This window comes from Fistularia commersonii, chromosome 27 (assembly GCF_037954325.1).
Source record: "Fistularia commersonii isolate RoL2024-O1a breed Wild chromosome 27, RoL_Fcom_v1.0, whole genome shotgun sequence".
Taxonomy (NCBI): Eukaryota; Metazoa; Chordata; class Actinopteri; order Syngnathiformes; family Fistulariidae; genus Fistularia; species Fistularia commersonii.
The window spans coordinates 4033590-4244975 of NC_141310.1; the positions used below are offsets into that span (position 1 = coordinate 4033590).

At 41.5% G+C, this 211386-nt stretch overlaps 21 protein-coding genes and 3 long non-coding RNA genes across 38 annotated transcripts in view; 16 read left to right on the forward strand and 8 right to left on the reverse strand.

The window, feature by feature from the left end:
• prtga (protogenin homolog a (Gallus gallus)) overlaps positions 1-21354 on the forward strand; it is a 25733-nt gene extending 4379 nt beyond the window's left edge. Inside the window, exons 3-19 of the mRNA XM_086174552.1 lie at positions 6388-6532; positions 6698-6831; positions 7118-7414; positions 7538-7697; positions 8058-8305; positions 9805-9969; positions 10419-10724; positions 11873-12061; positions 17639-17734; positions 17848-18034; positions 18708-18835; positions 18927-19097; positions 19396-19575; positions 19837-19960; positions 20076-20217; positions 20502-20615; positions 20959-21354. Of these exons, the coding sequence (XP_086030678.1) occupies positions 6388-6532; positions 6698-6831; positions 7118-7414; positions 7538-7697; positions 8058-8305; positions 9805-9969; positions 10419-10724; positions 11873-12061; positions 17639-17734; positions 17848-18034; positions 18708-18835; positions 18927-19097; positions 19396-19575; positions 19837-19960; positions 20076-20217; positions 20502-20615; positions 20959-21354 (3182 nt within the window). The remainder of the gene's footprint in view (positions 1-6387; positions 6533-6697; positions 6832-7117; positions 7415-7537; positions 7698-8057; positions 8306-9804; positions 9970-10418; positions 10725-11872; positions 12062-17638; positions 17735-17847; positions 18035-18707; positions 18836-18926; positions 19098-19395; positions 19576-19836; positions 19961-20075; positions 20218-20501; positions 20616-20958) is intronic.
• Positions 21355-27145: 5791 nt separating this feature from the next.
• ccpg1 (cell cycle progression 1) lies at positions 27146-36442 on the forward strand. 4 transcript variants are annotated; one of them, XR_015108883.1, is made up of 11 exons: positions 27146-27211; positions 29993-30082; positions 30419-30521; positions 31333-31418; positions 31517-31712; positions 32438-32536; positions 33050-33370; positions 33557-33645; positions 33894-34019; positions 34146-35500; positions 35729-35868. XR_015108883.1 is itself a non-coding variant. In XM_086175013.1 (11 exons), exons 2-11 carry the CDS (start codon positions 30023-30025, stop codon positions 35919-35921), a joined length of 2571 nt encoding a protein of 856 aa, XP_086031139.1. In that variant the 5' UTR covers positions 27146-27211; positions 29993-30022; the 3' UTR covers positions 35922-36442. The 4 variants fall into 4 exon arrangements, 3 of the variants coding, with proteins under 3 accessions (XP_086031139.1, XP_086031141.1, XP_086031142.1); XM_086175013.1 differs by having other exon boundaries at positions 34146-35443; positions 35729-36442; XM_086175015.1 differs by having other exon boundaries at positions 32441-32536; positions 34146-35443; positions 35729-36442.
• A 49-nt stretch (positions 36443-36491) lies between these two features.
• Positions 36492-42861, reverse strand: pigb (phosphatidylinositol glycan anchor biosynthesis, class B). Of its 2 annotated transcripts, XM_086175018.1 has the most exons (14): positions 42739-42861; positions 42509-42574; positions 42277-42400; positions 42061-42190; positions 41445-41562; positions 41236-41340; positions 41021-41151; positions 40603-40743; positions 40468-40519; positions 40186-40397; positions 39666-39730; positions 39363-39582; positions 37380-37557; positions 36492-37296 (listed from the first exon to the last, which is right to left on the reverse strand). In XM_086175018.1, exons 2-14 carry the CDS (start codon positions 42539-42541, stop codon positions 37183-37185), a joined length of 1623 nt encoding a protein of 540 aa, XP_086031144.1. In that variant the 5' UTR covers positions 42542-42574; positions 42739-42861; the 3' UTR covers positions 36492-37182. The 2 variants fall into 2 exon arrangements, with proteins under 2 accessions (XP_086031144.1, XP_086031143.1); XM_086175017.1 differs by having other exon boundaries at positions 42509-42783.
• Positions 42862-42894: 33 nt separating this feature from the next.
• pigbos1 (PIGB opposite strand 1) lies at positions 42895-44332 on the forward strand. The gene is made up of 2 exons (XM_086175019.1): positions 42895-43072; positions 43834-44332. The coding sequence occupies exon 2, from the start codon at positions 43879-43881 to the stop codon at positions 44044-44046; it is 168 nt and encodes a 55-aa protein (XP_086031145.1). The 5' UTR covers positions 42895-43072; positions 43834-43878; the 3' UTR covers positions 44047-44332.
• A 1638-nt stretch (positions 44333-45970) lies between these two features.
• On the forward strand, positions 45971-54312 carry rab27a (RAB27A, member RAS oncogene family). 2 transcript variants are annotated; one of them, XM_086175146.1, is made up of 6 exons: positions 45971-46188; positions 50366-50555; positions 51692-51777; positions 51891-51994; positions 52416-52539; positions 52975-54312. In XM_086175146.1, the coding sequence occupies exons 2-6, from the start codon at positions 50403-50405 to the stop codon at positions 53168-53170; spliced, it is 663 nt and encodes a 220-aa protein (XP_086031272.1). In that variant the 5' UTR covers positions 45971-46188; positions 50366-50402; the 3' UTR covers positions 53171-54312. The 2 variants fall into 2 exon arrangements, with proteins under 2 accessions (XP_086031272.1, XP_086031271.1); XM_086175145.1 differs by having other exon boundaries at positions 50387-50555.
• Positions 54313-55044: 732 nt separating this feature from the next.
• vrk3 (VRK serine/threonine kinase 3) lies at positions 55045-63556 on the forward strand. Of its 3 annotated transcripts, none has more exons than XM_086174520.1 (15): positions 55045-55093; positions 55741-55928; positions 56033-56146; positions 56410-56511; positions 56647-56796; positions 57851-57991; positions 58461-58516; positions 59873-59939; positions 60221-60305; positions 60410-60509; positions 60693-60785; positions 61721-61853; positions 62196-62313; positions 62402-62460; positions 62542-63556. In XM_086174520.1, exons 2-15 carry the CDS (start codon positions 55742-55744, stop codon positions 62640-62642), a joined length of 1506 nt encoding a protein of 501 aa, XP_086030646.1. In that variant the 5' UTR covers positions 55045-55093; position 55741; the 3' UTR covers positions 62643-63556. The 3 variants fall into 3 exon arrangements, with proteins under 3 accessions (XP_086030646.1, XP_086030645.1, XP_086030647.1); XM_086174519.1 differs by having other exon boundaries at positions 55054-55204; XM_086174521.1 differs by lacking the exon at positions 55045-55093 and adding an exon at positions 55317-55339.
• Positions 63557-63826: 270 nt separating this feature from the next.
• LOC147217814 (uncharacterized) lies at positions 63827-77444 on the reverse strand. Of its 3 annotated transcripts, XM_086174515.1 has the most exons (17): positions 77287-77440; positions 76430-76495; positions 74257-74390; positions 74072-74150; positions 73946-73969; positions 73776-73829; positions 73043-73192; positions 72897-72960; positions 72747-72790; positions 72406-72531; positions 69951-70099; positions 69731-69839; positions 66596-67201; positions 66108-66523; positions 65408-65495; positions 65235-65331; positions 63827-65146 (listed from the first exon to the last, which is right to left on the reverse strand). In XM_086174515.1, the coding sequence occupies exons 3-17, from the start codon at positions 74346-74348 to the stop codon at positions 65076-65078; spliced, it is 2169 nt and encodes a 722-aa protein (XP_086030641.1). In that variant the 5' UTR covers positions 74349-74390; positions 76430-76495; positions 77287-77440; the 3' UTR covers positions 63827-65075. The 3 variants fall into 3 exon arrangements, with proteins under 3 accessions (XP_086030641.1, XP_086030643.1, XP_086030644.1); XM_086174517.1 differs by lacking the exon at positions 76430-76495 and having other exon boundaries at positions 77287-77444; XM_086174518.1 differs by lacking the exon at positions 77287-77440 and having other exon boundaries at positions 76430-77099.
• Positions 77445-78527: 1083 nt separating this feature from the next.
• Positions 78528-81693, forward strand: LOC147217815 (uncharacterized). Its single transcript, XR_015108852.1, has 2 exons — positions 78528-78702; positions 79314-81693. It is a non-coding gene; the product is annotated as an uncharacterized LOC147217815 (long non-coding RNA).
• LOC147217816 (transcriptional repressor CTCF-like) lies at positions 80356-87550 on the reverse strand. 3 transcript variants are annotated; one of them, XM_086174524.1, is made up of 13 exons: positions 87396-87550; positions 85692-85973; positions 85423-85605; positions 84931-85309; positions 84645-84815; positions 84346-84479; positions 84018-84138; positions 83785-83934; positions 83509-83669; positions 83225-83407; positions 83000-83138; positions 82544-82690; positions 80356-81850 (listed from the first exon to the last, which is right to left on the reverse strand). In XM_086174524.1, the coding sequence occupies exons 2-13, from the start codon at positions 85950-85952 to the stop codon at positions 81606-81608; spliced, it is 2274 nt and encodes a 757-aa protein (XP_086030650.1). In that variant the 5' UTR covers positions 85953-85973; positions 87396-87550; the 3' UTR covers positions 80356-81605. The 3 variants fall into 3 exon arrangements, with proteins under 3 accessions (XP_086030650.1, XP_086030648.1, XP_086030649.1); XM_086174522.1 differs by lacking the exon at positions 87396-87550 and adding an exon at positions 86866-87109; XM_086174523.1 differs by lacking the exon at positions 87396-87550 and adding an exon at positions 86866-87098 and having other exon boundaries at positions 80356-81847.
• A 4757-nt stretch (positions 87551-92307) lies between these two features.
• Positions 92308-96979, forward strand: LOC147217817 (uncharacterized). Of its 2 annotated transcripts, none has more exons than XM_086174526.1 (8): positions 92308-92493; positions 93463-93584; positions 93699-94149; positions 94231-94323; positions 94421-94457; positions 94680-94751; positions 94853-96235; positions 96347-96979. In XM_086174526.1, exons 1-8 carry the CDS (start codon positions 92395-92397, stop codon positions 96625-96627), a joined length of 2538 nt encoding a protein of 845 aa, XP_086030652.1. In that variant the 5' UTR covers positions 92308-92394; the 3' UTR covers positions 96628-96979. The 2 variants fall into 2 exon arrangements, with proteins under 2 accessions (XP_086030652.1, XP_086030651.1); XM_086174525.1 differs by having other exon boundaries at positions 92309-92493; positions 96344-96979.
• Positions 96980-98731: 1752 nt separating this feature from the next.
• nudt21 (nudix hydrolase 21) lies at positions 98732-101974 on the forward strand. 2 transcript variants are annotated; one of them, XM_086174842.1, is made up of 8 exons: positions 98732-99023; positions 99486-99686; positions 100142-100205; positions 100293-100382; positions 100805-100880; positions 100981-101095; positions 101219-101267; positions 101839-101974. In XM_086174842.1, exons 1-7 carry the CDS (start codon positions 98902-98904, stop codon positions 101244-101246), a joined length of 696 nt encoding a protein of 231 aa, XP_086030968.1. In that variant the 5' UTR covers positions 98732-98901; the 3' UTR covers positions 101247-101267; positions 101839-101974. The 2 variants fall into 2 exon arrangements, with proteins under 2 accessions (XP_086030968.1, XP_086030969.1); XM_086174843.1 differs by lacking the exon at positions 101219-101267 and having other exon boundaries at positions 98733-99023.
• Positions 101975-104576: 2602 nt separating this feature from the next.
• Positions 104577-113090, forward strand: ogfod1 (2-oxoglutarate and iron-dependent oxygenase domain containing 1). Its single transcript, XM_086175081.1, has 13 exons — positions 104577-104831; positions 106081-106226; positions 106324-106370; positions 109080-109180; positions 109285-109401; positions 110706-110797; positions 110872-111000; positions 111087-111200; positions 111268-111347; positions 111560-111807; positions 111887-112015; positions 112783-112841; positions 112926-113090. The coding sequence occupies exons 1-13, from the start codon at positions 104666-104668 to the stop codon at positions 113073-113075; spliced, it is 1578 nt and encodes a 525-aa protein (XP_086031207.1). The 5' UTR covers positions 104577-104665; the 3' UTR covers positions 113076-113090.
• LOC147217820 (uncharacterized) lies at positions 109330-111135 on the reverse strand. The gene is made up of 3 exons (XR_015108887.1): positions 111061-111135; positions 110933-110988; positions 109330-110813 (listed from the first exon to the last, which is right to left on the reverse strand). It is a non-coding gene; the product is annotated as an uncharacterized LOC147217820 (long non-coding RNA).
• A 591-nt stretch (positions 113091-113681) lies between the features above and the next one.
• Positions 113682-121965, forward strand: tradd (tnfrsf1a-associated via death domain). The gene is made up of 5 exons (XM_086175249.1): positions 113682-113721; positions 115919-116072; positions 116163-116443; positions 117606-117753; positions 121120-121965. The coding sequence occupies exons 2-5, from the start codon at positions 115922-115924 to the stop codon at positions 121416-121418; spliced, it is 879 nt and encodes a 292-aa protein (XP_086031375.1). The 5' UTR covers positions 113682-113721; positions 115919-115921; the 3' UTR covers positions 121419-121965.
• Positions 121966-124038: 2073 nt separating this feature from the next.
• On the forward strand, positions 124039-130501 carry gnao1b (guanine nucleotide binding protein (G protein), alpha activating activity polypeptide O, b). Its single transcript, XM_086175323.1, has 8 exons — positions 124039-124586; positions 124750-124792; positions 127011-127152; positions 127320-127480; positions 127564-127692; positions 127805-127934; positions 128529-128682; positions 128777-130501. Exons 1-8 carry the CDS (start codon positions 124469-124471, stop codon positions 128962-128964), a joined length of 1065 nt encoding a protein of 354 aa, XP_086031449.1. The 5' UTR covers positions 124039-124468; the 3' UTR covers positions 128965-130501.
• LOC147217823 (uncharacterized) lies at positions 124824-127390 on the reverse strand. The gene is made up of 3 exons (XR_015108898.1): positions 127284-127390; positions 126983-127119; positions 124824-126737 (listed from the first exon to the last, which is right to left on the reverse strand). It is a non-coding gene; the product is annotated as an uncharacterized LOC147217823 (long non-coding RNA).
• Positions 130502-130667: 166 nt separating the features above from the next.
• Positions 130668-137938, reverse strand: cog4 (component of oligomeric golgi complex 4). The gene is made up of 19 exons (XM_086175320.1): positions 137770-137938; positions 137319-137401; positions 137116-137230; positions 136708-136882; positions 136279-136472; positions 135897-136002; positions 135625-135782; positions 135469-135527; positions 135260-135384; positions 135065-135183; positions 134053-134219; positions 133783-133948; positions 133068-133130; positions 132878-132991; positions 132696-132788; positions 132532-132615; positions 132331-132432; positions 131912-132040; positions 130668-131546 (listed from the first exon to the last, which is right to left on the reverse strand). The coding sequence occupies exons 1-19, from the start codon at positions 137902-137904 to the stop codon at positions 131412-131414; spliced, it is 2322 nt and encodes a 773-aa protein (XP_086031446.1). The 5' UTR covers positions 137905-137938; the 3' UTR covers positions 130668-131411.
• An 858-nt stretch (positions 137939-138796) lies between these two features.
• On the reverse strand, positions 138797-142790 carry LOC147217825 (uncharacterized). The gene is made up of 5 exons (XM_086175322.1): positions 142748-142790; positions 142337-142481; positions 140539-140961; positions 139831-140235; positions 138797-139267 (listed from the first exon to the last, which is right to left on the reverse strand). Exons 2-5 carry the CDS (start codon positions 142464-142466, stop codon positions 138891-138893), a joined length of 1335 nt encoding a protein of 444 aa, XP_086031448.1. The 5' UTR covers positions 142467-142481; positions 142748-142790; the 3' UTR covers positions 138797-138890.
• Positions 142791-144753: 1963 nt separating this feature from the next.
• gfod2 (glucose-fructose oxidoreductase domain containing 2) lies at positions 144754-151622 on the reverse strand. Its single transcript, XM_086174876.1, has 3 exons — positions 151576-151622; positions 149298-149651; positions 144754-147772 (listed from the first exon to the last, which is right to left on the reverse strand). Exons 2-3 carry the CDS (start codon positions 149548-149550, stop codon positions 146871-146873), a joined length of 1155 nt encoding a protein of 384 aa, XP_086031002.1. The 5' UTR covers positions 149551-149651; positions 151576-151622; the 3' UTR covers positions 144754-146870.
• A 3085-nt stretch (positions 151623-154707) lies between these two features.
• Positions 154708-157085, forward strand: thap11 (THAP domain containing 11). The gene has a single exon (XM_086175211.1). It carries the CDS (start codon positions 155041-155043, stop codon positions 155866-155868), a length of 828 nt encoding a protein of 275 aa, XP_086031337.1. The 5' UTR covers positions 154708-155040; the 3' UTR covers positions 155869-157085.
• Positions 157086-159857: 2772 nt separating this feature from the next.
• On the forward strand, positions 159858-164144 carry nrn1lb (neuritin 1-like b). 2 transcript variants are annotated; one of them, XM_086175087.1, is made up of 3 exons: positions 159858-160115; positions 162072-162222; positions 163558-164144. In XM_086175087.1, exons 1-3 carry the CDS (start codon positions 160058-160060, stop codon positions 163859-163861), a joined length of 513 nt encoding a protein of 170 aa, XP_086031213.1. In that variant the 5' UTR covers positions 159858-160057; the 3' UTR covers positions 163862-164144. The 2 variants fall into 2 exon arrangements, with proteins under 2 accessions (XP_086031213.1, XP_086031214.1); XM_086175088.1 differs by having other exon boundaries at positions 162075-162222.
• A 4163-nt stretch (positions 164145-168307) lies between these two features.
• On the forward strand, positions 168308-173255 carry slc38a8b (solute carrier family 38 member 8b). The gene is made up of 10 exons (XM_086175077.1): positions 168308-168496; positions 169473-169671; positions 170889-171045; positions 171117-171218; positions 171304-171361; positions 171475-171589; positions 171665-171812; positions 171926-172128; positions 172656-172707; positions 172789-173255. Exons 1-10 carry the CDS (start codon positions 168308-168310, stop codon positions 172889-172891), a joined length of 1326 nt encoding a protein of 441 aa, XP_086031203.1. The 3' UTR covers positions 172892-173255.
• Positions 173256-180064: 6809 nt separating this feature from the next.
• On the forward strand, positions 180065-186119 carry cmtr2 (cap methyltransferase 2). Its single transcript, XM_086174887.1, has 3 exons — positions 180065-180115; positions 181447-182709; positions 183726-186119. Exons 2-3 carry the CDS (start codon positions 181459-181461, stop codon positions 184782-184784), a joined length of 2310 nt encoding a protein of 769 aa, XP_086031013.1. The 5' UTR covers positions 180065-180115; positions 181447-181458; the 3' UTR covers positions 184785-186119.
• Positions 186120-197227: 11108 nt separating this feature from the next.
• Positions 197228-208218, forward strand: LOC147217831 (calretinin-like). Its single transcript, XM_086174877.1, has 11 exons — positions 197228-197491; positions 201881-201957; positions 202403-202492; positions 203029-203109; positions 204383-204439; positions 204801-204878; positions 205462-205517; positions 205601-205640; positions 206640-206693; positions 207537-207608; positions 207706-208218. The coding sequence occupies exons 1-11, from the start codon at positions 197401-197403 to the stop codon at positions 207820-207822; spliced, it is 813 nt and encodes a 270-aa protein (XP_086031003.1). The 5' UTR covers positions 197228-197400; the 3' UTR covers positions 207823-208218.
• Positions 208219-211386: the final 3168 nt, after the last annotated feature.

The window sequence follows — 211386 nt, forward strand, 5'->3', positions numbered from 1 at the left end:
TGTTACTTTGAACTGATACCTGAACAAATCAAATTTCATTTGTTATCTTGATGACCATTTTGATCCTTGTGATAATTTGTAACAATGGGTTATCAGAGCATCTGAAAACTTTAAGTAAAAATGTATATAAAAGTAGCTGTTTACAAACTGTGTAAGCAGCATTTTGGACTTTACTGTGATGTAAGTAGTCTGGCGGAGCCATTTAGTGTTGCGGACCAGATCATCTGTGTTATGTGTCAGTAACTCATGTCTCTACAAATTCTCCGGCAATGATGATTTAGTTTATCACCAACCTATGCTGAGAGAATCAGAACTTTAAAAGCTGTCCCTGAGGGAGCTGCTGCCCTTTTAAAGTTAATTTACCTCCTGTCTGTGCCGATATGGAGCTGGGGCTGGACCACAGCGATATTTTAAGTTGCTAAGGAATGCATTTGACTTTCACTGGCCAAGCACAATTAGAAACTCTAATAAGACGAAGGCAAACTTCGCACAGTATGAGTGGGGGTGTGGATGAATGAAATGCCCTTAAGTGAGACAACTCAAAGGCCAGAATCTTGTTTTTCTCCTCTGCTGGACACGAAAAGGTTACCATGGTTCCCCTGAACGGCAGGCCTAGAGGTCAAAGGTTTCTCTAAATTGTTCAATAGTAGGAGGGTAGTGAGACAGACCAGAGAACTTAAATCTTTCTAACAATAATGCTACATGGTCTTTTTATTTTTTTATCACTTGCTACATAATCATTGTTTTTTTTTTGTTTTTTTGTTTTTTTTTTGTGTGTGTGTTTGTGTGTATGTTTTGTTTTTCCCTCTTTCAACAAATATCTAGTTAAATGCCCACCATCAACTTGCATTGTGTTCTCTGTTGACAGCCCATATTTCCAGGATAAAACTGGTCTGAAAAAATAAATACTACGGCCACTAATAATAACAATAATTAAGTGAACCTAGGTATTGATTACCTTCTCAAAATCCATCGTCTGACACAGAGATTACAGACAATGAAGTCACTGTCTGTGGTGAGTGGAAGGTTCTGTCAAATGATTGGAAAACTTTGTAACAGAGATAAGGAGCTGGAGGAGGGGTTGAATGCTCCTTCCATCACCACTTCCCACATTGTGCGGTGCTTTCAGGGGTCAAGCCGCTCATGGGAATAGCTCTTTATTAAGCCAGGCCAATGGTCACTTGACTGTCCTGCAGTCCGTGCTGCACAGCAGCACATCTGCCAAACAGCTAGTGATTGATTTGTGGGGCCTTTTCTGCTTTGCATTGTCTCTCTTTGCTTATCAGCTATCACTTTTTGTTTTGTTTTTTTCCTAAGCCTTTAACTAATTTTCAGTGGGGTCACTGCAAATGTTAAGGAGTCAGTCTCTATAGTAAGTTAGTGGCCAGGTTCAGAAAAATTGTGGGATGACAAATGTAAAGATCAGATAATTGCAAGCGCTTTTCAGTTTTGAGTGTAGTTTATTCAGGAACTTGTTTGACTTAGTATGACTTTTTTATGTGCCTCTCCATGCTGATGCCATCAATTTAGTGTGCCGCCTGAAGCATTAGGGGAAGATGATCAATTTTAATGCCCCTAAAAGATTGGACCTTGGGGGTGAGTGTCAAGAATGGGAGGGGGGGGGGGGTTGTAGTTCTTCTCACAAAGCTAAGCGAGAGGAAGAAAAGGGATTCTGACATCTTGGGTTTAGAAAATTGGGATAGGAGATTGTGCCAGCGGTTTTGACATTGCTTCTCTGTAGTACAACAATAGCTTCATATCCATCCTGTTGTTGTTGTTCATTGAAAGTTTTGACTTCTTCTCGAGAACAAACCTTAATCTTTCTTTCCCTTTCATTCACAAATATTGCCCAAATTACAAGGGAATTTATGAGGGGCTACCTAAAGTATAGTAAAGAAATGCAACATTGGTCATATGCAAGACTGTTCAAAAAATATCCTAGGTTAGATAAATTGATATTTTATAAACTCAAACTAATAACAAATTTCTTCTTTTTATCTTGGCACCTAATACTGTTTGAAGCCTTCTTTAAGAGTATTTGTTACATTGTAGCCCAGAATCACAAAAAAGTTAACATAGAGGTTCTCAAGATTGTAGAGTGTTGTTGCTTGTAATGAGGTTGAGAAACTGACCACAGTAACCAGAGTAGCAAAGGCTGAACTAATTTCTGGTATTTGTAAGGGAACCTTTGTTTGGACCTGACCTATCCACTGACCCCCAGTTTGTTGAGCCGCTGGCATCGGCAAGCCCATCTGTTAGCAGCTGAAGATAAGCCCAGTTTTCCACTTCTGGTTCAGGTAGAACTGATATTGAGACTACATTTCACATTTGAACTCATACATTTGAAAGTAGTGAAGCTATAATGATGGATTCCTTTTTGTTATTCATACCTTTGTTCTTTAGGGTTAAAGAGTGGATGTTCTACTCACCTTTAAAAAAACAGCCAGTGCAAAAGGCCACAAGTAAACATTGTAAATCGTGTCACAGATTTTATCCATTAACTTAAATGGAATGCCTCTGTCACCATTGCTACTTTTTCACTTCGGTGAAAGCAACACTCCTGACAATGCATCTAATGTTGATACTGTCTCCTGCAGCTGCTGTTTGTTGTAAAAGCATCAGCTGTCAGGTGTTAGTGATACAACCGAAAAGAATAAAACAAAACATACCTTCAAAGCCTCACAGACTGAATAAGGATCCGCAGGATTTCCCTGCAGTTTCCAGAGAGCTGTTGTGGGGTGTTCATGCATAGCTGTGCCTGAGTTGGGTGCTCGGCAAGATTTGTGGGGGTCAGAGGTGAGAGGTGAGATTGCCGAGAAGGGCAGATGGTCAGCACTTCTTTGCTTTGCTTTTGGGGAACACTCAGTAATTTGTCCTGTTTTGTACTTTGCTAAATGAAACATTTTAGATGGACATCAGGATAGGGTTAACACTTGCTTGTATGTTTTAGCTATTAAGATACAGAAGATGGGATTAAATGCCCATGTGTATTACTGTTTATCCAAATGTAAATAATTAAAGAACATCTTAAAAATCTTGATGCACGTTGTGTCCTTTGGCAAACTGGCAGAAGGTCAGCATCCTATTTGCACCCCTGAGTTCTTTAGCCACTGCTTTACAAAGCCTAGCTATTATAGATTTTACACCTTGACTTAGTAGTTTATCAATAATCAATGATTATTCCACTGTTTGCCAATCCTGCATCATTTGCCTGAATGGAATTGTAAAGTAGGAAGGCAGAGGATCAGAGCGGCTCATCTCTCATGCCCTCCAGGCATATCACTGCAGCGCATTAATGGCATTTTTGTAACAGGCAGCATTAATGCGGGGGGTGGGTCAGGGTGGTTTTGTGGCGAAGAGGGATGGAGGCCTCTGCCCCATCCTGTTGTCACTTCAAACAGACCGTGTGGATCTAACAACGTCCACTGATTTGATTAAATGTGTCCTCAGTGAAAGGACCTGACTACTTGTTTTCAGTTTAACATGTGTTAACACTGGTGACTCTATGATTGGAAGTTAGAAACAGTTGCGATATTGAGCATTTTTGTGCTCAATATACTTCTAATGTTTCACAGTTTCCACTCGCTCATTGAACAGTGACGGTGCGGTTGCAGCGACAGGACCCACAATTAAAAAAAAAATCCTAAAATCCAAACATAGTGATTGCTTTTATTGTTTGAAATTAAGCAGTGTTTCTGGCACTAATACCTGCTTTTATAAGTATGTGCAAATACTTCAAATATCAATTAAACAACTGAAACTGAGGAAACATAGAAAGAAAGTATGTTGTTTGGGACAGATTAGAGTACAATCTTTGTTTTTCTCATTTATTTCTTTATCTTTGTAGGTGGTCAACCACATACCGGTAATACGTGGAAGTGGAGTCATTTCGTAGTAAGATAGCAAGCCAACATTATTTAAATTATCATTTCCCATTAATTTGAATTTAAACCAGGGAGGCTAAGCCTAATTTAATTTGGGTCAATATGTTCAAGGTAAATGTACAGGCCTTTCTAAAAATAAAAAAGCAGGCGATAACATAGATGATGATGCTTCAATGCAGTCATTTGGATGATTTGTTCTTTTTCTCTTGAATCGTAAATTCATTTTTCTTTAAAATGAAGAATTCATTTACGAAGAAATCAAATCGAAAAAATATGGAAAAATATTCATTATTAAAAAAATTATTTATGAACTCTGATCACAGACTAAAGACTTCCCGCAGTTTTTTATGAATATCTATTAGAAAAATCACATTTAATGAACTGGATGAAGCCCAATAGACTACTTACCGGAAAAGGAATATATACATATATATATATATATATATATATATATATATATATAAAACTTATTTTTCCAATGAAAAACCCTCATAAAGACACTAGCCTCAACTTTTATTGATATAAAGGAAGTGGCCAAAACATATCATAATAGCAAGGTAAGATTGTCTCTCCTGTTCCTCAAAACCATATTAATAGAGACTGGAATGGTTGTTTTATACGAATGCATGGCTACAATGCTGTAGAATTTTGGGTTGGAGGGCGAATAAATTGGTCTCAATGTCAAGATTCCTGGTCGAGTAACCCCGGTGACTTTCAGTCAGATATCAATATTGAATCTGTGCATCCCACCAAGTAGATTCAGCTTGTAAGCAGTTGTGTAAGCTTGATGATTTACATGACAGCTGGCAGTTGCGGCCCCTGTTGGGAGTAGTCACACTGGCTTATTTTGACTACATTTCCCTGAACACTCTTTACATCTGTCTGTGATTTGTTGTCACTTTGGGAATTGGATCACATTGCCTTCATTTTTTTTTTATTTTAAGGCCTCTGTCTCTTTGTATTATATCAACCCTGTTCAGAAATTATTTTGCTGAGCAGCCTAGAAGTTATGCAAAATCTGACCTATTTGCTCAACATTTTCTACTATGAATGTATTTGCATTAATTGTACCCAGGTTTCTCTGTCTTCAAATTATGATCATAGAAGACGGTTCATTTTCTCATTTTTGTCACTTGTTACCTGTCAGATCCTTCCATTTCTGAACTGCTGTTCTCTGTATCACATCTGTCATGATGGGTCATTGCAGCAGATGAACCTCTTGAGCATTCACAGATAAAGAACACAGCAAAGTGCTCGTTTACTTACATTATTGGAGAGACAGAAATTCAGTTGAGCTGTATTGACTTCTTATTTCTATTCAGGTGGAAAAATATTTTTAGCTCACGGATTGGTTGATCTCTTGGTCGCAGGAGACGTTCCATTATTAATAATTTATACCTATCCTTTGCAAATCTTCAATAATTGCTCTATATCACAAAGAGCGCAATTGATTTCTCTCGATAAATGGCTCTCCTCAGGCTTCAGCTGTTGTTTATTTTCAGCAGATAGAAAAACAGCACAGCATTAAGGAGTTTATGGCACAGAAGTAAACCAATGTTACCGATGTTAAATAGAGTCCATTGAAACAAAATGCTTGAAACTGTGTCATTATGCACATAATTTTGGTGCTGTTTGGCTCTCTATAAAGCCATTTGTAACACACATGGTCTTTAGTGCACTCATTGCACAGCCTGTAGCTGACAACAGCTCAGTTTCAGGGAAATCCTATCCACACAGGATGTAGATGTTCCACTCCAGTCATCACCTTCCTGCAGCACACTGCAGGTCATTAGCTTTAGGTACGAGGGATCTTTGTTTTCTGACATCCAGGGGACCTGGCTGAGTTGAATGAATACCTGAAATCAGTCAACATACAAATGGATCATGAAACATGTCTGCATTCACTATTAAATGTTTATATTGTACAAGTATCATATTTCTCTGTGGCTGATACAATTTGCTCTATTATCTTCCTTGATTGGCAATTTTATGAGGTTTTTGTTTAATTCACCTTGATGCTCAAACTTCAGAGATTGTCCAGATTGAATAGGGATACAATAGCGGTTTTGACAAACACCACCTTAGGGAGAGGAGTTTCCCCTTCTCATCTTGAAAACGTTTCATGTAAAGGATAGTTGCCAGCCATACAGTAGTTGTAAGGAAGAACATCAGTAAGTAAAACATCTGTGTTCATTTTTGACAAAACCTTTCACTTACAGAATACAGAATAGGAACAAAACAGAGCTGAGCTCTTTGTTTTTGTAAGAGATCACATATACAGATTTTCATCCTTCAAGCTATCTCTGTAAAAATAGCCGTATTTTATTAATCACATTCATTAAGTGACAGTGTACATGATTATTAAATCAAGAAAAATATGCGAACAATCATGAAAACACTTTAAGTTTGCCAGTACAAATAGCTACAGAGCAGATGATAAAACCCTCTTCATTTTGTCACAATCTTAACGTTATCTCTCGTTTGTATCTCTGTTTCACTACAGGTATCTCGTCTTTTACAATCCAGCCAGTGTCCATTGTGGTAACTGAAGGATCAGTTGCCAGATTTTCCTGCAAAGTCAATGCACACCCTCCTCCCATCATCACTTGGGAGTTCAATCGGATCACTCTTCCCCTTGCCACTGAAAGGTATACACACTCCGTTTACAGTATGAGTTTATGAGCTTATGATTTTATGGCATCTCCTTTAAAACTGATTTGGTGGCTGTTGCAGTTTTTTTTTTTTTTTTAATCAATGGAAATGACCCTGTTACAACTTCCGTACTATACACTCACATCTAATCCATCCTGCAGAATCACAGTCCTGCCCAGTGGTGTTCTTCAAATTTATGGAGTGCAGCAAGCTGATGCAGGGAATTACCGCTGCATTGCCACAAACATTGCAAGCCGCCGTCGGAGCACAGAGTCTTCTCTTACTGTCACACCAGGTATATAACCCAGCTCTCTATTCGTAGGCGTTTAATCTGAAAGACACCAACACAATGGACTGATCAATCAAAAATATGAGAAACTGTTTTTCTTACCAGCTTCTTGCAAGAGGCTGGCAAAGACAGTTATTTCTTTAAGTTGCCAAACAGTTTCTGTTGTAAAGTTTTGGACTTTTTAGAAGGATAGCAGGACTAAAGACCAGCTTGAAGTGTTTTCACGTGAGTTATAATGTTGGTGACATAAGACCTCACCCATTAAAACGTTTTGTTCTGTCTGTTGCTGCAGCTCCCAGGCCCCAGCTTCCCCAAAGACCACGCATCATTGCAGGGCCACAGAATACTTCTGTGTCTCTCCATCAGAGTGCCATCTTGGAGTGCATGGCCACAGGCAATCCCCGACCCATCATCTCTTGGAGTCGAGCTGACAGCAAGTCTATTGACGTTTACAACACTAAAGTGCTTGGAAATGGCAACCTCATAATCACAGATGTGAAGCCCCAGCATGGAGGGGTTTATATGTGCAGGGCTACCACTCCAGGCACACGCAACTACACTGTTGCCTCAGCCAATGTGACGATACTTGGTAAAAATTTTCAGTTCTTTTGGGATATTGTAATTTTTTTTTTGACCATGTCATCTGTCACTCTGTCAAGCTGATTCAAACAATTCTGATAGGTATTTTCTCATTAATTCTTTTCTTCCAAAGCACCGCCCTCCTTGGTAGAGTGGCCAGAAAGCCTAACCCGTCCACGTGCCGGCACTGCTCGTTTTGTGTGCCAAGCTGAAGGGTTTCCAACGCCTCAAATTACTTGGCTCAAGAATGGAGAGAAAGTGAACTCAAATGGCCGTATCAAGATGTACAGCAGGTATCTTTCCCCTCACATGAACAATAGTTCTGTTGTGCACAATTACTATGTGTGGTATTCTGGTCTGGAAGGCACAGAGGTGGTAAAATCAGGAGCTCTAATGTTGTCATCTTTTTGGTTAATTAAAAACAATTAACATGAATAATTAATCAGTGTCTTAGCAGAGAGGAAACTAAATAATTTACAGCTGTGCAAATGGGGGCTTTAGTTGGTTTCCCTATATTATGCTCCTTTTTCAACTGTCTGTGCTTCTCAGGGGTAATTATGCTGTGGCTTCCTCTTGGCAAAGGAAGACCATGAATTGTCCGAGGATAAATCTTCTGCATGCATAATCTCCATCTTAATGTTTGTGTCCGACAGTAAACTGGTCATCAATCAGATCATCCCTGAGGATGATGCCATCTATCAGTGCCAGGCAGAGAATGATCAAGGATCTGTCCTCTCCATGGCAAGGCTCATTGTGGTGATGTCGGAGGACCGGCCAAGTGCCCCTCGGAACATCCGAGCTGACACGGTGTCCAGCTCGGCCATCCTCCTAGCGTGGGAGAGGCCCGTCTATAACTCAGATAAAGTTATTGCTTACTCTGTCCACTACATGAAGGCTGAAGGTGAGTGATTTGTGTGGATATGCTTATTGTTTCTGCTCGGGCCACACACCTTTTAGTGACCAAAAGCCTTTAGATTTTATGGTGGAAGTAGCAACAGAGCTTCTTCTTTCTGTGCGTCTTCTGTTGTATCTAACAAAGCAAGCAAACAAACTGGCTGTGTGGTGTTCATACTATGTTGGTGGGCAGTTTTCAGGAAAGGGGAAAAAAAAAACATTTTCCAAAATAAAGAGGGACAATGGCTTTTTTTTTTTTTTTTTTTAACAAACAAGTCTGGTCCCCTCTAGCTAGCCTACAGCACTCCAGTTTCAAGAATTGGGGGCCCTTTTGGCTGATAAAATGCAGGATGCAGACAACACTATACAAAAACTCACAAGGGTTGTAGTGTGGAAACAGAAAAGCCTTTCAGATTTCCTGGGAACTCTTGCTACTGACAGCAAGAGTCAGATTCAAACAATGCAACATTCCAGAAAAAAAAAAAAGGAATCAGGTGGTTCATTCAAGGCCGCACTTAATTATAATTCTCCTGACTTCTATTGGCGAGGTGAAATGTAAATAATTCAACTCAGAAAAAGGAACACCTGCTTGATTTTGTTAGAGAGGAGGAGGTCAAAATAAGGTGAACTAGTTGAACAAATTCTTTGTTTTATTCTTGAATAACTCAAGTCTGTCAAGGATTTTCAGTACTTGATGTGGATTTAGTGACTGTGCCCCCACAGTCAAAGGGAACAACAGTTGGTTGACGTTGATAGAGTATAAGACCGTAGGCCCTGCACCTGAGGTGGCAGGCAAAGAAGATTTTGTCTAAATGGAGGCCCTAATGAAAGGAGGAACTAATTAGTCTGTGTGATGAGTATCGAAAGCGTATATCCTTTGAGGGCTGTAGGAGGCAATGAGATAGTCAGGAAGGCTTACTGAGGTATTCAGAGTGTCGAAAGTGCTTTTTATTTAAACTCAAGTACCTTGTTTACTGTAGAAGAAATTCAACTACATTTTTTGTTGGATCAAATAACCTATTTTGCAACTTTCTTTTTTGCACTGATCATAACGAACTGCTAAGTTGTAGTTGGCACTGTGTTTTCCGAAATATTAGAATGCTGATGAGAAGGTTACAAAAAAATAAGAATATGGTTGACATAGTTTATTCAGATTTGTGGAGGTTTTGTGTTTGTTTTTGTGCTTTACACAGCTATACGTGTAAAATAACTTTAAAAGGACCGGGATGACAAAAGCCTTCTCAATTTTTCTCATTCTTGTAATTTATTTGAATCCAGGCAATGTTTTGGTGTGACATAAAATGTTCCAAATCTTTAAATATCTTGCTGATAACTTTGAAGATTTAGGGGTGAACGTATACACATAAATCTTCAAGGACAATACCCTCTACCTTGGCCTTACATGTTTTTTTCAATGATCTTCTCATTATCTGTATCATAGTCGCTTCACACTTGAAATGTACCTATTCTTGAGTCATTTATTGTATCATATTGTCATTTGTACAGGATTAAATAATGAGGAATATCAAATTGTCATTGGAAATGATACAACTCGCTACATTATTGATGACCTGGAACCTGCACGCAACTACACCTTCTATGTTGTGGCCTACATGCCCATGGGAGCCAGTCGCATGTCAGACCACATGTTCCAGCACACGCTGGAGGATGGTAGGCCATACACTTCGTGTCAGTTTTGAAGTATTAAATCTGTCACTTCGAGAATACTAAATGAGAATAGGTTATCCTCTGTGGTTAGGAGCAAATTTTCGAGGTTTGATTTGACAGGAATATTGTCAGTGCTTTGTTTGGTCACTAGTTAATGTGATTTAATTCATTAGATTGCGGTCAACATAACAGCCCAATCAAATTTTACATTTTTAAGCTTTTTCTCCAACCTTTGGGCTTGTTACTCAGTTCTTTGGAAAGCTCATCTGCTCACGGCATTGTAATGTCTTTTTCTTATTCTACAGTAAACTAATCAAAATTTCATGTACAAACAAAAATTCAAGTAATTTTAGAGCTAAACTGATTTCTTCAAGGATGCATTTTTTTCTCGTAAAATGCTTACTTTGGTGGATCTTGGCTTATCATCAAACATTTGTATTGTCCATTTACAGTTCCACTCCGTGCTCCTGAGCTCAGCCTCACCAGTCACAGCCCCAGAGACATCCAGGTATCATGGCAGCCCCTCCCTGAGAAGCTGAGTCGTGGCCGAGTCTCTGCCTACCGCCTATCATACCGCACCAGTGCTGAGAGCACAGTTTCACAAATAGAGCTTCCTGGAGACAAGACCCAATATTTACTGGAAAATGTGCATCCTGACACCATCTACCTTTTGCGTATTACGGCTGCAACCAGCATAGGGTGGGGAGAGCAGTCGGCCTGGACCTCTCACCGCACCCCAAAGGCTTCCAGTGCTCGAGGTAAACCCAAGGGAGTTCTGTAGCTACAGCCTACAACCGCAAACAAAAATAACCTACATGTTTTATTAACTCAGATTAATCCGTTTTATTTGGTCATTACATGACATTTACTATACAGCTGATTGTTCCCAACTTCAATATTAGAACATTAATTGTAGATTTCCTGTCTCTGTCTAAAAACTTACACCATCTTTAAACAGGCCAAGGTCTTCATCAAGGTCCAATCTTTTAATGAAATAATTAAACAAATAAAGATCTTTACATCTCGCCTCTCCAATGGACCTCTAAAGGCAGCTTTCTTTAATGAAATTTAACCAAACTGAATTCCCTGCAAGCAAAATAAAAATCGTACGGTAAAAATGACAGCCATTTCAGCCGGGATTTGAATCTCAATATTAATCCTAATAGTTTGTGATGTACTGGTGCTCATTGACCTCAAGTAACTTCGGTAACGTGAAACCCTTGGGTGGTTGTATTTAATGTGTGCTGTTGGTACAGCCACCCTCCCCCTTTTGTAAGTGTCCTATATCCCCTCCTTGTTGGATTTGTTGGAAGACAAACATTTTTAGCCAAAAAATTTAATCGGCACTGAACTCATATGTTTTGTTTCAACCACGAGACAGAGCAAAGGGAAGAACTTCACTATTAATCTTGTTAAGGCATCATGTTTGTCACTGTGTGACCTTTGCCCTGCACTGTCAGTAACATTGGAAGGGCTTCAGTCATGGGTCATAAAGGGAGCGACTCAGGCCTCCGGGTGGGAAAGAGAATATGGCTGTTTAGAGCTACATCACAAGTTGAGGTGGGGGAGGGGAGGATTTGTTTTTCCTGCCCATCTCCATTGGTTTCTGTCCTCTGTTAGATGTGTAAAATTCATTCCTTAAATTGGATTGTGTAAAAATGCTTTTGTGGCTGACAGTGAAGTTATGCCTGGTCAGTGTTGATGTTGAGTGTGAAACCGCTGGTGGAACTGTAGATGATAGTTTGACTTTTCGAAGAGACCTCACAGTCAGGATCCTCCTCCGATTATATCACTCTGAAAAGAGCTTGATAAGAGTTCTGCTTTTTGATTAAAAGTGTTTTTGTACTCATTAGTGTTCAATATGATTGTCATCATCCAAAGAGCCTCTTTGACCTTTTCTCTGCAGTACCTTTGGCTCCTGAGCTGCATTTGGAGCCCCTAAATTGCACCACGATTCTAGTGCGCTGGCAGTTGGCACCCAGGAACTCGGTCACTGTCCAAGGCTACAGACTCTTCTACCATGAGGAGAGCCAGCCTGAGAGCGCCCCAGTTCAACTGCGTGTTTCTGATTATACACACACCATTGGAGGCCTTGGTGAGTAAAATTACAGGATGTGGTTTGGGATGTCTGCAATCACCAGTCATATTATCAGTGGTCTTAAGTGTATTTTTTGATAAAGAACAAGTGGACCAGAGGTCCCCAACCTTTTAATCGCTCCGGACCGCTCAACACTCGACAATTTTACAGCAGACGGGGGGGGGTACACATAGATTGTTGTTATTGCGAATATAATAATAATAAACGCGAATCCACTGCGTACTTGTATGCAACTTTATTAGCAGCTTCCTCGTAACATTGCGGCAACAACATAACAAGAGTATATTGAAGGCTTCATTGCCTTATTAGAGAGCCGGTCGCCGCATATTATGCAAAGCGGGCTTGGTCTTGGGGAATCACCAGTTGTGATAAATCAATATTTCAAGTAGAGCTCCTGGTATGTTCCGTTAAAAGCTTTCTTTTTCTTGGAGGTTGTAGGCTCTAGTTCTGTCTCTTCACTGGGCCTTTTAAGTTTCAAAAAGAAACTTTCTAACGTCTGTTTTTACAAATTTTGCTAGCTTGTGGGTTAAATTTTTGCTGCTAGATGTAACTGAGAGAATCCGGTCAGTTTTTTAAATAAAGGTTGTTCAGACTCAGATAATAAATATGAATCCAGTGGAAATAATTAATTATTTCTTGGGCAGCCCGGTATCACAACAGTGATATTCTATGAGTATATACTGAAATTAAGGATGTTTTAATATGATGCTGTTCACAATTGGACATTAAAATGTTGAGTCAATGGTGGTGTCAAAGAGACCAATAAGTATACATTTCTCTAAAAAGAAATGACTCAAATGATATTTGGAAAGTGAATTTTAAAGTGTATTTTTGGTCAAAACCACCCGCCTATATTAACAGAGAACCTTTTGGGTATCAATTGTTTTAAGTCATGTCCTGCGTTAAGCAGAGGTTCATTAGACGCGGTGCAGAACAGCGCCACATGCCAGATCCATGACCTCTCAACCTCTGTAGAGGATTTCTGTGTGTCCTCCAAGCAGCTGCTGAATGGTGTGTGTGGGGCAAATCCCAGGCCTTTGGGTCAGATTCATTTTGAATTTTTTTTGGATGGGTGAGAGGAAAAGGTCTCAGGCAACACTGGACAACTGACCATCTGTGTCCGGAGGGGGTCAACCAGGTGGCCAGCAGCTGACTTGTAAATCAGGAAGCTCAGTGCTTAGAAGACATCAGAAAGAGGGATGAGGAGGCACTATAAATTACTTTAGGTGTAAATTGTAACCGCTGTCAACATTGAATTTACTTTGGTTTGACATACTACGACTGTAAATAATGATGCCTAATATACTGTTCAAAGAATGTTCTGTTTTACAAGGACTGGAAAATCTTAATTACTTAACTTAAATGGCAAGCATATAGTTCATGTGTTTTAAGTTTAAAAGTCAATTACGTTTTATTACCTTGATTATCTCGTATTATTTTCTTGTATTTTTCATACAGAGACTTCCTCAGACTGTTTCGAGCAGTGATGGAGTTCATTTTTAAAGAGCAGGAGGACATACTCCAACGTCCTGTCAAAAATCCTGCTGAGTTATTATAGCGAACATCAAAAGTTGAATGATTTCTACATTTTAAAAGAGCTTAATTGAAAAAAAGGAATTACCTTATCCTCCTGTTTGCTAAAGGATCTTTGCGGGCTGTGTTTTGAAGGAGGGAAGCTGTTTTGTGGAGGCAGATTTATTATGTGTTTTATGACCGCTTTGAGCAGTGTTGCTGAAGGAGCATTGACATCAAAGACTCTCATTGTGTTTGGATTTGAGAGCCACAAAGATGGTTTATTAGCCAAGACTTAAAGGAAATGCAGCCTCTCACCAACTGAGCTGTAGGCCAAACAATGAGTATGTCTTGTGAGCTCACTATCTTGCAGTTGTGGGATTTCTTTCTCATGAATTAGCTGCAACACAGTGTGAGGAGTGAGGTGTAAAATAGAGCATCTGGCCTCCTGTGTGGCCATACAACCTGCATCAGAGGAGAGCCTGCTGTGCTATGTGGAATCTAAATAAATAGCTTTAAACTTTACTGTAATTGCTTCCTTTTCACGGCATTAGTGTTTATTCTTAATGCTGTGAAGCAGCACTTGTACTCTCATGCCCGCACGCCTCTTTTTTGGCATCGTTTAACATATACATTGTAATTTCAGCATAATTTAGGAAAATACTTTAATTCACTCGACTTAACATGACTAATGGAAAGTGAGTATACGTTCCCAATTTAGACATAACAATTGCTTTTGTTACTGGACAGGTGCCCGGTACATTTTATATACTCCGTTCCACAATGGTACATGTTATAAGTAATACCAATTTTGGTGTTTTATAAACTGACGTTTTGGGTTATTATGAATAAAATCAGTTACTGTCTCTGCTATAGGTTATTTACTTGAAAAAGTTCACCAATAGAAGCTTCTAATGCTGGTACTTATTAATGGACAGTAAGTGATGCCAAAGGTTTTTACAGTTTTCCATCATTTTTTTTACTGCCACATCATTAAATTTCGACTTAACTTTCAAGAGATGTATTTTTCTTTAGTCTCAGAAATCCCTTCATTTGTAATGTAATTGGCTATATTGTTTTACAGTGAATACAAAATACCTAATGTTTGAAATTTTTACCAGTTAGTCACTGCAAATTAAATCTGGCCACGCCTTAAATGGCATTTCCTATAATCTGAGTATACACCAGCCATCCCTTTGTTACCAGTAACATTGATTTTCTGAACTATCAGCTCTAACTGAACTGGATGCTGAATCAGCTCTGGGTGTCCTGCTGCACAAGGACATGCTCTGAGCTGACTGGTAAATGATCACTTATGACAATCACAATGATTTAAAATACTCTCCGGGGAGATAGGAATGTGTTCAAGAGGCTCCAGTTGGTTATAAATGATGTGACCCTTCCTCACGTACGAATCCTCTGTGCGGGCCGCAAGAGGAACATACATTCATGTCAGGGTCTTGGTTGGGGTTTACATACCTCTCATACCTGTTGGCACCAGGCAGCACTGTTTGCACAACTGTAAATGTATAGCACAGCTGCAGGGCATCCTACATTTAGTCATGTCCTTTGACTCCTAAAGAGGTGTGAAGATTTTTTTTTTCCAATTCTGACAATCATTTTAATGGCAAATGTTTTGCTCACTTGCATGTGTCTTGCGTGAGTAAGAGTAAGAGAGAGGGGAGGAGACAGAACAGATGATAGATGCTGGGGGTGGGTTCATGCGGGAGTTGACATTTATGGCCCCTGTTCAGGCCTGGCTTGCTTGGGCCTAGGGGGGCTTTCACAGGGCAGAACAAAACGTCAGGGGCCAGCAGGATCGGCATTTTGGTCAGAAAAAAAAGAAAAGGGGGTAACCACAAATGGCCCAAATATGCCCTTTAATACAAACATTTTATAGAGGTCAGGCCATATGAAAAGCAAATTGGTGGGAACAATGTGAAAAAGGCTTCAATTGTTTCATGACTACAGTGTATTGATTGTATTCACAAACTCCTATTGGTCAAGCTATTGGTAGCAATGTTAAATAAAAGGGTAAACTTATAAGCATATCATTCTGATAAAATCAATTGTTTCAGCTCTTTCAACTGAATCAAATAGAAAAGAGCATTACAATGACATTTAGCAGATTGAACACAATGATCAGGTATAAAATTCTATATAATTTCACAACCATTGGATTTAAATTATGGTTTAAGTTCAGCCAATTGAATGCATTAATAATATCGTGATGTGTCTCATATGCATGTTGTTTGTTTGTTTGTTTGTATTAAAATGTAATGGCTGACTTGTCTTTTTTAATGAGGATATTAGGTATTACAGGTATTGGGGTCTAAACTCAAAAGCATACAGATGCTTTGTTTATCAGAATCGTTTTTCAACACCTATTAGGTGGCATTTTATTTTGGCTGTTTATGTTTCCCCGTTTCTCCTCTCACTTCCTCAGCTTGACCATCCCCCTTTAGAGAGCACCCTATATCCCCTCCTTTTGCAGGATTTAGCTTGCCCAGATTCCATGTCAAAGGTCGTGGCCCAGATGTCAAAGCTTCCCCCCCTGTCAGAGATCCTCTCTCGCATAATTATGGCAGGCCCATTGTATTGCGGGGCTGGGTAGAGGTGATATTGCATGCTTCTTTTTAAAAATTGGTACCAAGGCATGTCAAGCCAAAGAAAATCTTCATACACAATTGAGAATATGTAAACAAACCTCAAGATATTTTTTTAATTGTATCTCTAGATCACAAGTTCTACATATATCTAGAAGTTGTGTTCTTTTAACGTTCTTTTCACCAAATCATCTATGTGCAATGAGCTTTCTCTCTGGAAAATGATCCAGTTTACAGGATAATGTACTGTGATAAGTCGCCGTAAGACTTAACTTTTTTAATTGTCAATCTGACTGACCACTTAGCCAATGCGAAACCCAGGGCAGAGAACGAAAGGCCCATCTCATATTCCACACTCGTGACCTTAGATTCTTTCAGTTTTATCTCAGTCTGACCTGGTGGCCCTGGTTTGGCTCCACTGAAACTCCTTAAAGCTGTGTGGGGGTGCAACTGCATGACTCCTCCCCTCCTAAACATCTTTACTTCCATGGACACAAGTTCCTCCCCTGTGTTCTCCCACATCCCTTAAGCCCCTGAAGGTTTCGCAGAACAGGACAGCTGTCTTGAGTTATTCTTCGAAGAGCACTGTTATTATGTGTAAAGGAGGATAAATAGGGGTAAATAGAATAATAATAATTATTATTTATTATTATAAGTAATGGCAGGAATGGTCAGAAAATAGTCAGAAGTCCTGTTAGTTAATTCATTAATTTTCCCTCTGTTTTAACAATGTTACTGAATTTGTTCCAGTAAGCTTGAGCTTTTTTTAATTTTTCCCCATTTTGTTTTTTTCATCAATCTTTGACAATGTCTTTTGTTTGCATTTAATTTCTGGTCATTATTTGATGTGACACTCATTCTATATAGACCTAGGTCATTATTATTCTATGTGCTAAAAGCGACATTTGGTCAGATGGCTTTTTTGGGGGCAGGGTCTTAAGGGTCACTGCGGCCCGCAACTGCTGTTGACCATCACCGACATCCTTCCCAATGGATTTTTCAGTCAATTTAACCCCAGACCCTGGACCTGAATAGGAGTGACCACTGACCAGCAGACCTCAGAAAGGAGCCTCTTATTTGCAATCAAAAGATGTGGTGTCAGAGTGATGGATAGTGGAGTTCTTCTGTTCTGCTGCCCAGAGCGGTACGGAGACTGACCAAAGGACTCACAACATGGAGCATCTGTCATTCTGCCTCACCTCTCGTTCCCACCGCATTGTACCTCGAAACTTCACTGACCGCACACCCACATAGTCCAAGTCTCTTTCATATATCAGCCATGGTTTCCCATAGTTGAAGGAAGCTGTCATGCTTTTAGTTCGACTAATGAATTGTTGCATCGAAGATGATGATGGAAGAGTCTCGGTTGATGACCGCATTTAGGCTGATGTATGAGAAATATATGGCAAATCCTTTTCTATCATACATTTTTTTTCTCTTTCCTGTTGAAATGTAGACCCAAGGAAGAAATACCACGTGAAACTTCTGGCTTATAATTTTGTCGGAGATGGCTACCAGGCAGACCAGACCATCAGCACACCTGGATGTGTCTGTAAGTCTCCTCAAGAGGCTTTTTCCTTCCAGCGCTTTCCACACTTGACAGTGTTTCTTGCATTTGCTGCAATCCAAAGTGAGAAAACTGACATTTATCCCTACATTTACCAGCTGTTCGAGATCGCCTGGTACCTCCTCCACCACCTCCAAACAATGTGAACGCAAAAACCAACAGTTCAACCACTGTCTTCCTACACTGGGGCCGACCAGCTTTCACCTCCAGCCATGCAGTCAACTTCACCGTCCGCTGCAACCCTGTGGGCCTCCAGAATGCCTCACTGGTGCTGTACCTGCAGACGTAAGAATTTTCTTTTTTTAATACACGTCACATATACCACATAAAAAACTTCTCCGAAGCATTAATTTGGGATTTTTCTTCTCCCTTTGGTGAAAAAAAACTCACTTAAGACCTCCCTGACTTTTTATGGCTATCCTCATCCTCTTTTCCAGCCAAGCAGACCTGTAGTTGTGTTTCTGTCCCCTAATGGACTATAATTATCTGTACAGCTGTGGATGCTATTAAATGTAGCCTCCTGTTTCCTGAGAAGAAAAATTAGATCTTAGACACAATTGTTTCATCTCTCGAAACTTCCCGTTTGATGACGTTATGTTGTATTTGCTTTGTAAAATCATTTCATGGTTGAGAAGTGCAACCTACCGTCAGCTTGACCCTTAACTCTCCTCCAGTTTTGCAACCCCCCCCCCCCACACACACACACACTAAAGACAGCTCGATGTCTCCATCTTCTGGACAAAACTGGAATTTAAGGGAACTCTTAAACTGGCTTATTGCGAATGATCAGCTTTTAAAAGGAAAATGGCTTGTCGAGTCACTGAATACATTGTATCAGAGGTATCCTATGTAACATTATTGCTGATGAGTCGGAGCCAGAATACAGAAAAATGTGTTAGGACCACATTTACAGGCCAGTTCACGCTAATCTATTTTTATTGGCATGTTTCATCCTCAGGAGTGAAAAGAGCTTACTCGTACAAGGACTGGAGCCCAACACCAAGTATGAATTTGCCATTCGGTTGCATATTGACCAGTTGTCTAGCCCCTGGAGTCCAGTGGTATATGAGACCACTTTCCCTGAGGGTGAGCACAATATCACTGCAAATACTACATGGAGCAAACCTGAACTGATTCATTTTGTCTTGTAACTGTATCATCACTCCTTTCCCCTTAGCTCCCACTCTACCTCCTTCCAACGTGAAAGTGACTCTGATCGAGAAGGACACAGCCCTGGTCTCATGGAAGCCCCCAGATGAACCAAACCTAACCGTTACACATTACACCATCATGTACGCCTCCAGAAATGCCTGGCTTGCTGGGGAGTGGCAACTCCTGCAAAGAGAAGGTAAGGACCTGTGTGGAAAGCCCAGGGTGCCGCCAGGGTTTCTACACGCGTGAGCCCTTCACTAAACCTTTTCATGTCCAAGCAAACAGTGCAGAAAATCAGTAGTTAATGTTGCACTGTTCATTGGAACAGACTGAACTCACTGAAGGTATAAAATAAAATGAGTAAAATCGTACCATCTACACTGTATATTTAAAAAAAAAAAAAATCTTTAAAACCGATACAGTACTTTTAGAGAGTGTTTGTGTGTGTGTGTGTGTGTATATAGTGGTCGGTAAACTTTGTATTTACGTGACAGGGACCATCACCATGGCACTGCTGGAAGACCTAAAGCCAAGCCAGTTCTATGCAGTGAAAGTCTCTGCATCCAACAACATGGGTGACGGGCCATTTTCTCACATGGTAGAGCTGATGGTACGAGCCGATCACTCGTCCGGTGATGACCCTTCACACACCCGCGGCTCCACCCACTCCTCAGGTCAGTGGCCTTCCATACCACATACTGTAAAGAAGACGCAATAAACATTATTCTTATCTAAGTTTTAAAAAAATGTGTTTTTTGGTTTCATTGAGTAGTTAGAAATAGATTTTGAACATTACAGCTTTTTGCATAGGTCATTAAATTACATTGTAAAAACTAGAGAATTTTTATTTTTTTCAATGAAGATTACACTTTCAGAAACCACAGTATGGTAATCTTCGAAGATTGACAGCGGTACCTGGTACCTTTGTTTTTCAGTCTTTTCCGATGGTTTCTACCACCTGGACCAAATGTCAATGACAGGAATCACTGTGGGCGTCTGTATCGCACTCATCTGCATCATCATCTGCGCTTTCATCATCGTCTGCAGAGGCAAAAATGGGTAAAGCTCAAATCACTCTCAAGACAGAAATACATACGACACATGTGAGTGTTGGAATTTCCCATCGCAATTGGGTATTTAGTGATGTCATATTTATGTTTTTGTTTCCCTGTAGAAAGTCTTCTGCTGTCAAAATTTACAGAGAGGGAATGGGTGCTCAGGCCTCAGCTGCAGGAAACTTGGATTCTGAAGGACAAGCTGAAAATGCTGACTTGACCATTCCTATGATGAGTCAAGACCACTTCATTGATACCAAGGTTCTTAACAGCAACAACAGCTAGTACAGCATGCTATATTCACATGACAATTCTGGAAATATTTCAATTGGTTTATGAGAAAAATAATCTAGGGTGATATTTGATACATATTATTTTCAGTTAGCTTTGTCTAGAGATTCTGATAAAAGCCAGGTCACACATAGTTTCCACTTCATCAAATGCAGATTACAGAACAATTATGTGTTAACATCCCTCCCTGCATACCGCAAGGTGTAATGTGTACATTTTCCTGCTTTTTAATGAGACATTTTTTCCTCTTGCAGGGGGGAACCAATCTCATTATCAATTCTCTTGGCCCTGTTCTGCCTGGCACTGAGAAGAAAAAGAAATGGTTTCCCTTCACCAGTTCCAGGAACAAGGACAGTAAAGCTACTCAGGTGAGACTGAGAGAGATGAATTTTTATCAGCAGCTCATAAGTTGTCTGGGCCCCTCAAAATTGCCCAGCCGATTAGTCCCTTACCGCATTATTTCTTTTCTTGTGATATTTGCACTGTCAGAAGCAAATAAAGGAAAAACAGAACACTAAAAGCAATAACAGTTCGACAGATGTTGCATCAAGCTGCCACCCTCGTTGCTTGTAACAGTTTTCCAAAATAATTTTACAACTCCCAAATTAAAATGTATAACTTTTTGATATGTTGTATCGGGGTAACATCTTATTGCGAGATCTCCAACTTGGCTTTTTAAGCCTTGACACTGACATCTGCTCTTTGCTGCAGAATAAGATACCTGCGCCAGCCTCTTACCAGCCAGGCTCCACCGTGTTGACCTTTGAAGAGGAGCTTGCCATCTCTCCAGACCAGCCCACCACTCTGCAGGCTCTGCTCGGACATCCCGGCGACTCAGAGGGCTCCTCCAACAGTGAGGGTAGTCACATGACTGGTGACTCGGGTCGCTATTCTCACGATGAAACGGAGATGACAAACCTGTCATCAGGTCAAAGCAGCCGTCAGCCCTCTCTGACTGCAGAGGACAGCGGAGGCTCTGACTGTAGCGGCTCTGCTGAGGAACCCTGTGAGGAACCTAAATCTGACCTGGAGTCTGTGGTGTCTACAGAGAACAACAGTTGTCATCACGAAGAGCAGCTCCAGAGCAGCTCCGCCTTCTCTCTTTAATAGTGTGTGTGTGTGTGTGTGTGTGTGTGTGTGTGTGTGTGTGTGTGTGTGTGTGTGAGAGAGAGAGGAGACTGGGGGAAAGTTGGTGTGCGTGCGTGCGCGTGCATGTGTGTGTGTGTGCGTGCATGTGTGTGAGTGCGTGCTGCTGTGTGTGAAGATGATAAAAAGTAAAACAAAATGTCATAATTAAAGTCAGACAAAGTTTAGAAACTAGACAAAATTCAGTTTCATCAGATCAACATTCCTAAAATGACTTTCGGTGCCAAGTAAACCTCAGCCCTGAATGTCAGTGTGATAGTAAAGAGTGTATGAGATGGTGTTGGGAAGAATCAGACACCTCTAACCCTTACCTCCCACACACACACACACACACACACACACACACAACATACATATGAACAGTAAGCCAACGCACCTTTATTATTTCCCTTCTTGGCAGGAGGCTCACACGATTTCAATTAGTTCTTTCTTTCCCTTTTCATGAATGTCTGTATTTTAACTCCTCTTTTATATTTGTATTTTGTTTTTTTTTTGTTTTTGTTTTTTTTTTTTTTTTTTGGAGAAAAAAAAAAAAAAAGATCTCACCCACCATGAATGTTTAAAAGCCCGTCAAAATGTGACGAGAGTGACATTTCTGACATTATTTAAGAGAGTTTTATCACTGGAGCGAAAGAAAAGTGTCAGTCCCTTTTCGCTGATTATCTACCTCGGTTTACCTACCGGTAAATCTCCACTGTATATTTAATAACTACTTTTACCTTGGTTGTGTGATGTTGTGCTTCAGTTACATAAGACTTGATACTTCCTGATGACTTTATGATTGTCATCCCAATTTTTCTTTTTCTCTTACTTTGTTCTGATTTATCGGATGGTAAGGGCGCTGCAACTTCCATTTCGCTCACTCCTCCTTCTCCCTGCTGTGTGGACTGAAGGATGTCAAACACACCTCAGGACATATTTCCTCTGATGTCGCAGAGGTCATTCGTACACAACTTTCTGTTTTATCCATTATTGAGTAATGGTCCGGAAGAAAATATCACTTATTTCAGCATGCAGCTGCCCTCACCATTCCCGTTTTATACTACCTCAAATTAATTTTATTGTGTTGTTGTTTGCTCAAACTCAGGGAACAAAGTTTAGTATGTTTGAAATGTCATGTAGTGTTACATGGTGAACTGACAGGGTAGATTCTCAGTACTAAACTGTGTGTAAATTGCCTAAAAGATATGCTATGAATGTATCTCTGATATTGTGTGCCAGTATCTCAGACATGTGTGCGCTGCCATCTCCACAGAAGGAAACCTCTTTTGCCTCGCTTCAGGTCCCGCTGTTGTAGTTAATCCTCAACTAAAGATACACACCGGAAGGTTTTGCAGTGGCATGCCAGCACAGAAAAGCTTTATATTCAACCTTCAAATGGACAGCGTCCTTCACAGGCTGATGGAGAAGCCTAATCTTTTTGAGGGAGCAGCTCCACATGAGGATGCAACACATGAAGAGGGATTGTAGTTGAAGCAATTGAAGTGTTTAATCAGAGATGAAAGTGAAGAATCGAATGAACAACATAGAACCTTTGACTTCAAAGAAAATCTATATTTTTGTTAGAAGATTTGTACTACTGAGTACACATTGTAGTTACTTTAGATTTGTTTTGCTGTAGAGTAGATTAAGATTAGCACTTGTCCGCCAAGTAGATTTGTATTTACCGGCCAATGTGCAGCGGTGACTGATGCTGTTAACCAAAGAGTTGTTTGCTACCTGAGTTTATTTTAGTCTCAACTAATCTTTGGCAAGAGGTTACTGAGTAAATAGAAGTAATGGAACACATTAGACCAAAGATGAGATCCAGACTTGGTGATCAGTTGAGGTACTGTTTTTCAAAAGAAGCCTTGAACATTAGTGGCCTTGAACCCACAGCAGTACGAGTGTAAAGTCGTGGGTGCGAATGAATGAGGGAGTGCCGGGAGGTTTCACTGGCACCTGAAGGAAGAGTGACAATTAATAATCAGTTTTATGCACACGAAAACCAAAAAATCCTGTGGCAGAGCTCCTCAAACTGTTGCACACAGTTATCTGTACATTGTAGTTGAAAAATTATGAGAGTTATATACAGTATATTACATTGATTAGTGATCTGTGTTGCAACAGTGCAGTCAAGTGCATTATAAACTGCTCACCCACTGACTTTCTTCCTGGTAGTGTGTAAAGAATTCATAGTTGAGTAATCTAAACATTTATATTTTGGATGATTTTCTCACTTAGGATTTATTAACAAAGAATAGAATTTATCTTATGTCAGCAGATATAATGATTATTGCAAGTTAGAATAGAGATTCTATGAAAAGTGGAAGATCAGTGGGGGATTGTTTTATCATTGCTGTTTTTAATCACAGGACTCTGCAGAGGATTCAATCAGGGGGACATTTTTGGGATGGAAGAAGTGACACAATCATTTAAACTTTTATTTTGAAAAGGCAAGCATTTTAAACCAAAGATTTTTTCAAGATGTCACCGTTGCATATTGGCTACAGATCAGCTCAAAAGCATCCTATCTAAGTGTAATTTGTGATCATTTTTAATGTTCTCACTCTGAACGTGATCATTTTTTGCTTTGCTCTGGTTTGTTATGGAAATGGTACCAAGCTTTTTATTTTTATTGGTAAAAATCAACAGCAGGGCACACATTTAAATTTCAGTTTTGACTTTGAAATGTCTTCATACTTCACTTGTAAACACCACATGCTGTTGATGCGCAGCTGATATATTTTGTAATTCTGTAATTTTTAAATTCCCTCAAGGCCCAGAAAAGATAAACAGTGCTTATTTTAGAATTCAAGTGTGAATGAATGGAAATCACCCACGCTTGAGTTTCCAATATAAAAGTGCAGTCACGCTCAGCTGACAAAAATTTTCTATATGTGTTTTGATACCAACCTGGCCTTTCCACAAATGCTGCTGTAACGTCATGAGTAGTAACACTACTACAGGTCTCTCACGGGTTCTGACCTGGGCCTTGACGACATCATTTAGGTAAATACCGGTGTGTTCCACCCTGTGCTTCACCCTACACTGGGTGAAGGTGCAGTATAGCTAGGACAATAATGTGTGTAAGATCACCATTAGAATATAACATGTTCACATAAGGGAACCACCTGGGATACTCTCCTCTCGTCTGTCTTCTCATTAATTGTTTTATTTTGAAAATTTGTTCCTGTCCATACATGTGAATTTGAAGGGATAAAATAGAGTCTGGTCTCTATACAAACTTCCTTTTCTCCCTTTTGTAATATAGCTGTGTTTGATAGATCTGGCGTCAGCTGCGGGTTCGGAGCGCCATGGGTCATAAGTTACAGTCAAACTCAGGGGGACCCAGAGCTACTCCACGTCAACTCTTAAAAATTGAATGTACCTTTTGTAATTATTATGGTTCTTGATATTTTTGTTCATGCTTGCTTGTTTGTTTTGTCATTTTGTCTTTGTTATAAAAATACTTGCGATGTTATTGTTTTGTTGGTTTTTTTTTTTGTTTGTTTTTTTTTTGCCAAAAGTTTAGCTAGGAGATTTTAGACCATGGTTAATTATGAAAAAGACTGATTCTCGTTTCAAATAAAACACAAGGAAAACATTCTGTCTACAGTTTTTTTGTTGGTTTGTTTTTGTTTTTTATGCAATTGCATTTTCTTTGGCTCCCCTTGGCTTAAATGCAAAGCAAGTTGATATGTCTCCCCTTCATTTGAAAAGGACTTTTACATTTACTGCCTGCTACAACATTCATTCACAATCCAGTGCTAAGAAAAGTAGCGTGGAGCAACATTTGTCATCCGGTCAAAACAGCCGTAAGTGAGAGGCGGGGAAAAACGTCCCCGTAATTAAAATGTCTTGCCTCATACAGAGGCAAACAGCAAAACAGCTTAAGCTGAAATAATTTCAAAAGTAATCCACACAACAGTTAGTTGGCCCTTTTCATCCATTCCCTGTTAACTTTAGTTTATCCATATCTTAGCACCTCTCAGTCAATTCACTTGATAAATACTAGGCACTTCTTAAATTATTTTTGGTAAATAAAATGTTCTTTTTCCTAGATGAACAGAGTTCCGATTCTGCTAATACTGTGTAATGAAGACATTTCACCACGCATCTGATCGCGTCTTCAGTTCAAATGGACAGTGGGGAGCTTTCTCGATAGAACTGCCCGGGTCGGGGGCTGGTCTAAGATGTGATGGCTTTTTATGTTAATGAGAGAGTCTTTAACGTAAACTATGTTGAATGTGGCTCTTGTGTTAATGGGGGTGGGGGAACAAAGGTACAACTTCCTGGATGTTACCTGAAATAAAACATTTGAATAGGTACAGCTCAATCAGATCACGTAAAATTATGATAGAAACCTGTAAGATCAGAGACTGTCGCCAAATTTCACAACATTCAGCACACCCAAGTGTCTCCAGTGTCTTCATGGCCCAATCCAATACTCTGATCGGATGCTTTGCAACATCCTCATTGACCCTCAAGGTTAACATTTCCACTGATGGTGGTCAGAACTGCACTTCAGTGCTGCCACAATGTTCTTCCAAGACTTTGTTACCAAGGCAGCACACATAAGTGTTTTTATTAGTTTACTTCTGAGAGACAAGGCTGCCCACTGCTCTTGATTGAGTAACAGCACATTAGAATTTGACCCACTTTGATATTTCTTATAATAGACCAGGGGCCGAAACAGAACAGTATTGTTTCACCTGGAACAACTGAGAATGATTACGGAAGCAGGATAATAAGAAACCTGTATGAAATGTAAAATTCAAAAATCAGTTATATAAACTGCAATAAAAATAGACAAAATTTACAAGTATACAATACTGAGTGTGACATTAAAACTGAATATTGTATTAATTGGTAATAGAGTAATTGAATCAATTGTGATCAACAAAAATACACTGAAAAAATAAATCAAGCGTTCATATCCCTAGTGTGTGTGTGTGTGTGTGTGTGTGTGTTTGTGTGTGTGTGTGTGTGTGTGTGTGGTCCACAGGTCCAAGAGGACGGCCCAAGGACTGAGCGATACCGGCAACACCAAAAAAACAGAAACTGACAATCAGGAGTATATATTGAGGCGAGGATGGGAATGGGCAATGAAGCCTTGATGAACGTGTTTTATAGTTTAACTATAAACATATTCAGCATTAAGATTATCTGCAGAATCAATAAAGATAATGAAGTAATGTAGCAGTTGAGCTTCCTGTCAGAAAAGAAAGATACAAAAGCATCAAGTTCCCTGCTTGATGGATATGATGAAATGTTGCATTGTACTTGAGAACATACTTGACTTAAGTCTTTTTTTTCTGCAACTGTGTTTTATCATGCACTTTCTGTTTTTATTGGACAAACTACGTGTTTTGTCAATGTATTTTTGTATTTTGTGTTAGCCGTGCAGTGATTTTATTAAGCCTGATTTTCCAATCCTAACAGAGAGCGTTTTTTTTTTAATTATTTTTTCCTTTGTCAGGACGAAAAAGCAACGCACGGACAAAAAAAAAAAAAAAGTTCTTCTTTTGATTTGTTTCCCATTCGAAACGTTGCATTTGTCGTGACACACTTCCTTGTTTATGTTTTTCAAAACCCATGAGATTTTACACGACGCAGTTGCCTGCACCTCCTAACCCGAAACACTCGTGGCTGTTGGGAAATGTAGTTTAGAAAACTTGCCCAGTCATCCATGTCCAGCATCATCGTTACTCATTAAAACTACAATTCCCACATCTTGTTGGCAGAGCTGATGGATGACCACAGAAAAAGAAACGCCTACTGCAATAGCTGAGGCTCTGCCTGCTAACAGCTGCCGCACTGTTGGACACAAACACCGGTGAGTAAAATCCTATTTAAGTCTTCTTTTCGTGATTAAAAAAAACGACTATGAGCGGTATAGCACGGCTGGTTAAGTGAGTAAATATTGGTAGATGGGTTAGACTTTAAGATACTTTGAAAATGATTTTATCCGTAAGTAGCCTGGAAAGTTAGTGAACCAGCTGCTAGCAAGTCGTAATATGTCGTCATATCAACTCGGGAGACAAAGTTAGAATAATTTGAATCCCAAAGCTGAGTTGAATTGTGTTGTCCTTGTGTATAAAAGAAGAGGGTCGAATGTTTTCTGCGCTACATCTTTTGTAACACGCTTCGCCGCTGGAGGCTGCTGTTGCTTCACTTGGTTTGTTTTGGTCGTCGAAAGAAAACGGTTGACAGCAGAAGCCAAGAAACCGCCTTAGAATGGACGAGGAGGCGAGTGACTGAGCTGCGGCCTGGCTCTCTGTCACGTCACCACAGAGGGATTTCCAGAGAATGACCGGAGAACAGATGTAGGAAGGAGTGGGAAGCTGGGATCCGAGGTCAGCACAGCCTCAGATGACAGCCTTTAACCTTCTCCAGGCAGATGTTGCAGATTTGCGACAGCCAAATATCAGATTTTTCCTGCAACTACAACTTAATTTGAGCCTGAGAGGGTTAAGCATCTCAGTGAAATCTGGGTCGATCGCTGGCTTTCTTAGGGTCACACATCCCTCAGCCCCCCCTCACCCCCCCGAAAAAAAAAATCTAAATTTTCTCTGTATTAAAGGAGCGTTCAGTGTGTCCTGAACTAAATTCATTTTTATCCACCATAGAACAATATGGAATTCAGTATAAAAGTCAGCAGGCAATTTACCAGTGTTTATATGAGAAGAAATGGATCCATATATTGTGTGTACTTCCATTTTGAACAACAGAACAAACTATTTTTAACTGCAATCTTTTTGATTGTCCACGTGGCAAACACTAAGGAGTGTAAAATTTCATTTGTTTTAAATTGATCAGTGATAAATGTCATTCAAACTGTAGCGTTTTAGTCAGGGGAACAACCAAGTGACAGTAAAATGTCTTTTTAATGAGCAATAGCTGATGTTGGCCACACAAGCCTGCAATACATCTAACTATTCCCGCTCAATTCCTGGTAAAAAAATAAATAAAAACAAACAGAATTTATTGCACCACAAACCACACCTACAAAATTCCCAGCGACCCCCCAAATCACACAGAAAACAAGCATCAACGTAAACCCCAACATTTGGACTTGCTACAATACTTATGTTTACTTAACCAGTTGACTCAAATGTTACTGATGGTGTCGAAAGGGGATTTATATTTTCATATCATCTCCTTGATCAAATAGAATTTAAATCAAAAGACCAGTAAGATCATCTTACGATGATGGAACCTCATTTAACCCTTTGTACTGTGACTGTTTTTTTCTAAGTGCTGCTCTGGCGCTATCAGATTTTATGCTCAGTGTTAGTATTACCACTTAATGCCTTATATAGGTATATAGTTGCCTGTTTTATTGTTTACTTTCTTGTATATTCTTTTTCTGTACTTTTAAAGCAAAATACAGCAATTCCTAATCTACTTAAGCATAGGTCTACGATGGAAACCAATTGTTTTTTTCCAGTATCTATTTCTCAGTTCATTTTGTAATAAAATGCTGTTTTTAGCCAAAAACAATGCTGATTTAAGCTGGGATAAAATGTTTTTATGTGGCTCCTCTATCTGGGCACTATGGCAAATATTACGATATGTTATGTTACTTGGACAAATGGCAACATGGGCACAAAATCAGTAGTTTATTTTCTACACCCTCCTAGATAACCTTAAACATTCAGATAATACTGGAATATCAGCATACAATTGTTCCAGCTTCCTTGATAGCATAACTAACACAGTTCACACCTTTCCTTTTCATTGCAAAATAAGATGTGCTAAATAAAACAGAGTGTCTATGTTATATAGATGATACTAACAGTACCTTAGCCAAGTTTTGGAATATTCCTATCGAATAACACAGCAAGAAGGTCTCTGGTTTAATTTCACCAGATTGAGGGGGTAGGGCTTTCTGAGCGGCGTTTGCCTGTTCTCCCCGTCTGCTTGGGTTTCCTTTGGGCTCACCAGTTTCGTCCCACAATCTAAAAAGATTAGGCAATCTAAGCTGCCCAGGCGTATGAATGAGAGAGTGAATATTTTTTTGTCGCTATTTGCTGCCCTGGGGTCAACTGATGACTGGTCCAAGGTGACTGCCGGGATACGCTTCAACACCCCTGTGACCCTGAATACAGGATAAGAGGTATAGGTAATGGATGGATGGAGGACATGAAGATAATTTAAATAACCTAAATGTACATGTTGTGTTTGTGCTGATTTTGCCTGTTTATATGAGCCACTTTGGAAGCGTTCACCTTACTATCCAGTGTATCAGTGCCTCTGCATGTATCTTAGTATAATAGAGGAAAGGTGAAGCTGTGATGTCACAAGGAGTGGCACTGAGGAAAGGGGGGCCTTTACAAGGAACTGTGGTTTGCAGTGTGGTTTGCTGCGCAAAAAGAGAAACTGATGCCGTAGAGAGGATCAAAGAGGTGAATACTGAGGTCACTGACAATGGGTCAATCTCAGTGCCTACATCCTCAGATAATAGTTTTCTCTTGATACTGTATTAATGTGTGAAGGCTTTGCACTGATCGCCTCACTTCTCATTTTCTATGTTCCAAAGTCCGTGTTACCAAGAATCACCTAGTCTTTGTCTTATACCATGTGGGCTTTGATCAAGCGTCCCTCTCTCCTCCAGATCCTCCAGTGTTGCTGACAGCACACAGAAATGGCCGAGTCGTCCAGCGATACAGAATCATCCTGTGGCTGGACCATCATTAGTAATGAGGTAGAAGTCTTTTCAGACCATAGATTTAAATTTAAATGCTATCCCTTTTGTATACGATGTAATAGTTTGTAAAAAAAATTAAGAATTTTTGTTTTTTTGTTTTGCTAAAATGGATTAGGATTGATTAGTTTTATGTTATGTTTTCATTATCTTCCCATGTAGAACCCATTTCAAGTTGGTCTTAGCTAGAGATGCAGAATCATACACATACACACACACACCCACAAATACACAGTCTGGATCATTCTGAATTAAAGAATCGTCAAGAACTTTTAACCGGTGAGGACAGATCAAGCATTTACAGCCATTTTTAATGTACTCATGTTTTGTTCTCAGGGGTCAGATATTGAGACCTTGGGCCCGGAGGCTGCAGTGGAATATGGAACCGACCTGTTAGAGCGCCCTCCATTGGTGGAAGCAGATGAATCTGAATCTATTTGTAGGTATTCCCACATTGCCTTTTACCCCCATAGATGAAGTTGTCCATGCACGTCTACTACTGTCACAACAGATAATTTTTATTTTTTGAAAAGTGGAATGAAAACCCAATTGCATCAGACAGTGTAAGAACCAGCACTGTTGTTGATTTTTCATCTGAATGAATTGAATCAGTCTGTTTCCATAATCCTGTAGCTAAATCAATCAACATACACCTCATAATGGTTGTGAAAAATATTCCATTTTCCTGCTTTGACGTTCCTTGACGTTCAATCAAAAGTCAAAATTTGTTTATTCCATTATTAAGTATTTGTATTCTTAAAATGCCTTGATAAATGTTAATATTTACACATTGCAAGAATTTGGTGGCTAAAGGTCAAGGTGAATATTTTTTTTGGGTAATAACCAAATATGTCACTCACTAATTAAAAATACAATCGCAATCGCCTGCCTGTATTTTTATTTACATAGCAGACTATTGGCTGAATTTGTTATATCTGAGGTCCATTTAGTTGCTATCGTTTTTATTAAGCAGACTTCAATCACTCAACCAACTTTACTTTTAAGTAACTCCCTGGAAAATGTAATTTTCCAATGTTGTAACATTAAGCATGCTAGCAAATTTGAAATGTGTCAGAACAGAATAGATTAGCCCACAATGGGGACATTGTGGGGACACAGCAGAACGTGGACAGTGCGATAGAGGTAGTTAGGTTTATGGATATTAAAAGTTAAACCTCAGTAAAAAAGTTACCTCAGTAAAAAAAAAAAGTCACAAGCGGTGCATTTATTATAAAATGTCACATTTTCAGCTGGGTGTGATGTCGTGAAGCCCGATGGTTCGCTCAGCCCCGTCGGGGCTGAACAAGCTGTAGACGAGACACTTAATGCTTCAGAGGTGAGAGAATGACAAAAGTTACCTCCTGGGTTTTTCTCTAAAACCTAAAAACAGCTGTGATGCTTCCTGTCTGACCACCTTGATCGTGTTTCTTGCAGGACAAACACAGCTCCATGGTGAAAGAACATCCGGGCCCGCTGTCGTCCAGCGATCACTCTGACATTGTCACCCTAGGAGACATGAAGGAGAGTGAGCATGGGGAGGCTGAGGCGGAAGAAGGACCTGCGGCAAACGAGGAATTCTACCTCGGAAGGTCCTGCAGCAGCCAGTATGCCTTCACTGCCGCAGAGACTGGTAGGAATGGGATGTCACTTGGTCATGACATTTTGGCCAAGCCCTTGTCCCCTGTTCCGGTTACTGTTCCTTCTGACTTTCACTCCTAACATGTAGAGCATATCGAAGTAAATCAATGAGATGTGACATGTTTTCCACTGGAAAGGCACTCTAATAATTTATCAGGAATAATAGAGGACAAACTGTGACCTTTCATCCGCAGTCACAGGTTTACTTGTTCGTGGGGTTTCCTGAAAGGAGAGAATGAAGCTCAGTGTCAACTTATCTGACCATGTCTCTTCATGGGAAGGGAAGGGACAAAGTTTCAGGAGTAACAAGTGAACTTAGAATTCCAAGCATCTTAGCAGTGAGCTAACGGTCAACCTCTCTTGTTAGCCTGTAGCCATCCCTATGCAAATGTCCCACTGTATCGTTTGTTAAATTTTGTTATCACCATAGTTTCCACCGTTTCCCTTGTTCTGAAAGCATGACGGGCCCTTATCAAGGCTGCTAATGGAGAAATGGGATGGTGGTTGCTCAGCCAATGGTGAACAAGATGGGTTAATTCCATTCCCATTCAGAGAGTCCATGAGATCTCAAATGACATTAATTGTGTGTATACAAGGACACAAATATTGAGTGCAGACATCACTTAATTCAAGCACAAGTAACATTTCTGTAACAGAGTGACAGAATGTCAGACAATCAACCCAAAGTCTGTATGCCTTTTGTCTGCGTTGCCAAAGCAGGTCTGCAGTCCAATCACTGGAAACTTCCGCAGGGTCTGGTGAACTTAGGGTACCACCTGAGACATCAACTCATTGGAGGCCACAGCTTTGCAGGAGGTCCGATCAAAGGAAGAGGCATTTGCTTGGCAATTCACAACTAATCTTGAGGGGGTGGTGATTGAACATGTAGCTCAAAACCAGGAACTGCTAGGCATCTAATAACGCATGTTAAAGCCACTGTGTGACCATGATGCTACAAAAATAAAGCCGTGTTTGGTGTTTTTGTCCAAGTGTGGATTGCAAGCGATAATTTAATCCAACCTGCTAAATCAGTGGAGTCCACTTTTTCTTATATATGTATGTATGTATGTATATATATATATATATATATATATATATATATATATATATATATAGATAAAGATAGATTAATCTTTAAGTTTCCATTTTAGTCCCAGCTTCCTAAAATTCAAATACGTTTGATGAACCGAAAAAATAATGTCAAATTTGGGCACGATTAACCCAACAGATGCATGGTCTCTGAAACAGTTTGCGTATTCTTCAGCTTTTATTTGACAAATTTTCTTCATATCATCCATTCCATACTAAAGCTGTTGTCTGTTCCTGTAGTTTTCCAAGGTCACATGACTGCAGCCACAACCTCGAGCAGCAGTGAGGATGAAGTAGGTGGAAACACCAGTACTGTGGTCCGCAGACGGAGGATCAAGAAGAATTCAACAAGCGTTGTTACAGAGCCTGAAGATGAGGAGGCACTGGAGTCTGGCCCCAGTGAGGAAGAGGAGGATATTGAAGAAGAAGAGAAGCAGCTGTTGCTGCAAACTGAAGTAACACCCGCTGTTCCGGAGGTTCAAACCCAAGGCAGCATACTGAACAAATGTATCCTGCTCGCCTTGGTCGTGGCCATCAGTATGGGCTTTGGACACTTCTATGGTATGACGTTGTATGAAGAGAGAACTTGATTATATCCTGGTTATTTCTTTGAAGAAGAAATCTATTGGCTGACACTTTATCCCAAAAGCTTTTGCCCAGCCGGATTTTACATGGATTTTCAGTGTAGTAGAACTTGTGCTTGCTGTTGTAATGTGACCAGATGATACCATATCCTCTCATTTTCAGGTACAGTCCAAATTCAAGACAGGCAGAAAATGGTGGAGAAAGTCAGACTGAACGAGCTGGACGATGTAAGGGATGTACTTAACCCACAGGTAAACGATTTAGTGTTTGTTCACACAAATTACATGTGACATTCTCATTACCATTAATTAAGGATGTGGTAAGTCATGAGCTGTAGCATTTTAATATTGCAGCAAACACAAGCAAATCAACTGGATTTGTCCAATGTGTTTGACTGTTAAGAAAATTACAGTTTTATTTTGTTTTAACATCTGCATGATTAGATGCAGTTTTTCTTTATTTTTTCTTTAAATGGATCACAACTTGTTTTGCCATTCAGATCCAGCGCTGGGAGAGTAGCCTTGACGATCTGGATGAGCAAAAAGTAATTTCACTACTCACAGATGCAATCGGGAAAATAAAGAAAGAGAACGAAGAGCTCTATGTCAAGCAGCAGCACATTGAGGTAACAAAAATTTTTGAACTACGGTGAGGGGAAAAACATGCAAATGATTTGATACACAAATGTCAGTTGACAAAAATGTACCACACAAAGACAAACGTCCATCTTTGGCTGCCTTCTCTCCATTAGACCCAGAGAGACGACCTGATGATGTTACTGAAACAGAAAGCCGAAGAGCGGATCACGATTCTGTCTCGGCAGCAGAGGCTGATGGCAGAGAACCAGCAGCTGAAGACCTCGCTGGAGCACGAAGAAAGTTCCCTGTCCACCTTGCAGGAAAATCTGAGGCAGCTGCACTCCAAGATTGAAGAATTGGAGGCCATGGGAGCTGGAGCTGACTCACTGCTTTCAGAAAACCAGAGGCTGAAAGATGAGCTGGAGGAGGAGAAGGACCTGATCCGTAGCTTTAAGACCCAGAGGGAGGACATGAAGGCTAGGACGCAGAGCCTGCGGAAGAAGCTTGACAAGGAAAAGAAGGTAACAGATGAGATGAGGAGAGAAATCAGCCGCCTAAGAAGTCTTATCGCCAGAAACGATGCCACTTCGGAGGCGGAGGAGCTGCAGTCACGTGTGTCGGAGCTGGAGAAGAGACTGAACTTTGAGCAGCAGCGCTCTGACCTCTGGCAGAGGCTCTATGTTGAAAGCAAAGAGGAGAGAGCTAAAGGGGACACGGAATCCAAGCTGAAAAAGCCAAGGGAGGGCATGTCAGGAAAAGTGAAAGAGACATTTGATGCCGTCAAGAACTCTACCAAGGAGTTTGTCCATCATCACAAAGAGCAGATTAAGAAAGCCAAGGAGGCCGTGAAGGAGAACCTAAGGAAGTTCTCAGATTCTGTCAAGTCAACCTTCCGCCATTTCAAGGACTCGGCCTCCACCCTGATTAACAAAGCCAGAGGGTTCTACGTCAAAGAATGTGATGAGAGGGATCTAAAATGTCAGAGAAAGTTCCACAAGCCCCATCAGAAACAATGGCCTGGAATTCACGACTCCTTCCAGAGCAACCACAACACCCGAAAACCAGGGGAGAAAGTTCACAAAGAGCAATGCCGAGGCACCCACAGAGGAGGCTTGAAAGGATGCTCCGGCGTGTTAGACTGCGCCTATCAGGAGTCCATGAGTCTCTTCAACCAAGCCATGGAGCCAATCAGAGCGGACGAATTCCACCAGCTGCTCCAGAGTTACTTGCAGCAGGAAGTCGACCACTTTCACCACTGGAAAGAACTGGAGGCCTTCATCAACAACTTCTTCCACAACGGCGTGTTCATCCACGACCGCATGCTGTTCACCGACTTTGTCAGCAGCGTGGAGGACTACCTGGCGGACATGCAGGAGTATCTCGGCCTAGACGACGGCATGTTTAGAGATCTCGATGACTTCATCTACCGGCACTTCTTCGGAGAGGCTTACACAAAGAGCTCTTGCCCGAAGTGAGTCGCACTTGGCGGCGGCTCCGCCAGCAGGCAGGACAACACTCAAGTCCCACGGTAGATTCTAGGAATCAGCATAGTCCTACATTTCATTGAGACGGACGAGTTCTGTCTGTAGATATTTTTTCTGTTAAGACAGTTTGGTTTCACATGTGATTAGAAGACTTGCGCTGATATTTCAAGTGCACCATTAGGGAGCTTACGCAGGCTTTTAAAATTACCAAAACCGATTGGAAACCCTGCCCTTGTACAAACGTTCCATCTCCGTTATTTTGATTCAAACAGCGGCCCTTTTGAAAGACCAGACGGCGACGCTAAGGAGGAGCCGAGGGCGAAGCACCACCAGCGGAAGCAACAGAAAGCCAGACCTCGACCGTACAGCGAGCGCAAGTGGAACAAGCAGGGAAGAACCACAGACAGACACATGGCAGATGTCAAGATAGAACTCGGCCCCATGCCCTTCGACCCCAAGTACTGACAACAGTCAACCGGTTTGTCATAGCTGCAAAATTCTATTTTTGATTGTATTTAATGTCTCCTCTTTTGTAAGTTTGCACATCGTCTGATTATTTTTAATGCTACTGAACATCTCTGAGCTGGTTTGTTTTAAATGAAGTAATCGTTTTTCTTTTGGAAAGAAGGGCCGTGGCCTCTCTGACATCTCAGCCGCACATCCGCAACAATTTCTCGCACTTAAGTATGTAATCTTTTTCTGAGGCTCTAATAGACATTTCCTGCTGATTGATCTTTTTAATAGCTTTAAAAAAAACTCCGTTCCAATTTTTTTTTCTTCAAAGAGGCTGTTGTGAAATCTGTCGCACAGTGGTTGGCCATGTAGTTTTTAATTTTCGATGTAATTGTTAAAATGGTGTTTGAAACATTCCACCTGCAGCTTTTTCTAACTGGAAAGTTTCACAAGTTCAACCTGAGGGGAAGCATTGAAGAACCAAGTTCTCATCCAGATAGTTTTGTGTTAATAAACCTTTCTGGTGTTTTTCATCGTAAGCGTCTGTCACAATTGAAAGCCACAACAATTTGGGTCAAAAAATCTTTATTTGAGTACTAAAACCACATGACGGGGACATTTTCCCGAAATAAACAGGCCTCTAGATGAGATCCCGCCCACCAAGAAAACACAGGCGGAAATAGCAGCGGTTAGTCAAAAACTCAATTTTAGCAGCAGCCATTGTTGTCTGAAAAGGTATCTGAAAAACAAACTGCATTCCAAAGAAGATCTTCCTCCAATGTTTCTGACAACATAAACCCGCCTAGAACCCTCAGACTTTCCTATACCTGTTTACACATTCCTCAAACTCCTTAAAAAGTGCAAACGATGCTTCAAGTACAAAATGTGAGAGTCGAGATTATTTTCTCACTTTGCCTGCAATCAGACAGAAGAGCTTCAGCAGTGTCTTCAATCACATGGTCTAATCAATTGCAATGAACTGCATGTCGCCCATCAGCCCAAAGACAAGTCCCTTTCCTGAGTTTGAGAAAAACATAATTGAGCAGAGAATCTTGAATGGAAATGATCAGTGTCCCATGCAGGCTTCTCTCTTAACCCTCTCAGGCTCAAATTAAGTTGTAGTTGCAGGAAAAATCTGATATTTGGCTGTCGCAAATCTGCAACATCTGCCTGGAGAAGGTTAACAAGTTCAAGCATTCCCTTTAGAAATGCAAATTGCAAATTGTAGTTTAGGAAAACAATGAGAGTTTTAGAGCCCTGCTTCCAGGCCCTGTCAGTTTCTTTCATAAATAAAGATGCGTCCTCCAACTCGTCCCTCCGGAAAGTGAGTGTGAAACATCTCGGCAGTTTTAACGAAGTTGTTTCTGAGCAAAAACCCAGAGATTTCCTGCAACACAACCAATGTGAAGTCAGAGGGATGTTCTGCACTTTAAATGTGTCCAGAAAACACACGTGTTTGAACATCTTTACCTTCTCCAGCACATCAAACAGCACGAGGTGTGTTGGCAGCGAGGACTGGTATGGAAATGAAGTCCGGAGCCAGTGTAGCGGGTCGTCATAGAAACTCTCAGCTTCATCAATGTAACCCTTCTCGCCAAGGTCTGGAGGACACTCCAGAAACCTCATTGTCAGCGGGCAGTGGACATGGCTGCAATACAAGAGCACAGTCAGCTGCTGCCTGCCTGCCTCACTTCTCTCTCTCACAGACACACACACATTTGGTTAGGATGTATCTCTGGTATACAAAAAATAAACAAAGCTTACGCACAATCCTAGAAATGTTTATCACCCAGTTGCACCTTCATATTTCTGACTGAAGAGGTCAGGTGGTCCAGTCAAAATGGCCAAGATGACGTGGGGAGATTTAATGACACAAACAACTACCCTATAAATATTAATAAAATAATAGATTTATCCATTCTACAGCTCAGATGTGAACTACACAGGACAATCTATCCAACCATCTTCCCCCGCTTATCAAGAGTCAGGTCAAGGCCTTCCTCTCCCCTGCCACATGGTCCTTCTTGTGGGACCCCAAGGCATTCCCAGGCCAGCCTGGAGACATTGTCTCTCCAGCATGTCCTGGGTCTTCCCCGTGGTCTCCTCCAAGATGGACATGCCCGGAAAACCTCCCCTAGGATGCGTTCAGAAGGCATCCTGACCAGATGCCCAAGCCACCTCATCCAACTCCTCTCTAGGCAGCGGCACTACTCTGAGCTCCTGGATGACTGAACTTCTCGCGCTATCTCGAAGGGAGAGTCCGGCCACCCTGCGGAGAAGCTCGTGACCATAGGTGAGAGGGGAACGTAGGTCAACTGGTAAATTGAGAGCTTCACCTTCTGGCTAAGCGCCCTCTTCATGATGACAGCCCGGTACAGAGTCCACATCACTGCAGACGCCGTACCAATCCTTCCCTCACATTAAACAAGACCCCAAGATACCTGAACTTCTCCACTTGGGACAGGATGTCTTCCCTGAAACTGAGTGAGCATTCCGCCCATTCTAGTCAAGCACCATGGTCTCGGAGTTGGAGGTTCTGATCCTCCGTCAGAACTCGTCACCCAACATGAAGGCAGAGGGAGGCTACCCTCTTGTACACCAGGTTGAACCCCGACGTACAGGCGCTGAGTTGGGGCGATCAATATGCCTACACCTGCCCGGCGTCTTTCACCGGGTGCAACTCCAGAGTAACAAAATAGTCCAGCCCCTCGCGAGAGGCCTTGTTCCAGACCCCCCGCTGTGCGTCGAGGTGAGTCTGACAACATCTAGTCGGAATCGCTCAGCCTCGGGCACAAGCTCAGACTCCTTCCCTGCCAGACAGGTGACATTCCATGTCGCAGGCGCCAGCTTCTGCAGCTGAGGATCGGACTGCCACAGTCCCCCGCTCCGGCCACTGCCCGGCTCGCACTGCGCCCGAATCCCCTGGCCCTTTCTGTGGATGGTGAGCCCAGGGGAAGAGGGACCCGTGTGAATCCTACGGGCTGTGCTCAGCCACCAGGCGCTCGCCATCGAGGCCCGCCCTGTGGCCTGGCTTAAGAAGAGGGCCCAGGTGACCTGCGTCGGGCAAGGGAATACTAGGTCCAAAGTTTGTTCTTCTGAGCCGCGCTTTGTCTGGTTCCTCACCTGGGACCTGTTTGCCTTGGGTGACCCTTCAAGGGGCATAAAGCCCCCGACAACATAGCTCCCAGGATCACTGAGATGCGCAAACAACCTTCCACTATGGTAAGGTGGCAGCTCACAGAGGGATAAACAGGACAAACAATTACAAATACTAGAGCAATAAGAATTTTGATATTAGTAATTTAAACTGAAGAAATTACATTGGGAATGTATTTTCAATCTGCCCTACAGCAAGTAGATGAAAGCCCTTGTCTAAGATGTTGACATGAGTGTGTAGCCTCTAGTTAAAAATGCAGCTGCGCATCTTTCAGATATTCAGGTTGGGTTTCATACCTGTAGAAAGGTGTTGAGTGACAGGGCATAAGGAAGAAGACATCCGGCTGTGGACGGCCTGTGTCGTTGCCAATGCTGCATAGTGTCTGGATGTGGCTCATGACGTCCAAGGTGCCTCGCTGGTGCACCAGGCCGGTGTACAACCCCGCAAACAGGTTGGTTGCAACCAAAGCAAGTGCTGCCGCTTGTCGCCACGTTGTTAGATGGGCCATAGAGATCCCTGCAGCAGCCGTTCCACACCGAAAGTCAAATTTACACCTGTCGTGTGTACAAATAGTTACTGATAATAAAGCGAGAACTTACCGCAGAAGACCATACAGAAGGGCAGCACAGGATAGATGAACCTGAACTCCTTGTGAGGGAGAAAACTAGACACAAAGGAATTCAACATGTTAGTGAAGTCATCACCAAAAATGGGACACAGCATAGTATTAGTTTCTCCTTGTTTTCTAGTGAAAAATAATGCATTTGGAGGCAAAAGCACTTGACCCCTATTATTTGAATGTATATGCATGCAGTACACTGCCTCTGTGCTTAATGTATTTGTACACTGTCCTAATAAACTTCTAAACAAGCAAACAAACACAGATAGGTCAAATTTAATTGGAAATTTATCAAAATTGCAATTTGGTATCAAAATTTTACCATTATTATGTTCAATAAAAATTAATAGTTACAATGTAAAAGATATCATTCCCTGAATGTTTGCAAATTAAATGATGTGAAATTACACGTCATTGAGAACCTTTTGAATAACTTTTGTTCTCTTTCTCCGACCAGGAAAGACAATTATTCTGGGTTTTCAACAAACACACGCTTGTACCTGTAAACTGTGACTGTCCAAACCACAGTCAGCAGCAGGATTTTGTGTCTTTTGAAAGCGAGGGAGCAACCGTGAAGGAATATTGGCAGATGGGGCCCGAGGACGACCACAAAGCCCTGGGTGAAGTACCAGTGCCAGGGGTGGGAGCCGTAGAAATCTGCCACGCCGTAGAAGACGTTAAATTTCAGGAAGTTGAACTGCACCAGGGTTACCTGAGGGACGGAGAGCAACTGTTACTCCTCGTCTGCTGAGCAGCGACAGCTTTGACACAAAGCAATTCACCTTTTCATAGAAGATGCAGTCGATAACTGTTGAAACTGTGATGACTACAATCCTGGACGGGAAGATAGGAGGGTGGTTTTGAAATCATCAAGGCGAGGATGAGCTTTAGGGGAGGCTGGCAGCGAAGGTACAAACCCTATGGGAATGTAGTTGTGAGCAATGAGTCTCAGCTTGTTTTCTTCCTGCCAGAAGTGGTGCATCAACAGAGGAAGCCAGACAATCAGGGCTGTCGGACGAATGATGATCGCCAAGGCAACCAGGCTCAAATATTTTTTGCTGTAAAAAAATGACAACCATCAATGAGGCAACAATAATAATCCATTTCATAAAATCTGGTCTGTAGACTGCAGTTGGATTTTACACATCAGCTTGTCTTCACGCCCTCACTGCAAAGTCACTGTTGCAACTGCTGCTTTGAAATAAGCTCAAGTTGAGACACAGCTCTGAGCCATTAGCAGGGATCACTGCTTATCATGATATCTACATATATCTCTCTCAGTTTGACTGATACATGTGCCAATATGAATATCTGCAGGTGTGGATGAGCAGAGACCAGTTGGTTGTCCTGGATGCTGGCAAAGGAAAGTAAACCAGGGCCAGGCAGGTGATGGTGGTTTCCATGCTGTTGCTCAGAGTCCTGGTGCAGCAGAACCACGTGAACCAGGAACACAGCTGGCAGAAGAACTGCAGACACAACACTGCAGTTGAAATTGAAGCCTATCTTTTTTTTTTTTCAAAATTTAGATTGAAGTCTTGCCAGCTACTTACCGTCCACTTGGCAACATCGTGACCCTCCAGCCTCCGGGTGAGAAAGAAAAGCTGAACGTCTGCAAATGCAGCCAGAAGTGCTTGAATGATTCGCGGAAGCCATATCTGCAGACACAGACAGAAAAGGATTATCCCGCCCGAGGGAAATTTTTTTGATGAGAGACGCAGACTGATTAAGAGTTTCTGAGCTTCAAAAGATGAAAACCTACCAGCAGATAGACTGAGTCGCAGTTTATAAGGTGCAGTATCTTGTAAATGATTGCAAAGATAAGAGGGAAAGAAAACCCTCTAATTCCTGCTTTCCATTCCCAGGTCACATACCCATAGGTGACACAGTGAAGGAAAAAAACATGAAAACAATACACTACTGATGTAACTGCAGTGGCTACATTATGAAATCCATATGAAAAAGTGTCTCAAAGTGTTATTCAAATGTTCCAACATTGGGTTTCGAATGATGTTTTACTCATTGAAAACATGATTCTTTCTCACAAAAATTGACAGAAATCAAAGTTAAATCAAACTACTTCAGCTGGGACTGAAAGCCTTTGTATATGGCTTAAAAAATAATAGTAATTCTTCCCTTTTTTAATCTGCGGGTACGTATTGCTTCAAGTCTTAAATATTTTGCAGGGAACATGAGCCCACGTCTAAGAAATAGGCAAGAGAATGACAAGAGAGGAGATTTGTGGGTGAAGGGGAGAAGGACATGAGAGGGTTAGATGGAAGAAGGGTGAGAAGGAGAAGAAGGGGAGGACGTGGATACTTCACTTTATTTTCTGGGGGGTTCGATTTCTATTGATACTTGATGGGTTGAAAGGATATTTGAAGACCATACGATGGGCGATCTCCAGAGACTGCCAGTACTCGTCCGGGACGAAACTGGTCTGAACCAGGAAACAGTTGACAAGCCTGAACGCAACACAAAACAGCGCGACTTTGGCTCTCAGCAGGCCTGAGGGCGGCGGGTGAAAACAAACACACAGCGGTGTTAAAATAGGACCGAATTCTCGCGAGATCGGAATGTTTGTTTTTCCGCACCGCGAGTTTGACTGTCTTCTTCCTTAATGTAGAGCTGAGATCTTCGTTTTCTCAGTTTCACCTCATCAACTCTACGCCCGAAGATGAGTCTTTGCCTTATTTCCTCCATGTGGACATCGCTGTGCTGTCGGCGTTGATGGAACAACCCCCGTAGTCAGTTTATTATGTTTTATTTTACCCGCCCACAATCGACCGCATCAAACTGTCAGCACAGCTAACTTTCATTCCTTACAGTGAGCCCAGTGTTGGTGACGCACTTCCGCATACACCGGCGTCGCTTCCGGTGTCTTATTCCTAGCTATCGTAAACAAACGGAAATTAAATTAAGAATTTCATGTCCTCGGTACATGGAAAATAAAAAGATGAATTAAAAGGGGATTAGCATTATCGTTCATCCAACCATATTACTCATATTAAGTCGGAATGTAAAATAGTAGGACAACTGTTTTATTTTTCGCTCACCGCTGTTGCAAAACTTCCTCTTAAATCCAGATTAAAAACGCTGAACCGTAGTCTAGAAACCCTGAATTGCTCTATGTCCGTCAGATGTTGCTTGTTTATTTAAATCCGACGAGCGCTCCAACATGTTTCACTGCACACATCCGACTAGCAGGGGGCGACATTTATGTTGCGTTTGTTGTTGCCTTGCCAGGGGTCTGTAGAAGTAGAAGAAGAAGCAGGATACCAGCTGTCTCCTTGGAGTGTAGCTGCATGTAGCCAGTGGTTTTAAGGATTCGTTGTCCTCTTTTCCATCAGTTACTATAGTTCAGACACTGCCTTTTTTGGCATATAATCGGTGAGTTGCCGGCGTGAGTACTTGAAATAAGTCTATAATCTCAGACGTTCAAGTTAGTTAACAGTCGCTGCTGTCAAGCTGACGGTAAATCACAATATCCGCTTTGGATTTTCAAAATAAGATACAGCCTTTGTAAATCCGGGCTGCTTCAATCAGATTATTTTTGTGGGAATATTGTTACTCACCAAAAACAATTCAAATGCCTCTATCGTAGACAGATCACCACATATTATCGGTTTAGTATTGCAGTAGTGATTGTCAAACTAAATACAGCATTGTTAGATTAAAAACGTTTATGAGAAAATCATGAACTAAACTGGAGATTTGCCTTGTCTTTCAATGTATCATGCTTTTTTCCACAAATACCTTTCTCAAAAAAATCTGAAATTCTCATGCGAATTTAGGCGAGATGATCATATCCATGGGAATTTTAAAAATATGTATAAAAAATTCATACACCATCAGATTTAGCTTTGCAACTTAGTTAACATCAGAATTTTCAGAAGGTTGTTTTCTGCATTATTTTAAGTTTTGTGAACATAACCATCATGAATGTGTTTCTAAAACAGCAGCATTTGTTCAGTTCAACACGCAGTTGTTCATATGCACTGGGTGTGAGGTGCCTAACATATTACCAGCAAGGAATGCTCAACATTTTACATGAGCATGTAACATTCAACAAAGCATGGGGGATCCATTTTGATGATGATTAACGTTTTGGCCGAATTGTCTTGGATAACAGCGCTTACCCGTTGTTTCAGGAGTACCCTGTGACCAAACCTTGGGATGCGACGTTGAAAAAGGCCATGTTTCGACAGAGAATACCTTTCACACAGATGGCCTTTGCTGCAGTGCTTGGAGTTGCTGGTGGTATTTATATCTACAGACCATATTATGAGGCAGCGCCTAGGACCAGAGGACAGCAGGACCAGGACCAGGACCCACCAAAACAGAAAGACACTTCAGCTAATTGATCTAATCTGTCACTTGAGTCCTTCACTTCAAAAAAATAATTTGCTGGAAGACATTTAGACTGGTGGACAGCAAAAATGCAAACCATGACCAGGAAAAATTGTTTGTTTAGGACACTTGAAGTGATTGTGAATGTACAGAATGAAATATGTCACTGTCATCTATCTCAAAATGGACTGTCAATCATTTGTTTTGATTCATTACTTGCACCAAAATAAATAAAATGTATGTCATATCCCACACTAGTGGAGAAATGCCATCATATATAACCTAAACTACATATGTCCAGTCTACTGTTTGTTTTGTGTGAAGGCCCGTACACAAAATCTCATCCAAATCTCAACTTTTTGACTTACATTTTTTAAAAAAAGGCATTATTGAATTTAAAAAGTCAGGGGCCTCCGTATCACTGGAAGAATTTTACCCAAAATTTTATTCAGATAATTATTCCAGCATGTTTACTATAAATATCTCCCATCATGTAGTTCCGCAGTAGGTGTTGAGGTCCACTACTTCAACCTCGATTCTCAGAGGTGGCTCATAACACTTTAAATTACATTAGAGGCAGAACTCAGATCATGGGAACTCGACGTGACCGTGTTCTCCCAGGGGCAGACACACGCACCGTGTCAGGACCCTGGGAACATAAATACACTGCCAGTTTGTTGGTTCAGTCATGGTGGAGATGGCCTCTGTTACTGGTTGTGTATCAGCTGGTCTAAGAACCATTGTAGGTTTACCAGAACCCCCCCCTCAACACAACCAAGGTAAATAAATAGTAGTTTAGGAAGTATGTAATACTTTGTCATTTGAAAATCATGCGAGAGGCTTCTTCAGTTCTGAAGAATGATGTGAGATAAAACATATCCAGGCGAAGAATTAAGTCAGCTCAATAACATTTGACAAGGATTAATCGTGACCCGGCTGACTGAGAACCTCCATGTTTTTTCTTTGACCAATGTGTCCTAATCGTAGTTCCCCTCGTTTTGTCTACTTTCCTCATTATATAATTATGCATATAAATTTATTTATACATTTTTTCTTTCTATATGTAAGACAGTTGCATCATTTTCTTTTTAAACTGCTCAGTGTAAGATCATGTTTGGCTGTTTTTTTTTATATATTTCTGGCTAAAACACTCTATTAATCAAATTACACTTTTATATTGGTACTTTTAACTTACTGCACATTTTAACTCGATTTTTTTAGAGATTTCTTCTCGTCATGTAACTTGAATGGAAATATTTGATATTTTCTCTTTAATTAAACTGTTATACTTTTTCTTTCATTGTACTTTTCAGGTATGTTCCTGATTACTTCTGTTTCCCTTAATTTCTAAACACAAAACTATGTCTGGCTGGTTTTTATATAATGTCTGGATCATTTTGGGTAGCTTTTAAAATACAATTCCTGACAGAATTCATCATTTTTGAGACAAAATGGACCAATCTGACCCTTTTAGCCACTTCTATTTTTTTATTTCTAATTTCTAATCTGTTTATATTGGATCATTTCTTTACAGTTTTTCAGGCAGTTACCCGTGCATCTTCATGATTGATAAATTGATTTGTAATGGCTAGGCACATCACCCCATTATTAATAATATTAGATTAATTGAGAAATTATTGAATTTATAATTAATGAATTCATACTTGAGAATTTATTGAAAAAGTAATTAATACATTCATAATTGAGAATTTATTGAATTGATAATTAATGAAGTCATAATTGAGAAAATATTGAATTTATGATTGATAATTGAGAAAATATTGAATTAATGATTGATAATTGAGAAAATATTGAATTAATAATTAATGAATTATATATAAAAAAATAATATTAAAGGAGTGAGTTTCCTGATGCTTTCCGGGGAGAGGTGAGTGATGAAACCCCGCGGAGGTGGTGAAAGGGCCGGCTGCCCCGCGGGGAGGGGCTGTTTCCTCAGCGCAGTACAAGTGGAGAGCGGAGGTGTCGTCCGGTCGCTTCTAAAGAACCCCATGCCGTCAAACGGCCCTTAGACGACGGGGGGAAATAACACTTAAAACTTGTTCTTCTGTCGGAAATTATTTTTTTTTACCTCCGGTGAACTACTTTTTTTCTTCCCCCAGCGGCGGCGGCGGCGGCGACAGCGGCGCCAGGGGCCGGTGAGTAACTGTTTTCAGGAAACGTCAGCCGGAGAAATCGTAGCATCTGTCAGCAAGTGGAGACAACTTCTAACGCCTGTACAGGCTTGAATTCACCCCGAAATTCGCTTTATTAACAGTTAAAAAGTTGTCAAAAACCGGTCCTTATGAGTAACCCTGACCTGCCTGGCAATATTAGTCGTCCCCCTCGCCTCCGGCACCGTTAGCTTCCCCCGGCGTGACCCCCGATCAGCGCCACTAACTTCACGGTCTTAGCAAATAACACCCGGTGTTTCTCCACTCCACAACCAAAGGTTCCCGGCAAGTTTGGACACATCTTTATTGTACAATTCGTGCTGCGGGGGAAGTTGGCATCCATGCAGCATCGTTGGCATTGAAGGAAATCGTGGGGGTTGTGTTCTCCACCCGGGCTACGGGAAACAAGAGAGACAGGACGGCCGCTGCTCCTGCGAGGTCCGCCGGCGGAGGGGAGTTCAAACTGCGGTCCCTCCCAAACTACGTCTAAGAGTAGAGGCTTCAAAAATACAACTATTTTGGCATCATGTTCGTGTCACAAGCAATGTTTCTTTTTCTTTTTTTTTTTTAAAGTTTTCTTGTGTTGTGGACTTGCAGTGCAGTGTGGATGGAGCACACTCATCATCATGGACCTCATGAGATAGATTGTAGACCTGCCACCAGTTCAGATTAAACTGAAATCCACTTTATTGTCAATATTCCAATACAATTTGAATGCTTGTGAGTCAGTTTTCATTCATCTTCAATAGTCTTAGGATTTCTCTGCTTTCTCATTTTCAAATAAGTATTAAGAGTTTTTTTTAGGGTCATTTGCTCTCCTTTTTGCCATTTGTTGGACGATTTTAGAGTAATTTGTCTTTTAAGCGTCTTTCTAGAAATGTTTCGCTATGTTACTTTTTTGCCAATTTTTTTTAGATATCTTATAGCTTCTAGAAATTCCCAGTAGGGCTGTGAATCTCTTTCAGTAACAGATAAAATATATTCATGTCATAAGTGTTATATTAGGATTGTGATTAGAATGCAATCGGCGCCTACCACTATTATTTGTTAGTATGTTTTAATCTGGCTCAATAGTACACTTACAGCTGCAGCACTTTGATGCAGAGCAACACAGAAAGTGAGAATTGATCAAATACTTTCCAAACAATCTCCTGTACTGGCACAAATGCCAATACTGGTAAAATGGTAAATGTTGCCAATTCAGGTTTTTTGCATCACATCGATGGACTTCTCATGATCTTCAGATCACAGTTAATTTAAATGTTGTTTTTGTAAGTGATTTTGATTGTGCTAAGAAGACCATCAATATGTGATCTCGATGTTATTGTGAACAAGTATAGTATACGAAGAGTGAGAGGTTATTCTCTCGCAGTCAGAAGCTTAACAACACATTGATGTGTTTCCACAGTCCATTCCTTAAACACACTGCAATCACCATGTCGGTTCTAAAGGGCTGCTTGTGCTTTTGATTGAATCATTTATGTTGTGGGCATTAAGACCCATAGTGTAGCTAATTTTTAAAACTCCTTTTTAACAGCTGCTTAAGAATTTGTGTGTTGTTCCAGAGAAGGTACACTGTCTGACAGGTGGCTATCGCTACATTAGGGTGTAGTTTTTTTTGGTCTCTTGGTACACTGTGGGAAACCAAGCTATATGGAGTTAGTTCCAGTGAAATTTAGTCAGCTCACATGATTTCCAAGGCATAGAGGCTAACTGGGAAAGTGATATGAACAGACCGTGAATACTGTCTGCAGTGAGTCTGTAGACGGAAATGGGGAGAAGACAAAAGGTGTCTCTGGGAGGAGCTTGGTTATAAAAGCTTCCAGCATCTCTCTGTGTGTCCTTGTAAAAGGTTGAAAGTAAAGGCGGATGGAAAACAATTCCAGTCAGGATGTCATTGGCATTACAAAGCCGAATGTATTGACTTTGGAAAAGTAATGATTCTGCTTTTCAGAATAAGCAAAGCGATTACAACAGGATTAGAGAAAATTTGTCGCATTTTTTTTTTCCAATTAATGACGGAATTGCTTTGATAAATTAATATGATTTAATAGGAACGTATCTCGAGCAGTAATAAGAACTCTGGTTCGCTCGGGGTGTTTGCTATTCTCAGAAGGCTCTTGCTCGATATAATCATTATGAACTTTCACAGCTTGCTTCCTTCTCACGGGGGGGTAGGACTCTTACATGGCTACGAAATAAGTAGTAATGGGTTGTAAGTTGGTCTTTTTTGACATAATTTACATGACGGTATGCTCTCTGTATCACAATTAGACTTGGTCGTTTGTTTTTCTAAGGCTCTACATTATTGAGTCATCTAATAAGCTTGATACAGTTGTAGTTTGCAGAAACGTCCTGATACAATCTCCAGCTCCTGTGGTTTGCTTTTGCTTGATTGTGTCAATCTAACTACCTTGGTTTCTCAGAGTGAGCTAAAAATGTGTGGAATGGTAACTTTGGTAGTTTTACTGAAAAAAGGATCAATTTGTAGGAATAACCAGCACGTGTTGACAAAATTCTTATTTAGGTGTTACTTGGTTATGTACAAAATATTCCTGTGGCTAGTTAATTGTCTTTATTAGGGAACTAAAGAACTTTACTGCAGCCAGTTTTGTACCCTCTCTATTTCAACTGAACGTGGAAGCCCAGCGTGACTAAAACTCCTGGATATAATACAATAATATCCTACGCTGTTGGGAATAAATTATATTACCTTATTGTTTAATGCCACTACTACTACCACTACTACTACTACTAATAATAATAATGGTAATAATATTAATAACATAAAAAGTGGACTTTGTAATACCTATTAAGTCACAGACTGTATTGTATACCAAAGCGGAAATTGAGTAAATAAGTTTTAATGGGGCTTTTGAATAGATTGTAAGAGGCAAGTCATACCAGGATTTTGAAGTGAACATCAATCCAGAGCCTATTTTGAACCAAGTAAACCTGTGGGTCTTTGTCTGACAGAGTGGAATGTCTAGAACCATATAAGTGTACATTTAATCAATAATGAGATCAAGAATAAGGTCTATGCATCAGGCATTAAAGGATCTGAAAGCAAAGCATGAACCCAATAACAGTCAAAAGTAAACCCAATTTTCACTCGGTTCTACAAATAAGGTACAAGCATTATTTTAATTACTGTGATCTTACTGTGTCCTGCTGCCCTGATGGAGAGGAGTTGGATGATACCTTACACCTGACCCCCAACATCTTACTGAAAACAAAATGCTGGAAGACAGACTGCATAGGACAATTTGTTGGTCTGTGGTAACAGTTTGCAGTCACATCAGTGTTTGCAGAAGCATTTTCATCTCAGTACATTTATCTTGGATTCTGGTTGTGCAGAAAAAGACCTTAAGCTGCTTAGTGCTGTACATGAAAGGTTGAGTGGGGTTACACAAAAGGAATGTTAGTCTTATTTGAGCAGGGTCCTGCACACTGGTCATATGATGCATCTGTAACTGACTGTTTTGACCTGAATTAGCCAACCATGAACAGTGAAAGTCTGCCTTCCCCGGTAGAGCATCTCATTCTTATGATTAGAAGAGGGCAGTTTAATGTATGGTGCTCAGTACTCCCATCATCTCAGCTCACCACTCTGAACATGAAGTGAAGTGACTTTCGAAGTACTTCCAGCCACAGCAAGTGAGGACATGTTGCCTGTTGTTGAGTAACAAATATATTTTCCCATGATTGTTTTAGACCACACCTTCAAACTTCGACCACTCCTTCATTGCGCAAAGAACTTGCAATGTGTAGTTATACCCAGAGCACAGAGGCTTTCAAAGATCGATATATTCAAATTTGATCAATAACTAAAAACAAAACATGCTTAAGCTGTGAATGAACTTAAAAAAGTGGAATACAATCTGAATTTGATAAGACCTTAGAGACAAGTCAGAAGTCTTATGCTGAACAGATGAAGAAACCCTTCAGTGTTTGTTCTTCTTTGTGTGGATTAAATGGGCAAACAGAAAGGATAAGGTTGGCAGATTCTATAAATATTCTTTAAACAAATCACTAGTCTGTCTTAACCCTATTCTGCCCAGTCCAAGCACATTCCTAACAAATGTTTACTGGGAGTACATTTTTAAAAGTTTGTTTCCTCTGACAGGAGGTCTCTGTGTTCTATTAACCAAATCCATTTCAGTGTGGTCTGTGTGTGTTTCAGAATTTAAGCACTCACGATGTCTGATGGGGAATATGATTACCTCATCAAATTTCTGGCCCTTGGAGACTCTGGCGTGGGAAAGACCAGCTTCCTCTACCAGTACACAGATGGCAAGTTCAACTCCAAGTTCATCACTACAGTTGGCATAGACTTCAGAGAAAAGAGGGTGGTAAGTTGACTTCTATTTCAATCCATTTTGAAAAAATAAAAACAGACACCCCATAAGCGGTTAATAGTTAATCACATGAATTTTTTTTACAATTTCTTGAAAACATGTTTGATTTTCAGTACTTGCATATTGAACTTCCAGTTCTATAACATTTCTAAGTGTCCGTGCTTGCTATAAGCACTTACAGCTTCCTGATTATGTTCTTACACACATTCCCACAACATTAAGGCTGCTGACTGTTGCAAGAGAAATCTGTCAAATGACTAATGCTCAACAACTGACAGCGCCCTCCTTAAGAATAAACACCGCCTACCATTTGCAAATAACTGAGCAGAACTAATGTATTTACTCAGACTGCTGACTTCTGTCTTGAATTATTGAGCCTGATTCCATTATATTAGCTTCCACACTGTCACTCTGAACATAAAGGCACTTCAAACACAGATTATCCATGATTCGTCATCATTATCTTTTCCACAAAGTTAGTCCTTCACACTTTTACTCGTTGATTTATTTCTTTTAAGTTTCTTATGAAAGTTGATCATCGTGGTGTGATTCAAGTTGACACTGATTTTGTATATTTAGTTCCATCACCAAAATCACATCTGGAGGGGCAAAAGGTACAATTGGGACCGAAATAGAATTTCAACCCAGTTGAATTCATAATTTTGTTTTCATACACAAAGCTGCATTATTACTTGAGTTAATGGAAAAAGGTCTAACGTGTAAAGCTGTCCGTTTAGGCTAAAAATATGGTTGTCTTTCCAAATTCAAATGATGCGATAATGCATTTTGCTAGTTTCAGAAATCATGTGTGTTATGTGTGAATATAAATGGGCTGTGAAATATAATTGGTTAACTTTTGTGGCTTTTAGATTTGGGACCATATTTAAATTACTTAATGTAATGTGGTATGAAATCCAATAACACAGTTGGAGCTCACTGTTGGGAAACTGCCGCACCTCAGCTGACCTCGACTCAAACCAAAAGTCTTTTATAATGAATTAGGGTCAATGAAAATACGTCATGCCACAAAAAACAGCCAGATCATTAAATTTGCACCTCAGTTGTAACTCAGCCGAGAAATAGCAAATGCGGCATTGAGTTGTTGCTACTAACACATTGCTGCTCACTAGACGTACCAATCCACCAATCCCGATGGATCATCAGGCAAGGGACAGAAAATCCACATGCAGCTCTGGGACACTGCAGGCCAGGAAAGGTACATTCTCACACTCCTCAACCTGTCATTATTTTGAGCTATTCTCAACCGTGATATATCTTTAGACTGGCACATCTCTGAAGTTCTGCTTTTCTCCTCCAAACTGTTAACAGGTTTCGCAGCTTGACAACTGCATTCTTCCGGGACGCCATGGGTTTCCTTCTCCTGTTTGACCTCACAAATGAACAAAGTTTTCTCAACGTCAGGAACTGGATGAGTTAGTCCTTTGTATCACCATAATTGCATCATATTTATTTGTTAAATTTTTGAAACCTTGAAATTAAGTATTTTTTTAAGAAATGTAGTATTTCATGGAAATGTATTGGAAATTCTTAATCATTAGAATAGATCATTTTAAGTTTTCTTTACAAGAGCCTGTGTTTGACATTGACGTTGACATGTTATGAAAACACTTCTCCACCAAAATTAACAGCTACTCAAACTTATAGAGTTGAGGGGTTTTTGACAACTCATTGTATGATAGATCAGTGTACTGCCACTGTATTTTCAAACACTCTTTTTTTTTTTTTTTTTTTTACATGATTTACACAAGCTGTATCTTACGTAAATATTTCCAGTTTACTGCACACCACAACAAAGGAGACTAGAATGAAAACTTGGCCATTTCTCTCTTTCAGGCCAGCTGCAGGTTCACGCGTACTGTGAAAATCCGGACATAGTTCTGTGCGGCAACAAGTGTGACCTGGCAGAGCAGAGGGCTGTCAGTGAGGAAGAGGCCAGCGAGCTGGCAGAGAAGTACGGGTATGTCTCCGCTTTAAAGCCTTTGCACATTAACCTCTCCCTGAAACATTTGTCAAGAAGGCAGTGGCTGCAGTGTTTGCCAAAGTCTGTGAGGAGAGAATGCTAAAACTAAATTGGCCCTCCTAGAAAAGTAAATATTTGTACATATGTGCAAATTATGCAGGTCACACCTTCACAGAAAACACCATGTTAATGGTCATGAAGTGGACACTGTTTGACAGTTCTTTAAGAGGATTTATAAAACATGACAGCACATATTTATCTAAACTGGACCGTGTAAATGGTCCTACCCAGATGAGCTTTTCTTTTTATTTCAGTCCTTTGGTACCCTAAAACTTGGACCTGAATAGATTTCTCATTTCAGTGATATACTTATACTCCCCTTAGTCTTGATGTTTTCATTTAAATCGTGAATTATTAACCGCTCTCCCGCAGAATCCCCTACTTTGAGACGAGTGCTGCAAACGGGCAGAACGTTAACGAGGCTGTTGACGTTTTGCTTGACCTCATCATGAAGAGGATGGAACGGTGTGTTGACAAGTCCTGGATTCCCGACGGGACATTCCGAGCAAACGGACCCATCAGCCCAGACAATGTCGATGGCACAGAGAAGAGCAAATGTGCATGTTAGAATAATGAGGAGTCATTAAACTGCCCATGCTACTTTTGTAAAAAAAATAGGAGGACATTAATGTTTAACAAAGGTATCTATATATTGCAGTGTTGTGTAGGTAAAACAAAATTATTTTTTGTTTGTGGCCACAACCAGTAAACCTGTAGAGATACTTTTGCTGATATACTATGTAGTTTGTCAGCACAGTTAAGTGCCTTTTAAATAATGGCATTCTCATAAAGATTCATATAGAGTTTCTGCTGTTGCAAATGTATTTATTCATCAGCATTCTATTTTGAAATGTTGGACTCATCACTGGCTGAAGATTCCTATCATATTATCAGGTGTAAAGATGTGCCTCATGTTTACTGTGATCCCTGCAGGAAACCCAGGGTTTTCAAGCCTAAAGTTTCACATGAAAACAGAAAGTGCTCCAGTGTTGAATTCCACAAATCAAAACCGGTCGTTGGTCTGGAAAAGCTCTATAGTACAAGTATTTTCCTTATTCATGTCCAGTTTTACATAGCTGAGGCCAGTTGACCTTTTGTGGGCTACGCAAGCTGGAGTCAGTGAACTGATCAGGAAAAGCATGATGCTGAATAGCAGAAAAGTGTTTTGATTATGATTTCATTGACTGCACTTTTAATGAAACAAAAAACAGGGTGGCTGATTTTTATTTTATTTTTTGTTTTTTTTAACTGATAGTCACAGATGTGCTACTGATATATTTTGACTATGCTGGTGGCAAGTAGATCTGCAGTCAATCCACATGGTGAACATTTTAAGTCAAATCACCCACACTTGAGATCTGTTCATAGCAGCAGTGTCATTTTATATTTTACATACACACTTTAGATATATTATTTTGAATACAAACACTGAAATGGCATTCTGGGTTTTGGGGGCCAGAAGTTAAATCAACTTTATTTGTGTAACACTGTCATGATGGTCGAATTTAAGGGGGAATTTCATGGTTTAGTTAGTTTTTTCCTTACATTATTTCAATCAACTGAAATTTGAACATTTGCCATCAAAATGAAATATGATTTTTATAGCAAACAATGAAATGATATATTTCACATGGTCAGTTCTTCGATAAGCATTTTTATTTATGTATTTGACACATGATGGTATTCTATAAAATGTATTTTGAAAATGTTGACTGTTCTTTCATTTGTTTTTATTACTATAGTTGTAAAATTCACAAAAGTCTTCTATGTCCACATCAAGAAATGTGTGAAAAAAAGGCAGGTCTATCAATATTAGACTCTGGTTCATTTGAACAGGAAGCCTTTCCGTGGGGATTTTGCATGTTCTCCTCATGCAGTATCTGTGTGGGTCTCTTTTGGTTTCTCAAGCTTCCACCAGCAATCCAAAGACATCCAGAAAAATATTGCCAGATGCGTGAATGAGAGCGTAAATGGTTGCTTGCCTCTCTGTATAGCCCTCTGATTGACTGGTGACCAGTCCAGGTCATACCCTACCTCCTGCCCCATGACAGCTAGGATAGACTCCAGCACCCCCATGATCTTGAATGCAGGATAAGCGATAGATAGTGAATGAGTAATATATTAATTTTATATTATCTATAAATGTCTGCTGCTTTGGGGTTACAAAAGGGAAAAGCCTGATAGTCAGCAAATCGATGTGTGAATAAAAATACATTTTAAAATGACGGAGGGCACATGATTGTCGTAATTTTTGACGGTGGTTTTATTGTTTGTTCACCTCAATACATAGAATAGAGCACAATAAAATAATTGTGCCTTTAGTTGTCCTACGGTGGGGAAATGTCAATACTTTGGGAAGATGAAAGTAAAGATGCAATTCCCGGATTGTCCACTAGGGGCAGCATTCCGTTTGCTCAGTGCGGTACATCCGGTTCACCTGACGTAGAAGAAGAGACTCGTCATCTGTCCGCTTAGAGGAGCTCGGGTGAAGGTACAGGAGTAGAATTTGGCTTTTTGGGGGGCTTTTAGACGTTTTCAGACATTTCTAAAAGCCAGCTATTGTCTTTACTACAAGCCTTCAACGCGGCAAAGAGCGTCAAAGGTCATTGTTATGTATTCGAAGTGTTGCTTCAACATTTTATTGCTAGTTCTGTCCGTCAGACAGTAACCCTCCCTCCTTCCGCCCCAAAGATACTTTGGTGTCCAAGTGTCTTTATAACAAATTATTCATTAAGAGGTATCCGATAATATTCCTCCATCACCCCTCTCCTTATCTTTAACATTTTCTAAACAACCCGGAAACCCCTTTCTGCCCTTAACGCCACCGTATTGTTTAAGGCTGTTTTGAAATACCTTGAGTTCCTCATTGGCTCAATATGCAAGGCGTCAAAATGAATTGTTGTGTAATTTGCATAACAGAGCTCAGTAACTGTATATATTACATATATATTACCTTTGCACCATGTAACGTGGATTACATTTACTGTGGCAGATTCCTGTCTATAAGAAATAAGTCATTGCATTAAGAGAAGTTATTGTAAATATGGAGCAGTCTCTGTTTATCTTCAAGGATTTTATTGCTCAGGAATCGGTTCAGATAAACAGCATAGTGCTCATAACATGTATTTATACTTGCAGAATGCCTTTCCATTTTTGCCCCCAGTGCGGGACAAAATTGCAGCCTGATTATAAATTTTGTCCATCATGTGGGGAGAAGCTGCCTTTTCCTGTTGAGGAGTCTGGATCTGTGGAGACCGCAAGTTCTCCTATACATGAAGCAGCGGTATCGACAGTGAAAACAAGCCCCGCAAGCGCAAAAAAGAAGGGTTCGCACTAGTTGTTACAATAACCTGAGTTGTACTAATGGTAACTGAATAGTTTCTGTAGCCTTTGTAAATGTGTATATTTTTTTTCCCTTCTTCTTCAACAGCCGTCACATTTCTATCCTCAAGTACAGCTTCACCTCGGCCAGCACTCCGGAGTACACGCAAATCCCTCAGTTTGGTCACAGAGGTTAAATCCATCGTGACAGATGCTGCCGAAGGTACCTTGAATGATGTGAAGCTGAAAAGCAGTTCTTCTTTTCTGAAGATCATTATTTTCAGATTAAAGAGAGGTCAGATAGCAGCTGTCCAGCCACCTGAGCTGTGCAGTGGAGGCCACAGGCTGCATTTTCTGTTCACAATAATGCTTGTTGCTAATTAAGTTAAATGTCATGTAATATTAATAAGCTACAATAAGCACAATTGTTGCAGTGGGTGTGATGTAAATATGTAATTTTTATGCTGTTTTTTTTTAATTCCACAGCTAAAAGTAGTGAATGCCAGAGTTCCTCAAAGAAACATTTTGTCACTTTCAAATATGATACAGCAGCGCAGCCGACAGGAGGGTCTCCGACCGCTCGATCCGGTGAGCTGAAATCAACCAAACATTGGGATGCATCAGATGCATCAGATTTATACCTCAGTGCAGAAATTGTGGCGTCTCCTGATTCTTTGCTGCTATGTATTTTCTCCTCCACACTTTGGTTGGATGGTATTCCAGTCAGAGGAAAGGCCAAGCGGCCCCGGGCAAGTGAGGATTTAGAAAAGGAGCTGACTGACAGTACAGCTGGGAAAGCCGGTGAATCTGCAGAGGGAGACGTCTCTCTATCTCCCCCCATCACCCCAACAAAATCCAGCTCTCCTTCAAAGGGTGAGCAAAGTCCTTCGTGCTGGCATCCTATCTTTACTGCTTGTTAGCTTGTTTTTATCCAGGTTTAACTGCATTTCTTCTTGTCTGAGCAAAGACAAGAGCATTTCTTGATGCTAAGCTCTACAGCTTTGGAAGTTGATTTGATGAGATGCCTATATTATCTTATACTATTTATCTAATATGAATATGTATATGTATATGTATATACAAATATATATTACCTATATTATCTTCACTTGTAATTAAACTATATATATATAAAGGCTATCAGAGTTTTTAATACCTCTCCCTTCAGCCGCAGGGAATCTCAAAATGTTAAACCTTAAAAAAAAAAATCTCACCTACATACTGTAAATTGTAATCATTTATCTGTATAAATATTCATAACTGTGCAATATTTAATTTCATAACAGCTTCAAGTACAATATTTTTTCATACTCTTGTGCACTCCTTATCTATCACTTGGTACTTAAGACACTTTATAGTCTTCACTTGTTACTTAAGACACCTTATAGTTTATTTGTATTTCTTATTCTCCCCCCTTTTTTACTGTTTATACAATTTTCTACAATTATTTATTATTGTTATGTTTTTTTTGTAACTCTGGCACAACAATTTCCTCGAGATAAATAAAGTTCTTCTTATTCTTATATATGAATATATAAAGCAATTAATTCATATTATCTTTTTTACCTTCAAAAGATCACACTGACCTCAACTTTTAACACTCATCAGAGATTTTCCAATGTAATAACAGCAAATTAGTGTACTTCTTATTTACTAGTTCTTATTTCCTTAAAAACTAAATACTCTTCTTTTCCCACTGGTTTAAATTCAGCCACAATCCTCACACATAATGAGTTAAATCCATATTTCGGTAGTTACGGGGTAAATCAAGTGGCACTTGCTTTACTATTAGTAGCTGTGAATTAGTTAAACAGTGCAAGTATCCATCCATGTGAGATTTCTTGTGTGTTTTTTGTTGGTGGGCAGAGAAAAATCCAATTTAACCCCCATCAAAATGACTGCTTTTTGTGTGTGTTTATGAATCTAGGAAAGGGCAGAGCCAAGAAGGCAAAGCAGTCATTGGCTGTGGAGCCACAGGACGAAGGCGAGGAGCTAACAGACACAACGGGGAAGAAGTGGAAACTGGTAAAATTGCTCAGTCACAGCCCAACAGAGCTGATCTATGAAGGTGAGCGTGTGTTCAAGATCCCAAGGGTGCGAGTCATCCTAGCAGTTAAAAGTAAGGGTGATTTCTACTGATAATTACGGTACATATAATGATCAGCAAAGTATATACACTGAAAGTGGCCTCTGGAAAACCGAGTGCCTACAGGAAACAGGAAATAAGTCCCAAGCCCCCATTGTCTAACATGGATTATCACTAACACCTGGAGGAAATGTCTGCAGATTAGGTGAGAACTTAAGGGCGGACTGATTAGAATTTGCTGGCCGAGGTTTCTGCTGCTGCTTTGATAATGTTACTTTCATATGATAGCTGTCACAGTCACTCCAGTACGGGAAGTCATCCGTTTCCTCGGACATTAGAATCATACAGGATGTCAGGCTTTGTCTCCAAAATCTTTTATAATAGATACTGGAAGGCCTGAGATTGCTCTTAATAACAGTATCATGTTTATGTTGTGTTTTGACCTTTCCAGCTACGCAAGTACTGTCGAGATCAAATAACAAGTCGGCAGATTACATCCTTAAATTGGTGAGTACACTGCATGTTCAACATCCAATGACGTTTTTATCAACGTCATAGACACTCGACCAGTTTAATCAGGATTTAGACATTCAAAGATCGATTGGACAACTTTGCATTCATGACTAGAACTTGAATATACTAAGCCATGAAGTCATTGCCTGAAACAAAGTACTCATAAAGAAGCGCCATCTCTTTCATTCTTTAATTTCTGCGTGTCTTAGGTAGAAACACAGCTACGTCAGAGTAGTACAAACTAAATATTCATTAACTAGTGCAACACTAAGCTGGAAAACCACAACCCAAATGTGATGATGTAAACTTAATAGAGACAGACTGGCCCTGGAGCTTTCCTGACTATCCTCAGTATCTGGTCTATATTATTATATCCTGTAGGTCAGGGGTCTCAGACTTGCAGCCCGCGGTCAATTGCCAATTGCGGTCCTCAGAACAATATTTTGTGGCCGCCTGCCTGAAATCAAATCTTTGTGTCAGCGTGACCCGCGCTTTTTTTTTTTTTCCACATGCATCAGGGGGTTTTATACACTGGGTTTCAAAAAAAAAAAAACAGGCAAGGGAAAAATGAAAAAGTAACTTTACAATGTATTTTTTTGCTTCAAAATTTGAAAACTAAATGATTTTTTGATGAAACATCTTGTCACATTGTTAAAATTATTTTTCTTTTCTTATTTCTATAAAAGCCACAAAAACCATGGCAAAAAAAAGGGGAAAAATTAAAAAGATTAATTTACAGTAATAACCAGAATAGCCACCATTAGCCTTGTAAAAATTATACCTCCTCTTATACATCTACCTTATACATCTACAGATTGCTACCAATCTGTTTTCTAATAAATTCCAGTGGCAAATTTTCCCACAGTCACAAGATTTTCTCTTACAACTCAACAATATTTTTAAGGGTGTAATTTCATCAATTCTTTTTTAATATTAATTTGTCATGTATTTTTTAGAGGAACGTACATATTACATACATTCCATATAAAGATTTTTATAATTTACCTGTTAACCTCCTTTACACTAAAACAAGGGAAAAATTTGGACTTAGTGTTACTTCTTGGTAATGATTTTACTGGTCCGGCCCCCTTGACGCCAAATTAGGCCGTATGTGGCCCCCGAACCAAAATGAGTTTGACACCCCTACTGTAGGTGAATGTTTAAATAGCGAGAGGAGGTCAAATATTGATTGATTGATTGATTGATTGATTATACATGCGTTGCATGTGTAATGATCGTGCTGTTTGTTGTACAAGTAGGATTTCCTTTGAAGCCTGTGACCAGTGCTTGAGCTGACAGAGTTAAGCTCTATTTGAAGTGTCAAATTTTCAAAATTTGTTTCTCTCTCAGGGGAGTAAAGATGGAAAGATCTTCAATGAGCAGAACTTCCTCCAGAGAGCAGCCAAACCAACAATGGGTGAGGATTTAGTCTTTTTCTGTCAAGCCATCCGTGTTGATTTTGAATGTTTAATGCGTGGTATCTTTTTGACAAAGCTACAGTAGAAAAACTGCAGCTTTGTGCAAAATGTGCAAATAAAAGGAGTCGGCATGTTTATTTATTTATTTTCACTATTGATTTTGCTTCAACTGCTCGGTAGGTTACACATAGACACTTGCAGAACCGGTTTGGGTCCCAGAAGGAATCATTCTAGACTCTTTTCATACATGTGATGTTCTTTCCAACCCCCCTATCTCTAGTGGAAAAGTGGATCAAGCTGAATAAGTTGGATTTCCTTGGAATTCCATCTTGCGTCGGCTTTGGTCTGCATGGCGACACTTACAGGTGGGAGGAACCATTGATTAGTGGCTATTTCAACCCCGTCCGGCATCAAGGCTGATGATAAAACCTGAGTTTTGCTCTAATCATTGCTTTTTCTCCCCCCATAGGTTTCTAATTTTTCCCAACATGGGCCAGTCTCTCGTTTCTTACATGGATGAGAACGAGCTGCTGACAGATAAAACCGTTCTTCAGCTCGTCTACAAAATAGTGGGTGCCCTCAGGTTCATTTGAATTTGAAGGATACACATAGTACAAGCGTTTGCAAAAAATCCTCACGATATACATACACTCACATATATATATATCTATATATATATATTGTTATGACTCCCAAATATTGTCAAATTGGATTATTCACAACATGTTGCATCTTGTCCTCTGTCCCTACAGTTAGAGGTGCTGCAGTTCATCCATTCCAACGAGTATGTTCACGCCAACATTAATGCTGAGAATATCTACATCAAATCAGAGCAGGAGTTCCAGGTGGGAATAATTTTTTATCCTCGAAACGGAAGACTAATTATCCAGTCATGAGTAACAGATAATCAGGAGAGGAACCACGGACCACCTTGTTTTGTCTTTTAACTAGATTTTTTGAATAATCCATCCATCCATTGTCTCCTGCTTATCCTGCACTCAGGGTTGCAGGGGATGCCGGAGCCAACCCGGCTGTCATCGGGCAAGAGGCGGGGTACACCCTGGACTGGTTGTCGGTCAATCGCAGGGCCACATATACTGATATAACCATTCACTCACTCGTTTGAGACAATTTCCCAATTTTTTCCGGTTAGTGCATGTTTTTGGGCCGTGGGAGGAAACCCATGCAGACACAGGAAGAACATGCACACCTCACATAGAAAGGCTCCCTGTGGCAATCGCCCTTTGTACTGTGAGGCAGGAGCACTAACTACCGCGCCCCGTGCTTCCCTTATAGAATTTTTTTCTCTGAAAATGTCCTTATTTGTCTAATTCAGTAAAGACAATTATTCAGCGCCATGGTGGCACACTAGTTCACTCTTCCAACTCATTGCAAGAAGGTCCTTGGATCCTGGATCCCAACAACAGGCCTTTTTGTGTGGCGTCTCCATATTCTCCTGGTGTATTCCCCGGGTTTTCCACTGGGTTCTCCAGTTTCCTCCCGCAGTCCAAGGGCATGCTGGAGGGTAATTGGAGACACAGAATTGCCCAGAGGTGTGTGTGAGAGAGTATGGTTGCATGTCTCCATATGTGGTCCTGTGATTGACTGGCAACTGATCAAGGGTGAGTCCCACCTCTTGCCCAGTGACTCCAGCACCACTGAGACGCTGAGTACAGGATAATATAGATAGTAAATAAAATCTTGTTTTTTTGGCGGGAGGTCAAGAAATCCGGGAATACTTGTTTACAAAATAATTGACGGACACATTCCTAATCCCAAGGTCTATCTCGGGGGATACTGCCACGCCTTCAGGTACTGTCCCAGTGGCAAGCATGTGGAGTACCGGCAGGACAGCAGAACTCCACACGAGGGTGCAATTGAGTTCATCAGCCTGGACTCCCACCGAGGAGCAGGTGAGCCTCTGCTCTGTCTCACTGATTCCACTGCAGCAACTGTGTTTTACTGTCAAGGCAACGCCGAACCAAAATCTGGCAGATTTGCACGTAGGCGGGACACCTGCTCTCCGCCTACACTCAATCTGCCTGCAGGGCCAACATACAGGCACACACACACACACACACACTCAGAGGTTCTTATCTTCCCCAGTCTTTCTTGTTCTTAGCTGGTCTTGTAATTCAATTTTTATCCATTACAAACAGAGCACTGGTGCAGTTTATTATAACAATTTAATCCATCACATGACAGACAAAGAAAGGCCAGATAGGCGTCTCAGGTTCTCCGTGTCCTGCTTTTAGCTCCGACTCGACGCAGCGACCTGCAGTCTCTGGGCTACTGCATGCTGCGCTGGCACACGGGGACGCTACCGTGGACTGGCGTCACCGACCCTGAGCAGGTGGCCTCACGGAAGCAGACGTAAGGGAGAGCCATAAAACATGGTAGAAATCAATAGCACAGTGAAGCAGAAAAGGGCAAGTTCCCTAAGAGAAGTTCTTATTTTTAGGTACTTGGAGGATGTTCCTGCGCTGCTGAGTCACTGCTTTGGGAAGAAGACAGTTTCCAGTGAGTCAGTACATGAAAAACACAGCCAGTAAGTGACCACGGGCTCTCCTCTAAACTGTATTTGTGTGTTTTATGGACCAGGTGTGTTCCAGAGATACCTGACTGCAGCGATGTCCCTGCAGTACTCCGAAGAGCCCAATTACTCGGAGCTGAAGGCTGCGCTTGAGGAAGCATTACAGTAGCGGCCGCTTCACTTTTAGATGAAGAAATATCACTCTGCGTCCACTGTGCAACGTATTAACAGGTTTTATTGAACCTCCAGGATCCACGGATGGTTTTACACAGGCGCCCCAGTGAGCATAGCCAAATCATGCTGTTTCCAGTGGGTGTTTCTGAAAAATGTGATTTTTCCTGAATTGTTCATGGATAATTCTATCTACACAGAGGAAACCTGCATTCTTGTTAACCTACATTAGATTTATGTGACCAAGCTAATCTTCTAATCAACCTTGTGTGGAACTGTTTTAAAGCGTTACCAATCTGCATCTACAAGCTTGTTTCGTCTTTAGGTGTGCATTTCCTAGTGCAGTGGATCCCCTGCACGGATCATGGTACTAGTAAAACTAGTGGCAGGTATGTGTTTTGGATCATCAGTGTACTTGTCATAGTTGAATGTTTAGAAGCTCCAGCAGGTGCCTTTACTTAGAAATACTGTTGGATTTCAAGTTGTTAGCTGGGAGTTTTATCAAAGCGATTTTTATGTCTGTTTTAAAGCGACATAACATTTCTACCTAAACCACCCGTCAGCACACAGGGATCTGTAAACCATGACTTTAAATCTGGATGCAGTATCTGTATAGAAATGTCAACCCTGGCGTGACAAAAATTCAAATGTTCTGTTTTTATATTTTTGAACACTCAGAGCTTTGGAAATTATGTTCCCTTGTTGATGAATGTTTTATTGCACTGACGCGGGGAAGCTGTTTGTTTTTTTTTTTGTTGCACTGCAGTGTGAATGGAAGAGGGATGAATTTCCACACATTACAATGCAGTAAGTGTTTACCGTGTTGCACTGGCATTTTGTTTTAGAAATTTACATGGTTGATTTTTGAACTTTTAAGGATATAAAACTTGTAAGCTATTCAAATGTTTCAAATGATGGTATCTTCTCTCTGATCTTGGTCCAGCTGAGTGACGTTTTTCATTCAAAGGCGGCTTAACAATGCATTTCACAACACACGGGAGGAGTTCAGTTATCCAAAACACAAGTGTTTATAATATAGTTAAACACTTAATGATTCATTTTCCTAAAAAAAATACCTTCTGAAGCCAATATTTCTCCTGCTAATTCCAGTTTTGTCCTCATACTTTACATCACGGAATCACAGCTTTCAATATGTAGTGAACTGATGAACACAAAGATCAATTCATTTCAAAGAAACCTTTATAAAGTTTTAACATTTCTGAACATAAAACATTTCAAGACATATACAATTCTTTATATGAAACAGTAAATATCTCTTATTGTGAACACTCTTAATGTAATTCAGAAAATAAACACTGTTACCTTTGCCCGCTCTCTTCTCTTGTGGCATTAAAACCTACATCTCTGTCACTCGAGGCACTTTCTGGATGAAGAGGCTTTTGTAGCTCAATGTAAAGCGAAATGCTGAGAGGATACAGCTTCTGCACACACACACACACACACACACACACACCTGCTGACTCCTAGCACTGGAACTTAGCTTACACACCTAAACTGAGCAGTTGAGCTTAGTTTTACGTGGACAGGCAGGCAGTGTGAGGCAGCTACACATGCAGGTTTAAATATGGTTTTACACTGCAAATGGGATGACATTAATAGGAACTCCTATTCATGTGTCAATGTGAACTCTAATCAGAACTCTGGTCATAAGGCAGCACAGGTCCTGCTGATGCTTTGAGAGTTGAATGGAACGTCTGGACTCGTTTTTTCTGTATTATTGTGAACTTCATCCTATTAGTTTTGGGGATCCATTCCTGTTTGGCGATGACTTCATAGCCAAAGCTCTGTGGCTCCTGTCGATGAGGATCTGAAGACAAACATCGCACGCATGCTTATGAAGTCTTTCTGAAAGCTCTGGGCCATGTGCCGAATTTAACACTGCAAATCATCGACGTCCACAAATACTGGGGGAAAAAAAAAAAAAAACAACAACAAAACAAAAAACACCAACTTGTAACTTGACTTTTTGGCTCGTTTCTGGCTTCACCTTGGTCAAGGCGCTGGAGAGGAGATGTGTGTTCTCTTGACCCCATTGGCTGTCTCCAGCTCTTCCTGAAATGTTTACATGGCAGGCATCGCTTGTTGACATGACACCAAAAGTGGGCGAATGTGTAAACAAAGTGGTATCCCACTGGAATCCAGGCAACATGAAGGCGTTGAAATGGTTGTGGAGGGCAAGGGCTTTAGAGGGAGGGGTTTCAATCATATCCGAGGTGCGGAAACCCAGAGGTTTATCGTTCTTGGTCAGAACAAGGCAAATATGTGCACAAACTCCTCCGCAGAGGAAGAGCTTGTTTGTCAGAGCAGCAAGCGGAACGTCCTCGACGCGTTCTTTACTGCTTTTAAGGTGAAGATGGCATGAGGAGGTCGGAGGGGGAACATGGTTGGAGCTCTGATTCTGCCGGGAATATTAGCGGACAGTTGAGGCTGGATGGCTGGGGGTCGAAGGTTGCTCCTCTTGGTCATGTGAAGCATGCTCTTCTGGAAGCGTAAAAAATAAAGGTGTGAATTAACTCTCAATAAAGCTTACGTGTGAACAATCCTCTTTTTTCTTTGTCAAACACCCCACCTTGCAGTTGGTCTTCTCCCTTATCTTCACCGTGTTCCTCCTCAGCCCCAGGCACCTTGACTTCATCCAAATCTTGCGCTTCCTCTGCAGTTGACTCCTGTTCAAATCATTTTTTTTTAATTACAAAAACTGTCAGGAAAACAGAAGCTTCAGCAGAGGCTCCCAGCGCTCACCTCCGATTCAGAGATTCGATCTTCGTCCGAGTTCCTGAATCCCTCGGGGGCCTCCATGAGGATCTCTAGATCGCCCCCTTCCTCGTCACTGCAGGGACACCAAAATTAGACACGCGCCGTATTTGACCAAATATCTCAGATAGAGATTTCCCCCATTTTTCTCTTTTGCAAAGTCAACAGACATCACCAAATTTAAAGTTCCCCTCCAGACAATAATGGTCTCCACCCAGACAGAGGGACCTCGGAGGGCTGGTTTCACAGCCGCTGATGGAAGTGCAGAGGCTCTTGGCTCTGTGAAAATTCGATTATAACAGGGCAGCTTTCCCAACGTTTGAGATATTAAATATTTCCAAAGTCTGCTGATGTGGAAAGTGGAGCTCTCAAGGTCGCAGTGACCTCCAAACTGACTGCAGTGGAGCAGGAGATAATTTATCAACAGTTGAGACATTTTCAAGCGGTAATTGTGATCCCACTAAAAATTACAAGCTACACTGTAGAGTAGTGCCATCGTACTTTTCTTGAGTGGATACAACACTGACATTGTATAGTTGTACCATTTCCCTACATGGAATTAATGACATAAATATATACTAAGAGCTGTTTTTAGCTTCACCCACTCTGAGGTTAATGAGGCCTTCGTTGAATGCCCTGTTGAATCAAAGTGTAACCAGTGAAAAACTAGGACAACCACAAAACTGACCTTCCCCCAGAGTAGAAGGTCTCTTCCTCCACCTCCTCCTCCTCCTCCTCCTCCTTTTCCACCTCCTCCTCCTCCTCCTCCTCTTCTTTCTCTTCCTCCTCCTCCTCCTCTTCTACCTTCTCCTCTTCAGTTTTGGTTTGGTCCTCTTCAGACGGTCCATCATGGTCTTCCTTTCCTCCCTCCTCTTCCTCTTCATGCTGATCTTCCGCTTTTCCGACATCGTCCCCTGGCTCGTCTTCCTCCTCTTCTTTTCTTTCATCGTTCAACCGTTCTTCCCTTTCCTGTTCCTCCTCCTCGTCTTTCTCTTTTTCCTCATCGTCGTCTTCATCATCCAGGTCGGAACAGTTTAGGAAGTCGAAACTTTCCAAGGCCGTCTCCACCTCCTGCGTGAAGCTAGTGGACGTGGGAAAAGGAGCCTGCGGAGAAAACGAGAGGGTTAGAGGTGATAGTCGTTGACGGCTCGGCAGAGAACGGGCCGAGGGTCTTACTGCCGATGCCTGGCATGGAGGTTGGCCCTCCTGGAGCGGCTGTGCTTGTCTTTCTCCTGCCTGCTTGTCCTTGGTCTCTGCTCCGCTCTGTACTGACAAGTCCTCGGGCGGCGCCTGCACCTCCTCTGCTGATACACACTCCGGTGTGGTGGTTCCGCTTTCCTGCGCGTTTGTTCTCTCCGCCGGCGGCTCCGTCGGTACAGAGGAAACATCGGCGCATGAGCCGCTCAGCTCTGCCGAGGTTTCTAAGAGGTCTGCTGATTGAACAGACACTCTGTCAGTCACAGTACAGTCTGGGTTGCTCCCGCCCACTTGGCTGTGAGAGCAGGACGGCTGCACGTGGCCGTTGGGCACGTTGTCTATCTGAGTGAAAGACTCAGCCTCCGTCTCGTCCTCCTCCTGGTTGGAGGAGAGCGACGGCGTGGACGCGCTGGACTTGTGCGGCGTAGAGGACAGGTGAGGGGCGAGAGTGCTTTGCAGCGTGTTGGAGGCCGACAGCCTCTGGGCATGGTGAGCCAGCGCCGGGCTAGAGGAGTCATCCGAGGATTCGGAGGAGTTGGACCAGACCGTCCCGTTCTCGAGCTCTCCTTGCCGCTTCAGTAGAGACTGCGGAGGGAAAGCGAACGGGGTGAGGTGATAGACACCAATAATATTTCAAAAATAAACAAGTAGCAGGCGGCATCCACGGAGTACTTTTGAGCTCCAGCTGTTTTTATTTTCAAGAGGAAGCACCGCTGCCGCTTCCACTTTTTTTTTTTTCTTAATAAGCCATCCCCAAGCACTTTGAAGTTAAAAATCCCAGAGCTTATCAGAGGTGGCAGTGTCCTCACTGCCACTTTGCTGATTGTTGTCTGAAAATGACTCAACAGTCGTCACCCTGGTAACCAGCAGGGCTAAACCATTAGATCGGCCGGCAGACACGCTGATAGAAGGAACCTATTTTAGATAGGTCACATCAGTTGTGTCCTTGGTCATATTTAAATGTTTATTCTCTTCTCAGGTTAACACTGAATATGACGCTTCGGCTCATCCGGTTAAATCGTATCCATGCACGAACTGCCCAGATGGGTATATAAAAAAAAATCATTGGTTTAATATTGTCATAATATAGGAAAACCCTCTTGCATATCCATATGGTCGATCTAGTCAGTACAAAAAGACACAAGTCACCAATTTGACTCCTGGTAAAAAAATAAAATAAAATAAAAAACGAATAGAACTATATCTTCACATTTATCAGCTGGTGCTTTGACCATTCTTTTCCTTCCTGTTAAATGACTCTTTTTTCAAGAATCTGATATTTCTGTTCCCTCTGAGTGACACAGCGGAGGAGAGTCTCGTCCATGCAAACTACAAAAACAGATAAGACTCGATAGAAAATTGATAAGGAGTTAGAGCTGCACTCTTTTGCATCAGGTTTTGCATCAATAAACTGCAGATGTACCCGTGGGGTCATATCACTAACACACGCAGCTGCTTTTTGCTCTCGGGCTATCACAGCTGTGACAGCTTTCCACGTCAAATATTAATTAGATGTGGGCAAAACAAAAAGTCGCATCATAATAAGTTAAGGGTGACGCCGGTCTAGTGTTGTTGCCACGGAGAGCTGATAAACCATACTGCCGTATTGAGGAGGCTTCTTCTCGGCCTTTTTGTCTTAGACACACCGGCCCAAAAACGAAGATTCTTTTAAGTCTTGGAGGCTCGGATGAGATTTCAGACTGTGGACACATTATCCAAACACACAGGTGAGGCAGATGTGAGGAGGACAAGGCACTAACACTGACATAAACTCCTTCAGGTTAGAAACAGTAATCTGCTACAAACTCTGATAATTTCTTACTTTTTGACAGAAAAACATAAAACTACTGTACTTAATTTTTACTGCAACCCATATAACTAGTGCAGGTGAAAGGCATTCTGATACCTAGCACTTTTAGTAATCTATTATTTCAAAAAGGTATTAATTACAAATCAATTCATTAAAGGGTCGACGCACAATAACAGAGGCGGTTTAAGGAGGGGTGTGACGATACACAGAGTAGCCAGCTTGAAGACGTCAAATGGATCACAATATTGACTCTGTTGTATTTGAAGACTCCAAGCAAAAGGGAATTGTGTATTCCGCACTTGAATTGTTTTTTTTTTGTGGGAGGAGAGATACTGTTAAATAGATGAAAAGTACAAGCTTGTTTTCTTTCATCGTGTCAAATGTTTGATGAGAGGACTGAACAGACTGGGGTCGTTACACCCCTGGATTCGGATCCAAACCACTGCAGGTTTGTAGAATTATAATACAGTTGAAAAACAAAAGCAATCTTCGGTGTTGAGGAAAAAAAAAATCAGCAGGTGTGATTGGAATTTAGAATCAAAGCTATTTCATTCAGTATTTTGGTGAGTTCAGTCGTTTTCAAGCAAAAAAAAAAAATGCAACAGCAGTGTCTTTCCTTCAAGAGTATAATCACTTTTAACAATTGTGAGTTTAATGGTTCAACAGGACAGCGAATGACCAGCTGATTGATAATAAAAAGGGATTTGTTGCATGTTAAGGACTGAACTCATCATGGAAATGTTTCAGATAGATAGATGATCGTGAACCATGATTTCTCTACGTCAGCTACGTCCCACACACCCACTGCCAGCAGCTGGACTGAAGTGACCGCCTCATTTCGCAGTGCGAGGGCCTCGTCCTGTCCACCACGATGTCGGGGAACGCCTCCGTCAGCCAGCGGCCGGGCTTGGCTCCGCCGTGAGGCACGCTCTTCAGCGAGGTGAGGAAGAGGAGGGACATATTGGACCACTACTCAACCACTATTAAACAGCTACAGGGGCCGCAGCTCCGCTCATACACGCTGTCACACATCCCACTCCTGTCCTCGTTCACGGCTGGCCTCGCTCTGCTCGCGGCCGGCACGTCACTCCCACAGCCACACGGGCGAACACACACAGCTCTCCACATATCCTCACACACACCGGTGCTACCACAACACACGAAGCAGTTGGAAAACAGCTGAAACAGAACAAGCCAGTGAAATGAAAGCTACGGCAGCCATCAGTGAGAGAACAGGCTAGCCCACGCTGAACTGATGGACAGGTGGGTTTGATTTTATATCCAAATATATGGCGCACACTCACATAAAACACCTGCTCCCGCATGGAGGGTGTGTCAGGGGGACTCTGATTGGACAGCAGGCGCTTGGAAACAGTACTGGTGGATGATGTCTGATCATCCTTATCAAACGGACTGAAAAAGAAAAAGAAACAAACATAAAAAAAAATTTAAAAAAAAACAAAGTCGACTAAAAATAGTAAAATCACAACTGACTAATAAATAGAATAAAAAGCTAGGACTGACCTCCAGGTGACCTCCAAGTTCAGCTTGACTGTTCCAAGGTCATTGATGTCCACAGCAAGTGTCTGGGGAAGGGGGCAGAAGAGGTCGAGCATTTCGCAGGACACACTGCCCACCACCACGTGATTGGCCAGGCTCTTCAGCTCTGTCACCTTGAAACACACACGCAGATGAGATAAAGGTACTCAACGAGAGGACCATCTGCTGGATAACAATCCAAGACCTGTGTCATAACAACTACACACTCAATTGTTACATCATACCGACACTGATGGGTCAGCCGAAGCCAAACCGCCTGCATTTGGATCTGAACTACACAATGTTCATAATTACTACTTCATATCATTATTAGTCATTAGTTAGAAGTTATCGCTGTAGCGACATGGAGAAACAGCCTATAAATAAAAATCTCAGTTCTTTTTTCTTTTTGGAAACCGCATCATTTTATGTAAAACAGTGATTCTGGGATATGTAAACCCCGTCTCGTTCTTCCTCGTGTCCGTAGGCTGTTTAAGTGAGGGGGCGACATTGATTGCAATTGGTTGATTATCGAGGGAGTAAATGAATAAATTCTCTGGGAAAGTGTTCTTGACGAGGACAGGGTCGGGGTTTTATCGGTGTCTTTCGACACCAAAGAATGTGTGTATGTCTGTCAATGAAGTCTTGCTCTGAGACCTCTAGTGTGTGTTGTGTGTGACAGCGGAGTTGACCGTGGATTTGGAGTAGCATCACACAAATAGCCCGGAGTCAGGAGACAAATCAGATGCGTTTCATGTTGGTCCAATTTCTGAATTTTGCCAATGAAAGTTCACATGAAACATTTGGGAAGTAAAACACTGTGGACAACCTGCGAGCGGCCCTTAGATGAAAACACTTGGTCCAGCTTTCGCTTTGAGATCAGGACATGGGAGCTGGAAGCCTAAATCAGAGCAATGCTTCCTGAATAAAACCTCACAGAGCGGGGGACAGCAGGGGCTGCTGCAGTGCCAGGACATGCTAATGCTTTTAGCAAGCAGAAGCTAAATTGTGGTGCTGCTGCACGGGTGCACAAAGACACGCGGACGGAAAAGAAACCCTCAACTACATCCTCTATAAATTTGCACGCATTCACAATTGAGGAAAAAAAATCAGCTCTTGCACATGCATATTTCTAAAATGCACACACTGAAAATCAGGATTCTATATTCTATTCTATAGCATTAATAAGGGAAGTTTTCTGGGGCGGCACTGAACTGAGATGCCGGCACACCTAATTTCCTGTTGACAAAAGACAGACGGCTTAAACAAAACCATCAGTCCTGTACACTCTGTGTGTCAGTGTGTGTTTACGGTTACTCCATGATCGGCAAATCATGTGCTTCTTGAATATTAGACTGATTTTTGATGCCCGTAGAGTGGAACTGGTTTAACAACAGGTGGGTCTATTTCAGATTGGGAAATACTGAAAATTCCCATTTAGATAAAATTAAGCTGACATGCTGTCTATGCTGGGTGAAATTTTATTTAAAAAGAAAAAAAAAAAAAACAGTAGCAAGAGATTATCATTGGACGCAACAAAAACGACTAACGTTCATCCAGGGGTTTGATGAGGAGAAAACTGAAAAGTGTAACAGTAGAAAGTTGGAGTTTTGCCAAGTGATTTCATGCCCAAAAAAAAAAAGTGTGAATAAGAAGACAAATCAAAAATAGCAGGAAAGCCTCCTCTCTGGCTTAGGGCCCCAGATGCGGAGGAATCGCATCTTTGTCGTTGTTGTGTTCCCCAAAGCGGAACATTGATTACTTGCTTTTTCAGAAGGTGTTTAGAGGCTGACGCTCAGCCTGCCAAATCCTCCCGACCCTCCCACCCCCGCCCCAATTCAGCTGCAAGGCTCCATTTGAGAAGGCTGGAATCGATCAGGCTGGCTTTAGACCCGGCAGACGGTCAGGCTCGGCGGAACTGGAGCATTCCATAAACAGACAACTTTCTTTTTGGGGGGAAAAAAAACTCAAAAGCTATTAGCCCTGAGCTGCCTTTTTGACATTTTAGCCCAAAATAGCCTCGTCGCCCAAGGGAAGGCCAGAAAAATACCTAAGTTACATTTAAAAAAAAAAAAAAAAAAGGGATTTTCATTTATAAAAGAAAACAACATGCATTCAAACTGATTCTTAAAATAGATTATTTGGCAGACTTCATGCACAAATCAGTGTCCTAATCTACAACATGAAACATCAAACTTGTCGGTGTAAAGGAATGTAATGTTTGTAGAAGTATGAATGAAACACTTCCAGTGACGTATACTGAAGTGACCTTTAAGAAAAATATCAGTGACCTGTTCTTATAACAGTATTTACAACTATATATTTGAGTACTACAGGCTATATAAGCATTAAAGACTTGAAAAACATGTTGATTTTGTTCATTCACAGCAAGAAAAGCGCACAAAACGTCATCAAATATTTTAACAGCTTATTCCATTACCTTGATTGTCAGCAGTTCTGTGATGAGGGGTAGGAAGATGTACTCCTCGCTGTCCCATATCTGCTTATTGCTGACCTCCACTCGGCCTCGTAGCCGCCAGCGCTGCCGACCGTAGCGCATTAGAACCTAAAGCATGGGGGGGAGGGGGGGCGTAGCTGATGTGATCGACCAGACTAAAGAGGTTGAGTGTAAAATTAATAGCTGTCGGTGTCATTGCCGTGTTTGGTCACAGGACAAGGTCTGCGACTGAGAGGCCCAAAGTGACCGACTATGAGAGGATCGTCGCTCAAATGCTCAACTTTTCATTTAAAATGAACTCGTGCGCCTGCTGGGATTCTCACCTCGTACTGGTCTCCAGCACACAATCGAGCGAAGCCAGCCAGGCCTGAAACACATGATGTGGATTTGAATGTACTTAGTAAATAAATAAAAAATGGAGAACTTATCCCGTGGAGGGAACCGAAACTCTGGAGGGCAAGAAAGTGACTCACCCTTCATTTTGACATGAAACTCTCCCATCTGACTTTCCAGTTCACTCTCAAGCGAGCACATGTGCTGGAGGGATGGAGATACCATAAAATTAGATTTTTAATTTGCACCCCCAACCCCCAACCCGCACCAGCCGCAGGCCTCTCACCTCCGTACACTCCCTGTAGCCCTTGTTTGCTTCACTGAGACTCTCCCGGGCCTCCTTGCTGCCGGTCGCGGAGTTAAAGGCCGCCACCATTTTACTCGCCCCGTCCCGCAGCCGCCGTTGTATGCAGTAAGCATCGTACAGTTCCTCTACCTGCAAGAGCATACAGCCACACAGCTGAGGCTACGTCCCTTTACAGGGAAGTAAATTAATACCACACATCTATGAGTATTTTAATAATATTTTTTTCTTATACTAAAGCTGATAAGAGCATTTTATAAAGCATTATTAGTTGTTTTTTGCACAAAAGAAATGAGCTACAGTCACAACATGAACACTTTTCTAACCTTATTAAGTTGCTACTGTAAACAATATATCTTAGGCCTCGATGAGTTCACCGAACCTTCAGTCAGCATTCATTCTGTTGAATATCAGCGTTGAATATTTGAGATTTGGCGTGCGAAACCAAGTAAGAGCAGCGCTTGACGCTAAAAGGCTGTTTTTAAGTTTCAGTGACAAAAATGTTCACTTCCTTAAAAAACATTTGAAGCGATCATTATTTAGCAGCAACAGTCCGCCAGGGTCATAAACACTGAGACAGGCCTGTGGGATTGCCATTACTTATATATCTTCGTGTTTTCCAGGGGAGGAAGTGAGTGGCAGTTTGGTGATTTAAATGTGTCAATAACATTTTTCCCAACAAAAACAATATTAGCGAGGTCTTTAACAAACACACCTTGCTGAGGTGGAATTCCAATCGACGCATGAACCTCTCTATGGCCTTCACTTGCTGAGAAGAGAGGGGGGGAAGGGGGGCTTTTTAAACTTGGGGAACCAGTGAATGATGATTTGTATATTCTGCTCCGTCCCGCAGTCTCACAGCACGGCCTGGCGACTGAAACTTACCTTGTCCTGCTCGTACAGAGAGCCCTGCAAAGAAATACAGTCAAATTAACATCCCAGGTGGAGGACAGGGAAACGGCGGTCGAGGACAAACACAGGTGTGACCGGTTTCACCGCGCCAGCTCTCACCAGACGCCCGTTCCTCTTGTTCTCTCTGATCTGCTGCCCCAGACTGTCCAGCTCCAGTTGGTGGACCTGCAGGTACGACCTAGAGGCACCAAAGACATCGCTGTTACCGGTTCATCGTGACAGCGACATACCACCAAAGAGACGTCCGTTCTTGTGCAAACAGGGCCTGGGAAATGTTTACTCACTGTAAGCCTCTGCGCAAGGCAGCATACACTTCGTCCAGCCGCTCGGGCTGGGGGGTTTTAGCGGGCGGCAGTTTGGTGGAGCCTGTGAACATCCTGCTTCCTTACAAGGCACGTTTTTCTGGGATCAAACGGTGCTGAGGAAGGGAGCAGAAGAAAGGAGCGGATAGAGATCTCTAATGATAATGTCCTTATGATCATCATAATTAATGTCAGGACAGGGCCGCGCATTGATATTTATCACATATCGTCCCTGATGTTGTTGACACTCATTCCTTAAAGTCAAAACTTGTGAGAAATGATGTTACCGCTTCCTCCCTGCTCATTGTTTGGCAAAGTGTTTGCCTTTTGATGTTGACAGTTGGTTTCTCGCCTGATTTGCTCAAGGGTTTTTTTTTTCTTCTCCCCTTCAGTACGTTCCCTGCGACTGCTCCCAAATTCTGCAGTTGAACCCCCTTAGCAAATCAGCATTACACTCCTAAAGACGCTTAAAAAACGACTGTGATTGTTCAGGAAATGGTCGAAAAATGATCAATAATGTTCATCGCCACCCTCCCGAATTATATTACAGAGCATAAAACAGAAAAAAAAGGCAGCTAGGTGAGAAACACAAGCTCCTCACCTGCGGACTGAATCTTTCTCTACTGTGACATGTTTGAGGGGTTGATAATGTAACCGTGGCTTTAAAATCCTCAAGGACATGTCCTGGTATTATGCGGAAATATCATAGCTCAAACCTTCAATGTACCTGACAGGAATATTTCCCCCAGTCTGCCATTATACAGGCCTCTGGTAATAACAGAGGGCTGTGAACCGAAACTAGAGGACACGACAGAAAACCACTCTCTCATTTCTCGCTTTGGCCGCATTGTCTTCTCCGAAAAGCCAAAGACGTGGAGTGACAGGCGAGCGACGGCGACAGCGGGCGGCACTGACAACAGTTGGAGGCGCAGTCGGCATTTGCTTGTCTTCCCCTTCCTTCCCTTGCCTCTCCGGCCTTCCCGCCTCCACCACATCCACATCCAGCAGCAGAGCACAGGAAGTCTCATAACTGACTCTACACAGGAAATTCTACGCAGACGTTTGGCCCGAGTATATAAAAACTACGCGGGCCGTCATGTGCGTAAAAAAAACCAGACCTTTTTCGACTCTGAGCCATTTAACAGGGGGGGATTAGTGTGATCAGGGAAAACTGCTACTATATGGGGGGGTTGAGGGGGAGGGGGTCGTGCCCCGCCTAAGCTTGTCACAAAAGAGATTATGGTTTTAAAGCAAACTAAATCTGCCAAGCAAGAGGCAAACCCATATTAACACGTGGGATCTGTGAATGAGCTGATACACAGATGAGCAACTGGTGGCATCTGCTCTGCATTGTTTTACACTGAACTCACAGGCAGGAAAGTAATTGGACATATTCTTTAATAACAGATGGCATCATTTTCCACCTGTCTTTCTGATAGAAAACACACAAACACTGGCGGCGCGATAAAGAGCGTGGGCTCTCGGTCAGTTGCGCTGTCTTTTTCACGTTCCGCAGAGCCCCGGTGGGGGAACTCAAGTGCAGGGAACCAGTTAAAACCTCTAATCTGAGCGGCCCACTGGGAGGATTAACAGGAGGCAGTCAGAGTGACATGGCTAAGAAACGGTGCCATACCGCCGGGCCTTTTGGGGATAAAAACAGCACTTTTGCTCCAAAACCCATGGGGGCGGGGGGGTTCCTCCCCGACCCACAGCGGAACCCCCCACAAAATAGAGAGCTGAACATCACAGGGTGATAAAGTGGGCACCTGAGGGGCGACACGGAGGCCCCGTGAATAATGACGGCTGTCAATCACAGAGTCTCCTTTGTCAGATGTGCTCAGATCCCTTTCCTTACATTAGAGATCATTAGCCGGATTAATCCTCTCCTCTGAACGAAGCGAACAAAGAGGACACTGTTTCCAATCACCTCACAAGACTGGAGTTTCGTTTTCCTACAATCTTTGCATTGACACAGTCTCTTTGGGGAGAAAATGGATTTATTTCGGAAAAAAATATAGGTCAAGAATTCATCTCGGAAAATGTGCAATTCACTATTAAATAAATGGTTAGGAAGGAGAGGCCCGGGATCGAGTATTCCCTTTTGACCAAATATTACAAATATAGCAAAGTGAATATTTATCTGAGATTTACTCACTGCTGTAGTTTTTCTTCTTGTTGCCTCATTCTCTCCATTATTGCTTAATAGCCGGTAAAGACTTTTCTGGTTGGGGATGAATCAAACACAGGCAGTAAAAAAAACGAAAAATGACAGAAATCATGTGGGCATCACAAGTTCCCAGCAGAAAGTGATGCAGTTTGTCTGGCAAAACACCCGAACCCCGAATTAATGAATCTGCTCCAGTTTAAGGAGAGAACTGGACGCCGGATTAGGCGCAATCCGACTTGAGTGTTATTGTTGTTTCTTAATGGCAGATGAATTCTCCAGCTCACACACACTTCGTCCACAACGTGTTCGGTGTGTGTGTGGGGGGGGGGGGGGGTGAAGAGTTAACGGTGTTGCAATCCAACGCAACCTCCTCGCCTCAAGATTACTGGATTAACTAAACCCGGCGGCAGGAGGCCCCCGGGGCAGATAAATAGTCACACATCACCGGCGACTAGCGGCGGAGGATGGAGCCCAAACGGAGAACTTGTGGGTGGGTGGATGAGGGGGAGGGGGGGAGCCGGATTTATAATCCCAGCCCGGCTCATCACAGAGGCCACGAACGAAAAGTCTATTCCCGATCCGGAGCCCTCACAGCCTTTCCTCTTTTCCAAAGAAAGACGACTGAACACCCGGTATGGGGAAGAAAAGGGGAGCCGATCCCGGACGGCTGGCGGATATGATTCCGACAACATCACGGGAAAGCAACTTCACGTCGCCCATGTAGAGAGAGAGAGAGAGGGAGAGACAGAGGGAGAGAAGGAGAGAGAGAGGGAGAGAGAGAGAGAGGGGGAAAAAATAACAGGATCCTTGTAGTGACCTTGTCGAGAAAAGCAGCCGCCTCCTACCTCTGTTTAACTCCCTCGCGATCCGAGGCGAGAGACCCGAGTCCCATTTCCGACACGATGCTCCGCCACAGTTCGCGGAGTTATTCTGGGCGCTGTCCTTCTCCTTGATTTCGCAGTTTTTTGTGTCCACACAATCAAGTCTGTCGCCAAAAACGACTTCCGCCCGGCGGATTTCAGTATAAAAGTAAAGCGCAAAATGACTCAAGATGCCCAGCGAAGGAAGGAGGGATGGAAGTGTCTTGTGATGTTTCCTCATGTACTATAACTAAAATAGACCAAGTGAACACCACACCTTACAGTTGTTTTAGTGGATAAGACTGTTTGCCTTGATAAATAGATCTGTGACCGCACAACCTGTCGGTCAAAGAAGCTGAACAACAATGGGAAAGCAAGCAAAAACAAAGTAAATGTAAATGACTCTTTGTCCTCCCTAAAGGTGTTTCAAACAGCCTCCGACAGAATAAAAGAAACTGTGCTGTGATTATAACAAATTAAAATCTAAATGAAACAAGGATATGTGAATTCAGTCTCTCATAATGACACTATGCTAAAGCAATAAAGAAGATAGAGGGACAAATAAAATAGAAATGTGGATGGAATGAGTAATTTGACATTTATGCCACATGCCAAGGAATGTTGATAACCAACCATGACATTCAGATGAGTAAGTTAGCATTTTTCACAAGAATAACACTCGACACAAATTATCACAATGTCAAGTATGATACAGTCCAATCTTTGTAACATCAAGTTAAAATAATGTTGGCGAAGGATCACAATGAATCATGATAGAAGACGTGGGTTTGCATAGGGGAACAAAAGGTTTTGTATTTCACAAATGTCTAATAGTCCATTCATTTACTATTTCTAGTTTGGCCAGATGCATGCCTTTGAAGCTGCAAAGTTTTGAAAACTACAATTTTAAAGTAAGGACTGGTTAACGCATAGATATTCTGAAATTTGAGACTAAAAATCCTTTAACATTCTCATATAACTTATTTGTAAGATCTTAATACTTGCTTTTGAAATCTACAGCTGCAGAGATTATGTATCTTCCAACAAGGCCTGGTGTGAGCATGCAAACAAGAGAGTAAACCTTTTGACAGACTGAATTTCGCAGTGTGGCAGGTTTTGCACGTATTAACACGGGTGTAAATTGCAAGTTTTCGAACCATATGATAAAGCTTGCTTTTATTTTGAAACATCAGTCTACAAACCGGAACCCACCTCTCTACTAGTTGCTGTAGCAACCAGGATGTCCCTCGGTCTGTCACTGTTTTCTCCGTTGCTCCTTGTGCTGCGCTGGCGACGCCACGATGAATCCAACGGAAAAAAACAGGCATGGTGTTTTCCGAAGGGGAGGAAGGAGAAACGGCACCGACCTCTCATATCAGTCACCCGAAGTTTGCCGTTCGAGTGCGTAGGTTTTATTTCTGCCGTTAAGTCCATCAGGTGCAGCGGCTCCGGGATATCCTTAGAGCCACTTTGGCCGAGGGTGGGGGCGGCCTTTTACCGTGGGGCAACGACGCGGAGCTTGTCCCTCAGATTTTGTGGTTAGCTCTGTGGTTTTGACCAGTCGTTCAGCAGAAAAAAAAAGAGTTTCGGAATAATTTTGTGGCAAGCGATGTGGTTTTTAACAGTCAATCAGCAGAGAAAAAGAAGTTATTAGCGAACCGACAACTTAAGCTAGCTCTCTAACTCTCCAAGAACTAACATCTGAGACGCCCATAAACCTCAGAGCCTGCAAGCCGCGTTATTTACGCAAATATTTTCGCTCATCCAAAGCTGGTACGACTAACCACCGGTGAGGAACAAGTAACTAACTTTACTATGACTATAAAGTGACCACAAAAGTGGTTTACTGAGAAACTTGCTCGGTTCTAAATGAAAACACAGCGGGGGTGCTAGCCTCAAAGTTTCAGCGTTTGCTGAGCTTATCCATATAACACGGCTTGAAGAGGGTGTTAAGGATTGAAGAATGTCTGCTAATATCAGGTTTAAAAATAAGTAAACGTGTATAATTGAAGTCACAGAGGGATTTGTCCGTGCTGCGGTCAAAGGGAGCGGCATCGGAGGAGACAGAGCCGGATGGACGTGGAACAATCGTGGAATGCTACTCATTATGAATTAGCCTCAGCACTCTCCCCTCACATGATGGCGGACCACGTGACTCGTCACATGCCAAGTTGACCGTTACATCTGCAGCCAAACAGTAGAGAGGCAGCTTCTCTAGCCTAACAAATGTTATTTTTTGTTCTCTTCGGATTTATTTTTACTTCGTTTAAAAACAAAAAAAACAAGGAATAAAGCACGGAAAATCTCTTGTTTACTTTTATCAGTTTTCAGTTTCGTTAACAATTTTATGATAAACAATTGCCTATTATCACTGGCACTGAACTGGAATTTATTTGTAAGAGAAATCCATCAATGCTGGCCAAATTGCACTTTAACTTCTGTATTGACCTGACCAGGTCATGGTACAAATATATGCATTTAACATGCATTGTTAGTGATTAAAAGTTTTAAATGACTGTTTACTTTGCAGGCATTTTGTTTCCCTAATATTTAAACTTGCCAATGCTCCTGCATTACTTCTATTAATGAGGTTTCCATCATTTCATGGAGTTTAACAACTTTCCCATTTACAGAACTGTCTACTTGCTATTTATTTGTTGCTCTTCCTCATCTTAATTACAAGTTAATTTTACAGATATATCATAATGGTAAACAATTATTTTCTGAAAGTTAAATTGACAGAGGTATTCAGGATCCCACCAAATGTTTCATCAAAGCCAACATACATCAGTAATAGGATATTCATTATGTTGCCTTGTACACAGACTGCCTACCTCGAAGAGGTGCAGTCGCTCTACTTAAAAAAAAAAGTCTATTAAAATGGTTGAATATACATTGGGAAGACCAGTCACATCCACAAGTATCAGATCAGGAGGGCCACCAGTGCAGACGGGCTTTTAATAGATTTCAGTCCAGCATCAAAAATGTCAATGTATATTCATATACGGTTTAGGGATGGGGGGGGGGGCATTTCAGATGCATGAGCAAGGATCATTATCAAGTCCTTTTAATAAAATATATTTGCAAGTAAAATACACAGACATTGTGTTAGCTCTTAACCAATTTTTTTTAAAAATAACTGTATAAGCATTTTTGATGTAACTGCTTCCCAACAAAAAAAAAAAAAGACTAATTTTAAATATTTGCATTATTACAGCTGCAGAAACCTAAATCAGTCTTCATGTCTCCTTTTTATTGGTTTACTGTTTTCATCTGCCACACAGTTATTAAAAATGTCATTCAAGCTGCTAAGTAGCATTGCATTGCCAGTGGTACAAAAAGGAAAGCATCTACCCAGAGTGGAATGGCTACACAGGGGAGCAACTTTTCCTTGCAAACAATCAATGACAACATTTAGTACATATGCACCATCTAGGGGTGTTACAGTGGCATGTGGGACATAAAGTAAGCAGTGTAGAAGCTTAAACTAAAACAGGCTTAAAAAAAAAAAAAGTTTTCTCAACAGAGCAAACAGAAAACATTGTTCTTAACTTGCTGTAGTTAGTGGCAATAACAGTATCTTTCTCAAAAGTTGCCTATTTAGCAGGGCACCAATTTTTCCTTACTTAAAAAAAACATTCTTACTTTGCCATAATCTGCTACCCTACAAAGGCAAACCATTCAATGAAGCTACATCTGCTTATTTGACATGGGATGTCTTAACTGAGAGGTAAATTTCTCTTCAGTGAGGAAACTGAACACTGGTTTATATATGGCAAAATGAGAGCCGAGTTCACATCTACAGTTTAACCCATCTCGGGACTAATCATTACCAAGTGTGCAATAAGAAAGATTACACCTGAGTGGACAAAAACATGGCTTAGGTGTGACAGATTGAAGAGCTCACCCATGTCTATTGTATTATTACATGCACACTCTTTATATCAGAGTCATCTTTGAAAAATTTGGAACGGTTGCCACAGAGTGGGATTTTTTCTCTTCTAAATTTGAATCACCCTCATAGTTGAACTACTAAAAATCAGCAAAGGCAACAAAGAGAAGGCTAAAGCTACTGCAGTCAACTACAGCCACCCCAAACTCAGAAATGTTCTGAAATGCATTTTTGGTAGATAAATCCTTTTTAAAAATCTTCACCTTATCCAAGTTGATACATGATTAAAAAGCAAATCTTAAATTACAAGAGTGACATTTGCTTTTGTGCAGGAGACAAGTTTTTGTAATCCTAAATGCCAAGAATTAGAAAGGAACGAGGGTCGGTGTTACAGGTTTGACCCTTGTAGCCATCATCGGTCCATCATGCTGAGGATCATCTCTGGGGTAAGGTCTCCATTGGGTGGGGCTTCAGGTAGCTCCATCTCTTGTGCCTGGTTCAACTCCTCCATCTGTATGGTTGAGGTACCCCCGCCAACTATCACTTCTTCTGCCATCTCCTCTTCCTCCGGCTCTTGCTCTCCCCCCGCCTCCTCCTTCACAATGATGTTGTCGACCTCCCCAGTGGTCTCGTCCTCCACACGGATGATAGTGGCTGCTGGAACAGTCTCAAGTCAGCGTTGGCCACTACACATTTTCTAGGCTGCTAAGATAGGTCACATGTTCACTATAAGACATTTTAAGATTTAACCCTATCTTTGGTAAGATGGTTTTATGATTAAAACCAAAGTGATACTGGGCACTTTTTCCACTCAATGGTCATAGCTTTGAGTGGAAACATCAGCATAAATTAATAAAAGCTTGTTTCTTGCAGACTAAGACAAAAAAAAAAGGCAACTGTGAAAATGAGCATGGATAAATCAAAAGGTCAGCCCTGTAGTGTTTTAGAATATTTCAAGTTGACCAGTTTGGTCCAGCACAAAGACAAAAAAAAATCTGGGGTTCAAATCTTCCACAGTGGTCCGAATTTATGATTGGCACTTACAAGGGCCTGAGAATTTTGAAAAGTTAACTACTCATTTCACCAAAGCAAATTCTGCTTTTAAACTGTCCCTTATCCTCACATCTTGAGACTTTAGGATTTCTGTTTTCACAAGCATAAACATGCCCAAGAAATTACAAGTTTCATGCCTGTTCCAGGAATATCAAGACTATACTAATTTAGTTGTAAGATTCTTAGTGACATCGAAAGAATAGTATTGAGCTTCAACTTGAGGAGCTCTTAACGGACAAATATTGCTGCGTGTCAGCAGCCATGTTACAGTGAAGCTCGTGAAAGTCCAGTGCTTACCATCAGGTTTGTTCTTTGGTGGCCGTCCACGCTTTCGCTTGACTGGTGGCTCTTCAGGAGCAGCAATCGGGACAACTGGTGGGGCCTGATCCACTTCTATGTCAGCTAACAGGTCCTCCTCATCTTCTGCCTCACCTACTTCAGCTTCTGAATTTTTATGAAAATGAAGAATACACAATATTAAGAAAAACACTTTAAAGGCACCAAGAGAATTATCTGATCATGTCCAACAATTATGTTAGCACAACAATGTCCATCTTAAGACTACCAATGATTTTCTCAACTCTTTCCCTCCTATCGTTTAAATGAAATCAGCAGCACAGTTATAAACTATACAATTGAAACTAATCTGACTATGGCTTTGATAGCAATTTCATGGAAGTTGAGGTGATTCAAAAAGTCATTTGTCAAATTTTTAGATATGGTCAAACAGTGAAAACACATGGCGAATCTTGCCTGTGTCTTCATCAGTATCATCCTCATCTCTCCTGGCCTGCATCTTCCTCTTCCGACCACGGCGACTCTTTTTTGATGGAGTTCCATTCTCTTCGGCACCTTCGCCGTTGCAGTTGTCGCTGTGACGCAGCATGGTGTTCTGTGGAACACCACATCACAGCTTGTGACATACTTGAGACAAGATATTGCCGAAAATTGTGTGCCCAATCTCGGCCTTAGTCCTACCCTGCGGGTGAAAGTCTTGCTGCACTTGCTGCAGACAAAGGCAGTGGGGACAAAGTTCGGATCATGGTAGCGCTTGAAGTGCATGTCCAAAAGCTGCTTCTGCCGGAAGGTTTTCTCACACTGACTGCAGGCAAAGGGCTTCTCCCCAGTATGTGTACGCTTATGCATTATCATATGGCGTTCCTAAGGGGTAACAGGGAAGACGTTAAGATATCATAATAATAATAAAAAAAATAAAAAAAAAAGAGAAAGAAAAAGTGCAAAATGTGCTCTGCTGTTCATACCTGTCTGCAGCAGTAATCACACTGATCACACTTGAAACGTTTCTCATTTTTGTGAGTCTTCTGATGTTGGATGAGGGCATAGCGCTCATGGAAAACAGCGTCACAGTAACGGCATTTTTTTCCCTTCTCAATAAACGAATGCTGCTTGCGCAAGTGAACACCTTGGAGGGGCAGAAAATTAATCCATTTAAAATTTTGTCACGATAAAGGTCACATTTCTCAATGTACTTTTTTTCTGTGTTTGAAGAAACAAACACCAACAACAAAAATACGTACCAAGATCACTTTTGCGTGCAATGACAGTATCACAATGTGGACAATGAAACTTTGCCACATTCTCTGTGTGTTTCTGCAGAATGTGCATCTTCATGGTGCCACTCTGAGTGAAGCGAGCATGACAGATATAGCACTCGTAGGGCTTCTCACCTGAATCAGAGGAGGTTGGATGGTAAGTGGATGACAAGAGACTACAAGCAGCTCATGACCATACACAGCTGAGTGGAACTTACCTGAATGTGTCCTCATGTGTCTTTTCAGCTTGTAGGTATCTCTGCTAGCATAGCTGCAAAGACTACACTGGAACGGTCGCTCCCCTGTGTGGGAGCGAATGTGCCTTTTCAACTTGCTCACCTACATTATACCAAAAATAAGAACAAAGCTAAGTTTGGCTTTAAAAAGAAAAAAAAAAAAAAAGGGGTGGGGGGTGCCAAATCATTCATTTTCAAATGAAAAAAAAAAATACAAACATCAATGCAGTCATGTAAAAATATTCCACTATAGTGGGGTTTGTTACACAAGTTGATGGATAATATACAAAAAGAAAATGGGATTACTTGCCTCCACGCTGCAATAGTCACACATTGAGCACTTAAATGGCTTCTCGTGTGTGTGCTTGTAGCGACGATGACGCACTAACTCACCACTGGTCACAAATGCCATATCACAATCTGTGCATTTATGTGGACGTGTTCCTAGGATAATCGGGTGAGAAAAAAAAAAAAAAAAAAAAAAAAAAATCACTTCTGCCATGTATGGACATTGCAGTGCCCATGAGCATATTTGAATCTTCACATGCTGTGTTAAGTTTATAACAAAAACACAAACTGTGGCCAAACAGAAGTGTCTCTTTGACATACCTGTATGTGTGTTGAGGTGGTTTCTCAGCAGTGTGACTGTTCTAAAGGCTCTTCCACACAAGTGACATTTATGTGGTCTCTCATCTGTATGGCTCTTCATGTGTCGATCCAGATTAGAGCGCCGGGGGCAGGTGTAGCTACACAGCTCACATTGGAAAGTCTTCTTTACACCTTGTGGGTAAAAAAAGAAACAATGGTAAGAGAAAAAAAAGAGAAAATACTGCTAATTAAGTGCACAACAGGTTTTCCAAACAAATTTCAAAAAGAAAGATAAAAAGATTCCTACCTTTTTTCTTTATCTTGGTTGGCTTTGGGGGTTTCATGTTGCCAACAACTTTTTCTGCATTCACCTCTGAAAGCAGTCCTTCCTGCTGCTCTTCTTCAAAATCATACACAGAAACATCCATGTCACGATCTCCTTCAGCATAGCGCAGGCGGCTCTTCTTTCCTTTCTTTCCTTTGCGGACAGTGGTAATTGGTTGATAATCCGGGTCCTTCTGCCATTCTGTATCATCCTGCTGGGGCTCAGGAGGTTCCTGCTCTGGTGCCACTTCTTCCTCCTCTTCCTCCTCCTCTAACCTTGAGCCCTGCAGCTCATCATGGACTGCCTGGAGCTCCTCAGTTTCTACAGTCTCTACTTCCCCATTAGCTCCTACTTTCACCACCTAGAAGAAAATGCAAGATGTGTTGCTTTCTTGATACTTCAAGCAAAACTAATGTAAGGGACGTATACTTCAAAAGGACCCATGTTCACCTTTAGTCCATAGTTTTGTCTTACCTGGAAGCCTTCCGGCAAAGGAAGCGTGTGGCATATAACCGGTTCAACATCTTTATTAGCCGCTGATGCATCGACGTAGGTAGCCTGAAGCCCCTCAACAGTGGTTGTTGTGACTGGCATTTGCACCAGCTGAAGTTGACCAAGACCCAAAGCAGCACCTGCCTGCTCTTCCATGTTCACAACCTGAACCAATTTTGGAAATAATGAATAATGACAAAAAATATCTCAAGGGAAAAGAAGCAGAAAGCAATACCATTTCAGATACTGACCTGCAGGGTGATGATCTGACCCTCATCTCCCCCACTAACAGTCACTGTGCTGCCCCCGTCCAACACTTCTGTCTTCATTTGCAGCAGTGTGGGGTCGAGAGCATCCATTACCATCATCTCCATGTTGCCAGCCACCTCCACCCCTTGGGGAGCTCCAGCTGCCCCTTGAATTGTAGCATCTCCACCCTCAGGCAGAGCCTTCCCATCGGGGGCGAGGGCCGCGGTGTGGGCTGTCTCCATGGAAATAACATCGCCCTCCATGGCAGTGGCCCAACAAACACTCTAAAAACAAATCAAACATGGAATGAGGTCTCTATAAATATTTTGATACCAAAGCATATACAACAATCTCAACACCCTTCATGACAACACATAACCTGAGCAACCACAGGAAAAGTGTATAAAAAGATCAGTGGTATAGTTGTGGTCTGCTTGTTACAGCACACTACTAATTTCATTAAAAGTGTAATGGTTACAACTCTGCAACACTGTCCAGACAGATATGATCATTTTATCCCAAAAGTGGACTATTTAAATACTTCAATATATACTTATTTATATAGTATTTTCAAAATCAAGACATTCCCCTTATTTAGTCGGCAGTAGTCTGACTACTGCATACATGTATGAATAAAAACTGTAATTTTTTTTTGACTCTACTTTGTTTCCAAGTTGTCGCTAAGTTTTTGTTGCTTTCCCCCCTCCATATAAAATGAACCGGCCCAGCACACCTAGGGCGCCGGGTGGTGATTGCAGGCCGGCGCCGTCCACCCTCGGGTTCAGAGACCACTCGGGACTTTCAGGCCGAAGTTTGACAGCAAATACCAGCGATGAATAGTCTTCGACACACTGGACTCGGAAGACAATTTTTGACGTCAACGTGTTCTAAGATGGGGGGCTGGGAGGTTATGTGAAGGTGGCGGTTATGAATCCACAAGGATGCCGAACGGCGTGAACCATCGCGGAAGAAGACTAGACGAAGCTACGATGTGAGGTTACATCACGGCAGCGCACCGCACAAACTTGGCAGTACTTGGCCGAGCCATATGTAACGATAGTTTGAGGAAAGCGCAACCATGTGGAAGCCATCGCGGATGATCGGTTGAGCCGAAGAACGTCTTGGAACTGGGAAATCTGACAGTTTGAAAAGTCGTTATTTGTCCCTTGTGCTAACCGGAGTCTGAGGACATGACTTGCATCGAGCGTCTGTTTGCCAACAATAACGTAAACCACGCAATCCGGCCACACTGTGGCTTTTTAAAAACTCCCGATTAAAAACGTTTTGACTTTGTCGAATACATGAGTTTGATCGCTCGACGCCGCACGATTGTAACATTGGCAAAAGCCAAAACAAGAACTTGTGTTTGTTGGTTAACTGGGAGGCGCGAGATCGCCTGAAACAGGAAACAAAGGGCACGATAAGATGGACGTCAGGCCTGTACAAACTTAAAACAGAAACAGAGATTGAGACCGCCATCCCTGTACGATTACCCCAAAATATCCACACGAAAGCACAAAAAACAGTCGCCCGACACAGGGAGTTGCAGTTTAGAGATGGATTTAGTGAATTTTGGATAACGATAGAGGGAGACAAACACCCCCCGCCAGCCGGTAACGTTAAGCCCTACCGTGACACCTAGAGGCCGACGTCAGCTCCTACAAAAACGTTTCCGTGTTTGCAGGCTAAGACCTTGGTTAACTTACCTTGAGTGTTTCTTTTTCTCGTTATAGTCGCTTGGCGCCCCGCAGGCTGCCGATTCTCGCGTCGGTCTGCCGCGGACGTCTGAATGAGCTGTGCGCTGAGCTGATAATATTCTCCCGCTTTAGAAGAGAGGGCCTCACACAAAATGGCGGCCTTTAAGCGCAAACGAGCATGCGCCCGTTGGGCGAGGGGGCGTGGCCTCGCTGGAACGAAGGCGCCAGATTTGAATCCTGGAGTGGGCGTGGCCAAAGACTTGACTGACAGTTGATTATTTCTGTTTTTTTTCTGTCAAGCACGCTTGACGTGACATGCCTCCTGTGATTAGTAGAGGTCAACAACAGGAACTCGGGATCAGGAAATATTTTGTGAAAAAAGCAATTCGTAGATTCACATCCAGAGGGCGGTGTGATACTTGACATCTTGCATACGCAGTCACGATGGCATTCTTTTTTTTTCTCAAGTCTTTCACAATGAAGTATGCCATGGGTGGGCAATTATTTTGGCTGGCGGGCCACATTTATTTTTTAATTGTTATGCACGGGGCAACTAGGTAGCATGTAAATTGAACAAAATGAAATATGTCATTCAAATCTTTGTACTTTTTAAGACCTTAAAACACTTTATAGCCTTGACTTTGACACTATAGTTTTATTTGTATTTCTTATTCTCCCTCCTTCCAACTATTATTTATTATTGTTATGTTTTACCTGAAACTCTGGCACAACACTTTCCTTTGGGATAAATAAAGTTGTTCTTATTCTTATTCTTATTCTTAAAATATTTACATTTTTTTGGCATTTTATTTCAACATTAAAATCATTAATGATCATATAAATGTACCAACATTGTTTGTATGTTTGTATATTTATTAAAATATTCAAAGAAAATAGTTTGGTGGGCCAGATAAGACAGCAAAACGGGCCAGATGTGACCCGCGGGCTGTAAAATGCCCAGGTTTGAAGTAGTCCATAGTAAAGACCAGGAAGTGTCTGTGTCAGCTACTTTGCAGCTATGGTAATCCCATCATGTTTATCTAGTGAAACTGAAGAGCCAAGGAAATCTAATTAATTATCATTCTGTGAATATAAATACATGGATAAGTATATACTTCAAAGACAAGAATTCTGAATTTTTTACTTTGATCTGAAAATGACTTTGGAATAAGGTTCTCAAATTAAAGTCAGAATTGGATTTTAATCAAAATTCTGGAGCCACCAGAACACAATGAAATGTCTGAAAACAGGTAGGTATTTAGTGGAAAAAGAAAGACGACTAGAATACGTGAGAAAGAAAACATCTATAAAACAAATGACAAAGACAACACCTTTGTGGGAAATTGAGGAAAATTCTGACAGAATTGAGCCCTAAGGGAGAGTAAAACACCATGTTGGTGGCAATGGAAGTTTGTGAATGTCATTCACTATGAGACCACTCTAAAAAAGATGTTGAAGGATGTGAATGATAGGGAAAAATCTTGATAGGTTGGCACGGGCCCAGTGTGTGCATCCCGGGTGTGGATTGATGAAGACTTGATCAAGACTTGGCATTTGGAGCAGTTGGTGGGGAGTTCTTGGAAGATTAATTTAGGAGAATATGGGTGCAGCCATGCACCACAAGATAGGTTCAGTAATCAAAATGGCATGTGATAGAGAATGGAAATCTCCAGAATAGACAAGTAGTGAGTCTGCTGTCTGCTTGGTCTCCAGTTATGTTAAAGGATATTGTACACAGATCATGGGAAGGTGGCAGTTTAAGAAGGATAGAGCATTTTGCATGTGTGTGTGTGTGTGGGTGGGTGGAGTTGTTGAAAAAGTGCATCCAAAACTGGAATCCCTTTTGAAAGTGGACAATGAACAGAGGATTTAAGTGTTTGGGTACACAACAAGATGTAAAAATCATCCAAAACTGCATGGAAACAATACAGTGAAAGTTGAGATAGAGGTTTCTTACAGTATATTTTGGTGCGACATTCTAATTGTATTTAATTGTATTAAATTCAAAGTGAAATATTTCACGTGATGTCTGTCAGATTCTTTTTACTGATTCATTCAAATGTTGACTTGTGTGGTCTGGATCATTGTCCTACTACATCACCCAACTGCACTGATGGGGAAGCTCATGTGGTCAGGAACTTTGAAGAGGCCTGAATTATTGGCTTGTAATCCCTCAGAGAATGATAGATTTAAAATGATTTTCTTTTTTATCTGTTCTGGTATTTCTTCAGTTCACAGCATCACCTGCCAATTTTTGAGCATGTCTTGGATTATCGGGCAGTTTCTGTAAAGTAACCCAATGATCTCTGAAAAGTTTAGTGAAGAGGTTTATTTAGAAAGTGAGGAGCAATGACTTTTTTAAATGGGCCTTTCATAGTTGAAAAGCTGCTTTTTGTGTTGACATGAATTATATTTTTCATATTTGAATTAGTTTGATGACATGATAAATGTGACACACAATTGAAAGCCTTTCATTATTTTTCCACAGTTCAAGATTCAAAGCATTTATTGTCACATTCACAATGTAGAAATGTGTTTCCTTGTACAGTGAAATTGCTACTTTTCTGTCCGCAGTGCATATAGATATGTATTGATAGAAAATAATGATAGTGTAAACATTATAATAAATATGAATCGTGTTAGCAGCGCAGATAAGATATTTTAGTGCAGCTTGGAGCTTGCAGCTCTGTGTGGGATACATATTTCCATCAACAACTCTACCAATAGACCTCAACATTGTATAACATTCAAGTTCTCACTTTAAGATTGGATTTCGCAATAATTATAATTGCCCCCAGTATGTTTAGGTAGGTCAATGCGATGTGACAGAGGACACCAGTAGCCAATTACTGGATCAATTTGAGAGGAAAAGGAGATAGACATGTCATAAAAAAGGCACTGCAGCTTTGCAAGGCTAAGGAGTCAGAAAGTCCACATTCTGGCTCAGCAACAAATCATACAACAAATGTTTTGACAGTTTGGGGGAAAGAGCGACAGTAGTGCGGCCTATTGAAACTGTTTGGGTTTTAAAAAATCCATGTGTAGAGCTACTTGCCAATAAACACAAAAATACAACAGCACACCTAGTCAATATACTCCACAGCTCTAGAGAACATAAACACAACAGCAGTGTGTTGATTTCTGATGAAACAAAGGATCCTCAAACTGAGGCCACAGGGAAAGCAATTTTTTTCTGTCACTCTCATTCTGGGGTTTAACAAAAGAACATCTGATTTTCAGAGTGTGAGCGCAGCTGACTAATGAGGGCAGAATAGAGGGGACGGTCTGCAGCAGCATGGTTTTTATTCTGTGTCAGCGCTCTGTAGTGTGAAGACAGGTGTTTTCCAAGGAGCATCAGGATGAGGTCTGTTTGCTACCTCGAGCGTACTATCAACTATCATTATTACATGGACCACAGCTCATTCTGGTATCACTGGAAATGAAAGAGCAGAAAAATTGGCAAAATAAGTGCTCAAAAAAGAGACAGCTGAAACATGGCATCAAAGTTAGAGGGAAAGTCACACGATCAAGACACACAGCAAGACGAAGAGCTAGACACAGCAATGTGAACAGTACACTGTTAATTACATTAACAGAATTGGGTGGGGGAAGAAGTAGAAAAAGTATACTGAGGTATTGAGACAGTTCTCAGGGAATAACATTGAAAAAGAGTTTAGAAGTAATGCGGACTGTGGGAGAATGTCGAGCTTAGAGTTGGGGGAAGAAGAAGGCGAGGGACAACTGGTATGGAAAACCAATCAGCGCGTAACAGTAGATGTTTTGACACTACATAGACACAAACTGTTTGAAATTCCCCTTGAAAGAAGAAGAGGCCTTAATCGTCTCGGATGTGTACACTAGCATCATATGAGACGTGATGAATCGAAATCTATACTTTGATAGTCAGAGGCAACTTTGGAGTGTCTATTACATTCAAAAGCCGGAACAATATTCAATTAAGAAGTAGGCCCTCGTGTCTCGCAATGTTCCATTGACAAACTGCACTTCCATGATTAACAGTTTTATTTTCTCTAAAATCAAATCTGCATCATGCTTTACTTTCACTGCATTACTTGCCTCATCATGTTACCTTGAAAACTCCGGCAAGGCACATGTGGAAAAGCTATCTCAGGTTTGCCTTGCAGTGTAGAGAACTGAGGAAGCAGAAGGTAGACAATTGAATGATCCCTCCCTGAAATGTGTGCATAGTTTTGCAAAATGTGGTGGAAAAATAAAGAAAGAGTTTGAGTGATTAATCAGACCACTACTGTTAGTGAATATTTATAAATATTGACATTTAAATTGGTGTGTTCAGAACCAAAAACCCTTGGTTTGAATACTTGATTATGAAATATTAACACCAGAAAACACATTTCTCAAAATACACCTCTCTTGCCCTCTAGAGGATTTTAACTATTTCAAATTTCCCAAGAAATTTCTCCACGATAAGTGACTGTGTCTGTCGGCGTCCTCTAGGCTTTTATTCGAAGGACAGTGTCGGTGTGAGAATTAGAGAATTAGACAACATGTCTCGGCAGATTATTTGTTCAATCTTATTTATCGACAAAAGAATCTGTCCCCTCAGTCCCACTAACAGCATTTCTGTGCCTCATTTTCCGCATATAAAATAAATTATTAATTTGTTACATAACCCGTGGAACATCTTGTCCATTTCATATATATATTTCCATTTCACCCCATTCAAATGTACATCCTTGTTACCAGCAAGATTGGTACAGACTGAACAAATGTCAGTGTGGTCACTCTGTTTCGCTCCCCTGCCTCTTCTTATTTTATCAACATCTTTTTCTCATGGTTTCCTTCTTGTAGGGGAGGGGGCAGAGGAAGGCGAGGTTCTGTTGTCATATCTGTCAGTCTAGCATGCCTGGCTCCTCCCACCTCAGCAGAGGCATTACATACTGCTGGTGCTTGTGCTCTTAGCAACCGTGCCTCAGCAACAGAGCCAAGGCAACAGAGCTCCACGGCAACAGCGTGCCGTGTCTCCCCAATGGAGCTGCCATTGGGCGGACCAGCGCTCAGGCACTACACCCAGAGCAGACCGAGACCTCACCGGCAAAAACTGAACTACCGCCCCAGCAGACCACAGGTACTGTTATATGGAGGATCAGAGAGGCTTTGGAAACAGCAGAGTGAGAGGGAAAGGTGGAGTGTGTGTGTGTGTGTGTGTGCGGAGAGAAAATGGAAGGGAGAGAGGGAGATGCAATAGGGTACAGAGGGGAGAGGCAGGGGGAAGGGAAGGATGGAGGGGGAGTGCTGTAAAAGATGCCTGGTCCCTGCTTGAATAAGGCAGTGCCATTGTACCGGTCACCAGCTGCTTCAAGAAACCACAAATGCCATTTTCATGCGAATAAGGAGCATGACAGCTTTAAATGGATGCGAGTGGCAGTTTAGTCCGAATGTTTTCTCGCTAGCGTTGGGGGAAAAAAAAAATGCTGCCGATGGCCTTGGATTTTTTTTTTTTTTCTCATCGGACAATACTTCAAAAATGAGTGTGTGAGCATCTCTGTTTTTCACTGAGCTCATTATGTTGTCACATAGCTATTTGGCTGGAGACATAGTCACTCCCATGGAGCCAATGGCCAGGGAGACAAAATCCAAGCCATTCCCTTGACAGGATATCATGTAACGGTGACTTCTGCTAAATCTGTGTTTTGCAGCCAGCCTCTTGGCTTTTATTGCAACTTGTGGGCACAGATGTTAATATGATCAGGGTGATTCAACACTATACAGCCACAATTTTGATATTGCATTACCTACACTGGCAAAATGAGTTACCTCGCTCTCATTCCTCATGTAAAATCGTGTGACGCCCCCCCATTGTACGTTACTGAGCAACTGACTCCCAGGAGGCTGGTTTGTAGCCTGGATGGATAAGAGATTGAAACCAAAATACACCTATAGAAGCAGACTGGCGCGAAAAGCGTGTGGGTTTTGTGGAGGTCAGGGTTACGTAATTTAAAGTTGAATTTGATGCATTTATCCTTTCATCGTCGGCGTGCTTCATCCGTTTGTGTAAAATGTCTTATTTCTTTCCCTGTTCGTTCGTGATAATTAGGAGACAATAATAGAGAGTGAAAATGAAGTCCACGAGCTCATTGGCCGAGTGGATGAGGGAGTTGAAGAGTTCTTTACCAAGAAAGTACTTCCTACAGATACTACAGATACTACAGTTACATCGTAAGTATCACATGTTCCCAAAACTGTTTAGCGTATATTTAGTGTAGATGTTAGTTCAATACATTTCTATATTCTACTTAGATTACTGATGGATATACATTGCACTCCATTTAGGAAAACTCAAGATGAGGAGCCCATCATAGTGCATGAAGTGGCTCCTGCCAGCTCTGCCCCCTGTCCACCCCAGACAAAAACGCTCAGGAGGAAGCTCGGTGATTTCTTTACGCTCAGAAAGAGACGAGGTATGAAATCAGAGACGAGCCATGAGGGGCGACCCAAAAAGGCCTCCATTGCCGATCTCATTCGCCCACTCAGGGAGGTTGCTAGAGCTGAAAAGGAAAAAGATAAGGACAGAGTCAAGGAACATGACAAGGAAAATGAAAAAGAGAAGGACCAACCCAGTGCAGTTACTGGGGAGTCGGTGGTCCAGGAAACACCCATATCAGGTGCTGCGCTGCTGAGAGGTGAAGCAGTGCCCCCTCGCCGCGCTCTAAGAGAGGGGAAGTCCCAGTCGCTCATTTTGCTGTCTGGATCAGCTGCAGCGGGGACCAACCACACCAGAAAGGTGAGTTTCACTGCAATTATGGTCTTGTGTGTCTTCAGCTCCATAGATAAGCTTCACAATCACGGCTGTTGCTGATTTCAGAAACAATTTGAAGGCCAACATAGTTTTGAACAGAAACTCCACCTCATGCTTCAACGTATTGGAGTTTCCAAGGCTCAGCAAGGGGAGATACAGGTGTGTGTGTGGATGTGGCTGTTTAGGTTTGTAGATTATGTTTATTAGTATTTCATACCTCCATTTGAGGGATTAAATGCCTCTTTTATCCCTCTAGAACCCAGAAAGAGAGATGAAAAAAGCAGAATCCGAAGGTATGTCTCAATATGCATTTTGTACTGAAAATTACTATAATACGAGGACAAAGTGTGTGTTGGTTCATTGAAGAGAACTGTGTTTTCCTTCAAACAACAGAAACGTTCTGACATTATGTGATGTTGAGTAAATTATTCATAATAATCAAAGACGACTACATGTTCAAATATAGGGACTTTCTCTCGAGGTAAAATATCTTAAAAACAATGTTTGTGTCCCAGGCACCATCATTGACAGTAAAAGTGAGCCACCTGCAACTTTCACAAAACCTAGAACGATGTCCGCGTCATCAGGTAAAACAGACACCTCAAATACACCGTCACACTCTCATATTTATGATAAAAAAACAACAACGGAAAAAAAACAATCAACTGTCAATTGTATTCTTTTTTAGATACGAGGCATCCAATTCGCCCAAGTGTATCAGCACATGAATCTGCAGGGAAACCTGCCTTACTTCCCAAGCCAGTTATTAAGCCCAGCCCTGGCCCCGCAACATCTGGCCGTAACACACCTGAGAACGAGCTCACCCAAATACAGGAGCGGGAGAGTAACACACTCACTCCGACTGCCACTCCATCTGTCCCTTCTTCCCCCGCCCTCAGTGCTACCACCACTTCAACTGTACCGACAATCTCAAGCTCAGCCCCCGACTCGACCGATTTGACAATTTCTCCTTCAAGTACTATAACTCCCACCGACTCAGATATTTGCACTGACTCCGTTAGCACGACTGCAGCAGCTGCAGCAACAACAACTGTTACAAAGCTTGACAGTGTAGTCTCTGCCCCTGAAGTTATTACCGCTACAAGTGAACTACCCATCTCTAGCCTCCCAACGACCCTCGCAAGTACCACTACACCGACAGAGCCCCTCGCCCCTGTCTCAGTTACCTCTGCCTCCTCTGAGCACATCGCTCTCAGCCACTCTGTTACTTTCAGCTCATCCACAACATCTCAACCTTCGATTACCACTGCGACAACTGTTTCAGCTCCAAGCAGCGAAAGCACAGTTTCCACAATAGCAACAAAGCAGTCAGCTAAGTCGACCCCGCAAGAGTCAAATGGTTGTCTCTTGGTTGATGTTACGACTGCTGCAAGTAGCGATGCAGCTGAAAGCCTCCATAGTACTCTCGAGACAGTCTCCAGCAGAACATCAGATACACCATCTGACTTCACCACCTCCATTCCAGTGACTAGGGAAGACATCACATCAGTGTCTGCCACCTCCTCCAGTACAGTCACTTCAGCCTCATTTGTCACAAAAACTACAATTCCGCCTCAGAACTTAAGCAGTGCCATTACAACTGCTGTTTCGGCCGATACCCTCATTGCTAGTTCCTCCACTCCCGGCTCTGCTGCCCTTCCTCCATCTAATATCAACATATCCACGTCCACCCCCAGCCCCACACCTCCTGCCTGCATGGACGTAATGTCTAATTCCTCTATTAGTCATCCCGCCACCCCTTGCCCTGCTTCTACTTCTATTCCATCCACTTCTTCCAGTGAAACAAACCCTACCGACTCCACAACCACGACCAACGCTAATTTAACTGCAGCCGCAACACTCATCACTGACTCAGACCCACTGCACTCGAGCAATTCCAGTACTATAGTCACATCGACTATCTCTACCCTCTCCGCTACTGATAACTCAAGTGCGGTTTCTCACCACCTGGCCAGTCCAACACCCTCACACGATCGTCCCGGCCAAGCTACTGATTCACAGGCACATCCTGAGGAGGCACCCGGTCCAGAGCCTGCAGTAAAAACCACGTGTAAGCTTCAGGTTTTGGATATACATGACATATGATTGTATGGATGTTTTTCATTGTTTTTTTTTTAATCTATAAAAGCAGTGGATTTATATATTACTCTTTCACCAGCAGCTGTGAAGCTTGAGGTGGGCCAAAAGAGCATGCAAGCAGAGAAAAAACACCCTGAGGCAAATGTGGATGATGGGAAGGAGAGTGAGAAACCAGCTCTAGCTGACAATGAAATGACAAGGGAAACGGTGCAAGAAGAAAGCATGAAACCCAAGGAAGTCACCCTGACAAGAGATGCTGGAGTGGGGGATCCGGCGTCAGGGAAAGAGGGTGCATTGTACAGTGCTGAGGAAGTAGTTGAGTCTCACAGGCAAGAAGAAACAAAGTCAGTAGATGGCAAATGATTGAAAAAAAAAAATAAAAGAAATTGCTAAATATGGGACCAACTACTGTGACGGAGGCGAGAGAGGCCACAGTAAAGGGTAAAGGGTAAAAGATCCATGGCATTTTCCACAGGGACCATCACACCACAGCAGCACACCACACATGGTGGGCCACTGGACCAAAGAACTGAGATCCCCTTGGTGTGACGTACTCGACAAATCCAGCAGTGTCTTTGTCCTTTTTTTAACTTGCGTTTGAATTTTGCATTGCACGTATGATTATGTACCATGAGAACTATTGTGGTTTTAAAGACACCATGTTTACAATAGATGGATACAGACATAGTTAAGACTATTAAATGGAATTATGAATTGACTGAATGAATCCCAAGTTTCTTTATCAGTATTTTTTTTTTTTACCAAATTAAGCGATTTTGATAAGAAAACATTAATAACGGAAGTTTTCTTTGGCAGTATGTGAAGTTTTTTTCAGTTGTCATGGCGATAGCTCAGGTGTCACCGTCACATTCTCTTCTCCTCTGCCTGTAAAAAGATGGTGTTAGTTACCACATTACGCCAGCCAGATAACACGTGAACATTAGATTAGGTAAAATTCATATGAAAAGTTAAGGAAAGGGATTTTCTTTAAACAATATTAATTCAACGTCACAAATGAACTTCCAGACTGCTATAAACGTTTGAATCTTCTAGAAATAAGATGTACTTACACAAAAATATTTTTAAAATTCATGTTTTAAAAAAAGACCATGTATGTGTTTAAACATACATTTTATGATACAGATCCATTTGAATCACATCTCCATAAGAAGGCATATAATTTTTGGGCCATCAATTTAATGAGAAAAATAAATGTATCCACATGACATCCACATATGAATTCATATTGAAAAAGTCCTTATGCTAATGTGGAAGTGATAAACTGAACACCAACATCTATTTTTCTTTTTTTTATATAGTGGAGCTCATTAGAAAATGGAAATTTTTAGGTCAGGCGGCACTTAAAATGGAGCTTACACAAAATATGGCAGCAATTTTCAACTAAACTTTTCGGAGAAATCTAAGCTACAGCAACTGCTTTTGATTAAATTTACTACAACATAACTATGTATTGCAGTGTATGTACTGAGGTCTAGTGGTTCTTTTGCCAGGTTGTAGTCGAGGTTCATTTCCTGTTGCATCTATTGCTGGACTGTACTTTGTTTTTAAAATAAATACTCATTATTCGAGATATATGGAGTACTCATTGATCTTGCAAATTCACTTGTGTGAGTGAGCCTTAATACTGGGATTTTATTCATTTTGGACATTCATATTGTTGTTGTAATCTGCCGAGAAGGTTCCTTGGAAATGAGGCATAATGGTCCGAAGCAGACCTGGGCCCGCAGGCCATATCCATCCCGTTTTGCTTTTTTATCCGTCCTGCCAAACTACTGTCTTTGAATATTTCAATAAGTATTTTCAATCAATGTTGAACTAAGAAACCATTTTTTCCTTTCGTTCAATTTTGTATGGATGATTACATATCAAATAATGTCAGTACATCTATATGATCATTCATGATTTTAAAGTCGAAATATAATCCTAAAAAAATTAATATTTAATTATCAATTCTCATTTTGTTTAACTAACATGATACGTAGTTGGCTCGTGCATAAAAATTAAATGAGAAATGTTGCGTGCCAGCCAAAATAATTGCCCACCCCTGGTCCAAAGGCTACATCATGTGAGCTGGAAAAATAAGGATGCACAAAGAAAACTATTGAGGTCAAATAAAATGTACAACTATTCAGAAAGGACCTTTTCTGTGAAAATATATGCATGTACATTCATATTGATTGGGATCAGTGACCAACTCCTTAAGTGTAAGACAGCTGTTAAACACATTTTCGGCTGAAGGGTAGTGAAAGAGTCCACCAGCATTTATAGAAAAGGAGTAGAGATCGAAAACATTCACGAACTTTCCCGTTTTTATTTAATTATTAACAAAAGAAAAGCAAAAGATTAACCAGCGCAAGTGAATAGGTGACACCCACCTGCAATAGTGCGTTTATCATCCACGCCAGCAGATGTCGCTACAGGCTCGCTGAGCGTTCAAATGTGCATGAACCCGGAAGCGAACGCCACCGGGAAACGACGGTGGAAGAATTGTTGTTGAGCGTCCAAGCGCGCACTGTGAATTTACGTTGCTATTGTGATAAACCGGCGGTTTGAGAAGCAGCTACCAATCGAGGAAAATTAACAGGAAGGTTTAATCTCACCGTGTACACCTTCGACATGTCGGTTGGGCCCCCCAGTCGCTCGTCCGCCGGCTGGCCGCGCGGTGGTGCCGTTCAGTTCGGGAACAAATACATGGGCGGCCCCGCCAAGCCGCTCACCCTGGAGCGGACCATCAATCTGTGAGTTGGTAGCACGCATGTGAAACAAAGAACAATACGATTTTTTTTCACCGTGATGCCAAACGTCGAAAAACGTGTATTTAAAAAAAAAAGAAGACTCCTTTTTTTTTAACGTCTCTGCGATTGACGTAAAATGCGCCTTCGCGACACCGATCATCACACATGGCCATCTATAACCTGCTAATATTTCAGACTCCCATCAATTTGCTTGCAAAGAGTCGATTCAACGAACAATTCGGGTTTAAAGACAAACTGCACCCAGTGATTTCTAGACTTTGGATATTACTGACTTATGTAATTCTCTCGGACTAATTTGGAAAGGAATCCACAGAGTTTTTTTTCCAATATTTTCACAATATATGCAACTTTAAGTAACATTTTTATCCTCACGGCCATTAAACATTGTACATCATACAGCAAGATAATTTTCCCTGGCTCAATATAATGCCTGTTATGTTCCAGATATCCTCTTACCAATTACACGTTTGGCACCAAAGAACCTTTGTACGAGAAGGACAGCTCGGTGGCCGCTCGCTTCCAGCGGATGCGTGAGGAGTTCGACAAGATGGGAATGAGGAGGACGGTGGAGGGTGTTCTGATCGTCCACGAACACAGGCTGCCTCATGTCTTACTTCTGCAGCTTGGCACCACTTTCTTCAAACTGTAAGGACGTTAAGTACACCTCATGTTGAAGCCAGTTTTCTCCATGGCTCACACTTCGAATGTATAAACAAAATGTGAACAATTGCAAAATGTGAACAATTGCAGAGGAAACAGAGTACATTTCTGCACGCAACAAAACATTTTGAACTTGGAAAAAAAGATGTTCGGATGAAGGTCACTTTTACCAAAAAATGCCGTCTTTGTGCTGCCATCCTTTTAGTGGCGCGTGTAGTGGTTTATTGAGAGCGACAAAAATATTTGAACACGTTTTATTTAGATGTTACAAGATCGCCATGATCTTCAATTTCAAAATTACATTTTAAAAATGAACAAACTAAAGTAAAATACGTTTTGATTAAGTACTCGTTGATATTTTCAAATGCCGCATCAGACCAATCAAAGAGGGGTTGCCGAGCCCTGCCCATGGCTGTCACTAATGTGTTCTAACTCCACAGGCCCGGTGGAGAGCTGAGTCCTGGTGAAGATGAAGTGGAAGGTCTGAAACGGCTAATGACTGAGGTAGCCACATCATGGCAGTCTTCAATGCAGCTTGTTTCTCTGATGGGTTTTTGGTGGGGTTATATTGATTTTACATCTGGATTTTAGATCCTCGGAAGACAGGATGGTGTGAAACAGGACTGGGTGATCGATGACTGCATCGGGAACTGGTGGCGACCCAACTTTGAGCCGCCACAGGTTAGTATATTGAGTGACCTGCATCTATGAAAACTGGCAAATTGGACATTATTTCTTTTTATTATATAATCCATATCCACAGTAGTCAACATTTGTTTTGCCTGAGAGTCCCTGGCCTTCTTTTCAGTTGTTAGCTAAGATGTGGACACACGGTCTCAGTCACACTGACTTTGACTTTTTACGGGAGAAACAATCATGTTTTCTGTCAAATTGGTTTAATGAAAATGCATGAGTCAGTTCTTAATGGGTTGCATATATAAATAACAGCTCTGCAATATAATTAAAGATGTCCACACCTTTTTTGCTTCGTAAATCGAAGCTGAAACCTAGAAACACTTCTGTGAAACAGTGAGTCAGCAGCTCATCTTGATAGGTCTGTGGTTGTGCACGCACACAGTAATTGTAAGCTGCGTGTTTTGCAGTATCCCTATATTCCAGCTCACATCACCAAACCCAAGGAGCACAAGAAGCTATTCTTGGTTCAGTTGCAGGAAAAAGGTCAGTTTATTTACGTTCACGGAACTGATTGAACGTTGAAACTGAATTACTAATACATGGAGACAAATTTATGAGGGATCCGGGATTTGTGTTTGCACAGCGTTGTTTGCTGTCCCAAAGAACTATAAACTGGTGGCAGCTCCGTTGTTTGAACTTTATGACAACGCCCCTGGATATGGACCAATCATCTCCAGTCTGCCACAGCTACTGAGCAGGTATTGTTTGTGAATTTTGATAAATGGATACAATTTCTCAACAGAAATACATTGTCATAGCAGCTTGGTAGAAAATCAATACATATCATTTGGATGTAATGATCTTTTTTTGTCCCTTTGAAGGTTCTCTTACAGTGAATGGAAATCTTGAAAATGATTCTAATCTTTCATGGTATGAAAATAAATCCTAAAGATTTTACAAAGAGCAAATTGAACTAATTACCTGAAGTTTAGCTGGTACATGACAAAATTTACCAAGGAATTACTGTGCAACTACAGGATAATGAGTTGGAACGCCAAAACATCAACATAATAATTGTCCATACGTAATTATCGATGTGTAATGGTCAGATAATGTGGAGTCAAGTTTTTTTGAAAGTGGAATTGAACTCGTCATGGTGCTAAAGACACTTGTTTAATTTTGTATTGTATCTTAAGATTCAAGAAGCCATATCATATTTATCTGACCTTCTGATATTGTATTTTATCACCTCTACATCACTCAGGCTTTATTTTCAGCTCAGTGGTGTTTGAGTGGATTAGTGCCTATATAAATAATTTGACAACAGTCAGCATTTTGTGGGCCAGCGTGGTCTATTGTTTGTACATTTTACACAATAAAAGCATATACAAGTATTTGTTAGAACTGGAGTGAAATAATTTTCAGTGACCACAGGAGACATTATTTGGGCAAGATTCTTAGTGTAATCTTCTTACCTTTTTATTTGGATCTTCTGTTATAGGTTCAATTTCATCTACAACTAATTGGAGTGAGCAGAAGGTGCATGAGGCTGTCTCTGTGAGCGCAGCCCTGTCAGAGCGAAGCTTGAAGATGAAGCATATTGATGAAAAAAAAAACGCTTTTCCACGCTGGCACAACTTTCACATACGAGAATCTTGTTTTGTTCTGAACACTGAGAGTCCACAGATGTTTGTTTTGCGCAAGAATTTAAAATGTTTTTTTTTTTTTTTATCTTGAAAAAACATAGCTTATGTTGTACACAAGTTGATATTCCAGTATGTAAGACTTTGACTTTAGGCCCTCTCTACTGAGGATAATGTTTGATTAAACAAACTTCAGCATTGATTTTCCTGTTATTTTAACCTGTAACTATGCTGTTTTTCTTCTTTTTAATAAAAACGGTCATTTGAACGTGTTTTTATCAACTTCCAAGATCATATGAACAATTATTTTATTTTCACTTTGTGAGGTCTTGTTTTTTTCTGCTTTCCTGTAGGTTACTAGACATTGTGTCACATTTTTTTCTCATTTACAAAAAAAAACAAAACAAGAGTGCTTGTTGAATTAAAGGGAAACTCTTGGGTTTTGGATCAGAGAGAAACTGTTAGGGGTCCAGATATAGTCTTAAACTACAATGAATATAGATTTTACTCCTTGCTGGAGACAAGCACATTTACCAAGAGAAAGAAAATCAGACATAACCAGATTGATTTTGCAATTAGTGTATCTCTAAAATGTAATTGTTTCCCAGCAGAAGGGAACTCCTCAAAGCCATATCATATCCTGGTGAAACCCACAAAGCTAAAAATAATGTACTTGTAATACAACCAGTCTGGTGAAAATAACCTTTGGCTGTAGGTTTGTCGTGTGCAGTTCTTGTGCCTTTAGGTGCTGGTCAGATGGGTCTTATCTGTTTTGTTTGCCTCACCAGAGCAATGTAATAAAGAAGTGTATTGAAGTATCAAGTTGTAAAGACATAATGGACACTAATGATGACATATAGCCTTAAATGTACAATTTGTCCATTACAAACACAATTTCTGAAACAAAATAACAACCTACATTAGTAAAGTTGCAGTGTGTCTGTGAATAGATTTGACTTTCCTTTAGTGTAAGCCAGAAAAAAAGAAAGGAAACTTCATAGCAAAAAGACAGTCGGGAGTCATGTTCCTTGTTGTCATAGTGCCCTAAAGTGACATGGGAAGACTGAACCACTCGATGCACACACATGAACAACTCTAAAGCCGGCATGACAGGGTCTCACGTGATCTTTTGATCTTGTGTGAATCAAGCTGTCTCATAAGATGCCCCTTACTGGCTGCACCAGGAAATTATGCTGTGGATGTAAATTATATATCCACGCATTTCACGCTGAGGGATTTAATGGAATTGTAAGCTCAGCAGAATGAGAAGTGGAGCAGCACTTTGGTAAATCAGATGTTACCTGAGGCAGAGGCTTCCCCGAGGACAGTAGGCTAATGCAAAATATATTTCATATGTAGGTTAATAAAATGGACAGGCTGTTGCGCCCTCCCTGAATTTAACCTGCATATCATCACATAATGCTCACACATCAACTACCTGTTGACTTGAGGATTATAGGAGAGCAGAGGATATACTAGGTACTGTTGGACGGTGTCAGTATTGAGCCAAATCAGTAAAAGACGATCATAGCTGTGCTGAAAAGACAGGTCAATGAGTTTGAATCAGGGGTGATGCAAACCAGGCCCAGATTAGTTTCCACACTTTAAACCTCTGGGCTGAAAATGACCCTTATTCATTTCCTGTGCTATTTCCTGCATTGTGGACTGTCCCTTTTTGGATGTATATTTAAAAGAAACATTTATTTCCTCATTGTGTTCTATCACTATTTTTAACATATTAGCTTGATTTGGCAGCTGAGGGTGAGTCAATATTGATTGAATTTTCCTTTTTGGATGAACTATTCCCTTGAAATGAAAAATATGAACAGGATAGGGACTTTTAAATAGCTGGAATATTTGAATGTTTATGCATGTATTTATTAATTTATTTAAAATACACATATTAACGATAAAACATTAATTTCATGACACCAGAGCCCCCGAAAAAAAGCTCGCGGTACTAATCTTCTCGGTGTGTTAATGTGAATTTCCTATGAATATGAAACCTCTGCTAAATGTATAGGAAATAAAAATTAAATGGATAACAATGATTTGTACTAATCAAAAACAATAACTACCTTGAACATTCAATTCCAACCTTATCTTCTTGGCCATTTTCTTCTTCAGTTTTAGAAAAGGGCCTGTGCAGCTTCTAATGGACAAACAAAGAATTACTTGAAACCCCATGACCATAAACTCTATTATCAAACCAAATAAAGAAGTAGACTCAATGTTAAATTTGGTTAAACAAAATAGATTTGTGAAAAAGAAGTGCCCTCAGAAACAATTTCAGTTTCCATTCAGCTGGAAAACGCCTTTACCGCAGCGTTTCTCCAAAAGACTACATTGGAATTAAAATCGCGTTTTTTAAACGGGATTCTGTTCATACTAAAAAAAAGAAGGCTAAAGTGACCTATTCAAATGATTTTCCCTAAGATTTTATTAATAGATTAACGTGAAAGATCTTTAAATGTAGGCAGAGCGGTGAGAACCTGACGAAAGCTGAAGAATATGTCATAAAAATGGAAATAAAACAAAATAAGTCATACAAACGGGTACGTGTTGCTACGTCATCACTCAGCGACGCAGGAGCCATTTCACATGCACGCCTCTCACATCCACAAACACGCATGAAGCGAAAGTGGCTGCTGTCAAATCAGTGGATACACACAAACACACACTTCGATGGCGTCCCGGAGGCGACACGGCAAGTGTGACGGCGAAAACGAGAGGAAAAAGAAGCAGAAGAAGAGCTGCGAGGAGACCGCGGAACTTTCCGCTGTGTTTGAAGACGAGCGGGTTGCGCTGAACGCGAAGGAGGCGTGGAGCCGGAAGACCCGCTTCAAACACGGTCAGAGGAGACACGCCGAAACGAAGCCGCTGTCACGGGTTAGCAGGCTCCGAGACGCTAGCTTGTGTATTATTAGCAAGCTGTTATCGGCTAGCCTTGGTATAATTAACAGGCTATGAGCAGGTAGCCTGTTTACGATTACCAAGCTGTTATCAGCTAGCCTGTGCATTATTAGTAGGCTGTGAGCAACTAGCTTGTGTATTATTAGCAAGCTGTTATCAGCTAGCCTGTGCTTTATTAGCAGGCTGTGAGCAACTAGCCTGTGTATTATTACCAAGCTGTTATCAAGTAGCTAGCCTGTGTATTATTAGCAAGCTGTAAACTGCTAGCCTGCGGATTAGATGCTTAGTGCTAACATGACAGTGGGACACTCACTCAGTCATACCTGGGATTACTGAACCCAGTGTGATTAACCTGAAAGTTAAGCAAAACGCACTTATTTGAACGATGATTGAGTTATTGTGATCGTAGATTTATTTTTTTTGTTGTCACTTGATTTGGCTGGACTTGTAAGATAATTTCAAATCAAATTTGATTTTAGTTTGATCAGCAATAGCCAGCAGAATTGTTACGAATCAATAACACACACTTTTGCTCAGTTCCCAATTTAATCTTTCTCTGCATTATTCGCCTTTTTCAAAATCAAGCAAATTACTTTAAAAAATCTCCAGGATCATTCGACGAGGGACACAGAATTTACAATAAAGAAAATGATGTCAAAAAAGTGTGATCTTTGATAAGGAGGGAAGCGGAAGTTCCATGTTTCTGGGATCTTTATTTCAATGATAATGAAATTTCCTTGATACAGCATTTCATTTATTGTGTTCATATATAGTTTCTTTCATATGCTTTATTTAACATATGTATTCATCTAATCTAATTGTTAAGACTTGTCAAATTGGCACTTCCATGAATACACTGTTGTTCTTTTCAATAAAGTTGATTTATAAAAATTAGACCAGGCCTCATCTTTGAGAAAAGGCAGCTCCTGGAAACTCACTGCAGGCTTCTTAATTCTTGTATTCTGTTTTTCAGATCAGAATTTTTCATATTTTATTCAAAATGGAAATGTTACTTTTGGTAAACGATTGTGTGCATTTGTTTCTCGAGCTGCAAGTATTGTGCCATTTCAAGGCATTCAACCCTCTTTCAAGCAGAGAGCATCTAAAGCCAAAAATGTATACTGCAACTCTTCAGTTCAATAGAATTGGTCTGGCTGTGTATCAGTAGCTGTGTTGTTATTGTTTAGGTGATGTGGAGTTGGACTGCCTTCCTTTCCCTCACTGCATCATTAAAAACTTCATCAGAAATGAGACCTTCATGGAGAACCTGCAGAAGGAACTGCTTGGACTCAACTTCCACCAAAAGTCCAATGATTTGTACAAATTTAAACAGGTGATGGCTTAACTGCTCAGTACAGTGGTTTCTCTCGTGTGGCTTTGTGTTGTTGAAACACAACTGTTTTTTTTTTTTTTTTTTTATACCTGTACAGTCAGATGACCTGAGGAAGAGAACGGAGTCACACATTGCAGGACTGAGGTGAGTTTGTTCCTGTGTGTGTGTGTGTGTGTGTGTGTGCGTGTGTGTATGTGTATAATCTGACAGAGCTGGATTAGTAGGTCTGTGTGTTGGCTTCAGGTTCACCCAAGGGTTTCTCAGTACAAGTGGTGGCCTGGTTTGACCAACTAAAGAACAGGTTAGGTCTCGATAGAACCAAAACACATTACATTACCCTATTCTTACGAGTCAATTTTCTTGTAAAATCCCTACTTCAGGTAAACAGTGTGTGAATACCCCCTGGATGGACCCCCGTTGTCTGCTCCCACTTCACTGGAGCAGTTTTTTTTCTGAATTAAATGCTTTTAGTTCAAAGTGTACTGCAAAGCCTTTATCACCAGACGTAAAGATGCTAATATTGATTTGGGAAATGTAATACATGTCAGCTACTCATTATTTTAATTAAACACACTGTTAGGTCTGGCAAACACCAGTCATAAGCTCTAACAGGCATGTCCACTAGCTGGGGCTTGCTAATGTTTCTTTTTTTTTAGCTTTTAGAATGTTTGCCAATTGTCTGCTGAGGAATTTCCAGTTCTGTATTGGTTGTGTTTCTGAGTTGATGAAATAGAGAAGTTTTAAGAGCCTGCACATGACCCACTTGACTTGGAGAGATAAAATTCCAGACTGAAATAACGAAGGTCTTATTTGTGGGCAATGACACGTTTTTGTATATGTGGGCTCCACCAGGGGGAGCCAGATATCACGTCAACAGCTTAATGAACTATTCCCACACTTATTGGTGATAATTCTGAAAGTTGGCACTAACTGTCAGCTTGGAAGGACTGAGTGGGGAACCAGATGGTTAATGGATGCAGCTGCATAAAGTCATCTGTCAGCACGTCATGTTCAACGCAGTCCTCATCTGAACACTGATATTTCTTTTCCACTCTGGTTTGCATAACACTTTAACACATGCTACTATGTTCGCTGGAGGAATTAGGATCATATTTTGATTTGTGGAATAGAAAGAGTTGCCCAACCTGCCAAGTCAAAGACCAATTTACATCTCTACTGGGAGCTTAAAGATGAATTTGATCATTAAATTGCTTTGAATCCCTGAACCTGATATAATGTGCATAGTTATTCTCAGTAATCAGCGATACATTATTTCTTTTTAAGATGCATCTATGATCGTTGTACAGTGTGGTTTGCCCAAGTTAAGAGATACACCCCTGGTGATCAACGCAATCAAATGCACAAAGATAGCTACCGACTGGGGCCATCTATTATTTATGCCACAACAAAATGTCATGGCAGTGTTGGAAAGTAGAACAATTTGCGTATGTGCTGAGATGACCTACAAATCTTTGTTCATATAACATCCAAAATCAGTGATACTGCAGAGGCTAAAAAAATACAAGGAATATCTGAAAGTTTAACAGATCAACAGCACCACAAATTACATCCCTAAAAACATTAACAATTAAAAAAAAAAAAAAAAAAAAAAAAAAATATATATATATATATATATATATATATATATATATATATATATATATATATATATATATATATATATATATATATATATATATATATATTTGTAGTGAGGAAAGCCCGCTCTGTGATGGGACTGAACCTGGACCATCTTCAATCGGTGGCAGTGAGGAGGGTGAAGGACAAACTGGGAGCTATCCTGTACAATCCTTCCCACCCCCTGCACTATGAGGTGTGGCTGATGGGCAGTTCTTTCAGCCAACGGTTCATCCCACCCCGCTGCAGAAACGAGCGCTTCAGACGCTCCTTTGTGCCCACGGCCATCAGACTGTATTACAGCAGTCTGGACGCCACACAACTCCAACCGGCCTGAGGTGCATCTGTGCCGCTACCACAACCTCACTACATTACCCCATTCACTACCCCACCCATTCACATGTCATGCCCTAATTCTGCTGTCTTTTTTTATCCTTGTTGGTCTCAGTGCTCATGCATCCTGCCTATTTTTGTTCATTTATGTTGTTCTTGTCATTGCTGTTGTTACTCTGTTAATATTGTTGTTTAGCTTTGTTTGACTATATTTCACCCTTACTGTTCCATTCTTATCACTGATGTTGCTGTTGTTCTCCCTGCTGTCTATTTATTCGTGGATGTCTTTGCCAATTTCTGTCTTCTAACTGTCCCTCTATTTATTTTTATTCCTATTCATTTTTTACACTATAACTGTTACGCTGCTGTGACAAAAGAATTTCGGGATCAATAAAATTCATCTTATCCTATATATTTGTCATACAATACTTTATATTGAAATAATAAGTATGATTAAAAATGATGATATGATGTCTTGGAAAGGAAAATTAATTTTGTAGTTCATATCAATTCATTGCATCTGGTTCCCTGTCCAGATATTTAGGAACTTGGCCCAATAGTCTCATGTTTGTATCAAACACTGAATTACTTTTACAGAAGCATGTAACTCTCTTTTGCCCCAAGTTAGATTCCAACAGGGTGAATCATCGATGATATTTAATAGCTATAAGCTAGAGCCAAGAGCAAAACCATGACAAATGTTATTTAATGTGGCTTTGTGCAAATATTCTATCATCCGGATATTATTGGTTTGGCCAAAATTCCTGTAGTTGTGAAAAGAACATCCAATTGTGCAGTTAACATTATATCAGTCTTTAACCAGAGAACCTGGAGAAAGAATTTGATTAGTGATTTATATAACCTTTACTTGTGTTCTTTCAGGTCAGCACTGTTTGGACCCTTCCGGTTATGGCTTGAGGGATTGTTGGGAGTTGACCTGGAGTCCACTGTGGACATATCCTGTGCCCGATACGAGTATACAGGTGAGCTTTGTCCCAAATCAGCAGGAACACCTTTATATAAAACTTTATGTAAAAGGGTCTTTTGACACACTTATTGCTTCACACGTTGTGCAATTTTTTTTAAGATGTCCTTTTGTGTCATGATGATGAGTTGGAGGGGAGGCGCATCGCTTTCATTCTGTATCTAGTGCCTCCTTGGCAGAGTAGTGACGGAGGATCTCTTGATCTGTATACTACAGACAGTAAGTGTTTTTTTTTTTTTCTAAATACAATATGAACATCTGTCTGTCTGTCTCACACACACACACACACACACACACACACACACATTACTCTCACACACTCACTGAAGCACTGAAGTATATGTTTTGGCCTCTGCATGCAGTAGCCAGACACATAAAATTCCAAAGAACTCATGACTTAAACATTTTGCATAAAGACAGTAATGAACAAGCAGTCTTTTCTTCATATTAATTAAGCCATGTATTTGCAAGATTCAGTTTTATAAGAATATCATGGCTATAAACTGGAGGACTACACTACAATTTTTCATTTTGTGTCCATTGCTGTGTTTTCATTCTATAAACGTGGCAAAGAAAACCTTCAATTATACAAATTGAAGTTAAAATGATTGGAGAAGTTGGGGCATCTCAAGCAGCAGTACCATCAACAAAATTAAAGATGTTATGTGATTAAAAAGTGACTGAAATGCTATAAACTTAACCGAATGAATAAGGGATGCTTTTCAAAGTGCAAGGCCAACATGAAGACTGGTATGGGATTAAAGGGTTGGTTATTGTAGGGCTGTTGTTCTTGTATTGACAAGGTCCTTGAACCATGCCAAAGTTGCAATTATTGTCATTTTGACGACCTCTCAAGATCTATAATAGATTTATCTTAAATGTTTATCAAGGCAATTTTAACTTATATTTCACTCACAATTAACTGATAAAACAAACCTACACAAAAATCTACTCTCTGCATTAAGCTGGATTTTAAGATAATTTACAATAATGTTACTATAGTAACATTGCATATATTCACGCTTTCATGTTATTTCAAACCACTTTATCTTCACTCTGCAGCCAAAATTCACACATGGTGTGATGCTCATTTATAAATAGAAACAAACCACGTGCAATTCTTTTTAGCAGACGATCTGGTGCATTTTGATAGGATTCAGTTCAATACTTAGCTCTCAGTCAAAATGTAAAAATGTTGTTAAATTTACATTTTGAGGTTTAAAACCTAAACTTCAACCGAATGCTATAACCCACGTTGTCCGAGCTTGCGTTTCAGGTGCAGATCATTTTAGAGTAATGTAAAGATCTCACATCGAAGGGTCTCCTTCGTACTGTTGCATAAGAAACGTCCACTACTGTGTCAGTGCACTGACACATAACGATTAAATCTCACACCCATAGCGTTACGTGGGTGAGGGTGACAGCTTTTTAATGCTAATGTGTAATAAACTGTTATGCCTGCTTCAGTATGTGCATAAAGTGTATCCTTGAGAATTCGTGAATCAATACCTATTTGTGATTAGGTGATTCCCAGCCCCAGGGTGTTGCGAAGTCGTTTATTCCGTGTGGGAACATGCTTGTCCTCTTCGAAGTCTCCCCAGTCTCTTTTCATCAAGTGAGTGGGTTTAAATCTGGGTTATGAAAAACAAGAGGATGTGAGAAAACTGGACGTCTCTTGTGTTTGCCAAGGTGTCAGAGGTTTTGTCACAGGACAAGTGTCGCCTGTCCCTGAGCGGCTGGTTTCACGGACCTTCTTTGGAACGTCCTCCCTGCTACATAGAGCCTCGCATCCCACGAAGCCCACACCTGCCAAGAGATGTTGGTTTTCACAAACATACACACAAAAATTATGAATGAAAATATGTGTAATGTAATGACCTATTCTGTTGGTGTGTTCATTGCAGGAGACGTTGCTGCTGGAGTGGGTCAATCCAGTGTACCTGGATATATCCTATCAAGAGAAGATTCAGACAGAGTTTGAGGACAGCTCTGAAATTCAGCTCAAAGATTTTCTGAAGGTAAGACTGCTCTCATGCTGCCTTCGCTGTGTTTTTTTGTTCATGCTGATAATGTGTCCTTCAACAGGAGGAGAAATTTAAAGGAGTGAATGAAGCACTGCAACAGGCCCAAATTCAGTGGACAAAGAGAGGCCCACCCAATAAGAGGTAAGGGAGATTATTGATTTTTATCCTGCCCTGTTTGTACTTTTGGCTGTGCCAGGTGTCTTTATCACAGACGGGCAAAACACATTCATATCTCAAATACTGAGAAAGGATGCTTCATGCCAGATTTAGGTCTTAGCCAATTTCTTGCATTCACCCCTGGACTAGTGAGTGGCTGTTCAGAGATGTTTTAAGCTTTTAATTTGTGTACGCAGATGCTACGAAGCAGCTTGTCTGGATACCATGGCTCCATGTGTGAGTGCTTGCTGGGAGCTGCTGCACTCAGAGGCTTTCTTTCTTCTTCTCTCTAATTTCACTGGACTTGGTTTGCATTACTTGTGTCCTGCTGATGACGACGATGATGATGAGAATGAAAAGGAAGAAAAGCAAAGCAGCACAGGGAGCGGGGATGAAGCAGGGTCTACAAGTGAAAGGTCATTGGCAAATAAAAGTAGGAAGTCAGGTGTGTTGAATAGTGTTCATCAGCGACCACTTTTACTCATATCAGTCCATTTTTAATGTTTTCTTTTTTTTTTCCTTAGAGGCAAGTACACCTGAATGTAGGGGTGAACTACGGCGGTGGTCACATGGTAGCTACACCTTACTGCATGATGGAGAAGCAGCACAAGCAGAGTACGCTTTGGACCTTACTTTGCCCTTCGGCTGTGCTGGTGAGTGTGCACACTCACAGAATATCTCATCTAAATACAACGTACAGTGACATTGATCTACAAAAATCCGGTGTAGATTCTGGTGCAGGATTTTTTTTTTCATATTGAGCGATATGAACACATCTCTCATACCTACAGCTTTTTTGGGACGCAAAATAAACGCAAAATAAAGACTAAAATATTAAAAAATGAATTATTACTATTTTATATCACAGGTTTGTGCACTTTCGGGCCTGTGTATCTGAGCGTCTATTAAATATTTGTATCATCCCTGTGGTATATGTACATAGAAGGCGCTGCAGCCTAACTTCATTGTCTAACTTTGACAAGATGAGCATGATGTCTAGGTGATTTTCTTTTGATGTTAATTTTTTCCATGTGCTCTTAAACACTTTTGTTGTCGACTTGACAGGACAGCAACTCTAGAAGAAAATATAATACGCTATGACTGCGAAGCTCATTGAATTTCTTCACAAAGCAGAGAACAATTAGGATTTCAAGCCTTCTAGAAAATACCCATTAACTAGCAACGTGCCAAAGTGATGTTGAAGAAAGAATGACTCAATTATAGACAAATGACAGCCCTTTGCTCCCTGAATTGGGTTCCCTGCCCAGATTTTTCATTGTTAATCTAATTTAAATTGATTCAACACACCCACAAAAGGCACTTGTACCAAATACCCCAGGCGGTTGGCTGTGGAACACATGGGGGAAAAAAATGCCTATCAATATTCTCACCAATAATCGATAAATGTTTATTTTTCAAGATTGGCAGTCAGAGTTTGGAGGCTTCACCAGTTATGTTGCAAAAGAAGAGGATGAAGAGGTGAATGTCAGTCACATTTATATTTGCGCCAAGTCATTCCTGAAGCATTTGTTAATAATTATTTTGGTCTTTTTGTCCTCCCAGCTGCTGACAGTGTATCCAGAGGACAACTCACTTGCTCTGGTCTACAGAGACAAAGAAACCCTCAAATTTGTCAAACATATCAATCACAAAAGCTCCTCAAGCTGCCCCGACAGAGTATTTTATGACTTTGCTTTTGTGTATTATGAATAAATTCTTTTGACATACTTTTATCCTTACCGTGTATATTTTGTGTCGAATCGGTTCATTGCAAAAATCAGTGCACATTAGATTACCTATTAATTATTTTGATAGCATTAAATTACAGAACACTTGCCTTAATATGAAAGACTATCAAGACTGAATATTCTTACTTTAGGAACATTTGGACCCCATATGTTTGTTTTTTCTTGAAACTACTCAAGGGGTTGGTTACTTATCATCTATCACAGCCATGTACCTGGTGGTTATGTATCCACTTCAGTTTATTGTCGTTGAAGCAGCTACTAAAGGGGTTTAACCTTCATCCCGCTCCGTGCTGCTGTCAGACAACAGTGAAGCCTTCTCGCTCACACAACTTCATCGGACTTAATAAACGACTTACAGTTGCTGACGGAGTTTTTTGTGAATCACCCCTGAGGTGTGCTGACCCACATAATGGATTCCTTCAACAGAGAGAAAAAAAAAAACAACTTCCTTCCTGTCATGATTTTTCCCTCGGGCGGCATGTTGATTTCCACCAATCAGAACGCGTTTCAATTTCTGCTCAGCCAATGGGAGGCGAGGAAATTATTACGTTGTCAGTGGGTGTGATCCGTCAAGAGGAAGCGTCATCGAACTCTATATAACAAAGTTTAAGGTAAGTTCGTGTCGTCTTTGGCTAAGAGTAACAAAAATCTCAGTCAGAGGGATGATTGTGGGTAAATCGTAACTCCAGGTCCTGGCTGTCGTAGTTGTGCTGTAACAGCTGGGTTTAAGGTCTATGAAGCCGAAGTTGTAGGGCAGCTGTTCGTCCACTTTACGTGGGGTTTCCACAAACACGGACGCTAACGTCTCTCTGACACTCACTGTTATCGCTATTGACAGCGCAGTCAGAATGTCGAAAAAACGCACTATTCAAGGACATTTCTGCTGTCTGTCTGTCTGAATTAAATGTAAAAGCACCGTAAAAACTGCCACAGTGCCAGTCGGTAGGCTAAACTGCCAGTTTGATTTATTTTCAATGAAGTTAAGATGAATTATTTACAGTCGACTGGATTTCGAAACTATCAACGCACAGAAGCATCAGACTGGCAAAACAGTAGAACTTAGCATCTTTTATCTGTTTGATTTGTATCCGAATCATAAAACAAATCAATTTATAGAAAGATCCTTTAAAACGCTCGGTAGAAAACAAATCAAAATAGCTCGGTAATCAAAATACCTGGAGGCAGACATAAAACATCCGAAAAGTCAGATATAAACATGCCATGGATTCATATCCGAACTCGACTGATCGATACATCCCCATCAGTGTTTGATTTGGAGAGAATGAAAAACGTATGCAATCAGTATTGTTCAAAATATTTGAACAATTTGTTCTTCTTTTCCCAGCAGGCACTAAGTTGGACTCCTATGTCGTTTAGACACTGGTATTGTTTGACGTTGCACAGACATCAGGGCATCTGTTATTGCAGCCTGGTTATGAAAAATGTTACATACTGCCACATTTTGATGAAGACACAAATATTTCAAATTAATAATGGCTTATGATATGCATATCAAAGTATTGCTATTATCTCAGAATACCTCATGAATATTGAAAACAGGCAAGGATGTGTCAAGGCTTTCAAACTTTTCAGTGGCCTTTTTGGTTTTTTTGGAGAAAGTCCTACTTAATACGGTTTCCTTTTCTTTAACAATGAATGCAGTTATTTTATTTGATAACAATTTGTCAAAAGAACAAACTGTTATGATATAATTCAGATTTACGGTAGCTATTTATGGTGAAATTAAATGAATCATTTTCAAAAGTAATATCAGGTTTTTTAACAACAAAGATGCTCTTGTTTTTCAGGAGAACATCACAGAATTGGGCAAACCACTTTCCACAGGTCCATGAGATTCTATAGAATTACCGACCTGCATTATTACAAATGCTGATCACTGAGACTAAATGACTAATTTGTCAAAGCATATCAGATTTTTTCTACCCAAATATCAGACAGGCTGACTATCCAGGGAATACTAGAGGCTGCCTTTTGGCAGCAACCGCTAAATGATATATTTTAAGCTCCTGATGATCTCTTAATCCTCATACAGCTGGTGAACTAATCTCACAGTATACTTGAAAGGACCGGTAGATAGGATCGCATATAATTACATACAGGCTAAGTTGTGGAGATTCCTGTGGACCCAGTGGCCAAGCATTCTCTGTATTAGTGGAATACGACACATGCATGTAATCCAGCTCATACGATACTTATTCCATGCAGAAGCTTCCTCATCCTTTGTGCACCAAGAGCAAGCTTGTGGACTTCTGTAGTTCATCCCGACTACAGGAGAGAGGGGCCAGACTGGGGGAGGGGAGGACTCAGATTAAAGATGTTTTTATGTAATGAGGGTTTCAAAAGGTAGAGTGAGGCCACATCCAGCGGCTTCTGCTAGGACACACAAACACATTTTCGCATCACTGGCCTGGGTAGTTAGCTTCTTTTTTGACAATACTTTGGCAGTAAGGGATATGTTGCTGCACCTCCAGGTCAGATTTTAACGGTATGGCAAGTTGTTTGATATGTTACATCATGTTAAGGTCAGACCTAATATCAAATGGTCTGATCCAAACCAGATTTTGCACACGCTGCAAGTCACATTTACAACCAAAATTTTGAACACTTGTTTGGGTTAATGAGATGATAATTTTAGAATGATACCAGCACTTTCTTCGGATAGTTTGTGAGTTTCTTGAAACGCCATTTTTGGTGCGGAAAACGTAAAAAGTTCAAGTCTTACCTGTTAAGTGCCATTTGCTTTTTGCTTTTAGTCTGTTTGAGTTATTTGGTATGTGTTCTCTCCAGAGAATGGCAGACAAGACTGTGGATCGTGGACCGTGGACAGGATGCGCAGTTCTGTTTCTTCAGTCACTTTGTCCTGGTGTCAACCTGCTCTCACTCTACAAAGATCAACAGGGAAAGTTCATTGTTTTCAAAGTTATTAAGCTGACTCTTATAGGTGAGAGCTGATATTCTGCTTCGAAAGTGTGTCTTGCTTACAAATCTCATTAGAACAAATATTCACCAATCACTTTCGTGTTCTCGTCAGATTCAGCAGGAGGTCTGGGTGGTTATGAGATACTAAAGGTCCACGATGCCGATCCCTACCTTGGGGTCGAGGTGAAGTTTGTGGATGTCAGCGTGTGTCAGCAGTTCCTCGAGAGCTACAGTTCCGGAGCTGTACGTCAGTCCATTTCCCAGCATGCTTGCCGCCTTCTCGCTCTGCCCCAGGACTTCACGGTGGAAACCCAGTTCAAGGCCAGCACACATGTCCTGGATCTCTGCCTGGACAAGCTGGAACTCTGCTTGCAGCACATCAACCTTTCACAAGTATGGTTTGGTTTAATCTGCTAAGTATTTAATTAACTGAGAATTGGATTGAACTTATGACACTGGTGCATTTCATTGACAGACTCAAAGGCTGCTCAAATATAGATGAAAACCTAACTGTATGCAGACCAGTAACAAGAAAAATCGGCTCAGTTAAAATGAATAGTAGTAGTTTGCCTTGATGCAGAGATCATATGGGGCATTGGTAACTTGGTGTTCAAAGCACAAGGAGGAACAGAAACCCATATGATTCATAATGTGAATTGCCATTTAGGAAGCCTTCAAGTAATTTAAGGGTTGTGACTGTAGATTAATATATTTAAAGGGAAGATACTAATCAATGGCATTGTTTTTTTTTGGCTAGTAGAGGACTCAACAGAATAACACACACAGAAATGCCTTTCTTTGCCTTATGACTGACCATAATGTTTTCAGTGCACCTGTTGTGCTATGCTGACAATCTGTGACACACTCCTACATAATGTTTGTCTCTTGGGATGTTCAGATTTCTGCTGTGGCTCAACAGTATACTTTTTTTCCCTATGCCAGTAAAACCTCATATTTCGTAGATTTTAATTTCATTTTGCACTTTTCAGTCATTCTGCAGGATCGCTCTGCCATAGTCATCCACAAATCATTAAATACACTGATCTGTCCCAGTAAATAGTAATTGGGGCTTAAGTACAAAAGTATTTTGAAGAATGAAGTGTTTGGCCATCAGTGTCAATACTGTTTAAGAGTCATAAAGTTCAACAAAAGACCTAAGATTAATTAGGTATCATGGAAGTTGTGCTTGAAACCCACAATAAACTAAGGCCCGATAGCTTGCTCCATATGGAATAGATACTGAAACCAGGTCACACCATGGCAAGATGCCCTGTAACACTTAATTCAAACACATGCTGACCTTGGAAACTACTAGCATATTTACTCTTTGTTTGCCCCCGTTTTTTTGTCTGAATATGCTGTGCCCAGTTCACAATGCTGACTGTAAAATGTTGCGACTAAGTATCATAATGTTGATGTACAGGGTGAAGTGATTAACCTCCAAGGGAGTTGATGCTTCTCTCACTTCAGACAGCGCTGGTGTTAAAAGGCCCCGGTGGTTGCCAGCCATACTGTGTTCACACGTCCATGTATCTCTCTCGCCATTTTGTGACAGCCGGAGCGCCTGCGTGATGAAGAGATCGATCATCTGGAGCAGCAGCTGCAGTGTGAGGTCCTTGGTCCCGCCCCACAGATGACCCCTCTCACACGGGAAGACTGTCCGGTCCCCAGCAACTGCTTCAAGTTCCAGAACAGAGTATTTGGTGAGTCAGGATGGATACTCTGTCCACAGTGTGTTCTTCACTTTTAGGGAGTGAATCTCTTGGTATCTCATGATTCCGTTAAATTAGATTCAGTTCAATTTTGATGTCTTGGAGTTAAATTTAGATTCAAATTTGATTCTTGACTCTGCTGAAGTTGAACCGCCGCAGGCCTGGACAAAAATTGGAGTTGTTTAGACTCCAACTGCAGGATGGTTTGGTCAGACAGCCTCCCTCAGTTGCACCAATATTTCTTATCTGAAATGTGTTTGCAGTGTGCTTCATCTCCATTTTGCAACAATAATTTCATTACAGAATCATTAGAATTAAACCATTCTGGGAAGCTCTTAGTTTTCATGGAGAATAATCCCACCAACATTAAAATCAATGGACTTTGTATGACTGAGCCTGTTGGCTTGGCACTTTATTGAGGTGTGTGTGCTAGCACCATTTTGATCATTGGCAAATAAGTAACAATATTCAGATAAGAGGGTGGACCTTGAGAGGAGTGAGTGGCGGACAGACAGATCACTAATGCAGCCATGTCTGAAATCACATCCTGCTGCATCACATTTTACTACAGATGAGATCATTTACAAAACATCATTCTGTATCCAAGAAGACTCTAGTCCCGCAACAGAGGCCATAAACGTATTAGGGAAGTGATTATTGAGGGAATTATTTGACATGGACGTTTAAAAACTACTGCTAGAGTTTAGTTTCGTTCTTAAAATGTCAGAGCAACATTTACGAAATCCTTTTCATTTGGGGCAATCATCAGCAATGTGTAACATCAGTTAAGTAAATCAATTCTACCTATGTTTGAATATATGCATAAATGTTGGGTACACAAGTTATAACTTAAGTAAATTAATTCCTTAATTTTAACCCAAACATTTTACACTCATTCCCAGCACAAACAAAATTGATTAAAATGCCCCTCAGCACCAGACAGAGATTGCTTTATTAGTTTTGCAGCACGCTTTCTGTCCGATACATGCGAGAAACGATATGGACCGGCCTCACTGATGTTCCAGTAGGACATTTTACTGCTCCCATGTTAACTCTCTGCAAACCAAAGCGTACTGTTCTGCAGATCTCTGAGATGATTCTCATCCTCCCGGCCACTACTGGTTTCTGTTCGGCTCAACAGCTAGTTCTAGTCCAGTTACAGAGAAAAGAAACCTGCCATAATGTCATCCCCCATGCATATTACTTAACACTACTTGGCTGAAATACTTTGCTCACCAAGACTTTATTATCCACATGAGCAGGAAAAAATCCATATCCTTTTGTCAATATTCAATATTCCACAGAATTTTCTGACATCAATCCAGTGCTGTTTGTCGGATGATTCTCTAATCCAACAATTTTATAAATTGACAGTCGGTCATTGGGGGAGATTAGTGTTGCCCGACGATATACGTGGAGTGCATTAATTTGAAATTCCCAAATGTATTTTGAATTGAAGGACCAACGTCTGCGGTCTAGTGGGATCACGTTAGCCCTCTGTGTACTGCAGCTTCTTGCTGGGTCATTTACACAGGCTTCTGGATTCTCCAGTTTCCACATTAGTGTCCAGTAATGTAAGTTTTTTTTAGGGGAACAAAAATAGTAAGTGTGATATTTACTGGGATTTTAAAAGCTGTAGTCTCATTAAAGCAACATTAGAATAACACACACACACATTAAGAAGCAGTGCTGAGAGAGAAAATCTATGTTTGGCCAACCGAGAACAAGAGACTAATCAAGTCGATGGGCAATGGATTGAGAGGCAAAGTGAAGTATGAAAGGGGTGCAAGCGGTTATCGTTAAAAGACATATGCAGGAGAATTTTAGCCTGTTTTTACCTATGATTTTAGGACCTTTTGCTTCACTGCAGCCAAAAGAGGCAGCCATTTTCAGTCAAACCTCCCGCTTGTCAAGACAAAGACTCGGAGAGGCAAAAATAAAGCTAAAAGAATAATCTCGGATCTGAGATATCATGGAGAGACGAATCCAAATAGCTTTTCAGCGATTATCTATCAATGCGGGTATACGTTGTTGATAAACGGCTGCTTTTATGCCGCCAAGTCATTAAATTTTATGGAAAAAGAAGCTGACCAACAGCCCCTGTTGGCAGACGAACAAATTTACGACAGAACGGGAAGCCAGCTCCAAACTGTCTCTGAATGGAAGGGAAAGAATTTTACCCAAGTTACAAAAAGGACATCATGTAAAGCAACCCACTTATATGATTTTGGTGGTGTTAGAGGAAACAGTATTTGGCCTAAAATTTACCATTCGTTGGCCTATTTTCACAGAGCAGCAGGGTGATAAGGGTAAAAATTAATGTCATAATTTTTCTAGTTTCACTGACTTGATATACGTTCATTTCGTAGTTGTACCTTTGGATGCGAAGGACAGGGCACGATGGAAACTGATGATCCACAGTGGCGCCCCGGAATTAGGGAGAGGCCGGAACAGGAAGAAGTACCTTTGAAAAAAAATCTTGTCAGAAAGACAAACAGAAAACATTGTCAACAACTAAAACTAAGAGTAATATTAAGGTTGGTTAGATGCATGACAACAACCACACGTTTTCACAGATGCTCTCTTTTAAAAGTAATACCTATAATACTGTATTAAAGGTGACAAGTGGCCAATCGATTTTTCCTTCATTTTACTACAATGAAAATTAGCTCTTGATTTTTATGGTGAGATTATATGTCACTATTTTTAGTATAGAGAAATCCATGCTTAGTTATCAGGGCTAGACAATATGTGATATTAATTGATATATTTTCCTGCCCCACCTGACACAGACTGACATGGGCATTGTGTTGAATATCCACATCAGACCACCTTGCTCATTTGTTAAATAATAAGATAAAATATTGTTATGATGTCAAAAGCACCAAGAACCCAAGTGACATTTCGAAAGTATTGAGAGGTAAAGATTTACCTGATACTGAACTTTGTGTGTAACACACAGACATACACACACACACCCAAAGGAAACCTATTTTCCCAAATGCCGCTTAACTGATTTTTAGAGGTGACTAATTCCCCTTTTACTCATTTCATTTATCCTTATTTATCAAAATTAAGAAAGGTCTCTGTAAGACAATGATCCCTCACAGTTTTTGATATAATAAAACATCAACAATGTCATACAGCAGTAATATGGAATTAGTTATATATTGATATGTTGGAAGGCAAGCCAGTTATCTTAGGTTTTAAAAAGCCCCAATTTCATTTAGAAAAAAAAAAAAAAGAAAGAAATTCTGTTGAACGTCATGCATTGTATGTGGGGTAGACATGTTAAATCCCAGTTTACGTAATCACAATTTGCATTAATGCCTTTCCCTTTACTCTTTGGCCCATCAGAGGATCGAATGCTGACGGCGGCAGATATTCAAAGCTTTGCCAACGGAGTGGGCCGTCAGTGGAAACATGTAGGGAGGGCCCTGGGGAAGAGCTGCCGGGCTCTGAAAGGTCCGGCCATAGACAACCTGGCCTACGAGTACGAGAGAGAAGGGTTATACGAGCAGGCCTATCAGCTGCTGAGCCGCTTCATCCAGGCGGAGGGGAGAGCAGCCAAGCTGAGCCGGCTTGTCAAAACCCTGGAGGACTGCAAACTTACCAGCCTGGCAGAAAACATTCTGGACATACAGCCACGAGACTAACACTCTGTGTGCACCTATTACTGTACGAGAGGAAAACTTTGTCCTTCCTGTTTTTACATACGGTGTCTGCCTTCGGTGATGTCTGTCATCTGCATGTTGAAAATCATTCCTGTGTGTGTGTGTGTGTGTGTGTGTGTGTGTGTGTGTGTGAGTGTGTGTGTGTATGGGTGTTTTGTCGGGCAGTGACTGTTTTAGGCAGGTTATGTGAACACAACAGAATCACAGAACAGAATCTCTGGGAGAATTGATTGATTGATAACTTGAGGTGCTTCCTAGTATTATTCATCATGGTTTTAGTATAGATGAAATGATTCGTCATCACCGTAAGAATGTGTGGGGTGAGTTTTATGCACTGTTTGATTTCACCATGTGCCTTTGTTACTGCTTTATAAGTCAATTTTCAGATGAACCTGTTGGGTTTTGTTTCTAGTGACTGCACAAGGCTTTGATTTTTTTTCTACAAAATGAGTGCATTCAAATTAAATTGTTGTAAAAAAAAAAACATGTTTTGTGTATGATGCATTAGTGTAATTAAAAATGAAAACAACGCTTTGTCAAAATTCCCTCAGGTATAATTTAGTGTTAATCCTCCCTCTCACTGCCTCCCTACACACAAGCCATCATTCCCTGTCACTCACACACACGTGCACTTTCACATATGATTAAACTGTGCTGATTAGTGATGCTGCTGCTGAATGTGTGTATGTGCCCGCGTGTGTCACGTTGTGGCAGCTTCAACCTGCTGCTGGAAAAGGAAATTCACTGATGGATGGACTCTGGAGGTTGAGCTCCTCTGGTTTCATTCACTTCCACTGGAAAAGCCCAACTCCCCCACCCCACCCCTTTTTTTTACTCCACTTGACCTTCCGTCCAGATGCAATGTGTGGATTAGAAGCTTTTATCATACACACACACACACACACACACACACACACACACACACTACTGCTATATATTTATAACCCTCAACACAGATTTGCATCTTTACTAGTTATGTGCATCGTTTTCACCTCGGTATAGCAGGGAGTGTCTCCAATAATACTCTGAAAATATGTCTGGAAATATTGAAAGATTAGAGTAGTTATGTATAGTCTTGGACATTTTTAAACAGTATCACATACTGTTTTTTTTAAAGAAAATTGTTATATCACTATATCACAGAGATCCTGAAGTCCCATATTTTGCACAGTGTGCAAATAAGGTATCTGTATGAGTACTTGGGGCAAAGGGGGGTCATTATCTTGTGCAAACTAGTCATTTATCTTGTGCAGCCATGATAGATTGCGAGGAGAAATAATAGTGGGTGCACATGGAAAGAACGAAAGCAAGTTACTGCATGTACACGAAAATGCTACACACGGAAGAAAATGCAAAGTTTGTACGGGTTTCACAAAATCCCACTATATTTATATGCATTTATATTACCTGATGTAATAAATTGAGTCAAGTTGTTCCTGTTGGTTTAAACTGATGTATCTAACGTATATTAGAGTATTTGTACATTCCACAGGGCTGTGTTGGTAGTCAGGGCTATACTGATCTTAGGTCATCTTTGGATCGTGAAGGGAAACACGTGTCTAAAAATACAACTATCATATTGTGATTTTTCTGGGTGACTTGATAACAAATCAATCATTTCTGGGTCTGTCTGTTTCATCTGAGAACCAGCATCGTGACCTCAGCTACTGCACAGACAGGATAATGTATACCAACCTGACATATCATCTTTAATTAAACATCTCCTTGTGATCCACGGTGCGTGGTACTCATGTACTGTCGTTCACGACGTGCTACTGTAATTGCCTTTTTATTCGTCTCCTCTACATTTAAGAGAGGTGTGGTGTGACAATATCGCACCTATTAGACTTATATTTAGTACCAAAAAAACAGTATTTGCAATGGCTTCTTGTGTTATTCTGACACACAAGTGTCAAAAATCTGTTCCACTGGGAAATGTAATTTTACTTTGAACATGCCATGTAAGTTACTTATGGCTGGTAAAACTTGTAGGCAGTCTGAGTCCCGGCCTTGTTTAAAATAAAATGTTTTCACCTATACATCTCATTGTTTACACTACTGTCACTAGGCCGCTTGCCTTTCGCATTCAATTCAGTTAATTCATTTGACATCACTTGCGGATCAAATCTTTGCATCTCCCTCCTCCCTCACCGTTGATCTTCTGAATTGTGTTTTAGCCCCCACGGAGGCAAAAGGTGAAAGCCCCCAGTGTTTGGTTTCTACTTTGCTGCAGGCCTATTTTCTCCCACAGCTGGTTCTAACAATACAGCTCGGCCTGTGTGCGGCTCTATTTCTGTTCGGATCTCTGCCGTCCGTGGAGACTAAAAGAAATATCACTGTCGGGGGTTTAAATTTTTTTTTTTTTTTCAACCAACACAATTCCCACTAATGCCAGGAGACAAGAGGGCAACATTTGCCATTTAAAGGGCTCTTTCATTTGAATAATCTTTCACAGGACGTGATTAGAGCGCCTGCCTGTGCTGCCGTGACGTCAGCGAGATTGTCTGCGGGTGAGTCTCGCGGAGCCGCCGCCCCCCCCACCCGCTCTTCTGCTCTCGTTCTCGCGAGAGTTAACGGCGAAAATCGCTAGCTTTCGCTGTCGTCTTCATCCGCGCCGCCCTGTAGGGAGCGAGAGAGAGAAAGAAAGAGAGAGAAAGAGAGAGAGAGAAAGAGATAAAGAGAAATAGAGAGAGAAAGAGAGAGAGAGAAAGAGAGAGCGAGAGAGAGAGCTCCCCCCCTCCGTTCCCCACCTAACAACAACCCCAACCCCGCAGGCTCAAGCACAACGACCCCACCCCCAACCCTCTCCGAGAGAGGGGACGGAGCGAAGACACTCGCCGAAAGAGTCACCGAGGAAAAAGGACCGTCCGTTCCGGAATCCCGGTCTCCGTCTCGCCCTCAATCCGGGCCTAATGCTGTAGCGGGTAGCGCGTCGAGGAGAGCCGCCAACGCGAGACAACGCACCGTTCGAGAGTCGGCGAGGGACAGGGCGGACCGGGGAGGCGACGGGATCCTTCATTCGCCTAGGAAACATGGGATGTACGCTGAGCGCCGAGGAGCGCGCCGCTCTGGACCGGAGCAAGGCCATCGAGAAGAACCTGAAGGAGGACGGGCTGGTCGCCGCGAAGGACGTCAAGCTGCTCCTGCTCGGTAAAGACGCGGATCCCCTCCTTGCGGGCGGCACTGGCTCGGCGTGTGTGTGTGTGTGTGTGTGTGTGTGTGTGTGTGTGTGTGTGTGTGTGTGTGGGGCGGAGGTGCTCTCCGTGGTCCTGATTTCACTGCCGGCTCTCACTCTGCCCTCCGTTCTTTCCAGGCGGCGGAGAGTCCGGCAAAAGCACCATCGTTAAACAGATGAAGTAAGTGTGTGTCTTTTTCGCTTATTTCAACCCCTTCCGGTAACGGCGTGAGTTAAAAAAAAGAGGGGTGGAAAAAAAAAAAAAAAAGAAAGGCCTGAGATTTGCACCTCCCCTATCCTGTGCTGAGGCAGGTTGCGCCGCCATGTTTCAGGAGGCCGGAGCCCCGGAGGAGTGCCGGTGACTTGAGCACCGCCTGCAGACGGACGCCGAGTCTGCGGCGGCCGCAGCGCTGCGTCCCGGGGTGCTGTTCACCACCCGGGTGCTGAAATGTAGTTAACGAGGCTTTTGACTACAGGGAAGTGTGTGACAGCAGAAATGTGGGTGTTGTTCCTGTGTGTGTGTGTGTGTGTGTGTGCGCGCGCGCACGCGTGCGTGTGCTTGTGTGTGTGTGTGAATTACAGTGAGGTCACTACAGCTCCATTAGTGAATACCTCTGCTTTTAATCTTAATGGCTTTAAGTGCCCGATATCGCCGGGAGTACTTTGCCTATAAAGCGGATTTACGCAGAAATATGGCTTCTAAAACCGCATCTAAACCTTCCCCTGTCTAAGCTAAATCACCCTTTGATGTTTTAAATCACTGTTGTTGTTTTTTCTAAACCTCTTAGGGAAGTTTCTAGATGTTGCATTTGGGAGAAATCAGTGTCCGTTGTAGATTTTTTTTTTTTTTTTGCAATGTGCAGCCTCCCACGGTTATGTGGGTGGAGGTGAGGATGCCCCACAGTCCTCCTTCTTAGCTCATCACGGGCCCGGGCTGCACCGGCCGCACCAACTGCACCCTGCCTCCCTCCCCTCCGTGCCCCGCTTCTTCCTCTCGCTTCACCTCATCACCCCTCCGGCCTTTGCCGTCCGCCACGGGCGTGAACCCGGCTCTCCTGGCCAAATACAGTTTGCAAACGCTCGTTCTTGCCTAAGCGAGGTCAGACCCATGGGTTTCACTGCAAACCCCGTGTCATATAGTAGGAGGGTAAATGCAGACGTAAACGCAATGTCCAGCATGATCCCAGGCCCCGGACGGGGTTGCTTTCGTATTCCGCGAAAGAGGTTTGGCTGTGAACGGGATAGCAGAGAGACGCTCTGAATGACACACATAGACGACTAACATGATACGGGAAAAATCAAGCTCGCGGGATGCTAATTATATCCACTAGACCGTAGACGTACCCACATAGATGGGCTAAGTATTCACCGTACCTGTCAGTTGCAGCTGTAGAAGTAACGGCGTTGTGTGATTTTTACATTGAAGTTTTTGCATCGGTTGCACATGCATTGTGGGGCTGAATTATGTTCAGTGTACGTTTTTGAGGAAAAAAATAATAGAGGAAAACTAGTCCTGGTTAAATCTCAGGATTTCACTTTGTGGTCTGCGGTGTTGAGTTGGGTTTTGGACAGCCTGTGCGGACGACACACTCGTAGACTGACGATAATGTCGGGCTCATCATCGATTCATAGTTTTTTTTTTGACATCTGTCTGTGGTTTTAGCAATACTAACGTGCGCTTTCCAAAAAGAGATCGCATAAAATATTTAAAGGTTCCTCCACTTCCAGGTGAATGTTGAGCAGAGGTGTTAAACCGTAATGACGGCTCTGCTAATAGTCAGAGGTATTTAAAGGTCTTTTGCTTTTTGGAACAGCGCCTTTGTTCCCCCAAAGGTTAATGTTTTATTTATTGAAACTGCGCGATGTCTTGCCGAGGTTGGGCTCAGTCTCTGAAAGGGTTTGCATGATACGTGCCGGTGAACGAATGTACGTGTCCAAACGTCAGCCCCCATTGGTCTTACGATGAAGGAGGCGCAGAGATCCTGTAGATGTAAAGAGAAGTGCTTTGAGACGATAGTCCGGTGCCAGGAAGTCCTAGCCGAGTGCTCCGGTCTCCATCAGGGTGCGTCCGAGCGGGCCTTGAACTCCACAGCTCTGTGCGATGTTATTGATCTGGACTCCGTCGCCTGTCATAAATGCGGAGCAGCGAGGATATCATATTACTGTCCAATTACACACCACAAATGAAGACATTACTGTTACGTTATAGTGTCGCACTTAATGGAGGGATGGGGGAAAGAGATTTATCTGAATTCTATGCAGAGAAAGAGGAAATCATTGGCGATCTGCCCGAGCGGCTTTATCCTTTAAGGTGAAAAGACGATTGTTTCGGTCTGTGGTAACATATGGTTGTATGTTCTCTAGTCCATACTTGTGCCCATATCTGTGTGCGCATGCAGGATTATCCATGAAGATGGCTTTTCCGGGGATGACGTGAAGCAGTATAAGCCCGTGGTCTACAGCAACACCATCCAGAGCTTGGCAGCCATCCTGCGAGCCATGGACTCTCTGGGCATTGAGTTTGGAGACAAAGATAGAAAAGTTAGTCACCTCGCGCCCTCCTGGTTGCACGTTGTCCCCCCCGACCATATACTCCATCAGGAGGGCTCAAGGATGTGCTGTTGGGGCGGGGGAATATTGATTTTTTACGATATTTAAATCAAAAACCACACCTTGCCACACCTCATTTCCAACATTCCCTCTGGCAGGCGGATGCTAAACTGGTTTGTGACGTGGTCAGTCGTATGGAGGACACAGAGCCGTACTCAGCAGAGCTCCTCACCGCGATGAAGCGTGTCTGGGCGGACGCCGGGACCCAGGAGTGCTTCAATCGCGCCCGGGAATACCAGCTTAATGATTCTGCCAAATAGTGAGCAAAATGGCACAGTTATTTATCGCACATGTTCAACCGAGGAAAAACATAATCCTCACCCCGCCTCCTGTGGTCTTCAGCTACCTGGACAGTTTAGACCGGATCGGAGCGGCAGACTACCAGCCCACGGAGCAGGATATCCTGAGAACCCGTGTGAAGACCACTGGCATCGTCGAAACCCACTTCACCTTCAAAAACCTCCATTTCAGGTGGCAATGCACCCGGCAATTGACTCGGCCTTTGATTCCGGCAATGTTTGGGAGATTAGCCCCGGGTCTTTCCGCAACGTGTCTCAATTGACTCGTGGCACATTTTTTCCAGGCTGTTTGATGTTGGGGGTCAGAGGTCGGAGAGGAAGAAGTGGATCCACTGCTTTGAAGACGTGACAGCCATTATCTTCTGTGTGGCTCTGAGTGGCTACGACCAGGTGCTCCACGAAGATGAAACAACTGTAAGTGTGGCCATTTTCAAACTCGACCCCTCCGGGCCACGGGCTGCGGTCAATAAGGCCAATATTTGCCAAACAGAGATAACGACAGCTGACTTTATTTCAAAATCTTTTGTCTTTCTCTTCAGTCCTGTCAAATCACATCCCGAGCACAGTCCCGCAACTTTAACCACAATGAAATAGTTGTTTTTAATTTACTATTCCTATGACACCCTCCAAGTCCCGGGAATAGCAAAAACTATCGCACAGCAAAAATGCTGCGTGCAACCCTTATTAGCTTGACTGAAATAAGAAACATTACTCCACAGAATAGCGGCAGAGGCAGAAGGATGCCCTTTCTATTTCTAAAAATGCTGGCTTTAGCGTATATGTGCTCATTTGCATTTATATATACACCTCTGTGTGTGTGTGTGTGCGTGTTCGAGGCGCTTTGTTATAATTAGTTGAGACTGGACTATAGAGAGGTCCTCACTTCGATAGGAAGCCAAATCCTTTTTACCTTCGCTGCATTGGTAGACGTGGAGGGTCGTTCTGTTTCACGCTCCGCTTCTCCGCAGTGGAACACTAACCCCGCCGTCTCACTCGTCCTTGCCGCAGAACCGCATGCATGAGTCGCTCATGCTCTTCGACTCCATCTGCAACAACAAGTTCTTCATCGACACCTCCATCATCCTCTTCCTCAACAAAAAGGATCTGTTCGCTGAGAAGATCAAGAAGTCCCCGCTGACGATTTGTTTTCCAGAATACACAGGTGAGCTTCCCGTCCTCGGGTTTGCGAGTGGAGTCGCTCGGCTCGCGAGGCCCGACTCTCACGCCCCGTTTGTCTTCTCTGCGTTTCTCTCCAGGTGCTAATACTTACGACGATGCTACAGCATATATTCAGGTTCAGTTTGAGAGTAAGAACCGCTCTCCCAATAAGGAGATCTACTGTCACCTGACCTGTGCCACAGACACGGGAAACATCCAGGTAGTGTTTGATGCCGTCACTGACATCATTATTGCAAACAACCTTAGAGGCTGTGGCTTATACTGAGGCCTCGCCGAGCACAGAGGTTGTCATGGAGAGTATGAGTTGTTAATAATCATAATTTTCATGATACTTAAAACACATAAATATGTAATTCTACACGTCCGTACGGACCCAAAGAGCTGCCGTCAGACATCACACTGGATTATTGTCATGATTTGTTCCCTTCCTCCTCTTATGATTTCAGTACACAAACCTGACCTTGTCTTATAAAAGTGTGTTTTTTGAGTTGAATGTTTCATGATTTTGTCGATGACAGTGTCAATATCTAGGGAGGTCAGGAGCGGTAGCGCCAGGGGTGTATTCAGCCTCCGCCTCGCCACGCGAGCCGACCTGGACACGCAAAGCGAAGTGCGCAGAATCGTTATAACCCGAAGTGGAATACAGTCCCATTCTTCCATATTCATGTGCAAGTTTTGCAGCTGGTGTCGGTGCTGAATATTGCCTCTGGTGCTGCGGTTAAAGAGCCGCTGTTTGTACGGTGGTGGAGATGATCATGTTGGGGAGGTGCTGCGTTCGTGGCTGACGGTCATGGTAGGGAAGAAGGAGGCTATTTTAACTTTCAGAAGGGACAAAGCTCTCCTCTCCTTCAGATCCACACATGACTGAGTAGCCTGCAGGTATGTTCCACTCGTTTTCTCTTGTACTTCAAAACACACTGAAAGAGAGTATTCTTCTGTTGAGAGTGACTGCCCGTTGCCATTGGCCTCCTGTAGTGTGAGGAAATGCCTATCAGCCAATGATATCTCAAAAGAAAAAAAGAAAAAAAGAAAAAAAAAGTTGTTTTAAAAAAAAAAATGTCATATCGGTGCCAACCATCTGAGAACGACAGATAGGGGGATTAGGATCAGAAATCATAGTTCACGTTTCCACTAATATTATTTAAGTAACAGATATAACATATTATTATCATTGAATGATTTATTTATTTAAGCCTCTTGCCCTACATGCCATCTCCTACCTCCTGAAATCCCGTGCCACATATTTATCTTCTGTCATTTGAAAAATAAAATGAAAATAAATGGGGTAAGGTCATCCTGGGGGTCGAAAGCAGCTCTCTGCCGACATCTCGTACTCGGTGTGGCGCTTGGCCCTCACCAATCTGTTTAGAAATAGAACACTGCACGAGGAGAACAGCATCATTTCAGGCAGCCCCCGTCCGGGGAGTCGAGGTTTGTTTTGTTTTTTTTAACCCTCCTCTCCCCTGATACGTAAACAGGAAATCATTTCCTCCCCTCTGACACCTTTCTCTTTTTCACAGAGAAAAAGTACACCCCTTCATTTTCACCTGAGCACCCAGAATTCACCCTCCCTCTCCCATATACTCTTACCCGTCACATATCCTACCCGTTTTCACCTTAAAAAGCACCGTACTGTATATATATATATTATGATTATACCAGAATTTTTTTTTTTTTACTGTGAATGTTTTGTGCTGCATCCCATCCTATTCGGTAGATTATTGGTTGCTCTCATGTGGAATGTTTGTGCTGAGCCAATCGAATGTTGTGTTTACATTAAAGCCACACTTTTCCTAACTATCTCTGTGTTGCTGGTCTGACTCTGGTTGCGGGTTAGAGGCCTCTTCACTGCGTGGCTATCTTATCCAAAGTTAAACAAACACTGACCTGCTTTTTTTCTTTTCTTTTTTTTTTATCCGCGCGGGGTATTAAGGCTCGGATTGCTAAATTAGGTTACAAATTCTGTGAATAGATCGCTTTTAATGCTTCGTTGCCTAAATGTCAGAAATATGTTTGGCGTACAAAAGATCGGGAACAGGTCTTGCATGGCTGCACATCAGATGTTGTCGAAAATTTGTCGGAAAAAAGTGGCAGATAGTGGCCTCGGCGGCGTGGCTCTCAATTTATTAGGTTAAAAGTGTTCCATCATCAGCGACAAGGAGCTATTCCTATATTGAATGACTGGGCTGGATCAGCTGTCTGACCTGCTTCTGTCAGTTTAATGGGTGTGATTTTCATTACTGCTCTGTTTCGCTGACAGCCGCAGAGCTCCTCTCCTCAGTCCCACTGCGTCCTCCTTTTTCAGACACAGTTACAGGTTAAAAGGTTGGGAGCGCCCAGTCAGACACAATTAGATGTTTTTAATCACACTTTTAAGGCTACTCTCGTATTTTCCGGATGATTCATATCAGATCCCTCCAGATCCTCACCACGTGGCCGCAAAACCCTGTCCCAAAATGCTCAGCAGTAACAGACTGAAATAGTCAGTCCTTTGCGGGAGCCCAGGTGTGGAGCAGCAGGCGTTCTGAAAAACTCTCCCGACGGCTTTTGTTCCTGGCATGAAGACGTCCCCCCCGACATTTGCCCGCGCCTCGCCTCGTGTCGTGTCCATTTACAGGAATGTGGATTAAACCCCGACAATGGAAGGCTCTTAAGTGATATTCACCGCGCGGCGGGCGCCAATGTCCAGACACTGATATCCAGCGCGTAGCTTCACAGTCGTAACCTCTTGATGTCCTCACTCCTGAAGTCCACTCGCAGCGCTAGAACCTGACGCACCTCCGCTGGGGTCAGACGCCACGTCAGGGGTCCGGAGTTTGGCCCCCAGTAATCCAGGATCTCAGTAACCTAAAGAACACACAAGAATTAGGGAATCACCTATCAGGAAATTGGCAGAAATATCCCACATCTATCACTTTAGCAATTTAAATTACTTAAAGATGGAAGCACTCATTTTGAGTTGTCTGATACACCGATATCTAAAGATTTTTATGCCAGCTGGTCAAGGTGATGAAGTTTTGTGTCTCAAATGCAAATATTTCCACTGAAATCGAATGATATTTGAAGAACCAGTCAAGACTTGCATCCTGTCACAAAGAACGGAATGCAAAAACAGATAATATTTCATTTTTTGCTTCATGGGCGTTGCTTCATGTTGGTTTAAAAACACCATAAAAAAATTTTATTGCGTGTGTTAAAAAAATGTCTATTACCCTCTCCAAGTTGAGGATGGTGGCCATTTGAGTGAGCCGAGCGAACTTATCCCTGATGGTCCAGGTGGTCACGGTGGTGAGATACGCCACTAGGGAGCGAAGCTCTTTATCGAACTGCAGGCCTCCCAGCTGCGACGACACAGACAGCACGGCGGCGTCAGCGGCGAATCAGTGGCATCCACAGAAATATGGCTCCTGAGCGACGTCTCAGCTCTATGTGCCTGCTCATTCTATCAGCAAACACACAGCTAAAATTGGGAGATGCGATTGCCCCCCCTCCCCCGCCCCACCCCAGGGGCTTTCCTGGACTCATCAATAATTTATTGCCTTGAGGCTCTTGATCACATGTGCAGCAGGCGATGTGACGATGGTGCACGGGGTGCCTGCTGCCACCCTGTGGCCGCTCCTCAATTCCTCACCCTGCTGAACGAGCACTTGAGAACGGTCTTCTCCATCTCAATAGATATCAGGCTGGTCATCAAGCTAGTCAACGTGTCGTAGATGACGGGGGAGAGCGCCGCCTGGCGAGGAGACAATGAACTTTAAAAAAAGATAAAGAAAAAAAAAAAAAAAAAACTTGTGCAGAGTGTATTGAGCGATGCTTTCTGTGAGGCAGACACCTTGAACTCCGCCATGATCTGCTCCAGGTTAACGATGAGCTGCTGCACCCAGGGGTCGTTCGCTTCGTAGTCATTGAACTCCTCCTGTAGGGGGCACCGCGATTCGGTGAGAGCTGTCAAGTTTAATCTCTTATTCTTCGATTGTGAGATACTTAAGACGTTACCTCCTCGATGTTGTGTGAGATTGACAGGAAGCTGCTGATCCAGGGTTTGACCTGAGGCTTGATGGCCGTGGTGTTGAGCTCAGTGAGGCCCTCCTGGAATGTGGAGGGGAGAACTCGATAACGGTGCCACAGGCGCAGTAGACATACGGATATTTGCTCTGGAGTGCGTTTGTGCCTCCCACCTGTAAAAGGTCCTTGAACTTGGTGGACGTGTTGACCAAGTCCGACAGACAGCTTTCGATCTTGGCCTGGTCGCCAGACCCTGCGCCCTGGCTGAACAGCTTGGAGCAGTCGTTCTGAAGCGACCAGCGGCGCCAGTTACGCATAGATCATGGATGAGAGGCAGAAGACCGAGGCAGATCTGAAACTTACTTCAAGGTTCCTCTTCAGGGTGGTGATATTCTCACTGCACACCTCCACGTTATTTAGAGTCACCTGAATTAAAGATACAATAAATGGAATTGGGAATAATTCTCACAGCCGATGCATATCCGTCATGATAAGAAAGCCTCTTTTCTTTATCCAAAATCATGCACTGAGGTGAATACTTTATGGAATTGGGTCCATTTCCAAAAAATAACTTAACAAGGATACAACTGAAGCATCTTAATTTTAACTTGACAAACAGGCTGAGGGGCTTTTAAAAGATCTGTCAGCCATTGAAGCTCTACCAATATCAGCTGAATCATACTGATCTTAGTGAGGCTTTTTTTTTTTTCTTAAATACCTTGATCTCTTCAAAAGAAACAACACTGAGTCTCTTGTGCTTCTTTTTATCAATTTAAGATTATTATCACTTGTTTATGGACCTAATGGCGTTTTTATGTATCAGTGTTCATGAAGAATTTAACAAACAAAATTGCCATGAAATTCGTTGGTCTCTGTCACCCGTGCCAACTAATCTGAGCAGTCTCACCCTCAGGACACATTTGTAAATATATTTTTCGTAAGCTTTAGGCCAGAAAAAAGCAGAAAAGGACACTTTAACCGCTACTTTCAGACAAGGAATCTCATGTTGTTAGCGCCCCAGTGTGAGGCTGAACTCCACAGGCAGTCAAAGTGTGTTATGTATCTGTGACCATCTCACCAGAAAAGCGGCCTTGGCGTGTTCGGCACTCTCGATACCGAGTGTGTTGAACTTGCCCTGCTGTAAGCTGCTCTGCATCAGACTGACCGCGCTGCTGACGCCACGCTGAATGTCCTGCAGCGTGGTCGCTGGGAAGCCCTGCCGCAGCTTGTTACACAACACCTCCCTGGCAGCGAGACAGAGACGTACAGGCACATGTGAACAAGGCTCCGGCGAAAGACCAAGAATGCTTGTTTGTGACTTTGAGCGGGATGGCGGAAACGTGAGCACCTGAAGTCTGACTCCAGCACGGAATTGGCGTGGTTGATCATGGCGCACAGGCAGTCGATGTTGGAACTCGATAATGCTCGACTGATGCACTTCTTCACAATGTAGAAACAGTCGTCCACCATGCTGGAGGTCAGCTGACCCTTTTCATAAGTATCCATTGCAACAGCCTGAAGAGAAGTTGTTAACTATCTATTACATCTAATGTGGAGAATTTAATTGCTTTAATATTTCCTTTCTTGTCAACCATATGTGGGGTCCTTAACCCCTCAATCCTGTGCCGCCCTAATATAGAAGTATCCATGTCTGATGTACAATTAAGTGAGGACAACTACCAATAGATAAATTAAAAAAGTGTTATTCTGTTAACGCAGATACATGAAGTTCGGCCTGGAACCAGCCGTTTGTGTTAAAAAAGTTTTGGTAAAAAAAATAAATCAATATACAGGAGACAGAATTTACTGCAGCTTGTGGAACACAAGGAATCCAGATTTTCCCTGACGGCTTCAAAATAACCAGAACATGAAGTTATTATACTGGTGAAACTGACAAAAACCAAAATCATTCAAGAGTTCACAGAAGAAAAACATGCACTCTTTCAGAGAATGAGGTTGCATGAAGACGCTGGTTCTTAAAACACAGATCGCAGGAAAGTTGTTTTTCTGCTCACTCCTAAAACAGTTAAAGCATGCCTATTAATCCTAATCTCTAAAAAACATTATACATATACATATATGTATATATATACACATATACATATACATATACATATACATATATATATATATATATGATTCATTAGTCAAATGAAAATAATACAGAATATTTAGACTGGAATGAAATAATTGAAAACTAAGTCTATTTGGAATTTTATACAATGAAAGTACTTGCATAAAGTCAATACTTTGAATTTATACTAAAAAAATCAAAGCTATGGCATTAGCGATGGACATTCATTGTATATCTACACGCCTCTTACCCCAAAAACTAATTATTGCAGCAAAAAAATCCGAACCTTGTTGACTGACTCCCTCATGTAGTACTCCTCCATTGGGATATAGTAGCCTATCAGCTCCTGCATGGTTCTGCTCAGCTGGCAATGCTTCAGTAGCTTCTCCACATTCTGATGGTGTTCTGACAGAAGGAAAAGGAAATAATATCTCATCTCTGCCTTGCGAAAAGGCTGGGTCACATGCTTATGTATAATTACCCTGCGTGACGCTCAGAGCGTCCCCGACCTCAAAGTCGGCCATCATGCGTCGGCGTAAAAAGCGCAGGTAGAGCTCGGCTCTTGCATTCATGGTGGTGACCTCAGTTAGGACAGGGTCCAATTCCCTGCTCGTGAAAAAAATATAAAAAGACGCATTGAAACTACAGGTGAGAAAAGTGTGATGGCACCTCTGGAATAAGCAGCCATACCTGGGCTCTATCCTCTCCCCCGGTACGCTCTTCAACATGCTGCTCTGGACGATCTGGAACTGCAGGAAGAATCGTGGTTACATCGGGTAACGGCTGGTGCGTGTGCAGTAAAAAAATAAATGAATATAAACACCTGAGGTGGCATGACACACGCACCTTGTTTTGGTATCCCCTCTGCTGGATAAACTTGTCGACTATCTTTTGTGCCTGCTGGTCACATTCCAGCTGCAGGTGGGTGATGAGTGTGTACAGGTGGCCGGGGCCGTAATACGTCTCCACGATAGGCTGGTGAGTCTCAACCACCCGTGCAATGCCTGTAAATACACACTTGCCTGTCATTCAGCCCGGTGGGGTGCACAACCAGACAGCAGACCCTCGCAAGAAAAACAGGGACACGGCGACAGGTTGGATCAGACTTGAAATCTCACCTTCGAGTAAAAGTGTGAGAGTATCTGTAAATATCAGCGCCGCTCTCTTCTCGCCCAAGTCTCCTCCAGTAGCCAATAGCAGGTTCTCTTCTGCTTTGGAGGCAAGCTGCCAGGGTCAGTGTGACATCATATTTTTGTTGTTACATTTGACCAAAAGACAAAGACAATTAATATTTCTATAGGTTTTGTTACACAGAGAAAACAAAGAGCTTGGTTCAATCTAAGTTTAGAATATGTACTAAACGCACCACAAACCACGGAATTAAGCTTTATTTAGAAGTCTGATGACGGAACCCCGCCCAGAAACAATCCTTTTCATTCTAGAGCTTACGTTTTTAGCGACCACAACACGATGATGTGTCTGGTGCACTGTCCTACTGACCTGACTGCAGAGATACTGTCCAAAGCGGGCGAGACCCTGCTGATGCAGGCCCAACAGAGGGAAGATCTTGAAAAACCTCTCCACCTGCGCGAGGTCCACCGCTGCGACCGCCTCATCTAGCTTTTCAGCCACGATAACCTTCAGCTTCTGCTCGGCCTCCTGCAGCATTATCAGACTGGCATCCACGGCACTGCCTGGGCAAAGATTTGACTCCAATCACTTTTACATTGATTGATAATGCGACGTGTGAAAGGATCCTCGCTGTTTGGTTTCTTTTAAAGAACCCGGCAGAGCCTCGGTATTGATCTTATTTAACTTACTTTTACTGAACACAGTAAGTTTTCTATTCAACGTTGCAAGACCAAAGTAAACCACTCAGCGTCACAGTAAACTGAATTGCTAAGCAGTGACAGAAGGCGAGCTTCATACTTTCTTCTCCCTGCCTGCTCAGCTCAATAACCGACTGATCCAAAGACAGGTATCGATGGATGTGGGCAGCAGCCTGTTCATAATCCTCATTCCGCAGGGCCGTCTGCACGCCATCGGTGCAGAACTTTAGATCAAGGATGTCGTCGGCACGCTGAATGACATTATATAGCCGTGTCTACGAGGAAACAAACAAACAATATGATATAGCATCTGATGCAAAACCAACATAACTGGGTTAATATAGGGGAAGTCTCTTTGCTACTAGCGGAACTTACAGAGCTATATCACACTGTATTACTGTATAAGTGTCGAAAATCCTTAGTGGATATTAAGATGATCTTTAAAATTTAGCGTTGTGTTTTTGAAACTATCGGTGCACAACCCTGATGACTTGATAAGGGCGAATACCTTGGCCAGATCCAGCTGTCTGACTTTGCGGCTGACGTTTTCAGCCAAGCTGCAGGTAAACGTGATCATGCCGGACAGCTGGCTGGCATCTCCTCCGATCAACTGCAACTTGGGTCTGCAGAGCATAGTTTTATTATTTATCCGAGAAGGGGAAAGATTTGGGGTGGATCAGTGACCGATAGTGAAAGTGATGCAAACTGTACCCCATCCTCTGGAGCGCCAGCATCTTTGTGTGAATGGTCCCCTCCTGCCCCACCAGTCTGTCCAGCTCAGCTTCAACTTCCTTCTGTGGCCAAACACGTCGGGGATGAGGGGGAAACACAAAAATCAATTTGAGGGACCAAAGCGTCACTATGACAACTGGCACATATAACAACACAGTATAAACACCTGGCTGACAGACGTGTAGCTGCCACCTTCTATGGTTTACATAAACACAATTCGAATATACACTTTTTTATCGCCATGCCGGGGTTGTTTATCTCGAAATGTTAAACAAGAAGGTTTCAAAAGATTAACGCCGTCGCGTTTTTTTGTTTTAGGTTTAATGTCGTGACGGTGTTTGGTGACACGCTAGCCCGGAAGTTAACCCTGCGACGGTGAGAGTACACGTCAAACATACGGCGGTACCAGCCGCCAACGGTTTATACGAACCTCTTCGGTGCAGAGCTGGGAGTAGACTCTCTCCAGGTCCTCCAGCTCCGTCAGCCCCGAGATTGTCTCCATACTGACGGAGGATACATTTCCAGAGTCGCATCTTTTAGCCGCGGTGGAGACGCTGTCGGCCATCTTCCGCCGACGTTCACGGAATCGCCACTCAGGCTCAGCTTTTCCCTGGGCGCGGTCTGTCAGGCGACAAGTCTTCACAGCGCACTCCTGCCTCTCAAACACTATCCTTCGGTTTCAAATAAGACAGATCATGGTGTTCTTTTTCCACAGTTGGTCTTAATACTTGTTTATTTTTCTTTCCTTACACAACATGTGCAAATGTGAGTTTGTGGGTCAAACCATCTGTGCCTGCGAAACAAATTCTGGGCAAATCGCACTGTCTTCTGTACGCATGCGTGATGACTCCTTTGAATAAAAACGGGCAGTCAGTGAAGATGAACTGTCAAAACAACTTCGTTACAGCTATTCAAGCTTTCTCCTCATCTGTAGCACTATGATTAGGCTTCCGTTCATCAATTACATAGAACTACATGGGACAAGTTTTATATTTTGCTCTATGAACACCAAAGTAATAGTTACAATATACCGATAGATTGCGCTGATGCTTTAGTAGAATTCCTGGTGATGAAAGGGCACGTTCTGATGTACAGTTTCAACTGAAATGTTAAATGCTAGGTTTACTAATAATTTTAGATGTATAATTGAAATCGAAATAAACGAAATCAAAATTAAACAGTTACAGACTCGGTAGTTAATTATCCATCTAGTTTCTTGCTCTTCATGGATATAATCACTGAAGATGTGCGGTATCTCAAGTAAGCGGATCTACTTTATTGTTTTAGAACTGGTTTTCAAAATTACAGTTTTTTTTCTCAGCTATTTAAACATAAGGGTTGCTTTCCAGCGCAATTGTGTTTTGAGGTATTATTTCCTGCATCTAAAGTTACAAAACAAAGGTGTGTGCATTATCTCTCAATCTGTAATGAAAATAAGCCCAAGGACACAAAAAAATGATTTGAGAAAAGGATTTTTACATTTTAAAAATACATTTATATGTTCACCTCACCAGTTACTGGACCTAAAATTCACAAGGATAGCTTTCTAATCTAGACTTCTCCATCGACAGTGAGCTTGCTGCAGGAGCAGGAATCAAGGTGTTCCCTGTGAAACAAGAGAAGTTCTGCCTTTTCCTGCTGAAGTTCCTCCTGTTCCTTTTGCAGCTCTGCTCTTTCAGTCTCCAGCTCCTCTCTCTGTCTCAGCAAATCTTTTGCCTCCTCCTGTTGGGCTTTCCTAAGCAATTCAATTTGATCCTTCTCTGCAGCAGCATCTCGGGTATATGCTGAACGTAGCTTCTCTAGGAGCTCCCTTTGATGCTCCAATGCCTGCGCCTCCTCCTTCTGTACCCTCCTCAAGGCTTCAATCAGCTCCCGCTCCCTCTTAAAAACCCGCCTGTCTTCCCCAGACAATGTTGCTCTGATCACATCTGCAGAACAGGGATGAATCAAATGATACGAGATTAGTCTCCGAATTGTCTTCGATGCAGTAAAAAAAACTGAAAGGACAAGTTGGCTGCAGAGTAACTGAAATTGTTTTTTCTGCTTACTATGTTGAGTATTCCGTACCATGTCAGTGTATGTACCACAAACTATATCTTATTTTACTTTTTTCTTTTAAAATGAGCTCTTCTACTCAGCTCAGTGACAGGACCCATTCATTTAATGGATAGGAAGGGGTTCCTGACAGTCTCATTGATAGGGTTGTTTACTTAAAATATAAACCTCTTTGAAAGCCTACTCGAGTTGCGAATATATCTCAAATAATTTCTAGATAGGCATGTAAGCACACTCCTTGATCAATCATCACTGGGGGGAAAAAATGGAACCTAGAACTTAATATATAAAGATGTATCCTGACACAATTAAAAAAAAAAAAAAAAACACCTTAATGTAAGTATTAAAAGCTAGACTTTGTGTACATGAAGCATTGGGTGCTCATTGTAATTTTCATTTAAAAAAACTAGAGTGATTAAATGTTTTAAAAGCCTACCAGATGCCTTTCTTTGCACTGTTGACGGGGCTGTAGATTTGTTTGAACCTTGAGATGAGTTAGAGGGAAGCGGCTTCAACACGGAGTTCGTTTGAAGACAAACCTCCGGGTGTCTCTTCAGCATGTGACGTTGCAGGTTGCTGGTGCGGCCATCGAAGCATTCCAGTTTCTTGTAGCAAATACGACAACGAGCAGCGTCTAAGCTTTTCAAATGCTCAAAGTGTCTCCAAAGCCAGGTCTGCGAATTCGGTTTTGTTCTTGAAACTGGTTGACCTCTTGGATCTCCTTCCGCTTGTTCCACTACATAACCTTGCACAGATGCCATGATGCCATTTATATCTGAACTCATAGCAGTTTCATTCACAGCCACTCCTTCTTCCAGTGTCACTTCCACTTCAGGAGAATCTAGAGGTATAGTTAGGACTGTAAGTTATATTGTGACACAAAGAAACACATGAATCTAGTGACCGACTTTTAGTTTTTGAAGTGGTTAAAAAAAAAAAAAGACGCCATGTGTGACATGTTGGCAAAAATAACTAATGAATTTCTAACCAAGTATGTGTTTCTACTGAGAGCTAAATGTTTTGGATTGAAAAAAAGACATGTTTTTAACTTCAACATTTTCTCCATATACGAAACGTTTATAAAAGCCTTTTTTTTTTACATAACTACTAATGAGACTTTGTCAAGGTATCAATAAAAGCTTACCAGAAAAGTCTGTTCTTTCGGTGCCCTCAGGAGCATTCAGTTCTTTAGAGGTGTTGGCCGGTGGATCTGAGAAAGTACTGGACAGCAGTGGCTTTTTCTGATTAGCTGCTCGCAGAGACACCTCCGGGTGTTTCTTGGATACATGACGATGTAAGTTGCTAGTGCTTTCAAAATATTGTAGTGATTCCTTGCATATTAGACAGCGAGCAGAAGATCCACAGTCTGAACGCACAAAGTATTTCCAAATCATGCTCCGCAGATTCCTTTTTGTCTTTACAGGGGGAGGAATGCTCATGTCTACTAACATTTGTTCCACTGGAGCTCCATGTTCAGCCTCAAGGTCGACATTCATCGTTGAATTTATTTCAGCTTTCGTATCTGCTGGAATGGTCATAGTCTCTCCATCTTCCAGCGAAACTTCCACTTCGGGAAAGAACACAGAATTTAAAGTTATTTCAGTGTATTATGTAGAGGGTGCAACAACTTGTTGACTAATAGTAGAGCTAACTGTACTATTCCTTACATAGTACAGTCCTAAAGTAAACCATGAGAATTTTTGTTGATTGTCTAAAAATAATAAAATCTATATTTTGGTAACAATAAAAGGAAATACATTTGTGGTCTGTACTACTGAGAATACTAGTTGTCATCATCATTGTAGCATGTGCATAAAATACCATATGCTTATTGCAGTGTCTGTTATAACTTATTCCTCAGACTCACTGACCAGAGTCAGGTCAATGAATCTAATAATCTGACTCTGCTGTGTTTCCGTTGACCTGAGTGGGTGAACTGATACAGATGAATCATCGGACTCATCTGACTGTTTCCGGTGACTTTTCAGACTCGAATCAATGAACCAGTTCCCCCACGTCATGTGATTCAGTAGCGTTCGGGTGAGTCAACTAACCCGCCTTGTGTACTCAGCAGCAGCCAACCGGAAGACTGACAGGATCCGGGTTAATGGAGACCTCAGTCTCTTGAATCTTGATTTTGAACGAACAAACGAGTACTAATTATTCATTGCTTAAGGATTATTTCTGTGAGACAAACATAATGTTTATAGTAAATAACATCTTCCTAAGCCTTCGCTCAGAGTAGAGCAGCAGACGTTCACTCAGGTACAGGAAGCGCTTTCCCAGCACCAGGAGACTGACCTTTGCTACTGTCTAGGGGTGACTTACTGGGTGAATCCTTCTGTAAGTGATCTGTTTTATTTCTGAAAGGGGACGGGTACTCTGAGTCGTTCGTTTTGAGAGAGGAGAGGGCTACTCTGAGTCATTCTTTTCATTAGTTGGTTTTGCGAAGGGTGAGGCTATTCACAAGTTGCTGACGAGTAAATGGAGACGCAGAATCATATGAGTCAGTAAAATGACTCATGAGTTATGAACGGTTCGTTCACGACTCACACTCACTCATTTGGAGATTCATTAGCCTCTCTGCAGATGGAGGCAACGATCGTCCTCACAAGTTGTATGACGGAACATGATAGTTTAAGGACGTTCTTTTGTTAAAGAACCGTTCATGACTGCTGTCACTTAAATACATAAGAGGCATTGCTTTGTTTTGTGTCATCCATAATCTGACAAGTCGTTAAATTCGAGACAAGCGCTAACCTTACGGTCGATGACTGTCAAGAATTGTTAGATGCGGCACCAGAATGTTAACTAATAGAGCAACCAAAAAAACCCATGCTAGGATCAAACTTTTTGAAACGTAATTAATAAGAAAAAAAACTTTAGACAGCCTATTATAAGCGATAAAATGTCTTTTTTTTATTATTTTTTATTGAACTGACCTGAGCAAAAATGTTCACTGTCCGCCTCCATGACCACCGCTCTGCCGGTGGAGACGCCGCGGGCTCCTCGCCCTTCGCCCGGCTTGAGGCCCAGTGTGGTGGGGTGCTTGGCCCGCAGGTGCCTCAGCATCGCAGTCGTGGTTCCCTGTTCACGTTTACCCAAAATGTTTTTACAAAGTACGCACTGAACTGAACCGGGTCCCGTTTTGAAGAAACGCCACACTACACTTCTCTTGCGCGCCATGTTTGTCGTTCACGCCGTTTTACCGACATACGTTAACCGTGTCCTGGTCGAACCAGCTACTGAATTACCCGCGGAGGTTAAAGAGAATATAATCCAATAATCAATGTATCACAAGGGTACTTCTGCTCAAGACGAAACATTTAATATACTCGCCGTGTTAGTCATACCTCTAACGCTCCTATTGTAGCCTCGCTAGATGTTTTCTTCTGTTCTTCTTCTACGCAAATAGCAGCACTTGGGGGTTGGTAGCGCCCCCTATCGGCGTGGAGTGCTTATTACACCCACATATGCCCTGGAACGATAAATATAGCTGGTCTTGCTCTTAAAAATGACAATCAGTCATTATTTTGAATACCGGAATACAGGACATCAGCTGAAGGCTAATCAACTTGCTAATTCACTCATGGCGCCAACAAAACGTTTGACAACACAATTATGGCAGCATGAAACAAGTGAAAGACCCATACCACATAAAAAAATAAACCTTCCTTAAGACACAGCCCCTTAGTCCATATACATATCTGAAAGTTCCAGCTTTATTTGCATAAATCACCTCTTGAAGAATGACATAGAAGAGAAGCCACAATTTCTTCCTCATTTTTATCATCATGCACTAATATGGGGCCAGATCACTGTGGCAGCAGATCATTTCTCTACTGCCCCTTGGGTCATTTCGCAGCCAACAGGTCCTTGTCCTACCTCAGGGCCTTCACCCAGTCTTACATGCCTGGAAAACCAAGGGGCCTACGGGGCATTCTGACTCGATGCTTGAATAATTGGGGACAACCACCCTGGTCTGGCACTCCACAGGCACTGTACCTGCACTCGATGCAGCACTGCAGAGACGCGCCAACCGAGACATCCCTACGGTGTCCAGAGTCTTCAGCATCTCAGGATGGATGTAACTGCCTTAGTGACCTCTGCCAGAGAGATGGGTGTGCCTCCAAAGTCTTCAGGCAGGGCCTTCCCTATGGAAGACATGTTGTTTGGATACCCCCAAGTCTAGACAGCAGGTCCCCTTCCATGCTAAACGCAGCTTGGGTCAGTCCTGCCCTTCACTTCCTGAGTTGCTATATGGTTCTGCAGGAAGTCATTGAGGCTGAATGCAAGTCTGACTCCATAGCCTCCCTAAACCCAACTCCCATGCCCGAATTATTGCTTCTGTATGTATGTCCTTCTGAACTCTTGCATTGGTCAACTTCAGAGAAAAAAAGTCCAACCCCTCTCAGGGAGTTTGGTTCCAGAGCCTTTGCAGTGTGTGAAGTTGAGACAACCTATATCTAACTGGTACTGTTCTACTTCCTGCACAAGCTTAGGCTACATTCACCAGCATCAAACCCAACCCCAATTCCATTTCTGTATTCTGGATGCACAAACAAAAGCAACACTTTAAACAAATGACTCCTCCTTGGCTCATGATTTTATTAATTAGAACATGTAACATCCATTAGGTCTGAAATCCCATTGACAAGTGTGTTTTATGTGCATCTCCTTTGTGCTTGTTGTTTCAAACAGAAGTTTAACATTTGGTACCTGAGGTCTCCTCCTTCACGAGTCACAGCGAAAAGTTTATATTGTTCATTGTTCTGTAACCTAAGTTACGTCTCTCTTATAATATATGGATGCCTCCTTATTTGGCAGGTGTGTCTGAGTGAGGTAGGCATTATTGAAATATCTTAAGAGTAAATATTTAAGATGACCACAGTAAGCAGCGCTCAGGTCCACTGTTAAGCAAACTGGAGTTTTTAAGGAGTGTTGCACTGCAGAGCAGAACAGTAGATTACACACCTCCGGAAAACAAAGGCAAGGTAATATTTCAGTGCATCTAGCACAGGGTTGGTTTAGGAGTATTACCTAAATGCGGATTTTCAGTTGTCTACACACAGATGTGGTAAAAATACAATGCTCATTTTTCTCAAATACTTTCTTCATACTGTTTTGCTCAGGAATCCGTCCCTAGGTATAAGTTGTAGGTTGATAATGCTTTTTAAAAACAAAATGTAATCTACAACTGACCAAGAAACGTCCTTTAAAATCAGCAGGAAAAAACCACATTCTCAGAACCATCCATACATGATTTCTAAGTAGAAAATACTTCATGTTCACAAAATATTACATGAAAACCAAATACAAATGGGCAAAATTCATATTAAATGAAGCTGGAGATTTCAAATGATAGAACAGGTTTTATTAAAGGAGATTATCCATGACTCAGGTGAACAGTACAGTTACAAGATAAATATTACAGCTTTAACAGAAATTCACAGGCTGGAACACACAAACATTGAAAAACAATACAAAAAAAGCATTTTTCACACCATAACAAATAAATACGGAATTAACATACAAACAAGAAAATCTTCCTTGAACAGCCAAATGCCAAAATGAATTCTGCGGTGAGCTGACAGAAACAAGATTAGCTCTGCAACTGTAATAACATGGCATCATACAGAATACCAATGCAAAAAAAAAAAAAAGACAAAGCAAACTAAGAATGTGGTTGGAATGTCTTCATAGTGTCAGGCCTGGGTTCTTGATGCAGTCATTGGGATGTATGTTCTGAAGAAAGTGTGTAAACTCAGCTCATGTTTTTTAAAAGCGCGGTCGGGATAGTGTGAGGTAAACATTTATATATGTTAATATTTAGATCCTGAGTATGGTGTGTATGGGTAGGGGGTGGGGGGGTCTATTCACACCCAAACAATCCGTTTGCAGCACTTTCAGCAGGAACAAAAGTTCCAGCCATTGTCGAGGATGGTCAGCAAAACTGGGATGCAGTGATCGACTACAACAACCACAAACATAAACCATAAACTCCTGCCAAGCTCAAATCCAGTGGTTTAACACAAAAAAAAAAAAAAAAAAATTAAAAGGAAAATAAAATCAGTTTGGAGGGCAGACATGACCCCACTCTGTGGATATTTAACACCGGCTGATAACTTTCAACGCACTGACTGTACTATAAAACTTTAAAATTACCTCAAGGAGGATCAAAAATGTAAACAAATGTTCTCCACGCAATCTAAAGTACATTTAGTCATCAAATAATCCTCACGTATTTCGTCTAAAAACGGAATGGTTTACAATAAAACAAATAAAACAACAGCAGAATGTCTGGTAGAATCTGCGCCTAGTCATGTAAAATTTGAAATTCTACTTCAAGTCAGTATCACACACTTTCTCCAACAGCTTGAAGCTGTTACCTTTGTTATTGCTCAGCAGAATAGATTACAATGCTCAAATTATTTTATTGGAGAACGATCCAAAAAACTCTGAGTGTCAAATTCCATAGTTAATTATTAATTATCTATATTCAACCTCCTCAAAACGGATACATTACGCTCAAATGACGATGTGGAAAAAGGGATGCTTTAGAGGTAGCTTGATTTTTCCCATCTTGATATCTTTTTGAGGAGGTTACAGTCTGTTTTTGAGCAACAAGAAGTATTGCTTCAAGAACTGGGCACCGAATAATTAAAAAAAAAAAGAAAAAGAAAAAAAAAAGACAAATTTCTCACAATTCCTCGTATGTTTTGAGTTTCAAATGCTACAGAATGAAACCCCTAGCAGTGTTTCATATTATCGGCTTAAAACTCAGTTTACGATTATCAGACATTCTGAGATTGGAAAACGAAAAAATAAAACAAAAAAGAGTAAACTTCATAAAGCTCAGTTTTTCTTTTTCTGAAAGTAATTTGAAGTGCCATTGGTGGAGCGTCGGTTGAATTCTGCCATTGTCACCACAGTGGCGGGGCCTGCTTGTTGCAAACACATCAGCAACAGATGGTCTAACGTTCTTTCACTGCCCTACATTTACAGTTCTCATTGTTTCATAGATTCCTGGCTCGGACAAACAACTAGAAGCCAAACTGTTCAGCTCAAAATCCAAATGAACCACTTCTTAGCTGGTAACCCCAGACACATCAGCCAACGACTATCTGTAAGTCAAGACATTCAGGTAAACTGGCCTGTTACCGCACATATCATCCCTGGACATTTCGTTTGTGGGGAGCTTTTAGGACATTTTGGCGGGGCAGTTGGAACCAGTCACTAAATGGAAAGTCCTTTTAAGGAGAACCAGAATAATGGAGCTGTTGAAATTGTTGTGTGACTGCGGGGGCGCAAACATTCTCAATGCAGTGATATTGTATCAATCAAAATATGCGGCTCAAATGTGACAATTAGAAAAAAAGAAGCAGAAAGTAGTCATAAGTGATGTAAATTGCAGAAGCAGCTGTCTTGCAAACATTCAGGGCCCAGTTGTGTCAGTTGTGTAATGGTTGCACTGATTCAGCTCTTATTTCTCTGCAGAGCTTCGCACAGGTTGTGGTTGGGATCTGGCTCTTGACTCATGATCTCGACGCATTCCCACTCCCCGCTGCAGCTGGACCGCTTCACAGCCTCCACAACAGTCTGCACATACAGGCCATCCTCGAACGTCGACGCTGTGGCGACCGGCCCGCGCTCCCAAGACCTGCGCTCCTCGTGAGCCTGAAAACACTGTCTCAGTGCCTTTACCATGGCGCCCAAACCCTGCAGGTGAGGCAGGGGCATCTCTTTCACCTCCGGTCCGGCCCACCCGCTGTCTCCCAGCAACAGCTCCTCGCCTTTGCTGCCATTGCGTTGACCGTAGAGTTCCGTTCCCCGAGCTATTAACCTTCCGGCAGATCCAACTATCATGACCTCGTGTATGAACGACCCTGGCATGTTGAAGTTAAGGGTCACAGTGCAGCACACGCCACTGGAGCAAGGCCCGGGTCCGCCCATCAACATTTGAAAGGAGCAAAAATCATCACTCGTGACTCGTCGGATGCCTCGGATCGTTTCATTTTGTTGCACAAATGTCCGCAGTAGGCCGTGAACGCGATGGGCCCGGGCCCCAGTTAGGTAGCTTAGGAGGTCGATGATGGCAGAGCCGACGGTGTGCAGACCGCCTCCTCCCATCAGCTCCTCACAAGTCCAACCGTACGACTGGTCCAGGAGACTGGGGCCGTACACCCGGACATCGCACACCTGCATGTCTCCGACATATCCTTCCGCCAGTCGCTGGTGCATGGCCACAAATGCGGGCAGGAAGCGCAGGGTATTACCCATGATGCTGAGCAGCTGGGGATAATACATGGCTGCCCTCACCATCTTGAATGAATCCAGGGCAGTTGCAGCTTTCTCACAGACAACATTCTTCCCTATACCTGTGAAGGAAGAGACAGTGATACGGGTTATTTCTCTTCAGGGAATTTTGGTTAGTTGATACACCAAATCGCAAGAAACATATGAATAAAGGTTGAAATTACTAAAAGCCCAAGATGAGGAGGGAGATTTTCAATGAGGGACACACCCATAACAACTTGGCTCCAAGAGAAAGACGCAGCAGCAATGTAGAGGCTCAGAACTGCCGTTTTTATGTTGGCTTTTGAAAATCGGTCGACCACTTCACTAGACCTGGTCTGGGAGCGATAGTATTTTTCTTTCTGTTTCTACAACTACTGACCGACATGGCATGGGAGAGGAATCGTGTTAGTTATCTGTGTGTATTCAAGTTTTTTGTGTACCTCTCCTGTTAAGTCTATCTAGATTACTGATCAGTTGGCCCCTCCCTCCTCTAATGGCCAACAAATAATCAAACTCTATCATTGGAACACTGCAGTGTTAATTACCGTATCAAAAAAATCCTAAATGGACAGATGAAAGGCAGGATTTATTTTCATCATACAATTAGTGGGAACAAATGTCTCATTTAGAACTGAACATTAGGCAGCTCTGAAAATAGTTAGGTTAAGCTATTAAAAAGTCATTATCACACACTCACTGACTGTCTTCCACATTACATCAACCATTAAAGGAAAACAAACACTATTAACTTGTTGAATAATGTTCTACAATGCTTCCTGTTAAAATTGTTATTTGGTCTATGCAAACTGTAGCAATGATTTACATTTTTTTTCCCCACACAAAGCAGCGAGCTCAGTTTGATCGCAATCACCTGCGGTCATAAGTAAATGCAAACTAGCGCAAACGCCAATACTTTGAGCTTTTCTGCATGTTACTGGAGTATTCAAGTCTTGCTTTGAAAGGAGCCATAACTTGTTCTAAGTAGACAAAATGTTAACATCCTGCTGCACCCACATGGGACAGGGCAGGGGGGCACCAACAATCTGTAGTGCCACTTGGACTCTGTGCTGGGTTCAGGTTCTATGGTGGGGAATCACTCAGGAAGTTGCAACTAGAAGAGGAAGCTGAGATCAACGTTCAGGAATTCCATTAGACGCGTTAACGCCGCGTACCTCCTCCGCACTGAATGTGTTGCACAGATATGAGAAATCTCCCGAAAGGTCTTCAGGGACAGGGAAATATTTTTACTATCATCTGACAGTGAGCACAACTGAAGAAAAAAGCACACTGAAAACTCTGCGGCAGAATCCTGGCATCTGAATGTCAGGTTTAGTGGTGTTCCAGTAAACCTGCTGGACAAGCTGGGTCTGGTCTCATCATCAGGTGAAACCTGCCATAATATTAAGTACTTGACTGATCCAGCAGGATTCTATTTTATCTCAGGAATGCTGTTTGGTTTATAGCTGGAGGAATGAGAGTGTGTATAAAGTATAAACACAGTACACCTTGTGCAGGCCCAAGGCATTTAGACAGGAAATTTTTGCAAGAGCTGAGAATCTTCGATAGTATTTAACTGAACAGATATTTGTCTTTTTGGTGCCTTACCTAGTGCTTTGACAGCAATCTGGCGCGCCATCGAGGGTGGAATATAAATACAAACAAGGTCGACATCTTGGTGCAGCAGGACATCGTCCGATCGGCTGGTGTGAAAGGGTATCCCAAGCTCCCTGGCTAAATAGCATGCTTCCTCTTCGCTTCGCCCCCACAGTGCATGAACCTCGAAGCCTTCGGCTTTCAGCAGCGGGACCAGCACTCGGGCTGTGCTCCCTGTGCCGAATACACCCACTCCTGGCAGCATGGTGGCGTCTCTCACGTATGAACCATGGCCAAATTGACTGACGTTTCAACGGCAGACTCGTCACATGTCTGTCAAGGACTGGATATCAGAACTTCCTGGCTCTGAAAAAAAACAATTGAAGGTAATATACACTGTTTATATATATATATCACAAAAAATTCCTGGCTCTGAAGAAAACAATTGACAGGTAATATACAATGTTCATATGTGTGTGTGTGTGTGTGTGTGTGTGTGTGTGTGTGTGTGTGTGTGTGTGTGTGTGTGTGTGTTTGTGAGTACATATATATATGTGTGTATGTGTCACAATTTATTTTAGGGTTGAAGTTAGGTAAAAATAGTTCAGGAAATGAATATCATTACTTCCTCAAAGTTATAGCTACTTCCCCATTATACTTGAAATAATGAATCAAACACCAACAGTCTGACATATTCAGGTTTCATCATCACTGGTATTTAAATCTGGACCAAGAAAAGGAAAATGGACATCTTATTTATGAGTCATTAAGGTGAGAGCTGTAAAGGCGCTACACTAATCAAAATCTTGTTCAGTTACTGCCCTCAGAGGGCAAAGACTGGATTTATCTCCCAGCTGTGGTAATTGTACAGAGAAACAGGATAAACATGTCAGATGGATGTCTCGACCAGGTTCTTATCAGGTGTTTGACAAGTACTTAGATTGTGTCCTGCTGCATAGTCAACATGCCATTCCATAGCAACTCCACACCCACGGGTCATCATCGATCATCATCATTTGTACAACTCGACATGTGCATTTACTTCTTAATAATAATAATTATGTGGCCATAAATGAATAAGTGTGGCTGTGACCTGGTGACTGATTATACCCATATGCACATTAACACCACTCAATCAAGCTTTCCTCTTTACAAAGTAGCCCGTGGTTATGAATCAATACTCTAAATAGAGAATTGGGGCTCCAAATATAAATTATTAAATCTAAGTATTAAAAACAAATAAATAAAATTGGATAACATTTTAAGCATAATATCACAATCTGAAATTACTTGTAAAGATTATTGAAAAGATTATCATGACACAGGTCTCACAGATTTTGTTTTGTCCCTCGACCTGATACAACAAGTTGGACCAGATGAAAAATTCTGAATGTCTAGGTAAATCTGCCATTATGCAAAATTGAGCCAACCTTGAAATATTCACCTCATGGCAATTACGGAAAAAAATTAATGGAAAACGATGTCACAGTTGAGTCTAATGACTAAAAAGTTTGCCCTTGTCAACGCTGCTTATTTCAACACAGTTTTGTGTATTACTACGCTAGTCAGGTTCACTTCCTGTTGAGTATCTCTCAACTGAAAGGTAGTTTTGGTGTCTGAATGCAATGGATTTCAGTCCTTTAGGTGTAACTGTTTACCAACATATGACTAGAGAAGCTGACAGCAGTATTACAGTAACAACATGGAGTAAGAGCTGTCCTCTTTGAGTTGTTAGATCTGATATATCATTTACCATCAAAATAAATGCTTGAAGCAGATAGCTTGTTTGTACAAGAGGCTCACATGTAGACGCAGGACTGTGCGGTCAGATGAAGTTATGTATTCAAAAGTATTCTGGTGTTAGAAACATTTTCCATGCATTGGATCGCATTTAATGTTTTGCTCATTACATAGACGACCGAAGTTCATATTCTTGACTTGTATACTAGCCTCCGATTGCAGCTACTATTTGATCGCGGTCAATGTGGCAGTAAAAAGCTATTTCAGCAGATTCACGGAAAACTACACGTACATTTATTTGGCAAGAGGAGGCAAAGAAATCACGTATTCACCTCACTAACAGCCGATAGCCTCGCCATCAGAGAGCGCTAGTGTCCCTCACAATAATGATGTTAGCAAGCACGTCCATCAGCTAACAAGCTAGCTGGCCAGGCGAATTTACAAGCCTAATGTGTGAGGAGAGACACTACGAAGAAATATGAAGTGCCTGATTTTCCGTGATTATAAGTACGGGATTCATCGAGAAATAATTTCAAAGCCTGGTACTTACTGTTTAACAAGGCCGACATCGACAGTGTGAAAGGTGTTCACCGGGCGCTGCCCAGTTGCTAATGGTAACTTACCGGAGGAGCGACAGAGCCGCGGGGTGAGACAGAGATGCTAAAAGGATCGAGATGTTTCTACTTTGCAAATTTCGTAACAAACAGATTTAGCTCCTTTGGGTGTTTATGAACACTTGTTACGTATTTCCTCCGAAATCTGTCGTCCAACAACCATTTAAATGAAGTATTTGAATGAGTTCACGTTATGAAGTACTTTTATATGTCATTTATTTTGAGTGCCGCGTTTTTTCCGGGTTCTTCTTTGTGTATCTTGACACCCTGGGATACATGCGAACTGCCACCTTCCGTTTTGGAGAGTTATGAAAAAAAAAAAAAGATAAAAAATGCATACTCGATTCTTATTTTTAAATAAACATTGTTATTATGAATTCCGAAATTTTTACTTTTGTCAGCTGAAATTGTCTCTCGCTGCAATAAAGTATTTTACCATTTTACACCATTTAACATTCTTCCCTGGCACTGTCTCTGACCTCTTGTTTTCTGTGCGCACATTGCTTGAAATTTTAAAACTAAATATTTCTCGGCCTCTGTTTGTAGGTGCTCTCTTAAGTTATTTGGTTCCCTCACTCAGCTCCGGTCATGTGTACTGGATTGTGCTTCATTACCTTTTTGTGCCACAAAGTACTTTCACCCAAGGGCGAGCAAATAGGTTTGAAATGTGACTGATGGTGCATGACTTTATATATATTTTTTAGTTGTGTGAAGAAAAATATGGTAAACCCTTTAAGTTGTAATTTGAATGTCCAACTTTTAGTGTTTGGATATTGCTGTTGGAGTCGTCTGATTTTTCATTAACATTATAAAGAGAATTGCATAGTTCATGATCCTCCATAATATTTATTCAATTGACTGGCGCATTTAAACTACACTGGGGATGAAATCTCAGACACAGTGATTATTTCTAACATATATATTCCAGACCCCCAAAAAACTTTAGTCTTTAGCCAAGTTTTCTGAGATTTTTTGGTCTTTTTTTAATTGAGCATTGATCTTTTTTTATGACTAGTATTCTATTATGATTTTTAGATTATTCTCAATTGACATACAAAAACACACACACACAAAGAGGATCTTACACATGGAATATTGTTTGCCTCTCTTAGATTGGATGAAGTGCACATGAAATATGGTGAAATGATTTTGGTTCAATCAACAAGATGAGAAAAAAACAATTCTTCACCTTTCGGCTTTTCCCTTCAGGGGTCACCGCAGTGAATCAACCTTCTCCATCTAACCCATCGTAGCATAAAACAAAACATCACAGCTATGTGATGAAACTCATTGGATATATCAGATTATGAATGACTAAGCTTAAAAATCGTATATGTGAACTTTAGGGACTTTAAGTTAACTATTAAGAGAATTTTCGAAAAATGAGAGTTAGAGCTGGTACAGTTGTGAGGTTTTTTTTTCCTGTTTTTTTTTAAGAGATCTGCCGAGCAAGAGTGATGAGGAAAGAGTTAGCACTTTGGAATCAGAATACTTTATTAATCCCCCAGAGGGAAATGGCTTTTTGTTGAGAGCAGCTTCTGCTCACAGAATAAAGTGGAGAATAATCAAACTAGGACTAGAATAGAAAAAAAAAAGATAGAATTAGATGATGAATATTAAAGATAAAATAAAAACGGTAAAGATCGAAATAAATAAATAAAAACTAAATAAAAGGTATGTAAAAATATATGTAATGTATATAGATGAGTATTTACAAGTACATGTATATGATTACAGGTAGTGTTTATGTGTATAAATCAAAGAGATAACGTGGATATAAGGAGGGGCAGTTTCATTGTTCTTCACCATGTCAGTGTGTCCTGGGAGGGAGTTTTGCACACATCGAGAGTATGAGATCAATTCTGCTATGGTTGATGAAGTAAGAAGGCCCTCTGACCAAGATTATGACTCAAAACTTCCTGCCTTTGTCAAGTGTTCAGGTGTAATCAGACTCCATTTTTGAATTCAGGAATGAGGTCTACAACAGATAAGGCCTCATTTTTAAATCTACAAACAGCCACAAATAAAGCGCATACAGGACTGTCTCAGAAAATTAGAATATTGTGATAAAGTTCTTAATCTTCCATAATGCAATTACAAAAACAAAAATGTCATACATTCTGGATTCATTACAAACCAACTGAAATATTGCAAGCCTTTTATTATCTTAATATTACTGATTATGGTTTACATCCGAAAAAAACTCAAAAATCCTATATCTAATTATTAGAATATCATGAAAAAGTAATTTTTGTTTTTTTAATTGAACTACAGAAGATAAAGTTATTTATCTTAGTTATTTCTCAGATGTCAGTTATAATGTATGGAGACACTGGTTTCCCTGCATTACAGCATCATCTGCTGCAACATGATGGTTTCCTGATACAATACTTGAGCAACATTATGATGTCTATAAAGATGACTTCCTCAAGTTAGTGATTTTTTTTTTTTTTTGGAGTAAAATAGACAAAAGTCTTCAAACAGTTAGTCGAAGTTTGATTTGTCAGACTGGACTAACTGAACACAATCTGTTCTCGATATATTGATCGTAATTAGTCAGTAATTACAGGTGGGAAAAAAGTAATGAACCAAACAAGAATCTGCCTTTTAGTTTTTTAATTGATATCCAAATCAAACATCTTAATATGTAAAACAGATTTCAAAATATCAAAATAGAGTGCTTTTTTCAGAGTGAACACTTATTTTCACATCAACGTATATAGATTTATTTTACCATGTGTAGACCTATATGTGTACGTGTGTATAAAGTTTGGTGTCATTTTAAATTAATGCTGAAATTCGCTATGGAAAAACACAAGGGTTAAAGTGTCTCAACAAGATTCTGCACCCTGTGTAGTTTGGAAAGTTATTTTTGTAAGAGAAAATGATACCTTTTATTATTAAGTTGAAGCATAACATCATCGCAGTGTCTTTTTGTATTTCAATAATTAGAATTAACTTTTTTGTGTCCAGTGTGCACGGACACAATGTATCCAGCAGGGGCAGCGGTGGACAAGCGCTGGAGGGAAAACGCAAAGCATCCTGGGACTTTTAGTCCTGAATGGCGGACGGTTGGCTCGTTAACATCGTGAAGAACAAAACAAGACATTCGCAATTGGTATTAAAACCCCATCATCGAATTCGGGATAATTTTAAGCCCCAAATGCGTTGAATCCAGGTAAAAACGCGCGGATTAGGATCTCGCACTGCCGTAAAGCATCTTACTTTCGGGATAAAAAAAAAAATAAACAGGAAGTTGTTAGCGTTGTGGGACGTGTAGTTCCGCCTGTAGGCCGCTGAGCTTGATAACAAGGCACAGAATAATAATAAAAAAAAACAATAATAAATTAAGCCAAAGTAGAAAGAAGCGGCGTGTTTGGGGCATCGGCGTGGGGGTTAAGATGCCCGGCTTCACCTGCTGTGTCCCCGGCTGTTACAACAACTCGCACCGGGACCGGGACCTGCGTTTTTACACATTTCCAAAGGACACCACGCTGAGGGAGCTGTGGCTCCGGAACATTTCCCGGGCCGGGGTCAGCGGCTGCTTCAGCACCTTCCAGCCCACCACGGGACACCGGGTCTGCAGCGTGCACTTCGCCGGCGGGAGGAAGACCTACAGCATCCGAGTACCGTCCCTCTTCCCCCTGCGCGGGGTGAACGAGCGCCGGAGCCGGCGGGGCAGGGGCAGGAAAGTCTCCGCGGCGGCTCCCGCCCCTACCACCGCCGCCGCCGCCGCCGCCACCTCCGGCGTTGCTATCGCCTCCGTGCTGGGGAGCGCGGGGGAGAGCGCCGGCGGGGAGGCGGGGGACGACTCCATCACCGTGGTCCAGATCGGCCAGAACGGAGAGTATCTGGGCACGGCGCGGCTGCCGGCGCAGTCGGAGGGGACTTTTTACACCGCGCCGATCGACGACAGTCTAGCCGCTGACGAGGCGTCCGAGGAGACCGCGAACGCCTCGCAGCCGCCGGCCCTGCAGTACGTCAGCGTCACCAGCAGCCCGCTGGACCACTCGTACTCCCTGACCACCGGCACCACGTCCGCCGAGCTGCTGCGGAAGCTCAACGAGCAGCGGGACATCATCGCGCTGATGGAGGTGAAGATGAAGGAGATGAAGGCGACCATCCGCCAGCTCCGTGTGGCCGAAGCCAAGCTGCAGGAGGAGGTGCGGGAGCGGGATCGGCTGCTTTACGGCAACTCGGTGGCTTTTAACGTCCGCAAGAAAATCTGATGACTGAAAGGGGGGGGCGGGGGCAAAAACAAACAAACAAACAAACAACAACGGAACTGTCTGAGGAGGCGGCTGTTGGACTGCGGGGACGATTTTTCTATGAAATAACGAGAGCGACGACAATTTCTTTTCAAAAAGTAGAGCTGATTTTCGTAGTCCTGATATTAACGACAAAATAGAGTTACTTAGATGACATGAATAATCACAATAATTATTCATACAAGTGAGTCATAGCTCCACAGACTTACTTATTTATGAGTAGAGGATGAGGAGGTACATGGGAAAGTTACTCAAAGTTGCTTGCAGAGCTCCCGTTCTTTTATTTCTCATAGTGTTTTTTTGTACGAGGTTATAGTAAACGTGTTTCAAGGAAACGTCTCACAAGGACGGCTTAAAACTCCAGTAAACTTAAGCCTGCATAATATCTATATATGAAACACTATTGATGGCGCAAATATTGCCAAGGAGGGAAAATCTTTTAGGCGACTGTTTGTGACTTCCCCCTCCAGGTGCCTCGAGTTATTTTACATTTTATTTTTGTTGTTGTTGCTTACAATACCTGTGCAAAATAGATTTGGGAATCTCTTAATTACTTGAAAGGACAACCCAAAGACGGTCGTCTTGGAAATGTGTTTAGTTGCGTTTGTGCAACAGATTTTTTTTTTTTTTTTTTTTTTGCATAAAAAAATTTTGAAAATTAAATGAAAAACTGTGCAGTAGCGAGGTAACATTTCACAGCACGGGCACAGACCAACTCCATTTGGTTTTGCGTGAAACATGAATGTTATGTGCTTATTAATGGTTTGATGTGTTTCCAAACAGACTTACACACAAATACGCTTGTTGTGGCTGCAGCTCTGTCCCATGTGTGGACCTCATGCACAAGGATGGAACAGGCGCCTGTATCTCCTGAACAAGGACTGAAGGCTGTGCACTACTGTCGTTTTGAAGTAAATTTCATTTTGAAATGTTGCCGATTCATGCCGTGTGATTTCATCAGCGGTGTCCTGATTTTAACAAGCCTTGTGTCAACAAAACAGACACACTGTATTTCACATTATCCTGCAGTGATGTTTGTTTTGTTTTCTCAGTCACTTTCATGTCCAAGAGCTTTTTTGGATTGGTGCCTTGATCCCTTTGTTTTTTTTTGTTTTTTTTTGTGATATCAAGTGATAAAATCGTAATGTTGTGGTGGCAAAGAAACATCAACCCCCAAATTTTCTGCTGTGTTTTTCTTAACCCTCTGGGAAAACGTCGGCCTCGTCTCACAACCCAGGATTCGCTTCCTGTCAGTATTAAGAGAACACCCTAAACATTTAGCCTCATCAATTAATAAGTACCCATAGTTGTCAGTTTTCCTTGACAATAATAATACAACATACTAGTTGTGCTTAGGATATTTGTTGTGTGAGAAACAATAAAGGTATATTTGTTAGATTAGAAGTTCGGACTTGCATTCAACATAGAAATGTATGATTTCGCGATGCCTTATATGAAATTAAATTCATTAAATACGTTTCTGGCAAAATACTCCACATGGTTAAGTTTTCACCATAAATACAGTAAAACTGAGCATATTCTTTTTGTGGATGTCTAAACAAAAAACAATGAAATAGAAAATCAGTAAGTTTTAAATCTTAAAATAATGAGTGGATGCATCATTTATTTCTTGCTAGTGTGAGGATGTTGCAGTGCAGTTTCCCACCACTGATAGGCAGTGTGACTATTGCCTCCAGGGCTCTGGCCAAGTGGCCCAATTTGCTGATTCTGCGTCCGCTGGCAGCCCGGATGGTCATTTGCGTGATTGTTCTCATATTAAGAGCACCGGTGCGGAGACTGCCGTGTGAATGTGAAGACATCCTACAGTTCAGCAAAGTTTAAGCACCTATCATGATAATGCGTTAGAGGAAATAGAGGGAGAGGCCAGTGAATGAGAGGGTATTGGCGGGCGCGTGGAACCAGACCCTAATCTCATCTGGATTTATTTTTTTCCCGACTCCCAGTGGTGTTACATAATGCCCTAATCTAGTGCTGTCAATCAAACTTACACAACTGCATCTCTGTTTTGAAAGGCCACTTCTATTACTACGGTAGTTTTTACAGTCACATATGATTGTGTCATCCTTTGAGAGTCATTATTTAATGTGATGCAAAGGACTGTATAAACAATGTAGAGACTATATTAATATTGCTGCATTCACTTATACACTTAAAACATTCCCTTATATTGGATTGTAGCTAAATATGTCACAACAGAGTAATGACAGCAGAACAAATCGGCTCATTTATAATGTTTTAAACACATACAGAGTAATTGAAATCTGAATTTTATTAAATTTAATGTCTTAATAGACAGGGTTGTGCTGGTGTCTACATGTTGCTCTTGCTGTGAAACTCATAAATAAATCTGGAAACACCTGTTGAGATGTGCTGACGTGTGATCAGTGAGGTGAATTTCTGCTTTTCCTCTGACACCCGTTTGACCATCTCTGGGGTGGACACAGTTTAAACGATGTCAAACAAGGCGGGAATTCCTCCTGGTTCACTCTCAGCTGTCTAAGGGACTGGGTAAATTGTTACATTGATTGCCTTGAATTCCCAAAATCATGCAACCAGAGATGACAGCAAACAAAATCAAACAAAATCAAACAAATCAAAGCCTTGGAATTGGAGTCAGCGAGCTTCTTTATGGAAGTACAAGTAAAAAATCCCGACCCTGAAGTGTAACTAGAATGTAAATGTTGGAAACACTGCCATTTCTGCCTTCTGTGTAACACTTACGTCACACTCACTTGTCACTTGTTAATTTATGTCATATCCTGCACACCAACTGATAACCCAAGGCGTGCTTTTTTACACCAGATCACGGTCACTTTCATTTCTTCCAGAATTGATCTCAATTTCGGAAATGGGGGTAGGACAGGATTCATGTATTAGGAGCTCCAACCATGATGTTGATAAATCCAAATCCTTGAGGAACAAGACATTTGTGGACAGACTCTGCAGTGGGAAACTCACGCTGATAAAAATAATAAATGCATCAGATAAACACAGAAGAGGATGATCTTATGTTTCAAAATTTTCAAATATGTCTGCAATGCGGAAGCAACATATGTCAGGGAGATGAAGATGTCCTAAGAAGGATTCGTCAGCTGGAACCGCAGTATCTTCTCGGATGTATTGATCGGGACGTCAGTGCCAGGAACAGACAGATTATTCCGTAGTTAATGGTCGCTTTAAGCTGCAGATTAACAATGGGTTATCATTCCTCCTCTGTTAGTATACAGATGTGAAGCAGGACTTATGCTAATGCACAGAGTGTGAGCCATCTGTGGGGGTGCAGCAGGGGATTTGGAGGTTAGGAGGTTGAGGAGGGAACATAAGACCGAAGCTGAGGTAAGGAGGGCCGCTTTTATGGTTATGAAATCAGAGACCCGTCTTAAAACAGACTGTGCGTGTCATTTTTTGAGTTCTGCTGTTGTCCTGTCAGACCACTCATGTCCCATTTAACGTAGAATGGATGATTCTCACATGGGTAACCTCTATTCTCACAGGAGAGGAGAGGAGGGGGGAGGAGGGGGTCTCTGTGCTTCCACATCAAACCCCAGGTGAGCTGAACTCTTATTTCCACTGCGACATCATCCATCTGTTCAAAATAAATAAAGATACATAGACCGTCATACCCAAGTTCACGTGACAAAAACAGGACAGTAACCGTTAAACTGGGATTTTGTCACAGGTTGATGGGCGTTGACTGCAATCACAATTACATTACAAATATATTTTCGTATATCAAATAAATGTTCTAAATGCCAAAGACCGGAAATTACAGTGCTTTAATCCAGTGTGTGTTGTGATGCCGTCATTGGTCTGTTGGCTCTTAACTCTCCCTGGGTCTCGCCTTGTGCCCCTCCCTGGTGTATGCATACACACACACACACACACACACACACACACACACACACACACACACACACACACACACGGCTGTTAGGCCTGACACTGTTAATCCAGCAGCCTGTGTGCATTGCTGTATTTTACAATCTCGTGCAGTCCCAACGGATAGCAGGACGCATCACATTTTAAAGCAGCGAAACAAATTCTCTGGATTTACAGTCAGCAGGAGCGTCACATCAGAGCCTTTTGGTTCAGAGGTGGGACTCAGCTCCTCGGGACCCCGCTGAGCACAATGATGAAGTCCCAAACAGGCACCGCGGCCATGCTGCTCCCCATCACTTTCTGCCTCAGTAAGATCATTTCTGTCTTTACTGCTACTGACTGAGTGTGTTCTGTAAGATTTAAGCAAGAATTAACTTTGATTTAAGTGTGTGTGTAAGTCTCATGAGTGAAGGTTTCCAAGTGTTTACTTTTTACTCCCTCTCTTTTTAATCAATCACGCTATGTTAAACTACTTGATTCGAGGTGATGGGAAATGCCCGAAGCTCTGACTTTAAATTCATATGCAGAGATTTTTCATTTAAGTCATTCAGAAACTGTGCAAAGATGTTCTCACAAACGCATTTGTCTTCATGATAGGTCTAAATCTGTGTGTGCGTGTATATGTGCGTTGATGAAAGCATGCGTGCGCACACGTATTTAGTGTTTGAATTTGAATTCAATACAATATATTATCACAGTTAGTGTTTTATATATATACAATGTAAAGGGTACCAAAACGACCTGTCTTAGTCAAATGTGACATTCATTCTGAAAAAAAAAATTATTCAACCAAACTAAATGGGTTTAGGAGATATTTTTTTCTCCCCGGGTTGTTATTGGAGGTGGGAGATGGGAGAGACCAAAATGTTCACACGGCCGTCCAGCCTGTGCTTCTGGGACCTGATCTGTCCGCCCAGGTGCTTGCGGGGCCAAAGAGAGTGGAAACAAAACTAACGCTACCATCTGAAACCTCTGGGGGGCGGCTAGGATCAATCGTGACACAAATAGGTGATCAAGACCCTCACAGAAGACTTCTACGATGCCTGCAAGTCAGATCTTTGCAGAATTGTCCAATAGGAAACCAAAAGATCCACAGCATGTTTGTTAGACGTGCAAACTAAGAACTGCACTGATATGGGAAATTATTGTAAATGTTGAAGTGCTCTAGCTTACTGTGCAATGGGGTGAAAGCCTGAATGAGTCCTTTGAGTTCACGTGAAAAGAGAGAAAGAGGAGGCTAGTGGGCAAGGTGTTGCATCCCCCCCATAAAGGGGGATGCGGAGGCTTTGCAGAGCTTAGACTGCATCACAGGAGAGATTAAGCAGAATTTGATTCACACAAGCAAATCCCAATGAAATGCAAACAGGAACTAAACCCAAACTCCAGGATTCTTCTGAAAAAAGGCAAATCGCTTAAGTGAGTCCGAATTCGGGGCAGCACAATTTTGAGGATATTAGAAATGATTATCGAAAGGATTTGAAAATAAGTGTCACAGTGAATGTAGTCCAGTCCTAACTTTGACCTGTCGTACCACTTTGGGATTAACTCCAACTGGGATGGTTTGCCTGACCTTTGCATGTCAGGTCAAAACATCTTGTCTGAACAAGAGCAAATCCCTGGAGTCAGGTGACACAGTCTTACAGAGGACAGGTGACTTTCTTTGGAGCAACATGATTTTCGAGGCAACAAAGGAAACGTCTTTACGTTTTTACATTTGCTCTGCTTTTGTCCTTGAAAAACATTACCCGTAAAGCCCCAGTTTACATGTCACATATATTTCCCATTGACCTCCACTTCACCATAGTGTATGTAATAATGATGCAGTTAAGTTTTAAACATCCCATGGCCTACAATACACTTACAATATATGTATCATAAGTCCCGGCCAACTGCTGTTGTCAGGAGTGTTTTATTGAAAACAAACAAGGGTTTCATCATGTAATAGAGATCAATGCATTTGAATATGTGATTATGCAACTCACATTGACTTTGGCTCTGAGGATACATAATCCCTCCAGATGAATGGGACACGACATATTTTTTCTTCTATTTGATCTTTTCAATCAGCAGTTGGAACATGTCTCTATAAATACTTCATTTTGCCGAATCGCATCCACACACCAAGGCGATTTTTGAAAAAGAAAAAAAAAAAATCCACTCCATCAGTGGTTCACAGCATTGCACAGCTACATTCACTGTGTGTTTACAGTCTGTTAACTTGATAATTTATGGCTTTATTTTGCACCTGCTCGTTTCTCCGTCAGCAGGCTTGGTTCGTGTATGCAGCGGTGCAGCTATTCCTGCTTCATGCGGCTCCATCTACAAGAGTTTTGCTCAGTGTTTACTCACACTTGGGGACAGTTTGGTGGAAACACAGAAAGACCAGCGCACGCAAGACATTGACGCAATCTGCAGGTGAATATTTGGCTCACTCCTGATAAACCATGGAGTCACATCTTCTCCATCCTCCATTTAAAACGATCACCACTTTAATCCTTAAACTTGGATTGACAGGTTGTGGACAGTGGAAGCAAGCTTTGAAAACATAACCAATGCATCTTTTCTATGCACGCACATGCAGTTGTCCTCAGCACAGTTTTTTTTGTTATTTCTGTTGATCTCTGAGGGGAAAATAATGGGACTTTTTGTTGTGTAGTGCTGCGTAAGTAGTTTACAAATTATTTTTCAGGCTTGCCATAACCAAGTCCCAGTCACATTCATCAAAAGCACGGCTGCTCTTTGTGTATAGAGAATGTCCAAGTCTTCCTCCTCGAGTCTCTGGCGGAGCAACCTGGTCTGCACTCCTTTGCATTTGAAAGAATCATCCATCTTTATTATGGGTGCTTATCTATTGGTATGAAAATAAACAATTATAGCCATGATCTTGCAAAAAAATAGGCATTATATCTATCAAACAATCCCTCATAAGACATAAAAAGCCATCACACAGTAATGGATGCAAGGTAATTATTCCCTAAATAGATGCACTTCAGCCACAAGAACAATAACGATGACAAAGGCTTCGATGGCACAGATGAAGGCTATAAAACAAAGTTTTCAGTTTCTACTTTACACCTCCAGAGAATATTCCATAGTCCTTATGGTTTGAGGTTATTAATGAACCAACTAATAGTACCATATCAATAAAACAAGGTGTTTTATTTCTTCTATTTTTCCACTGAAGGTCTCAGTAAAAGATAATTCAATTGGTCAGATCACATAATAGTCCTGTTAAAATGAGCCGCGCATTTATTTCACATTTTTTGATTTTTACCAATGTATTATCATATATGTATGGCTACAGAACCTGCAGTGATACATCACTATTACACTATTTCTTTGGATATTCAACTACATTAGCAATACATGGGATGCTCTAGAGGTTGGACCGAAATGTCACCGGAAGAACTGCAGGGGAAAAGTAAAGTAACACATTCCTTACACAAAATCAAGAGCAGATCATTACACCTCATTAGGACCTGTTTCACTGCTGTGAAATAAAGGACGACAGAATTATTATATTTGTGGATAAGCAGCCAAGAAGTCAAAGATTAATGGGGGCTGTGAAATTAAAATAAATGAGATATAATAATTGAGAAATTAAAATAAATTCTCTTATGTATTCAATGTTTGCAATGATGGCAGCTCACTACAGCAGCTTTGTTCTGCTTTGTATTGCAGGGAGTACGGCTTGCATGTCTTGCATGCCCTTCTTGTTAATAAAATATTTTTTTTCCTGGTTCCTTGAAGATCCTGGAATATGTTCCATATTTGTGCAAACTCTGCACTGGAAGGTTGTCCTGGAGAAGCAGCTGCAGTCTGGGAGTCTCTCAGACAGGAGTCCAGGAAGGCGCAGTTCTCTGGAAACCTCTACGATATGTGTGCCAGCAGAACCACCCTGGCACCCAGCACCGTGCCTGCAGCCCAGACCCCCCCCACCTCTGAACAGACCAACCAGGAGACACTGAAAGGCCAGACATTCAAGAACAACCCCACTCTCACCACATTCATTTTCCCCATTTGCAGCACTTTATTAGCGCTGCCTCGGCTCTAGTTAGCTCTTCTTACACTGTGCTACGTTTCCGTGAGCACCAGGTTTCCTCCGAGACGGCGGTGTGGACGATTCTTTTATACTTGTATACTTTTCTTTTTATGTTACCACCATGCACGAAGCAAACATTGTCTCTTTGTGAGTCACCTTCAACAACCATCACTCAATTGCTCCACATTGCTGTGCGGATACATTAAGGTGTGGATTTTGATTCTTCAGTAAATAAAACCCTTCATTTCAGTGATATACATGCACACACACACACACACACACACACACACACACACACACACACACACACATATATATATATATATATATATATATATACTTCCACCCGCACACACACACACACACACACACACACACAGACACACACACACACATAAATCCCAAAGTTGGAAAAGATAGATCAGAAAGAGAGATTTTTCTTGAAGTGTTCTATTTTAATCGGACATATAATATATTTGGTCATGATCTGATTCTATGTTTTTTTTTGCATTCATTCATTTCACTCTGAAATAAAAATGTGATTGAAGGAATTGATTGCAGCCTCTGTCCAATATCACGGGATGGAAAGATCAATAACTTGAAGAAACCAAGTTGAAGTATAGCACGCAGTGAATCAGTAAACACACCAAAGTTATTTATTGATTTTTTTTTTCCAAGCAGTTGTGATCCAAAGGGTGTTTTTTTCAATACCAGGTAACAATGTGTTTACTTGTGCAGAAAAATTGATTCATCACCTATGATAAATTGTAAATCAATATTCAGAATGAAAGTGTGCAGTCATCTATATCTATATCTATATCTATATCTATATCTATATCTATATCTATATTAGGATAAAACTAAAACTAAAGAAATGACCAGATATGTGAAAACTGGACTATATTGCTGTGTCTGAGAAGGGCTCTTCCGATGGACTGAAGCACAATCACAATGGGATTTCACTTGTAATTATTTGCAGCATTTTCATTCTTTCACAGTGTTGTAGAGTGTTTCACTCTCGTTTGTAAACCACCACCACCACAAAAACAAAAGCAAAATGTCATTAAAAGTACCTTCACAGTAATTACTCAGTTTCCCCTTAACTGAGACCATGTCTTCTCGAAGTTGTAGGTATTTGTTTTGTTTTGTGTTTTTTGAGTGCGTTAACTTAATACTCTTAAACTGTTTCATAACAACAGTGTCATGAGAAGATTAATCTCATCTGTCTTTATTCATCCTGTGTGTGGCAGGATGTGCCTCAAAATCCTTCAAAACAGTTTTAGTGCCCTGGGAGTCGTGGCACAGGGGGGTGGGGAGGATGCTCACCATTGTGGTGAACAATGATGTGACCGTGATGTGAGCTGACATGACGAAACCCGGCCGACCTCCCGCTTTACATTCCGCTGATAGATTCATGTATTAAAACTGATTAAAATCAATTGTGTGAACGCGGGTCATCATCTTTCAGCCTCCAACAGACAAAGGTCACTGATGATTTTAATATCGCTGCTTCACATATTGCACTTGACTCAAGGTGCGCTTCTTCCCCTGCTCTAAAATCTATAACACAATATGCCAAACATTTTACACTTCATAGAGACACTGCTGTCTGAAGAGAAGCAAACGTTTGTTTTCAACATGATGAAATATTCCCAATAATTAAAAACAATGAATCATGGATGGAAGGTCTCAAATTCTATCAGTACAGCACAAATAATTCTCATGTTTTGAACAGAAACTTGAAGACTGTTCTTTGGACTCTAGACATTTGCAGACCTCCAACACCAAGCATGTATTTTCAGTCAGTTCTGAATCAGCCTGTGCCCAGTCATGATTGCATACACTTTCATGTTCCCAAGGTGTTAATCCGGAGGACAAACTGGCGCAGTGCTTCTGCCTCACAGCAAAAAGATCCCTGGTTTGATTTCGCCAGAGGACCTTTCTATTTGCATTCTCCATGTTCTCTCCGAACATGGGTTTCCTCCGGGTTCTTGCGTTCCGTGCACAATCCAAACACATACAGGAGGTTCATTGGAGACCCTCAAGTGCCTGGATATGTGAATGAGATTTTTTTTTTTCTGTCTCGACATGTGGCCCTGCTATCGACTGGCGACAAATCCAGGGTGAACCCCGCCTCGCGCTCAATGATAGTTGGGATCGGCTCCGGCCTCCTCTGTGACCAGGAGTGCAGGAGAAGGGGTATAGATAATGAATGAATGATTGTTAATCTGGATCACTTCCGGTTCACGGTTTATTATTCATCAATTAGAATATTCCTACACTTCCACTGTGCTTGAAATGTTGCTCACTGTGGAAAGAAAATGTTCCATGAAGGGGGAATGTTAAGTCTTTTATTGGTCTCCTCAGACACTAATCTGAGCTTGTCCTGAATTTCACTCAAATCTTCAATTGAAGAATGTTCAAGGTAAAACCAAAGCTTCCACTCCTGCAACCAGCTGTTGATATATTACAACTGTTATTCATCTTTTTCTTTTGCAGCAAAACTGTGTTTAGACCAGTTCTTCTCCTCTGAATAACAGATGGTTTGCAGCAACGTACATACTTAGGATTATAGAGGCCACATGTCAAAACATCATGTCATCCATCCTATAGGACCAGGTCATACAACAGATGCACAGAATATACTGTGAACCTATAAGCTACAGAACACATGAACTCCCCGTTCTTGGTCTTATTTTGGATAAATGTTTGGATTTGACCTCCCGTTAAAGGGGTTTTCATATGATGATACTGACAGATAAACAGACAGAGGATGTTCTGTGATGTACAGACTGTTCAAGCTGGTGTTAGCATGTGATGCATACATAACTGCAGCTGCATTAGTTATTAAGGGGAGTGAGAACACATCGTTGCAACAATATCAAACAAGATATGCACTAATGGAGCATTCCTCATCCATTCAATATGTGCACAGTATTTCTTGATTTCTTTTAGAATGAAATGAGCATTTCACGATTAGTTGTTGTAGTTTCTTTTTAATTCTGACAGAGGGCACCAAAAACATCCCCTCACTGGTGAAAGTGATGTATGCTCGCCTGGAGATATCGCTGCGTTTTCAGCGGTCAGTATCATTTTCAGTCTTTCAGGAATTCCGACAGGTATGTTAGAACACCGTATAACAGACGTCTAAAAAAAAGGTGAAACATGTAAAGGTCCGGCCAAGTTGGGAGTTGAATTGTAGATCAACCACCAGTAGTTTGCACCCTGACCAATTGCCATAAAAAGCCTTGCTTTACGCTTTTCTGGCAAAATGGAAGAAAAACCCGTCTGAAGACCAAAACATGCTGATTGCACTATCTATAGTCCCATCTCGAGTAAAAATGGCTTTTGAGTAATTTCTCTATATTGACTACAGTCAGCAACTATGAGGGGTAACAACAGATGACAGAAACCATGGTTTGATGGCTACTTTTTGGACCTGCATTACCTGCCAGTTGCACCCAGCAACTTGTTGGAATTCGCACATCGTGCATTCAATCAGTTGCGTACGTGCCCGCTTGATGGACATACAGTAAGTTAGATAGTAATTCTCCTTGCACCCAGTTTATACTCTCCAGCATCTCTCATTATCTTTACAATGTTAAAGAAATATTCCCGGGCCCTCCGTTGAATTTAAAGGGTTCATTCTGGCAACTTCCTGGATGAAACAAAAGAAAAAATGTAATTAAATCGGTCCAGTGATTTTCATGTAATCCTGCTGACAGACAGACAAATAAACTGGACAGGCACTGTGAGACGCGCATATCCTCACCAGGACCAATGTTTCAATAAATCCACCCATGTCTGTTGGCTTTTGTTTGTCCTCCCGAAGGCAGGATTAGACAAATAAACCAAACAAACTGGGGTGGACTGTGGGCCAGAGCTGAAGACTTTACTAAATGTGACACCAAAGGTCTGCCTGGACCCTCAATGAATGAATAAAGGCAGGCAAAAGCATTTATTTCTTCATCTTTGTGCATCTGAAGGTAATATGTAATTTTCATAATGTACAGCGATGATCTAGATTAGGCATATGATAGAGAACAGAAACGTTATTTTTGACACGGGGCAGGGTAATTCGACCGGGATTTCAAGCGACGGAAAAATCGTAACGCTTCGTTTTCTTCAATTTGGTCTTATTCTTCTTCTCCTTTGCCAATTTGCACCGACCGAGAAGCCATCAGGTCGGCTGCATCCCCACAGCACAGCCCGGAGTCTGACTAGCGCAGAATGAGAGCGGGAACACGGGCAAACACACTCACTTTAGTGATACATTTCTCACCTCAGAGTGAAATTTTTAATAGTCAAAATGTCCAATTAGACCATGTGACCCATGTGTGCCTGCGGCTGCAGGAGTATATATTTGCATGGCTCACCGCTTGCCAGGTCATTAGAAGATGATCGGAACACCTGGAGCAGTTTGAAGAAGTCAGCTGAGCACAGAAGAACAGCGGGATCATGGAGGAGCTGGCCCGGGAGAGCATCAGCCTGTTTTCTCGGTCTGCATCCCACGCGGAGGCTCCACAGCTGGGCTCCTTTGGCGCGGTCTTCATCATGCTGAAGTCTGCGCTTGGAGCCGGACTGCTCAACTTCCCCTGGGCCTTCCAGAAGGCCGGGGGAGTCAACACCGCTGTCAGTGTGGAGCTGGTGAGTAGAGGCAGCGCAACGTTAATTCATTATCCTCAAAACTGATATATATTTTCAGTATTTATGAATAACGCGCATTTTAAGTGAGCGGCTCTCCGTGTGGCGCGTATGCTGCCTACACACTGACAGGACTTTGTCTCCTCAGTGTGAAAGAGGCGCATGTTTTTCACACGTGAGCTCTAATGAAGCTCCAGTTTAGGTGAGAACCTGAACTTTCATTGCACTTTGTCGTCTGACTGAACACATGGATCTTCAAAGAATTTTCAGAGAAGAGCTACTGATCGTTTGGTCCATTAATGGGTGAAAGATGATGACCAGTCATTCTTTAATGGTGCTGTGTACAAAAACAGTCTACGTGTTGAATTAGTATCAGAAATCAGATCGATGCGATAGATATGTAGACGTGTCAAATGCATTTTATGCTCCAGACAGAAAAAATGCCACAGTTTCAATCACAATATTTTCAGAAATCATTTTTTAATTATCTCCAAACAATGTTACATATCATCATTTATAAATGTCCTTCATATAGATCATTTTAGGTAATGTTTAAATAGGCTCACGGAACAGCCACGGGTAAAATTTCAGACTAATGTAGCCTCACAAACAGCAATACTTTGCCCTTTTCTAATTTTAAAAGTTGGTTGGAAAAACACTAACCATTTTAATTAGCTCCCACAGGGTGAATAGCCACTTACTCCTCCCAACGGAAACAGTTATGGCCAAATGGGTAAATAACAGGCCCACGGTTATTGCTTTTCTCCAGTGTGAATAAAATCATGATGTTCTTGTGCAATTTCCAACCACTGTTTATTTGTATTTTTAACACATTTCTGCTCTAACGCTGGCTTAAATCTGCTCAATTATTTGTCGCACAGCTGAGTGGTATTGGCAGTGCAGTGATGAAAACTCAAACGTCCACTCAACGATGAGCGGTCTGATGTTTTTCAAACCGGAGTCCTTGGTTCTCCTGCAGGTCTCCTTGATATTTCTTGTCAGCGGCTTGGTCATCCTGGGCTATTCCTCGTCCGTCAGCAGACAGAAGACGTATCAGGACGTGGTGCGAGAGGTGTGTGGACGAGCGGTCGGCCAACTGTGCGAGGTTTGCTTCTGTTTCAACCTCTTCATGATATGTGTTGCCTTCCTGGTGGTGGTGCAGGACCAGCTGGAGAAACGTAAGTAGGAAAACGCTCCTGTATTCATGGTTTGGGGTTGATGGCTGTTTTCGGGTGGTCTACACCCGTGTTCAAACGGTTCCTTCTTCATCAAAACCTGTCACATATGAGCTGATGTTCACAGACAGATTATAACACCAGGGAACATCTGAACACCAAAAACATCGCTTTTAGAAACGGGCCAACTTTCGTTTACCTTGCTTTATCTTGGGACAAACTGCCAATTTAAAACATCATGGTTTTATGATGAACAATAATAGATTCCAAAAACTGTAATGTTTGTCATGCTTGTGTCGATGTAAGTCGATGTAAGAAAATTACCCCCAAAAAAAATCACTAGATAGCGTTTACTCTTTCTGGTGTGTAATGTCTATTTGTCTGAATGTCCGTGTTACCACATACCAAGTCAAACAACAAAAACAAAAATCAAATGAACAAGACGTGTATGATCGACATATCTTTCGGTATTTCCATGTAATTTGCTTGTCAAGAGAAGAGAAGAAACAATAAGAGATCAAGACAGAGCAGAAAAACTGGATATGATTGAAAAAGAAGTTGTTGTTTTTTTCATATTTGATCCTGGGGCGTCAAGTACCGACATCAAGTAAATCACACCACACATTTTTCACTACACTCACAGTAGAATTTGTACAGGCTACAAAATGTTGCTGTTTTCATTGTCTTAAGGTGCCTCACTGAATAATTTAGCAGCTATTTCCCATATCGAAATATTAATCTCTTTGGAAGCGCGAATCATCTGCACTTTAATTTTCATTCTAGCTTGCAGGAGGATAAACATGTGACCGGAGGTCGAAATGCAACCCCTTTTTCATTTTTCTTTTGTCGTTTCGCCCATCCGAAACCCCTCTAATCCTGTTAATGTTTTTGCTCTGTTCCAATTTTAAACAGAGCATTTGATTGGATTTACAAACACACCCGAAAACCCATTTTGATCATAAATTCTGCACAGAGCGCAGAGCAGATGGCTGAATGCACTTACTGTGATAGAACAAAATGTTTAGTACTCGTACACAGAGTTGTTCCGTTATCTGGATAGTTAAATGTTCTTTGTGTGGTTATAATAAGCAATGATAAGCAACAAAGCGTCTGCTTCAAATGCAGGTCGGCCTTTTCACAAAGAAACTTCGGTTCGTTTATTTGACATGTTGACGATGTAACGGATAAATAGTGTTGAAACTGACCGCTCGTGTCTCCAGTGTGCATTTCTTTGTACGAGACGGTGACGGGGTCAAGCGAGGGAGACATGCCGTATCACTGGTACACAGACCAGCGGTTCGCCCTCTTCGTCATGTGCCTCCTCATCATCCTACCATTATCCATCCCAAAAGAAATCGGTATCCAGAAATACACGAGGTATGTAACCCTATTACTTACATTTGAACTGTGTTTTTCTTCTGTTTATCACTTTCTTCTGTCTATATCAGTGTCTTGGGGACGTTGGCCGCAACATACCTGTGTGTGGCGGTAATTGTCAAATATTACCTGATAGAGAACCACGTCATCATAACACCTGAGCCGAGCCAAGGGTCAGTCGCAGTGTTTTAGTTCGATTATTCATCTGTGGCTGTTGTATTGTGCGCGTCTGTTAACATCTCCCTCTTGGATTTTCAGAGTAGGTTCGTGGGCATCCATGTTCAGTGTCGTGCCCACAATCTGCTTTGGCTTCCAGGTGAGATCAGTAGAAAAGTCTGATTAGACTAGAATTTCTTCATTCGTTATTTGTGAGGTGATTCGTGTCAATTGAAGGCATAAATATAATTCACCCAAAAAAATTGCTTGCAGTGCCATGAAGCCTGTATAGCGATCTACAGCAGCATGGAAAACCAGAGGCTCCTGCACTGGGTCGTCATCTCTGTGGTTTCCATGTTGTTCTGCTTACTCATCTACACACTCACAGGTGAGATTCCTCCAGAACATCAGCATCAGACAGCAAATTAAAGCTAATGATCGCGTCGGTCTCTCCCCCCGCCAGGTGTTTATGGCTTCCTGACTTTTGGCCGAACCGTCGCTTCAGACATCCTGATGTCATATCCGGGAAATGATGTGGTCATGATCATTTCCAGGCTTCTTTTTGGAATATCAATTGTTACCATCTATCCCATTATTCTTCTGCTAGGCAGGTAGGCGACCCCCGATGTCACTTTCTGCAACAAGTAGAGAAAAATTCACATTGTTGTTTGGGTAAGTATTTTTTTACCATCTAAACCCAAGGTGTGTGTGTGTGTGTCATCAGATCTGTCATCCTGAACCTGATTCTACGTATCCGAAGACATCGCCAGGGAATCGTCACGCACTCGTTCGAGAGCCGCTGCAGGGTGATTCTTACCGTCATCTGGATCGCCGTCACACTCCTCATTGCCATGTTTGTCCCCGACATGGGTGAAGTTATCAGTGTAATAGGAGGAATCAGCGCCTTCTTTATTTTCATCTTCCCTGGTAAGAAGCCGATACTACTTTCTTTCAGTTTTATTTCTTTGAGGGTTTGCTTTTAATCAGCAGTGACGTGACCAAACATTATGTGTAATTTTTGGTCATCAGGAGCCTTTTCTCCTTAAATTGATCTACGACACTTCTAACACGTGATTTATTTGCATCATAAAATGCTCTTTAAATATATATCCATTTCTTATTATTTTCCTGAAGTTAACATCTCTAAATACGTCCAAATGCAAACTAAAATACAGATTACAATCAAAAAGATGTAGAAACCAGTGTATTCTAAATAGATTTGTTGCATGCATAAATTCAATATTTAGCTTTAACTTAACCAAAGTAATTGTTTTTTTGTTGTTTTTTTTTTTGATGGGAGGGTTGTGACCGGATCGTTTTCATAAATCACCCGTCGAACACTTTGATTTGCATCAACCTCTCCAATGAGCCTCGTCCAAACTGTGGCCGATGGCTCCGCACATGACCTTATGTGAGGTGACTCAGGAAGCGGCGTGTCTCTTCTCGCATTGCAGGTCTCTGCTTAGTGTTCACGATGCAAAGTGAACCCGTGACCCCGAGAGTGAGGTGAGCGTGCACGCACGTGGTCATTGCTCGTGCCCTTCTATGTCGCTTGTGCTAATACCAGCTTCTTTCACCTTTCTGCAGAGTAATCCTAACAGTCTGGGGCGTCATAACCGTCGTTGTTGGAGCCTTCATCTTTGGTCAGAGCACAACAATTGCCGTCATGGAACTTTTACATAAATTCTGAACTCCTGCCGTCGCTACTTTCTACGCCGGCTGCTTCACTCGGACATTAGATCAGGTGATGATCTTCCTTTTACAGTGTTTTCAGTTGTATATGTGATCCTGATTATGCCCTTCAATGGGCAGGCTATAAGAAGTGAACTTGATATAATACACATACATTCAAGTGAACAATCTAGTGATAAGTCAAAGAAATATCTTTAAACATGTATGCTAAAGACTGTTGAGTATGCCTGTACCTTTGTTTGAATTGATATGATTTTTGTTCATATGGTCAATATTCAGTGTATTTAACTGTAAAACCAGTGTTGTCTGACGACTGGTCCGTTTGGCAGTGAAGCACAGCCAGGGGGCACTGTTGTATTATTTAGGAGTTATATATTTATTTGTGCCGTTTCGGATTAATAAAATTTGTGGACGAGCGTGTTGATCCGGACACGGATTATAGAAACCACAGGTTCATCTTGAAGTCACAGTGTCATGCCCTGGTCTATTTTCAACACACACCATTGTCCTTTAAATACACATTTACTCTGACAAAATCTCTGAATGAAACACCATCATCAGCATTTGTAAACTCGCCCTTGTCTATTTTCCACTGAACTTCACCAAACTAATTTTCTTAACGCCGAAATCCAACTTTCTACGAGCACAGATCATAGCTTCTGAGTCCAAAAAACAACAGCTTGTTATTCACAGACTTAAAGCTAAATTGAGTGACGGAGTTCTGTTCACATTGGCATCAGTCTGTGAGAGAATTTTTTTTAATTTTTTTTTTACACAAAATCCCTTAAGCATAAATATATCATTAGAGAAGCATTTCAGCCGAATTAACTCCACGGCAATGAGAGCAGTGTGTCTATCTGGTCGCAGTGAAGAAGAAAATTAGACCCACATAGAGGAGGACAAACTCGCACTGTGATACTCCGCTTATGTTTGGTTGGTGGGATTATATATAAAACTGCTGGCCAAATGCCTAAATCCAGGAGATAAAAAAAAGAAATCCATTGAAACGAAATCTCCGGAGAACCACATCTGCAGCCTGCGTGGATGGGCCCATACGTTTACAGCAGAGCTCAGCAGACCAGCAAGGGGTTTCCCGATGTCACAGCGGCAGAGCCTGATGAAAATGTCAATAGTTTTATACCTTTTATACCAATAAAACAATAAATGAAAATGAAAATAACCTTTGGCACCTATCATTTTTGCATGGATACGTCCTTTGGGGACCATGAGAACCTGGACATCTATGTTTAGAGACAAATATTTCAGTCTGGTTTATAGTTAACAGGCCAACAGGGAGCCCATTTGCCCGCCTTGGAGCTACAACTGGGAAGAATCCATTATCCCTTGCATTAGATGATCTTTTTATTGTTGATCTGTGGCAAAATGATATCCAAGCCTCATTACTATGCCGTCCTCTATGGCTGCTCGAGAGATAATTGAGAGGTTGCTTGAAATGTTGGTCTCTTGTAGAGATAATTAAAGAAACGATTATCGATGATGTCCCTTTTAAAAGTTGGCTGCATGCGATTTATTTTACAAAGTGTCTATGTGTGTGTATGTGCATATGTGTGCACATATGGATATGGTTCTCTCGCTAGTTGAAAAGCATCCTTTTTAGATGTTTAATTTTAGAATTTGAAGATTTTTTTTCTGTTTAATTAGCATGCAATCAAGATTAAACAATCCAATCTGCGTATTTCTCACTTTTCAACATGCCATTGTATTTGTCAGTGTGGTTCGCGGAGGACGCGATCGCCTGCACGTATCTACATGACCTTGTTCTTTATGCATCAAGGTTATGACCGCCATCATGATGGTGATAACATGCGTCCATCATCTTTGCAGCACAGGCTTTATTGGAGCGGTGACAGCAGATCTTTGACCTGCACGCTGAACTCTGCGGGATCATTGCTGCAATGGCAATGACTTCAGGTGAAGGAGAGGCCTCTCCATCTCTGCTTGCGTGAGGCAAATCTGGATGATATTTAAGGTGCACTAATGTTCTTCCTCATCCCTTAAGTCTGAAAACGTTGTAACAGTGGATCGCCGGACTCTGCCGTCTCAGCGGGACGGAGCATTTTTAGTCCCACTTTTAATCCGCACTTTCCCTGCACTCATCAATTTGTTGCCATGGCTCTACACACTTAGGAAGAGTAAAAGTCAGACTCACAGTTCCGGTATGAAAGATTTACTCTGTGATCAATCGCAACCAACTTAATCAGGGAATTACCGACCTGCTCTTCTTGTTGTCAAGACAACTGTTTGCAAAGACCAATGAAGCTTTAAGTCCCAAACTGTTCAGACTTGAATAAATACACCCGTAGTTTTCCAATGTTTCACTCACAGGGTTTCAAACATACTAACGCAATCATTATTTCCAAATCCGTTTGTTAATCTTTCGTTGAACAGAAACCTGTTAGTTGAGCAGGCCTCCCTCAAATCAATAGGTTGCATATTTGTTTCCTCCATCCTCCTGTCTTTGTTTCAGAATGACCTTGGGCGAGACACTGAAGCTTTCTGAGGAGCTGGTTAGCCCTGCCACCATTGAGTGTGTGCTTGTGTGTGTGTGTGTGTGTGTGAGTGTGTGTGTGTGTGTGTGTGTGTGTGTGTGTGTGTGTGTGTGTGTGTGTGTGTGTGTGTGAATGTGTGTGTGTGTGTGCGTGCAGTGCAAACTGCAAGGTGTTAAGGCACTATACAGGTTGAGACCGATTATGTACGGTGATATTTTAGAAATATTTAAGGCTGGTGATAAGGTAACATTTATGCACTATGAATCCGATTCTGTCACTGATCATACCCTCAGAGGAGTGACGTATTGAAATACTTTTAGGTTATCTTGTGTTTTTGCAGATAATTCAGACTTGCCTGGTTAGTACTTCTGTGAAAGAATTCCAATCACTGCTTTCTCTCAGAAAATGACCTTATTTATCTAATGGTTGCGGGTGGGGGATGGCCATAATTAGGAAAAACTTTCCAGAAAAATGTGCAAAAATAAAAGCTAAAAGATGAGTTAAGCATTAAATATGAAAGGGGTCGGATGACTAAGGTGGGGGGGAAATTAATTTTCAAAATACATTTCAAATTATTACCACCATTAGCAATGAAGACTGATGCGCACTTTTTGTGTTGGAATCCTTGATGAGGTTTTTTGAACACACCCAATTGTAGTTTTAATTGTTTTGTTTCCATTGTAAAGTGATTGTCTCTGGTCTTCCAGGGGTTGGCCAAAGTGAAAAGAAGGATATATGAAGTTGCCGTAGTTCTACTCTCCAACAACATCACTGTTAGGATAGTACATAGGATTCATTGTCAGCAATGGGAGATCACGCAAAGTATTGGATTTGCTGTCATTTTTTTTTCTTCCTTGTTTGTTTTTACTTTTAATTTTACGAGCGCTTCTGTGGAGAATGATGAATGAGCCTGACACTGGAGCGCTTTCAAATTCAACGGTGGGAGCGTAAATTTTCTTCTAAGCGCATGCAAGAATGTGATTTAAAGAGAATGATTGGTGATACCGTAGACATCATTTTAATTAATCCTGGTCCAAGGCCCAGAAATTACAAGTAGGATCCAGAAGGCTTTGGGTCCCCAAGACCGAGGATGAATTATTTTCCAAGGACCAAAAAGTTTAGTGTTCTACGCTGAAACTTAAATGACAAAGATTTGCATATTCTTCTCTTCATGTTGAAAGAGGGTGAAGATGGAAAAAGTGCAGAGCATTTCAAATATTTTCAATTCGGTAATTGTACCGATTCATTTGTCGGTGTCCCCAGTGTTCGGGGAAAAATGAAACATTAAACAACAAATCTGGGTCCATCCGGAAAAATGTTAATGAGAGTCCAACTTTTTCGGAGGATGGAATAAACCAATGCATCAAAAAGGAATACAAATAAACATAGCAATCATGATAGCAGATGGTATGTAAAGTTTTCTTCTTTCTCGCCACACAGTCAGCTTGAGTCTACTGATCTTCGGAAAACTGAAGATCTTAAAGAGAACGTGTAGAATGAAATAACTTCGGATGAAAAATTCCGTCTGGAGGGGAATAAAAGAATGCGACTCGAGTGTGACTGTTTTTTTTCATTATACATGATATTGTAATAGGACAGTAGCACTGACTCCGGGATTGTTAGTGGAGACCTGAATGTGTGGAGGGTGGCTTGTGCCGCTACCTTGTCAGTATAATATACACACATGACCTTCAAAAACACAATCTCCGAATTTTAATTTGTGATTTGCGACATCCGAACCTTGTAGTGGCTTACAGAGATGTTTTTACACACTTCTACAGACCTTTATGGTTGTGATCTTCAAACAGTACCTTCACCTATTCGTGATAAGAGTTTCCACTGTCATGATGGAGCAGTGTATGTTCTCCCAAGGCGTCTTGTTAAATAAACTGCCATGGTAGTGTCCTTTATTGCCCCCCATTAAAAGCACTTTGCTGATTGAATGTATTCTAATAGTTACCTACAAAATGTCGGCATTTCTATGTTCAGGTGGTGTGACGGTATGGACTCAACAGAGCCGTGCATCATTGTAGAGAATGCAAGACCGTTGATATCTGGAGGTTTGCAGCTCATCTGTTTTGTGCAACACCAAGGATGAGAAATGTTGTATTTAATCAGTTGTCATTTTCACTCCTATTTACTGGTATACACTGCTTACTCTCAAAAACCAGCAAGAAATACTGCATTGCGGTTGTTTGCCTCACCCTGCCACCTGTGGTTATCACATCTGTCCATTCTGCAGTGGGGAAAACGTTCACTGAAATTAAGAATAGCATTTTGCATATTATGATGTCACTCTGCTGCTGACCTTTGACCCTCTGAGGATTATTCACACTTAAGCCTGTGTGAAGTTTTGTTTGTCATCTTGTGATTATCATGTATCATGTTTTGTGACCCTGACCTTTAAACACTCAAATTTTATCCAAGAGTGGACATGTGGGCCAAATTTCAAGAAAGACCTGGACATGATGGTACACACACACACACACACACACACACACACACACACACACAAGTAATACACAATACTATCACATTTATTTGTATAGTCTGTTTTTCATTCCAAATGCTTGAAAAGACAGAATAGCAAAAGAGAGGAAAAAATCAAATAGAACAACACAATTAAAAATGCACATTCTTTCATCTCTGTCTTGAAAACAATACAGTCTGCAGCTGAGCAGCACTGGACTTTTTCTCAAGCCTTCTCGCTCAACATTACTCTCACCTAAGGCAAATGACTGCAGGTTTTTGGGTAAAAAAAACAAAAAACAAAACCAAAAAAGGCATTGAGTATGAAAATGGGAGGATTGCTTCATTTTTCTTCTGCAATGTAGAAACCTTAGTTCCACAAATGAAGCCATTGTTTAGACTTTATTTATCAGCGCCAAGTCGTTTGTCGAATATTCATGGACCATCAGTTATCACTCAGTCAAAGAGAAAGAATAACAAAAACAAGAGTTTCACAATTAAGGATGGATCACCTGCATTTTCGAGCTTCATAATTCTCTCCTGTTTTCCAAATGAGTGCCCCCATTTCAGTTCTCTGCAAATCCGTTACTGTTCCTGTCCACTCGACTCAATTTCATATTCTGTTCTTCAACTGTGCTGAACATCTAAAAAAGGGACATAAAGGAATAAACTGAAGGAACGCATTAATATTACAAGAGGCATAGTGGTAAATTGAAAGCCGAAATGTTTACATGCACCATTTTTGGATATCCTAATTGCACCTGTTTGTCCCACAGGTTCATTAATAATGAGTGAGGCTTTCTCGTTGGGCGGGTCTTGCTTTTACTTCGGTTTTGCCCACCAGACACGTAATTCTCACCAAAACGAAATACTGAGCATTCTGTGTTTTCATATGAAGCAGGCCCGAGGCAGAGACAGAAATGCCCATTCAAATGTTGCAGTACAACACAGTATTTCACAAAACAGTCTTCATAAGCTTATGCGCCTGAGCGCGCTAATAATTATATGACAAGATGACACAGCTCACCTCACACTAGTTATCTGACCGGAGGTTCCCAGCCAAACCGAATGGAAAAGAGAATATTAAGCAACCTCAAACAAACAAAACAACATTTTAAACGTACTTCACAACAGACCCATTTTTTTTCTGTCTGACATACTGAAAACATTGCCATTCGTCTTCATGTTATTATTTCGTGTCATGATTCATTGATGCCACCACAGCATAAAGCAGTCAGACTCTGGAAAGAAATTTTAAAGGCTATTAGAAAATCTGTTTGTTTTCATTTTTAGCTGTAATCTCATAACATTTGTCGGTCTCAAAAACCTCATTTGTCAACCTTCTCTAAGTCACATCGTTCTGATGTTTAATCAAGGTGTCGACAGTCTGTTAAAAAAGCGTCGGGGATCATAACCATAATATCATCTCAATTTTTCATTTATATTGACTTGTTTTCATTTGACTCCACCGCCTCTCAACTTAGTAAAATCACCCTCTTGAAATGGAAGTGTTTTTTTTCTGAGATACCAGGGTAATTTTCATGATGTAGAGATGTCATGATAACACAACTATGCTTCCAAGGGATAACAACATCAATTATTTTAGACATTAATGTGTGTATTATCTGTAACAGTGAGGCATGAAGCTATTTCAGCCTGTCAGAACCAGACAGAGGAGACATGCAACACCGTGATCAATATTATGTTCTTGCCTCCTCTCCTCTAATAACTGAACGATTATGACTGCAAAGTATTTAATGTACCATCTGTGTGTGTGTGTGTGAGAGAGAGAGAGAGAGAGGGAGAAAGAGAAGGAGAAAGTGAGAGACAGAGAGAAAGATTTATTTCAGAGATGGAAGTGGTGTCAGATTAACAGACGGCCTTCTTTATCTTATCAAATACCATCATCTGTGGATGTGAATCAGATGGATGTGCTCCTTACTTTTACTTTGTTTATTAGTATGTAATCATTTGTTAAAAGTTATGACGCGAAATCCGATTACATAAACCATTCTCGTTATATCATTAAAATTTAGACTTTCTTTGACATTTTAAAACGTTAATTATTCAGTATAATAAACTCAGCTTGGTATCCCTGCCCTCTGTAAATCGTGAGCTCGAGTAAAAGGTGCACTTTCCCTTTAAGAGACTACCCCGCCCTTTCCAGTTGACGCATGCGCAGTGTGGTCACACAACACGTGACACCGTGTTTTCCTTTTCCTCGCAGTGACTACTTAGCATTGGTGAGTTATTAGCACTGCGTCTAATGTCCTTTTTGTTTCGTAAACCTGAAAACAGGACGGTTAAGGAAGCACCCAAGTCGATTAAATAAACGTTTTCAGTCAGTTAAGTAGAATATATAGCTTTACTTTGAACGACTTAAAAGTCTTCCTTGGTATTTACGATGTTGAACTCGTGCCGTACAGTGTCCAATGTTGTCCCTTTTAATTAGTTGTAGTATTCGCTCCCCCATTTGTTGTCCGAAACATTTATTCTACATCTATTCCATCTACCTCCATACTGTTTGCTTAAACTATGATTAAAGCTGCTGCCTTTGAGTGCAAACTTTTAAACAGAAAGTAAAGTAGACTGGCTCTCATTGGGTATAATCCCCTAATTTCTCAATTTTGCACTCATCCAAATTCAGATGTGTATTCAGTGTTAGCAGGTGCTACTGTTCAAAATGTTCTCCATCAAAAAGATTTCTGCAAGTGCAGAATCACTCTTAAGTTTAGTTAACATCTTTGGTGTTGCAAGGTGTTCCAGAGAGGTCTTCTCTTTTCTAGCATCTGAACATCTTTTCAAAGAATTGTGAGTCTTGATTGCTTTAATGAATAAGAACACATATCTTGTGTTTAAAAAAATTCAAACAAAACAATTAGACAGCAGTGAGAGGAGCAGGATTTTGTCTGCCATTAAAAATGTGTAAAATAGACACATTAATTGATTGATTACATTTGCACAGTAACAATTAACAAAAGATGAATGACAATTTTTTTTTTACAACTTGAGTACAGTTCTTACTAATAATGTTCATAAGATATATTTACTGCCATTGAAACACATCATAATGTCTCATGCATGCAACTTGGGAGCCTTGCCTATTTTTCCCCAGCAGAAGTAGACTGCAGAATGATCTGCTAATGATTATAATGACATAGTACATTCAACTGTCAGTGTAATTCCAATTCAGACACTGGAAAATATATACCTACACTTCTGTAAATGAGAACTCAGAACACTTCTGTTAGAAAATACCCTCATTATATTGTGAAATATCTGCAGCATGGTGTTTTGGAAAGCAGTCTTACTCCCTTGAGTCAAATCACAATGAGACGACATGAGTAATTCAACATCCCACGGGGCATAGCTTGACAAATGAAGGGCCTCCTCGGTATGATTCCCTCTGAAATCCGTAGGCTGATTTGTTTCTCTTAAGATTGAATCAGTTCTTTACAATGTAAGCAGTTCACGTAAGCACAGAGCTGTATAATAGATTACATCTAAACAGAACCTGAATGGTGCAGGTTTGCTTTGATATTCGTTGCATTTCTAACATGCCGTTATTCCACAGCAGGTGTGAAGGATGAGCTCAGCCAATGGGACCAGGAGGAAAGTTGGCAGGCCACCGCTGCCCAACTGCACGGAAGCATGTGACCAGCAAACACTGACTGAGATTAAGGCTCTTTTTAGTAAAGTACGAACCTTCATCAAACCGTCAAACGGAGAATGGCGCATCCCTCAACCGGATGATGCTCTCAGACACCCTGTAAAGCAGGTTTGCCAGCTGCAGGCCTTGAAGGTGTCACTGAACGCTGTAAAAAACAAACTCAGCGACAAGAATGTCCAGGTTTGGCATCAGCACACAAACTCAACCAACCGAGCAGGGAAGGTCATTGCCGCCGTCCGCTCGGCTGCCAACGCAGAGATCTGTACTCAGGCTTGGTGTAAGTTTTATGAGATACTGGGATCCTTCAGTCTTCTTCCCGAGGAGGCCCTCTCTGTCGGGGAGCTGAACACAGTCCACCTGTGTGAAGCGCCTGGAGCTTTTATAACTGCACTAAACCACTACATTAAAACCAGCGAGTCGACACGTTACTGTGACTGGACCTGGGCGGCCAATACACTCAACCCGTACCACGAAGCCAACGGGGGAAGCACAACCATCGCAGATGATCGACTGATCGCAAACACGCTTCCCTGGTGGTTCTTCGGGTCAGACAACACGGGGAACATCATGTCGCAGAAACTCCTGCTGGAGCTGCAGGTGTTCGTGACAAACATGCGTAGGGTGGATCTGGTGACAGCCGACGGTAGTTTTGACTGCCAGGAGAACCCTGATGAACAGGAGGCGCTGGTGGCGTCTTTGCATTACTGCGAGGTCACAGCTGCACTGCTCCTCTTGAGTCCTGGCGGTTCCTTCGTACTGAAAATGTTTACCCTGTATGAACACTCGTCTGTGTGTTTGCTTTACCTGTTGAACTGCTGTTTCCAAACTGTCAGCATCTTCAAACCTGCTACCAGCAAGGCTGGGAACTCTGAGGTTTACGTTGTATCTCAAAACTATAACAACAAGGAGGCTATGAAGCCGCTGCTCGCCAAACTCATTCGTAACTACGGACCAACCATGGCTGATCACTCCACACTTTTTCCAAATTCTCAAATCCCTCAGTCATTCATCACGCAGCACGAAGAAGCGTGCATGTACTTTCACACACTGCAGATCGATACCATCACGGAAAACCTGAGGTTGTTCGAAGAAATGAGCGCAGAGCAGAGACAGCGACTTGACTACATCAGGGATTGGACCGCTCAGGAATACCTTCAGCGATTCCAGGTGAGATGACAAAACTCAGTCTTAAAATAATAGTTCACCCAAAAAGACAATCCATTTCTTATTCGCTCACCCTCATCCCTTTTAACGGTTTGGTGAAGATCTTTTAGTCCCTAAACTAATAGTGACAGAAAAGTAATGTGAGAGCTTTCAAACAACATAAAAAACTTTTGTAAACATTAACAGTTTGACCTTGATAAACTCTTTCAAATAGAGCATATAATTCACAAGAGTTTATACCATTCAAGTGTATGGTGTGTTTTGTTTTTTCTTTGTTTTATTGTTTCATAAGAATAGTTATCTGATTATGCATTTGTCTGGAAGGCCTCTTTTGTGAAACTTAAGGAGCCAGGTGTGTAAAACTCATTCATAAACCTGTGTAAAACAGTAACTTGCGTTCACATTCTTTTTACCAGATATGTCTAAGCTTTACTTAGTTATGGCTCTGTTTAAAAAAAAAAAAAAAACATCATTGCTCACATGGTCACAAAGCATAAGTCTAAATGGGGGATGACGTGACCCTAATGAGCTTATTTCCAAATGAATTGCTCTTGCAGTTCATTGATTCTGTTGACGTGGCGATGAAAGGAGGCAGAGGAAGACCACTATGAAAAAATGAAACGATGGCTTAAGTTAAGATGGGAGCAATATTTTGTTTGACGTTCAGCAGTGATATTTGACTGTAGCCTTCATTTCGGTGACGGCTCCAAGGCACTGTGACAAAACTGACCCAATATGTAGTATGACAGTAGTCATGTAATTTAAACAGGATTTTTATGAAATGTTAATAACCTGTAGAGACTTACAGAGGCACATTTCATTTCCTTGCTTTTTAATACGTAAACCTAAATACCTAAGACCTTAAGCGTGTTGAGTCAAAATCTACGTAACCGTTTCTTGATTTGAGATTTCTTTCATTCCCATTTCATACGCGGTTTATCTTTAACCCAGGTTTTGCATTGACAAGACAAAAGGTTTCCAGTGAGGCTGATATACTTTGATCGAATGTCTTTGTTTAGGTGACTTTCCTTCCAAAGAGCCGTTGGATCTCTCGTAACACCGTGTGCCCAGCATGCTGCAGCGTCTCTGCGGGCCGACCCCAGGGACAGAAGAAGCAAACAGGCTCCTTCAACGAGCGCAGGGAATTGCAGACGCTGAGCTGGAGGCAGTGCATAGAAAGGGGTTGCCATGCCACCTGGATACTGACACACAGCAGTGAGACTTGTGGGACTGGTTCTGTGCTGGAAGGTCCCTTGCCTATACGGCATGTGGATTCCTGGTACAAAATTGTCGGCGCTGCTTTGCCTATGGTCAGAAACTCTCCATTCTGTGACGGGGGGTTGTTAAACCATCTGAACGAAGCACTCGTCGGTGGAAGCCCATCGGTAGACTGGGCTCTGATTCCTCCCTGTCAGTCCTGCCATGTGGTCTGTGCTACCTCCATCTTGGCTGATGTGGCAGGCCTGGCCACGTGCATAGCCGACAGTGAACAGAGCAAAGGCAGGCGTCGGTGTCTTGTGTTTGGCAGCCGTTCCGTGTGGGATGCCTGTGAGAGCCAAATAGGGGATTTAGTCCTGACATTTTCTCCAGAGCCTTCATTTCCTGAAAGAGGGCGCAGCACGCTGCACGATGGGGAGCCGCTGTACCAGCACGAGCTCCTGGGCTGCATTGTGTCGTCCCTGCAGAGCCTGAGCTCGGGGGATGCTCTCCTACTACCCGTGCTGTCTGCCGTAACCCGCGTCACAGCAGCAGCAGTGCTCAGCTTACACGCATGTTTTCGCTCGGTCACATTTAGATGCCCGATCCCTTCGGGTAGGGTCGGAGCGGTCCTTCTGTGTGTCGGCTTTACGCCCGAAGCTGCTGCCAAAATACTGCCAGCCCTCTCCGACGTCCACAGATGCACGGGTAAGTTGCTAAGACGAGAGGAGGGCGCCAGTAAACCTCAGTCTGGAGGTGACAAACAGGTTTTGCAGTTTGTTCCCATGGAGGAGCTGCTCACTGAAGGACTGGCTGAGTTTCTGTGGACCCTGAACTGTGAAACCATCAGACAGAGGCTGCATCTGCTCATGCAGTCATAGTGCCTTTCAGCAACAAGTACAATGTCACTGATATACTTTTGCTAAACCAGCATATTATTCAATGGCCTTCCATTTGTTTCGAATGGTAGAATTCTGAATATGTTTTTTAAGGTTGACACTTTGACATTATTTCATTAAGCAGAGTTGCTATTCGTTCAACGGTTGTATTCTACCTGTTGTACTGTTATCAACAACCTTTTATTTATTGTGCTTTTTTCACACGGTGACATAATTGGTCATTTTGATCATAGAAATAAATAATCATGTGTGTGGTCAAACTGAATTAGAATATATATGTATCAATATATCACTAATACTCTTTCCACTAAATGTTTTTATTCATTTTTTGTCAAGATCGTTAGAAATGCAATGGACAAATTTTGCAAGTATTCACCATTTAAAAAAAAAAAATCTGACTCTCACAATCTAAAAATAATCAGAAAGCAATGTTGAAATAAATAATTTTGGAGAACATAAGCAAAATTATTTGAATAATCCTCAAAGATATTTATTTGAAAATGTCAGAGCAAGCAGCTGTCTGCTAATTTTGTCTTAGTGTTTTTAGTGTCAAACCCACATGGCTCGCAGGACAAAAAGAATTCCTTGAAACATCGACATAGTTCATTTTGCAGACAAAATGGACTGTTTATGAACAGAAATGAGTCCTTTGGCAGTGGGATACATAAAATCAATGCTCAGTTAATCACAAAACACATAGATTTCAACCCAATCTAACCCACAGATTTGTTGGGTCTCACCTGTTCTTTGAGTTCTACCATTACGTGTGTAAAGAGCATGATGAATTCAGTACAACAGCCAATATGATCCATGGTATCTTGTAATTAGACCATTCTCAACTTGTCCCAAGTTTAAAAATTTAAAATGATTACTTCATACACAGCTGCACTCCGAGATGATACAAACTTATAGTGCATGAAAATGCACATTACTTTCAGCAGAACTCATCCATAACTAAATTCGCTGTGGGTTTTAAGGGAAGTAGAATTAAAATAAAAAAAACAACAGTTCTCAGCTCCAAACCTCCTGTCGGTAACAGATGGTATGGGTTGAAATCCACATCAGAGAGAGCCGGGTATTTACCCTAGAGTGCCTGTCGTCTCCAGCAATGCATTATTTTGTCCCTGGATATGGTGGATCTTTTTATCTTTGAGCCTTCATGAGCACCAATTCAGTTTTCTATGTGTGGACCGTGAAGCAGCACTAAAGTGTTTGATACTGCGGAGATCTGCATGTTGCGCTTCGGTTTTTTCCCCCCTTATCAGTATCATGTGACTCAGGTGATTGTTTTCATACAATAAACATGCTGTGAATGAATACTCATTTTACTTAAATCTCCCATGCACAGCTATGTTTTCAGATTCCAGGGAAGAAAGGAGTGACACAGCAGATACTCAGACACCTGACTGCGACGCGTTTCTTCAATCTCGTCTGCTCCCTCCCAAGAAAGCAAGATGAATCTCTAATTTTTTTTCATTGTGGTTTGTTCTCTGTGTCCAGCGTCTGGCTGCTTGTTTGCTCCCCGTGGGACCATCCTGATGGGGGTTAGTATATTGCATCTCTTGTAACAAACACCCTGATCACCAGGAATTCACCCAAGATTACGCCTTGGGGTTTTAATTTGTCAATTTAATACCACTGGAGTCTCTGTTCTTGTGGAATTATAGATTACTGCTGAAAGCTGGATCACGGTGCAAATCGGTAAATCATATTCTGCAAATCTGACACCTCCACCTACACAAACGGCTCAAGTTGGACAGATTAACAACAGTATATCAGAGGAAAAATAGTGGCCTTTGGTAAAGTGATTGAACTGAGTGACTGGGTTGTGTTGCCGACCGAAGACGTGAGCCTCTCTCACTGCAGTATTCTCATTTCACCAGTCTGCTATTAGTTTCCTGGAGACTCTACTATAGTCGCCACTGTACCCTAATGTAATACTTACCAAAGGCTTTCACTTTATTACTTGCCATACCGAGTGCTGCTTTTTTAAATAACAGTCCTAAAAGGGCATTGTCTGAACAAAACTTTCTGCCTAAAACAAAAGAAAAAATGTATTTGTACTTGTACAAGGGATATAATGCATTCACACACCGCCTCAGTCAATTCATATCTAAATTACTTTTCTTAGACCCGTCGCACCAAACAGGTTGAGACGAATGTATTAAATTGTTCTCTATTTCCTTCACATACCAAGTATTATACAGTAACAATGAGGCATTAGAATTGTCGTTAAACAGGGAAAACAAGCAAAAAAAAATCTCTTGAGACTTTATAGGGATATTGACTTTGCAGTAAATTAAAGCTGCAGTAAAAAACAAAAGAAACAAAACAATAAACCCTAATCTTTGATATTCCATTGGTTCTAGTGGACTTCAGTATTCCAGATATTAGGAACTTTGCTGGGTTGGTGTTTTGGGTCGGACTTCCGTACCGGTGATCCAGACGATCTAAGAGGTCCAAAAGGATCAAATGGATAAAATAGGTCAGAGCAGTATTTAGGCACAACACCATCGCGTGTTTCATAAAGCAGCAGAGGGATTTGAAACTCCATCCTTTGACATACAGCGCAGACGTCGAAGTATTGCTGTGATGTGCTCCAATTTCTATGATAGTAGTCAGGACTTGGGCCAACTGATTTTAACAGAGAATTAAATATACAAAGTAAAGCAGTAAATACAGAAAATGACAACATACACAGGGTCAGGTCAGATTGTTATTGACCCCGCGTCCGCTCAGAAAATCAAGCTGAACGTTATCATGAATGTTTGTGGCTCGATCTTGTCCTCTCTAGGACAGTCCTTTAGGAGCGGCGCATTCGGATGACTCATGGCGATATCCAACCGAGGCCAAAGGGAGATATTTTTGTCTTCAGTCGACTGTATTATCAGTTGGAAATATTGTATTTGCTGCACGATGTCAGTGGAAGTCTATACACGTTAGCATGTCATCTGCATACACTGCTAAGAAATCTGGAAACTTCTAATATCAACACGACAGTCGAGGTTCTTCAATTAAACCCTTGTGCTAATACAAGTGAGGTGATAAAGTGCAGATCGTTGACGTACAAATATCGTAAACCTAAACCCAATCTTAATCCTTGAACCACTCTCTGACAGTTACTAATCGCTTTCACAGAAAAGTCCCAAATGCAAGGGTTAAAATTGTAATCCTCGTAGAGATAACGCACACTACTATATTTCCCGGCAAACTAAACTGTTTTACGCCTGATGATGACAAAAGCGCAATCTACTGCGGGTTGTGGTATTTCTCCATGTTTGCATATATTAAGTCAAGTGTGTTGTTGCCGGCCTTTGTAAATTCAGACCCGGGTTGGTTTCCACCAGGCTGAAATCACTGGCAGCTCTGAGCGGTGTGTGTGTGTGGGCAGACTCTTTCTTACACTGATCAGACGGGCTTAACTTCCTGTACATTAGGGTTTAGGCAGAGCACCACAACCACAACACCCATCATCCCCAATGGCAGGGAGAAGGGTTTTTTGTATTTAGAAGCGATGGGTCTTACACGTAGGAAACAGAGTTAAACACCACCTTCTCTTTTCTCCCTGCATCATGATTTATTGATGGCTGCCTTCTCTTTTCTGCCAAAGAGAGAGAGGCTTTTCTAACATCTCTGTGAAAGAGGCAGGGACGTGGCTAGCCCTCATGATGCACCAACATGATGGACATATCCATATGCTGTATGACAGTATTTTGTCTTTAGCAATTACCCGACGCTGTGGCTTAAAATTGAAAATAAGTGTCGTCCAAATTTCAGTCACCCAATGCACATGGCACCCACTTTGCAAACAAAACGAAATGACAAGAAATAAGAATACTAGCGCATGAAACCTTTAGTGTATGCCAATATGGTGTAATTAGAAAGCAGCTCAGGTATCACAATGCACTTGAAATCATAAGTGTTTCTTTGGATCTAATTACACACTACAAGTAATGAATTAGATGTGAAAGCAGTAATGTTTATTAAATTACATTTAGATAGCTGTTGATCAAATATTCAAAATGGCCTCAAGAATAGTCATAAACTTCCTCACTTTGAAGTCTGTATATATATATGTCCTTTCTGGCACACACTTCCTCACTCACATTTTGCGCACTCTATTCATTTATGACTTGAATGATGTGTGGGGTTATTTACATGGGGGGACTGCTGCCGATGATAGATATTTTTTAACTCCGACTGGAAGAAGAATGGAGTAGAAATAAACACCCAACCGAGCAATCCCAGTAAAACATCTGCTCTCCTCGTCACGGCGACAGCGCCGGGATGCAAACGATCCCGCGCTCTCCTCCTATCGGCTGCCATCTGACAACCAACGCCATTTGTCTGCTTCGCCACTGAACAATGGATGGCATAAACGGGGGAGGGGGGAGATCAATCTCAATATTAGAAAAAAAAAATGACATGAAACATATCACATCTGGCGCTGTAGACGCAAACAATACTTTATATTACAAACAGGGATATAAATAAATCCAGGTTTTAATTTGTGTTAAAGGCCTCGGGAGAAGGCCGACATGCATCCTGTGGGGGACGAGGATGTTCAAGGTTTCTTCCGAACGCCAACAGTGGCAGGATTGGTGAAGTGACGTGTTTTCTGTGGTATTAAACATCAAAGTGTGGAAATGGAAAGCAATAACAAGGCACTGATAAGATTTAGAATAGTGTTATCCAAAGAAGCAGTGATGGATTTCTTTGAACCATCTCCTTCTGAAAAAAAAACTCCAACCCGGCTCTGCAACCGTTTGCAGATAATGGTAACTAAATTCTGCACTGTGCTTTTTATGTAGTATATATTATATATATTTATATTATATTATATTTTTTATATATTTTTATAGTGTATTATATTGTTATATATTTTTTATATTTTTATATATATACATCTATATTTTTTAAAAATTTTTTACATATACTGTGCTTTTTTTTTTGTTAATCCACTAGACTTTACCATAAAAGCTGTTTTGATTAAAAAAGTCTTGTGTCAGGTATTTAATTCCATTTGATTTTGTAGGAGTGTCTCAATTCTAGTAAGTCAGTCTCACAGCCTCTTTAGGGAAAAATAAAGAATTAATTGGAGGGGAAAATATGAGTGGGAGAGGATAAATCTGGCCGGGTGGCAGGTGTTTTCCATTCCTAAACAACAACAACCAATTAACCTTTGACACCGGGACAGAATTGAGGTGTCGATTGGTAGAAAAATAGCCATTTAGCTCGTCTTTTAGTGGCAGTGCGTATGGATTTGTTATTTAAATCATGTTGGATAATCTTAGATTTACAGCCCACAGTGCAATGGTCCTTTGGTACGTCTTCATAAAATGCTAATCAGTTTAACTCTCTCCTGTCACGGCGACACTCGTTCAGTCAGTCGCGGCAGAGAGGAATTGACAGGATTCGGGGACCAAAACCACAAAGCCCCGACTGAGATGATGTCAAGAGACATATTTGCAAAATTAATCATTTCCAAGTGATCAGAGTGAATACGTTTGACAGTCTCGATAAAGTGACTCACAAATACTGTACAAAGATTGTTAGCCGTGGAAAAACAAGTGTCCCCAATGATCAAACACAGTTAGCAGTTCAGACAAATCATGTGTGATTACAGCAGTCTTGGGAAATTTACCCCTTGGTCACTTTGCTTGACTTTCTCTTTGACTCAGACATCTTGCCACCAACACCGTAAAAACGGTTGAGCAAGCACAACTTTAGAAAAACAGCTTGTGACTCTGTAAATATGAATTGTACTGATATCAATGTCCTTTTTTCCACATTGCAAATGTGGTAGAAAATTATGCAGTCATGGTAAAATGCATTCTTCTTCTTCTTACTCATTTCTAATAACTTTTTCTACCACACAATTACATGATTGTTCTTCCAAATTCTGAGAAAGATGCCCGGAGAAATTCATTAAATCAAAAATTAAAAATCAGGAAAGCAGTTTCCCCCCTGAAAAAACCTCTTGACATTTCAGAAAAGAAAAAGTATAAAGAAATGAGAGAGAAAATCAGTAAGACGTGGATCTCAGAGATTTGTTTTTACATTGAGGATGCTCTCCGTTTCTTCGAGTGTGTGACATTTCATTTTTCCAGTCTCGGTAAATATCGTGATTTATTTATTGACTGCTGAATATAATGTTTTTGCTTTTACCCCCCACGTTAGCCGGTGCCGTAGGACACATATAAAGCTAGACTTCTTATCAACTCACTCAGACGTTTATCTGTTTTTCAGATCAGTTTTGTGCTGCTTTGTGTCTGTTGTGTCACATCTTCTGCAGCAGCTCTGACTTGCATGTCGTGCACGGGTGTATCTTAAACTAATTAATTCGCGTCAACGCGGCCACAGCAATCTATCCCACCGACTACACTCCCTCCGGTACGTTTGAATAATCACAATCAATAGCTAATACATTAACGTTTTTTTTTCCAGCGTTGTTCACATTTTGTCCGCCCGTCTTTGCTTTTTCCGCCCGTCTTTGCTTTTTTTGCTCAATGGCACATTGATAGACCTCTGCTCGACCAGGGAATTGTACTGAGTCAGGGGAAAAAAGGAATCGCCTGAACAGATCCGGCGGTTGGGGGCGGAGGGGAGAGGAGAGAGGCCATGTGGCCAATCCGTGGCTAACCCCTCATTTCTGTATACCAAACCACCTAGTTTAATTTAAATAATATATACTTTCATAATGTACATCCCTACATTCATGTCACTTAATGATGGCTAAGTGCTGTTTTGATGGTAGTGGTGACTGATGTGTGGAGGTGTGTAAAGGTGTGGAGGTGAGGAAAAAGCGCTGAAAAAGTGCTGAAACACGTGATGTCAAGTCTTTTCCCCCGTCTGTTTTATAACTGGCCAGCAGAGGAAAGCTGGATGAGTGTTTCTGATCATGTAGGTGAGAGGTTTTCAAAAGAGAGCGGTGGAGGGTGTGCATGTGTGTGTGTGTGTGTGTAGACTGTAATAAGTCAAGCACGATCATGTCAATCTCAGTGATATCGCACTTCATAGGCATAATCATCAAAGTGAATTTTACATTTTTCTTTTGTTTTTTTTTCCCCACCATGAATTAGTAAATGTCTTATCATAGATTTTCTGTTTTCTTTTCTCCACTTAGTCAAACACTAGTGTTTGGCCATCCTGGCTCCAATTGCTGAGTGTAATCGCATAGATGGGAAAGGACGTTTCAGTTTGTAAAAGCTACCAATTTATCTGTCGGTTGCTGTCTTGCTCTATCAGTCGTTTAATGTGTGAAATGTCACTCATCCTCTCCCAAGGCTCTGGATGAGGATTGGACACTATTCCTGTTATTATCAACAAAAACAGTTGGCTTACAGACGCAGATGACACAACTGGTGAACCACTTCCTGGAGGTGGTACTCAAAAAAATCCAGTGAATAATAGATACATTAGGAAAACAGTTGAGAATTATTTAATAGTTTGGATGACTCAGAGGATTGTAGGAAATGTTGGGCCATATTGTACAATCATGGAAGGCTATTTCAATTAATTTTAAACTTTGTATGCTCATTTTTTTCATCCTTTCTTTACATTTACGTTCCAGTTTTGCATCGTGACAGCAAACAATCACGTCTCCAATGACACCATTACCAACGGAGGGGTTGTTTTTTGCGCCGACATGCTCTCTGGAGCTCCAGTATGTTAATTGTTCCCTATGGATTGGGGTTGGGGGGTGGGGGGACACGCTATTCTGTCTCCATGCAGGCTAACGCCCTCCTTCCCGAACCTCCCCAACGAACATTTGTCAACGGAAAATGGCTGAAATCTCAGAAACGGCAGCTGCTTATTTTCTGAATGCTCGCACAGTTCAGCTGCCGTCCGTGCTGCTGGTTCTCTAGGTGATAGCATTCAGCCAACTATCTGATGGTTCTTCCATTTTCCTGTGTTTCACTATCTCAGCTTTATGCAGATAGAAAAAAAAAAAAAACACAACGAATTTGCCAAATAATGTAAACATTGGATGTGACTTTATCTCTTTATCTCTGTTTCTTGGCCTTTAGAAACTTAGAATCTGGGCTAATCTCGCTATGGTTGTTCAATCTGTATTGTGCAGCTGACAGCCCCCCCCCCCAAACAAAAAAAAAGGAAAAAAAAAAAAAACAGCTGATTACTGCGATGAGGCACCGTGTCACTCTAATTCACATAAATCGTACACTATCCCACTGACTGCTGCTCAACCGTATTAGCGCCGGAGCAAATGTTTCTGGCAAACCCAGAGAGCCTAATTTAATCTACTTCCACACTTCGACGCAAATAATCCCGCAGTGCGATACTCATTTCCACCAACAATATGGATGTTGTGAGTTTATTGTTCCACTGAGCATGTAATTATGCAATTTTGAGATGGGTGTTGACATCGCCGTGGCACCACATCAGAACATTTCGGTGCGGCTTATTATTTCAGGGATTGGAATAATTGTAAGGGGGAGGGGTGGGTTGAGGGATCGGACTGTTGCGGGCCTACTGATGTCAGGTGGCTGAGACAAACAACCACACGGGTCAGTGCCTTGCTACCTACGAGCTCTTCCCTTTACAACCTCCCAGCTATTTACAAGAGTGATCGTCTGCTGAATTGTGCAAACCTCCATGTGGCCACATGATGTATGTTTTTAATACCACGCATGTTGTAAGTGCGGCGTGCCGCCTCCTCGTTGCAGTCATCTCCCGCGGACTCAGCGGACGAACTCCCCCGTTTCACCGTTGCTCCGGCAGCGGGGAATCCGCTCGCACAAACCTGGAGGGGGGGGAAGAAAGTAGACGCTCAATTTCAGCGTAACAACGCAACATGTTTTCCCCTCGCTGCACCTCGTCACCGCTGAACGCTCTGTTTCAGTGATCTTTTAAGTCAAGCAGAGAAATCCCATAGAACGTCACCATTGCGGATGTTTTTCAAAGACCTAGAATTGAGGAAGTACATGATGTATATTTTTTCTGGGTACTTTATTTCATCAGATCCGACACAGAATCTGCAAAAAACCCATGGGTTCTCCGGGTCAAATATTGACATAGTGTGACGGCAATAACCCGTCCCTGAACTCAATTACATCTTCATTTGTATCGCGTTAAAAGTTGTCGGTTTAGAAGAACTGACGAACTGGATGGAATCCGAATCGGAATCCTAAAATCTTATTCTATAAGAATATATCTTATCGAGACACCGGCAATCACTGGCGTCTGCCCGCCTGTGGATGTTTCATTTAACAACCTGCTGATTTTAATCTATTTAAGCCAATAAATCAAAGTATTTTTGAGTGTCTGGAGGCGGAGGGTGGCAGGCAGAGTAGGCAGGTAATATTTATGGATATAAATGAAAAGTACAGGGGGATTTTATTTTGCTTTAGCTTTATCTCTAATTTTCCTTCACCACACTCACCCCCTCCGACCTTGATGTTTTTTTTATGAACCCCAAACTGAAAATAAATTGTTTTTCCTTGTATTTCTAATCCCCTGCAGACACGTTAGGTGTAGTTATACTGAGCAGTGATCTGTGTGTTTTGGTTGCTCGCCACTGATTGAAGGAAGGTGCTCAGGAACGTTCAGGCCGCGGCTGCAACAACATCAGTTAGCTTCTCACCGTGCGCGAAAGAAAATATTTTTCCGCAGCAAAATACATTTGATGCATCTTCTGTCGAAGCGTATTTGTAATGCGCTATGTTTCGGCTCGTGTCGTTGTTTCAAACCCAAAACAGCAACTCTTATCACGTTATATTCACGCAGTGTCCCAAAGACACAATTAAAAGTAAAAACGGGAAAGGAAAGCTTTTGGCAATTTTTGCTTGACGTGTTCTTTTCACAGGGATGAAATAGGTGCTGATTCTTTCTGGAAAGTTTCCTCCAAGTTTACATTTGATTTAATGTCAGTGTGTGTAAGAAAAGGCATCGTGCTCATCCCCGCAGGCTGGGGCTGCCAACTGCATGGGAAAACAATGTTATTTTTAGAGACACTGAAACTATGAGCCTTTAATGAGTCATCCCCAAAATGCATGCAACGCAAGACTGGTTTGAATTTTGAGACTTTTAAAAACGTGAGCGACGCAAGTGTAGATTATAAATGGTGTTACCCAATGGGAAGCGGGGGTTGCGAACAAGGGCGAAATTCAATTTTGGAAAAATGTTCTCGATTGTGAATGCAGTAAAGATTAGAGATAGTCAGACTTGGTGTTTTACTTGATGTTGCATAACCGACACCCTTCGTTGTCATTGACTTTCAGAAAATTAAAGTGAACGGCAAAGCCTCTTAAACACCTGGTCGCCCAGCAACATTCCCCGTTTCCTTTTTTGCACGATAATTATCGACTGTTCTCCATTATGACCTTATCTACATTTTATAGATCTATGCAGAGCAGCATTAACAAGATTGCACAGTTATTCATAATCTGTGACCCACATAATCTATGACGGCTCGCGTGCAAAACTAATACCGCAGCCTTGCTGTCAGCGGCCCGATCGCCATCGTTTCGTATTTCGGTTTGGATGAGAACTCACTGGATGTCATTTGGTGAGCTTATGACTGAGCTGCAGTTACACATGAAATACTGCAACATCTGTATTTTCCAATGACACTTCTCTGTAAAAAGGTGATAAGATGTAAGTTGAATATCCAATACGTCCGCCTTGTTCGTGAGTTTCCCTTTGACTTGAGCACTTTCCTTGAGTACCCTCACCCAGAGTACTCTGAAACACCCTGGAATTATTCATATTTCCTTCAGGAGTGATTCTTTTGACTTACAATCATTCCCTGACTCGCCCAAACCCCTTAATAATTTCTATTTGAAAACTGTAACCTCAAACCTAACCCTCATTTACATGATATTTGTCTTCAAAATTAGGCAAATGCTTACGGTATGCATGTCTTTTATTTGTAGGACCACCATGCACACACACACACACACACACACACACACACAAACACATGCACGAACACACCGGCCTCTCCAATTATCTCTGTTTCTGTCTCTTCTGTTTGCCTCTGATCAGCATGCAGCCCTGCAGGGAGGTCAAATTCTTCTTCCTTTTCTTCTTATACCACACCCTCACCAACCGGACCCCTTCCTCCCACGGTCGTCGCCCATCTCGCTCTCTCGGGACTCAGGGCACCAAACCAGAGAGGGAGCTGGTCAGCGGGTCTGATGAGAAAAAGACAGGGGTGTACACGGTTCATGCTGCAGAATGAACAAGGGCGTGCTGGTGATTTAGTAGCTATGCTCGGCTGCTGTTTGGATTTATGCCACGAGTACATTCGATTGGCCAAGGAGACTAAGCATCCCGCCGACCTCCACTGGCCGGGAAGAGTGATGGAGTGTAGGAAAGGAGGAGGGAGGGTTGTGCATTATCAGAAAATCAAGTACATCATTGTACATTCTAAAGGTACAATGATGTACTTTATTCATGACAAACCATTATATCTTTGTGTTGAGAACTACTTCTTAATCTGCTTATTCGCCACATAAACTCCTGACGACAAAATAGACCCATGAATAGCATTTTATTTTACAAACTAACCATAACATAACCTTTTTTTCTATTTAACAGATTCTCAGATCTTTACAATATTACCTTATTCAATCATGTACGCTCGTTCACCCATTCTCAGATTACTCCAGCCAGTAACCCACCATGTAGTAACTCTACCAGAGTAGCTGTCTTCAGAAATGTATCAAACCCACCGGTGCTCTATCATCACCTTTAAATCCAATCAATTATTACATTTCCCTTCATTTCTCCTGACACATACACAACCGCTATCGCCGATTTATGGCCATTCATTGTTCACAGAGTGGTTTGTCATAAATTTAGCGGACTTGTGGCATGAATTGGAGCTTTAAAAACGGCCACAGGTCCCTTTAAGATAAAAAAGACTCCTATTGAGCTGGTGTTTTCCAACCATGTGGAAGTAAAGGCTGTGTATGTGTGTGTGTGTGTGTGTGTGTGTGTGTGTGTGGAGGGTGAGGGGTAAGGGTGTTGGGGTTGTCTCATCTGCAAGACAGTTTAAATTCAAACTCAACAGAGTGTAAATAAAACGACTGATGTGAAAAGAAATGAAACGTGGAGTTGCTTCCACCCCTGAACATCTTATCATCGCTTGTCTTGCCCGGATCAGACATTCGATCCATTCGATCTCGATTCGATCGCTCGCAGCGTGCGCATGTATGTATGCATGCATGCACTCATCAGGGTGTGTTGAGAATCCTGCATGGCCCCTGCAGGAGGGGCCCCCGGTCTGAGATGCATTACATGACGGAGGGTAATTCTCTCCCTGCAAGGTTGGATGTTGGATGATACCCAGTCGCTCGGAGCTTGTGAGTTGACGATAACTCACGTGCGCCGGAGAGTCCACCACCTCCTCCACCATCTCCTCCTCTTCTTCTTATCCTCTCTCAGGGCTGTTTCCTGCGGTACCTCCGGGCTTGGAGTCTCTGCAGGGGCGCCCCCTTGTGGAGGGCAGGGGAAGCGCAGTCGCCGCGGGGGGTTTAAAAAGCCCCGGACCGAGGAGGAGCCGCGCACACCGCGGAGGAGCTACAACGGGAAAAGTTTACATCCAACTGCCGGAGAAGGAGGGACAGAAGAGATGGCGAGCCAAGCCCAGCAGCCGCAGCTGCACCTGGCGGAGCTGACCGCCGCGCAGTTCATCGACATCTGGAAGCACTTCGACGCAGACGGTCAGTGGTCTTATTCCTTAAACCAAACAAAAAATTAAGAAAGAGTTTTTCCTGAAAAGTTGATTTTTATATAGAGTAAAACATAGAAATAAAATCAGATTAACGACATAAAACTTTCATAACTTTATTTTGATTCTGTTTATTTTTTTTTTACTAATTTATCTGTGATGTAAATGAAGCCAGGATATTTTCCTGGGTGTTTCTGCACGAAAAGATCAGGACTTAATAGTTGTTTTATATAAGAATTTCCCCTCAAGTTACACTCAAGATAAAATTTGACTTCTTATTTAGACTGAAAAACTGCATCTGATGGAATTAATACTTGTTATCTGTTCATTTTCCAAGTGTTTGAGATTATTATGGGAGTTTTATGGGGGGACTTAGAGCGAGACGAGGGCAGAGCCATTCAAGGGGTTTAAAAGAGGTTAAAGACTGAATGAAGAGGAGAAGGATGGGAGTGATGGGAGGGGTAGTATCGGAGGCAGAGAGGAAGTAGGGGGTTGGAAGAGGGGAAGAGGATGCAAGGGGTGCTGAGGACTCCACTTAACTGAAAATTGACGGTTTCTCTGCTAATGCACAAATGCAAATGCTGAAACATGTGTGATTGCCAATGCACTGGTAGGGGCTCATTAAACGCAATATGATTTCCATCACATTCCATCAACTGTTAATTTGTTAATTTGTCAGTCTCGGGAATCAGTGCAATGTGTAATAACTTTGAAAAAGTCCATGTACAATGTGTTTCGGTGTGGCTGAGCTGTCAGTCAGCAGCGTGCCGTCCACCTCCGTGTCGCTGAGCCACTCTGCAGATTTTCATTCCCCTGCTCCAATTGAGAGATTACTCTCAGAAACAATTGAGAAAAAAAAAAAAAAAACAGCCCCGACCTTTTTTTTTTTTAACCCAGTCAAATCCAGGCCGATTATTTTGATGACAACAGTATCCAACTGAGCTTTTCCAATCTGTCTCAAAACATCCAGTTTTACAAACATCCAGGGGTCATAAGCGGGTTTGGTTCAACCACACCTACTATGTTTTCAACTCCATAGCCTCAGATGGAGGTAAGGGTGCGAAACAAAGGATGAATATGAAGATCCTGTTCATTACCTGTTTCCTTCATGGTTAACAGATGATCTCCTCTGCTATTATCAGATTTTTATCGACATCTGGCTTCCCACTTTTCCACAACACAACTTTTCAAAACAACAGTTGTGCGCTGCTTACTATCATGACTCAAGTCTGTTTTTTTTTTCTCCTTGGGATGAAGCTATAATATCACACAATTATCCAACATAATCATCGAAATCTCAGAAAGTAAAGATATTACACCTCAAACTTTATAAATCGTATAAAATCTCATGGTCGTCCCCTAGTCTTCGCCCCCTGTGAAAAATGACATTTGTCGTTTAAGATTAATTTCCAGCTGCGAATTAAAAAAAACAAAGAAGAAATAAAACACCATCAAAAGTGCACAGGCGGTAGCTGTTTGGGGCCAAATTGCCAAAAAGTGATGTACTCAACATGCTAACATGCTAATATGCTAACATGCTAACATGCTAGCATGCTAGCGTCCAACATGCTGCATTTATCTGTGAGCTCACTGAGCACAAAGCAGAACAGAACGACATTTCTCTGAACCAAAGCACCACAGTTGAGTGATCTCCTCGTTCTTAGCCGGTTCACGGGAAATATTTCTTTGGATTGAACGAAAAGAAACCTTTCAACAGCACAGATAAGTCTGAGATTCAGTTCCCAGCTGTCAGAAGGGGTTTGAGCTAAGAGGGACTGGGCTTTGGGATTTTACTTCTATGGTTGGAATCTAGGCCTGAATTCAAACTCAACCAATTCGGAAAAATGAATATCAATCTTGGCTATTTCATATGAAAAAATAGCTTCTCCTTGCTAACAAAGGCCAAGGCAGGCTGTTTTCATAAAGCTCTTCCACTTGTTTCGGGAGGCCTCTTCTAAGGCCTCTCCATAGCTGAATCAGCAAGAAAAACGTCTTCCTCTCGACCGAAGGAGTCGCAAATCGAACCGCAGAAAGAAAGATTTGGAGCCAAGCCCGCCCTTGAATCTACGATTCCGCAAGACTGCTTTACGGAGCTGTTTATGTCACAACCATAAGATGTGGGAAAGAGACGGGACTTATTTATTTATTCTTAACCAGTCAAATAACAGTCTCTTGCGGTATTTGTGCGCACGGCGGTATCGTTCCATCGCATCACCGGGAGTGTCTCGCAATGAAAAGCGCCGCGCTTCCAACCGTAAAACTCAAAGCATTGTGTCTGCTCTCTGTAAAACGCCGTATTTTATCTACCTGGCCAGAGAAATGCTGTACTGCTGATTCTGTGGCCCAGTCCTTCATCATGAAATGCATCAGTTGGGAGACAGCAGTCTGCGATCTCCCGGGTTGATTTATGGATACAGAACAGGGCTACTCTAATCCAGATCATGATGTGTTTCACAAAATAGACCCATTCTGTCACCGAACCCCAACCGCATTTATTTCTGCTGTCATCCTCACAATGGGCTTAAGCACTGTATTGTATCACATTCTTTATAATGGCATTCATTAATATGCGCTGCTCTCCTCCGTAAAATCAATCAAAGAGTCCGGCAACAGGTTTCATGACCGCGTCTGCAGCGCAGCAGGGACGTGTAATTGTGTGCTGAGAAAACTTGACAAGACTTCGGGAAATCTTGAATGCAAACAATCAAGCAGAGGAATATTACAGCAATTTGTCTCATGTCTGATCGTTTTTGCTTGCTGTACGCCCGGGGGGCGAGGCACTTTGTCACTCCCGCGTCTTTGATAAATCCTCTCTCAGTGGAAACGTGCACCTCAGACGTCTCTCCTGCCGGCAAACTGATTGCATGATAATGTCCATGAAAAAAAAAATGATGTTAAAACACCGTGTCTAACACATTTTTAGACCTCACAGGTCTCGGCCTGAAAGACCAACCGAGCAGAAGGGATGAGATAATGATTGCTTCGGGTGAGACTGGGAGTCAGTGAACGCCTCAGGGGTTGAGAGCGCTAACTTAAATAACAGCGTCCAAACACATAGGTATGACAAAATAACGTTCGGCGAGAAATGACGAGACCGATTCCTCTGGAGAAAGTTTAACCTGTAGAGCAATTAAAGATCACTAAAGGGGGAATCGACCCAGTTGTGGTCAGTTTACGACTATAAGTAACTGAATGATGTGAGATTAAGAAAGCATCCTCCAATACCCTGTTTGTATTACCCACATGTACAGTATTTAGTTGACTTACAAGGGATCTTACTATTTGAAAGTCATTAAAATACTCGTATAGGACAGATTAGCACCTTAAGGGGAATAAAATCATATCGCTGCTGGATTTCATCCCAGACGGAGGCTTTTTTTTTTGCCGTTTTGTGCTCACACTCACAGCTCCGCACTCCTCCAGTGATTTGTTTATATCTAAAACACCAGCTCACCCGAAGCACAGATGGTGGCATGGAGCACCTATCAAACACACACACACACACACACTAACACACACTGGGAAAATGAAGTCGGACCAGGAGATGAGAGGAAAGGGGGGAGGAGAGGAAGAACACGATGAGAATGAAGTGGAGATGAGAGGATCAAAGATTAAGAGATGAAGAGGGGTGGAGATGGAATCGATGCGTTTGACTCTCCGCGTTTGTGGTTCCCCTCCGGAGGGGAATCACAATTTTATTGACTAATTTTTTTTTTCTTTTATGATTAAAAAAAAAAAAGCTGGTGATTCACTGGTACGGCTCCAAATAGAATTCATATTATCCTATATATGTTACACAATGACTTCAGGCAAACCAGTGTTTTAAACGACTGTATGGAATCATCCTTGTCACGTGACTCATCATCATAAGAAGCTCAAATCGGGAAACAGGGACAGAATGCCCCAATAAGCATTAATCTGACTGCCCACTTTCCCTCTTTTAGCCAAGAAACGCTCATTATTCACTCCAACTGCACAGAAGTGTTGGAAATCATATTTTCTGCTACAGCAAACACTGCTGCAGCGTGCGGCGGTTTGGCATGAAATAATTGTAATTAAATACACACCATTCTCTGGACATGAAGCTGCTGTTAACCTGATCGTTTGGCTGAGTTTTTGTTTAGCTGTTGGACAATCAACTGAAAACCAGCCAAATATTTCATTGCATGCTTCTCAAAGCGCCAGTTATTGTGCTTTATCATTCCTCTAATGCTCGGGAACCGGAGCCCGCTCCAAAATTTAAAGACTCCCGGCGACCCCTAATCTTTCAGACACTTCTTTTAATCAAATGTTTCACACGGGCGACGGAGCTTCCAGCAGTTTAAAAGCTTCACATCGCAGAGTTTGCCAAATTAAATTTCGCCCCTCTGGTGTTCCACAGGAAATGGCTACATCGAAGGGAAGGAGCTGGAAAACTTCTTCAAAGAGCTGGAGACTGCAAGACGAGGAGCGGGCGTGGTAAGGCTGGAATCTGGAGCAAAGTGGATAGAAATCCATATGTTCTCCGCTTTCAAGTCATGATTTGCCGCAGTGAAGCGAGGTTGTACTCACCGCTGCTCATTTCGGGTGGAAAAAAAACGTAGGGGGTTTGGATTATCCCCTCCGCTAAATGTAGGTTCTGATGGGATAGATGATGGATACACGCTGGGGTCTGACCTCGGCATTGTGATCGGCCAGAATGTGAACACAGGAAACAAGTTAAGCACGTTGTCCGTTACATTTCTGCTAAGCTTATCACTGCATTTGCTTTAGTCACGTGATCTGTCCTGTGTCACTGTGGTAATCCTCGAGGCTTTTTTTTTTTGTTGTTTTCCTCAAAACCCGGTCACTGCGGCGCTTCAATTTCCATGCATAAATTCATCCAAAACTTTGAGTTTGAGTGAAACACCGGATGTCTGTGCAGGATCCTACACATGCTGCTTTCAAGGAGAAGATGAAGGAATTCATGTCCAGGTTTGACAAGAATGCTGATGGGAGAATTGAGATGTCAGAGGTGGGCCCGCCTGAGATGGAAATCTAATTAATTTCACATTATTCACATGACAGATCTTTGAAACGAATATACTCCATGTCACGGTATCGTGTCTGAGATAGACATGTACATGCCAGATGCATGCCAAGTACTCTCATTCTTCTTTTATTTTTATGTTGCGGAAATAAACAAATTAAACGCCATAGTGTAAAAGGATTCTAGAACCCAATCAAATATGAAGAATCATGGCGATTGAACATTATTTTAAGTTCAAATTTTTTTTTTAGTTTCATTATTTTCTCATATGCATCTTCTTTATAGTGTAAATTCCTTTGAATTTTCCAAGATTTTTCAAATGGTATTTTCCCCTTATTTGTTACCACTCAAATGAAATGAGCACATGAAAAAAAGGAAATTATATGTAATAATTTAAAGTCAGACACTAGTTTGGATAAATTGTTTAAATCAGTCACCCTATCTGAGTGATTGTCTGGTTGTGTTGGGATGTCAGTGAAATGTCAGGTCCGTCACTCCTCTCCCATCCTTTCTCCCCCCAGCTGGCTCAGCTTCTGCCCACCGAGGAAAACTTCCTACTGTGTTTCAGAGAGTTTGTGGGATCCAGCTCTGAATTCATGGCTGTAAGTTTCTTGTCGCGCCCGTTTCCCTCTTTTTCCATCCAGTCCCAAGTCGTGCAGGCGTCAATTTGGCAAAATTAAATGTATTCTGTTGACACACTGAGCAAATCTGTTAAAGTATTCAAAGATGCTCACGAACAAATCCATGGGATCTCCTTCCGTTATGTTCACTTGAAATACACTTCTTGCTAAAGCTTTGGCCATCATGTCAGCGTGACTGTTTGAATTTGTCTGGAGAAACCATTAAATTAATTTACATTATGATTTATAATTCCAATCTTCTTAATCCTACAGATGGAAATTAGCTATGAGCTATAATCTTGTACAAACATCTCTGCCTCTGTGCTTAATGTATTTGTACACTGTCCTAATAAACTTCTAAACAAAAAAACAAACAAACAAACAAACAAATAATACTTGTAATACCAGACATACATATAATTAAGTTATTCTTTAAAATTATGTTGTTTTTTTTTTGCTGGAGCTGCTTCCCAACATGAGTTTAAAACACATTTTCTAAAGAGATGTATAGTTTCTGAAATATATTTGACAACGTAACCCCTAATCCTGGTCCAATATCATAAAGTTAGATTTTCCATGAGTGCAGAAAAAAAAACAAAAAACATATCACCGGTGAAAGTGGCTCAAACACCTGAACGTTTATCCGTGGGAAATTGAAAATACAATATCAGAGGTGGACCTGCAGCTGTAACGTCTATGAGCATTACAGTGGAATCTCTCTGGCATACCTTCCAAATCCTTCATCTTGTCCACTATCTTTTATCAAACAGAGGGATTTTGAGAAATGTTTGCTTAAACAGAAGGAAAGCTTCGAGGAGTCGGACATCGGTTCAATTTTATATCCCGCGTCTATGTATCTGCACACCAATGGTACACAGTTAAGAATGCGTGTTTGTGTGAGCATTTTTTTTGTGTATTCAGGCTGCTTTGTGCGCTAAAGCTATTCTCAGACAGCCATACATAATAAATGACCGCAGGCTTGGGCTTGGCGAGAGGCACTGAGTATTGAGGCGTTTAGATATCCAAGTATCCATCTTTGATAAGCACTTTGTCAAATTCTATATTTAAACAATGCCAAATGGCACACACATCCTCCTCTGCTGTTACTTCTCACCGTAGTCTCATTCTCTTACCATCACTTCAGATCTGAAGGGGGCTGTTTAACGTCGAAGCGAGATATGCGTTCCATTTGTCTGTTTTTGGTGCCGCACCTTTTGCTAAAAGCCACTGTACAAACCTCATGTTCCTTCTGCAGGCCTGGCGGAGGTACGACAGCGACCGCAGCGGATACATTGAGTCCAACGAGCTGAAGGTAAAGGACAAAATGCAAATATATGCGATAATGGTTAAATCAACTACATATATTTGCATATGGCCACTCTGCAGCAGATCGGATCCATCCAGCAACCGTGATCGATTTCTATGTAAAGTAGTTGGCGTAGATGCTTCGGTAGCCGAAGCTCCTCTTAAAGCGCACGTGTGGGTTTTACGCTCCGGCCTAATTCCCACCGTAGAGAAAAATCACAAAAATAGCATCCTTGAGAGCAGATGCTTCATCTGAGTTGCGAGCCGCGTCAATACCGCAGAAATTAAATTCACCTCGCCATTCTCACCGCTCTCCAAACACAAATGTGTTATGTAATGTAATTACTGACAGTGCAGACTCTCCTCAGGGTTTCCTGACTGACCTACTAAAGAAGGCCAACAGAAGCTACGATGATAAGAAGCTCTCGGAGTACACGCAGACCATTGTGAGTGTTATTTAACGAAAAACAGTCTTCATTCCGAACTGGGAAGAGTTGCTACTTAGGTTTTTGGTCTCAACTTAATTCTAGATTCCTTGTGCCTTTCTCTCATCCATGTTTACAGTGATATGTGAAGCATATAATTCCTAAATACTAACCAGCGAAACATCACCATCCTTTAAAATCTCCGCAACGTACTGTGTTTTAAAGCAGAACTTCAGTGACTATGATCAAATTAAGCGCGAGACATTGCTTTCCTTCATCTCTGTATATTAAAATGTAGCCCTCGGCTTCTGCGTTTCTCCATATCGTAACCCAAACAAGGCACCCGACGGCTCGCTTTTAATGCGATAAACATCAATGTCTGGCTTCACCCTGGGGTTCACCTGTCATGCCGATGCATCACTTCTCAGGCGATCACTTTCAGACAGCCGTTCAAGAGCTCAGCCGGAGTTCTCTTAAATGCACATTTGTAACATGTGAGATATATATATATATATATACGCGTGTTTATACGTACAGTGCATGAGCCCCTGCTGTTCACTATGGATTCTCTGATGAATTTCCTGCTAATCCTCTTTTCCCGCAGCTGAGGATGTTTGATCTGAATGGTGACGGAAAGCTGGGACTGTCCGAGATGGCAAGGTAAGTATTGGGTCGTTTCTTTGTGAACGCCGGCGCCACGACATTTTTCCCAAAATCAAGAATTCCTCTTCGCTTTGCCACAGGCTCTTGCCTGTCCAGGAAAATTTCTTGATGAAGTTCCAGGTAAGGAAAAACAATATACAGCTACTTTGAATTGAGATCGCTCAAAAATGTATGTCTGCGAGACACTTTGTGTTGAAGCTTAAGACTTATGTCATTGCGCTACAGAGAAGTCAGACAATCATTATTGGATTTACGACAAGAAGATTATATGCCATCAATGTAATGAATGGACAGCTGGTACATTCACAGAAAATGTGTTTCCTACTTAAATGCATTAGGCCTTCACACCTTATGACTTTTGATCGCTATTACCGTAGTACTAGTTTCAGAGTCTTCTCCTTTCGGCTTTTCCCTTCAGGGGTCACCACAGCGAATCAACCTTCTCCATCTAACCCTATTCTCTGTATCCTCCTCTCTCACACCAACTACCTTTATATCCTCTCTCACTACATCCATAAATCTTCACTTTGGTCTTCCTCTAGACCTCCTGCCCGGCAGCTCCAATTCCAGCATTCATCTACCAATATATTCACTATTCCTGCTCTGTAAATGACCCAACCATCTCAGTCTGGCTCCCTCATAGTTCCCCTGATGCTTTTTTCCACCCATTCCAACCTGCTTGAACCCGTCTTTTTATCTCTTTTACACACAGTACTAGTTTCAGAGTCAAGTTTCAAAATATCCGTATTTCACGTTATTTGCTACAGGACATTATCAAGTGTTATAAAACCAGTATATGTGTGAGTGTTTGTGTGTGTGTATGATTGTGTGTGTGTGTGTGTGTGTGTGTGTGTGTGTGTGTGTGTGCGCCCGTATCACCCAATGGCTCTTTTCCTCTCATGTATGTTCCCATACGTATATTCGAGATGATGAGGGCAGATCAACAATTCCTTTCGTATAGAGGATTAGTCTTTCTGATCGGGATTAACTCAACTCTAGTCCCAGTTATCATAATCTGCATGGATTAATATCAGTTCTGGATCTGGTGGGGCTTTTACTGCTCTCTAGAAATACCCTGCTGTTTCTAACAATTGTCACATGGCTCTCTCTTGCACACAGGGCATCAGGCTCACAGTCAAGGAGTTTGACTCCCTCTTCACTTTCTATGACAAGGTGACGTATCGTTTTAGGAGTGTATCTTTTACGTTTGATGACGTTTCATTGCCTAGATAGACCAATTAAGCATCGCCAAGAGTTTATCTACTCGAAGCTCCCCTGACAGCAATACACATTTGATCCTAATTTTTCTCATGCCTTCAGCACTGAATGACAGAATCAGGCTAGGGAGAGTATGGCTGTCTAAAATGAGCCTCGGGTTTTACTGTATAGGCGCAACTCGAGCCTGACCAATTACATCAGGTCCACATCTGGCCCATGCAACAATGGCTGCGCCATAAGGTTGCTCAGTTCCGATTTGTTTTTCTGACTTTTCTTCATGCTCTGCAAAAAAATGACCATTTTAAAAGTGGTGTAAAGTCTGAAGGGCCGATTGTGCTGATAAAATTGTGCACACCTACAGAATTCCCAGCTAAATACTTATGGTTTCCCGTCATGCTGCCTGCACAGAGAGGGCATACACGTGCAAAAATAATATGCAAGTGAAAAAATAAGACATACACCAGTCTGGTTGAAAACTGTTAAAATGGTGTTACTGACTGGACAGTTTTGTTACTGACTTTAAGTCTGAAAGAAATATTTTTGTCAACATGCCAACTAATGCAAAACAGCATAATCTCTGTGTCCAGGTTAGCAGTTTGTGTTAGCATTTGACCCCCTTGAGACACAACTATATATATATATATATATATATATAAATTGATTTTATCATACTTTATTTAGTCCCTTGGGAAAAATTCCTCTCTGCATGGGAATCATAAAGTATAATAGATTGATATTCATATCAGGAGAAGAATCTCAAGGGATCTATAATTCAGATACCCTATATTGTGTTATCAGGATGGAAATGGATACATTGACGAGCAGGAGCTGGACGCTTTGCTGAAGGATCTCTGTGACAAAAACAAAATGGTAACGATTTGTTTTTTTTTCTCTCTACGCTCCAAATACCAGCCAGAGATGACTCAGATAAACATTGCGGTGTGTAACACATTCTGTATGTCGGCAGGATGTGGATATAACAGGACTTAGTGGGTACAAGAAGAGCATCATGGCTCTTTCAGATGCAGGGAAACTGTACCGCACAGAGCTGGAGATAGTCCTCTGCCGGGACTCCACGCTGTGACCTCCTCGCCTGGAATCATGCCCTTCCCTTTCTTGCCTCCTTCCTCCCACTATCCGTTGAAACCTGGTGCATGTATGAACCTCGCGACACTGCTTAGAGTCCAAAAGGTGCTCCTGGAGCTCCCCTTGTACCTCTGTTTTAGTTTACTTTGTTTTTGAATCTTAAATGTGAAATAGCCATTGCAATTAATTATACCGAGTGCTGATTTTTATTTATTTAACTTCCCGTTTTTAAAATGATTTGTCATTTTTACATTATTCTCATGTCTGTGCTTCTCCCCCACTTACACATCCATTCATCCATCCAAATATTTATGTTAATCTTGTTTTATTTGATGAGGCTTGAACTGTTCATTGAAATATATTACTGACAGAAGAAATAAAGTAAACATAACATCTATTGCGTACATTTTTGACTTGCATTTTCCAATGTGAAATAATGTGTGAGCTCATTCCAGGTGTGGCTGAACGGCCGTGGGGAAAATTTTGCACTGCGTTTCCTCTCTGTAGCTTTTCAGTGAGAGAACAGACTCCCAGCGATGGGGCCATTTTCTGTTCACGTGTTCTCGAACTTCACTTTCCAATCTCCCGGTGACGGAGAGTCAGATGTGGGAAGAGTTTGTGCTGCTCCATTTTTCATACCGGAGAGTCTCACAGGCTTTTGTGGCTCTTTGAGTTGAAGTGGGACATACGAGCGCAAAAAGAAAAATACAGCAGGAGGAATTTTCCTGCACTGCACGTGTACAAGCCAACGTGGCCTCTTGAAACAACATTACTATTTCAATTATTAATTCTTTCAAGTAATTGATTTTGAATAAGTGAATGGCTTCTGTCTTTTTACATAAAGTCTTTTTATCTGTGCACAACCCAGATAAGACCAATCCTCCAGGAAACCTCTGGTCTCCAATACAGCTTCACAATAGATTCACGCCGTGCATTGTGTATTAAAAAAAATGACAACACATCTTCGGTCTTTGAGAGATACTGACGCACTTCACTCACAAGTCTTTTTCTGTGTGGGAAGATACAAAACACCCCTATATTTCAACAATATGGAGCAGTCTACCTTCCATCAATTAATCATGAGCACTTTCATCTTTAATTAAACTCTGTCTTTAAAGCATAAGCCTTCACTAACGTTCAGTCCAACACACACACAGACACACACACACGCATATGCGTGAACACGCACACAAACAAAACAGTCCCTGTGCAGTGTTGTACACATGTGGGTATAGAAATATACGCGTGCACAAAAACACAAGGGCGCACAGTGAAACGCTGCAATGCAGTCCAAGCTGTTAACTGCTGACAACAAGGAAAAAGAGTTATATACGCTCTGATTCCCTCACACACATCAGTCCCAGTTGCAGAGAGAGTGATGAGACAGGGAAGCAAAACAAACAGATGAAACTCGCTGTTTTACATGCAGGCACTGAGATGCAGAAACAAGGGATGTGATGATAAGAAATTCAAAACTGCATGGTGGAGATTTCTGTTTTACACCTGTACTTGAACAAAACAAATGACACTGTATGCATTTTTTGTGCAGAGAAGATAGAAGGGGAACTAAAAAGGAGTGCCGTGTCCACTAATGCAAGAGTTAACTAGCATTAGTTTTATAACTCATCCCCTTTTACTAGATCCAGGTATTACTCTGTACCCAAGCTTGTTCATGTCACAGTATGTATGTTACACACAGTATATTCACAGTAACTTACAATATATGACAGTCTAAAAGTATCTTGGCTGGATAAGATTATTCTGGAGTGCCCAGAAAATGTAAATACTTCAATTCCATTCATCATTGGTATTTATTTACAGCTTGGAAGCACCTTGGTGCTTTTGATTATATTGCTTACCAAGATATACAGTATTTTCATTCTGACAAAAGTTGAAAGTCCATGAACAATATCCCCAAACATCCTGAATGATGAGACCTCTGCTCAGTCTGAGGTAAAATGAATTTATATATAAGGCCAGCAAAGTTGGCATTTAAAGCTATGACAGTGTGACAGGTCCATCAAACCAGCGACTACCAACAGGATAAGGGAAAAACGGTCATCTTAATTTCCCCAGAATGTAGTAGCTTTGGGATGGAGCTTACAGCAGAAGAATGCACTCAATTCAGGAGGCATTTCACAAATAATGAAAAACTGAATTCACTTTGCATCAGCCTTAATGGATAATAAGCCATTTACAGTGTCCAGAGAGTGAAAGCTTGAGTTATTGACCCTGGTCAGCAACATTATAATGAAATGGTAAATGATGCACCTGTCAGCTATAAATTCACTCTATCTGAAAGGAAAGCAAAATGAATTCACATTATAGTTTGTAGGGAGCGGGACTGAGTTGATACAAACCATAAATGCATTTAGTTTCTCTCAGGTGTATGAAGTGGCGTGGATTAATATGGGTTATTCCAGAACTGGAGGACAAGTATGAGCAAACTCAACTGAAACGAAGCTTAGGGGATGGATGAATTAATGATGATTGATTAATAATGATAAAGTTCAGCACAGAGAAAAGAGGCATTACTTTCTAACCCTTTGATGCATGACCCATAATATACTGAGTTAAAAAAATGTTAATAGCTGTCCACTGTAGTGATTGTCATGCATAGAGGGGCTAAATCACATGATTTAAGAGGTGAAACACTCCAAACATTTTCACTCAACTCATCAATCAAAATTATGTACAGAACAGTTTGGCGCTGCCCCTGTATTAGCATTACAATATATTACAGTAACATGCTATATATGTGCATTATGGTAATAATTACTTTGGTGATGATGGAGTTTTTGGGAGTAAAAGCAGAAAATAATGGCGATAATGGAAAACTATGAGCCTCTTAATACAATTTAAGATGGTTGCTCTTTTTAACTAATAGAGCTGAATACTATAGCGAACTAGTTAAATAATCCAACCACACTCTCAATCGAGATTTTATCAACTACAACAGGTAACACATAAATTATTTAAACTCATACAGAGGCCTTTTTACCAGCGTGTGACATTATCAAGTATTTCAGACAAAGAGGAATTTGTTTTTACATTTTTGGTAAAGGAATTCAACCATTTTTTGTGTTATATTTGACTTCAGTTCTTCAGCAGTCTGAGATCTCAGTGGCCACTATTTGAGCATCATCATAAGCCATGCATTTTCAATACAGGCATGCTCGGGCAACAGAAAGCACAGTTTACTATCTGAACTCTTATACTATGAAGTGACTCCAAAGTAACTTGCAGAATATTCCAGGGCATTCTCTTGGTGGAGTAAGTTCAGATTTGAAATAGACATTGCATAGATGGTAGCATAGCTCAATATCGAAATGACACTTTCAGCATTGGGGGGTTTAAAAGAAAAAGAAGTTGCCAAAGTCACATTGAGAATTCTTTTTTTTTTTTTTTTTTCAACGGTTCAAGCGCAACGATATCACTCATGTTCCGGGATGAGGATTCAAAGATTTCAAAGATTAAGTTCACATGTATTAAGCAGAGCTTAAATGGATTAACTGTGAATGTGCATAGCTGACACACTGTGGTATTAACCCAATAAACCAAC

Coding starts and splice junctions, on each gene's coding strand:
- ccpg1 (XM_086175013.1), top strand. CDS start 30,023: ATGGCCGAGTCGTCCAGCGATACAGAATCATCCTGTGGCTGGACCATC. Junction 31,713..32,437: donor CTTCACTGCCGCAGAGACTG/GTAGGAATGGGA, acceptor GCGTTGCCAAAG/CAGGTCTGCAGTCCAATCAC. Junction 33,646..33,893: donor GGGATGTACTTAACCCACAG/GTAAACGATTTA, acceptor TTTGCCATTCAG/ATCCAGCGCTGGGAGAGTAG.
- pigb (XM_086175018.1), bottom strand. CDS start 42,541: ATGCGGAAGTGCGTCACCAACACTGGGCTCACT. Junction 41,341..41,444: donor GCGACTCAGTCTATCTGCTG/GTAGGTTTTCAT, acceptor CTGTGTCTGCAG/ATATGGCTTCCGCGAATCAT. Junction 39,583..39,665: donor CTTCTGTATGGTCTTCTGCG/GTAAGTTCTCGC, acceptor CGGCTGCTGCAG/GGATCTCTATGGCCCATCTA.
- pigbos1 (XM_086175019.1), top strand. CDS start 43,879: ATGTTTCGACAGAGAATACCTTTCACACAGATGGCCTTTGCTGCAGTG.
- rab27a (XM_086175146.1), top strand. CDS start 50,403: ATGTCTGATGGGGAATATGATTACCTCATCAAATTTCTGGCCCTTGGA. Junction 51,778..51,890: donor GACACTGCAGGCCAGGAAAG/GTACATTCTCAC, acceptor AACTGTTAACAG/GTTTCGCAGCTTGACAACTG. Junction 52,540..52,974: donor GAGCTGGCAGAGAAGTACGG/GTATGTCTCCGC, acceptor GCTCTCCCGCAG/AATCCCCTACTTTGAGACGA.
- vrk3 (XM_086174520.1), top strand. CDS start 55,742: ATGCCTTTCCATTTTTGCCCCCAGTGCGGGACAAAATTGCAGCCTGAT. Junction 56,147..56,409: donor CGTGACAGATGCTGCCGAAG/GTACCTTGAATG, acceptor TTAATTCCACAG/CTAAAAGTAGTGAATGCCAG. Junction 59,940..60,220: donor AGCAGCCAAACCAACAATGG/GTGAGGATTTAG, acceptor CCCTATCTCTAG/TGGAAAAGTGGATCAAGCTG.
- LOC147217814 (XM_086174517.1), bottom strand. CDS start 74,348: ATGTTCACAGGCTCCACCAAACTGCCGCCCGCTAAAACCCCCCAGCCC. Junction 74,151..74,256: donor GCCTTGCGCAGAGGCTTACA/GTGAGTAAACAT, acceptor TGGTGCCTCTAG/GTCGTACCTGCAGGTCCACC. Junction 69,840..69,950: donor AACTTGGAGGTCACCTGGAG/GTCAGTCCTAGC, acceptor TTTCTTTTTCAG/TCCGTTTGATAAGGATGATC.
- LOC147217816 (XM_086174522.1), bottom strand. CDS start 87,027: ATGTTACAATCGTGCGGCGTCGAGCGATCAAACTCATGTATTCGACAA. Junction 85,606..85,691: donor GTCAGATCATCACCCTGCAG/GTCAGTATCTGA, acceptor AAATTGGTTCAG/GTTGTGAACATGGAAGAGCA. Junction 81,851..82,543: donor ACCAAAGAACAAACCTGATG/GTAAGCACTGGA, acceptor AGACTGTTCCAG/CAGCCACTATCATCCGTGTG.
- LOC147217817 (XM_086174525.1), top strand. CDS start 92,395: ATGGAGCTGCCATTGGGCGGACCAGCGCTCAGGCACTACACCCAGAGC. Junction 92,494..93,462: donor ACCGCCCCAGCAGACCACAG/GTACTGTTATAT, acceptor CGTGATAATTAG/GAGACAATAATAGAGAGTGA. Junction 94,150..94,230: donor GGACCAACCACACCAGAAAG/GTGAGTTTCACT, acceptor TGCTGATTTCAG/AAACAATTTGAAGGCCAACA.
- nudt21 (XM_086174842.1), top strand. CDS start 98,902: ATGTCGGTTGGGCCCCCCAGTCGCTCGTCCGCCGGCTGGCCGCGCGGT. Junction 99,687..100,141: donor GGCACCACTTTCTTCAAACT/GTAAGGACGTTA, acceptor CTAACTCCACAG/GCCCGGTGGAGAGCTGAGTC. Junction 100,881..100,980: donor GGTTCAGTTGCAGGAAAAAG/GTCAGTTTATTT, acceptor GTGTTTGCACAG/CGTTGTTTGCTGTCCCAAAG.
- ogfod1 (XM_086175081.1), top strand. CDS start 104,666: ATGGCGTCCCGGAGGCGACACGGCAAGTGTGACGGCGAAAACGAGAGG. Junction 111,001..111,086: donor GCCCACACCTGCCAAGAGAT/GTTGGTTTTCAC, acceptor TGTTCATTGCAG/GAGACGTTGCTGCTGGAGTG. Junction 112,842..112,925: donor CAAAAGAAGAGGATGAAGAG/GTGAATGTCAGT, acceptor TTGTCCTCCCAG/CTGCTGACAGTGTATCCAGA.
- tradd (XM_086175249.1), top strand. CDS start 115,922: ATGGCAGACAAGACTGTGGATCGTGGACCGTGGACAGGATGCGCAGTT. Junction 116,073..116,162: donor TATTAAGCTGACTCTTATAG/GTGAGAGCTGAT, acceptor TGTTCTCGTCAG/ATTCAGCAGGAGGTCTGGGT. Junction 117,754..121,119: donor GTTCCAGAACAGAGTATTTG/GTGAGTCAGGAT, acceptor TTGGCCCATCAG/AGGATCGAATGCTGACGGCG.
- gnao1b (XM_086175323.1), top strand. CDS start 124,469: ATGGGATGTACGCTGAGCGCCGAGGAGCGCGCCGCTCTGGACCGGAGC. Junction 124,587..124,749: donor CGTCAAGCTGCTCCTGCTCG/GTAAAGACGCGG, acceptor CGTTCTTTCCAG/GCGGCGGAGAGTCCGGCAAA. Junction 127,153..127,319: donor TTGGAGACAAAGATAGAAAA/GTTAGTCACCTC, acceptor TCCCTCTGGCAG/GCGGATGCTAAACTGGTTTG.
- cog4 (XM_086175320.1), bottom strand. CDS start 137,904: ATGGCCGACAGCGTCTCCACCGCGGCTAAAAGATGCGACTCTGGAAAT. Junction 137,402..137,769: donor CCCAGCTCTGCACCGAAGAG/GTTCGTATAAAC, acceptor GTTTGGCCACAG/AAGGAAGTTGAAGCTGAGCT. Junction 132,433..132,531: donor AGATCATGGCGGAGTTCAAG/GTGTCTGCCTCA, acceptor TCTCCTCGCCAG/GCGGCGCTCTCCCCCGTCAT.
- LOC147217825 (XM_086175322.1), bottom strand. CDS start 142,466: ATGCTGAGGCACCTGCGGGCCAAGCACCCCACCACACTGGGCCTCAAG. Junction 140,236..140,538: donor CGAAAGAACAGACTTTTCTG/GTAAGCTTTTAT, acceptor CTATACCTCTAG/ATTCTCCTGAAGTGGAAGTG. Junction 139,268..139,830: donor AGTGCAAAGAAAGGCATCTG/GTAGGCTTTTAA, acceptor CCTGTTCTGCAG/ATGTGATCAGAGCAACATTG.
- gfod2 (XM_086174876.1), bottom strand. CDS start 149,550: ATGCTGCCAGGAGTGGGTGTATTCGGCACAGGGAGCACAGCCCGAGTG. Junction 147,773..149,297: donor GATTGCTGTCAAAGCACTAG/GTAAGGCACCAA, acceptor CTTCCTTCACAG/GTATAGGGAAGAATGTTGTC.
- thap11 (XM_086175211.1), top strand. CDS start 155,041: ATGCCCGGCTTCACCTGCTGTGTCCCCGGCTGTTACAACAACTCGCAC.
- nrn1lb (XM_086175087.1), top strand. CDS start 160,058: ATGATGAAGTCCCAAACAGGCACCGCGGCCATGCTGCTCCCCATCACT. Junction 160,116..162,071: donor CCCCATCACTTTCTGCCTCA/GTAAGATCATTT, acceptor TTTCTCCGTCAG/CAGGCTTGGTTCGTGTATGC. Junction 162,223..163,557: donor GACATTGACGCAATCTGCAG/GTGAATATTTGG, acceptor GGTTCCTTGAAG/ATCCTGGAATATGTTCCATA.
- slc38a8b (XM_086175077.1), top strand. CDS start 168,308: ATGGAGGAGCTGGCCCGGGAGAGCATCAGCCTGTTTTCTCGGTCTGCA. Junction 171,219..171,303: donor ACACCTGAGCCGAGCCAAGG/GTCAGTCGCAGT, acceptor TTGGATTTTCAG/AGTAGGTTCGTGGGCATCCA. Junction 172,708..172,788: donor CCCGTGACCCCGAGAGTGAG/GTGAGCGTGCAC, acceptor ACCTTTCTGCAG/AGTAATCCTAACAGTCTGGG.
- cmtr2 (XM_086174887.1), top strand. CDS start 181,459: ATGAGCTCAGCCAATGGGACCAGGAGGAAAGTTGGCAGGCCACCGCTG. Junction 182,710..183,725: donor AATACCTTCAGCGATTCCAG/GTGAGATGACAA, acceptor GTCTTTGTTTAG/GTGACTTTCCTTCCAAAGAG.
- LOC147217831 (XM_086174877.1), top strand. CDS start 197,401: ATGGCGAGCCAAGCCCAGCAGCCGCAGCTGCACCTGGCGGAGCTGACC. Junction 201,958..202,402: donor CAAGACGAGGAGCGGGCGTG/GTAAGGCTGGAA, acceptor ATGTCTGTGCAG/GATCCTACACATGCTGCTTT. Junction 206,694..207,536: donor TCTTCACTTTCTATGACAAG/GTGACGTATCGT, acceptor TTGTGTTATCAG/GATGGAAATGGATACATTGA.